Source organism: Rutidosis leptorrhynchoides, chromosome 9, assembly GCF_046630445.1.
Source record: "Rutidosis leptorrhynchoides isolate AG116_Rl617_1_P2 chromosome 9, CSIRO_AGI_Rlap_v1, whole genome shotgun sequence".
Classification (NCBI taxonomy): domain Eukaryota; kingdom Viridiplantae; phylum Streptophyta; class Magnoliopsida; order Asterales; family Asteraceae; genus Rutidosis; species Rutidosis leptorrhynchoides.
The window spans coordinates 86,045,457-86,333,814 of NC_092341.1; the positions used below are offsets into that span (position 1 = coordinate 86,045,457).

A 288,358-nucleotide genomic window follows, 5' to 3' on the forward strand; every position below is an offset into this window, starting at 1 on the left:
TACCTATGTGTGATATAGGTGGTTACTTGCTCGGATTTGAGGACGGAAATCATGTTGTACGTGACTTGTGAGGGCATTCCAAGGTGAGTGGAATAATTATACGTGTATGTATATAATGTATTTATTTGTGTGGGATGCGATGTGGGATTAAAGTTCGGGCGTGCGATACCACATCGTGTTGGCATGGGATGAGGGTTTAAAGTTCGGGCGTTCGATACCTCATCATCATGTGTGGCATGTGATATGGGTTTAAAGTTCGGGCGTTCGATATCATATCATGTGTGTGCGTGGGCGTGAAGTGTGGGTTTAAAGTTCGGGCATTCGATACCACATTTCACGTGACAGGTGGGTTTAAAGTTCGGGCGTTTGATACCACCCAAGGGACTAGTGATGCATACTAGTGGCGTCTGCGTGGCTAACGGTTCATTCGTGAGAATCGTTCCCTTTTGAATTTTGGTTAACCATGGTTATGTGTTGTAGTGTAGCATATTATATTGTTCGGATTATATGCTATTGTTTGTGCTAGCTTACGTATTGCAGATTTAGCGTTATACTTTTGCGATGATATGCTAATTAAATTGCTAGTGTGTATGCGGTAATTTTGTAAGTGATTGCAAGTAAGTAGATTATATATGTACGTGTATAATTATTGCATTCACTAAGCGTTATGTTTACCTCTCTCGTTGTTCACCTTTTTACAGGCATTGTGAAGCTAGATAGTTGTTAGACTAGATGCGTAGGAGCGCTTGGACTCGATGGGGTAGCTTTTGGATAATTGGACGTTGATTGGGGATTTGGTAGTCCCCGGAATTATGCTCTTATTATCGGGTTGGGTTATTGAGTATTAACCTATGTTTGTATAATTGGAATATTATTACCAATGCTTTTGTAAGGTGTCATTTGAGTACCAAGGGTCATTGTAAGTTGTTAAACATAACGACACGATATTTTGTTTTTGGATAAAACAGAGTTGGAAATATTGTGTATTAATGGGACCTAACTTATATAAAAAAAAAATGTGCTTCGTTTTTGGTAAATGAATTTGGGGTTGTTACACTTGTGTCCTTTTCTCTTCAACTTAGTCTGCGATGTCAGTTGAATATCACGCTTGATGTAGACAACACATGAAATAATTATGTCTTTTTTCGAACGACGACATCGGCATCACCCAAAGGGGAGTTAACCACCTTCGTGATCATATGTCACACACACATTAGGAGAAAACCCAATTCGCGACGATGTTGGCAGTACCATATAAGGTTGGGAAAACCCTCACGGGACATTCCCAAATCGCATTGATGTTGGAAGTACCATCTATGGTTGGATACTCCCACGAAACAAGTATGTCTCTGATGAACATAATTCGTCTAAGTGTTTTAACTGGTTCTTTTCTGCTGGTTTTTTGATCTTCTGCTGGGTCAACATCATCCTTCTGCTAATTACGAATAACCCATTAATCTTCAACTATCTTGTGTCGATAGTAAAGGCAGCACAATAAACCACTAAGACACAACATACAATGATCGATGTTTATAGATTTAGAATTATTTAAGTAAACTTATGCTGGCTGAACATTACAATTAGCGTTAATAATTATGTTTTGTCATAATTAAATCCTTAATTACTTTGAGGACTCAACAATATCCGAAAAAATTATAACATTTTTTAATCTCGCTTTTTTTTTAGAACGACGATTTTATAAACTACGACCTCCCTAGTGAGAAGCTAGGAAGGGGAGGAAAAAACAAATTACATCACATAGGCTTTACAAGCCAATCGTTCCATCTGATTCATCTTTTAATCTCTCTTAATCCAGTGAATATGGATATGGTGAATGAAGTGAAATTGAATGAATATAAATATGAATATAAATACGACCTCACTCAATTTATATCCGATTCATTGCCACCGCTATTTAGAAGGAGTTTATTTATCACCTATCAAGTAACACTTTAAGCTCTCATAACCTTTTCATCAAATTTACGATTAATTAAATCCCCTTCGCATGCCTTCAATCCACACCACACACTTTTCTTATGGGAAGTGATATGTACACAACTCAAAATTGTTATGTACACAACCTTCATGTTTTACAGTATTGTACTGTACAACACTGTAAAATATCATGGTTGTGTACATAACAATTTTAAGTTGTGTATATATCATCACCCTTTTCTTATATGAAAAAAAAAAAAAAAAAAAAAAAAAAAAAAAAAAAAACTCATTTATTCTGCACCAAACTAAACTTGTTCTCATTCTCTTTGCCAACACACACCTACACATTATCTCTGTGTTTAGTTTGAATCTTTTATGGAAGTTGTAAATTTGAGAGATAAACTACAACATGAACAAACATACATGAACAAACAAGAATTAGCAACACTTCAAGAAATAGTCCAAAATACTTCTCCATCACCACCACCACCAACAACTACCACATCTCCACCACCCACAACCGCATCTCCCATCCATGAATTCTCATTCGCCATCTCTCTCCACCCTCAAAAAATCACCCAAAATGGTCATAACTATAACACTTCTAGTAATAGTAATAGTAATAACAACAATTACAAGTATGACAAACACCACAGCACCACCACAACACCATCATCCGAGCCATTGACCGCCATTGACTTATCGCCAGCTGATGATATCTTCTTTCATGGACACCTCCTCCCTCTTCATCTCTCTCATCTCCCCATATCGCCTCGTTCGTCAACGAACTCATTGGACAGTTTTACCCTTCCCATGAAAGATATCCTAAAAGACCAACATAACCCTATTGGCAATACTAGTTTTCATTATCACCAAACGAATACCTTTCAAGATTTCAACTTGCCCAACAAAAATGCTAATCTTACTAGACCAAAGTCGAAATCTTTTTCGATCTTTAGTCGTCCCAAATTGAAAAAGGGATCGTTCCATGACGAAAAAGAACAAGATCAAGATAGAAATGGCAACAATGATAACTCCAAAATGAAACAACTTAAGTTAGAAGTATCTCAACTTATCAAAAGGTACATGAAAATGGTAAGACCATTATTGTCATTTCAAAGGACAAAAAGGTCTAATATTACCGAATTTAACCGACAACAACCACATTCGTATTCGGGTAATTTGTTGAGTTCTAGAAGTAGTCTGCCGGTGAGAAGAGGTGAGGTTTCCGCTCCGGCGTCAATGAGAACATCTCCGGCGAATAGTGGAGTACTTCAGATTTCAGGAACAGTAAGTCCGGCAAAAAGTACAAGTGATAACACTATGGAAGAATTACATGCTGCCATTCAAGCTGCTATTGCTCATTGTAAGAATTCCAGTTCAATGGAAGACACAATTCAAACTTAAAAAACAAAACACATATTCAAAATTTAAGTTGTCCAAGTAAGATCTATATATCTTTTTTACTTCGTGTAAATAATAAGATTATTCTTAAACAATCTTGTATATTTGATCTTATAATCCAAAGGCATTATTACATTTGTTTTGATTGTACACAAAGATATATATGACCTAACACGTGAAATAGTATGAGAGATATATGAAATACTTAAGAGTACTATTACTAATTAATACGGATCGAGTATTATTTTAATTAGATAAAAAAATTAATTTGGCCACTAAAGTTATTGTTAAAGATAGAACCCATACATGTGATATTTTATATATAAAAACATTTATTTAAGTAATGACGTTTTCTATTTATGTAGGTGTTATTATATTCTAGAGAACATTTGTTTTGGCTGAAAATTTATCCTGTAATATTTCATCCTTCTAATTAATTGTTCGGTTTATCCTTTTGAAATGTTTCTAGTACTGAATGATTCATAATCTGAATGATTCGGAGGTTCTTAATGAATTTAATTATGAATGACAATAAGTTATTTGATAATCATTTTGAATAACACAATATGAACGGATTAAATCAACTTATTAACGTTTAACATTAAAGAAAACTTCAATATACCTATTTTATAAGTATTCTTGATACAATTAAAGATGAATATTATATAAAATTTAAGCTCTTAATGGTTAATAAAGTGTTTCAACTTTGAATGATTTAACACTAAATAATGAATCATTCAGCATCAGGGGCGGATCTACTAAGCAATCACCGGTAGCACATGCTACCAGTGAAATAATCCGTGTAGTGGAAAATTTTTGAGGCTTTTAGTCAGTGCCACCATTAAATATATGTTTACGTGGTTTTTATGTGTTTTTTCACCTTCATGGAAGAAAATTTTATTGTAAAAGAAGATGCAGGTGAGAGAAACAAATATGGGAGGATATGGATGTATAGTGGACTCCTCATGTACTACTTTCTTTTCAATTTTTATAACATTATTATTATTATTATTATTATTATTATTATTATTATTATTATTATTATTATTATTATATTCTAAATAAAAAATATTGTAAATTACTACTCGGTATAAATTATTCAAATTATTAATTATAGATAAATAGATAAATAAATATAAATAACTACTCCGTATATTATAAGACTCTAGCGATATTAGACTTCACGTGACTACGGGGTACAATATTTATATTTATAACATTTTAGTTAGCACATGATAGTCAAGTTTAGAAAATTAGTTATTTGGGATTTAATAGATCGGGATTTTGAAATAAGTAATTGACAATTCGTGAATTAATCAGATTACACATTATACATTTAAATATATAATTTAAAAAATTATATATGTAGATATTGAAAAAAAAATACAGACATAAACTTTAACTTTGAACGAATTCAATTACCAAATTCGATTTTGACCCATTAATCGATGTTTACCAATTTAATTAAACGAAATTTAGAAAAATCGAAACAGATGGATCTTAACATTGTTCAATGTAATTTTCTTGTTCAAAACTTTTGGTTACAACGGCTGTATATTGAGAGGTTACATTGTTACATCGCGAGGTACTTGACCTCTATATGATACATTTTACAAACATTACATTCGTTTTTAAAAGACAAACTTTCTTTACATCGAAAGTTGACGGCATGCATACCATTTCATAATATATCCAACTATAGTTGACTTAATAATAATCTTGATGGACTCAATGACTCAAATGCAACGTCTTTCGAAATATGCCATGAATGACTCCAAGTAATATCTCTAAAATGAGCAAATGCACAGCGGAAGATTTCTTTCATACCTGAGAATAAACATGCTTTCAAGTGTCAACCAAAAGGTTGGTGAGTTCATAGGTTTATTATAAAACAATAAAATTCATCATTTTGATAGACCACAAGATTTAAATCCTGCATGGTACAAATGGGCCCGAATCCTATACCCACCTGTAATGTACATGCGATATCTTTTAAATACATTACACCTTTCTCGTGTATGAAATCATCTTTCATAAATCTTAGTAACCGTACACATATCTTGTGCACAAAAATAACATACACATAATCTGTGTATAAAATCATTCTCTCGATACATAACGTTCACTTTTCATTTCTTTCATAGCTTGGCTTGGTAACTAATGGTGTATCCTAGGAGATACACGCATAAAAATATCATTTTTATACAGAAAACTCGATCAAAGAGCACAAGAGATAGCTAAATTTTTTGATCTTCAGAATTTACCGCCCAGCGTCCAGCAGGCCGCCCAGCATCAAGCGTAAGCCCTGCAGGAAACTTCTATGCATAAGCCCTTTAGCTCAGCGCGTGAACGGCACACAGCCACGTCAGCACACGCCACCGACCTTTCGGATATTTCGTGTAACAGAACCACTCAGTAATTGACACGTGTATCCCGAGAATTTCGGACATTCTACTCCTATAAATAGACCCCCTGGGTCACCACATTTCACATCATCATTATGATCTGAACTTCAGTCAAAGAGAAGTACACTTTCTCTCTCACACAGTTCTTTCTCACTCTAAAACAACATTAGCCACTTAGCAGTAGTGCGCTAGACGGATCATTACAGATTGATCCACAGATTGATTGAGGCCACCCCACAGATCTTATATTTGTGTTCCGGGTCTGCAGAGATTATTTCTCGAGGGCAAACAACAATCAACAGTATACGCCACACGTTGAGCAGCTAGTTTTCTGTACTAGTACTTTACAGCCGCTATACGGAAAATCGTACTAACAGATGGCGCCACCCGTCTCAAAGACCACCAAAACCACCAAGAGCACGAAGGCAACTGAAACAACCTCATCGAAAATAACACTTGAACCAATCGATGAAAATATCATTGAAAACATACCATTTGATCAGTTAACTCATGAAGAAACTTCTGTTGAAGAAGAAGATCATTTGAACACTGACACAGCAGATGATCAAGTTCATGAAACCATACCACGATTGAGAAAATCATTGATGGGAGGTTCCAGCACAGGAATATGGAAGGCCAGGCGAGGAACACATAATGTCTCTTTGAAGAAGACTTCTGATGTGAATGCTAGGCATAACAGTAAAGGAAAGTCAATTTCCAAATCACAATTGTCCAAGCTATTCAATCAGTTGAATGCTTTAGTTGATGATACAGACAATCAACACAATGATGAGGGATTTTTGGATGATGATTGGAATTTTGAAGAAGAAGGTGAATAATTCTTTATGAGTGAAGAAATGGCAAGCAAGTTACTGGTTGGAATTTTAACAAAAACAGCTCCATCACGATTTAAACAAAAGTTGGCACAACCAACCATCCGTGCAACAGCTGTGGATAATTTGTTTGCTTTAATTACTGGTGATGAAGCTATCAAACCACCAGCAATGGCAGAATCAACACAGTGTTTTATTCCTCGAATTGCAGATTATCCATTACCAAGAAATTTGGGAATTCCATCAATTGATGTTTATGATGGTACAACAGATCCGGAGGATTTTCTGACTATGTTTGAAGGAGTTATGAGGTTGCAGCATTGGGAAGATGAAACTGCGTGCCATATGTTTCCAATGGTACTGCAAAAAATGGCACGCGAGTGGTTCGCTAGTTTGCCACCAAGGAGTATTACCAGTTTCCTTGATTTGAGGGCAAAATTTGTGATGCAGTATCAGAGTTTGAGAAGCTGCACGTTGTCACATCTTGATGCACATGAGATAACGATGCGTCAGAATGAATCATTGAGTGATTTCATGAAGCGTTATACCATTGAATGTCAGAAAATACTAGACATACCAGAGTCTCAGCTTGTTTCAGGATTTATATTTTGTATCGATCAGCGACGCTTTGGACGATTAATTCATGCTTTACGTTATGATATTCCAAAAACATTGCATCAAGCATTGGGTATTGCTCAGAAGCATTTACGAGCAGGTGAAATGGGATATCCAAGAGTGGATAATTACCAGAGAAACTTCAGGTAGCAAGGCGGAGAGCGGAACATGAATGACAATTATTAGAGACAACGGGGTTATGACAATAATTACCAGCAACAGCAGAGCGGTTGGAGAGGAAATAATCATCCAAATGACAATTATCACCATTGAAAGCCATTAGACAGGCATCCACTTATTATGGCATTAACAAAAACTCCAAAGGAAATCTTGTTCACAAAGCCAATTAAGGAATCATTTCACCCTCCACCGCTGATGGAAGAGCGTCAGGGACCACAGAGTGACAAGTGGTGTGACTTTCATGAGGTAGATGGACATGAAACAGATAATTGCAAGTCATTAATGAGAGAGATCATTGCAAAGATCAAAGCTGGCGAGCTGAATCATCTGTTGCCAGGAAAAAAGTATCGACGAAATGATCCAAACAAACGTTTTGCTTGGCAGGGAAAAATGCGTCATGGAGGACGGCGTGATTGGAACAGAAGAGAGGAACGGAATGATGAAAAGGATCCAACTCCAGAAATGCACATTAAGGTCATATGGAATGAGGAGCAGGAAAATGAAACAGACGGAGAACGCAGAACGGAGAGCTGGATGTATACTCCAATTATATTTCATACCATTCCAAATTGGCGCCTGTCAGAAGAGCATGTGGTCATTTCAGCTGTAATAGCAAACAGAAACATCACTCGCATTTATACTGACACAGGTAGTGAAGCAGATATTTTGTATTTGCATTGTTTTAAGGAACATCCGTTCAGCGTGAAGGATCGGCTACGTTACACGAACTTAAAGATTGCTGGGATCACGGGTGAATCAATAAGAGCAGTTGGTAAAGTGAAACTGGATGTCACACTGGGAACATACCCTTTAGTCCGCACAGAAATTGTGGACTTTACAGTTCTTGATGGCAGATCGCGATTCAGTGCGTTGTTCGGTAGGCGGGCCCTTCGCAAATTCGGAGCAATTACTTCTACACCGCATGCAGAATTGCGGTTCCCAACACCAAACGGTGTAACAGTGATACACTCTGAATATGTTGGACCACCAAGGGAGAGATCAGTTGTTCATGAAGCTCCAGGGAATTTTGTCACGGGGGAATCATCAAGGCAGTTTTTCAGTAGAAATGATGTAAACGGGTACTTCAAACCACCTAAAATGTGGCAACATTGAAAGCAGGACGCAATACGGTACACGAAAGACAGTATAACAGCATGAATCTCGCGGAACAGTTTTTATCACATTTTTAATATTCATCAGTTCAGGCAACAACACAATACACTTTTTGTAATTTTCTAATTGGGACTTGATCACCCCATGCGAAGATATTACACAAAAATGTTGTATGTGTGACAATATTATCAATAAAATTTTAAATTTTTCTTACGCACAACATTACGCGTTCGAATGTAAAGCATGGCATTCATTCCTACCCACATAAGGCAAGGCATTTGTATGCCCCCGATGGTAGAAGCTCTTGTGTCAACATTATAGACACAAGGGATCGGCTAGCGTAAAGTATTTACTTCGCTAGAGGGCACCGAGGCAAAACTAAAGATCTCATAATGTCATGACATACAGAATGGTTTATCACAACGGCATAAATCCATTTATAACTTGTAAACAGAATACATTAAATACAAGTGTATTTTATAAAGCCGCATAAAACCTAAGCGCAACACGCTAGACGGAACATTGCTAGTTCCATAAACATAATTTTCTCTAACACATTTATCAATTGTTATAACATATGGACAGAATACTATCATTATGATTCATTCACATCCTATTTCAGAAGTTATCAAAAGACTTCTCGATATTTCTTCATAACATCATTCAGCTAATGCAGAACGGAGAATGAATAAATTGTTATGCAGCAATCATAGAATTATATTTGTTTTGCTCAAAACAAATCAGATATACAAATTTTAAACTGAAAACACAATAACATTTAAGTAGCAGTATACTTTAGACTCATAAAGGCGAATGCTGTGATGGGTATCACGAACAGCGGACGACGGATTGCAGTTCAATGCATAATCAAAAATCAGTTTAAGGCAAACATCATTTCATATGACATGCTATATGAAATTCAAATGCACATAACAGCACAATAATAAACAAACAAAATATGCTGACATTAAGCATATTGACAGTATATACAGACAAATTATTGACATCAAGCTATTACATATTGTTATTACAGAGAAAATATGTTCTTAAATGGGCACATCCAAAATCTCCTTCACTGACACTTCCTCTTTAGCACAAACCTCATTTATGGAATCAATTTTCAAGGATGTTACTTCAGTAATGGCCAACTGCAGCTTGGCATCAGTATCTGATTTCATGTGTTTTGAAATAGCATCTGGTAAAGGGTCAGGTTTCACAGGCAGGGCATTCATAATTTCCTCCATTGCATCTGCAAGATCACACTCTGTAGATGCCACTAAATACCTGTTGAAAGTTTCACCCACAAGTTTAGAACCCAACACCTTATGCACAAGACTAAGGATACCCTTTTTTAAATCAGTAAGGTCTTTCTTAACATCAGCGGCAGCAGCAATCTTCTTCTCCAACAATTGATTCTTCTCATCAAGCAACTTCTTCAACTCTTCATTTTCCTTCACCAGCTTATCCTTCTCTTCCATGCATTTTTCTTTTTCTACTCTCTTTCTGTAACACATTTTGTTTCCACCACCTGCAACAATTCCTCTTTCTTCTTAATAGCATCCTCTATAGTCTTCAGCTTTGAAATGGCATCTTTCAAGTCAACTTCAAGCCCCTTTATCTTGTTGACATTATGCATAGCATTGCAACAATAGTATCTTGAGCTTTTTGCATTTTAAGCCCATGAATCACATGTTGATTCAGAAGTACTAATGCTGCAGCAGTGGATTGATAGCTTTATTTATGTGTCATGGCAGATAGGGAGGAAGATAATTCAGTAATGGTTCTTGCCTACAATGAATTCAGTAATGCTGATGAGAAAACAATTATTAGTAAAACAGTGTTCTTAGATTATAAATTTTATAAAAACTACCTTCAAAAAATCATCAAAATCATCAGATTTGTTGCTAGGATCATCATGAAAGGCTTGAAGTCCGTTTAATGGTATGGATGGTGGTTGAGTGGAAGCAGAGGATTGTGTGGTATCAGTCCCTTTTGATGTATGCAGAGTTCTGAATGGAGGAGTTTCAAACGAATCAACATCATCAGTTTCCTCATTATCATCATCAGTGTCATCTTCAACATCAACAGTTTTATTGCTTTCAGGATCCTTCCAAGCAGAAGCATCAACTACATCATCTGGAAGAACCAATCCTATATAATGAAAAAGCAAATGAATATATAATAGAACTTCAACATCAAATTATTAATCTACTTATGCAGACACAGTGAAGATATATACTTCTCTTCTTTGGTTTTTCAGCAGTTTCACCTATTAGACGTTTCCCCTCACGCTTTGAACTTTTACCAGCCTTCTTAGCACTGGACGAATCAGGGGTGACATCAACAATTTCAACATCAGGAGATGGTTGAACAGTGCCACCATCTCCACCCTCAGCAGATCGCTCTGGGCTTTTCAGTTGCTGTTCAAAAGTAGCATCTTGGGCTTTCTCCGCCTCAATTTCAGCAGGGGTTTTGGGTCATTCAGACACAATCAAAGGATCAAGATTGGTCTTCTTGAAGGTTCTGTAAACCTGCATTACTTCTCCTGCAATCAGATAATATACAAACAAACAGAAACACATATAAGAACATACACAACTCAGAACATCATAACAAATAATAGAATATATCAATAAAGGTGCCTACCACAGCCTTCCCAGCGCAGCACCGGTGTATATCCAGAACGCCAGTTGTTACTCATTTTACAGAGAACCAATATGGCTTCATAATCATCATATGACCTTTGTGGAAATTTGAATGTCTTCAAAGTACTAAGAATAAACCTTTCATCCTCAGATAATGTGGTGGATTTGCTAACTCCTATGGTAGTTTTTCTCCAATCACGAACACATGCCCAGGCATCTTGAACAACCCTTTCATTAAAAAAGAAATAGGGATCTTTCCAGTTCTTTAAAGAACTTTCTTTCACCCCAATAAACGCCTTGTTCGGCTTACAATCAAATGTACACCAGCATTTGCTAACTAATCTAGTTCTAAATAATTCATGGAAAATATTTACATTGGGATTTTCTCCTACAGAATTATAGTACATTTCAAAAAGAATAATTTTTTATAAACCTAATGGATGAACTTGACTAACACCTATCCCATAGTGGGCAAGAATTTGTTGAAGAAAGGAAGAAAGAGGAATACGGAGGTTTCCTACAGTTAGTTGCAATTTATAAAGGGTAATCATCTTTTTTGGCGGTTTATTGGCCCTATCGCTAGGCGAAGGCACAATAGGATTCAACAATCCAAGATATCTGTGTTTCTTACATAACTGCTCAATATCGGCTTCCGTGATACTGGAAGGGATGGTGCTAACGTCACGATTGTCTCTTTGAGAAGTCGTGCTGCTGGATTCGACCATGGTAGTACGAAAAATGAAAATTCAAACAGAAGAAAAGATGAACAATCACTGACCTTATACTTGACGGATTGCTAAATTGAATAAATTGCAAGATATCTTCACAGCAAATAAACAGTTTTCGGAAAAGGAAAAAGATAAAGGGTCGGACTATTTATAGTCAAGCAAATGAATAATAAAGGGATGAGATTGAGACACGTGTATGGGACAGATCAATAGAGCAAACAATTTAAACTTTGAAAATATATCAAAAAGATTTTGGGGGCAAATTCATAATTAGATATGCAACATCAGAGCAGATATCAGACGGCTGCAGCAGTTTTGTGTCTTCGAGGAAAAAGACATTTCTTATTTTTTAGTTTAATGACTTTATTTTTTACAAAAATAAAGACATCAAACTGGGGGGACTTAATGGTGTATCCTAGGAGATACACGCATAAAAACATCATTTTTATACAGAAAACTCGATCAAAGAGCACAAGAGATAGCTAAATTTTTTTATCTTCAGAATTTACCGCCCAGCGTCTAACAGGTCACCCAGCGTCAAGCGTAAGCCCTGCAGGTAGCTTCTATGCATAAGACCTTTAGCTCAGCGTGTGAACGGCACGCAGCCACGTCAGCACACGCCACCGACCTTTCGGATATTTCGTGTAACAGAACCACTCAGTAAATGACACGTGTTTCCCGAGAATTTCAGACATTCTACGCCTATAAATAGACCTCTTGGGTCACACATTTCACATCATCATTCTGATCTGAACTTCAGTCAAAGAGAAGTACACTTTCTCTCTCACACAGTTCTTTCTCACTCTAAAACAACATTAGCCGCTTAGCAGCAGTGCGCTAGACGGATCATTACAGATTGATCCACAGATTGATTGAGGCCACCCCACAGATCTTATATCTGTGTTCTGGGTCTGCAGAGATTATTTCTCGAGGGCAAACAACAATCAACAGTATACGCCACACGCTGAGCAGCTAGTTTTCTGTACTAGTACCTTACAGCCGCTATACGGAAAATCGTACTAACAGTAACCGACCTTAACATATAATGCGCATAATAATATCCCCAAAACAAAACATCTCGTCTGTATAATAATAATCACATAAATTTCGAAGTACTAAACATCACGCCCACTAGCCCTTCCGTCTATTAAACATTCTGGGTGGGGGTGTTAAACCTGGTAGCTACCTTTAGGATTCGCGTCAATTAGGCGTGCACTAATTCTCAAAATTAGTGATGTTCCCTAATTCTTAGGTTACCAAGCAATAATAATCAGGGGGAAAATATTCATATCAATTGTGGCAATTATCACGTCCACATAATTCAATGGTGGCAATTATCACGTCCACATAATTCATTCGAGGAATGTTTTGCTTGTGTCTATCTCGTCAAACATTTATAAAAGAATTTCATGTATTCGCAGTTCAAAATGTATTTTAAAAGCATTTAATAAAGCAGTTGTAAAAGTAGCGCATGTATTCTCAGTCCCAAAAATGTAAAGAGTAAAAGGGAATCAAATGAACTCACCATACTGTATTTTGTAGTAAAAATACATATGACGACATTGAACAAGTATAAGGTTGGCCTTGGATTCACGAACCTATATCAAGTATATATATTAACACATATAATGAATGTATAATGGTATTCAACTCGGTTTATATTTATTAATCATATAATATATTACTTATTTAAAATAGTCATGTATTTATTATTTCAAATGCTACATATAACTATATATATATATATATATATATATATATATATATATATATATATATATATATATATATATATATATATATATATATATATATATATATATATATATATATATATATATATATATTTATATATATGTTGTTTTTGTATTAAAATAGTAAATTAGATATACTTATGATATATGTAATAACTATATTTTCTTATATAAATATCTTTTATTTGTTAAAATAATAATTATGATAATACTAAAATAATGATAATAATACTAATATTGATATTGATAATAATAATTTTTATAGTAATAATAATAATAATAGTGATAAAAATAATAATAATGTCTCTAAAAATAATACAATTGTTAATAATAATAATAATAATAATAATAATAATAGTAATCCTAATAGTACTCAAAATGATAATTTTACTAAAAGTGCTACTTTTAATAATAATAATAATAATAATAATAATAATAATAATAATAATAATAATAATAATAATAATAATAATAATAATAATAATAATAATAATAATAATAATAATAATAATAATAGATATAAAATACTACCTTAAAAGCTTTCCCAAAAATATTGCCACGGACGGGACTTGAACCCGCGACCTCTCATTCACCCATCAAACACACTTAACCCTTTCTCCCATTCTGTTTTTCTGAAATAATTCCAGACACTAGTATATAATACCCGTTATAATACAGTTCCCTTATTCTTCATCATTTTACTCGGCCCAACAGCACAATACACGGCTCTAAGTAAATTCGGCCCAACTATATCTAACTCTTCGACCCACTTATTATTACTATAAAGTTATGGCCCACTGGTAACCGAATGCATCTAGCAGGAAACAAGATTTAGTGCATATGGGATATCAATCATTGTGTTGGTTTCAAATAGGTACACGTCATATTTCATTAACAATCAATAATATAGATAGATGGCCTGGTTCACGATTTAAAAAAAAAATGATAGCAGCGGCCACATCTCAACACCTAACCATATATGTCTTTTCCTTTCTTTCTTTTATATAAATGTCGGCCACTAATTCTTCCCTTTAGTTCGACATAACTGTAATACTGTAAACATTGGATCCCCTTATATATATAATATCTCAACCCCATTCATGTAACCCTCATCATTATTCTAGGCTCATTCTTGTTGGAGACAGAAACAATAGCAGTTTGCAGCCATCGTTTCATATGTGGAAGTGGTGATAATTTTGACAGTTAAAGTATGAACTAGTTGGAATGAAGAAGAACGTAGCAGCATCAACAAAGGTAAGTTGTAGGCTTTTGTGTTATGCAGTACGTAAATATATATATATATATATATATATATATATATATATATATATATATATATATATATATATATATATATATATATATAGTTTAATGGTTGTTCGGGTTGTTCTATCGATTGAAAAAAAATATTGTTATGGCAGTAGCGGTTTGATGAAGGTGATTATTTGGTGTTTGTTGTGACCAGGAGACAGAAAAAAAATAGAGGTGGTGGCTGGTTCGATCAGGAAGAGAAAACAGTAGGTTGCAGCAGGATCGAGTTGCAGGTACGTGATCATTGGTGATGATGATGGTCGTCGTTGAAGAACGATATCAATGGGTTTGAGTTTGGAGTTCTTGATGGAAATTGAAAACATGACTCTCGATAGTTTGTAAGTGTTGATGTATGGTTTGGATCGAATAAAAAAAAATTGAAACGGATAGAAGAAGTTAAGAAAGTGGTGATGTGTGTTGTTTGTGGTGTTTCATAACGATGATCAAAACAGAAAACATTGTAGGTAACTTCAATGGTTTGTCAATGGTAATGATTCAAATGGGTTTGTGGTTGTAAGGTATTCTTGGACAGATGATAGATGACAGGGAGTAGTAGCGGCTCAAGGTGCTCGATGATCGATTATGGAGGTGACTAAAGGTGGGTTGTGAGTTTCACCAAGAAAAAAATATATGGTTGTTTGTGATTGAATTCAATCAAGTAACGACTGTAATAGCTTTAATTGATAATAAGAATAGATATTTTGGATGACTGAATGAATAACGTTGAGTAATTCAATTGGTTTATAGCGGATAATGGATTGAAGGAAATATTCGTTTAGACAAAAATAAAGTTTTTGGAAAAGGACTTCTAACAAATTGGTACTCCTTGTTTGCCATTAATTTCTAACGATTTCACAGAAAACAAAAACAGAATCGTCCTTTATTAGATTTATATATATATATATATATATATATATATATATATATATATATATATATATATATATATATATATAAAATTAATACTAATAATTTATATTTATATTAATAATAATAATAAATAATAAAAATGATAATAATAATAATAATAATAATAATAATAATAATAATAATAATGATAATAATAATTCGTATTATTTTTATAATGATAAAAATGATAATTTATAATTTATAATAATAATGATTCTTAATGATAATAGTAATGATAATATCTAATAACAATACTAATATGAACCATAATAAATAAAATTATAATTTTACTACTAGTTATAATAATAATAATATTAACAATAATTTTAGTGAAATTTATATTAATAATATTATTAATGATAATTACAATAATAATACTAATTATATTAATATTAATAATATTATTAGTAATAATAAATTATTTATATCAAATGTCATATCTATATATTATATATTAAAATAATAACATTCATAATACTGATATTATTATTAATATTAATATTTATTTTAATGATAATAATAGAAGTATTAATAGCAACATTAACATAATAACTATATTTTATAATTACGGATATTAATATTACATTTTATTAATTATATAATATTTAATAATTATATAATTTATATTATATATACTTAATATTTATACATTTTATATATAGTAATTGTAAAGACCCTGGATTTTCCAACGTTTAATTATTAATAATTTATTATTAATGCTTGCGTTTTAATAAACGTGTTCTTATACGTGTTACTTGTTACCGTATTTAACTTTTCATAGCCCGACTTGTCTTTGTGACACACGTACTTTTCACGAATAATATTTTCGAATATTATTTGCGTTCATGATTAATTATTATTAATCATTTTTAATTAACGAATGTTAGTAGTTAATTACTTGGGCTTTGTTTATTTATTTGTTACATACTTACATACTTGGGCTTTATAAATGTACATGGACTTGGAAGCTCACCCTACTTCTCTTAATGGATTAATTAGGAGCCCATTTTGTTACTAGTAACTCATTAAGACAAAACTAGTTTTGTTAGTGTTATGTAAGGACTAGTTACATACATATTTACACCATATTCCCATACCAATTTGCTTTAATACCATTTCAAGCTAACACCTTCTCCCCATACAAGAAAGCAAGCACTTGACTTTCCCTCTTTTGCCCTCTAAACCGTCGGCCAACACTAGGGGTGAGGGAGTTCATTTTCAAATTTTTTTTGTATACTTATTTACTAGTATTCTTCATTTCTCACACACAATTCATTTCGCACTTTCATTTCTCTCTCATTTTCTCTCAAACTTTTAAGTAACAAAGCTTGGTTTTCTTTCTTTTTCTTGTCCAAAAACTGCCACCATCAATCATCATTTACTTGTCTTTGTTTGTTGTTTAATTACTTGTAGTTGTTTGTTGTTGTTAAGAATCAAACTTTCTAATTTTATTCTTAATATTATCTTGTTATTTCAAGAACAAACAAGAACCAAGTGAGGATCAAGTTTATAGTTTGATTCCTCCATAATACTTGTTAAAAAGAAAAGTTCATGAGCCTTATTCATACTTGTGTTCATGTTTGTAAACTTAAGGTTTACTTTCTTAAAAGATCAAAGCCTTGGCTTGAATCTTTCTAAGTATGAACAACCATGAACTTATTACTTGTAAATTTAGTTTATCTCTTCATTTTATGTACTTTAAAGTTGTGATGTTGTTAATTTGGTCAAGTATTACTAGTTAATCTTGATCTCATATTTCTTGAAACTAAAAGTTAACTTTGTAAGTTCAAGAACATGGAAGTATAACTTTCTAGTTATAACTTCATATACTTATGTTGGATCTAAGTTTATATAACTTATGGTCTTCTAATTTCGTTGTAAATAAGAGCTTACAAGCTTACATACATTTTTCAAGTTGAAAATCTAAGTTTCATAACTTATGGTTTCATTAAAGTGAAGATCCAAGTTCTATAACTTAGGATCTAACTTAAGAACACTAGATATAGACTTTCTAGTCTAGGATCTTTAAGATCTAGCTAAGATCTAAGTTCTACAACTTAAGATCTTGATTATTTAGTTTACTTTCAAGTTTGTAGCTTAATATTACTTTATAACTCATGTATGTGTCGGATCTAAGATCTTGATGTAACTTTGATTCATCAAACTACTTACAACACTTAAATGAGTTGTTCTACTTATCTTAGACTTACACTAGTGTTATGATGGTCAAAATTTGGTTAAGATGATGCAAACCCATCAACGAGTTGTACACTTGAAGCTATACGCATCAAGGATGAGAACCGTGATGAGCATCAAGCACCAAGAACCCACCAGAACACCTTTACTTACCATTTTTGGAACTGATCAGAATACCTGGGCTACTGTAAAGTTTATTTTCAGTTATTTCGGTTCGAGTAGATTATTTTATGTTTAGATCTCGTCTTAATCCGAGTTACGGTTTAGGATCTATGGCCTCCCGAAAGTCACTACACCCTATTAACGTTGTGCTGAAATTTCTTACCTACTTGCACTTAAACCGTCACCACGGTCAAACAAAGACGAATTTGGTTCTATAAATTGGTCAGTATCAAGGGGACTCATATATGGAGCCATGGCCACTAGTCTCACCTCATTTTAGTTTGTATAGAGGTCATGGCGACTGAACGAATTCAGCCCTTGTTTCAAACCCTAGTCTTGACTTAAAACTTACTTTACACTTTTTGTTTAATGATGAATGATGATGGTACTTAAGACCTAAATTTCATAAATTTAAACCTTTAGGAATGCTTTACTGACTTAGTAACTTTTGACTTAGGTTGAGGACCTTTCGGACCAACCACTCGCTTACTATTCCCGCGTATCGACTTTTACTACTTTCCACTGTGAGTTATAGCATCCCTTTTTACTTTAACTATTTTGGGAACTGAGAATACATGCACATTTTATGTTTTACATACTAGGCATGAGTACTTAAACTTTATATATGTGTGGGTTATACAACGGCATAAACTTTCCCCTTAGCTCGGTAACGTTTAGTCATTGGTCTTTGAACCGGTGAACGCGAATCTTAGATATGGATCCATAGGGTTTGACATCCCCACTCGGGTTAGTAGCGCTAGCATTTAATGGGTGTTTAATACTTCGTAAACTCACGCACTCGCCAAGTGTACTTTTAGGGGGTGTTATTTACGTTAAGTTAGTTACCAAGTGCCCACGGTTATACATATACTTTTCATACTGTTTTGAAACGCTGTTGAAGCACTGAAATCTCGTGGCCTACCTTACATTACTGTTATACTTAAACTATAGCTCACCAACCTTTGTGTTGACGTTTTTAAGCATGTTTTTCTTAGGTGTTTAAGGTTTGCTTGCTTCCTCTGTACTAGTCATGCTTTGTAGACACCCACTGCGCTTATTAGAGATGTCACCGCATAAAACGTTTAATTTGCATTCAAACAATGTTACTTTTGAAACAATGTATTTGTAACGACCTATGGGTCATGTACTATTATTTTTGCTTGCTATTCATAGAAGCATACTTTCGGATGTTAAACATTTGACGTAGGTTAAAACGTCACCTTTATCATGAATGCAAACTTGTTTTGAAACAGCATATAGTATTTGACCTTGTAATGATCCTGTTGTTGATGATTCATACACGATGGTTTTGTACGGGGCATCACATTTGGTATCAGAGCCAGGTTGTAGGGAATTAGGTTGTATTAGTGAGTCTGGACTGACCCGAGTAGGATTCACTAATAGGACTAATCTACAACTTGCTAGTTTACTTGTTTCTGCAGAACTTGCTGCATGCTGCTACTTACTTTTACTACTATATGCCGTATGCTACTACTTGCTTTCACTACTGCATGCTATTATCTTCTTTCGATTACATGATACTTGTCGTTATTGCCATGCTACTTAATGCTATAGATGATCTAGACTGTCATAGTTACTTTGCCTAATACGTACTTGCTTTATGACTTACTGACATGGAAAAAGTTATTTTTCCTTGTTCAGATGTCGGATATTCCACCTGTTATCATTTTGGATAGCAACTCGGACTCATCCGCCACCTCACCTGCCATTGTTACCGATTCTCAGATCCCGTCGTCGACACCCTCCAGTGACTCTGGTGCTTCGTCCTCTGGAGCCAGTAGCCATGCACCCGACCCAGTGATCACCTCAGACGGAGCCGAGGACCTACAGAAGATTCCAGCTCCACTTATCCCAGGACCCTCAGAGCCACAGCACCATTCCGGTGGTGCTGTGATTCCCGCAGAACTTGGGGAAGGTCCGTTCTGTAATAAGCATAACCATTGGTGCTGACGCCTTCCTGATGGACGTCTCGTGCCGATCCCGCCTTTCAGATACCGACTGATGATAGCCGGCCGAGCAGAGCCGCCCGTGCAGCCACCCCCAAATGATTCTGACGACTCATCATTCGACGACTCATCCTATGATGACTCCAGTGACGAGGATTCCGATTAGGATCCCGAGGAAGCACCCGTGCAGCCACCCTCTACCCCGCCAAGGAAGCGGTATCGTTTCGACGGTACTGTTATTCCTGGGGTTAACGGAGGGATATCGTCCGTTAATGCACATGGACTGAGGACTAGAGTTACCGTCCGTAAGCAGCTTGTACAGTATCCTGCTGATCCGTTCATACATAAGGCTCCCCGATACGCAGCATCTACTTCTGGTGCCGGACCGTCTGCACCACCCGCACCACCAGCACCATCAGCACCGCCTGCTCTACCAGCCTCTCCCTTTGTTGAGGAACTGATGAGAGAGGTGGATATCCTCCATGCTCGGGTAACTGAGCTCGAGGACCAGGTGTCCCACATGATGGACATCCTTTACTCATCGTCACCTTAGGGTTATTGTAGTAGATCTCATTATGTAATCTCACTTGTAGTTTTATGTTTTACTTATGTATTGTACGAACCTATGCGGATGTATGCAACTTATGATTAATGAATGGAACTTTGTGTTGTTTAATTCTTGCACGGTGTTCTATTTACGTTACTATATGATGATTTCGTGGTATCTATATCTAGTTGCATTACTTAATAAACGTGTGATGTGTTGATTTCCATGTTGGTTACCATATACTGTATTATTATTTATTGAATACTGGATTTTGACTTGAGTAAAAATTTTTGTTTAGAACATCAATGGCCAACGGAAGATCAACACCCACAGCAGCCCAAATCGATGAAATGATCACTGAACGAGTCGCCGCAGCTTTAGTAGAAATGAACCCACAAGCTCCACCAGTTAACCCGCCCATTCGTAATGGGTGCACATACAAAGAGTTTCAAAGCTGCAAGCCCTACAAATTTAGTGGAACTGAGGGGCCAGTTGGGCTCACTAGGTGGTTTGAGAAATTAGAATCTGTGTTCTGCGTTAGTAACTGCTCAGAGATGAACAAAACCAAGTATGCCTCATGTACACTGTCAGACGGTGCACTAACCTGGTGGAACACACTGGCTCAAGCAAAGGGTATTGATGAGGCGTATGCTACCCCATGGGAGGAATTCAAAGGGGCCATGATCGAGGAATATTGCCCTAGGACAGAGATCCAGAAAATGGAGATTGAGTTTGGGCAGTTGAAGGTTGTGGGAAACGATCTCGATGGTTACAACTGTAGGTATCTAGAATTAGCCCTGATGTGTCCTACCATGGTTACCCCTGAGTTTAAGCGCATGGAAAGGTACTTGTAGGGACTTCCCAAGTCCATTAAAGGAAATTTCACCTCATCTAAGCCACCAAACGTCCCAGAAGCAATGCGCATGGCACATACCTTAATGAACCAAATTATCAGCGATGAACCAGAAAAGGCAAAATCCGAATCAGGGACTGGTAGTGAGAAGCGTAAGTGGGACAACAACAAGGGGAGAGCCTATGATCAAACCCCCGCAAAGAGGCACAACGATGGGAGGAACCCCAACCTGAACACTGGCTCAAACCCCAACTACAAGGGTACTCTACCACAGTGCAAGAGGTGCTACAAGCACCATACCAGGTACTGTAATGTTGTCTGTGAAAAGTGCAAAAGGATCGGGCATATTGGCAGAGACTGCAAGATCACCACCATGACTGGGAAGCCGAACCCCAATGGACCGAGAAGTGTTATGAATGCGGACAGTCGGGCCACTTCAAAAATGAGTGTCCCAATAAGCGAAAGGACGGCGGACCACCGTGTGGAAGAGCATTCAATGTAAACGCAAGGGATGCCCGTGAGAACGCCGACTTGGTCACATGTATATTCACTATCAACAATCTATTAGCTTCTGTCCTATTTGATACTGGTGCCGATAGAAGTTATGTATGTAGACACTTTTGCTCTAAGATAAATTGGTCGTTAGTTCCTTTAAAGGAGAGTATGCTTGTAGAGGTAGCCAATGGAAAACTTGAGAAATATGACCAAATTAGCCGAGGAGCTATTATCAACATAGCTGGTGTGGATTTCGAGATTGACTTGATACCCATTAAGTTGGGAAGCTTTGATGTTATTGTCGGTATGGACTGGTTGACCAAGATAAGGGCTGACATTTTCTGTGGAGATAAAGCTCTTCGTATACCATACGGAGATGGTGAGCCGCTGATTATTTACGGAGAGAGATGTAGCTCGAAACTGAATCTCATTAGTTACATGAAAGCGCAAAAGATCATGAAGAAAGGACGTCTTGCTATTTAGAACATGTGAAAACGTTAGAAACTGAGGTAAAGAGCGTGGATGACGTACGAATTGTGAACGAATTTTCCGATGTCTTTCCAGAGGAATTGCCTGGATTACCACCGCTGAGAGCAGTAGAGTTTCAGATCGATTTAGTGCCAGGAGCTGCACCTGTAGCTCGAGCACCTTATCGACTCGCACCTTCCGAGATGCAAGAGTTGCAGAGCCAATTACAAGAACTGCTAGACCGTGGATTTATCCAGCCAAGTTTCTCGCCTTGGGGCGCACCTGTTTTATTTGTGAAGAAGTAGGACGGATCCTTCCGCATGTGTATCGACTACCGTGAACTCAACAAACTGACGATCAAGAATCGGTATCCTCTTTCCCGAATTGACGATCTTTTTGATCAGCTACAAGGATTAAGCATTTACTCTAAGATCGATTTACGATCCGGTTATCACCAGTTGAGGGTGAAGGAGAGTGATGTGATGAAAACTGCATTCAGAACCCGTTATGGTCATTATGAGTTTCTCGTGATGCCATTCGGTTTAACCAACGTACCTGCCATATTTATGGATCTCATGAATCGTGTATGCAAGCCATAACTGGATAAGTTTGTTATCGTCTTCATAGATGATATCCTCATCTACTCCAAAAGCGAAGAAGAACATGAACAACATCTTCGTCTAGTGTTGGAACTCTTGAGACAAGAGCAACTTTATGCCAAATTCTCCAAGTGTGAGGTTTGGTTGAAGGAAGTCCAATTTCTGGGTCACGTTGTGAGCGATCAAGGTATCAAAGTTGATCCCTCAAAGATCGAAGCTATCAGCAAGTGGGAAACCCCCACTACTCTGACTCATATCCGCCAATTTTTAGGCCTCACCGGTTACTACTGAAGATTTATTGAAGGTTTTTCTCTGATTGCGCTACCTTTGACCGCGCTGACTCACAAAGGGAAGAAATTCATTTGGAACCCCGAACAGGAATCAGCATTTCAAACCTTGAAAAAGAAGTTAACCACGGCACCTATCTTATCACTTCCTGAAGACAGTGACGATTTCGTCATTTATTGCGATGCATCGAAAAGTTGTTTTGGTTGTGTACTGATCCAATGCACAAAGGTTATCGCTTACGCCTCCCAACAACTGAAGATTCACGAGCAAAATTACACTACGCACGATCTCGAGCTTGGAGCCGTTGTCTTTGCATTAAAGCTGTGGAGACATTATCTTTATGGGACTAAGAGCACTATTTTCACCGATCATAAAAGCCTCCAACACATCTTTAATCAGAAGCAACTGAATATGAGACATCATCGATGCATCAAGATGCTGAACGACTATGATTGTGAACTTCGTTATCACCCTGGCAAGGCCAATGTTGTAGCTGACGCTTTGAGCCGAAAGGAGAGGATGGTACCCCATCGTGTTCGGTCACTGAACATCACCATTCATTCGAACCTCAAAAGCCAGATCCGAGTAGCCCAAGATGAGGCTCTCAAGGAGGAGAATATATCTCATGAATACTTGAACATCCTTGTTTCTCGATTCGAAGTTAAGAAAACTGGACTCCGATGCTATGCCGGAAGAATTTGGGTACCTCGTTATGGAGATCTACGGAGCCTTATATTAGATGAAGCCCACAAGTCAAGATATTCGATTCATCCCGAAGCGGGTAAAATGTACCACGATCTCAAGGAACAGTACTGGTGGCCTAATCTTAAGAAGGACATTGCGACGTATGTTGGTAAGTGTTTGACTTGCTCAAAAGTTAAGGCTGAACATCAGAGGCCTTCTGGGTTATTTCAACAACTGAAAATCCCGCAATGGAAGTAGGAAAGGATAATAATGGATTTCATTACGAAGTTACCAAAGACGGTGGGCGGATACGATACCATTTAGGTTATTGTTGACCGTCTTACCAAATCTGCACACTTCTTAGCCATGAAGGAAACTGATACGATGGAGAGACTCACTCAACTATACATAAAAGAGGTTGTATCTCGTCATGGTGTGCCCTTATCGATCATCTCATATCGCGATCCCCGTTTTGCTTCCAGATTTTGGCGTTCTTTGCAAGAAGCCTTGGGAACTCGTCTAGACATGAGTACTGCGTATCACCCACAGACCGACAGGCAAAGCGAATGCACGATTTAGACTTTGGAAGATATGTTGTGTGCATGTGCCATTGATTTCGGAAGGGCTTGGGAAAGGCATTTACCGCTAGCCGAATTCTCTTACAAAAACAGTTATCACTCGAGTATTAATGCCGCACCTTTTGAAGCGTTGTATGGCCGCAAGTGCCGATCTCCTATTTGTTGGGCCGAAGTAGGCGAAACGCAAATCACCGGACCCGAGATAGTCCATGAAACAACTGAGAAGATTGTCCAAATTCAAGCGAGACTTAAGACGGCTCGTGATCGTCAAAAGAGTTATGCCGACCTTAAACGTAAAGACTTTGAATTCAACGTGGGTGACCGTGTAATGTTGAAGGTCGCGCCTTGGAAAGGTGTGATCCATTTTGGAAAATGTGGGAAGTTAAACCCGCGATACATTGGTCCTTTTGAAATCTTGGAGCGTGTTGGACCCGTTGCTTACTGTTTAGATCTTCCAACTCAATTGAGCTCAGTTCATCCTACCTTTCATGTATCGAATTTGAAGAAGTGTCTTACCGAACCGGAACATGTCATACCATTGGAGGAACTTACGATTGACGACAAACTCCACTTCGTGGAAGAGCCTGTCGAAATTATGGACCGTGAGGTCAAAATTTTGAAACGTAACAAGATTTCGATCGTCCAAGTATGATGGAATGCCAAACAGGGACCTGAGTTTACCTGGGAATGAGAGGATCAAATGATGCAGAAGTATCCTCACCTTTTCCCAACTCCGCCATCTACCTCAGCTTAAAATTTCGGGACGAAATTTTCTTTAACAGGTGGGTAATGTAACGACCCTGGATTTTCCAACATTTAATTATTAATAATTTATTATTAATGCTTGCGTTTTAATAAACGTGTTCTTATACGTGTTACTTGTTATCGTATTTAACTTTTCATGGCCCGACTTGTCTTTGTGACACACGTACTTTTCACGAATATTATTTTCGAATATTATTTGCATTTATGATTAATTATTATTAATCATTTTTAATTAACGAATGTTAGTAGTTAAAATTACTTGGGCTTTGTTTATTTATTTGTTACATACTTACATACTTGGGCTTTATAAATGTATATGGACTTGGAAGCCCACCCTACTTCTCCTAATGGATTAATTAGGAGCCCATTTTGTTACTAGTAACTCATTAAGACAAAACTAGTTTTGTTAGTGTTATGTAAGGACTAGTTACATGCATACTTACACCATATTCCCATACCAATTTGCTTTAATACCATTTCAAGCTAACACCTTCTCCCCATACAAGAAAGCAAGCACCTGACTTTCCCTCTTTTGCCCTCTAAACCGTCAGCCAACACTATGGGTGAGGGAGTTCATTTTCAAATTTTTTTTGTATACTTATTTACTAGTATTCTTCATTTCTCACACACAATTCATTTCGCACTTTCATTTCTCTCTCATTTTCTCTCAAACTTTTAAGTAACAAAGCTTGGTTTTCTTTCTTTTTCTTGTCCAAAAACCGCCACCATCAATCATCATTTACTTGTCTTTGTTAGTTGTTTAATTACTTGTAGTTGTTTGTTGTTGTTAAGAATCAAACTTTCTAGTTTTATTCTTCATATTATCTTGTTATTTCAAGAACAAACAAGAACCAAGTGAGGATCAAGTTTATAGTTTGATTCCTCCATAATACTTGTTAAAAAGAAAAGTTCATGAGCCTTATTCATACTTGTGTTCATGTTTGTAAACTTAAGGTTTACTTTCTTAAAAGATCACAGCCTTGGCTTAAATCTTTCTAAGTATGAACAACCATGAACTTATTACTTGTAGATTTAGTTTATCTCTTCATTTTATGTACTTTAAAGTTGTGATGTTGTTAATTTTGTCAAGTATTACTAGTTAATCTTGATCTCATATTTCTTGAAACTAAAAGTTAACTTTGTAAGTTCAAGAACATGGAAGTATAACTTTCTAGTTATAACTTCATATACTTATGTTGGATCTAAGTTTATATAACTTACGGTCTTCTAATTTCGTTGTAAATAAGAGCTTACAAGCTTACATACATTTTTCAAGTTGAAAATCTAAGTTTCATAACTTATGGTTTCATTAAAGTGAAGATCCAAGTTCTATAACTTAGGATCTAACTTAAGAACACTAGATCTAGACTTTCTAGTTTAGGATCTTTAAGATCTAGCTAAGATCTAAGTTCTACAACTTAAGATCTTGATTATTTAGTTTACTTTCAAGTTTGTAGCTTAATATTTCTTTATAACTCATGTATGTGTCGGATCTAAGATCTTGATGTAACTTTGGTTCATCAAACTACTTACAACACTTAAATGAGTTGTGCTACTTATCTTAGACTTACACTAGTGTTATTATGGTCAAACCTTGGTTAAGATGATGCAAACCCATCAACGAGTTGTTCATTTGAAGCTATACGCATCAAGGATGAGAACCGTGATGAGCATCAAGCACCAAGAACCCACCGGAACACCTTTACTTACTGTTTATGGAACTGATCAAACTACCTGGGCTTCTGGAAAGCTACTTTTCAGTTAGTTCGGTTCGAGTAGATGATTTTCCGTTTAGACCTCGTCTTAATCCGAGTTACGTTTTAGGATCTATGGCCTCCCGAAAGTCACTACACCCTATTAACGTTGTGCTGAAATTTCTGACTTACTCGCACTTAAACCGTCACCACAGTCAAACAAAGACGATTTTGGTTCTGTAAATTGGTCAGTACCTAGGGGACTCATATACGGAGCCAGGTTCACTGGTCTCACCTCATTTCAGTTTGTATAGAGGTCATGGCGACTGAACGAAGTCAGCCCTTGTTTCAAACCCTAGTCTTGACTTAAAACTTACTTTACACTTTTTTTTAATGATGAATGATGATGGTACTTAAGACCTAAATTTCATACATTTAAACCTTTGGGAACGATTTACTGACTTAGTAACTTTTGACTTAGGTTGAGGACCTTTCGGACCAACTCTCTTACTATTCCCGCGTATCGACTTTTACTACTTTCCACTGTGAGTTATAGCATCCCTTTTTACTTTAACTATTTTAGGAACTAAGAATACATGCGTATTTTACGTTTTACATACTAGGCACGAGTACTTAAACTTTATATATGTGTGGGTTATACAACGACATAAACTTTCCCCTTAGCTCGGTAACGTTTAGTCATTGGTCTTTGAACCGGTGAACGCGAATCTTAGATATGGATCCATAGGGTTTGACATCCCCACTCGGGCTAGTAGCGCTAGCATTTAACGGGTGTTTAATACTTCGTAAACTCGCCAAGTGTACTTTTAGGGGGTGTTAGTGCCCACGGTTATACATATACTTTTTATACTATTTTGAAACGCTGTTGAAGCACTGAAATCTCGTGACCTACCTTACATTACTGTTATACTTAAACTATAGCTCACCAACCTTTGTGTTGACATTTTTAAGCATGTTTTTCTCAGGTGCTTAAGGTTTGCTTGCTTCCGATGTACTAGTCATGCTTTGTAGACACCCGCTGCGCTTATTAGAGATGTCACTGCTTGAAATGTTTAATTTGCATTCAAACAACGTTACTTTTGAAACAATGTATTTGTAACGACCTATGGGTCATGTACTATTATTTTTGCTTGCTATTCGTAGAAGCATACTTTCGGATGTTAAACATTTAACGTAGGTTAAAACGTCACATTTATCATGAATGCAAACTTGTTTTGAAACAGCATATAGTATTTGACCTTGTAATGATCCTGTTGTTGATGATTCGTACACGATGGTTTTGTACGGGGCATCACAGTAATAGTTACATATTTAGTTCTAACAATTAAATCATATATTATTTCAAATTATATTTCAAATTAAAGTATATATATATATATATATATATATATATATATATATATATATATATATATATATATACATATTTAAATATATATGTATCTATTTACAAATAGTTGTTCGTGAATCGTCGGGAATGGTCGAAGGTCAATTGCATATATGAAAACAGTTCACAATTTTTGAGACTCAACATTACATACATTGCTTATCGTGTCGGAAATATATAAAGATTAAGTTTAAATTTGGTCGGAAATTTTTGGGTCGTCACAGTACCTTCCCGTTAAAGAAATTTCGTCCCGAAATTTGAGTGAGGTGGTCATGGCTAACAATGAAAATGTTTTCATGATGAATATGAGTTGATAAATAGAGTTTTATCATCATTGAGTAATGTAGATAAAATGATTCGATTATGTGAAACGTACGAGTGAAGCTATCACAAAAGAGTGAAAAGTTTCGTCTTCACTTTTGACGTAGTCATGGTTGAATTCCGGAATTCAAGGGATTTGAAGAAAATCTTGGAAATCTGAATATGATCTGATTTCCTTGGGATTAAGGAAATTAGGATCTCTCTAATTAAATGCAGAAATCTTCCTTGATTTCTTTATCGATTATTTCACTATAAATTAACTTCTTTCGTTCCATTATTTTTTACCACTCCTATACTCAATTCCCAAATTCAAAAGATTGTGAAAATGCTTAATCCAGTTCTGATTCTTGTCCTTATCCTTACTATCTCAACAGTCATTCTCCTTTTTCAACTACCACCGGAGGAATCTGTTTTCTTTTACTTCGCCCTTGGGGTTATAATTTTTTTAATTCTCCCGTGTCTTTATGTTGCAATAAACATTGATATACACAGTTTGTAATTTATGTGTTGTTATCGGGCTTTATATTCTCCTTTATATTTCGAAGTTCCATACTTTTGTTTTCTCTTCCCGACTTCAAGTTAAGCGAATAATGATCCAAAATTTGTAGATATGAATTTTGAAATGAACAGAGTTAATATTCTAAGAAAGGAATGGTAATAGCACAATCTGACTTGTCAAATTACCAGAACTCAAGAGAAAAGATAGAACTATCAGGAAGATATGTTCTTGATATGTTTGGAGATTAGGTAAAAATGTACGAGTCGTGTGACATGGCACATGATGACGTTATGGTCTGTGAATCATCACGTTCTATTAGAAACTCAGCATGACTTACTGTAATATAATCACGTTGATCAAGTGTCATTATATTATACTAACTCATGCTTCAGTTCCCAACACTACTTTAATAACATTCATAGTTTAAACTCGAAAGTTTACAGAATATAGAAACTAACATTTTCTTATATGATGTAACGTTGATAGCGCGAAGAGATAACTGATTTCAGATAAGATTAGTTACGAAAATATCTTCAGAAATATTGAGGATATTTATTTATTATGAAAGATACGATGATATCTTAGAATTTCTAATATTGATGGACGATGATGAAGATTGTCCGTAAAGGTTTAGAGTCAAGAGCAAGGTATTCGTTAATGAATTCAGCAGATACTGAATCATTTGGATTCTTTGAAGGCAAGTTTAGTCTTTGTGATTTGTCCATAGCCTCCTTTATGTTTTGCTCAATTCGTTTATCAGTATCAAAACTTTTGAGCTTTTTCAGTATGTCGCTCTTTATTATCAAACTTTTGATTGCTTAAATAGTCTTCAGTTTTCGCTGCTTCATCAGCTTTTTTAGAACTCAGAGATCTGATTCGTAAGCTAGAGTGCTTTTTAGAAATTCAGAGATTCCGAATTGAAATTCATCAATCCAGAAGATATACGTTATAGATAGATATATTACTGTTGATGTAGGAACGCTGCGAGATTCAAAATACTGGTTGCTGATTTTCGGTAATTGGTATGGCAATTCTCGTTATAAGGTACGGATGAGTATATGATAGGGTTCTAATGAACGAATATAATGATTTTTCTGAGAGACTTAAGTCAATGAGTAATGAAGTTGCTGGTAAGTTTACTGCTAATGTGATGGGATATAAATAGTTCCCCTGTGATGATGACGAAAGGCCACTTATATATAAGGGTTATAATAAGGCTTAATCCGAATGAAAGTCGAAGTTGATTTGCTGGATCTGTGACAAAATTGGCTAATTTGGAAAGGAATTGCAATGTTATTTTCGGTAATAACAACGCCAAAGGAATCATAACTTCTACTTAGGTTCCAAGAGTTTTCCAGGAGCATGCCCATATGCCTAAGTTCTCCCTTTCGTAGATAACGCATGGTTGGATCCTTATTGAGGTGTTTCCAAGAATCATGAAAGGTTTGAACGCAAATTGTAATCGTTAAGATACAAATGAGGTTTAAAATAAAATCAAGTGGCAAACTTTGAAGAAATGTTTAGTTTCATATGTTATAATCAGTATTTTAATTCATTTTAATTGTCCAATGTTAGTAATCTACAGTTGATAGTCCACAGTTAACAGTCCAATAATTCATATATAGCTTAATATATAATATTCGAATTAATTAATACGTATCGTGACCCGTGTACATGTCTCAGACTCGATCACAACTCAAAGTATATATATTATTGTAGAATCAACCTCAATTCTGTATAGCTAACTCTATCATTACTGCATATAGAGTGTCTATGGTTATTCCAAATAATATATAGATGCGTCAATATGATATGTCAAAACCTTGTATACGTGTCCCGATATTTAAAGTGCGTAAAATAAATAACAGAAATTAAATGACGATAAATAATATTGTGAGAATATAAATTGTGATAAATAAATTGCGATAAATAAAATGTAATCAGTTAGCTAGGAACAGTTAGCGTGGATTCTTAACAAAAAAAAAATTTCTTATAGTTAATTTGTTTGTTTCTAACAAATTTTATTTTGTCCAATATTTTCTTCATTATGCCACTTGTTGGATTCTGATAGGTCAAAATCCAAATATGAAATTGAATGAAAATGGTTATTCTGTGATGAACGGATTCGTACTTCTGTGGTTGTAAGTAGGATAGTAAATGACTGTTGAATCAGATTCGAAGAATGTACAGTGTAACTTATTAATGTGAAATCTAAATATTCCTCGGGTATTACCTACCCGTTAAAATATTTTCACCATTAACAGTTTGTACAAAAGAATTTTTAATTACAATCTTTATGAAAACATATATACATATATATTTTCTCCAGATGTAATCATGGATTTAATGAGTCAATATGATATTAAACTCATTTGATTTACCGTTAGAACAAGAATATATAATCTCTAAAACATTAGAGATTACATAATCGCCATGTTGAACGAAGATAAATGATGTAGAACGATACGTAGAATGATGATTATACTCGAGGTACAGAATGAGATGTTGAGGTATGGATTGTTGATGGTACTGGTGCTGTTACTGATGGTACTGTTGGTGTCGTTGATGTTGTTGAAGCTGGTAAAAAAAAATTTCACCATATTCTCCAAAAATCATTACTCAGGCGCAAAGCTCGTTGACTTCTTCTATTACACTGGGATGATTGTCGGCCGGAACGAGCGGATGAATAAGGTTTAGAATTGTGGATAGAATATAATCATGACGAGCTACTCTAGAAATGAGGCTAAAAATGGTGTTTCAGATAGGTTCACCGGTAAGTGTTTCAGGTTCATTGCCAAAAGGTGAATTCGGTTGGTGGGAGGGATCGCCTTCTTCGCGTCTCCATTGATTAAGTAGACTACGAACTCATCAAATGAGTTGGGGATGACTGATTGGTTGGTTCATTCTGGTTATGCTGCTTTCGGAGCTCGAGTGAAACTCCATATCGGAATAGCTGTCGGAATAACTATCGGAATAGCTATTGAAATCTGAGGGACTCGAACTGGTTGAGGGATTCATCTCGTACGATCAGATGAAGTATTTTTGATTAGAAATAGATTATAGGATGTAGATTAGTACCCTGCAATACATAATTTACATATGCATATATAATACTAAAATCCCATAAGTTAAAGAGGAATCTACGGAAGCTGTCAGGTAAAGGTAACAATAACAGATACGCTAAGATATGAATTTATCTATACACTGTCTATGCAATAGAGGCAGTAAGACGTGTCTAGACTTTAAGGATGATAAACAAATAATTTTTCGACACTAAAGGATAAGCAAAACTTTTGACATGCAATCACGGTCGAAGTCCAGACTCACTAATGTATCTAAACAACTATCAGTTAGACACACTAATGCAAGACCTGGTTCGCTAAGACCACCGCTCTGATACCAACTGAAAGGACCCGTCCTAATCCATCTGGACAAATACATTACATTTGGTTACATCGCAAGGTACTTGACCTCTATATGATACATTTTACAAACATTGCATTCGTTTTTAAAAGACAAAATTTCTTTACATCGAAAGTTGACGGCATGCATACCATTTCATAATACATCCAACTATAGTTGACTTAATAATAATCTTGATGGACTCAATGACTCAAATGCAACATCTTTCAAACTATGCCATGAATGACTCCAAGTAATATCTCTAAAATGAGCAAATGCACAGCGGAAGATTTCTTTCATACCTGAGAATAAACATACTTTCAAGTGTCAACCAAAAGGTTGGTGAGTTCATAGGTTTATCATAAAACAATAAAATTCATCATTTTGATAGACTACAAGATTTAAATCCTGCATGGTACAAATGGGCCCGAATCCTATACCCACCTGTAATGTACATGCGATATCTTTTAAATACAGTACACCTTTCTCGTGTACGAAATCATCTTTCATAAATCTTAGTAACTGTACACATATCTTGTGCACAAAAATAACATACACATAATCTGTGTACAAAATCATTCTCTCGATACATAACATTCACTTTTCATTTCTTTCATAGCTTGGCTTGGTAACCGACCTTAACATATAATGCGCATAATAATATCCCCAAAATAGAACATCTCGTCTGTATAATAATAATCATATAAACTTCCAAGTACTGAACACCACGCCCACTAGCCCTTCTGCCTAGTGAACATTCTGGGGGGGGGGGGGTGTTAAACCCGGTAGCTACCTTTAGAATTCGCGTCAATTAGGCGTGCACTAATTCTAAAAATTAGTGATGTTCCCTAATTCTTAGGTTACCAAGCAATAATAATCAGGGGAAAAATATTCATAACAATTGTGGCAATTATCACATCCACATAATTCAATGTTGGTAATTATCACGTCCACATAATTCATTCGAGGAATGTTTTGCTTATGTCTATCTCGTCAAACATTTATAAAAGTATTTCATGTATTCGCAGTTCAAATGTATTTCAAAAGCATTTAATAAAGCAGTTGTAAAAGTAGGGCATGTATTCTCAGTCCCAAAAATTTAAAGAGTAAAAGGGAATCAAATGAACTCACCATACTGTATTTTGTAGTAAAAATACATATGACGACATTGAACAAGTATAAGGTTGGCCTTGGATTCACGAACCTATATCAAGTATATATATTAACACGTATAATGAATGTATAATGGTATTCAACTCGGTTTATATTTATTAATCATATAATATATTACTTATTTAAAATAGTCATGTATTTATTATTTCAAATGCTATATATATATATATATATATATATATATATATATATATATATGTTGTTTTTATATTAAAATAGTAAATTAGATATACTTATGATATATGTAATAACTATATTTTCTTATATAAATATCTTTTATTTGTTAAAATAATAATTATGATAATATTAAAATAATGATAATAATACTAATATTGATATTGATAATAATAATTTTTATAGTAATAATAATAATAGTGATAAAAATAATAATAATGTCTCTAAAAATAATACAATTGTTAATAATAATAATAATAATAATAATAATAATAATAATAATAATAGTAATCCTAATAGTACTCAAAATGATAATTTACTAAAAGTGCTACTTTTAATAATAATAATAATAATAATAATAATAATAATAATAATAATAATAATAATAATAATAATAATAATAATAATAATAATAATAATAATAATAATAATAATAATAGATATAAAATACTACCTTAAAAGCTTTCCCAAAAATATTGCCACTGAAGGGACTCGAACCCGCGACCTCTCATTCTCCCATCAAACACTCTTAACCCTTTCTCCCATTCTATTTTTCTGAAATAATTCCAGACACGAGTATATAATACCCATTATAATACAGTTCCCTTATTCTTCATCATTTTACTCGGCCCAACAGCATAATACACGGCATTAATTAAATTCGGCCCAACTATATCTAACTCTTCGGCCCGCTTATTATTACTATAAAGTTATGGCCCACTGGTAACCGAATGCATCTAGCAGGAAACAAGATTTAGTGCATATGGGATATCAATCATTGTGTTGGTTTCAAATAGGTACACGTCATATTTCATTAACAATCAATAATATAGATAGATGACCTGGTTCACGATTTTTTTTAAAAAAAATTGATAGCAGCGGCCACATCTCAACACCTAACCATATATGTCTTTTACTTTCTTTCTTTTATATAAATGTCGGCCACTAATTCTTCCCTTTAGTTCGACATAACTGTAATACTGTAAACATTGGATCCCCTTATATATATAATATCTCAACCCCATTCATGTAACCCTCATCATTATTCTAGGCTCGTTCTTGTTGGAGACAGAAACAATAGCAGTTTGCAGCCATCGTTTCATATGTGGAAGTGGTGATAATTTCGACAGTTAAAGTATGAACTAGTTGGAATGAAGAAGAACATAGCAGCATCAACAAAGGTAAGTTGTAGGATTTTGTATTATGCAGTACATAATATATATATATATATATATATATATATATATATATATATATATATATATATATATATATATATATATATCGAGAGTTTAATGGTTGTTCGGGTTGTTCTATCGATTGAAAAAAATTATTGTTATGGCAGTAGCGGTTTGATGAAGGTGATGATTTGGTGTTTGTTGTGACCAGGAGACAGAAAAATAATAGAGGTGGTGGTTGGTTCGATCAGGAAGAGAAAATAGTAGGCTGCAGCAGGATCGAGTTGCAGGTACGTGATCATTGGTGATGATGATGGTCGTCGTTGAAGAACCGTATCAATGGGTTTGAGTTTGGAGTTCTTGATGGAAATTGAAAACAAGACTCACGATAGTTTGTAAGTGTTGATGTATGGTTTGGATCGAATAAAAAAAATTGAATTGGATAGAAGAAGTTAAGAAAGTGGTGGAGTGTGTTGTTTGTGGTGTTTCATAACGATGATCGAAACAGAAAACATTGTAGGTAACTTCAATGGTTTGTCAATGGTAATGATTCAAATGGGTTTGTGGTTGTAAGGTATTCTTGGACAGATGACAGATGACAGGGAGTAGTAGCGGCTCAAGGTGCTCGATGATCGATTATGGAGGTGACTAAAGGTGGGTTGTGAGTTTCACCAAGAAAAAAATATATGGTTGTTTGTGATTGAATTCCATCAAGTAACGACTGTAATAGCTTTAATTGATAATGAGAATAGATATTTTGGATGACTGAATGAATAACGTTGAGTAATTCAATTGGTTTATAGCGGATAATGGATTGAAGGAAATATTCGTTTAGACAAAAATAAAGTTTTTGGAATAGGACTTCTAATAAATTGGTACTCCTTGTTTGCCATTAATTTCTAACGATTTCACAAAAAACAAAAAAACAGAATCGTCCTTTGTTAGATTTATATATATATATATATATATATATATATATATATATATATATATATATATATATATATATATATATATATATCATTTTTATTATTTATTATTTATTATTATTATTATTATTATTAATATAAATATAAATTATTAGTATTAATTATATATATATATATATATATATATATATATATATATATATATAATTAATACTAATAATTTATATTTATATTAATAATAATAATAATAATAATAATAAATAATAAATAATAAAAATGATATATATATATATATATATAATTAATACTAATAATTTATATTTATATTAATAATAATAATAATAATAATAATAATAATAAATAATAAATAATAAAAATGATAATAATAATTCGTATTATTTTTATAATGATAAAAATGATAATTTATAATTTATAATAATAATGATTCTTAATGATAATAGTAATGATAATATCTAATAACAATACTAATATTAATCATAATAAATAAAATTATAATTTTACTACTAGTTATAATAATAATAATAATATTAACAATAATTTTAGTGAAATTTATATTAATAATATTATTAATGATAATTACAATAATAATACTAATTATATTAATATTAATAATATTATTAGTAATAATAAATTATTTATATCAAATTTCATATCTATATATTATATATTAAAATAATAACATTCATAATACTGATATTATTATTAATATTAATATTTATTTTAATGATAATAATAGAAGTATTAATAACAACATTAACATAATAACTATATTTTATAATTACGGATATTAATATTACATTTTATTAATTATATAATATTTAATAATTATATAATATATATTACATATACTTAATATTTATACATTTTATATATAGTAATAGTTACATATTTAGTTCTAACAATTAAATCATATATTATTTCAAATTATATTTCAAATTAAAGTATATATATATATATATATATATATATATATATATATATATATATATATATATATATATATATATATATATATATATATATATATATATATATTAAATATATATGTATCTATTTACAAATAGTTGTTCGTGAATTGTCGGGAATGGTCGAAGGTCAATTGCATATATGAAAACAGTTCACAATTTTTGAGACTCAACATTACATACATTGCTTATCGTGTCAGAAATATATAAAGATTAAGTTTAAATTTTGTCAGAAATTTCCGGGTCGTCACATATATGTCAACTTATACAAAATGACTTAATCGTCAAATTATTTAATAATAGATTATAACAATAGTATTTGAATGCAATATCTTTTTAAAAATATGGCATGAAAGACTCCATGCAGCACCTTGAGCAAATAGCAAGCAGACAACGGAAGCACTTTGATACCTGAGAATAAACATGCTTAAAAGTGTCAACCAAAATGATGGTGAGTTCATAGGTTTATCCTAAACAATCATTTCATTCATTTTAATAGACCACAAGATTTCATTTTCATAAACAACATACATGCATATAGCTATCTGTATAAAAATCATTCATATGATGAACACCTGGTAACCGACATTAACAAAATGCATATAGAATATCCCCCAGCATACTGACACTCGCAATCAGTATGCTATATACCGGCAATCGCAATCAATATATAAATCGAAGTACTAAAGCAGTTCAAATTCTCTGACTGGGGAGTGTCAAAGCCCATAGATCTATCTTTAGGATTCGCGTCAATCAGTGGCGAATTATATCGTCCAACTAATTCTTAGGTTACCAACCTAAAGGGGCGATATCCGGTATAATAATCCAACCATAGAATGTAGTTTCAAGTACTTGTGTCTATTTTGTAAAACATTTACAAAAACAGCGCATGTATTCTCAGCCCAAAAATATATATAAAAAGGGAGTAATGAAACTCACCTGACAACTTCAGAAATAAATCACAAAGATGTGACCGAAAATCAGAATGCAAGTAACAGTAGACCTCAACCTAGAGAATATATATTGGTTAATAAGTGTCTAATAAGCTAGGTCGGTACATAGGGTAAGTATAGTCCTATTGCTCAAGTCCGACTCATAAATTTAGCAAAGTTTAGCAAAAGTCAACCAAAGTCAACACAAGTCAAAGTAAGTTAAATGAAAGTCAAAAGCAAGTCAAACACAGTCAACATAGTTAACACAAGTCAACAATCTCATAATATTACACAAGTTGGTCAAATAGTCAAACATAGGTCAAACTCAAGTTATTCATTTTTACTTAGAAAAAAATATTATTTACATATTGCTATTTTGCAACTAATTCCGAGTCCCACCAAATTCGATATAATACCTTAGGTCGTGACCATTGGAAAGTATGTCATCCCACCTTTCTATAGACACTTTATTTGATAAAAACAGAGTTACGGTTTTAAAGTAATGACCTCGCAAAAACAGCCTCCAGAAACATAAAATGCTGATAAAATGTTGTTAGGTGTTCAATATCAGCAACGATTGCCAATTTTCACGCTTGTTTTAAACCTGTTTAGACTTAACAAAATCATACATATAATATATCGTTTTAAAGCTTGTCGTGAATACTTTCAATACCAAATACCAGTTTTTATCCAAACTTAACCGATTTCAAATTACGAGTCGCAAAGTAGGTCCAAGAGTAGTTTTTGACACTTTACCAAAACTAAAAGTCAGCCACAACATTCTATTTTCATGCTCGTTTTAAACTAGTTTAAACTCGACAAAATCATACATACAATATATTGTTTTAAAGCTTGTCGTAAAGACTTTCAATACCAATTAATAGTTTCTATCCAAACTTAACTGATTTCAACTTACGAGTCCGCAAAGTAGGTCTAAGAGTCATTTTTGACACTTTACCAAAACTATAAAAAATTTCTATCGACAGCTCAAATTCTAAACCATAATACTTGAGCATGTAAAAATCACGTCGCAAGTCCAAAATGATATTTTAGACGTGTTACATACCTTTGGTTCTCAAAATTTCGCATACGGGTCAAAGTAGACGCGTATGACCCAAATGAGTCATAAATACTCATTTTGACCAAAACATGCCAAAACTCATTTTTTAAAACACTACAAACTTCAAACTTACTTAAATTGATATATCGGATGTGTCCAAGTTGCCCGTTACCCATTTTGATACTTTTTGGCTTAAATGAGTCAAATGTCCAAACGGAGTGTTTAAATTACTTGGTTTATACTTATACAAAATTATCACTTTAGAATACCACACTACTTGAAGTAGCTTAATGTAAGTGTATTAAGTTCATAACAAAAAGTCTCAAGTATCTAATATTGGTCATTATTTTTATAACACGAAATATTTGCAAAAACACAAGTTTAAAACGCGATTTACAGCAATAACTTCTGTGATTTTTAGAAAAATTATCGCAACTCCAAATCAGTCACTGCCAATTGAAAATGTGGCGTTTTTAAGTAGAGAATCTACTCAATTTTTCGTATAGTCTCATTTGACCCAGAACAGCCCCAGAAATAGCAAACGTACCCGCTGGTCGAATCAGTTTTTAACAGCACTTAATAAAATGTACAAAACTTTGAACGAGTGTACATGGTTCAAGAAAAATTGAAATGACCCGATTCTTGAGTCTAAATTCAATATCTTTTTGCCGTCTACAATCCTATCAACCCAGATTTTTGATTACACCTCGTTAACCATGTCAAAATGTACTTTTTCAGCCTATCCCGAAAGGTACCTTATTCTAATCCTAACTTTTGACTCACAAATCGAATCCGCGCGATATCTAAATGAAAACTTAATAATTTTTCAAGCTCTTTTCAAATATTATCATGTCAAGAATAGATTGTAAACTGAAACTTTCTAGAATCTCAATTTCAAATACGAATTTTCAAACCGAATTTAATTAATCATAACTTTTGATCTAGAAATCGAATTCATGCAATATCTATATGAAAAATTAACTATTTTTCAAGAACTATTCAATTATATAACTTTCATATACATATTATAACATATTAATATCAGTATCATACAATATAAAAACGGGATTTAACAATAATTCATCAAACGATCATATTATCGACTAAAATCAAGCATACAAACATGAACTTGAGCACTAGACACTATATCCACCCTAATATGTAACAAAAACATGAAACCCAAAAATTAGAGTTTTTAAAACTTACTCTAATCAAGAAATTGTTGGTATGTATGTGTAGAGCTTTTCGAGAGGAATCCGAATATGTAAACAATTTTATGATCAAGCAATTTCTTGAAGGTGTTCTTGAGGATGAAAGATTGATGATGATGATGAATAGTAATGGGTTTTCTTAAGAAGAGAATAAGATAGATACGTATGTGTGTGTGTGTTTGGTGAAATGAATCTACATCAGAAATATAAGTAGAAAATGGAAGTCACGGGTTTAAACTAATTTTCTCGAGTTTAATTTAAGAATATCCTAATTAATAAAAATGATTTTTAAAACTCAATTATTATATAAAATAATATTTAAAATAAGTACTCATACGTTTCGTTGTCTGAAAAGATACTTTTTCTGGTTTCACTAACCGTAGTTTTTTTTAAATAATTATTAAAAAGTAGTATAAAAATTTCTTACAACTTGGATCTAAATAGTGACAGAAATATATACGAATATAGTAATGTCGAAATTCAATTTAATCATTTATTATATATATTTTTATTTATCATTTTATTATTATTATTTTTTAAATAGTATTTATATATTTTTCATAAGTTAGTAGTTTCAATTTTTAACTTTATTATTACTAATCTTCAAAATTTTCTAGTGATAAATTAACACATATCAAAAGTAGTATGTTCTTAAATATAAAAAAAAATTAACGTGAAAAAATCATTGAATTTAATAAATGGTTGTTAAGTACTTAACGAAAAAAAGTCGAGTTATTACAATATGTCATTCAGAGGTTAGAAACAAACGCACTGAATGCTGAATGGTTCAACATTTAGTGATGAACCATTCCATTAAGAGATAAACAAATGCACCATAAATATGTATGCATTTATGACACAAGAATAGGAGATAAAAATGAGTAATACTACAAAGTGAATAAAAAGTAGCACTACATAGTACGAAGCACGGATTAATAATTTTTTTTAAAAAATGTAAATTTTTTTGTCTTAATACAATAAAATTGGGATATTGGGATATAATAATAATAATAATAATAATAATAATAATAATAATAATAATAATAATAATAATAATAATAATAATAACATAATAATAATAACATAATAATAATAATAATAATAACATAATAATAATAATAATAATAATAATAATAATAATTATTATTATTATTATTATTATTATTATTATTATTATTATTATTATTATTATTATTATTTAAATTTAAATTTAAATATACATAGAGTGACTTCATCAAATATCCATGGGTGCCTCGGAGGTGGACTGGTGGAGGTCTCATTTTTTGTTGTTTGAAGAATACAATTTGCTGTATGGTACCTATTTGTACACTTTTCGGCGCGTTCTTGTTGAAGAGATGATACTGGTTGGTTCTAAACAAAAGTGTGAATGAGAAGGGTAAATAAGAGTGGTTTATACTCTTGTTGGCGATTCCTCGAAGGTAGCAAGAAGGCTTGCTTTACGCCACCAAGGTATTTTAGGACATTTGTGATGTGTGTGTTCTTGTTGGTAATTCCCCGAAGGTAGTACGAAGGTATCGTACTTTACGCCACCAAGATACGAAGGTACAACATAGAGAGTTGTATGTGTTAAGTTAGGTGTGACTTGAGAGTGTGAGTAGAGAGTCCATTTTATGGCTGATGGCCTCCTATTTATAGTGAAGGTGATTCCTTAGGCATTAAGGATATGCTTTGTAAGATGCTCTGTAAAGCTACTCTGTAAAGCTGCTCTGTAAATCTACTACCAAGGCAGTCAAAGATTCTCTGTTGCATCATTTCCCAAAGCTCTGTAAAGAGAGCATTGACTTTCCTTAAATGTCTACTATACTTTTGGAAAGCAATAATGTTCCTTTCCTTTGACTCAAGTTTGACTGCGGTTATCGAGGTACTAGATTGCTTCGTTGTTGGACGTAGCTTCGTTGCTGGACTTAGCTTCGTTGCTGGACGTAGCTTCGTCACTGGACTTAGCTTCGTTGTTGGACTTAGCTTCGTTGATGGACGTAGCTTCGTTGTTGGTCTTAGCTTCGTTGCTTGACTTAGCTTTGTAAGTTATGAAAGGTGGGGTACACTATCAAGCCCCCCAGTTTAGGTTTACGAAGTGAAGTTCTAATTGAGCGTCATGAAGGTAAACCCCATAAATTAGCTACTTCATCACAAATAAGAAAAGTTGATCATTTATGATCATGTGAGGTATTCTCTTATAGGAGAGAATTTTATGATCGTGTTCCCTTTGAATATGAAACCCATTAGGAGTATAGGTATTCCCTTAGGAATCTTTTGTCGGGTTGTAAATGTAATGGTACTACTTTTAAGTAGGGGTACTTTGTTATTACAGAGGTAATCTTGTATCTCTATAAATGTTTTTCGTATATGTCCATGGACTTACGAAGCTCGAAGCTCCGCCATGGACTTTTTTATATAAGTCCATAGGCTTACGAGGCTCGGAGCTTGGCCATGGACTTTTATGTATATGTCCATGGGCTTACGAAGCTTGGAGCTAGGCCATGAACTTTTTGGTATATGTCCATGGGCTTACGAGGCTCGGAGCTCGGCCATGGACTTTTATGTATATGTCCATGGGCTTACGACGCTCGGAGCTCGGTCATGGACTCTTTCGTATATGTCCATGGGCTTACGAAGCTCCAAGCTTGGCCGTGGATTATTTTGTTTATGTCCATGGGCTTACGAGGCTTGGAGCTCGGCCGTGGACTTTTATGTATATGTCCATAGGCTTACGAAGCTCGGAGCTCGGCCATGACTTTATTTTTTGTATATGTCCATGGGCTTACGAAGCTCGGAGCTCGGCCATGGACTTTTATGTATATGTCCATGGGCTTACGAAGCTCGGAGCTCGGCTATGGACTTTTTTGTATATGTCCATGGGCTTACGAGGCTCGGAGCTCGGCCATGGACTTTTATGTATATGTCCATAGGCTTACGACGCTCGGAGCTCGGCCATGGACTTTTTTGTATATGTCCATGGGCTTACGAATCTTGGAGCTCGGCCATGGACTTTTTTGTATATGTCCATTGGCTTACGAGGCTCGGAGCTCGGCCATGGACTTTTATGTATATGTCCATGGGCTTACGAAGCTCGGAGCTCAGCCATGGACTCTTTCATGTATGTCCATGGGCTTACGAATCTCGGCGCTCGGCCATGGATTATTTTGTTTATGTCCATGGGCTTACGAGGCTCAGAGGTCGGCCATGGACTTTTATGTATATGTCCATGGGCTTACGAAGCTTGGACCTCGGCCATGGACTTTTTTGTATTTGTCCATGGGCTTACGAGGCTCGGAACTCGGCCATGGACTTTTATGTATATGTCCATGGGCTTACGAAGCTTGGAGCTCGGCCATGGACTTTTTTGTATATGTCCGTGGGCTTACGAAGCTCGGAGCTCGGCCATGGATTATTTTGTTTATGTCCATGGGCTTACGAGGCTCGGAACTCGGCCATGGACTTTTATGTATATGTCCATAGGCTTACGAAGCTCGGAGCTCGGCCATGGACTTTTTTTATTTTTTATATGTCCATGGGCTTACAAAGCTCGGAGCTCGGCCATGGACTTTTATGTATATGTCCAAGGGCTTACGAAGCTTGGAGCTCGGCCATGGACTTTTTTGTATATGTCCATGGGATTACGAGGCTCGGAGCTCGGCCATGGACTTTTATGTATATGTCCATGGGCTTACGAAGCTTGGAGCTCGGCCATGGACTTTTTTGTAGATGTTCATAGGCTTACGAGGTTCGGAGCTCGGCCATGGATTATTTTGTTTATGTCCATGGGCTTACGAGGCTCGGAACTCGGCCATGGACTTTTATGTATATGTCCATGGGCTTACGAAGCTTGAAGCTCGGCCATGGACTTTTTTGTATATGTCCATGGGCTTACGAGGCTCGGAGCTAGGCCATGGACTTTTATGTATATGTCCATGGGCTTACGAAGCTTGGAGCTCGGCCATGGACTTTTTTGTATATGTCCATGGGCTTACGAGGCTCGGAGCTCGGCCATGGACTTTTATGTATATGTCCATGGGCTTACGATGCTCGAAGCTCGGCCATGGACTCTTTCGTATATGGTCATGGGCTTACAAAGCTCGGAGCTCGGCCATGGATTATTTTGTTTATGTTCATGGGCTTATGAGGCTCGGAGCTCGGCCATGGACTTTTATGTATATGTCCATGGGCTTACGACGCTCGGAGCTCGGCCATGGACTTTTTTTTTTGTATATGTCCATGGACTTACGAAGCTCAGAGCTTGGCCATGGACCTTTATGTATATGTCCATGGGCTTACGAGGCTCGGAGCTCGGCCATGGACTTTTTTGTATATGTCCATGGGCTGACGAGGCTCGGAGCTCGGCCATGGACTTTTATGTATATGTGCATTGGCTTACAAAGCTCGGAGCTCGGCCATGGACTTTTTTATCATAGGAAACCATTGCGTTTTTACAAGTATTCGAGGCATTTCCTTAGTAATCCTTTGTAGATTTGTAAATAGCTTAGGCATTCCTCTTGGGAATTCTCTGTAATAGCTTTGGTGTACCTCTTGGGTCACCTTTGCTTATTTTTCAAGTGTAAGAAGTATTCCTCTTGGGAATTTTTCGTAATATCTTGGGTGTACCTCTTGGGTCACCTTTTGCTTATTCTTTAAGTGTAAGAAGTATTCCTCTTGGGAATTCTTCGTAATAGCTTGGGTGTACCTCTTGGGTCACCTTTTGCTTATTCTTTAAATGTAAGAAGTATTCCTCTTGGGAATTCTTCGTAATAGCTTGGGTGTACCTCTTGGGTCACCTTTTGCTTATTCATTATGTGTAAGAAGTATTCCTCTTGGGAATTCTTCGTAATAGCTTAGGTGTACCTCTTGGGTCACCTTTTGCTTATGTTTTAAGTATGAGAAGTATTCCTCTTGGGAATGCTTCACAATAGCTTCAGTATACCTCTTGGGTTACCTCTTGTATATTGTTCAAGTATGAGAAGTATTCCTCTTGGGAATGCTTCACAATAGCTTCAGTATACCTCTTGGGTTACCTCTTGCATATTGTTTAAGTATGAGAAGTATTCCTCTTGAGAATGCTTCATAATAGCTTCGGTATAAGGCTCTTGGGTTACCTCTTACATATTATTTAATTATGAGAAGTATTCCTCTTGGGAATACTTCATAATAGCTTCGGTATACCTCTTGGGTTACCTCTTACATATTATTTAGGTATGAGAAGTATTCCTCTTGGGAATGCTTCACAATAGCTTCGGTATATCTCTTGGGTTACCTCTTGCATATTGTTTAAGTATGAGAAGTATTCCTCTTGGGAATGCTTCATAATAGCTTCGGTATACCTCTTGGGTTACCTCTTGTATATTATTTAATTATGAGAAGTATTCCTCTTGGGAATGCTTCATAATAGCTTCAGTATACCTCTTGGGTTACCTTTTGCATATTATTTAGGTATGATAAGTATTCCTCTAGGGAATGCTTCACAATAGCTTCGGTATACCTCTTGGGTTACCTCTTGCATATTGTTTAAGTATGAGAAGTATTCCTCTTGGAAATGGTTCATAATAGCTTCGGTATACCTCTTGGGTTACCTCTTGCATATTATTTAGTAGCTTGGTAGACAGCTTAGGCATGCCTCTTGGGCTATCGTCGCTTATTTGTAAATAAGTGAGGTATTCCTCTTGGGAATCCTTAGTGAGGTATCAACATATGACAATGCAAGCAATGCGGTCCTGTAATAACAATATATAACGATGCACTGAATTGTTTGACGTGGTAGCCTATGTCAAAAGAAAGTTTATGCCATTCGTTTCTATTGACACGTAAATACCACGCCAAACTATCTTAGAATCGGTATAAAAAGAGTTAACATGCATAAACAGTATAGTACCATGCTAGCCCCCATTTCAATTTAAGAAAAGTATTTAGTTTTGTTGAAATATAGTTTATATCATACCAAGAGGTTATAAAAAACCACTTTAGTGAATAATATATCAAGTTTCGCGGATTTAAATTCTGGTGTTTAAGCTTCTTCGAGTTAATAATATATAATTTATGCCCTTTCGTAGAGATGTTTGCATTTCCCTGTAAACGAGTGATGAACATGTCTGTGCTCTAGTAGAGACTCTATCTCATACCTCGGGATCAGTAATTTTCTCTTCAAAAAATCTGCACACAAATGCATGAAGGCTGAAAAAAAACTTACACAAAGGTTGTAGTTAGTTTATGCTAAGATATGCATAAAATCATCTATAAATAGACCTTAATATATGTGCGAATATCGTTGCGAAAGGCTGATTTGAGGCCGCCGAAGGACTGATTTTGCAGCTACAATCAGCAGCACAAAGAGTACGTGAAGCTTTCTGTCGAGCTTTGTAGACCTTCGTAGATTTATTTTGTATGTGTGTAACAAAGATAGGGTTCGGTTAAGGTCATATCTAGAGGTTCCATGAACCTAAGAAACATCCCCGAAATGGGACGGAGTGACCATGGGCTTGTAGTCATATGTCATGTACCAAAGTGGTGTGACCATTGGCTCAGAGTTCTTCCATGGACTTAGAAAATAATCGCGAAGCGATAATGAGGTTCGTCCATGGGCTTCACAGAGCACACCATGGACTCAGGAAATTGTCGCGAAGTGATACTAAGGGGTTTTTCATGTGTCGGCATTCACGATGAAGGAAACATTGTTTTTCCTTGCTAGTTATACCCTACTACCATGCTAACCCCCATTTCAATATAACTAAAGTATTTACATATTACGCCAAGGTATTGCGTAAGGTACTGCCTATGCGCGATTTAAGCTTTATAGATTTCGCGAAATATTATCTCGTAGTAAGCTTTGGGGATCAAGCTTCTCGAATTAAGCTTCCATATTGAAGTTCTATTAATCATAAGTTGTGTAGATTTCATCAGACCACTTATAGTAGTCATTATAATTATAACACAATATAACACCCCACCAAATTTCCATCTGACGGCGCGTTAATCCAGGTCCCACAGTTAACAGTTAAGCCCTCTATATGAGACGTTTAAAGCAATCGCATTTAATATTATTAAAAGTTGACTTTCAAAACATAAGTCAATAATCCCAAAATAGAAACATTGTTGTGATCGTAACTACAAGACAACAGTATTTAAACAGTTATAAAAGTTTTAAATGCGAAAGTAAATAATTTTCATTAAATCAAATGCTGACTCCACGGCCAGACATGCAGCAAACACAGCGGAAGCCTACCTCTTAAGGACCTAAGAATAAAAACACGCAAAAACAGGTCAACAATAATGTTGGTGAATCTACAGGTTTAAGGTAATGTAGCAGTATCTGAAAAACAGTTATCAGAAAAATAGTTTAGTTTCCTTGACCACGAGATTTTTAACGTTTGCATAATCTGAGCACCTGACTACTAGCAAGGACCCGAGTATAGAAGCCACTATACCCGCCTTTACATCCTAAAATGTTATACACTTGTTCGAGCGTATCTAATGTTCAAAATAAATGCACCACAGTTTTTATAGCGGGTGAGGTTGTCAACCTAACGGATCCGTCCATCTAAATCGTGCTTACACTGATGGTATTAAAAGTATTCAAGCTAGAGGCTTTGTGAACAAACCCAGTACACATATATATAGTACTCGTGTCAATACAAAAGCATTTGATAAAGTAAGTATAACAGCGTGTATTCTCATCCCTGAAAGCATTTGGTCAATATATGTATCTTAAATAAGGGTGGTTTCATAATATAAGTTGTCTTATTGCTCGACTCGTCGCGTTTCAAAGTAAAAGTCAACTATATCATGCAAGTCAAACAAAGTCAACCGAACTCAAACCAAAAGTCAAACTTGGTCAAAGTAGTCAACTAAAGTCAACATCAGTAGGTTCATGTCAAATGATGGTCAACATGTCAAACCTAAGTCAAACAATACGTTTCAAGTCATGAATAATCATTTTCACAATTTCAGTTTATCGTTGTGCACAAAGTTCACGAACACGTAGCATACTTTTAGCACAATATCTCATAGTACAAAATTCACGTAAACATGGAAACCTCCAGATCATAAATATACTTAAAATCAATTCCAAAAAGTCCATCCAGGGACTCATACGATAATTAAAAGTCAGGAATCAGAAGGGGTACATTTGGGGTTTGCCCAGTCAGTTTCTGACCGCGCACTAATTTCATTTTGGCTATAACCGGAGTTAGGAACATGAAATTGATACAAGAACAGTGGTAAAAGTTCAAGAACAAGTCAAAGTAACACATATAAAAAACCTAGAAAATTTTGTTTAGCCAATTTGTACAGTTTATTCATGCAAGTTGGATGTTCAGTTTTTCAGCTCAAATCAGAATCCACCTAAAGTACGGCTCTATTGTGCACAATGAATAAGGTTTCATAAATTGACATAAACTAACAATAAGTCACATATCATGTTAAAATTCATATTCCAGAAGCTTACATTCTCAATCAATAAACACAATCCACATAGTATAAAACAGAGAGCAATTTACAGATTCGATTCTAGTTTAGTTAGTCACATTCGCATGCGATTATCTGAAGATCTAGATATAATTAGCCTATGATATCTACATGAAAGATGAATTAATTTTTGTGTAGATTTTAAATATACAAAGCTTTAATCACAGAAGTTAACACATTTTATCATACAAGGTTATTTTCATGCAAGTGCTGTATAAAAGTACTTTTACACTAATTCAAGCATATATCGGGTTATACATAAGCAAAAGACATGATATCCTAGTCTAAATTGAGTGTTTCTAAATTATCTTTCCAGTGGTATAAGTCTCACATGCCAATTCATTGTCTATCAATTCCAGATTTCTGATCAATCACGAAAACACAACGTTAATTTCAATTAAGCATAACTTGATCATTCGGAAACGAAATCAAGTGAATCCAAAGCCTAAACTCAATAGTTTTTTGCAAGGAATCTGAATATAACATAATAATTAACATTTGAAAAACTTAATTTTTCTGATCATGCAAAAACAAATTCGTTTTTAAACCCTAACGCATCAAACAATCAATATAACGATTACAATTAACACGTATGCGTATAGACTTGAGCAATTGACAACAATACTATGAAACACCAATAAAAATCAGATTTTTATAATTAGGGTTCATATAAATATACCTTAGATCACAAAATTGTTTATACCAATGGATAGGGAATGGTGAGATGAACGCGATTCGTGTAGAACACTTTAGCTAATTTTGAAAGATGAAGATATGGTGGTGATGGTGATGGTCGACGTGAGGGAGAAAGCAGGAGGAGGTGACTGCGTGATTTTTTTTTATTAGGGTATTATGCAGTGTTTATCCCTCACAAATTAATTTCTATTAAACCCTAGTTTTACTACTTAGCACATAAGCCCCTCAAGTAGTAAAAATTAAACATAAAAGGGGTGGGGAGGGGGGTTTCGGCTGAATGGGCCCCATGGGGTACTCCCGGGCTCGTGTTGTCCAATTCCTTGTACTCGTGGTCCATTTCAAGTGTCGTTTAATCGTACCGATTGCCTGGAACGCTAAACCGATCGTTAAAACGCAACCAAACATTAATTTATTAAAAACCCAATAAATTAAATATCTTTAAAAAAGTTAATAACTATTAAAATAAACCCGAGCGTTTCGTTGCTCGAAAAGCAGTTATAAAAATCGTATCGTTTTAATCGTATTTCATCACCCGAAATATTTATTTGAATTAATATCAACCCATATTAATTATTATAACCCTCCAAAGATCAAGTACGCATTTATTACACGTAAACGCACAAAAGTTAAATAATCACCGTTAAACAAACTAAAGGAAGGTTAACGAAAGTAACAGAAAAAAGCAGGGTTATTACATTACCCACCTGTTATTAAAAATTTCGTCCCAAAATTTTAGTGATCTTCCTCTGAAGAAGTTTCCTCGGGAAACAGTTGCGGGTATTTCAGTCTCATTTGGTCTTCACGCTCCCACGTGAACTCTGGTCCTCTTCTCGCGTTCCACCGAACTTTAACGATAGGAATTCTGCTTTGTTTCAGCTATTTGACCTCACGACCCAAAATTTTGACAGGTTCCTCAATGAAATGAAGTTTGTCGTCGATACGTAGTTCCTCTAATGGAATAATCAAATTCTCCTCCGCTAGGCACTTCTTTAGATTGGATACAGGAAAAACGTCGTGTATACCGCAGAGAGCTTGTGGCAGTTCCAATCTATAAGCTACCGGTCCAACTCTTTCAGTTACCTCGAATGGTCCAACATATCTAGGACTCAGTTTACCTCGTTTCCCAAATCGTACAACACCCTTCCAAGGTGATACTTTAAGCATAACTTTGTCACCAACTTGGAACTCTATATCCTTCCGTCTAACATCGACATAACTCTTTTGACGACTTCGAGCCGTTCTCAATCGTTCCTGAATTTGTAGAACTTTCTCAGTTGTCTCCTGAATAATCTCAGGGCCTGTCAACTGACTATCTCCCAAATCGCTCCAACAAATGGGACATCTACACTTCCTTCCGTACAATGCCTCGAAAGGTGCAGCCTTAATGCTCGCATGGTAGCTGTTATTGTATGAGAACTCAGCTAGTGGTAAATACTTATCCCATCCGTTACCGAAATCGATGACGCATGCCCTCAACATGTCCTCAAAAGTCTGAATAGTTCGTTCGCTCTGGCCATCTGTCTGGGGGTGATATGTTGTACTCATATCTAAACGAGTCCCCATTTCTTTCTGTAAGGACTGCCAAAATCTGGAAGTGAATCTGCTGTCGCGATCGAATATAATGGATATAGGCACTCCATACCTAGAGACGACTTCCTTAATGTAGATCTGAGCCAAATTCTCCATTTTATCAGTTTCTCTTATCAGTAGAAAGTGTGCAGACTTAGTGAGACGATCCACGATAACCCAAATAGTATCGTGACCTCCCGCCGTTCTCGACAGATTCGTAATGAAGTCCATGGTAATACCTTCCCACTTCCACTGGGGAATCTCTAGTTGAGTTAATAATCCTGATGGCTTATGATGCTCAGCCTTAACTTTAGCGCAAGTCAAGCACTTACCGACATAGGTAGCAATGTCAGCTTTCAAATTTGGCCACCAATAAAATGCTTTCAAATCTTGGTACATTTTATCTGATCCCGGATGAATTGAGTATCTTGACTTGTGTGCTTCCTCCAACACTAGTTCTCTCAATCTACCAAATTTTAGTACCCAGATTCGATTAGTAAAGTACCATGTTCCGTCCTCTTTGATGTCAAATTTCTTATCCATTCCTCTGAGAAATTCAACGTCGACATTTTCTTGTTTCACTGCTTCTTGTTGTGCTTTGCGGATTTGTGAGGTGAGATTCGTACGGACAACTATGTTAAGAGCTTTAAACCTAAGAGGTCTCTCTCGCTCTTTTCTGCTTAAAGCATCCGCCACAACATTCACCTTGCCCGGATGGTATTGAAGTTCGCAGTTATAATCATTAAGTAGTTCCATCCAATGTCGTTGTCGCATGTTGAGTTGTTTCTGATTGAATATGTGCTGTAAACTCTTATGGTCAGTGAAGATAGTAAATTTGGTTCCATACAGGTAGTGCCTCCACATTTTAAGTGCAAAGACAACAGCTCCTAGTTCAAGGTTGTGCGTAGTGTAGTTCTGCTTGTGAATCTTTAACTGTCGCGATCCATAAGCAATAACTTTATTTTGTTGTATAAGCACGCAACCCATTCCTTGACGTGAGGCATCACAATAAACAACAAAATCTTCACTTCCCTCATGTAGAGACAATACTGGTGCAGTTGTTAACTTCTCTTTCAACAACTGAAATGCGGACTCTTACGGTTCTGACCACTCATACTTCCTGCCCTTATGAGTCAACGCGGTCAATGGTCGGGCGATCTTAGAGAATCCTTCGATGAATCTCCGGTAGTAACCAGCTAGACCCAAAAATTGTCGGACCTGAGTTGACGTCTTTGGAGTTTCCCAATTCTTAACCGACTCAATCTTTGCTGGATCGACCTGTATTCCATTGGCCCCTATAACATGGCCAAGAAATTGTACTTCTGGTAACCAAAAGTCACACTTAGAGAACTTTGCATACAACTCCTCATCTCTAAGCATAGTCAAAATCGAACGTAGATGTTGTTCGTGCTCTTCTTTGTTCTTGGAGTACACCAATATGTCATCAATAAACACAATGACAAATTTATCTAGGTATGGCTTACATACATGGTTCATGAGATCCATAAACACTACTGGTGCGTTCGTCAAACTAAACGGCATCACTGTAAACTCATAATATCCATAACGTGTTCTAAACGCTGTCTTCGGGACATCAGTTTCTTTGACTCTCAATTGGTGATACCCGGATCTCAAATCGATCTTTGAATAATAACTAGATCCTTGTAGCTGATCAAATAAGTCATCAATCCTCGGTAGCGGATACCGATTCTTGATTGTCAACTTGTTCAATTCTCTATAGTAGATACACAACCTCATCGACCCATCTTTATTTTTAACAAACAAGACTGGAGCTCCCCAAGGTGAAGAACTCGGTCGAATAAATCCCTTGTCTAACAACTCTTGCAACTGACTAGACAACTCTTGAAGTTCTGGGGGTGCAAGTCTGTACGGTGCACGAGCCACCGGTGCCGCTCCTGGCACTAAGTCTATCTGAAACTCAACTTCTCGATAAGGTGGGAGACCAGGTAATTCTTCCAAAAAAACTTCAAGAAATTCCTTAACTACAGGAACGTCTTCGGGTCTCCTTTCCTCAGGTACAATCTGGCTTACGTGAGCCATAAACGCAATACATCCCTTTCTCACATACTTCTGGACTTTCAAGCAGTTAATGAGATGTAATTGCGAACCATTCTTCTCTCCATAAATCATTATAGGCTCACCGTCAGTAGTAGGAATACGAATAGCCTTTAGGTCACAGACCACATCGGCTTTGTTATCAGCTAACCATTTCATTCCAACCACAAGGTCAAAACTTCCCAGTTTAATAGGTATCACATCAATGCTAAAAGGCTTACTTTCTAACATCAAGGTACAATCATGATAAATCTTATTGGCTCTCATCAAGTTACCATTCTCTGGTTCTATGGAATACACGTTATCTAAGGGAGAAATAGGTTTCTTAACATTTTGACAAATATCCTTAGATATAAAACTTCTATCAGCACCAATATCAAACAAAACATAAACAGGTTGCTCATCGAGTGAAAACGTACCCGTGACTAGTTTCGGATCATCACGAGCTTCCACGGAATTGATGTTGAACGCCCTGTCTCGAGCATTCCCATTGTTGTTCTTAGGACAATCCTTCTTGAAATGACCCAGCTGTCCACAACCATAACAGTTCTTACCATTATTAGCATTGTTCGCGTTGCTGGTAGTGTTGTTGTTGTTGCCGTTGAGATTAACCTTGCAATCCTTCGATAAATGGCCAAACTTATTACAACGGTCACAATTTAGAATAGAACAGTTTCCAGTGTGATGCTTGCCACACTTCTGACATTGTGGCTTTTTGCCCTTATACCTGGAGTTAGTTCATGTGATCCCAGTGTCGTTGCGGTAAGAATCTTGCATCTTGAACGGCTGTTGATTAAAATTCTTGTCATAACCACCATTCTACTTCCTCTTACCATTGTTTGACTTATTCTCATTCACTGTAGTGCCCTTCCCTCTCTGGGCAATCTGATCTAATAGCAAACTAGCCAAGTCAATAGCTTCTTGCACGTTTGCGGGTTTGGAAGTAGTGACCCCGCCTTGAATATTCTCACTTAGACCTTCGATGTACAGCTCCACCTTACGCCTTTTAGGAGTAACCATTTCAGGACACATTAATGCCAGCTCAAAGAACCTCTTGTTATAGGCAGTGAGATCGTTGCCTACCAACTTCAGCTCTTGGAACTCGCGTTCCATTTTCTTAATCTCATTTCTTGAACAATACTCCTCTATCATTCTTTGCTTCAGTGTGTTCCAAGGTAGGTCATAAGCTTGATCTTGACCCAGGGATTGAGCATAATTATTCCACCAGGTGAGTGCACTGTCCGACAGTGTGCCCATAGCAAAACCTACCCGGTCATTATCATTACACCCACTAATGCGAAAAACTGACTCAAGCTTCTCAAACCATCTAGTGAGACCAACCGGTCCCTCAGTTCAGTTGAAAGAATGCGGGTTGCAACTAGTGAATGTTTTGTAAGAACATCCATTGAGGCCTTGAGTGCCGTTCCCACTGGTGTTGCTCGAACCACCACGATCATTACTGTTCCGAGCGTTGTTGAATTCTCTCAGTAGTTCAGCTCTTTCGGCCGCGATACCTTCGGCGACCATTCTCCTAATTTGAGCGGCGGTTGATTCCTTTGGAGGCATCTTCAACACAGAAAAACGCACTTGGTCAATGTTAAAACAATGCTATATATGAAAATATACTAGCAACGAGTGTTGAAGACTAGTAAGTAATAGTACGAAAAGATTCGCTAGTAGTGAGAAGTAGTATAAGTAGTATTAGTAGCGATAGTAGTGTTAGTAGTGTTAGTAGTGACACTAGTGATAGTAGTGGTAGTAGCACTAAGTAGTAACATTAATGGCAGTAGTAGTAGCATAACATAACATAAGTATTACAATCATACAAAGTTACTAAATATAGAATAATACCGCATGCAATAAAAGATAATAGTTATTTGTGATGACCCAGAAATTTCTGATCAAATCTAAACTTAATCTTTGTATGATTAACATTTCCGACACGATAAGCAAAGTCTGTAAAACTGAATCTCAAAATTTTTGAACTATTCAAATACCTTTCGGTTGTTCTCGACGATTAGTGAACAATTATCTGTATATAGATACATATATATATATATATATATATATATACTATAACTTGAAAACGTCACAATGTATTAATTGTTTAATACCGTATATTAAACTTATTGGTTTAAATATTTATTTGAATATATATGATAAGTTGAATATTAATTGTATGAATAACTTGCGACGTATATTTAAAACGTGTTTATGAATGTTGAAAATATATATTAACTTGGTCATAAAACGATTTGTTATTATATATATATATATATATATCAACAAATAGCGAGACAATGATTTATAGAAGTAAATGACCAAAACACTCAAAAGTTTAAGATACACTTTGAATGATATAGTTTATTGATAATTTAAGACTATATTTTGACAAAGGTACGAGTCACAAAACGTAAATTGCGAGTTTTCTAAGCGTACGAAAATGCGTTCGAGAAACCGAAACCGGGACATAATTCGAGTGACAACGTACGAGTCATCGGAACGAAAATTACAAGTCAACTATGCACATGAATTTAATATAATATATAATTAATTATTTAAATTATATATATTATATATATTATATTTAATTATGTCGACAAACAAGAAAACAAAAAATATGTGAGCTGGATCTGATGGCCATGCGATCGCATGGGAAATAGGCATAAAATCCATGCGAGTGCATGAGCTCATGCAAGTGCATGAGATTTGCACTAAAATCCCATGCACTCGCATGGGTATCAGAATCAGGAATTATGCCTATAAATATCAGGTTTCTGCTCGAGTTTTTTTACACATATATTACTCTGTAAGTATTTATTTATTATAATTATTATTATTATTATTATTATTATTATTATTATTATTATTATTATTATTATTATTATTATTATTATTATTAATCTTAATATTTTTAGTAATATTATACATAAAATATTACGACGAGGTCATGAGCGTGTCACTTTCAAAACAAGCTTCAAACGGGATAGAATTAAGGAAATTATGGGTTATAGCTATGGAGGTTATGGGTAATGTTCATGGGTATTGTTCGCAAGACAAACCTAGTATTTATCATCTCTGTTGCGTCTACGTACTTTCCTGCAATATTGAATCTCAATATTGATACGTGAGCATTCATATCTTATCTTTTATATATTAATAGTGTATATAAATACATATATTACTGGTAAAAGGTGTATGATATACATGTTTTCGGAAAGCTGGCGAAAAATCAATAACTTTTCATTTAGAAATCGCGTAATTTCGATGAACGAATCAAAAGATATGGTCAACTGAATTATAATTGACGTTAATTGGAATTGCTTTTGAATCTGCAATTAATATTTAAATAACCTGTTTATGAGATTGATAAAATACTACTAGCCAAGTAAATGAATCCTTATATAAGGCACGTCTCGTTTTGTTGAACAATTGTCAAAATTGACTTTTTGAAATGACTTTTGATAACTTTTGTATGTCGATCTCGAGCATTAGGATTGTGATACACTATAACCCAACCTAGTTTATTAGACATGTATTGACCAACATATGTTCTCTAGGTTTAGATCTACGGTTAATCTTGCATTCCGAGTTACGGTCACTTTTTGATGAATGACCTTATGTGCTGCTAAGGTGAGTTTCATTTGCTCCCTTTTTTAATTGTTTTTGCAATATATATTTTTGGGCTGAGAATACATGCACTTTATTTTAAACGCAATGGACACAAGTACATACTTAATTCTACACTGAGTTTGAACCGAAAATCCCTTAGCTTTGCTAACTAGTAACTGCCAGTTATAAGAACTGGTGGGCGCGAGTAGTAGTATATGGATCCATAGGGCTTGATATCCTCGTCCGAGCTAGAGCGCTAGCCTTTTAACGGACGTATGCTATTTGAGAAGCGTACACGTTGGTTTGCGTGTATAATTAAGATGATTATACAAAGGGTATAAAATATATATGCGTTAAGTTTAGTTACCAGGGTGCTCAATTTCGTAGAATATTTTGATAAACGTTTCTGGATGAAACAACTGAAAACTTGTGATTCACCTTTATATACAGATTATGCGCAACATTAAAACTATGAACTCACCAACCTTTGTGTTGACACTTTTAAGCATGTTTATTCTCAGGTTTCTAGAAGTCTTCTGCTGTTTGCTTATATGTGATACAAGCTATGTGCATGGAGTCATACATGCTTTATTCAAGAAAACTTTGCATTCACAAAATCATCACCGTGTATCTTATTTTGACTTCATTGTCAACGGATGTATTATGGTAAACTATTATTTATGGTGATTGTCTATATGTAGAAATCATCAAACGTTGAAAACCTTAGAAATTGATATTCATTTATTGTGTACCTTTTGAAAAGAATGCAATGTTTACAAAACGTATCATATAGAGGTCAAATACCTCGCAATGAAATCAATGAATGACGTATTCGTCCAGATGGATTTGGACGGGTCGTCACAGTTGGTATCAGAGCGTTGGTCCTAGTGAACCAGGTCTTGCATAAGTGTGTCTAACTGATAGTTGTTAGGATGCATTAGTAAGTCTGGACTTCGACTGTGTCTGCATGTCAAAGGTTTTGCTTATCATTTCTTGTCAGAAATTATCTGTCTATCATGTTAAGTGTAAACGCGTCTTATTTCATTGATTGCATAGATAGTGTATAGATAAAATTCATATCTTGGCATATATATTACAGTAAACTTTGACTGCCATCTTTCGAAAATTTCTCCGTAATTTACTGGATTTTGGTATTATATATACATATGTAAATTATGTATTGAAGAGTACCAATCTAAATTCTATAATCTATTTCATATCAAAAATCATCTCTCTAATTAGGGGTGGTCAGTATTTGGTTTGAAACCGTGGAACCCGAAAACCAAACCGAAACCAAACCGGAAAAACTCAAACCGAATTTGAAAAACGGTTTTCGGATCGAGTCAAACCGAAAACCGAATTTAAATTCGGTTTTCGATTCGGTTTTCGGTTTTGAAGATTCTGAATTCGGTTTAACCGAAAACCGAATTCAAAATTTTTATATATTTATTTTGTATATTTATGTTTTAATGTTATCATAATTTGGGATCCAATCAATAAAATATGTTCTCACCTATATGAAGATTTCGAAGCTCACATTATAATTATGTTACTCAAATTATTATGCTCTTCTTCTTAATAACAGAAGCAGTAAACGTAATAATTAAGCTGTAAATATTAATGAATCATCGAATTCTTGATAATTTTATAGTACGTCATTGTTTTAGGATATAAATAACTAAGACATTACTAATGCCACAATTAAAATACCATCGTTCTTATTTTTTCATAATATTCGGTTTTGACCGAAACCGAACCGAATCCGAATTTGAATTCGGTTTTCGGTTCGGTTCGGTTTTAACTTTGAATTCGGTTTTCGGTTCAGTTTTCGGTTTTGCCCAAAAAAAATTCAAAACCGAATACACCGAACTGAATAAACCGAACAAACCGAAAACCAAACCGATGAACACCCCTATCTCTAATTATACAAGATGTAATTCCTTAAATTCCGACAGCTATTCCGATATGGATATTCACCTGAACTCTGAAGAAAGTGTAACCGGAATGGATCAACCAATCAGCCATCACCTATTCTGGATGAATTGGGGATGGGTTCGTAGCCTACTTAATCATTGGAGACAAGAAGAAGGTGATCCCTTCCATCCACCACATTCACCTCTTGGTGAAGAACTTGAAGCACTTACCGGCGAACCTATTCTTAATACTATTTTCTCTCCCATTTCCAGAGTATCTCATCATGATTATATACTATCCCATATTATAAATCTTATTTATCCAATCGTCCGAACCACCGATCATCCCGGTATAATAGAAGAAGTCAACGAGCTTCGTGCTCGGGTAATGGCTTTGGAGAATATGGTGCAAGGGTTACGAACACCAGCAGCATAACCGGTACCACCATCATCCACACCAACAGGATCATTACCACCACCAACAACCACATCCGCATCACACGCCTCAACATCACAATCTGTATCTCGGATATCAACATCATACGCACCATAGGTACCAAGAAGTACCAGCAACGACAAACGATGAAGTATGGATTCATAACTTCATCGGAGAAACATTCTACAGCGATTATGCAATTTCTAAAATTTAGAGATTATCTATTCAAGCCTTAACCCTAAATCAGATAGAGTATAAACCCTTATCCGAATGGTGTAAGATACAAGCTAGACTTGTTTTACCAACAGCATCAACAGTACCCTTAGTCTCACCAGCATAGCCAGTGTTGTCAACATCGTCAGAATCAGCAGCACCTCTAACATCACAAGCTCCGTCAGTTCAAGAAAGCACCGTGGACATCATTACGAGTCAACAACGAGTATATTGTATCAATGAGTTATGAATTAATAACTCAATTCATCTAAAGAATTTATATGTATATCTTATATATATAAATTTTAAAACCATCATGAATCTTTTCGTACTAAGCTCTTACGTGTGAATTTTAAGGGGTAGATACTACTCGGTTAATTCATATTACTAATATGCTATGATGTACATCCTTCGTTAACAACTTAACCATCGTTAACTATAAATCTCTGTTTCAACTCAATGAATTCCATTTCCTAATAAACCAAGTGTATTATTCAATTACATAATTGATTTTACATTTTCATTTTCGATATACTCAAAACTTTCCAGAAAACATCATCTATGCCTTGTAGGGTTCACAAAAATTCAACGAGCATCAACATCCTTCACCGAGGAATAAGAATAAATAATGAAGTATTGATTTCATTAGTGAAATACTCCGCGAAGATTATGTAATCCTTAATGTTTTAGAGATTATTCATTCAATTCAAAAATCAAATGAGCTTAATATGATATTAACTCATCAAATCTGTATTACATCTGAAGAAAATATACATACATATATTTTCATAAAGACGGTAATAAAAAAATTCTTCTGTACAAAGTATTAATTGTGAAATCTTTAACGGGTAGGTAATACTCGAGAAATATATAAGTTCATAATTAATATGTTATACTGTACATTCTTCAACTTTGATTCAAAAATTATTAACTATGCTCACAGCGATATACAATCGTTTCCATACAAATTCAATTACATATTCTGATTTTAAAAAATCAGAATTCAAGCCAAGATTTAACAAAAAACATCACTCTTAGATTCTTACATCTTTCAAATGCTATACTTTGACTTCAAAACTATGCTAGAATGTCACTTCTATTCATAAACCCAAAAAAAAAAAATTGTATCGTTCAAAATTCTAGAACATCATATGTATCTTGACAATTACAATCTTCATGCAAACCCTTCAAACTTTTGAAAACACCTCGGATTGATAATCGACGATTCAGTTATGATAACTTTGAATGCTGATGAAGCAGCAAAAACTGTAAACGACCTTAACAGCCAAAAGTTTGATGATAAAGAATAGTGTGTTGGCAAAGCTCAGAAAAAGAGAAGGTTTGGAACTGGAAAACGGATTGAGCAAAGTATGAAGGAGGCTGTGGATAAATCACAAAGACTAAACCTGCCTTCAAAGAATCCAAATTATTCAGTATCTGCTGAAGCCATTAACGAATACCTTGCTTCCGAATCTAAACCCTTGCCGACAATATTCTTCATCATCCTATGATATTAGAAATTCTAAGATATCATCGTATCTTTCATTATAAATATCCTCCATATTTCTGGAGATAATTCCATAATCATTCTTATCGGAAATCAATTTTCTCCTTGCGATATCTATGTAACATCATAAAAGAAACTATTTTAGTTTCGAAATTTTGAAACCTTCGAGTTTAAAATATGAATATTTTTGAAGTGGTGTTGGGAGCTGAAGCATGAGTTAGTATAATATAATGACACTTGATCAACGTGATTATATTATAGTAAGTCATGCTGAGTTTCTAATGGAACTTGATAAAGGTTCACATATCACACCCTCATCATGAACCATGTTACATAACTCTTTTATTCTATTTATCCTCTAAGCATATCAAGAAAAATTTTTTCTTGATGATTCGGTTTTTTCCGGATATTCTGGTAATTTGACAAATCAAGATCGTGCCATTACGATTACCTTCTCGGAACATTAACTATGTTCATCCAAAACTCCATACCTACGAATTCTGAACCATTACAAGAGATGCCTAATCGCAAGAAGAAGAAACGAAGGGACAAAGCTCCGAAATAGAAATTGGAGTATAAATCTCAGCAAATAGGAGGGAGTATTAACTGTGAATGACAATGATTATAGAAGACATAAGTAGGGACATTGAAATATAAGGGGAGATATAAAGCCCGATAACAAACCCGAAATTACAAACCGTGTATATCAATGCGTATAGCAATATAAAGACACGGGAGAATGAAAAACACTATAACCCCAAGGTAATGGTAGAAGAAAATAACTTCCTCCGGTGGTAGATGAAAAAGAAGAATGACAGATATGAAAGTTAGGAGTATATCAAGAATCAGAACTGGATGAAGCATTTTTTACAATCTTTTGAAAATAGGAAATGAGGAAGAAGATGTAAGAGTGATGAAAATAATGAAACGGAAGAGGTCAATTTATAGCGAAATATCAAACATAGCAATCGAGGCAAATTACGCATTTAATCAAAAGAAATCTTAATTTCCTTAAATTCCGAAGGATCAAATCTTATTTAGATTATGAAGATTTTCTATTCCTTAAATTACAAAAATCAATCGTTAATACGTCAAGAGTTAAGACGAATCTCTATTCTTCATTTCACTCTTTTACGATAACTTCTCTCATACGCTTCGAATAATTGGATTGTTTTATCCATATTATTTAACGGTAATAAAACTCTATTTATCAACACATATACGGCATGAAAACATTTTTATTGTTAGTCATGACGACCTCACTCAAATTTCGGGACGAAATTTCTTTAACGGGTAGGTACTGTGATGACCCAAAAATTTCTGACCAAATTTAAACTTAATCTTTGTATGATTAACATTTCCGACACGATAAGCAAAGTCTGTAAAACTGAATCTCAAAATTTTTGAACTATTCAAATACCTTTCGGTTGTTCTCGAAGATTCGCGAACAATTATATGTATATAGATACATATATATATACTATAACTTGAAAACGTCACAATGTATTAATTGTTTAATACCGTACATTAAACTTATTGGTTTAAATATTTATTTGAATATATATGATAAGTTGGAATATTAATTGTATGAATAACTTGCGACGTATATTTAAAACGTGTTTATGAATGTTGAAAATATATATTAACTTGGTCATAAAACGATTTGTTATTATATATATATATATATATATATATATATATATATATATATATATATATATATATATATATCAACAAATAGCGGGACAATGATTTATAGAAGTAAATGACCAAAACACTCGAAAGTTTAAGATACACTTTGAATGATATAGTTTATTGATAATTTAAGACTATATTTTGACAAAGGTACGAGTCACAAAACGTAAATTGCGAGTTTTCTAAGCGTACGAAAATGCGTTCGAGAAATCGGAACCGGGACATAAGTCGAGTGACAACGTACGAGTCATCGGAACGAAAATTACAAGTCAACTATGCACATGAATTTAATATAATATATAATTAATTATTTAAATTATATATATTATATTTAATTATGTCGACAAACAAGAAAACAAAAAATATGTGAGCTGGATCTGACGGCCATGCGATCGCATGGGAAATAGGCATAAAACCCATGCGAGTGCATGAGCTCATGCAAGTGCATGAGATTTGCACTAAAATTCCATGCACTCGCATGGGCATCAGAATCAGGAATTATGCCTATAAATATTAGGTTTCTGCTCGAGTTTTTTTACACATATATTACTCTGTAAGTATTTATTTATTATAATTATTATTATTATTATTATTATTATTATTATTATTATTATTATATTATTATTATTATTATTATTATTAATCTTAATATTTTTAGTAATATTATACATAAAATATTACGACGAGGTCATGAGCGTGTCATTTTCAAAACAAGCTTCAAACGTGATAGAATTAAGGAAATTATGGGTTATAGCTATGGAGGTTATGGGTAATGTTCATGGGTATTGTTCGCAAGTTAAACATAGTATTTATCATCTCTGTTGCGTCTACGTACTTTCCTGCAATATTGAATCTCAATATTGATACGTGAGCATTCATATCTTATCTTTTATATATTAATAGTGTATACATGTCTAGTGCTCGAGTATATATTTATACATGATTGTATGCTAAATTTTGTCGTTAAACAGTTTATAATGAATCACGAATTAAATACATATATTACTGGTAAAAGGTATATGATATACATGTTTTTGGAAAGCTGGCGAAAAATCAATAACTTTTCATTTAGAAATCGCGTAATTTCGATGAACGAATCAAAAGATATGGTCAACTGAATTATAATTGACGTTAATTGGAATTGCTTTTGAATCTGCAATTAATATTTAAACAACATGTTTATGAGATTGATAAAATACTACTAGCCAAGTAAATGAATCCTTATATAAGGCACGTCTCGTTTTGTTGAACAATTGTCAAAATTGACTTTTTGAAATGACTTTTGATAACTTTTGTATGTCGATCTCGAGTATTAGGATTGTGATACACTATAATCCAACCTAGTTTATTAGACATGTATTGACCAACATATGTTCTCTAGGTTGAGATCTACGGTTAATCTTGCATTCCGAGTTACGGTCACTTTTTGATGAATGACCTTATGTGCTGCTAAGGTGAGTTTCATTTGCTCCCTTTTTTAATTGCTTTTGCAATATATATTTTTGGGCTGAGAATACATGCACTTTATTTTAAACGCAATGGACACAAGTACATACTTAATTCTACACTGAGTTTGAACCGAAAATCCCTTAGCTTTGGTAACTAGTAACTGCCAGTTATAAGAACTGGTGGGAGCGAGTAGTAGTATATGGATCCATAGGGCTTGATATCCCCGTCCGAGCTAGAGCGCTAGCCTTTTAACGGACGTATGCTATTTGAGAAGCGTACACGTTGGTTTGCGTATATTATTAAGATGATTATACAAAGGGTATAAAATATATATGCGTTAAGTTTAGTTACCAGGGTGCTCAATTTCGTAGAATATTTTGATAAACGTTTCTGGATGAAACAACTGAAAACTTGTGATTCACCTTTATATACAGATTATGCGCAACATTAAAACTATGAACTCACCAACCTTTGTGTTGACACTTTTAAGCATTTTTATTCTCAGGTTTCTAGAAGTCTTCTGCTGTTTGCTTATATGTGATACAAGCTATGTGCATGTAGTCATACATGCTTTATTCAAGAAAACTTTGCATTCACAAAATCATTTCCCGTGTATCTTATTTTGACTTCATTGTCAACGGATGTATTATGGTAAACTATTATTTATGGTGATTGTCGATATGTAGAAATCATCAAACGTTGAAAACCTTAGAAATTGATATTCATTTATTGTGTACCTTTTGAAAAGAATGCATTGTTTACAAAATGTATCATATAGAGGTCAAATACCTCGCAATGAAATCAATGAATGACGTGTTCGTCCAGATGAATTTGTACGGGTCGTCACATTATTAATAGCATAAACCATCATTATTGTAAATAAAATCCAAAAGTGATAAACCAAATTCCAAAAGTAGTAACCCAAACAATAAATATAATGTACTAGTAGCCCGATTTATAACACCCGGTAAGTCTTAAATAACCAATTAAAGAAAGAATGGTGGGTGGAAAAGAAGTTCATGGTCAATGACCCTTCACTTCCTCTTCTGTCGGGTACGGGAGGCAGGTCCATCATTCCTCGACCTATCACGTTCCACCTCCAACGCAGCAACCCTGGCAGTCAAGGCTGCTATCAATCTCGTCATCTCAACGAACCTCGCTTTGGCCTCATACGTATAAGTATTTATACCTGTGACCCTTTAGTCCAACTTATCAAGATCATCGGGGTGCGGGTATGTCCCAGCAATATCGCTCAAATCATTAACATGATCAACTACATCCCTGTTGCGGTTAGTGTGAATCAAATCCAATGCATAAAGGTTCACGGGATGATTAGGTATTTGATGCGGAGCAGGTGCTGGTGCTGGGGCAGGAACAGGTGCATTCACCTCAGCTACACTCGAGTCGTTGCTACTGTTTCCTGAATCCTGTGACATCTAGCTCACAATGCAAGAACACAAACAAACAGATTAGCCATGTAAATAACGTTAGTCACAAAGTACTCATGTAATGACTAAGTCCTGGTCGTAGTCTAGACTCATCAAGGTGTCCTAATGACCATATCAGACACTCTAATGCAAGTCTTAGTTTCCCTACGAACCATTAGCTCTGATACCAACTATAACACTATGCCAAATTTCCATCTGACGGCGCGTTAATCCAGGTCCCACAGTTAACAGTTATGCCCTCTATATGAGACGTTTAAAGCAATCGCATTTAATTTTATTAAAAGTTAACTTTCAAAACATAAGTTAATAATCCCAAAATAGAAACACTGTTGTGATCGTAACCACAAGCCAACAGTATTTAAACAGTTATAAAAGTTTTAAATGCGAAAGTAAATATTGTTCATTAAATCAAATGCTGACTCCACGGCCAGACATGCAGCAAACACAGCGGAAGCCTACCTCTTAAGGACCTAAGAATAAAAACACGCAAAAACAGGTCAACAATAATGTTGGTGAATCTACAGGTTTATGGTAATGTAGCAGTATCTGAAAAACAGTTATCAGAAAAATAGTTTAGTTTCCTTGACCACGAGATTTTTAACGTTTGCATAATCTGAGCACCTGAATACTAGCAATGACCCGAGTATAGAAGCCACTATACCCGCCTTTACCTCCTAAAATGTTATACACTTGTTCGAGCGTATCTAATGTTCAAAATAAATGCACCACAGTTTTTATAGCAGGTGAGGTTGTCAACCTAACGGATCCGTCCATCTAAATCGTGCTTACACCGATGGTATTAAAAGTATTCAAGCTAGAAGATTTGTGAACAAACCCAGTACACATATATATAGTACTTGTGTCAATACAAAAGCATTTGATAAAGTAAGTATAACAGCGTGTATTCTCATCCCTGAAAATATGTAAAAAGCGGGACTGTAGACTCACCTTTGAATAAGCTTGGATGACAGATAAAAACTTGTACGATTTACAGCTGAATAAGGCAACCTAAGTATACGTATATAGGTTGGTCAATATATGTATCTTAAATAAGGGTGGTTTCATAATATAGGTTGTCTTATTGCTCGACTCGACGCGTTTCAAAGTAAAAGTCAACTATATCATGCAAGTCAAACAAAGTCAACCGAAGTCAAACCAAAAGTCAAACTTGGTCAAAGTAGTCAACTAAAGTCAACATCAGTAGGTTCATGTCAAATGTTGGTCAACATGTTAAACCTAAGTCAAACAATACGTTTCAAGTCATGAATAATCATTTTCACAATTTCAGTTTATCATTGTGCACAAAGTTCACTAACACGTAGCATACTTAGCACAATATCTCATAGTACAAAATTCACGTAAACATGGAAACCTCCAAATCATAAATATACTTAAAATAGATTCCAAAAAGTCCGGCCAAGGACTCATACGATAATTAAAAGTTAGGAATCAGAAGGGGTACATTTGGGGTTTGCCCAGTCAGTTTATGACCGCGCACTGATTTCGTTTTGGCTATAACCGGAGTTAGGAACATGAAATTGATACAAGACCAGTGGACATAGTTCAAGGACAAGTCAAAGTAACACATATCAAAAATCTAGCAAATTTTGTTTAGCCAATTTGTACAGTTTATTCATGCAAGTTGGATGTTCAGTTTTTCAGCTCAAATCAGAATCCACCTAAAGTACGGCTCTATTGTGCCCAATGCATAAGGTTCATAAATTGAAATAAACTAACAATAAGTCACATATCATGTTAAAATTCATATTCCAGAAGCTTACATGCTGAATCAATAAACACAATCCACAGAGTATAAAACAGAGAGCAATTTACAGATTCGATTCTAGTTTAGTTAGTCACATTCGCACGCAATTATCCGAAGATCTAGATACAATTAGCCTATGATATCTACATGAAAGATGAAGTAATTTTTGTATAGATTTCAAATATGCAAAGATTTAATCACAGAAGTTACCACATTTTATCATACAAGGTTATTTTCATGCAAGTGCTGTATAAAACTACTTTTACATTAATTCAAGCATATCTCGGGTTATACATAAGAAAATGACATGAAATCCTAATCTAAATTGAGTGTTTTTAAATTATATTTCCAGTGGTATAAGCTCACATTCCAATTCGTTGTCTATCAATTCCAGATTTCTGATCAATCACGAAAACACAATGTTAATTTCAATTAAGCATAACTTGATCATCCGGAAACGAAATCAAGCGAATCCAAAGCCTAAAATCAGTAGTTTTTCGCAAGGAATCTGAATATAACATAATAATTAACATTTGAAAAACTTAATTTTTATGATCTTGCAAAAACAAATTCATTTTTAAACCCTAACGCATCAAACAATCAATATAGCGATTACAATTAACACGTACGCGTATAGACTTGAGCAATTGACAACAATACTATGAAACACCAATAAAAATTAGATTTTTATAATTAGGGTTCATGTAAATATACCTTAGATCACAAAATTATTTATACCAATGGATAGAGAATGATGAGATGAACGCGATTCGTGTAGAACACTTTAGCTAATTTTGAAAGATGAAGATATGGTGGTGATGGTGATGGTCGACGTGAGGGAGAGAGCAGGAGGAGGTGACTGCGTGATTTTTTTTATTAGGGTATTATGCAGTGTTTATCCCTTACAAATTAATTTCTATTAAACCCTAGTTTTACTAATTAGCACATAAGCCCCTCAAGTGGTAAAAATTAAACATAAAAAGGGTGGGGAGGGGGTTTCGGCTGAATGGGCCCCATGGGGTACTCCCGGGTTCGTGTTGTCCAATTCCTTGTACTCGTGGTCCATTTCAAGTGTCGTTTAATCGTACCGAAGGCCCGGAACACTAAACCGATCGTTAAAACGCAACCAAACGTTAATTTATTAAAAACCCAATAAATTAAATATTTTTAAAAAAGTTAATAACTATTAAAATAATTATTAAAATAAACCCGAGCGTTTCGTTGCTCAAAAAGCAGTTATGAAAATCGTATCGTTTTAATCGTATTTCATCACCCGAAATATTTATTTGAATTAATATCAACCCATATTAATTATTATAACCCTCCAAAGATCAAGTACGCATTTATTACACGTAAACGCACAAAAGTTAAATAATCGCCGTTAAACAAACTAACAGAAGGTTAACGAAAGTAACGGAAAAAGCAGGGTTGTTGCACACAAGTTACTAGCTATAAATGCTTAGAGGTGGTGCGGACTGTCCGGAGGCAACACGACATGTTCGAAGATAATATGGTCCGTCCGGAGGTACAAAAGATACGTCCCGAGGTGATACGGTCTATCCGAAGGTAATACGGTATGCCTGAAGGAAATAAGGCCTACCTGGGGGTTATACGGCATGTACGAAGGGAATACGTCCCGTCCGGAGGTAATGCAAACATTCCGGAGGTAATAAGGTCCGTCCGGAGGTAATAAGGTCCGTCCGGAATTAATAAGATCCGCCCGGAGGTAATAAGGTATGTCCGGAGTTAATAAGGTACATCCAGAGGTAAAATGCCCTTACCCAAGCGCTAAAGGTGTTAAATCTCAGCCCGAAGGCGTTAAGCGCGTCCCGAAGGGATTAAGTGCGTTCCGAAGGTATGAAACGCGTCCCGAGGGGATTAAATGCATTTCGAAGGTATGAAACGTGTCTCGAAGGGATTAAATGCGTTCCGAAGGTATGAAACGCGTCCCGAAGGGGTTAAATGCGTTCCGAAGTTATGAAACGCGTCCCGAAGGGATTAAGTGCGTTTCGAAGGTATAACAATGTTTGCGTTTCAAATAGCGCATGAGAATTTATTCCCATTTCCCATAATAAAAGCTAGGGATACATGTAACAATTAAATATGACAATACTAACATCGAAATATGTGATGATGTATTTAAGCCGACCATGTGTAACGCTTGTCACCACGTGTTTAATTTTCACAATTATAAAATATATCGAGTGAGTATACCGTGTTATGATATGAAACGGGGAGAGTTACCTCTGTTTTTTTTTCTTTTGAAAAACAATCCGGCAAGGAATAAAATAATGTTTATATTTTAAAAACACAAATACAATCGTCTCCTTGTTAAAAACGGTATTGCGTACGTGAAATCACCAAGTTTGACAATTTAGTGAAAAGAAAGATGAATTTTTCGGGTCATGTTGATGATAAATTAAATCAACGAATTCCGAGCATTCACGGATGAAATTTTGCTTGAAATTTCATAATGAAATAGATGAAAACTTACAAACACGAGTCAGATTTGACTCGTTAGTACATTTATTGGTAGGAACATGAGCTATGTTGTTGCGTTGTCCCACGGATGGCGCCATTTGTTTGTACACTTTCCAGCGCGTTCTTGTTGAAGAGATGATACCGGTTGGTTCTAAACAAAAGTGTGAATGAGAAGGGTAAATAAGAGTGGTTTATACTCTTATTGGCGATTCCCCGAAGGTAGCAAGAAGGCTTGCTTTACGCCACCAAGGTATTTTAGGACATTTGTGATGTGTGTGTTCTTGTTGGCGATTCCCCGAAGGTAGTACGAAGGTATCGTACTTTACGCCACCAAGATACGAAGGTACAACATAGAGAGTTGTATGTGTTAAGTCAGGTGTGACTTGAGAGTGTGAGTAGAGAGTCCATTTTATGGCTGATGACCTCCTATTTATAGTGAAGATGATTCCTTAGGCATTAAGGATATGCTCTGTAAGATGCTCTGTAAGCTGCTCTGTAAAGCTGCTCTGTAAAGCTGCTATGTAAAGCTGCTCTGTAAAGCTGCTCTGTAAATCTGCTCCCAAGGCAGTCAAAGATGCTCTGTTGCATCAGTTCCCAAAGCTCTGTAAAGAGAGCATTGACTTTCCTTAAATGTCTACTATACTTTTGGAAAGCAATAATGTTCCTTTCCTTTGACTCAAGTTTGACTGCGGTTATCGAGGTACTAGATTGCTTCGTTGCTGGACGTAGCTTTGTTGCTGGACTTAGCTTCGTTGTTGGATGTAGCTTCGTTGCTGGACTTAGCTTCGTTGATGAACGTAGCTTCGTTGATGGACGTAGCTTCGTTGTTGGACTTAGCTTCGTTGCATGACTTAGCTTTGTAAGTATATGAAAGGTGGGGTACACTATCAGTACCAATAAAACGACTAACGTCATGTGTTTGTGGAGCCAATATATATATTATTCAAATTGATCATATTATTTAAATTAAAATTTCTATTGTCAAGAAAATTTAGTACAAGATTTGGGAGCTTACATTTTAACTCATCAAATTCGTGATTGCCATAAAAAAACCTTATAAACTTTGAATTTGGATACGATCTATTAAAGGATCATTTTTGGAGAAATTTTAGTTCGTGATCATAATGGGTGAAAAATTATAACTCATCTTCTAGTTCGATTACTAAAGTATGGGTTAGTAAGTCAAATGACCCCTCTATTATTAATCGTATTATGGATGTTGGGATTGCTGTGGATTGGGTTAAGGGACTGAATAGAGAGTTGACTAGCGAAGAATATGTTCAGCTTGGGGTTAATTTGGTTGATTGTGGACTTAACGTGGACGTTATGGAGGTTACAACTGAGTAGGATGGGGTTAAAAATGCTACTGGGTTAAATGCGGATGAATTGCAAGAGGGTGCCGAGGGTTCTGGGGATTTATTTCTTGGTACTAATTTTGGTAACAATGGTTTCGATTTGGGTCTTGCACAGGGACAAATGTCGAAAGAGACTCAATATTTTAATGTTAATTCATGGGACGGGTTCGGAGTGAATTCGAGTGTGTACAAGGTTCAATTTTCAGAAATTGATGTGGCACTTAAAGACCATGGGTTTGTCAACAAAAAAAAAAAAGGAAATTCAACGAGACCGTATATGTTGTTGAGGGGTCGGATGCTCCACGATCGTTTGGTTTGGAGACGAATGGCTTGTTGGATAATTTGTCTTGTGTTGCTTCGAGTAAAGGTAGGATGCAATGTATTTGTACGGACGTGAAGTGTAACACCCTGAGTAATTTTAAATTCACAGCGGAAGTAAGGTTAGTTACCGAAATAACCTTGGTTAATGTTTACAAAACATAGTTAATAAACCAACATTATTAACATACATTACAAAGTTACACAAAGACGGTGTTACATAAAAACAGTACAAAACTCTGGTCACAGTCAGTGTCAAAACGAAGTAAGAGAACATCAGAGTTAATCTCATAGCCAAACATACCTCTTAACCCGTCCATAACACCCGTCTAAACAGAAGTACCTGAATCTGCAATGGGTGAAAATGTGGGGGATTAGCACAACTGCTAAGTGAATGTAAACTATCTAACAGACCAAGTATAAGTATTTGAACATGCAAGGGTCACGATTATGCTAACGTCCTGAACTAGCATACACTAACCACAAATGACAACATGAGGATCGGCGGCTTGTACGAGCACACGAATTAGCTGACCAGGCTACAATTTATCGATTGTCTGGTTTACTGAATCCACTGCATAACCGTCCAAACACAACACATGCATCCTTCTATGCTATACTGAACAGACAGTAACACCACGATCCGACCAGGCTACTACAGTCGACCTCACACAAACCCTACCTTGCCGCCTCGGTGGGTTCCCAACATTTCCGCCTCGATTGTTGTCTAAACAAACAGTGCGCACATAAGATCACAGATAATCAGTCATGTAATCTTCCTAACTAGCATGACAATATCTATCTACACATGAAAATCACACCGAGCATTTGTTATATTAATTAAACATGATAATAAGGAGTCTGAACAAGTAGCGTGTTAGCTACTTAATATTCTATTCGGAGATAGACCCACTCACCGAATACCAACAACTAGCTCAGATAATATATCACTAAACTGCTTCCTTATCCTTATCACCTGAACATAAGGCAATTTAAGTTAGTACAGTGTTCTAATCAAAATTAGACACACGACAGCATAACGGCTAGAAAATAGCCAATTAAACAACAAGTACAGCACTGATCTACATCCATACAGTTGCAGATGCTTCCGTACGGTTACAAGCTCATCCGTACAGTTACACTATGTATCCGTACGGTTACAAGTACAGAACCCGGTTGCACTAACACACTGCATCCGTACGATTGCAGATACACCTGTATGGTTGCATGTTATATCCGTACGGTTGCAAGCTGCATCCGTACAGTTGTGTTCTTCAGCAACAGCAGCAGCTAACTTCGGGTTTACGAGCCAAAATCACTCAATCTCGTTTGCAGACTTGTTTTTGACCTAAAATACGCACACAACAAGTTAGAAAAACGTTTAGGGGCTTAAACCCTCTAATTTTAAACACAAACAACACCAATATTGCTAGATTTGACTCAAAATCCATTTTGACAAAACCTAACTTAAAAACCACATGAATCCGCTAATTTGAATCTGAGAATCATGGATTGTTACTTTGAAATCATCACGAAATTAATAGTAACAAGCCTTACAATACAATTGCAAACCCCAAAAAAGAGATTTAAGATTTAGGGTTTTCAAGGGGAAGAAAGTTAGGTAAGGTGTGATTTAGAATTTTCAAGAAAAATGAAGGAAAGAAGCTGTCCCTAAGCACTTAAACCTATATGTACATAAAACTATATATATATATATATATATATGGTTCAATACAGATTATTTTATGTGTACCATTGTGCACAAGTGTATTTTTGTGTTCAAATACAAAACTCTGTTAATGTGCATCATTGTGCACAAGTGTATTTCTATGCACAGTAGTTAGTTTTCTAGTTTTTTTGGTTCTGTATTGAACCTCACTATATATATATATATATATATATATATATATATATATATATATATATATATATATATATATATATATATATAATATTAATGATAGAATAATCTAACACCAACCACAAACAATCTTAACAATATGCATAGAAAATCTATATTTATTGTTATGAGAGAGAAGCAAAATTGTATATTGTACACCAAACACACACACACACACACACACACACACACACACACATACATACATACATACATACATACATACATACATATATATATATACATACATATATATATATATATATATATATATATATATATATATATATATATATATATATATATATATATATATATATATATATATATATATATATATATATATATATATATATATATATATATGTGTATGTATGTATGTATGTATGTATGTATGTGTGTGTGTGTGTGTTTCGTGTACAATATACAATTTTGCTTCTCTCTCATAACAATAAATATAGATTTTCTATGCATATTGTTAAGATTGTTTGTGGTTGGTGTTAGATTATTCTATCATTAATATATATATATATATATATATATATATATATATATATATATATATATATATATATATAATATTAATGATAGAATAATCTAACACCAACCACAAACAATCTTAACAATATGCATAGAAAATCTATATTTATTGTTATGAGAGAGAAGCAAAATTGTATATTGTACACGAAACACACACACACACACACACACATACATACATATATATATATATATATATACATATATATATATATATATATATATATATATATATATATATATATATATATATATATATATATATATATATATAATCAATCAGTTACAAAAACATAAATAACTTTAATCAATTAAGCATAAATCCTCTCCTCTGGTTTAGAACCCGAAATCCACAATGACAATGACTGCTTCAAGGTCCACCTCTTAATAGAAGACACGATCCATCTTCTCTTGAATTTCGAAATTTCATCCAAAGAATAGAATCTCACTTACTTGAGTAAAGTATTCATCATCTTTTACTGAGTAGTTTGTTATAATCTTTTTTGATTCTTTGACCCAAGTACTAACCATGAAGAATAACAAATAAATATACATTAGCTATTAAATATATGAAAAAGGGGGGAAAATAAGAAGAGCTTGGTTCAATTAGATATATGGTTGTAATATGTTATACGCTATTATGTTTCTTATTAGAGAAAATATCATGGTTGGTCCATAAACTTTGTACCAAAAATCAGATGAAGACCTTGGTCCCAAATTTTAAACATAATACATTTTGGTCCCAGATTTAACTGAGCGTTAAACCAATTAGTTAACTTTAACACATGATAAGCATGTTAGGGGGATTTTGACAGAATTGCTAACCGTGGTTACTTGCCATCTCTTATTCTTCATTAATCCTAAAAATATAATAATAAATCCTAACATTAAAATCCAATTCTAAATATAAATTAAACAAACAAAATCCCTAATCAAATTCAACCCAAATTGATAATCTAATCCCTTGATTCTTCCACTAATTCTCTCGTACACAACCTACAGCAATAATCACAACTTGTGACTCCACAGACCACAATTTATGACTACAAAAATCAGCTTTTTTTCTTACCTGCTTAAACACACAAAAAACCAATAATGAACCCTATGTTTGTCTTTATCTTTTTACGCATTCATCTTCCTCAATTGCATTGTCAAGCCATTGATCGCGAAACTTAATTGAAAGAAAATAGGTTTCAAAGTACTTGAAGAACTACCGTATGGATATGGATCTAGCGTGAATGGATCGTGAACCACCACCTACGAGACCCTCATATTTGGATCTAGCGCGACTTTTAATGACGGAAACGAATTAGTCCAGATTATGCAAGCTTTGAAATGTTCGATTTTTGTTATTACAAGTTAGATGAAAAAGTATGAATGAAAATTTATGAATTGATTTTTTAACCACCTAATTGGAGACGACGACATCCATTCTGTGTTTTCTAACTACCTAATTTTTAACCACCTAAATCAATCGCAGATGGATATTATGAATGATAAAAATAGAGATGTTGTTATTTAATTTTTATATATAAATCAACTGTAGTTGTTTGTTGTTTAACTATTTTATATTGTAATTGTAATTGAATTTGGGGTTCTTGAATATGGAGATGAAGTGCAAATGGTTAGAGTTAACCGAGAAAATTAAAATACGTTAGATAATTGGACTATCCATGCAAAACCTGCAAATCATTGGACTATCTATGTGAAAAATTTGGGACCAAACATGTATTATGCTTAAAACTTGAGACCAACCATGATCGATTTAAACTTTAGGTCCCAATCTGATTTTTGATACAAAGTTTAGGAACCAACAATGAAATTTTTTCTTCTCATTAATTAGTTACATTATTATTTATATCATGTATTTATTGTGTATATTTAGTGAAGCACATTGGGTTGATCAAGTTCCTAACAATTCACCTATATTTGATGCGGATAGTAAAATCAATCATGTGGTTGGGTAAGAATCTTCCTTCAAAAAGAGCACAATTAATGGTAAACAATTTGGGGCAAAAAAACTTACATATAAAGAAGAATTGCGCAATTTTGAAGTCTTAATGGGGAATATGGCGGATGATGATGATACACCGGTTAAGAAGCCCACATCACGAGACTAGGCTCCAACCGATTTCTCGTCACTTTTGTCTCAACAAAATTCTCTTACAAGGAAAAAAGTGAAATTCGTTCCTTTTACCTCTTCACTTTTGTCATCAATCACTGCTATCGTTCAGTCTTTCTGTTTGCGTCTCCTCGCCAATTGCCAAAGATTTTTTTTGGGCACCGATCAATCATTCCGATCCTTTTCTTTCAGTTTACTCTTCCCAATTTCCAAAATTTTTCTTTTTCTGTCACTTATGTATCGTCCTCGAGTGGATTGGGTGTTCTTCGTGTTTCAACTGAAATTGTCTATCTTTTCAAGCTCTCGTTTCGTTTTCAGGTTTTGATGCCCTCTTGTCAATTGGGGATGACGTATCGATGTTTCGCTGCAATCGATGTTCGCTCTTTCAAGTTTAGGTGATGGCCTGTTAGTTTTTCTGCTGTGTTGGGCTTCATTTTAAGTGCTCAGGCCCTATTACATGTCCGTGCTGTAGCGACTGGGCTTCTAAGCCTAGTCAATGTTGGGCCTGGTGTTTTCTTTCAGGAATTTTTTCCGATGTTCTTTCAATTTATGTCTTTTTTTTTGGCTCTCAAGCCTCTCTCATTGTTATATGTTTTTCTTCATCGTTCCGATGAAAGTTTATTTAATATATTTCCTTTTCGCCATTAAAAAAAATAAAAAAATAAAAATAAATGAAAAATGAAAAGGTTGATAAGGGCAAATGAATAAATATGTGTAATTTAAGTTAATAAAATGTTAATAAATCTATATCTACTCAAGTGATTGTCATCACCTTGATATACACATGTATTTTTTAGTGGTTTAAAAATGTGTAATTAGAAAATGCATAGTAATAACTAGAGAGGAACGGTCCGCGCGTTGCAGCGGGAAATCGTTTCCAACGATACGTGATTTCAACACATGGGCTCGCTATATAAATTAATCGGTGTTTCGGTAGTTAATAATTACAATACGTATATCGATGATTGATACAAAACACTTTTAAATAAAAAAATATTAAGAGGTTTGAAACTAAAAAAAGTATAACAACAACAACAACAACAAAACCCAATACCACATCGGTGGTGTATGGGGGAGGTGAGATGTAGACAATCCTTCCTCTAACGGATAGAGAAACTAAAAAAAGTATATTGTTTTAATCATGATATAAAAAGAGAAATGAAATAAGTGTTTAGATTAATATTTTTATATTTACATTTTTAAATATTCATCGATCTATAAACATACTTATTTTTTTTTTTTTTTTCCCGAAGGTTTTAGTAGCATGTTAGTTAGTACTATAAACTATAAAGTAGTAATATATTAATTTTAATAAAATATACATATAATTGTTGGAGGAAAACAAATGTGGAAACAAAGAATTGAACTCTCACCACTCAACTTTTGATTATGTCTTTACAACATCATATTATATATAGTATTAGATTTAAGAGCCTGTGCGTTGCACGGGGGACTTATAATCAAACTAAATCGAAACGTAAAATGTTATATCATTTGAGGTTAAGATTAGGACAATCTCACAAATATCGTTGTGCATCAAATAAACAGAAAATGTTATATCATTTAAAGTTATTAATTTTTGTAAACATGTAGCAGATAAAAATCATTGCCAGACTTTATTCCATTCTGTTGGCGAAAACGTGAAAATCCAGACGACACACAAGTTTGGTTTTTTCTTCGACATCTCTTCTTTCAACTGCCATTTTCATTCAGATCCTTCACGATTAAAGCATGAAACTGTCCTCCCACTTTGGAGGCCAGGAAGTCCCATCAATTCCTTTGATAGCGCTAAAGAAAAAAAATTACATGTATCAATAAAGAAGAATGTAATTTGTTGAACTGTGTTGAACAAATGTATAAAAATATTATATTGAAATAAAGGAGAAACAAATACTATTTATTATTCAGAGCACTATTTATATTTAAAAAGATAAGATAAGTAACGTAGCCATACATTACCGCTGGGTAAAAAAACTTCGAAAATTTTTCGTTTACCAAATTTTAGAAACTACCTTTATGCATTTTGTATCAACAGATGATACAAAATACGTCTTATGAACACCAATATTCAATCTGTATATTGTATCAAAGTAATTAAAATAGCTAACCAAAAAAGCAAGAAAACTGATCAAAAATGCAGAAAAAATAGAAAAAACTCCACCACATTATAATACATCTAAATCATGACAAGTATCACAAAAACTTGAATCAAACACTAACTGTCCATGCCAAACAATTTTAAATGAAGATAACTGTGGTTATATTTAGTAAATATGTAAGAGGATAAATATTTCGTTCATATCGGGTTCTGTGAACAATGATCTTTTTTATTTGCATAGGTGTTTGGCAGTTGTGATTCCTTTTTTCTATTCGTTGTAGGAAGTTGTTCGGATGTTCCTGCAAAGATGTTTACAAACCTGGTTATATGAAAATGTTTTAGGAGTTTTCAGTTTTAAAGTAAAAAAGCCATCCAAAGGTATCTTCAACACTTTTAGGCAGTCTTATTTTATACCATGTTTTTCTTTTAACCATTTGACTTGTTAAAAAATAAATACAACGTGTCAACCAATATAATGGTGGGCTAGTCAGTAGAAAATGAAAAAGTCAGTCAACCAATATAATGGTGGGCTAGTCAGTAGAAAATGAAAAAGTCAATAATCAGAAGACGTACCTGCTGTACCAGAGTGCCTCTGAAGAGGCGGTTTCAAAATCACATAAGTGAGCGTCGACTTGTTAGTTGTTACAAAAAAAGAAGAGGCAGAAACACTCGCACCCCCTGATAACCAACCGGAAGAAGCAACATTTGTACAGTTAGTTAGTAACCACATAAACCATAAAAAAGGCATGCTAGCATAAAAAGAAACTGCGTTATAAAATATTCTATTGACAATATATTATTCAAAACGTAAGACAAAGGCAATGGCAATTGATATTTAAAAAAGAAAAAGAAAGAAAGATAAATAAAGCTCAGATCTGTGTATGAAATCAAGCAAGAAAACATAAGTCGTCATGGCTGCAACCAGTAGGTAGTCCCGCCAAGATACGAACCCATTTTTTCTCCTTGCCCGACCCAACTCCCACATATTCATCATCACAACCTATTTATTAAACCTTCTTTATATGAACCGCATACTGGAGTTGTTAATTGCATCATACATTTAACTCAATTGTCTGCAAACAGCAAACAAAGACCCAGCCATGTCTGAGGACTGCAACCAAACTCCACAGAGAGGCTGCCATGTCCAAAGATGGCAGCGAAACTGCTCGAAACGAACTAAATTCAGTCAACCGAACCAACGTTAATCACTCCAAAAAACAGCCCTCGCCTGCACCTGTATACTAAATTAGATTTTTAGATGTCTAAATCTAACATAAAATTGATAACTCAATGACATGTGTTCTTAAATAAACACTGAACAATGAAGGAACTGGATAATCAAATAATCATAGGTACCATGTGTTCAGGGTTCTGACGCTGATTGAGTGACTATACAAAAACTATCCGAGTATAACACAGTGGTTTAACAAAAAGCAACATTTTACCTTGCAGCTTTACTTTCAACAAAATGCACTACTCTAACACATACATGTATAAGTTTCTTTTGAATTAAAATTATAAACTCATATTCAACTTTCAACATAAAGTAACTCATGCATCGTTCAACATGTTAATCACATAAATACCAATCAGTGTAATACGTATGTATCTATAACAACATGTAGAATCACATAAGATGTCAAAAGTTCCAACTGTAACTATCAAACTTTATTATAATAATGATAGTCACATTATAAGCCAACATTAAATCTCTAAGATCATAAACACCCTAACCCTAACCAAATCCAAAAAACTACATATTTTAATAAAGTTGGGCACTTGATATAAATTCTGTTACAATTAAAGGCGGCGGCGCAACCGTATGCACCACCGGCCGGCTCATTGATAATGCTAAAAACGAACATATATTTCATAGCATTATCCTTTAAGAAAGACAAGCTTTTGGTTGCAATTGTTCTATTTACAAGTGATATTCGTTTAAATAATAAAAGGTGAAGACAAAAGACAGATTCGACGATTTGAAGACGCAAGCGACCAAAAAGCTAAAAAGTACAAAGTACAATCCAAGTGGTTCAAATTATTGATGAGAAACGTCTAAAAATGACAAGAGTACAAGCCGTGAAACAGAAAGTACAAGATATTAAATCATACGAAAATGCGTTCGAAAATCCGGAACCGAGACATGAACCAACTATCAACGCGCGACGCAACGGAACAAAAATTACAAGTCAACTATGCACAAGAATATAATATAATATATAATTAATTATATATATTATTATATATTATATTTTTAAGCAGCCCACGTTTAAATCACTTTGGTGAGCTGGAATCCATACCTCCGCACTCGCGGAGCTGTGATGAAGAAAACCTCCGCACTCGCGGAGCTCAACAGTTCAAAGTGGGCCTATAAAAGGCCGCGCATTCTGATCGATTCATTACACCTTTTTCTTTTCCTTTCTAATATCATATACGTAAAATATATATATATATATATATATATATATATATATATATATATATATATATATATATATATATATATAATTTTAATTTTAATTTAAGTTTAATAATAATAATAAGGTTATAGTGGCGAATGTTTTAAGTTTGTAAGTCGAAACTCTGTCCGTGTAACGCTACGCTATTAATACTCATTGTAAGTTATGTTCAACCTTTTTAAATTAATGTCTCGTACCTTTAATTAAGCATAATTCCTTTATTTTATATCTCATCGCACCTTTAATTATCGTACTTTTAATTATCGCAATTTTATTTATCATCATTTTATTTATCGCACTTTAAATTATCGTACTTTTATTATCATTGTTTACTTTACGCTTTAAATTAAGTCATTTGTATATTTAATATTTTACATTAGGCTTTAATTGCGACTTAAGACATAAAATCGACAAACCGGTCATTAAACGGTAAAAACCCCTTTTATAATAATAATAATACTACTTATATATATATATATATTTATATATATATATATATATATATATATATATATATATATATATATATATATATATATATATATATATATATATATATATATATATATATATATATATATATATATATATAGTTTAAAATAAATATAGCGTTAAATTTAGTTGTATCCCTGTGGAACGAACCGGACTTACTAAAAACTACACTACTCTACGATTAGGTACACTGCCTATAAGTGTTGTAGCAAGGTTTAGGTATATCCTATTCTATAAATATATAAATAACTTGTGTAAAATTGTAGCATATTTAATAGTATTTCGCAATAAAAATATAACTATTTCGTATACTACCCTGCAAACATCAAGTATTTTTGGCGCCGCTGCCGGGGAAACACTAACACGCCGAAGCGAAACGCCATAAAAAAAGAGATTTTTATTAAGTTTTAATCTATTTTTGTAAAAATATAAGTTTTAAATATTAAAAACAAAAATATAAAAACATAAAAAAAAAATCTATATCTATATTTTTAAGTTTATTAAAAAGTTTATATTTTTATTTATTGTGAAAAGTTATAAAAAAACTAATAAGTAATTTTTAATTTAAGTTTTATTTAAATTACATTTTATATAAAGTAAAAAAAAAAAAATGAACCTGCGTAATTTGAGCCTGCAGCTTCTCTGAATCTGCATCCTCCGCACTCGCGGAGTTTTTGAGCAGCAGACATCCGCACTCGCGGAGCCTGCTCTGGCAGCAAACCTAGTACTCATTAATTACAGATTAGGGTTAATAATTTTATTATTATTAATATTTAACCTAATTAGGGTTTTAGTTAATTAATATATTTAGTTTAGTTTTAATTCTATTTGTAATATTAAGTGTTTTTATTATTATTAATTATATAAATTAATACTTTTATAAAATCATAATATAAAAATAAATTTTTTTAAATTGTATTTTTATAACTTTAAGTTTTATTTCTATATTTCGTATCTTTTTAATCGTTAATTCGTAATTTATATATTTATCGTTCGTAATTAGTTTTAAGATTAGTATTTTTTCGTAGTTATTTTATATTTCTAGATTTTTAGGTTTTGCCGTAAAATCTCTTAAGTACTTTTTCTTTAGATTAAGATTTAGGTGCTTTAGAATTTTGCGACGCTGTTTATAAATTTTAGTACCTCTTAAGTTTCGACGCGCTACTTTATTATTATTTTTTCGACCTTTGTTTTTCGACGCTTATTTTTCGACTTCTTATTTTTCGACGCGCTTTTTCTTTTTCATTTCGATGCTCTAGTTTTTAGGACCTAGAATTTTCTTTATTTTCTTTAAATTTCGACGAAAAATTATTTTAAGTGGTTAAATTGATAGACATCCAAAATTTCCTGATTCGTAGTAATAGTTGGATTTGTTAGTGGCGAGTTGTGGGCTTCCGATTTAAAGGGTCCTGGCTACCTGCTGCATCTATTGGCTATTCGAAACGTGGGCAAAATCAGAAAAGTCTATTAATATGATAATTTTAATAATTTTTATCTTTATAACTAATAGGATATTCAGTGAATGCACCGAGCAAAACGTTCACCACTTTTCATACGTTCACCACCTGTAACTCGATCAAGACATCTAGCCAACATTGTCGCTGTTGATTTTTTTTAGAATCGTCATCTAGTCAACCAAGTACTCCAATTCAAATTTCCGATAATCCATTTTTTGAACCCGACCTCACAATTGAGAATCCGGAGGATATTCAGGGACAATTCAGAAATCCTGAACCACTAATCATTCCTCCTGAACCACAAATCACTCATCCAGAGATTGTCGAGGAAGAAACCATTAAATCAGAATCCTCTAGTGATTCAGATTCAACAATTTCAATCATGGAAAATCTGAAACCTCTAAGTATGGAAGACCGAATGAGGGCTAAACGCACTGGCCAAGGTCACGCAATTACTCAACCAGACATTAATGCACCAGATTACGAAATCAAAGGGCAAATCCTACATATGGTAACAAATCAATGCCAATTTAGTGGTGCGTCGAAGGAAGATCCAAACGAACATCTTCTTACCTTTAATAGGATCTGTACTCTATTCAAAATCAGAGAAGTTGAGGATGAACAGATCTATCTCATGTTATTTCTCTGGACTTTAAAGGGAGAAGCCAAAGATTGGTTAGAATCATTACCCAAAGGAACGATTGATACATGGGATGTTTTAGTTGAAAATTATCTTAAACAATTCTTTCCGGCATCTAAAGCCGTGAGACTTCAAGGAGAAATTGTTACGTTCATGCAAAAGCCAAATGAAACTCTATATGAGGCGTGGACAAGATTCGGAAAATTGTTAAGAGGATGTCCTCAGCATGGTTTAGACACTTATCAAAGAGTACAAATATTCTACCAAGGATGCGATATTACTACACGAAAAGACATCGATATAGCAGCTGGTGGTTCCATTATGAAGAAAACCACAACTGAAGCTTACAAAATTATTGATAATACAGCCTCCCACTCACATGAGTGGCATCAAGAAAAAGACATTGTTAGATCATCTAAAGCAGCTAGAGCCGATTCTAGCCATGACTTTGATTCTATTTCCGCAAAGTTAGATGCTTTCGAGAGACGAATGAAAAAGATGACTAAAGATATTCACGTAATACGAATTAGTTGTGAGCAGTGTGGAGGACCACATTTGACAAAAGATTGTCTCAGTATTGAACAAGAAATGGAACAAAGAGAGAATGTTTCATACATGAACCAAAGGCCTGAAAATAATTATCAAGGTAATTATCAACCGCCAAGACCAAACTACAATCAAAACCAGAATTATAACCAAAATGTTCCATACAACAATCAACAAGGTCCTAGCAATCAGCAAGTATCAAATAATACTTACAATTAGCAAAGACTTATTTTTCCAAATAAACCACCACAAACCGATGATAAAAAGCCAAATTTAGAAGATATGATGTCGAAGCTAGTTGAATCTCAAACGCAGTTTTTCACATCTAAGAAACAAACCAATGAACAATATGCTCAAGCATTTAGAAATCAACAAGCTTCAATTCAAAATTTGGAACAAGAAGTAAGCAACCTAGCAAGGTTGATAGGTGAAAGAAAACCGGGGAGTCTACCTAGCGATACAAATGCTAACCCCCGAAATAAAACAGCTAAAGCCATTACCACAAGAAGTGGTATTACACTTAAACCACCAAAAATACCTGTAATTTCTGATGACTCTATTCCTACTACACAGGCACCACAACCTGAGCAAGAAAAGGAATCAGAATCGGTAGTTGAAAAGGTTAATGAAGATAATACAGTTAAAGCTAAACCTTATGTTAAACCATACCAACCACCACTTCCTTACCCAAGTAAAATGAGAAAAGAAAGACTTGAAGCCGAGCAATCCAAATTCTTGAATATGTTTAAACAAATAAATGTCAATCTTCCTTTCATTGATGTAATTTCAGGAATGCCTTGATATGCTAAATTTCTGAAAGATCTAATCACAAATAGAAAGAAAATGGAAGAACTCTCGGCTGTTACAATGAATGCTAATTGTTCTGCAGTGCTATTGAATAAGCTACAAGAAAAACTCTCAGATCCATGAAGTTTAACAATTCCATGTTTTCTGGGTAGCCTTAGTTCAATAGAAGCATTGACAGATTTAGGTGCTAGTATAAATTTAATGCCGTATTCACTATACGCCAAACTAGACCTTGGAGAATTGAAACCAACACGAATAAGTATACAACTAGCAGATCGATCAGTAAAATATCCTAGAGAGATAATGGAGAACATGCTAGTTAAAGTTAGTACTTTAGTATTTCCAGTAGATTTTGTTATTCTAGACATGGAAGAAGATTCTCGAGTTCCTCTCATACTAGGAAGAACATTCTTAAACATGGCCAAAGCAATAATAGACGTGTTCGGTAAGAAACTGACCCTATGTATAGAGGACGAGAGTGTTACCTTTTCTGTTGATAGAGCCATGCAACAACCGCAATCTGCAGATGATACATGTTATTACATTCAAACTATAGATTCACATGCAGAATTATTAGAAGAATTTCCAGAATTACAAGGAACAGGAGAATGTTCTATAGGAGAAGGAACTGAACCAATTGATGAAGCTGAAATGTTAGCTACACTCATGGCTAATGAATATGAACCAACAACAAAAGAAATTCAAATGCTAAAAGAGGAAGACAGATATCGATACAAATCATCGATAGAAGAACCACCGACATTAGAGTTAAAGCCACTTCCAAACCATTTGGAATACGCTTATTTACATGGTGAATCTGAATTACCTGTAATAATATCGTCTTCTCTTACGGAGAATGAAAAATCTCAACTCATTTCTATGCTAAAAGCTCATAAACCAGCTATTGCATGGAAGATTCATGACATTAAAGGCATAAGTCCTTCGTATTGCACACATAAAATCCTTATGAAAGAAGGCCATAAAACCTATGTACAACGCCAATGAAGACTAAATCCTAATATGAAAGATGTTGTTAAGAAAGAAATTATTAAACTGCTAGATGCAGGTTTAATTTATCCAATTTCTGATAGTCCATGGGTAAGCCCAGTTCAATGTGTACCTAAGAAGGGTGGCATGGCTGTCATCACAAATGAAAAAAATGATCTTATTCCTACTAGGACTGTAACAGGACGGCGTGTTTGTATTGATTATAGAAAACTAAATGACGCCACCAGAAAAGATCACTTTCCCTTACCTTTCATTGATCAAATGTTGAAAAGATTAGCCGGAAATAGTTACTATTGTTTTCTTGACGGTATTTTCGGATATTTTCAAATTCCAATCGCACCCGAGGACCAAAAGAAAACCACTTTCACGTGCCCTTATGGTACTTTTGCTTACAAAAGCATGCCATTTGGACTTTACAACGCCCCTGCAACCTTTCAAAGGTGCATGATGGCGATTTTTCACGACATGATAGAAGAATGCATGGAAGTTTTCATGGATGACTTTTCAGTTTTCGGTGATACATTTGAATCATGTCTAGTTAATCTTGAACGAATGCTTATTAGATGCGAGCAATCAAATCTAGTTCTTAATTGGGGGAAATGCCATTTCATGGTTAAAGAAGGCATCGTTCTTGGTCATAAAATTTCAAAGGAAGGAATTGAAGTGGATAGAGCTAAAGTAGATGTAATTGCTAAACTTTCACATCCCACCAATGTTAGAGGAGTTAGGAGTTTTCTAGGGCATGCCGGTTTTTACCGACGTTTCATAAAAGATTTTTCTAAAATTGCCACTCCTATGAACAAACTCCTCCATTCATCTTTTCGGATGAATGCATCAAATCTTTTAATATTCTTAAAGAAAAACTCACTAATGCGCCGATCATGATAACTCCAAATTGGAATCTACCATTTGAACTCATGTGTGATGCAAGTGATTTTGCAATGGGAGTCGTTTTAGGACAAAGGATTGAAAAACGATTTCAACCTATTTATTACGCTAGTAAGACGTTACAAGGAGCACAAACAAATTACACAACTACTGAAAAAGAACTCCTTGCTATTGTCTTTTCTTTTGACAAATTTCATTCATATCTCGTTCTAGCAAAAACGGTGGTCTATACCGATCATTCTGCTCTTAGATACCTATTTTCGAAACAAGATGCCAAACCACGATTAATCCGTTGGATCTTACTCTTACAAGAGTTCGATATTGAAATCCAAGACAAAAAGGGAGCAGAAAATCTCGCCGCTGATCATCTTTCTCGTCTTGAAAACCCTGAATTAGAAGTTCTAAACGAATCAGCCATACAAGATAACTTTCCTGATGAATATCTTTTGAAGATCGATTATAATGAAATTCCATGGTTTGCAGACTATGCAAACTACCTAGTATGTAGATTCCTTGAAAAAGGGTTGTCGTACCAAAAACGAAAGAAATTCTTTAGTGATATAAAACACTATTTCTGGGAAGATCCACATTTGTTTAAAAGTTGTCCCGATGGAATAATACGCTGATGTGTATTCGGAGATGAAGCTAGTCAAATCTTAAACCATTGTCACACAGGACCAACAGGAGGGCATTATGGGCCTCAACTTAAAGCAAGAAAAGTCTACGATGCTGGATTTTATTGGCCTACAATTTTCAAAGACGCACACCTTCTTTGTAAATCCTGTGATGCTTGTCAAAGGGCCGAAAAAATAAGTCAACGTGATGAAATTCCACAAAATGTCATTCAAGTATGTGAAGTATTTGACATTTGGGGTATTGACTTTATAGGTCCATTTCCAAAATCTCATAACAGTCTCTACATTCTCGTAGCCATTGATTATGTATCTAAATGGGCGGAAGCACAAGCTCTTCCAACTAACGATGCACGAGTTGTAGTCAATTTTTTAAAACGTCATTTTGCAAGGTTCGGAACACCGAAAGCTTTAATAAGTGATCAAGGTACTCATTTTTGTAATAATCAACTTGAGAAAGTTCTTAAAAGATATGGAGTAACTCATAAAATCTCAACCGTTTATCATCCACAAACAAGTGAACAAGTTGAAAATACCAACCGAGCTTTAAAACGTATTCTAGAGAAAACCGTAGGATCAAATCCGAAGGAATGATCCATGAAATTGGAGGATGCACTCTGGGCTTTTAGAACAGCCTACAAAGCTCCAATTGGAACCACACCTTTTAAACTTGTTTACGGAAAAGCATGTCACCTTCCAGTAGAAATTGAGCATAAAGTATTTTGGGCTTTGAAGACATGTAATCTTGATTTACATGAAGCCGGACGTCTACGGTTAAGTCAATTAAACGAATTAGAAGAATTAAGACATGAAGCATATGAAAATTCGTTAATCTATAAGGAAAGAACGAAGAAATGGCATGATAAAAGAATCAGAAGTTCAAAAGAATTTAAAGAAGGAGACAGAGTTCTTCTTTTCAATTCACGATTCAAGCTATTTCCTGGAAAGTTGAAATCAAGATGGTCTGGACCATTTATAGTCAAAAGAGTTTTCCCATACGGAATAGTAGAATTAATAAATTTAAATGGGATTGAATTTAAGGTTAATGGTCACAGAGTTAAACATTACATAGATAATCCAATGGAAGTTGAAGATGAAGTTAATCACAATTTTGACACCACAGCTAATTAAGTGTGGGAAGATTCGAATCTTTTAAGGATAATATGTATTTCTGTTAGAGTTAGATATTCTGTATTCGTGTAGTTCTCGAAAATGGAATCCGAATGGTCTTTCCCTAGCAGACCCTAAAGAACTAGTCTTCTCCCCCCATTCTGAATTTTTATTTCTTTTAGGTTTTACGAGATGAAGAATTCCTTTGATTTGAACCATGGTCTACTACTACACGCTTTGATTACTCAACGTAATAATGACACACTCCCGAGTGAAGTGGTATCATTCATAAGAGGCAAAATGGACGAAGTGAGGAAAGAACTCAGGAAGAATCATCATAAGATACATTTTGGTAAAGGAAAATCAAAATCCGCAACAAAAAGAAGAGCACGACACCTTGAAAGATGTCATAAATGAGGAAAATGGTCACACGAAGGTAAATGTTTGAACAATCAAACATATTCAAATACCAAATTTGTTACTCTATGCAGAGAAGGACCGTTCATATGTTTAGAAGAAAAGTAATTGAAGTATCGAGGTTACAATTATGTAGCTATGGAAAACCAAATCACACGACTCTCCTATGAGTCAGCTAAAGCAGGTCTCTGAGAATTCTTTCTCATAGGTAAGTATGTACAGTTTTTATTTTATTTTATTACTTTTAACCTTTTGATAATAAACGCTGAATCATTCACTATAAAGTATTAAATTGATATTCAATAAAATTAGGTATGTGAAACCGAAAATATTGGTATCATACAAAAATTTATTACATCACTGCGAAATTTACCGTTTGTTCATAAGGTATAAATATCTTTAATCAATCAATCCAAAATATTTCAAAAATTCGTCAGGAGTAAAACTAGGTAAAATAGCCGAAATTACTTTACCCAAAAGAGGGACGTATATTTTTGATAATATTTGATTGATTAAAGTGAGATAAAAGACCAAAAAGATTTTTAATTTTATTTTTTTACCTTGTTTTTAAATTAATATTAAATTATTATTGTAAATTTTTAAAATCAATATATTTAAGTTTTTAAATATTTTAAAAATTAATATTTTCAATATAAGTTTGTAAAATTAATGTATAAAAATATTAATAATATTAATATAAATTTTTAATTTTATGCATTTTAAATTTAAGTTTGGTGTGAATTTAAAAATAAAAATTTACTTTATTTCATTAAGTTAAAAATTTGATATTTAAAATTCGTCGTGAGTTGAAGACTAGGTCGTTGAACAGAAATTGTTTTACCCGAGGGCGGGACGAGAAATTTTGTTATCATTATTTTTAATCTTATTGAATTAAAGTATGCCAAAAACATTTAAAAACCTAAAAATCTTTGCTATTGAAACAATCGCTTTAAAATGACAAATTTTAAAATTTTATCGAGGGACGGACTAGGTAAACGTACCGAAACAACCTCGTCCTAAATAAAAAGGAAAACAAAATTTTAAATTTAATTAATTTTTTTATTATTAAAGATTTTATATAAAAAAGGGGAAATCCGCACTCGCGGAGTTTTTGTGGTACCCACATCCGCACTCGCGGAGGTTCTAAAAACCAGACCAGGATATATCTGGTCGAGACAGACCAGTCCACACACAAACACAATTTTTTTTCTACCAAAAACACACACAAACACCTCTCAAAATCACGATTTTTCACCTTTAATCATCAAATTTTTTGCTAAACTCACGATGAGGAGATACTTGCCAAGAAGTTTTTCAAGAAAATCGGTAATTTCTACATCCAAACACTCTTTAATTCAGATTTTTAGTGTTCTTGAGCAAAATTATACCTAATTTGATTTTGATAATTTCTAGCTTATTTGTGCTTAAATTGTTTGTATATTATGCTTGTATAACCTAGATTGATGCTATTTAACATGATTAGAAGCCTTAAACTTCAAATTTTGAGTAATCTAGGGTTTGTGTTCTTGAGCAAAATTGGGGCTTTTTGATAAACGGGTTATGGCCGAATTTTGTTGTTAGTTTATGTTTAATTAAGTAGTGTAACATGTTTAGGTTGCTAAATGATCAAAACTTTGATCCTAAACATGATTTTTGAGCATTAAAGTGGACTTTTTGAGTCAAAAATGCATGAACTCGATTTAATTGATATGAATGCCATTTGGAACTCGTTTAATTGCTATAATGATTATTTTTGACATGATTTAGAAGATGAATGCTAAGGAACATTGTATTCATTTCCATATATGTTTATTTGTAAAAGTGTAGAATTATTAATATTGTGAAAATGTGTATAAAGTTTAATATGGATTAAACATGTCATTATGATTGTTTTGATTTATGATTCTGCTAACACAAATGCATATTTGGATGCACAAAAATTGTGTTTAATGTGTTTTGTAGACTGAAAGGGGTGAATCTTCATCCGCATCTCAGGCTCGTAATGCTCCTCCTGAAAATGTGGAGGAACAGGATATTAACGACCAATACAAACAAAATATACCTCATCAAGTCATTTCATTTTCAAATATCCATGAGGCAGATTTACACCCAAACTTGAGGTTTGACAGATTTTGGATAGAATATCCAAAATATCAAAGGAACTTACACACCCTTCAGTCTAATGATGTTGAAGTACCCAGGGTAATAGATTGGGAACCGTTAGAAACAGTGGGATTGGCCGATCCAATCAGAGAATTACTTACACAAAGGTATGGTAATTCTACTTTTAATGATTGGGAACGTTTGTTCAATATACGTAGGCGTGTATATAGAGAATGGTGTGTGGAATTATTATGTAGTGTTGAAATAAATGATCGGGTAGCTACCTTAACCGATCGGAGTTTTATTAGATTTTTATTAGGAGGTGTGATGCACCATATGTCTCTACTAGACATGGCTTAGGCTTTGTGTATATATACGCCTGAGGAACTAGCATCTACTGATTGTCAAAGGTTGATAGTTAATGGTAGGAGGGTTGATGAAAATTTTGATATGAATGGAATATGGAGTAGAATGACTAGCCATAATCGATTTCATGGGGAGAATTACTCTTATACTGATATTGATAGAGCTGAGCTAAGAGTAATCCATAGGTTCTTAGCAAACTCGATTACACAGCGAGGTAGGAACAAAGAGAAGGTGAATGAAAATGATTTATTTTATCTCATGTGTATTCGAGACCCACAGAGCGCTGTGAGTATACCTTATTGTGTGGGTTATTATTTATTGGCTATGGTTAGGGGTATACGGCCTAATAGTATAATAGGAGGTGGTATCTTTGTTACTTTAATTGCTGAGTATCTCAGTGTCGATAGAAGTCAGGGGGATTAATAATTGCAGCACCAGAACCCCGAGATATAATTGGTTTGAAAGTATATCATGGTTCTAAGGTTTTAAAGAAACGACATAACGCTGCAGCACCATATGATGGAAATCATCCACAGGTCGAAAGAGATCAGCAGCAAGGTAATATGGGATGGGGAATCAGATGACAGAAATACAAATTTTTATGGCTCAACATGAGTATGAAATGGCTAGACAACGAGCATTTCAAGATTGGCAGTATCATCAAAACCAAATCATAAGTCATTGTGCATACATAAATGGAATCCTACTGAAATGCCCATATTTCCTCCCTGGACTACACAGACCCGACCACCGTACCCTACATATGACCCAGCTCAAGCATTCTACAGCACTTGCAGCTATGAATGGAATCCCTACTGGAACCATCCTCATCAACCCTAATTTTCTTTTATGCCTATTTTTATTTATTTTGTAACTTGTAATTTTATATTTTTAATACTTCTTTTGATAATATTATAGTTTTTATAATTTTCTAACTTTTATTATTAGATTTTAATTGAATGTGGGGTGATATACCCAACTTCAAAAATATGTATATATATGTTTGTAGTTTATCTCATGTACAAAACAGGGTAAAACAGCGCACTTTCAAAGACTGGCATTAAGTTCAGCAAAAGCTATTAATTTTGACGACAAAGCGAAAAACAAGTGTGATGTAACAACAGACGGAATGAACCAATGAAGTGCACCATTTATCATTCAAAACAAACGCCAATATGTTTGACAGCTTTGGTAAAATTTTAATTATTTTTCTACGCTAATAACCCTTAATAATTTAAATTGTTACTGATTTCTCGCAAATGAGGGCATTGCAAGATCTTAAGTGTGGGAAGGGGTTAAATTCTTTCGGATTTTTAAAATTTTAATTTAAACACTTGGTTACCATATACTAGTAACGCAGTAGTTGTATTAGAATCTAGTGCTCTCTGATAATAAAGAACAGCCCTAGTCTTATATACTGACTACCCACTTCTAGTAAAATTTTTAAATTTTTTTTCAAATAAATGAATTCAAAATCATGTTTATACATATTTATGAACGATAAAACTAGGTGTTAAATACCGAAATTGTCGTTACCTCGTAAAGGACATAAATTGAGAAACAACTCAAAACACTTGAATTCATTTAAAAATGGAATAGAGGAGAATAAAAAGGCAAAGAAAGAAAAATAAAAGCCAAGTGTGGGAAAAATTTACCAAGTTATTTAGAACATATATTACATATTTTGTACAAATAATTGAAGATAATTTTTGTTTTGGACGATTTTATCAGTTTTACCTGATTTCTTATAATATATTTGAAAGAAATGTGCCACTTGATTTAAAAGGAAGTAAAGTCTTTCGAGAAAAAGACACGCGCTTCTTGATTTAGGTCAGGAAGTTGTCGTCCAGACCAGTTGTAGAGTCTACGAAAAACCTTAAAAAATTTTCTCGAAAATCAACTGGAAATCCACGGACCTCAGCATCAAACAGGGTCGCCAAGTGGTCAGACTTATCCTAACCAAGAGAGGATCTGTCTCGTACAATGGGGGGCACCATGCAAATTAGCTTATAATACTAATGAATTAGATCCCCAGAAAGGATAATCTCCTTAAAGATCAAAAATCAGCTTTTAAGACTGATATTACTCAATCCTTGAGATTGACCTTAAAGATTGAGAATTACAAACTCATGGAATTCGATGATATCTAAACTCGAGCTTGAACGAGAAAATATTTTGATCAAATTATAAACCGATTTGTTTTCTGAAACCCTATTTTCAATACATTCATTACCATTGAATGTAAAATCCTAAGAATTTACCGGAATTCATTAGGTCACCTGAACCAAATCGGGTGTCAACCGTAAGAACGGTGGTTGCATAGCATGGTCGAAGACAGAACCTTGTGCCAGACCGAAAAACTATAGGGTGATATTTACTATTGCTTCTACAAAGGATAGTAATTGCATCCGACACGATATAGACCATGATCAAAAGCATGTCACGGGACATTGCCTTAACAGTTGCTTGTTCAACGCTTTCCTTTACAACCGGACGGTAGTTTACAAAAAGGTAATATACGGAGCAAGTATGCTGGACGTGTTGCTTTCCCAATACAAGGTTAGTAAGTGGGTGACACAAAACCGCAAGTTTTGAGCTAAAATTTTCAAATCTGAAACCCACAAAACTCACAAAAACATTTTGCAAACACCGGTGAAGGGTTATTCCGGAAAACTTATCTAGGGTAAAAACTAGATTGAATTTTCAAAAGATCAAATGTTTTCATAAAGATCCAAATTCCTAACGGAACTAAATTTTTATAGTCATGTGAGACTGTAAACCACATCGTTACCATCATTATTCATAACCGCCGTATTGAAATCACTGATGTACAAAGTGTGAAGAATAAAGAAGTGATTCTAGTAAAGTTATATTCAAATTCTATATTGCTTGAGGACAAGCAACGCTCAAGTGTGGGAATATTTGATAATGCTAAAAACGAACATATATTTCATAGCATTATCCTTCAAGAAAGACAAGCTTTTGGTTGCAATTGTTCTATTTACAAGTGATATTCGTTTAAATAATAAAAGGTGAAGACAAAAGACAGATTCGACGATTTGAAGACGCAAACGACCAAAAAGCTAAAAAGTACAAAGTACAATCCAAGTGGTTCAAATTATTGATGAGAAACGTCTAAAAATGACAAGAGTACAAGCCGTGAAACAGAAACTACAAGATATTAAATCATACGAAAATGAGTTCGAAAATCCGGAACCAAGACATGAACCAACTATCAACGCGCGACGCAACGGAACAAAAATTACAAGTCAACTATGCACAAGAATATAATATAATATATAATTAATTATATATATTATTATATATTATATTTTTAAGCAGCCCACGTTTAAATCACTTTGGTGAGCTGGAATCCATACCTCCGCACTCGCAGAGCTGTGATGAAGAAAACCTCCGCACTCGCGGAGCTCAACAGTTCAAAGTGGGCCTATAAAAGGCCGTACATTTTGATCGATTCATTACACCTTTTTCTTTTCCTTTCTCATATCATATATGTAAAATATATATATATATATATATATATATATATATATATATATATATATATATATAATTTTAATTTTAATTTTAATTTTAGTTTAATAATAATAAGGTTATAATGACGAATGTTTTAAGTTTGTAAGTCGAAACTCTGTCCGTGTAACGCTACGCTATTAATACTCATTGTAAGTTATGTTCAACCTTTTTAAATTAATGCCTCGTAGCTAAGTTATTATTATGCTTATTTAAGCCGAAGTAATCGTGATGTTGGACTAAATATTAAGATTGGGTAATTGGGCTTTGTACCATAATTAGGGTTTGGACAAAAGACCGACACTTGTGGAAATTAGACAATGGGCTATTAATGGGCTTTATATTTGTTTAATTGAATGATAGTTCATTAATTTAATATAAAGATTTACAATTGGACGTGCCTATAAATAACCACATACACTCGATCGGATACGATTGGCGGGATATTTAAAAATACTAATAATCGTTCATTTAACTGGACACGGGGATGGATTAATAGTCAATGGACTAATTAAAACAGGGGTGGATTACATACAAGGACACTTGGTGTAATTGTTAATAAAGTATTAAAACCTTGGATTGCACACAGTCGATAACCTGGTGTAATCATTAACAATGTATTAAAACCTTATTACAGTTTAAGACCCCAATTAGTTGGAATATTTGACTTCGGGTATAAGGATAATTTGACTAGGACACTCGCACTTTATATTTATGACTGATGGACTGTTATGGACAAAAACCAGATGGACATATAGAATAATCCAGGACAAAGGACAATTAACCCATGATAATAAATTAAAATTAACATGTAAAACATCATGATTACGAAAGTTTAAATAAGCATAATTCCTTTATTTTATATCTTATCGCACCTTTAATTATCGTACTTTTAATTATCGCAATTTTATTTATCGTCATTTTATTTATTGCACTTTAAATTATCACACTTTTATTTTCGTTATTTACTTTACGCTTTAAAATTAAGTCATTTGTATATTTAATATTTTACATTAGTTTTAATTGCGACTTAAGACATAAAATTGACAAACCGGTCATTAAACAGTAAAACCCCCATTTTATAATAATAATAATAATAATACTACTTATATATATATATATATATATATATATATATATATATATATATATATATATATATATATATATATAGTTTAAAGTAAATATAGCGTTAAATTTAGTTGTATCCCTGTGGAACGAACCAGACTTACTAAAAACTACACTACTCTACGATTAGGTACACTGCCTATAAGTATTGTAGCAAGGTTTAGGTATATCCCATTCTATAAATAAATAAATAACTTGTGTAAAAATTATAGCATATTTAATAGTATTTCGCAATAAAAATATAACTATTTCGTATACTACCCTGCAAACATCACTCATGGTTATTGTTTTAAAAGTTGTTCTACCAAACAACCAAAGCTTCATGTATACAACCAAACCGAAATCAAAGATACATCATAAAGTCATACGAAATGTAACCAAAGTTATACTTTTTATAACTTAATATTGTAACATCCTCAGATCGGGCCTAGATGTAAGATGACTTTATTATCCTTAAGCATAATTGTGTGGGTAATTATGATTTTATTTTAATATAATATTTATTGTTATTTTATTATTTGGTTAAGACCAGTTTGTGACAAGGGTCACAGAACAGGTTCGTTTATTTAATTTGGACTCCGTTAGGGCAGTCAAATTAAGTACGAAAGATTTTAGATAACTGATAAATACGCGTGTGTGATGGTGATAGTGCTCTAAATGAACATATATTTAGTATCAATATCCTTCCAATATGTAAAGCTTTTAGTTGCAATTGTTCTATTTTTATGTAATATTCGTTTAATTAAATAAGCGCGAAGACAAAAGAAGAAAACGACGATTTGAAGACGAAAATGACCAAAAAGCTCAAATGTACAAGATATATTTCAAGTGGTTCAATTTAATGATAAGAAACGTCTAAAAGTTACAAGAGTATGAGCCGTGAAACGCAAAGTACAAAATATTAAATAGTACGAAAGGACGTTCGAAAATCCGGAACCGGGACATGAACCAACTATCAACGCGCGACGCAACGGAGCTAAAATTACAAGTCAACTATGCACATAAATATAATATAATATATAAATAATTCTTAAAATTATATATATATATATATATATATATATATATATATATATATATATATATATATATATATATATATATATATATATATATATATATATATTAAAAACCGTCGGCAAACTAGAAAACAAAGTTATGTGAGCTGGATCAGAGGGCCATGCGATCGCATGGCCTGAAGGCACGATTTCCATGCGATCTCATGGCAGCAGTTTGCTGGCCAGGTCCTATAAATTCAGCATTTTTCGACGAGTAAAACACACCTTTTTCTATCCACTCTCTATCTCAGGATATATATATTTTATAATTTTAATTTTAATTTAAGATTAATAATAATAAGGTTATGGTAGCGATTGTTGTAAGTTTGTAAGTCGAAATTCTGTCCGTGTAACGCTACGCTATAATTAATCATTGTAAGTTATGTTCAACCTTTTTAAATTAATGTCTCGTAGCTAAGTTATTATTATGCTTATTTAAATTGAAGTAATCATGATGTTGGGCTAAATATTAAAGACGGGGTAATTGGACTTTGTACCATAATTGGGGTTTGGACAAAAGAACGACACTTGTGGAAATTGGACTATGGGCTATTAATGGACTTTATATTTATTTAACTGAATGATAGTTCGTTAATTTAATATAGAAATTTACAATTTGACGTATCTATAAATAACCATATACACTCGATCGGACATGATGGGCGGGATATTTATAAGTACTAATAATCGTTCATTTGACCGGACACGAGAATAGATTAATAGTCAATGGACTCATTAAAACAGGGGTGAATTATGTACAAGGACGCTTGGCGTAATTGTTAACAAAGTATTAAAACCTTGTTACAGTTTAAGTCCCCAATTAGTTGGAATATTTGACTTCGGGTATAAGGATAATTTGACGAGGACACTCACACTTTATATTTATGACTGATGGACTGTTTTGGACAAAAAACCAGATAGACATATTGAATAATCCAGGACAAAGGACAATTAACCCATGGTAATAAATTAAAATCAACACGTCAAACATCATGATTACGGAAGTTTAAATAAGCATAATTCCTTTATTTCATATTTCATCGCACTTTTATTTACTGTCATTTTATTTATCGTACTTTTAATTATCGCAATTTTATTTACCGTCATTTTATTTATCGCACTTTTATTTATCGCACTTTAATTATCGTCATTTACTTTACGCTTTAAATTAAGTTATATTTATTTTAAATATTTTACATTAGGTTTTAACTGCGTCTTAAGACATAAAATCGACAAACCGGTCATTAAACGGTAAAAACCCCCTTTATAATAATAATAATACTACTTCTATATATATATATATATATATATATACATATATATATATATATATATATATACAAATATAGTTTAAAAATATAGCGTTAAACTTGGCTAGCTCCCTGTGGAACGAACCGGACTTACTAAAAACTACACTACTGTACGATTAGGTACACTGCCTATAAGTGTTGTAGCAAGGTTTAGGTATATCCACTCTATAAATAAATAAATAACTTGTGTAAAATTGTATCGTATTTAATAGTATTTCGTAGCAAAAATATAACTATTTCGTACCCCTCTACTTTAACATCAAGTATTTTTGGTGCCGCTGCTGGGGACTCGGCGAAACGCTATATTTTTACGCTATATTTTAGTAAAACTATATTTTTGTAAAAATATATTATTTCTTATTTCATAAAAATATTTTGTATTTATAATAAGTGTTAAAAATAATAAAAAGAAAAAAAATATAAAAATATAAATATTTTTAAGATTTCGTTTAAAATATATAAAATTAAAAAGTATTTTTATTTTAGTTTTAGTTTTTTTTATAAGTTTGTTTTTATTATTTTGTAAAAATTAAAATCTAATATATATATATATATATATATATATATATATATATATATATATATATATATATATATATAATTAAAACGAACTGGGCCGAACACTGTAGCAGCCCAACTTATGGCCTAGATCCACAGTCCATGCGACCGCATGGCCTCATAACAGAAGACTCATGCGATCGCAGGAGCCTGTCTGACAGGTCTGATCCCAGAGCTGGTACGGTTTAGGGTTTAAATTATTTATTATTATTATTAACCTAATTAGGGTTAATTATTTTATTAATTAGTTTTAGTTTTATTTAATTTGTATTTTTAAGTTATAATTAGTTTTATTAAATATATAAATTAATACTTTTATAAAATAATAATATAAAAATAATATTTTTATAAAAATAAGTAATTTTATTATTTTTTATAAATTGTATATTTTAATCGTTTATTTCGTTATTTTTATATTTATCGTTCGTAACTAGTTTTAAACTTAGTATTTTGCCATAGTAGCTCTAGATTTTTAGGCTTTGCCGTAAAATCCCTTAAGTGCTTTTTCTTTAAACTAAGATTTAGGTGCTTTAGAATTTTGCGACGCCGTTTTAAGATTTTAGTACTTTTTAAGTTATTGCCGTTTTGGATATAGAATTCCTTTAAGCTTTAATACCTTTAGACGTAAGTTTTAATTTTTAGTTTTTAGACTTGTAAGTTTCGATGCTGCTTTTTTTTATTTTTCGACATTTATTTTTCGGCGCGCTCTTTTTCTTTCTTATTTCTCGACGCTCTAGTTTTTAGGACATAGAATTTTCTATTTCTTCCCTAAACTTTCAAAACGAAAAATTATTTTAATTGGTTAAATTGATAGACATCCAAAATTTTCTGGTTCGTAGTAATAGTTGGATTTGTTAGTGGCGAGTTGTGGGCTTCCGATTTAAAGGGTCCTGCCTACCTGCTGCATCTATTGGCTATTCGAAACGTGGGCAAAAATCAGAAAAGTATATTAATTTGATAACTTATATAATTTTTATCTTTTATAACTAATAGGATATTCAGTGAATGCACCGAACAAAACGTTCACCACCTTTCATACGTTCGCCACCTGTGACTCGATCAAGACATCTAGCTAATATTGTCGTCGTTGATTTTTCTTTAGAATCGTCATCTAGTCGACTAAGTACTCCAATTCAAATTTCCGATAATCCATTTTTTGAACCCGACCTCACAATTGAGAATCCGGAGGATATTCAGGGACAATTCTGAGATCCTGATCCACTAATCATTCCTCCTGAATCACAAATTACTCATCCAGAGATTGTCGAGGAAGAAACCATTAAATCAGAATCCTCTAGTGATTCAGATTTAACAAATTCCATTATGGAAGTAACAAAACCTCTAAGTATGGAAGACCGAATGAGCGCCACACGCACTGGCCAAGGACATGCCATTATTAAGCCAGACATCAATGCGCCAGATTATGAAATCAAGGGACAAATACTACACATGATAACTAATCAATGCCAATATAGTGGTACGCCGAAAGAAGATCCAAACGAACATCTACGAACCTTTCATAAGATTTGTACTCTATTTAAAATCCGAGAAGTTGAGGATGAACAGATCTATCTCATGTTGTTTCCCTGGACTTTAAAGGGAGAAGCCAAAGATTGGTTAGAATCGTTACCTGAAGGGGCGATTGATACATGGGATGTTTTAGTTGAAAAATTTCTTAAACAATTCTTTCCTGCATCTAAAGCCGTGAGACTTCAAGGAGAAATTGTTACGTTCACACAAAAGCCAAATGAAATTCTATATGAGGCATGGACAAGATTTGGAAAGTTTTTAAGAGGATGTCCGCAACACGGTTTAGATACTTATCAAATAGTACAAATATTCTACCAAGGATGCGACATTGCTACACGAAAAGACATCGACATAACAGCTGGTGGTTCCATTATGAAGAAAACCACAACCGAAGTTCACAAAATTATTGATAACACAGCATCCCACTCAGATGAGTGGCATCAAGAAAAATATATTTTTCGTTCATCTAAAGTGGCTAGAGCCGATTCTAGCCATGACTTTGATTCCGTTTTCGCAAAAATAGATGCTTTCGAGAGACGAATGGAAAAGATGAATAAAGATATTCATGCACTACGAATCAGTTGTGAGTAATGTGGTGGACCACACTTAACGAAAGATTGTCACATCGAGCAAACGATGGAACAACGTGAGAATGTTTTCTACATGAACCAAAGGTCGGGAAATAATTATCAAAATAATTATGAACCGCCAAGGCCAAACTTCAATCGAAATCAAAACATTCTTTACAATCAAAATGGACCCAACAACAACTCGTACAACCAACAAGGTCCGAATAACCAACCAACTCAAAACAACACTTTCAATCAACAAAGACCTAGCTTGTATAAACCACCGCATCAAACCGAAGAGAAAAAGCCAAATCTAGAAGAAATGATGACAAAGCTAATGGAATCTCAAACACAATTTATTACATCTCAAACCCAAACGAATGAGAGGTTTGATCAGTCATTAAGAACTCAACAAGCTTCCATTTTGAATCTAGAAAAACACGTAGGTACTCTTGCTAGCATGATGAGTGAGAGGGGACAAGGAAAGCTACCGAGTAATACTGAAGTAAATCCTCAGAATGAGAATGTTAATATAGTTTCAACGAATTCTGAAAAACCAGCATCAGAAGATGGGAAGGTTTTAGATGTGAGTAACAATGAAGAATTTACAACATCACCACCACCCAAGTATGTAAAGCTAGTGGTGGCACCATACAGACCACCCATCCCGTTTCCAAGAAAAGGAGTTGAGTATGAGCAAGTGATAGGTAATAAAGTTTGTGATACCTCTGGAAAAAAGAAGAAAAATAAGAAAGTGTAAGAAACAAAAACCGTAAAGATAAACCCAGTGAAGACATTTCCACCAAAACCTCCACCAAGGGTGGGTGATCTGGGTGAATTTATTGTTCCTTGTCTACTTAGTGATTGTGTCATGTATGATGCACTAGCAGATTTAGGTGCAAGTGTGAGTGTTATGCCTCTTTCATTATATAAGAGATTAGGAGTAGGTGAGTTAAGTCCAACGGAAATGAGTGTTCGACTCTTTGATCAAACCATTAGGCACCCACTTGGAATTACTGACAACCTACCCATTCAAGTAGGTAATTTAACCTTTCTAGTCGAATTTATTGTCATTGACATAGAAGAGGACCCAAATATTCCTCTAATTTTAGGTCGACCATTCTTAGCGTCCACCGGGGCGTTATTTGATGTAAGAAAAGGTAGAATGACACTTAGTAATGATGAAAAATCGATCACCTTTGTGAGTCAAAAGTCTAAATCTCCACCAACCAAAACCGTTGAACCAACAAAAACAATTGGTAAGAACCACATTGTTTTACCAACTCCAACAGTAGTGCTTAACAATAATAAAATGCCTAAGTGTGGGGAAAATGAAGTAACACCTAATGATGACTTGATAACAAAGAACCCCGTTATTGATACGAAATTAAATGACCCCGTTATTAATAGTTCAATGAAGAAACTTATTAAACGGATTCGCGATGCTAGAACCAAGGGGAACTTTAAGTTATGTAACCGATTAATATTTAATCTATCGCCTAAAGAAAAGGAGAAACTAGTTGAATTTGTGGAAATTACACAGGAATCTGACCAATGGCTTAAAGTAAAAATCACAGATATGCAAGTTGATTATGGTCCAAAAGAAATTGACGATGAAGTTAATCACAATTTTGACACCACAGATACCTAAGTGTGGGGAGATTCAAATGTTCTAAGAAATAATGCTGTCTAGGGTTAGTTGTTCTGTTCTCGTGTAGTTCCTAGAATGGAATCCGATTGGTCTTTTCCACTAGCAGACACTAAAGAACTAGTTTTCTCCCCCCATTCTGAATTTTTGTTTTGTAGGTTTTGTATGAAATTAATTTGCATTTTTAAATTTAATTTTTGTGTGATTTAAAAAAAATTACTTTATTTCATTAAGTTTAAAAAAATGATTTCTAAAATTTATCGTAAGTTGAAGCCTAGGTCATGGAACCGAAATTGCTTTACCCGAGGGCGGGGCGAAAAATTTTGTTATCATTATTTTTAATATTATTGATCTAAAGTATAAAAAAAAATTAAAAAAAAAACCCCAAAAATCTTTGCTTTTAAAACAATCGCTTTAAAAACGACAAATTTTAAATTTTGTCGAGGGACGGACTAGGTAAACATACCGAAACTACCTAAAGTAAAAGGAAACAAAATTTTAAAAAATTATTCATTTAAATTGTTTTAATAAATAAAGGTTTTATATATATATATATATATATATATATATATATATATATATATATATATATATATATATATATATATATATATATATATATATATATATATATATATAGATATATATATATATATGTTTATAGTTTATCTTATGTACAAAACAGGGTAAAACAAAGCACTTTCAAAGACTGACATTAACTTCAGCAAAAGCTACTAATTTTGACGACATGACGCATAATATCAAATGTGATATAAAATAATATGTTTGCAAACTCGGTATTTTTAATCACTTTTCTACACTAATAACCCTCATGAATTTATAATTATAGTCTGATTTCATGCAAATGAGGGCATTGCATGATCTCAAGTGTGGGGAAGGGTTATAAATTCTCTCGGGTTTACACTTAGTTTAATTGCCAAATTTTGTGAAAATTTGAAAAAATTTCAACTAAATGAATTCAAAATCATGTTTATACATATTTATGAACGATAAAACTAGGTGTTAATACCGAAATTATTGTTACCTCAGAGAGAACATAAATGGAGAAACAATCCAAAACGTTAGAATTCATTTAAAATGGAATAGAGGAGAATAAAAAGGCAAAGAAAAAAATAAATAAAAGCTAAGTGTGGGAAGAATTTACCAAGTTATTTAAAACACATATTGAAAGGACCCGTTCATATACATTATAAACGATTCACAATAGTTGATTACATCGCGAGGTATTTGACCTCTATATGATACATTTTACAAACATTGCATTCGTTTTTAAAAGACAAACTTTCTTTACAACGAAAGTTGACGGCATGCACACCATTTCATAATACAACCAACTATAATTTGGCTTAATAATAATCTTGATGAACTCAATAACTCGAATGCAACGTCTTTCAAAATATGCCATGAATGACTCCAAGTAATATCCTTAAAATGAGCTAATGCACAGCGGAAGATTTCTTTAATACCTGAGAATAAACATGCTTTAAAGTGTCAACCAAAAGGTTGGTGAGTTCATAGGTTTATCATAACAATTATTTCAATATATTAATAGACCACAAGATTTCGGTTTATAAATATATGTACACTCGCAAGTGTATAAAAGTATTCTATAAGTTGTAGGCACCCGGTAACAAGCCTTAACGTTCATGTTTTACCCTCTGAAGTACACCAGATCAGGTGTGTTTAAAATAACCTCGAAGTACTAAAGCATCCCATAGTCAGGATGGGGTTTGTCAGACCCAATAGATCTATCTTTAGGATTCGCGCCTACCGTACATAGACAAGTAGTTTAATGTTACCAAGCTAAGGGTATAATTCTGGTTTAAAACCACATAGAATTAGTTTTAGTACTTGTGCCTATTTCGTAAAACATTTATAAATCAGCGCATGTATTCTCAGCCCAAAAATATATATAAAAAGGGAGCAAATGAAACTCACAATACTGTATTTCGTAGCAATTATGTATATGACGGCACTGAACAAGTGCAGGGTTTGTCTCGGATTCACGAACCTATATTAAGTATATATATTTATATGTTGGTCAATATCTGTCTAACAATTTAGGTCAAGTCGTAGTGTATCACAATCCTAATGCTCGAGACCGACATGCAAAAGTCAACAAAAGTCAACTTGACCCAAAATGACTTTCAAAATCTATACATGTTTATTATATAACTTATATATAGTAGTTTTATATATTTAAATATATTTATCAGATCTTATTATACTAAATAATACAAGTCATTTATTAATAAATAAAAATCTATATTAAAATTCATATATGAAAAAATATACTTTTATATATCTCAAGTAATAAAATTTATAAAATTCACTTAATATCATAAAAATATAGTGGTATGTATTATTAATGTAATTACATTACGTGTGGTAAAAATATCTTTGTACGCATATTTATTTGATAAAATAATATTGATAATAATAATAATGATAAAAATAATAAAATGACAGTTTCAATAAAAATATTAATTTTTAGTAATAAAGATAATTTTAGTAATAACATCAACTGATAACAGTTATAATAATCGTTTTAATAATAATATTAAAATTAATGATAATTCAGTTGACCATATCTTTTAATCCGTTCATCGAAACCACACGATTTCAAAATGAAAAGTTATTAATTTTTTTCTTCAGCTTTTCAACGACATGCATATCATATAACTTATCTCAGTAGCATATGTATCAAATTCATGATTTATCATAAACTATTTAACGACGAAACTAAGCATACAAACATGCATAATCATATATACTCGAGCACTAGTCAGGGATACACTATTAATATATAAAAGATAAGATATGAATGCTCACGTATCAATATTGTGATTCAATATTGCAGGAAAGTACGTAGACGCAACGAAAATGATAAACGTTAGGTTGACCTCACGAGCAATACCCTCGATCAATACCCATAACCTTCATAGCTATAACCCATAATTTCCTTAGCTATATCCTATTTGAAAACTTATTTTGAAATCGTCTGAATATAAATCCGTCGTAGTATTTTATGTATACTAATAATATCTTGAAATAGTACTAAGTAAATATATATATATATATATATATATATATATATATATATATATATATATATATATATATATATATATATATGTAATTCGATTGAGAGAGTTTAGAGAAATATATTTTTAAGTTTCTATGAAATAATGAAACCTATTGAATTCTATTTATAATAGATTTTTGAATTATTAAAGTGAATTATTAAAGTATGAATTATTAAAGTGAATTATTAAAGTATGAATTATTAAAGTGAATTATTAAAGTATGAATTATTAAAGTTAAAGTAAAGTAAAAGTAAAGTAAAGGTAAAGTTAAAGTATAGTAAAAGTATAAAACTATGTACGTATAATACGCGTATAAAAATATATAATATTAATTTAAATCGTTATATATATTTAATAAAATAAAATATAAATATCGTTATCTTTATCATACTGGTTAAGTAATGAGTTGTCAAAAAGAATAGATTTCTTAAATCACAGTGGACCTTATAACATAGGCCCGTAATCATATCATAATGTATCTGATAATTCAATCATTTGATATTATCTCTTAATTCTGTCGATAAATATATCGAAACAAATATGTTCATGTAAAGTATCATATATCTAATACTTTGTTAATGTTTTCAGTTAATATTATATATTATATATACATATCTATATACACATAATTGTTCGTGAATCGTCGAACACGGTCAAAGGGTAATTGATTACATGAATGTAGTTCCAAACTTTTTAAGATTCAACATTACAAATTCTGCTTATCGTGTCAGAAACATATAAAGGTTAAGTTTAAATTTGGTCAGAAATTTCCGGGTCGTCACAGTACCTACCCGTTAAAGAAATTTCATCCCGAAATTTGATCGAGGTCGTCATGGCTAACTATAAAAATGTTTTCATGATGAATATGAGTTGATAAATAGAGTTTTATCATCATTGAGTAATATAGATAAAATAATTTGATTACGCGAAGAGTATAAGTGAAGCTATCGCAAGAGAGTGAAATGAGTAAACGTATATTCTTTTTAACCGATGACGTAGTTATGATTGATTTTCGGAATTCATGGGATTTAAAGAAAATCTTTGCAATAAGATTTGGTTCTTCGACGATTAAGGAAATCAGGATCTTCATTGATTAAATGCGATAATCTGTCTCGATTTCTCTGTCTGATATTTTACTATAATTCCACCCCCTTCATTTCTTTATTTCCACATCTCACACCTTCTAGTCTTTCTCCCCAATTCATACTTTAAAGCATTCGTTAATATGCTTCATCTAGTATTGATTCTTGATATACTCTTAACTTTCATATATGTCATTCTTCTTTTTCATCTACCACCGGAGGAAGTTATTTTCTTCTACCATTACCTTGGGGTTATTGTGTTTTTCATTCTCCCGTGTCTTTATATTGCTATACGCATTGATATACACGGTTTGTAATTTCGGGGTTGTTATCGGGCTTTATATTCTCCATTATATTTCGGAGCTTCATGCTTTCGTTTTCTCTTTCCGACCTTAAGTCAAGCGGATAATGGTCCGGAATTCGTAGATATGAATTTTTGGATGAACATAGTTAATGTTCCAAGAAGAAAATCGTAATGGCACGATCTTGATTTGGCAAATTACCAGAATATCCGAAAATATAGAGCTATCAAGATGATAGGTTCTTAATATGTTTGGAAATTGGGTAGAATGTAAGAGTCGTGTAAACAGTACATGATGACGGTATGTTCTGTGAATCATCACGTTCCATTAGAAACTCAGCATGACTTACTGTAATATAATCACGTTGATCAAGTGTCATTATATTATACTAACTCATGCTTCAGTTCCCAACACTACTTCAAAAACATTCCTATTTTAAATTCAATTTTTTTTAAGAATTTAGAAACTAACACAGTTTCTTTTTATGTTGTAACGCAGATATTGCGAAGAGATAAAAGATTTCAGATAAGAATAGTTGTGAAAATATCTTCAGGAATATCGAAGATATTATAATAAAAGATACGATAATATGGATGATGAAGAAGATTTGTCTGTGAAGGTTTAGAATAAGAAGTAAGTTGTTTGCTAACGATTTCAGTAGACACTGAATCATTTGGATCCTTTGAAGGCAGGTTTAGTCTTTGTGATTTGTCCACAGCCTCCTTCATAGTCTGTTCAATCTGTTTTCCAGTTCCAAACCTTCTCTTTTTCTCAGCTTTACCACCTTACTATTCTTTGTCATCAAACTTTTTACTGTTAAGATCGTTTACAGTTTTTGATGCTTCGTCAGCATTTCAAGAACTAGTTTGCAGTTCAAAATATTTTTCAGAACTTCACATTCAAAGTATGTAAGTCCAGGAGATAGACGTTTTACGTACACATATAACTGTTGGCGTAGACATGCTGCGAGATTTCAAAATACTGGTTACTGTTTTCCGATGATTCGTATGACAATTCTCGTTACAAGATGCGAATGAGTAAATGATGTGATTTTAATAAATATAATGATTTTTTGAAAAGTCAAAGATAATTGAAGTTGTTGGTAAGTTTATTGCTAAGGTGGCGAGATATGAAAGGTCCCCAGTAACGATGACGAAAGGGCAACGTATCTATCGAGGTTATAATAAGACTAGTCCGAATGAAAAGTCGAAGTTGACTTGCTGGAGCTGTGACAAAACTGTCTATTTTGAAACGGAATTGAAAAGTAATTTTAGCTAGTAAATGCCAAAGGGTCTAACACGGATACGTGTCGAACTATGACTTGGGTTTTGAGAGTTTTTCAGGTGTATAACTGTGGGTAACATGTGGTTGGATCATCATCTCGATTGTTCCTTAGTTGAAGTGTCTTCAGGAATTTCGAAGGGTTTGAGCACATATTGTAATCGTTAATACATATGATGTTCTAACACAGTTTTGAAGTCAAAGTATAGCTTTGAAAGATATAGGAATCTAAGAGTGATGATACTGGTTTTATTTCGAATTGAATTATGCGATTTCAAAATCAGAATATGTAATTGAATTTGAATGAGTATGGTTGTTTTGATTTATATGAAAGAATGGATATTGTTGTGAAAGTATGGAGTATAGTTGATGATTGCTGAATCAGTTTCGAAAAATGTAATCTATTAATTGTGAATTTATATATCTCTTGGGTATTACCTACCCGTTAAAAAAAATTTCACAATTAATATTTTGTACAAAAGAAGTTTATTACAGTCTTTATGAAAATATATGTGTATATTTTCTTTAGATGTAATATAGATTTAATGAGTTAATATTAAATTAAACTCATTTGTTTTATGGTTGGAACTAGAATTGAGTAATCCCTAAAACTTTATAAATTGCATAAGTATTTCTTCAATAATATTGAAATTATGAATCATTACTTTGTTATTTGTTGGTTTTCGTGAAATTCTTGTGAATTTCGCAAGGTACGAATGATATTATTTGAAAAGGTTCGAGTACATCGATGATGAAAGCGTAAAATCAAACATATATTCGAATAATACACTTGATTTATTATAAATTGGATTTTTTATTGAATTGAGACAGAGATTGTAATTAACGATGGTTAAGTTGCGGACGAAGGACGTACATCATTGCATATTTGTAATATGAATTAACTGAGTAGTTAAGATTCACACATAATAGCTTAGTACGGGAAGATTTACTATGGTTTAAAAATTTATACATATAAAATATACATATAAATCTTTCGATTGGAAATGAGTTAATACTTCATAACTCGTTGATACAATATATTTGTTGTTGATTCGTAATGATGTCCACAATGATTCTTGAACTGACAGAGTTTGTGATGTTACAGGTGCTGTTGATTCTGACGATACTGACGGCACTGACTGTGTTGATGATGCTACGGTCCTGTTGATGCTGTTGGTAAAACAATTCTAGCTTGTAAATCGTACACCATTTTCGATCAAAGTTTCTACTCTACCATCTCTGTTCACTCATCCAATTTACGGTCAGAATTAAATAATCTCTAAGATTTTGGAGATTACATAACTGCCGCAGAGATATCTCTTCAATGAAGTTTATGAATTACTACTTCATCGTTTGTTGTTGTTGATATTCCTGGATATTTACAGGGCGTATGACGTTGATGTTTGAGATACAGATTGTGATGTTGCGGTGTGGGATATAGATGTTGTTGTTGGTGGTGGTGATGGTACTGTTGGTGTTGCTGATGGTGGTACTGTTTATGCTGCTGGTGTTTGTAACCTTTGCACCATATTCTCCAAAGCCACTACCTGAGCGCGAAGCTCGTTGACTTCTTCTATTACACCGGGGTGATTGTCGGTTCGGACGAGCGGATAAATAAAATCTAGAATTTGGTGTAGTATGTAATCGTGACGAGATACTCTAGAAATAAGAGAGAAAATGGTGTTTCGGATAGGTTCGCCGGTAAGTGCTTCAGGTTCTTCGCCAAGAGGGCAATGTGGTGGATGGAAGGGATCACCTTCTTCTTATCTCCAATGATTAAGGAGGCTACGAACCCATCCCCAATTCATCCAGAATAGATGATGACTAATTGGTTGATCCATTCCGGTCTCACTGCTTTCGGAACTTGAGTGGGATTCCATTTCGGAATCCGAGGGACTTGAACTAATGACGAATTCCATTTCGTACGATTGAATAAAGAATTTTTCGATATGAAATGATTTTCCGGCTATCGGGTGGTATTCTAATTATATAGAGCAAAAGGTTTCGTAGATTACGGAGGAATTTACGGAATATGTCAGGCAAAGTTTACAGTAACAGATACGCTAAGATATGAATTAGCAGATACGCTAAGATATGAATTTTGTCTATACACTATTCATGCAATCAATGCAATAAGATGTGTCTAGACTAAGAATGATAAGCAGGTAATTTCTGACAAGAATGATAAGCAAAACTTTTGAAATGCAGACACGGTCGAAGTCCAGACTCACTAATGCATCCTAACGACTATCAGTTAGACACACTAATGCAGACCTGGTTCGCTAAGACCACCGCTCTGATACCAACTGAAAGGACCCGTTCATATACATTATAAACGATTCACAATAGTTGATTACATCGCGAGGTATTTGACCTCTATATGATACATTTTACAAACATTGCATTCGTTTTTAAAAGACAAACTTTCTTTACAACGAAAGTTGACGGCATGCACACCATTTCATAATACATCCAACTATAATTTGGCTTAATAATAATCTTGATGAACTCAATAACTCGAATGCATCGTCTTTCAAAATATGCCATGAATGACTCCAAGTAATATCCTTAAAATGAGCTAATGCACAGTGGAAGATTTCTTTAATACCTGAGAATAAACATGCTTTAAAGTGTCAACCAAAAGGTTGGTGAGTTCATAGGTTTATCATAACAATCATTTCAATATATTAATAGACCACAAGATTTCCGTTTATAAATATATGTACACTCGCAAGTGTATAAAAGTATTCTATAAGTTGTAGGCACCCGGTAACAGGCGTTAACGTTCATGTTTTACCCTCTGAAGTACACCAGATCAGGTGTGTTTAAAATAACCTCGAAGTACTAAAGCATCCCATAGTCAGGATGGGGTTTGTCAGACCCAATAGATCTATCTTTAGGATTCGCGCCTACCGTACATAGACAAGTAGTTTAATGTTACCAAGCTAAGGGTATAATTCTGGTTTAAACCCACATAGAATTAGTTTTAGTACTTGTGCCTATTTCGTAAAACATTTATAAATCAGCGCATGTATTCTCAGCCCAAAAATATATATAAAAAGGGAGCAAATGAAACTCACAATACAGTATTTCGTAGCAATTATGTATATGACGGCACTGAACAAGTGTAGGGTTTGTCTCGGATTCACGAACCTATATTAAGTATATATATTTATATGTTGGTCAATATCTGTCTAACAATTTAGGTCAAGTCGTAGTGTATCACAATCCTAATGCTCGAGACCGACATGCAAAAGTCAACAAAAGTCAACTTGACCCAAAATGACTTTCAAAATCTATACATGTTTATTATATAACTTATATATAGTAGTTTTATATATTTAAATATATTTATCAGATCTTATTATACTAAATAATACAAGTCATTTATTAATAAATAAAAATCTATATTAAAATTCATATATGAAAAAAATATACTTTTATATATCTCAAGTAATAAAATTTATAAAATTCACTTAATATCATAAAAATATAGTGGTATGTATTATTAATGTAATTATATTACGTGTGGTAAAAATATCTTTGTACGCATATTTATTTGATAAAATAATATTGATAATAATAATAATGATAAAAATAATAAAATGACAGTTTCAATAAAAATATTAATTTTTAGTAATAAAGATAATTTTAGTAATAACATCAACTGATAACAGTTATAATAATCGTTTTAATAATAATATTAAAATTAATGATAATTCAGTTGACCATATCTTTTAATCCGTTCATCGAAACCACACGATTTCAAAATGAAAAGTTATTAATTTTTTTCTTCAGCTTTTCAACGACATGCATATCATATAACTTATCTCAGTAGCATATGTATCAAATTCGTGATTTATCATAAACTATTTAACGACGAAACTAAGCATACAAACATGCATAATCATATATACTCGAGCACTAGTCAGGGATACACTATTAATATATAAAAGATAAGATATGAATGCTCACGTATCAATATTGTGATTCAATATTGCAGGAAAGTACGTAGACGCAACGAAAATGATAAACGTTAGGTTGACCTCACGAGCAATACCCTCGATCAATACCCATAACCTTCATAGCTATAACCCATAATTTCCTTAGCTATATCCCATTTGAAAACTTATTTTGAAATCGTCTGAATATAACTCCATCGTAGTATTTTATGTATACTAATAATATCTTGAAATAGTACTAAGTAAATATATATATATATATATGTAATTCAATTGAGAGAGTTTAGAGAAATATATTTTTAAGTTTCTATGAAATAATGAAACCTATTGAATTCTATTTATAATAGATTTTTGAATTATTAAAGTGAATTATTAAAGTATGAATTATTAAAGTATGAATTATTAAAGTGAATTATTAAAGTATGAATTATTAAAGTGAATTATTAAAGTATGAATTATTAAAGTTAAAGTAAAGTAAAAGTAAAGTAAAGGTAAAGTTAAAGTATAGTAAAAGTATAAAACTATGTACGTATAATACGCGTATAAAAATATATAATATTAATTTAAATCGTTATATATATTTAATAAAATAAAATATAAATATCGTTATCTTTATCATACTGGTTAAGTAATGAGTTGTCAAAAAGAATAGATTTCTTAAATCACAGTGGACCTTATAACATAGGCCCGTAATCATATCATAATGTATCTGATAATTCAATCATTTGATATTATCTCTTAATTCTGTCGATAAATATATCGAAACAAATATGTTCATGTAAAGTATCATATATCTAATACTTTGTTAATGTTTTCAGTTAATATTATATATTATATATACATATCTATATACACATAATTGTTCGTGAATCGTCGAACACGGTCAAAGGGTAATTGATTACATGAATGTAGTTCCAAACTTTTTAAGATTCAACATTACAAATTCTGCTTATCGTGTCGGAAACATATAAAGGTTAAGTTTAAATTTGGTCGGAAATTTCCGGGTCGTCACACATATCACATATTTTTGTACAAGATTATTGCAGGTACTTTTGTTTTGGACGATACTAATCAGTTTTACCCGATTTACGGTAATATATTTGAAAGAAAGACGGATCTGCACGATGAATCAATTCCATCATTAAAAGGAAGTAAAGTCTTCCAAAAAAGACACGCGCTTCTTGATTTAGGTCAGGAAGTTGTCGTCCAGACCAGCTGTAGGTTGACGAAAAATCTAGAAAAGTCATCTCTAAAATCAGCAGGAAATCCACGAACCTCGGCATCAAACAGGGTCGCCAAGTGGTCAGACTTATCCTAACCATGAGAGGATCAGTCTCGTAAAATGGGGAGGGCGCCGTGCAAATTAGCTTGATAAGACTAATGAATCAGACCCCCAGAAAGGATGATCTCCTAAAAGATTAAAAATCAGCTTTTAAGCCTGATATTACTCAATCCTTGAGATTGACCTTAAAGATCGAGAATTACAAACTCATGGAATTTGATGATATCTAAACTCGAGCTTGAACGAGAAAATATTTTGATCAAATTAAAATCGATTTGTTTTCTGAAAACCCATTTTCAATGCGTTCATTACCATTGAACGTAAAATCCTAAGAATTCACCGAAATTCATTAGGTCACCTGAACCATAGCATGGTTGAAGACAGGACCTTGTGCCAGACCAAAAATTATAGGGTGATCTTTACTATTGCTCCTACAAAGGATAGTAATTGCATCTGACACGTTGTAGACCATAATCAAAAGCATGTCATTAGACATTGCCTTAACAGTTGCTTGTTCATCGCTTTCCTTCACAACCGGATGGTAGTTTACCAAAAGGTAATATACGGAGCAAGTATACTGGATGTGTTGCTTTCTTAATACAAGGATTAGCAAGTGGGTGACATAAAACCACAAGTTTTGAGCTAAAATTTTGAAATCTGAAACCCACAAAAATATTTTGCAAACACCGGTGAAGGGTTATTCCGAAAAACTTATCTAGGGTAAAAGCTAGATTGAATTTTCAAAAGATCAAATGTTTTCATAAAGATCCAATTTCCTTAAAGGATCTAAATTTTCGTAGTCATGTGGGACTGTAAACCACATCGTTACTATCATTGTTCATACCGCCGTATCAAAATCACTGATGTATAAAGTGTGAGAATAAAAAAAAGTGATTCGAGTGAAGTGTGATTTAATTTCAAGTTCTGTATTGCTTGAGGACAAGCAACGTTCAAGTGTGGGGATATTTGATAGTGCTCTAAATGAACATATATTTAGTATCAATATCCTTCCAATATGTAAAGCTTTTAGTTGCAATTGTTCTATTTTTATGTAATATTCGTTTAAATAAATAAGTGTGAAGACAAAAGAAGAAAACGACGATTTGAAGACGCAAATGACTAAAAAGCTCAAATGTACAAGATATAATTCAAGTGGTTCAATTTAATGATAAGAAACATCTAAAAGTTACAAGAGTACGAGCCGCGAAACGCAAAGTACAAGATATTAAATAGTACGAAAGGACGTTCGAAAATCCGGAACCGGGACATGAACCAACTATCAACGCGCGACGCAACGGAGCTAAAATTACAAGTCAACTATGCACATAAATATAATATAATATATAAATAATTCTTAAAATTATATATATATTATATTATATATTAAAAACCGTCGGTAAACTAGAAAACAAAGTTATGTGAGCTGGATCAGAGGGCCATGCGATCGCATGGCCTGGAGGCACGATTTCCATGCGATCGCATGGCATCAGTTTGCTGGCCAGGTCCTATAAATTCAACATTTTTCGACGAGTAAAACACACATTTTTCTATCCACTCTCTATCTCAGGATATATATATATATATATATATATATATATATATATATATATATTTTATAATTTTAATTTTAATTTTAATTTAAGATTAATAATAATAAGGTTATGGTAGCGATTGTTGTAAGTTTGTAAGTCGAAATTCTGTCCGTGTAACGCTACGCTATTATTAATCATTGTAAGTTATGTTCAACCTTTTTAAATTAATGTCTCGTAGCTAAGTTATTATTATGCTTATTTAAATTAAAGTAATCATGATGTTGGGCTAAATATTAAAGACGGGGTAATTGGGCTTTGTACCATAATTGGGGTTTGGACAAAAGAACGACACTTGTGGAAATTGGACTATGGGCTATTAATGGACTTTATATTTGTTTAACTGAATGATAGTTCGTTAATTTAATATAGAAATTTACAATTTGACGTCTCTATAAATAACCTTATACACTTGATCGTACACGATGGGCGGGATATTTATAAGTATTAATAAGCGTTCATTTGACCGGACACGGGAATGGATTAATAGTCAATGGACTCATTAAAACAGAGGATGAATTATGTACAAGGACACTGTAATTGTTAACAAAGTATTAAAACCTTGTTACAATTTAAGTCCCCAATTAGTTGGAATATTTGACTTCGGGTATAAGGATAATTTGACGAGGACACTCGCACTTTATATTTATGACTGATGGACTGTTATGGACAAAAAACCATATGGACATATCGAATAATCCAGGACAAAGGACAATTAACCCATGGTAATAAATTAAAATCAACACGTCAAACATCATGATTACGGAAGTTTAAATAAGCAAAATTCCTTTATTTCATATTTCATCGCACTTTTATTTACTGTCATTTTATTTATCGTACTTTTAATTATCGCAATTTTATTTACCGTCATTTTATTTATCGCAATTTAATTTATCGCACTTTAATTATCGTCATTTACTTTACGCTTTAAATTAAGTTATATTTATTTTAAATATTTTACATTAGGTTTTAACTGCGACTTAAGACATAAAATCGACAAACCGGTCATTAAACGGTAAAAACCCCCTTTATAATAATAATAATAATACTACTTACTTATATATATATATATATATATATATATATATATATATATATATATATATATATATATATATATATATATATATATATATATATATATATATATATATATATATACAAATATAGTTTAAAAATATAGCGTTAAACTTGGCTAGCTCCCTTTGGAACGAATCGGACTTACTAAAAACTACACTACTGTACGATTAGGTACACTGCCTATAAGTGTTGTAGCAAGGTTTAGGTATATCCACTCTATAAATAAATAAATAACTTGTGTAAAATTGTATCGTATTTAATAGTATTTCGTAGCAAAAATATAACTATTTCGTACCCCTCTGCTTTAACATCAGATAGGGTATTGTATTTAGCTTGAATATATAAGCTTGTGACAAACTCACTTCTTCCATTTTCTGGAAATTTCTCAATCACTCCGTACCTAAACTCACTCTCGCACTTGAAACCCTAATTGTCTCAATCTTGTTTTTGGATTTGAAATTGTGTTACAAAGCTTGTTCTTACTGATTTCGTGATTATATCAAGGTAACAATCAATGATTTCAGTCTCAAATTGATGGATTTGTGTGGTTTTAAGTTAGGTTTTTATCAAAGTGGGTTTTATGTCAAATTGGTTGATTTTAATGTTGTTTGATGTGTAAGATTTGTGGGTTTAAGTCCCTAAATGTTTTCCTAACATGTTGTGTGTAGATTTTGAGTCAAAAACATGTCTGGAAACGAGATTGAGCGATTTTAGTTCGAAAACCCGTCTTTTCTGCTGCTGCACGATGAACACAATCGTACGGTTGCAGCTTGCAACCGCACGGGTACATGGTGAAACTGTACGGGTGCATGTGCAACCATACGGATGCAGTGGTGTTGGTGCAACCGGGCAGAAAGTGTGAAACCGTACAGATGCACTATGCAACCGTACGGATGGACTTGCAACCGTACAGATGCATGTGCAACCGTACAGATGCAGATCAGATCAGTAGTTGTTGTTTAATTTAGCTGTTTCCTACCATTATGTTGTCCGCGTGACTTATGATTATCAGGATGTAAATTCTGAAAATGTATAAGTGTTAGGTGGACTTTTAGCGGCACTTTTTGTGACTGATTTTCTGTACTGTGCTGTTTTGTGTTAACAGACAGAAATTAAGTTAATTTGCCTTATGTTCAGGGGATAAGGATAAGGAAGCCGCTCATTGATAGATTATCTGAGCTTATTGCTGGTATTCGGTGAGTGGGTCTATCTCTGGATAGAGTATTAAGTAGCTGACACGCTACTTGTTCAGACTCTTTATTATTATGTTTATGTTCAGTATGATTACCATGCATAGTTAAATATTTCCATGCTAGTTAGGACGATTGCATGACTGTTTATCTGTGATCTTATGTGCGCACTGTTAGTTGGACACCAACCGAGGCGGCAAGGTTGGGAACCCACCGAGGCGACTGTGACGACCCGGGAATTTCCTACCAAATTTAAACTTAATCTTTATATGACTTCGACACGATAAGCAAAGTATGTAATGTTGAATCTCGAAAATTTTGAAACTATATTCATGTAGTTAATTACCCTTCGACCATCTTCGACGATTCACGAACCATTATTGTATATATATATATATATATATATATATATATATATATATATATATATATATATATATATAATATAAATAAATATATATACAATAATTTGAAATGATAAATTACAAATTAATGGTTTGAATTAGAGATATAAAATAGTATATAAGATAATGATGTTGTTATATATATATATATATATATATATATATATATATATATATATATATATATATATATATATATATGATTTATGTATAAAATCATTATTATTTATATATTGTAATAAATATTAAACATTCAATATATAAATAGCTATCAAATATTACATAATTATTAATATGTGATATTAATATATTAAATTTAATTACAAATTACAATATAATTGTCATGTTATTATTACATCCATTATTATTATTATGTATATTAATATTAGCATTTATATCAATATTAGTAGTGTTGTTATATATAACATATATAGATATGAATTTTGATACATATAATTTGTTATGTTAATATTATAATTTAAAAATCATTATTATTGTTATTATCATTCTTATTATCATTATCTACATAATTACTCAAAAATTATCATTTGTTTTAATTAAGAGTATTATTATCATCATCATTATTATTTTTATTTATTTTATTTTTATCCTTATTCTTAATATTATATTGATGTTAGTATTATTTCTATTATTACTATTACTAGTATTTTTAGTATTATGAATAATATTTTTACCATTTTTATAGTTAAGATTATTATTATTATATAGTATTATTATAATTATTATTACTATAATTATTATTAGTGTTATTATTATTTATTAGAAAATAATACATTTAATTATTATTAACATTAACAATATGATTATTATCATTTTTTATTATTTATTAGTAACATTATTATTTATTATTTATTATTATTATTAATATAATATAATTATTATTATTATTATTAATTATTAGTAATTATTATATAAACTAAAAATCAAAATATTCATACGATCCAAATCCAAATATCCATCAAACTGTTTTACGTTTTTGTTTCTGTCCCCAATCAGTTACGTATCACTTTCAATCGTACAAATCTAGTTATCTTTACAGTTTAATTAATTTTATTCGGTCCTTGATTGAAATAACACCTGTCGACACCAGATTATCATTTAAGGGGAGCATTACAAGTTGTTAAGATATACTATATCACTTACTAAAATAAAATATCAATCATAAATTTTAACTGCATTTTTTTCGATCGAATTAAACCAGAAAAGAGATGAAACCTTGTTACGACTCTGTTCTTGATTTTTTTTTGAAAACTTCAATTTTGAAACTAATTTAAAAATGTAAAAATGTAGTTATGTTAGGAATTCTTCAATCGAACTTTCTGCAAATTCTCAAATTCCAATTCTTTGAAACGAGTACGAATTATGAGTATAGTCTTAAACATTTTAAAAATTCAAAATTGATTTTGGGTTTAGTCTTGTTCATCGAATGTCTGTTCCAGCTTTTTCTTTTGTTTTGATCCTGTTTTAATTTAGTTAGTCAACCTCTAAACGTTTTTGTATCAACGATAAATTATTGTGAATTGGTTTGAAACCTGGATTGATTTGAATTCAAGTGAGGAAGAAGGTGAAATTAAAATAGAAAATATATATAGTTTAAATAAATAAGGCTGGGTTATAAATTAGATAAGGAGCAGCAGCTCAGATGGTTAATGGGTGTTATGGTGAGCGAGAGGTCTCGGGTTCGAGCCCGTGCTGGGACTTTTTTTTTTTTTGAGGCTCACTTCATTAAGGTAGCCCTTTTAATATTTTTATGTTATTATTATTATTATTATTATTATTATTATTATTATTATTATTATTATTATTATTATTATTATTATTATTATTACAAATTATTATTATTACCATTATTATTGTTATAATGATTATTATGATAATTATTAACATTATTATTAATATGATTTTGATTATTATTGTTATTATTAGTATTAGTATTATTATTATTATTATTATTATTATTATTATTATTATTATTATTATTATTATTATTATTATTATTATTAAGATTAAGATTATTATTATTATTGTAATTAAGTAATTATTAAGTAATGTCATTATTGATAATATTATTATTATTAAATATTACTAATGTGTTTATCATTAATAATATTATCATTTAATTATTGATATCATTATTATTATTAGGAATAATATTACTATTATGAAAATAATAAAACTTATTAGTATTTTCGCTAATAATAGTATTAGTATCATTTTAAAATTTTAGTATTATCAATGTTGACGTAAGTATTATTATTAACATTAGCACATTCGTTAACATGAGTATCATTAACAAGTACTATTATTATTGAAAATTAATATAATTATTACTAAAGGTATCATTACTTTAAATCTATATTTTAATAAAAACTATTATTAATACTATCATTTATATTATTAGTACTATGAAAATTATTATTATTATTAGTATAATAATCTAAAATTATTATAACTAGTGTTTTGTAAACAAAAGAATAATTACACAAAAATATATTTAATTATTGTATATACAAAATGAATACATTTAATTAAATAATGAAATATATAAATAAGTTATTAATATAAAAATTATATCACTAATAGTAATATATAGTTATTCGATTACGATTATATATTAATGAATACACAAATGATATAGGTTCATGAATCCGAGGCCAACCCTGCATTGTTCAATATAATCATATGTATTTTTACTACAAAATACATTAGGTGAGTTTCATTACTCCCTTTTTAAATGCTTTTGCAATATATATTTTTGGGACTGAGAATACATGAGCTGCTTTTATAAATATTTTACGAAATAGACACAAGTAATCAAAACTACATTATATGGTTGAATGATCGAAGCCGAATATTGAAATGTCCCGTTCATATTGATTATAAATGTTCCGTATTAATTGATTTCGTTACGAGGTTTTGACCTCTATATGAGACGTTTTTCAAAGACTGCATTCATTTTTAAAACAACCATAACCTTTATTTTATCAATAAAGGTTTTAAAAAAACATTACGTAGATTATCAAATAATGATAATCTAAAATATACTGTTTACACGCGACCATTACATAATGGTTTACAATAGAAATATATTACATCGACATATGTTTCTTGAATGTAGTTTTTACACAATATCATACAAACATGGACTCCAAATCTTGTCCTAATTTTAGTATGCAACAGCGGAAGCTCTTAATATTCACCTGAGAATAAACATGCTTTAAACGTCAATAAAAATGTTAGTGAGTTATAGGTTTAACCTATATATATCAAATCGTAACAAAAGACCACAAGATTTCATATTTCAATACACATCCCATACATAGAGATAAAAATCATTCATATGGTCAACACCTGGTAACCGACATTAACAAGATGCATATGTAAGAATATCCCCATCATTCCGGGACACCCTTCGGATATGATATAAATTTCGAAGTACTAAAGCATCCGGTACTTTGGATGGGGTTTGTTATGCCCAATAGATCTATCTTTAGGATTCGCGTCAATTAGGGTGTCTGTTCCCTAATTCTTAGATTACCAGACTTAATAAAAAGGGGCATATTCGATTTCGATAATTTAACCATAGAATGTAGTTTCACGTACTTATGTCTATTTTGTAAATCATTTATAAAACCTGCATGTATTCTCATCCCAAAAATATTAGATTTTAAAAGTGGGACTATAACTCACTTTCACAGATATTTCCTTCCTCGGAAATAAGACTTGGCCACGGATCGATTCACGAACCTATACAAATATGTACATATATATCAAAGTATGATCAAAATATAATTACAACCATTTTTATTATGTTTTAAAGATTTGAGTGTATTAAGTCAGCTGTCCTCGTTAGTAACCTACAACTAGTTGTCCACAGTTAGATGTACAAAAATAAATCGATATATATTATCTTGAATCAATCCACGACCCAGTGTATACACGTCTCAGGCTAGATCACAACTCAAAGTATATATATTTTTGGAATCATCCTCAACCCTGTATAGCTAACTCTAACATTACTGCATATAGAGTGTCTATGGTTGTTCCAAATAATATATATACATGGGTCGATATGATATGTCAAAACATTTACATACGTGTGTATGGTATCCCAAGATTACATAATATATTAGTATACATGTATAATACAATATAGGTTAGCTAGGATATGATTTGTATAGATTTGTTAAACATTTCCCGTAGCTAAAAAGATCAAAAATATCCAATCTTGTTTTACCCATAACTTCTTCATTTTAAATCCGTTTTGAGTGAATCAAATTGCTATGGTTTCATATTGAACTCTAATTTAAGTATCCAAACAGAAAATTATAGGTTTATAGTCGGAAATTTAAGTTACATGTCAATTACTAAAGAGGTAGTCATTTTCGTCGAAAGAACGACATCTTGATGACCATTTTGAAAAACATACTTTCACTTTGAGTTTAACCAAGATTTTTGGATATAGTTTCATGTTCATATGAAAAATCATTTTCCCAGAAGAACAACTTTTAAATCAAAGTTTATCATAGTTTTTAATTATCCAAACCAAAACAGCCCCCGGTTTCACTACGACGACGTATATCCGATTTTATGGTGTTCATCGTGTTTCCAGGTTTTAAATCATTAAGTTAGCATATCATATAGATATAGAAAATGTGTTTAGTTGATTTTAAAAGTCAAGTTAAAAGGATTAACTTTTGTTTGCGAACAAGTTTAGAATTTAACTAAACTATGTTCTAGTGATTACAAGTTTAAACCTTCGAATAAGATAGCTTTATATGTATGAATCGAATGATGCTATGAACATCATTACTACCTCAAGTTTTCTGGATAAAACTACAGGAAATGAGAAAAATGGATCTAGCTTCAAAGGATCCTTGGATGGCTTGAAAGTTCTTGAAGCAGAATCATGATACGAAAACAGTTCAAGTAAGATTTTCACTCGAAATAAGATTGTTATAGTTGTAGAAATTGAATCAAAGTTTGAATATGAATATTACCTTGAATTAGAAAGATAACCTACTGTAAATAACAAAGGTTCCTTGATCTTAGATGATTACTTGGAATGGATTAGAAAGCTTGGAAGTAGACTTTCAAACTTGGAAGTATTCTTGATTTTTATGAAACTATACTTATGGAATTTATGAAGAACACTTAGAACTTGAAGATGGAACTTGAGAGAGATCAATTAGATGAAGAAAATTGAAGAATGAAAGTGTTTGTAGGTGTTTTTGGTCATTGGTATATGGATTAGATATAAAGGATATGTAATTTTGTTTTCATGTAAATAAGTCATGAATGATTACTAATATTTTTGTAATTTTATGAGATATTTCATGCTAGTTGCCAAATTATGGTTCCCACATGTGTTAGGTGACTCACATGGGCTGCTAAGAGCTGATCATTGGAGTGTATATACCAATAGTACAGACATCTAAAAGCTGTGTATTGTACGAGTACGAATACGGGTGCATACGAGTAGAATTGTTGATGAAACTGAACGAGGATGTAATTGTAAGCATTTTTGTTAAGTAGAAGTACTTTGATCTGTGTCTTGAAGTCTTTCAAAAGTGTAAGAATACATATCAAAACATGACATGTATATACATTCTAATGGATTCGTTAAGTCTTCGTTAGTCGTTACATGTAAGTGTTGTTTTGAAACATTTAAGTTAACGATCTAAATTAATGTTGTTAACCCAATGTTTATTATATCAAATGAGATGTTAAATTATTATATTATCATGATATTATGATGTATGAATATCTCTTCATATGATACATACATTAAAATATCTTTACAACGATAATCGTTACATATAAGTCTCGTTTCGTAATTCTTGAGTTAGTAGTCTTGTTTTTACATATGTAGTTCATTGTTAACACACTTAATGATATATTTAAATATCATGTTATCATGTTAAATATAGTGTATCAATATCTTAATATGATACATATGTATTTAGTAGACGTTATCATAACGATAATCGTTATATATATCATTTTGAGTTTCTTAACTTAGTAATCCCATTTCTTATGTATATCATACATTGTTAATATACTTAGTGAGATACTTAATCATCAAAATCTCATGTCAACCATATATATATGTCTATATATACCACAACATGTAGTTTTTACAATTTTGTAACGTTCGTGAATCGCCGGTCAACTTGGGTGATCAATTGTCTATATGAAACTTATTTCATTTAATAAAGTCTTAACAAGTTTGATTGCTTAACACATTGGAAACATTTAGTCATGTAAATATCAATCTCAATTAATATATATAAACATGGAAAAGTTCGGGTCACTACAGTACCTACCCGTTAAATAAATTTCATCCCGAAATTTTAAGCTGTTGAAGGTGTTGAAGAATCTTCTGGAAATAGATGCGGGTATTTCTTCTTCATCTGATCTTCACACTCCCAGGTGACCTCGAGTCCTCTACGAGCATTCCATCGAACCTTAACAATCGGTATCTTGTTTTGCTTAAGTCTTTTAACATCACGATCCATTATTTCGACGGGTTCTTCAATGAATTGAAGTTTTTCATTGATTTGGATTTCGTCCAACGGAGTAGTGAGATCTTCTTTAGCAAAACATTTCTTCAAATTCGAGATGTGGAAAGTGTTATGTACAGCTGCGAGTTGTTGAGGTAGCTCCAGTTGGTAAGCTACTGGTCCGACACGATCTATAATCTTGAATGGTCCAATGTACCTTGGATTTAGTTTCCCCCGTTTACTAAATCGAACAACGCCTTTCCAAGGTAAAACCTTAAGCATGACCATTTCTCCAATTTCAAACTCTATATCTTTTCTTTTACTATCCGCGTAGCTCTTTTGTCGACTCTGGGTGGTTTTCAATCGTTGTTGAATTTGGATGATTTTCTCGGTAGTTTCTTGTATTATCTCCGGACCCGTAATCTGTCTATCCCCCACTTCATTCCAACAAATCGGAGACCTGCACTTTCTAACATAAAGTGCCTCAAATGGCCCCATCTCAATACTAGAATGATAACTGTTGTTGTAGGAAAATTCTGCTAACGGTAGGTGTCGATCCCAACTGTTTCCGAAATCAATAACACATGCTCGTAGCATGTCTTCAAGCGTTTGTATCGTCCTTTCGCTCTGCCCATTAGTTTGTGGATGATAGGCAGTACTCATGTCTAGACGAGTCTCCAATGCTTGTTGCAACGTCTGCCAGAACCTTGAAACAAATTTACCATCCCTATCAGAGACAATAGATACGGGTATTCCATGTCTGGGGACAACCTCCTTCAAATACAATCGCGCTAACTTCTCCATTTTGTCATCTTCTCTCATTGGCAGGAAGTGTGCTGACTTGGTGAGACGATCAACTATTACCCAAATAGTATCATAACCACTTGCAGTCCTTGGCAATTTAGTAATGAAATCCATGGTAATGTTTTCCCATTTCCATTCCGGGATTTCAGGTTGTTGTAGTAGACCTGATGGTTTCTGATGTTCATCTTTGACCTTAGAACACGTTAAACATTCTCCTACATAATTAGCAATATCGGCTTTCATACCCGGCCACCAAAAGTGTTTCTTGAGATCTTTATACATCTTCCCCGCTCCGGGATGTATTGAATATCTGGTTTTATGTGCTTCTTTAAGTATCATTTCTCTCACATCTCCAAATCTTGGTACCCAAATTCTATCAGCCCTATATCGGGTTCCGTCTTCCCGAATATTAAGATGTTTCTTTGATCCTTTGGGTATCTCATTCTTCAACTTTCCTTCTTTTACAACCCCCTGTTGCGCCTCCTTTATTTGAGTAGTAAGGTTAGTACGAATAATTATATTCATAGCTTTTACCCGTATAGGTTCTCTGTCCTTTCTACTCAAAGCGTCGGCTACTATATTCGCCTTCCCCGGGTGGTATCGAATCTCAAAATCATAATCATTCAACAGTTCAATCCACCTGCGTTGTCTCATATTCAGTTGCTTCTGATTAAATTTATGTTGGAGACTTTTGTGGTCGGTATATATAATACTTTTGACCACATATAAATAATGTCTCTAAGTCTTTAATGCAAAAACAACAGCACTCAATTCCAAATCGTGAGTTGTATAATTTTGCTCGTGAATCTTCAATTGTCTAGACGCATAAGCAATCACCTTCGTTCGTTGCATTAATACACAAACGAGACCTTGCTTTGATGCATCACAATAAATCACAAAATCATCATTCCCTTCAGGCAATGACAATATAGGTGCCGTAGTTAGCTTTTTCTTCAATAACTGAAACGCCTTCTCTTGTTCATCCTTCCATTCAAATTTCTTCCCTTTATGCGTTAATGCAATCAAGGGTTTTGCTATTTTGGAGAAATCTTGGATGAATCTTCTGTAGTAACCAGCCAATCCTAAAAATTGACGTATATGCTTCAGAGTTTTTGGGGTTTCCCACTTTTCAACGGGTTCGATCTTTGCCGGGTCCACCTGGATACCTTCTTTGTTCACTATGTGACCGAGGAATTGAACTTCTTCCAACCAAAATGCACACTTTGAAAAGTTAGAGTACAGTTTTTCTTTCCTCAATACTTCTAGCACTTTTCTCAAATGTTCTTCGTGCTCTTGATCATTCTTTGAGTAAATAAGTATTTCATCGATGAAAATAATGACAAACTTGTCAAGATATGGCCCACACACTCGGTTCATAAGGTCCATGAACACAGCTGGTGCGTTAGTCAATCCAAACGGCATAACCATAAACTCGTAATGACCCTAACGCGTCCTAAAAGCAGTTTTTGGAATATCATCCTCCTTTACTCGCATTTGATGATATCCAGAACGTAAATCGATTTTCGAATAAACCGACGAGCCTTGTAGTTGATCAAATAAGTCGTCAATTCTCGGCAGTGGATAACGGTTTTTGATGGTAAGTTTATTCAACTCTCTGTAGTCAATACACAACCTAAATGTACCATCCTTCTTCTTGACAAACAAAACAGGAGCTCCCCATGGTGATGTGCTTGGTCAAATAAAACCACGTTCTAATAGTTCTTGCAGTTGGCTTTGCAGTTCTTTCATCTCGCTGGGTGCGAGTCTGTAAGGAGCACGAGCTATTGGTGCAGCTCCTGGTACAAGATCTATTTGAAATTCAACAGATCGATGTGGAGGTAGTCTCGGTAATTCTTTCGGAAATACATCGAGAAATTCTTTTGCGAAGGGAACATCATTGATGCTCTTTTCTTCAGTTTGTACTTTCTCGACGTGTGCTAAAACAGCATAGCAACCTTTTCTTATTAGTTTTTGTGACTTCAAATTACTAATAAGATGTAGCTTCGTGTTGCCCTTTTCTCCGTACACCATTAAGGGTTCTCCTTCTTCTCGTACAATGCGAATTACATTTTTGTAACATACGATCTCTGCTTTCATCTCCTTCAGCCAGTCCATGCCAACTATTACATCAAAACTCCCTAACTCTACTGGTATCAAATCAATCTTAAATATTTCGCTACCCAGTTTAATTTCTCGATTCCGGCATATATAATATGCTGAAATTAATTTACCGTTTGCTAATTCGAGTAAAAATTCACTATCCAACGGCGTCAATGGACAACTTAATTTAGCACAAAAATCTCTACTCATATAGCTTCTATCCGCACCCGAATCAAATAAAACGTAAGCAGATTTATTGTCAATAAGAAACGTTCCCGTAACAAGCTCCGGGTCTTCCTGTGCCTCTGCCGCATTAATATTGAAAACTCTTCCACGGCCTTGTCCATTCGTGTTCTCCTGATTCGGGTAATTTCTAATAATGTGGCCCGATTTTCCACATTTATAACAAACTACATTGGCATAACTTGCTCCGACACTACTTGCTCCGCCATTACTCGTTCCGACACCATTTGTTCCTTTCGTTCTGTTAACCCCTGGTCCGTAGACCTCACACTTCACCGCACTATGACCATTTCTTTTACACTTGTTGCAAAATTTGGTGCAGAACCCCGAGTGATACTTTTCACACCTTTGGCATAGCTGCTTCTGATTGTTGTTGTTGTTGGGATGATTGTTGTAGTTGTTGTTGTTGTTGTTGTGCCGTTTGTTGTAGTTGCGATTGATGTTGCGATTGTTGGGATAGTTGTTGTTGTTTTGGTGACTCTTATCACCGTTTTCCTCCCACTTTCTTTTGACTAGCTTCACGTTGGCCTCTTCGGCCGCCTGTTCTTTAATTCTACCCTCAATCTGGTTCACTAGTTTGTGAGCCATTCTACATGCCTTTTGTATGGAGGCAGGCTCGTGTGAACTTATATCTTCTTGGATTCTCTTCGGTAACCCTTTCACAAACACGTCGATCTTCTCTTCCTCATCTTCGAACGCTCTCGGACACAATAGGCACAATTCTTTGAATCGTCTTTCGTACAAAGTAATATAGAATCCTTGTGTTCGTAACCCTCTAAGTTCTGACTTGAGCTTATTGACCTCAGTTCTGGGACGGTACTTCTCGTTCATCAAGTGCTTGAATGCTGACCACGGTAGTGCATAAGCAGCATCTTGTCCCACTTGCTCTAGGTAGGTATTCCACCATGTTAATGCAATACCTGTGAAGGTATGCGTAACGTACTTCACTTTGTCTCCTTCAGCACACTTACTTATGGCAAACACCTATTCAACTTTATCGGTCCACCGTTTCAATCCGATTGGTCCTTCAGTCCCATCAAATTCTGAAGGTTTGCAGGTAGTGAATTCCTTGTAGGAGCATCCTACACGATTTCTTGCGCCGTTAGCTGTATTGCTAGATTCAGAGTTATTGTTGGTATGTAGCGCGGCCTGTACTGCGGCTATATTTGAAGCAAGAAAGGCACGAAATTCCTCTTCGCTCATATTCAAGGTGTGTCGAGTAGTCAGTGCCATTTGCTTCAAAATAGTTAAATGAAACAAGTTAATCATATAGAATATTAAGAGTAGTCAATAGTATCTCGTAGCATAATATGAACTCATTTATAAAAGCTTTTTCTTCATATTAGCGTTTTATAAGTTTAAATTCGGGTTCTACCTACCCGTTAAGTTCATACTTAGTAGCTAATATACAATTCAACTACTACAATTCCATATGAAAAACTGATTATAATAATATATCACATATAAATATTCTTCAAACTTACAACTTCGCTATATTACATATAACATGAAATATAGTACACTATGATACAGGACAGTTTTGAAGATAAATCTAGTTAATACACAAGTTGTTCAGGAAAGGAAATAAATACACGTAATTCATAAGTCCAGAAACAAGTCATGCATTCTGGTTTTACTAAGACGACTTCCCATCCTTGGTCTTGTGGAAAATAACCGTTATGACCATTGGCTAGGCAGCATGTTGTAATGTCGTCAAAAGGACGAGGGTTTCGTAATGTCCAACAGCCCCGTAATAATCTAAAAACCTTGTTTCTCACCCCAACTACTGAATCTGTCACTTGTGGGAAAGTTTTATTTAAAAGCTGCAATCCGTTGTTCTTTTTCTCACTTTGGTAAGAAGCGAACATCACTAACCCGTAAGCATAACATGCTTCTTTATGTTGCATGTTAGAAGCTCTTTCTAATTCACGAAATCCTATGTTGGGATATGTTGAGTCAAAATAGGTTCTTAACCCGTAGCGTAAAATTGCATTTGGGTTCCCCGCACTTAACGCTTTAAAGAAAACACGGCGTAACTTAAAGTCTCCCCAATGTGATATACCCCACCTATCAAAGGAAAGCCTTTTATAAACTAAGGTATTTCTGGAAAGTCTTTCAAATGTTTGACAAGTTAATTTCGCCATAACTAAATGTGCTGATGAATTCTGACCGACTCTAGACAAGATTTCCTCAATCATATCCTCTGGTAGGTCTTCTAAAATATTCGGTTGTCTACCCTTAATGTCCATTTTGTTTTTATATTGTAAAATAGACAAGGATTAGATTTATAATAATAAATAATACAAGCACTTTTTACATAGAACATAAAAGTACAAGCACACTACAATACATTTATTACACAACATGCTCACACCCCTCTAATCTGAATCACTGGTTTCTTCTTCTTCGGACTTGGTTCTTTTTCCTAATCTTCTAGGAATATATGATGTTCCTCTAATACGATTCGTCGTTTTTCACATTGGTTTAGAAAAACCTGGTGGTTTAGAGGTTCCCGGGTTATTGTCACAATATTGAAAATACGGGTGTTGACGGTACATATAAAGTTCATCGGGGTCGGAATCAGATTTCTCTATTTTGATGCCTTTTCCCTTATTATTTTCTTTTGCCTCCTTAAATTGGGTCGGGGTAATTTCTATAACATCATCGGAATCCTCATCAGGATCCGATTCATCGGAAAATTGGTAATTTTCCCAATATTTTGCTTCCTTAGCGGAAACACCATTGACCATTATTAACTTTGGTCCATTGGTTGAGGATTTTCTTTTATTTGACCGGTTTTCTGTGGTTCCTACTATTCCCCCCCCCCCCCCCCCCGGAACCTCTTCTTCTTCCGGTTCCTCTTCTTTCGGTTCCTCTTCTTCCGGTTCCTCTTCTTCCTGTTCCGTTTCCTCTTCTTCCGATTCTTCGGGAACTTGTGAATCTTGCCAATATATATTCGACTCTTCGTTATTATTAGGTGAGTCAATAGGATTTGTGCTAGAGGTAGACATCTATCACACAATATCAAACATGTTAAGAGATTAATATATCACATAATATTTACATGTTAATTATATATAGTTTCCAACAAAAATGTTAAGCAATCATTTTTAAAGAAAACACGGTCGAAGTCCAGACTCACTAATGCATCCTAACAGACTCGATAAGACACACTAATGCAAATTTTTTGATTCTCTAAGACCAACGCTCGGATACCAACTGAAATGTCCCGTTCATATTGATTATAAACGTTCCGTATTAATTGATTTCGTTGCAAGGTTTTGACCTCTATATGAGACGTTTTTCAAAGACTGCATTCATTTTTAAAACAACCATAACCTTTATTTTATCAATAAAGGTTTTAAAAAAACATTACGTAGATTATCAAATAATGATAATCTAAAATATACTGTTTACACACGACCATTACATAATGGTTTACAATAGAAATATACTACATCGACATATGTTTCTTGAATGCTGTTTTTACACAATATCATACAAACATGGACTCCAAATCTTGTCCTTATTTTAGTATGCAACAGCGGAAGCTCTTAGTATTTACCTGAGAATAAACATGCTTTAAACGTCAACAAAAATGTTAGTGAGTTATAGGTTTAACCTATATATATCAAATCGTAACAATAGACCACAAGATTTTATATTTCAATACACATCCCATACATAGAGATAAAAATCATTCATATGGTGAACACCTGGCAACCGACATTAATAAGATGCATATATAAGAATATCAACATCATTCCGGGACACCCTTCGGATATGATATAAATTTCGAAGTACTAAAGCATCCGGTACTTCGAATGGGGTTTGTTAGGCCCAATAGATCTATCTTTAGGATTCGCGTCAATTAGGGTGTCTGTTCCCTAATTCTTAGATTACCAGACTTAATAAAAAGGGGCATATTCAATTTCGATAATTCAACCATAGAATGTAGTTTCACGTACTTGTGTCTATTTTGTAAATCATTTATAAAACCTGCATGTATTCGCATCCCAAAAATATTAGATTTTAAAAGTGGGACTATAACTCACTTTCACAGATATTTCCTTCCTCGGAAATAAGACTTGGCCACGGATCGATTCACAAACCTATACAAATATGTACATATATATCAAAGTATGATCAAAATATAATTACAACCATTTTTATTATGTTTTAAAGATTTGAGTGTATTAAGTCAGCTGTCCTCGTTAGTAACCTACAACTAGTTGTCCACAGTTAGATGTACAGAAATAAATCGATATATATTATCTTGAATCAATCCACGACCCAGTGTATACACGTCTCAGGCTAGATCAAAACTCAAAGTATATATATTTTTGGAATCAACCTCAACCCTGTATAGCTAACTCTAACATTACTGCATATAGAGTGTCTATGGTTGTTCCAAATAATATATATACATGGGTCGATATGATATGTCAAAACATTTACATACGTGTCTATGGTATCCCAAGATTACATAATATATTAGAATACATGTATAATATAATATAAGTTAGCTAGGATATGATTTGTATAGATTTGTTAACCATTTCCCGTAGCTAAAAAGATCAAAAATATCCAATCTTGTTTTACCCATAACTTCTTCATTTTAAATCCGTTTTGAGTGAATCAAATTGCTATGGTTTCATATTGAACTCTAATTTAAGAATCCAAACAGAAAAAGTATAGGTTTATAGTTGAAAATTTAAGTTACATGTCAATTACTAAAGAGGTAGTCATTTCCATCGAAAGAACGACATCTTGATGACCATTCTGAAAAGCATACTTTCACTTTGAGTTTAACCAAGATTTTTGGATATAGTTTCATGTTCAAATGAAAAATCATTTTCCCAGAAGAACAAATTTTAAATCAAAGTTTATCATAGTTTTTAATTATCCAAACCAAAACAGCCCCCGGTTTCACTACGACGGCGTATATCCGATTTTATGGTGTTCATCGTGTTTCCAGGTTTTAAATCATTAAGTTAGCATATCATATAGATATAGAACATGTGTTTAGTTGATTTTAAAAGTCAAGTTATAAGGATTAACTTTTGTTTGCGAACAAGTTTAGAATTTAACTAAACTATGTTCTAGTGATTACAAGTTTAAACCTTCGAATAAGATAGCTTTATATGTATGAATCGAATGATGCTATGAACATCATTACTCCCTCAAGTTTTCTGGATAAAACTACAGGAAATGAGAAAAATGGATCTAGCTTCAAAGGATCCTTGGATGGCTTGAAAGTTCTTGAAGCAGAATCATGACACGAAAACAGTTCAAGTAAGATTTTAACTCGAAATAAGATTGTTATAGTTGTAGAAATTGAATCAAAGTTTGAATATGAATATTACCTTGAATTAGAAAGATAACCTACTGTAAATAACAAAGGTTCCTTGATCTTAGATGATTACTTGGAATGGATTAGAAAGCTTGGAAGTAGACTTGCAAACTTGGAAGTATTCTTGATTTTTATGAAACTATACTTATGGAATTTATGAAGAACACTTAGAACTTGAAGATGGAACTTGAGAGAGATCAATTAGATGAAGAAAATTGAAGAATGAAAGTGTTTGTAGGTGTTTTTGGTCGTTTGTATATGGATTATATATAAAGGATATGTAATTTTGTTTTCATGTAAATAAGTCATGAATGATTACTAATATTTTTGTAATTTTATGAGATATTTCATGCTAGTTGCCAAATGATGGTTCCCAAATGTGTTAGGTGACTCACATGGACTGCTAAGAGCTGATCATTGGAGTGTATATACCAATAGTACATACATCTAAAAGCTGTGTATTGTACGAGTACGAATACGGGTGCATACGAGTAGAATTGTTGATGAAACTGAACGAGGATGTAATTGTAAGCATTTTTGTTAAGTAGAAGTACTTTGATATGTGTCTTGAAGTCTTTCAAAAGTGTAAGAATACATATCAAAACACAACATGTATATACATTCTAATGGATTCGTTAAGTCTTCGTTAGTCGTTACATGTAAGTGTTGTTTTGAAACTTTTAAGTTAACGATCTAAATTAATGTTGTTAACCCAATATTTATTATATCAAATGAGATGTTAAATTATTATATTATCATGATATTATGATGTATGAATATCTCTTAATATGATACATACATTAAAATATCGTTACAACGATAATCGTTACATATAAGTCTCGTTTCGTAATTCTTGAGTTAGCAGTCTTGTTTTTACATATGTAGTTCATTGTTAACACACTTAATGATATATTTAAATATCATTTTATCATGTTAAATATAGTGTATTAATATCTTAATATGATACATATGTATTTAGTAGACGTTATCATAACGATAATCATTATATATATCATTTCGAGTTTCTTAACTTAGTAATCTCATTTCTTATGTATATCACACATTGTTAATATACTTAGTGAGATACTTACTCGTCAAAATCTCATGTCAACCATATATATATGTCTATATATACCACAACATGTAGTTTTTACAATTTTGTAACGTTCGTGAATCGCCGGTCAACTTGGGTGATCAATTGTCTATATGAAACTTATTTCATTTAATCAAGTCTTAACAAGTTTGATTGCTTAACACGTTGGAAACATTTAGTCATGTAAATATCAATCTCAATTAATATATATAAACATGGAAAAGTTCGGGTCACTACAAATATGCCCCTTTTTGCTTGGTAGCCTAAGAATTAGGGAACGTCACTAATTTTGAGAATTAGTGCACGCCTAATTGACGCGAATCCTAAAGATAGATCTATGGGCCCGACGAACCCCATCCAATGTACTAAATGCTTTAGTACTTCGATGTTGTTTTTATCATGTCCGAAGGATTTCCCGGAATGATAGGGGATATTCTTATATGCATCTTGTTAATGTCGGTTACCAGGTGTTCAATCCATATGAATGATTTTTGTCTCTATGCATGAGACGTATATTTATGAGAACTGGAAATGAAATTCTTGTGGTCTATTAAAACGATGAAAATGAATGATTATGATAAACTAATGAACTCACCAACCTTTTGGTTGACACTTTAAAGCATGTTTATTCTCAGGTATGAAAGAAATCTTCCGCTGTGCATTTGCTCATTTTAAGGATATTACTTGGAGTCATTCATGACATATTTCAAAAGACGTTGCATTCGAGTCGTTGAGTTCATCAAGATTATTATTAAGTCAATTATAGTTGAATATGTTATGAAATGGTACGCATGCCATCAACTTTTGATGTAAAGAAAGTTTGTCTTTTAAAAACAAATGCAATGTTTGTAAAATGTATCATATAGAGGTCAAGTACCTCGCGATGTAACCAACTATTGTGAATCGTTTGAAATCGATATGGACTTCGTCCGGATGGATTAGAACGGGTCGCTTCAGTTGGTATCAGAGCGGTGGTCTTAGCGAGCCAGGTCTTGCATTAGTGTGTCTAACTGATAGTTGTTTAAATGCATTAGTGAGTCTGGACTTCGACCGTGTCTGCATGTCAAAAGTTTTGCTTATCATTTGGTGTTGAAAATTATTGCTTATCATCCTTAAAGTCTAGACACATCTTACTGCCTCTATTGCATAGATAGTGAATAGACAAAATTCATATCTTAGCGTATCTGATAATTCATATCTTCGTGTATTTGATAATTCATATCTTAGCGTATATGTTACTGTAGACTTTGCTTGACAACTTCCGTAGATTCCTCCGTAACTTATGGGATTTTAGTATTATATATGCATATGTAAATTATGTATTGCAGGGTACTAATCTACATCCTATAATCTATTTCTTATCGAGAATCCTTCATCTGATCGTACGAGATGAATCCCTCAACCAGTTCGAGTCCCTTAGATTACGATAGCTATTTCGATAGTTATTCCGACAGCTATTCCGGTATGGATTTCCACTCGAACTCCGAAAACAGTGTAACCGGAATGGAACAACCAATCATCCATCCCCAATTCATCTGATAGGTTCGTAGTCAACTTAATCAATGGAGATGCGCTGATAATGCTAAAAACAAACATATATTTCATAGCATTATCCCTCAAGAAAGACAAGCTTTTAGTTGCAATTGTTCTATTTACAAGTGATATTCGTTTAAATAATAAAAGGTGAAGACAAAAGACAGATTCGACGAATTGAAGACGCAAACGACCAAAAAGCTCAAAAGTACAAAATACAATTAAAGAGGTTCCAATTATTGATAAGAAACGTCTCAAAATTACAAGAGTACAAGGCGCGAAACGCAAAATACAAGATATTAAATTGTACGCAAGGACGTTCGAAAATCCAGAACCGGGACCAGAGTCAACTCTCAACGCTCGACGCAACGGACTAAAAATTACAAGTCAACTATGCACATAAATATAATATAATATTTAAATAATTCTTATAATTATTTATATATTATATTTATTTATTAAAACGTCGACAAGCAAAGAAACAAAAATATGTGAGCTGCTACCTACCACCATACGATCGCATGGCCTGGAGGCACAAAAGCTATGCGATCGCATGGCCCTGAAATCCAGGCCTGGTCCTATAAGGTTCGCGAGTTTTGGACGAAATTTTACATCTTTTTCTTTCCTTTCTCTGAACGTAATAATATATATATATATATATATATATATATATATATATATATATATATATATATATTATAATTTTAATTTTAATTTTAATATTAAATTCTAATAATAAGGGTATGTTAGCGAATGTTGTAAGGGTGTAAGTCGAAATTCTGTCCGTGTAACGCTACGCTATTTTTAATCACTGTAAGTTATGGTTAATGTTATTTTTAATTTAATGTCTCATAGCTAAGTTATTATTATGCTTATTTAAGACTAAGTAATCATGATGTTGGGCTAAAATATTTAAAATTGGGTAATTGGGCTTTGTACCATAATTGGGGTTTGGACAAAAGAACGACACTTGTGGAAATTAGACTATGGGCTATTAATGGGCTTTATATTTGTTTAACTAAATGATAGTTTGTTAATTTAATATAAAGATTTACAATTGGACGTACCTATAAATAACCATATACACTCGATCGGACACGATGGGCGGGATATTTATATGTACGAATAATCGTTCATTTAACCGGACACGGGAATGGATTAATAGTCTATGGAATTATTAAAACAGGGGTGAAATTATGTACAAGGACACTTGGCATAATTGATAACAAAGTATTAAAACCTTGGATTACACGCAGTCGATATCCTGGTGTAATTATTAAACAAAGTATTAAGATCTTGTTACAGTTTAAGTCCCCAATTAGTTGGAATATTTGACTTCGGATATAAGGATAATTTGACGAGGACACTCGCACTTTATATTTATGATTGATGGACTGTTATGGACAAAAACCAGACGGACATATTAAATAATCCAGGACAAAGAACAATTAACCCATGGGAGTAAACTAAAAATCAACACGTCAAACATCATGATTACGGAAGTTTAAATAAGCATAATTCCTTTTATTTCATATTTAATTGCACTTCTAATTATCGCACTTTTATTTATTGTTATTGTATTTAATTGCACTTTTAATTATCGTACTTTTTAATTATCGCACTTTTATTTATCGCAATTTCATTATCGTTATTTATTTTACGCTTTAAATTAAGTCTTTTATTTATTTAATATTTTACATTAGGTTTTAACTGCGACTAAAGTTTTAAAAATCGACAAACCGGTCATTAAACGGTAAAAACCCCCTTTTTATAATAATAATATTACTTATATATATATTTGTATTTTTATAAGTTAAACTAATATAGCGTTAAGCTTGTTTAATTTTCCCTGTGGAACGAACCGGACTTACTAAAAACTACACTGCTGTACGATTAGGTACACTGCTTATAAGTGTTGTAGCAAGGTTTAGGTATATCCATTCTATAAATAAATAAATATCTTGTGTAAAATTGTATCATATTTAATAGTTTTTTTCGTTGCAAAAACAATACTATTTCGTAGTACACCTCGCACACATCAAGTATTTTTGGCGCCGCTGCCGGGGACATTCTTGCTTAAACGCCGGAAGCGCAACGCTATATAAAAAAAGATTTTTATTAATTTTTAGTTTACTTTTATAAAAATACGTTTTTGTAAAAATACGTTTTTAAAAAATAATATATTCGAAAATATAAAAAGAAAAACAAAATTTATATATTTTTAAGAGTTTGTTAAATATTTAGTTTTATAAAGTTTCTTTATTTTTATTTTTAGTTTGTAAGAATATAAATTTTATTTAAATATTTTGTATTTATTTAAAACAGAAATTTGAAAAAAAAAATTAAAATTAAAACACTCGAGGCCTGTACTGTTACAGCCCGTAACCTGGCCCAAAACCTTAGCTCATGCGATCGCATGAGCTCGAAGGCAAAACTTCATGCGATCGCATGAAGCTGTCTGACACGCCACAGTTAACCCTAAAACAGCAATCATTACGGTAATTATTATTATTATTATTTCTAAACCCTAATTAGGGTTAATTATAATATAATTAGTTTTAGTTTTTATTTTATTTGTATTATTAAGTTATAATTAGTTTAATTAAATTATAAAATTAATACTTTTATAAAATAAATAAAATAAATAATATAAATATAATATTTTTATAAAAATTGTACTTTTTATAACTTTAAGTATATTTTTATATTTTGTACCTTTTTATTCGTTTTAGCGTAATATTTGTAATTTTGGCTCGTATTTAGTTTTAAGTCATAGTTTTTGCCGTAGTTATTTTTATTTCTAGTTTTTTTAGGCTTTGCCGTAAAATCCCTTAAGTGCTTTTTCTTTAAACTAAGATTTAGATGCTTTAGAATTTTGCGACACCGTTTTTATATTTTAGTACCTTTTTAAGTTATTGCCATTTGGGATATAGTATTTCTCTAAGCTTTAATATTTTTAGACGCAACTTTTAATTTTTAGTTTTTAGTTCCTTTTTAAGTTTCGACGCGCTACATTCTTATTTTTATTTTTTGACTTTTTATTTTTCGATGTTTTTCGACGCGCTCTTTTTCTTTCTTATTTCTCGACACTCTAGTTTTTAGGACATAGAATTTTCTATTTCTTATCTAAAATTTCTTTAAATTTCAACGAAAAATTATTTTAAGTGGTTAAATTGATAGACATCAAAATTTTCTGGTTCGTAGTAATAGTTGGATTTGTACGTGGACCGGGTTATTGGAGCCAAACAGTACTCAATTATATTGAGACCAAACGAATCCTGCCCCTCTGCTGCATCTTTTGGCTATTCGAAACGTGGGCAAAAGCAGAAAAGTCTATTAATTGGATAACTTATATAATTTTTCTTATTTTTATAACTAATAGGATATTCAGTGAATGCACCGAGCAAAACGTTCACCACCTTTTGTACGTTCACCACCTGTAACTCGATCAAGACATCTAGCAAATATTGTCGCCGTTGATTTTTCTTTAGAATCGTCATCCAGTCGACCAAGTACTCCAATTCAAATTTCTGATAATCCATTTTTTGAACCCGACCTCACAATTGAGAATCCGGAAGATATTCAGGGACAATTCATAGATCCTGAACCACTACTCTTTCCTCCGGAACCACCAATCATTCAAACAGAGATTGTTGAGGAACGAACCATTAAATCAGAATTCTCTAGTGATTCAGATTCAACAAATTCAATTATGAAAAATCTGGAACCTCTAAGTACGGAAGACCGAATGAGAGCTAAACGCACTGGCCAAGGTCGCGCAATTACTCAACCAGACATTAATGTGCCAGATTATGAAATCAAAGGACAAATCCTACAAATGGTAACTAGTCAATGCCAATTTAGTGGTGCGCCGAAGAAAGATCTAAATGAACATCTTCGTACCTTTAATAGGATTTGCACTCTATTTAAAATAAGAGAAGTGGAGGATGAACAGATATATCTCATGTTATTTCCCTGGACTTTAAAGGGAGAAGCCAAAGATTGGTTGGAATCGTTACCTGAAGGGGCGATTGATACATGGGACGTTTTAGTTGAAAAATATCTTAAACAATTCTTTCCGGCATCTAAAGCCGTAAGACTTCAAGGAGAAATTGTTACGTTCACACGGAAGCCAAACGAAACTCTATATGAGGCGTGGACAAGATTTGGAAAGTTATTAAGAGGATGTCCGCAACATGGTTTAGATACTTGTCAAATAGTACAAATATTCTACCAAGGATGCGACATCACTACAAGAAAAGACATAGACTTAGCAGCTGGTGGTTCCATTATGAAGAAAACCGCAACTGATGCTTACAAAATTATTGATAACACTGCTTCCCACTCACATGAGTGGCACCAAGAAAAGATATCGTTAGATCATCTAAAGCAGCTAGAGCCGATTCTAGCCATGACTTAGATTCCATTTCCGCAAAGATAGATGCTGTTGAGAGTCGAATGGAAAAGATGACTAAAGATATCCACTCAATACGAATTAGTTGTGAACAGTGTGGAGGAACACATTTGACAAAAGATTGTCTCAGTATTGAACTAACAATGGAGCAAAAAGAGAATGTTTCATACATAAACCAAAGGCCTGGAAATAATTATCAGAATAATTATCAACCGCCAAGATCGATCTACAATCAAAACCAGAATTATAACCGAAATGTTCCATACAACAACCAACAAGGTCCAAGTAATCAACAAGTATCCAACAATACTTACAACCAGCAAAGACCTAATTTTCAAAACAAACCACCACAAATCGATGATAAAAAGCCGAATTTAGAAGATATGATGACGAAGCTAGTTGATTCTCAAACTCAGTTTTTCACATCTCAAAAACAAACCAATGAACAAAATGCTCAAGCATTTAGAAATCAACAAGCTTCTATTCAAAATTTGGAACAAGAAGTGAGCAACCTAGCAAGGTTGATAGGTGAAAGAAAACCGGAAAGTCTACCTAGTGATACAAATGCTAACCCCCGGAATGAAACAGATAAAGCCATTACCACAAGAAGTGGTATTACACTTAAACCACCTGAAATACCTGTAATTTCTGATGACTCTATTCCTACTCCACAAGAACCACAACCTGAGCAAGATAAGGAAAAAGAACCGGTAGTTGAAAAGGTTAATGAAGATAACACAGTTAAGGCTAAACCTTATGTTAAACCATACCAACCACCACTTCCTTACCCGAGTAAAATGAGAAAAAAGAGACTTGAAGCCGAGCAATCTAAATTTTTGGATATGTTTAAACAAATAAATGTCAATCTTCCTTTCATTGATGTGATTTCAGGAATGCCTAGATATGCTTAATTTCTGAAAGATCTAATCATAAATAGAAAGAAAATAGAAGAACTCTCGGCTGTTACTATGAATGCTAATTGTTCTGCAGTGCTGTTGAATAAGATACCAGAAAAATTATCAGATCCAGGAAGTTTCACAATTCCATGTTTTCTGGGTAGTCCAAGTTCAATAGAAGCATTGGCAGACTTAGGTGCTAGTATAAATCTAATGCCATATTCACTATACGCTAAACTAGACCTTGTAGAATTGAAACCAACAAGAATAAGTATACAACTAGCCGATAGATCAGCAAAATATCCTAGAGGGATAATGGAGAACATGCTAGTTAAAGTTTGTACTTTAGTATTTCCAGTAGATTTTGTTATTCTGGACATGGAAGAAGATTCTCAAGTTCCTCTCATATTAGGAAGACCATTCTTAAACACGGCTAAAGCAATGATAGACGTGTTCGGTAAGAAATTGACCCTAAGTATAGAGGACGAGAGTGTTACCTTTTCTGTTGATAGAGCAATGCAACAACCGCAATTTGCAGATGATACATGTTATTATATTCAAACTATAGAATCACATGCAGAATTGTTAGAAGAATTTCCAAAATTACAAGGAACATGAGAATGTTCTTTAGGAGAAGGAACTGAACCAATTGATGAAACTGAAATGTTAGCTACACTTATGGCTAATGGATATGAACCAACAACAGAAGAAATTCAAATGCTAAAAGAGGAAGACAGATATCGATATAAATCATCGATAAAAGAATAACCGACATTAGAGTTAAAGCCACTTCCAAACCATTTGGAATATGCTTATTTACATGGTGAATCTGAATTACCTGTAATAATATCGTCTTCTCTTACTGAAAATGAAAAATCTCAACTCATTTCTGTGCTAAAAGCTCATAAACCAGCCATTGCATGGAAAATTCATGATATTAAAGGAATAAGTCCTTCGTATTGCACACATAAAATCCTTATGGAAGAAGGTCATAAAACGTATGTGCAACGCCAACGAAGACTAAATCCTAATATGCAAGATGTTGTTAAGAAAGAAATTATTAAACTGCTAGATGCAGGTTTAATTTATCCAATCTCTGATAGTCCATGGGTAAGCCCAGTTCAATGCGTACCTAAGAAGGGAGGCATGACTGTCATTACAAATGAGAAAAATGAGCTTATTCCTACTAGGACTGTAACAGGATGGCGTGTTTGCATTTATTATAGAAAATTGAATGACGCCACCAGAAAAGATCACTTTCCCTTACCTTTCATTGATCAAATGTTGGAAAGATTAGCCGAAAATAGTTACTATTGTTTTCTTGATGGTTTTTCTGGATATTTTCAAATTCCAATAGCACCCGAGGACCAAGAGAAAACCATGTTCACGTGCCCCTATGATACTTTTGCTTACAAACGCATGCCATTTGGACTTTGCAACGCCCCTGCAACCTTTCAAAGGTGCATGATGGCGATTTTTCACGACATGATAGAAGAATGCATGGAAGTTTTCATGGATGACTTTTCAGTCTTCGGTGATACTTTTGAAATATATCTAGTTAATCTTGAACGAATGCTTATTAGATGTGAACAATCAAATCTAGTACTTAATTGGGAGAAATGCCATTTCATGGTTAAAGAATGCATCGTTCTTGGACATAAAATTTCAAAGGAAGGAATTGAAGTGGATAGAGATAAAGTAGATGTAATTGCTAAACTTCCACATCCCACCAATGTTAGAGGAGTTAGGAGTTTTCTAGGGCATGCCGGTTTTTACCGACGTTTCATAAAAGATTTTTCTAAAATTGCCACTCCTATGAATAAACTCGTAGAAAAGGATGCTCCATTCATCTTTTCAGATGAATGCATCAAATCTTTTAATATTCTTAAAGAAAAACTCACTAATGCGCCGATCATGATAAGTCCAAATTGGAATCTACCGTTTGAACTTATGTGCGATGCAAGTGATTTTGCAATGGGAGCCGTTTTAGGACAAAGAATTGAAAAATGATTTCAACCTATTTATTATGCTAGTAAGATGTTACAAGGAGCACAAACGAATTACACAACTACTGAAAAAGAACTCCTTGCTATTGTCTTTGCTTTTGACAAATTTCGTTCATATCTCGTTCTAGCTAAAACGGTGGTCTATACCGACCATTCTGCTCTTAGATACCTATTTTCGAAACAAGATTAATCCGTTGGATCTTTCTCTTACAAGAGTTCGATATTGAAATCCGAGATTAAAAGGGAGCAGAAAATCTCGCCGCTGATCATCTTTCTCGTCTTGAAAATCCTGAATTAGAAGTTCTAAATGAATCGGCCATACAAGACAACTTTCCTGATGAATATCTATTGAAGATAGATTATAATAAAATTCCATGGTTTGCAGACTATGCAAACTACTTAGTATGTAGATTCCTTGAAAAAGGATTATCATACCAAAAACGAAAGAAATTCTTTAGTGATATAAAATACTATTTCTGGGAAGATCCACATTTGTTTAAAAGTTGTCCCGATGGAATAATACGCCGATGTGTATTCGGAAATGAAGCTAGTCAAATCTTAAACCATTGTCACACAGGACTAACAGGAGGGCATTATGGGCCTCAACTCACAGCAAGAAAAGTTTATGATGCTGGATTCTATTGGCCTACAATTTTCAAAGACGCACACCTTCTTTCCAAATCCTGTGATGCTTGTCAAAGGGCCGGAAAAATAGGTCAACGTGATGAAATGCCACAAAATGTCATTCAAGTATTTGAAGTATTTGACATTTGGGGTATTGACTTTATGGGTCCATTTCCAAAATCTCATAATAATCTCTACATTCTCGTTGCCATCGATTATGTATCTAAATGGGCGGAAGCACAAGCTCTACCAACTAATGATGCACGAGTTGTAGTCAACTTTTTAAAACATCTTTTTGCAAGGTTTGGAACACCGAAAGCTTTAATAAGTGATCGGGGTACTCATTTTTGTAATAATCAACTTGAGAAAGTTCTTAAAAGATATGGAGTAACTCATAAAATCTCCACTGCTTATCATCCACAAACAAGTAGACAATTTGAAAATACCAACCGAGCATTAAAACGTATTCTTGAGAAAACCGTAGGATCAAATCCGAAGGAATGGTCAATGAAATTGGAGGATGCACTCTAGGCTTTTAGAACAGCCTACAAAACTCCAATTGGAACCAGACCTTTTAAACTCGTTTACGGAAAAACATGTCATCTTCCAGTAGAAATTGAACATAAAGCATTTTGGGCTTTGAAGACATGTAATCTTGATTTACATGAAGCTGGACATCTACGATTAAGTCAACTAAACGAATTAGAAGAATTAAGACATGAAGCATACGAAAATTCGTTAATTTATAAGGAAAGAACGAAGAAATGGCATGATAAAAGAATCAGAAGTTCAAAAGAATTTAAAGAAGGAGACAGAGTTCTTCTTTTCAATTCACGATTCAAGCTATTTCCTGGAAAATTGAAATCAATATGGTCTGGGCCATTCATAGTTAAAAGAGTTTTCCCATACGGAACAGTAGAATTAATAAATTCAAATGGGATTGAATTTAAGGTTAATGGTCACAGAGTTAAACATTACATAGATAGTCCAATGGAAGTCGACAACGAAGTTAATCACAATTTTAACACCACAGCTAACTAAGTATGGGGAGAATCAAGTCTTTAAAGGATAATATGTATTTCTGTTAGAGTTAGATGTTCTGTTTTCGTGTAGTTCTCGAAAATGGAATGCAAATGGTCTTTCCCTAACAGATCCTAAAGAACTAGTCTTCTCCCCCCATTCTGAATTTTTATTTTTTTTAGGTTTTACGAGATGAAGACTTCCTGTGAACTAAACCATGGTCTAATACTACACGCTTTGATCACTAAACGTAATAATGACACCCTTCCAAGTGAAATAGTATCATTAATCAGAGGTAAATTGGACGGAGTAAGAAAAGAATCCAGGAACGAAGATAATAAGTTACAGTTTGGTAAAGGAAAATCAAAATCCGCAGCGAAAAGAAGAGATCGACACCTTGAAAGATGTCACAAATGCGGAAAATGGTCACACGAAGGAAAATGTTCGACGAATCAGACATATTTCAATACCGAGTTCGTTACTTTATGCAGAGATGGACCGTTCATATGTTTAGAAGAAAAAACGTTGAATGCTCGAGGATACGCCTATGTAGCCATTGAAAACCAATTAGTCTGACTATCTTATGAGTGGGCTAGAGCATATCACTGAGAATACTATCTCACAGGTAAGTATGTACAGTTTTTATTTTTATTTTTATTTTTAATCTTTTGATAATAAACACTAATTTGTTCGCTATAAAGTATTAAATTGGTATTCAATAAAATTAGGTTTTGCGACCGAAATTATTGATATCATACAAAAATTTATTACATCACTGCGAAATTTACCGTTTATTCTTAAGATATAAATATCTTTAATTAATCAACCCAAAATATTTCAAAAATTCGTCATGAGTTAAACTAGGTAAAATAGCCAAAATTACTTTACCGAAAAGAGGGGCGTATATTTTTGATAATATTTGATTGATTAAAGTGGGATAAAAGACCAAAAAGATTTTTAATTTTATTTTTACTTTGTTTTTAAATATTAAATTGATATTTTAAACTTTTTAAAATTAATATATTTAAAATTGTAAATATTTGAAAAATTAATATTTTTAATATAAGTTGGTATGTATAAAAACAAAAATATAATTTAAGTTTGGTGTGAATTTTTAATAATAATATGAATTTTTAATTTTATGCATTTTAAATTTAAGTTTGGTGTGAATTTAAAAACAAAAATTTACTTTATTTCGTTAAGTTAAAAATTTAATTTTTAAAATTCGTCGTAAGTTGAAGACTAGGTCGTTGAACCGAAATTGCTCTACCCAAAGGAGGGACGAGAACTTTTATTATCATTATTTTTAATCTTATTGAACTAAAGTATGCCAAAAACATTAAAAAAAAAAAAAAAAAAACCCAAAAATCTTTACTTTTAAAACCGCGCTTTGAATTGACAAATTTTAAAATTTTGTCAAGGGACGGACTAGGACATCGATCCGAAACGCCCTCATCCTAAAAAGAAACAAGTTTTTAAAATTTTATTAATTATATGTTTTATAAGTTATAAGGTTTTTATATAAAAAAAAAGCAAATAGTACTGTTCCCGGACCCCCATGCGATCGCATGGGGTTTGCACTCCAACCTCATGCGATCGCATGAGGCTCGATTCCAGGCCACAAACAAAAGGCAGTCGAATTCTGCTTCTGTCTTCTCACTTTCAACACACACATACACGAATCATCTCTCAAATCCTCTCTAAAATTCACCATTTTTCACCGTAATTCGCCAAATTTCTCGCTACAGTCCGCTCTAAACATGAAATTGTTCAGAAGTTTATCATGAAAGGTAACAATTACACCCCTAAACCTCTATAAATTTGATTTTTAGTGTTCTTGAGCTATATTTTATCTAATTTGATTTTGTTAATTTCTAGTGTAATTAGTGTTAAATTGTTAGTATTTTATGCATGTATAACCTAGATTGATGCTATTTAACATGATTTGAAGCCAAAAACTTCAAAATTTTTAGAAATCTAGGGTTTATTTTCTTGAGCAATTTGGGACTTTTTGATATAAACAGGTTATGGCCGATTTTTATCATGAATTATTGCTAAATTAAGTAGTGTAACATGTTTAGGTAGCTAAATGATCCAAACTTTAATCCTAAACATGATTTTTGGAGATTAAAATAGACTTTTTAAGTCTAAAATTCATGAACTTGATTAATTTGATATAATTGCCATTTGAGACTTGTTTGATTGTTAGTAATGACTATTTTGACATGATATTTGAGTTAAATGTTTATGAACTTTGTATACATTTTCATATGTGCTTATTTGAAAAAGTGTAGAATTATAAAAAATGTGAAAATGTGTATAAGTTTAAGTTTGATTTAACATGTTATTGTAATTATGTTAATTTTTTATTTTGCTAACACTAATGCATATTTGGATGCACAAATTTTATGTTTAATGTATTTTGCAGGGATTTACTAATACTGAAACTGGAGGTTCATCATCATCATCTAGACGACCTGCTCAAGAACACGAGCAAGAACCCGAGCAAGAACCCGAACAAGAACCACAACAGGAACAACAACATCAGCCTGATCAACATGTACCTTATTATGATCCGCTACAGTTTGTTACTGAATTCATAGTATTTCCGATGCATCCGCCTGTAGAATACCCAACGATTCCTGAACACACGTTGCATCCTAATCTGAGATTCGATAGACGATGGAGAGATTACCCGGCATATCAAAGTAATAAATTCAAATTAGTAACAAAAGATGTAGAGGTGCGTAGGGTAATTGATTGGGATCCTTTGGAAAGGGTCCAACTTGCTGACCGTGTTAGGGAACATCTAATTCAAAGGTATGGCAGCACTTCTTTTACTGATTGGAAACGTTTATTCACCATTCGTAGACCTGTATATAAGGAATGGTGTGTTGAGCTGATGAGTACTATAACATTAAATGTAGATGTAGATAGATTAGATGATAGAAGTTTTCTTAGGTTTATACTTGGCGGTAGGATGTACAGGATGTCCATGCTGGACATGGCCAGGGCATTACAGATATATACGCCCGCAGAATTGCTACTACCCGATTGTATGAATTTGATTTATCGTGGTGAAAGGGTAGATAGGAATTTTGATGCGAACGCCGTCTGGAGGCGTATGTCCGATTATAATGTTTTTGGGCGGGGAGGAACACATACCTATTTACATATTAACAGAGCCTAGCTTCGTATAATTCATAGATTTTTGGCTAACTCGATTACACAGAGAGGTCACAACAAGGAAAAATTGACCTTACATGATTTATTTTACCTAAAGTGTATTCGAGACCCAAGAGGCTTTGTTAGTATCCCTTACTGTGTTGGTTTTTATTTATCTAAGATGGTTGAAGGAATACAGGAAGGGGGGATAATTGGAGGAGGTATTTTTGTTACTCTCATTGGAGAGTATTTAGGTGTAGATAAGGACCAAGGGGGGTCCACTTTTGGAATGTAGGGAACAGGTTGAGCTTTTAGGATTGAGGGTTTATGCGGGTGCTAAGGTATTGAAGAGTAGACGCAACCAGGCAATACCCTATGTAGGTAGTCATCCTCAGGTAGAGAGAGGCTCAGATGAGGAGATGGAGGAAGCGGATGACATTAGGGATGTCATTCAGGAGGCTATAACTGATGTCTACCAGCGTGTAGAGGAGGTAGATATGACAAACACGGAGAGATTTCATCGGATGGAGCAGTGGCAAGCCCGAAATGATTACGAGCATTCCAGGCAACGACAGCATGATAGATGGGACTGTCATCAGCATCAGATTATGAGCCGGCTGTCACCTCAGGATCACTACGTTCCGACCCGACCAGCTTACTATCCTCCACACCAGCCCGAGATGAGACCGCCATTCACTCTCTACGACCCTAACCAGGCTTACTAGTACACCTATCACCAACCATTGAACCCAGACGATGACATGAACTGGAACCCCTATCCATGATTGATTTAGTTCCTGTTGGTAATTTTTAAGATTTTTATCTTTTTATTATTTCTATTTATTTATGTTTAAACACATTATATTATGATACTTTTATTGTAATGTTTAATATTTTTATTTGTTGTACTAATGTTTCATTTTTGATTTGAAAGTGGGATTTTAAGTCCCATTTCATATTACCATGCATGTTTATATTTGTATTGTATGTATATTGTCAATTGTACAAAACAGGGTAAAACAACGCATTTTCAAAGACTGGCATTAAGTTCAGCAAAGCTAGTACTTTTGACGACAAAACGAAAAACAAATGTGATGTAACAACAAGACGGGATGAACAAATGATGTGCACCATTTATCATTCAACAAACAAACGCCAATATGTTTGAAAACTTTGGTAAAATTTAATCATTTTTCTACGCTAATCACCCTCAATAATTTAAATTGTTACTGATTTCTTGCAAATGAGGGCATTGCAAGATCTTAAGTGTGGGAAGGGGTTAAATTCTTTCGGATTTTAAAACTTTTTGACTTATACACTTGGTTACCATTAAAAATACTAGTAAAGCAGTAGTTGTATTAGAATCTAGTGCTCTCTGATAATAAAGAACAGCCCTAGTTTTATATACTGACTACCCAATTCTAGTAAAATTTTTCAAAATTTTCAATTAAATGAACTCAAAATCATATTTATACATATTTATGAACGATAAAACTAGGTGTTAACACCGAAATTATTGTTACCTCGGAAAGGACATAAATTGAGAAACAACCCAAAATGTTAGAATTCATTTAAAATGGAATAGAGGACAATAAAAAGGAAAATAAAAGCCAAGTGTGGGAAAAATTACTAAGTTATTTTGAACATATATCATATATTTCTGTAACAAATAATTGAAGATACTTTTGTTTTGGACTAATCTAAACAGTTTTACCTAATTTAATGTAATACATTTGAAAGAAAGATGGATCTACACGATGAATCAATTCCATCATTAAAAGGAAGTAAAGTCTCCCGAAAAAGAAACGCGCTTCTTCATTTAGGTCATGAAGTTGTCGTCCAGACCAGCTGTAGGTTGACCAAAAATCTAGAAAAGTCATCTCTAAAATCAGCAGGAAATCCACGGACCTCAGCATCAAACAGGGTCGCCAAGTGGTCAGACTTATCCTAACCATGAGAGGATCTGTCTCGTAAAATGGGGAGGACGCCGTGCAAATTAGCTGGATAAGACTAATGAATCAGATCCCCAGAAAGGATAATCTCCTTAAAGATCAAAAATCAGCTTTTAAGACTGATATTACTCAATCCTAGAGATTGATCTTAAAGATTGAGAATTACAAACTCATGGAATTCGATGATATCTAAACTCGAGCTTGAACGAGAAAATATTTTGATCAAAATTACAAACCGATTTGTTTTCTGAAAACCCATTTTCAATGCGTTCATTACCATTGAACGTAAAATCCTAGGAATTCACCTGGAATTCATTAGGTCACCTGAACCAAATCGGGTGTCAACCGTAAGAACGGTGGTTGCGTAGCATGGTCGAAGGCAGGACCTTGTGCCAGACCAGAAAATTATAAGGGTGAGCTTTACTATTGCTCCTACCAAGGATAGTAATTGCATCTGACACGTTATAGACCATAATTAAAAGCATGTCAGGGGACATTGCCTTAACAATTGCTTGTTCAACGCTTTCCTTTACAACCTGACGGTAGTTTACCGAAAGGTAATATACGGAGCAATTATACTGGACGTGTTGCTTTCCTAATACAAGGTTAGCAAGTGGGTGACACAAAACCGTAAGTTTTGAGCTAAAATTTTCAAATCTGAAACCCACTAAATCCACAAAAATAATTTGCAAACAACGGTGAAGGGTTATTCAGGAAAACTTATCTAGGGTAAAAGCTAGATTTAATTTTCAAAAGATCAAATGTTTTCATAAAGATCTAATTTCCTTAATGGATCTAAATTTTCATAGTCATGTGGGACTGTAAACCACATCGTTACTACCATTGTTTATACCACCGTATAGAAATCACTGATGTACAAAGTGTGAAGAATAAAAAAGTGATTCTAGTATTTTTATTTCAAGACTATATTGCTTGAGGACATGCAACGCTCAAGTGTGGAAATATTTGATAATGCTAAAAACGAACATATATTTCATAGCATTATCCCTCAAGAAAGACAAGCTTTTAGTTGCAATTGTTCTATTTACAAGTGATATTCGTTTAAATAATAAAAGGTGAAGACAAAAGACAGATTCGATGAATTGAAGACGCAAACGACCAAAAAGCTCAAAAGTACAAAATACAATCAAAGAGGTTCCAATTATTGATAAGAAACGTCTCAAAATTACAAGAGTACATGGCGCGAAATGCAAAATACAAGATATTAAATTGTACGCAAGGACGTTCGAAAATCCGGAACCAGGACCAGAGTCAACTCTCAATGCTCGACGCAACGGACTAAAAATTACAAGTCAACTATGCACATAAATATAATATAATATTTAAATAATTCTTATAATTATTTATATATTATATTTATTTATTAAAACGTCGACAAGCAAAGAAACAAAAATATGTGAGCTGCTACCTACCACCATGCGATCGCATGTCCTGGAGGCACAAAAGCCATGCGATCGCATGGCCCTGAAATCCAGGCCTGGTCCTATAAAGTTCGCGAGTTTTGGACGAAATTTTACATCTTTTTCTTTCCTTTCTCTGAACGTAATAATATATATATATATATATATATATATATATATATATATATAATAATTATAATTATAATTTTAATATTAAAATCTAATAATAAGGGTATGTTAGCGAATTTTGTAAGGGTGTAAGTTGAAATTCTGTCCGTGTAACGCTACGCTATTTTTAATCACTGTAAGTTATGGTTAATGTTATTTTTAATTTAATGTCTCGTAGCTAAGTTATTATTATGCTTATTTAAGACGAAGTAATCATGATGTTGGGCTAAAATATTTAAAATTGGGTAATTGGGCTTTGTAACATAATTGGGATTTGGACAAAAGAACGACACTTGTGGAAATTAGACTATGGGCTATTAATGGGCTTTATATTTGTTTAACTAAATGATAGTTTGTTGATTTAATATAAAGATTTACAATTGGACGTACCTATAAATAACCATATACACTCGATCGGACACGATGGGCGGGATATTTATATGTACGAATAATCGTTCATTTAACCGGACACGGGAATGGATTAATAGTCTATGGAATTATTAAAACAGGGGTGAAATTATGTACAAGGAAACTTGGCATAATTGATAACAAAGTATTAAAACCTTGGATTACACGCAGTCGATATCCTGGTGTAATTATTAAACAAAGTATTAAGACCTTGTTACAGTTTAAGTCCCCAATAAGTTGGAATATTTGACTTCGGATATAAGGATAATTTAACGAGGACACTCGCACTTTATATTTATGACTGATGGACTGTTATGGACAAAAACCAGACGGACATATTAAATAATCCAGGACAAAGAACAATTAACCCATGGGAGTAAACTAAAAATCAACACGTCAAACATCATGATTACGGAAGTTTAAATAAGCATAATTCCTTTTATTTCATATTTAATTGCACTTCTAATTATCGCACTTTTATTTATTGTTATTGTATTTAATTGCACTTTTAATTATCGTACTTTTTAATTATCGCACTTTTATTTATCGCAATTTCATTATCGTTATTTATTTTACGCTTTAAATTAAGTCTTTTATTTATTTAATATTTTACATTAGGTTTTAACTGTGACTAAAGTTTTAAAAATCGACAAACCGGTCATTAAACGGTAAAAACCCCCTTTTTATAATAATAATATTACTTATATATATATATATTTATATTTTTATAAATTAAACTAATAGAGCGTTAAGCTTGTTAATTTTCCCTGTGGAAAGAACCGGACTTACTAAAAACTACACTACTATATGATTAGGTACACTGCCTATAAGTGTTGTAGCAAGGTTTAGGTATATCCATTCTATAAATAAATAAATATCTTGTGTAAAATTGTATCATATTTAATAGTTTTTTTTGATGCAAAAATAATACTATTTCCTAGTACACCTCGCACACATCACGCGCAGAGGCCAATCCTTTTCACCAACCGAATTTACCTCTTGACGATGAACCTAAAGCACTTACCGGCGAACCTGTCCGTAATACCATTTTCTCGCTCATTTCCAGAGTTTCTCTTCATGATTATATTCTATCCACAATTCTAAACCTTATTCATCCGCTCGTTTTGACCGACAATCATCCTGGAATAATGGAAGAAGTCAACGAACTTCGCGCTCGAATAATCAATCTGGAAAACGTGGTGCAAAACTTACCAGCTTCAGCAACAGCACCGGTAACACCAGTACCATCAACAACAACATCTGCAGCACAAACCTCAATATCTCATTCTATACCTCGAGAATAATTATCGTTCTACGTATCGTTCTACATCATTTATCTTCATTCGACATGGCAATTATGTAATCTCTAATGTTTTAGAGATTATATATTCTTGTTCTAACGGTAAATCAAATGAGTTTAATATCATATTGACTCATTAAATCCATGGTTACATCTGAAGAAAATATATATGTATATATGTTTTCACAAAGATTGTAATTGAAAATTCTTTTGTACAAATTGTTAATGGTGAAAATATTTTAACGGGTAGGTAATACCCGAGAAATATTTAGATTTCACATTAAAAAGTTACACTGTACATTCTTCGAATATGATTCAACAGTCATTTACTATCCTACTTACATCCACAAGATATACGTATCCGTTCACCACAGAATAATCATTTTCATTCAATTTCATATTTGGATTTTGACTTACCAGAATCCAACAAGTGGCATAATGAAGAAAACATTGGACAAAATAAAATTTGTTAGAAACAAACAAATTAATTATGAGAAATTTTGTTAAGAATCCACGCTAACTGTTCCTAGCTAACTATTCCTAGCTAACTGATTACAATTTATTTATCGCAATTTATTTATCGCAATTTATTTACCGCAATTTATATTCTCGCAATTTTATTTATCGTCATTTAATTTCTGTTATTTATTTTACGAACTTTATTTATCGTTATTTAAATACTGTTATTTACGCATTTTAAATATCGGGACACGTATACAAGGTTTTGACATATCATATTGACACATCTATATATATTATTTGGAATCACCATAGACACTCTATATGCAGTAATGATCGAGTTCTCTATACAGGGTTGAGGTTGATTCTACAATAATATATATAGTTTGAGTTGTGATAGAGGCTGAGACATGTACACGGGTCACGACACGTATTAATTAATTCAAATATTATATATTAAACTATATATGGATTATTGAATTGGTAACTGTGGACTACTAACTGTGGACTACCGAGATTGGACAATTAAAATGAATTAAAATATTGATTATAACATATCAAACTAAACAATTCTTCAAGTGTGCCACTTGATTTCATTCTTAAATCTCATTTGTATCTTGACGATTCCAACCTGCGTTTAAACCTTTCATGATTCTTGAAAACACCTCAATCGAGAGGATGAACCAACCGCACTTCATCTACGGAAGGAAAGATTTATTCATATAGTTATGTACCTGAAAACACTCAGAACCTGAGTAAACGTTTAAAAATGTCTGTGCTAACTCCTTTGGCGTTGTTATTACCGAAAATAACTTTGCAAATTCCTTTCCAAATTAGTAAATTTTATCACAGCACCAACAAGTCAACTTCGACTTTCATTCGGATTAGCCTTATTATAGCCTTGATATATAAGTCTGCCTTTCGTCATCATTGTCGGGGAACCTTTTATATTCCGCCGCATTAGTAGTAAACTTACCAGCAACTTCATTACCTATTGGCTTGAGTCGCTCTGAAGAATCATTATATTTGTTCATTAAAACCCTATCATATACCCATCTGCACCTTGTAACGAGAGTTGCCATACCAATTGCCAGAAATCAGCAATCCGTATTTTGAATCTCGCAGCGTTTTTAATCAACCGATATATATAACATTTACCTCTTAGAATTATGATTTTTCACTCTGAAAAGCACCCAGACTACGAATCAATACTCGAAATGCTGAAAAAGTTAAATGAAACAACAAAAACTTAAACGACCTTAACAGTCAAAAGTTTGACGATAAAGAATAGTATGTTGGCAAGCTCAGAAATGTTGGAACTGGAAAATGGATTGAGCTGACCTTGAAGGAGTCTCTAAACAAATCACAAGGACTAAACTTGTACATTAAGAATCCTGATGATTCTGTTTCTGATGAGATCTTTAGCGAATACCTTGCTTCTGACTCCAAACTCTTACGGACAAATTGTATTCACCATCCTTCGATATTAGAAATTCCAAGATATCATCTTTCATTATAAATATCCTCCATATTTCTGAAGATATTTTCATAACTATTCCTATATGAAATCATTAATCTCTTCGTACTATCAGTGTTACATCATATAGAAACTATTAGTTTCTAAATTCTGTAAACTTTTAAGCTTAAAATATGAATGTTATTGAAGTAATGTTGGGAACTGATGCATGAGTTAGTATAATATAATGACACTTGATCAACGTGATTATATTACAGTAAGTCATGCTGAGTTTCTAAATGGAACATGATGATTCACAGATTATAACGTCATCATGTGCCATGTTACACGACTCTTACATTTTATCTGATATATAAACATATCAAGAACATATTTTCTTGATAATTCTATCTTTCCCGGATATTCTAGTAATTTGACGAATCAAGATCGTGCTATTACGTCCTTTCTTGTTTAGAACATTAAGTTCATTCGAAACTCCATACTTACGAATTCTGGACCATTACTCGCTTTACTCGAGGTCGAGAAGATAATAAAAAGGCAAAGAGCTCCAAAATATAAGAGAAAATATAAAGCCCAATAACAACACGGAGGTTACAAACCGTGGATATTAATATGAATAACAATATAAAGACACGGTAGAATTAAGGATAGTATCACTCCAAGGTAGTAGTAGAAGTAAACAGATTTTTCTGGTGGAAGATTGAAAAGAAGGATGACAGAAATAATAATTAGGAAAATATCAAGGATTAGAACGGGATTAATCATTTTTACAATCTTTTGGATGTATGAACTAAGAAAGAAAGTATAGGAATGGTAAGAATAATGGAACGGAAGAGCTTAACTTATAATGGAAATATCAGACAAAGTAATCGAGGCAGATCACCGTATTTAATTATAGAGATCGTAAAATCCTTACTCGCCGAAGAATCAAATCTTTTAGATTTCGAAGATTTTCTTTAATCCCTTGAATTCCGAAATTCAACCCTCCACGTCAAAAGTTAAGACGCACCTTATTTTCTAAATTTAACCAAGACAACGTCAAAAGTCAAGACGCAACTTATTTTCTAAAATTCAACCATAACTATGTCACTGGTTAGGACGAACATGCATTTGTTCATTTCACTCTTTTGTGATAGCTTCACCTATACTCTTCAAGTAATCGAATTGTTTTATCCATTTACTAAATGATGATAAAACTCTATTTATCAACTCATATTCGTCATGAAAACATTCTTAATGTTAACCATGACAACCTCGATCAAATTTCAGGACGAAATTTCTTTAACGGGTAGGTACTGTGATGACCCGGGAATTTCCGATCAAATTTAAACTTAATCTTTATATGACTTCGACACGATAAGCAAAGTATTAATGTTGAATGTTGAAAATTTTGAAACTATATTCATGTAGTTAATTACCCTTCGACCATCTTCGACGATTCACGAACCATTGTTGTATATATATATATATATATATATATATATATATATATATGTATATATATATATATGTATATATATATATATATATATGTATAATATAAATAAATATATATACAATAATTTGAAATGATAAAATACAAATTAATGGTTTGAATTAGAGATTAAAATAGTATATAAGATAATGATGTTATATATATATATATATATATATATATATATATATATATATATATATATATATATATATATATATGATTTATGTATAAAATCATTATTATATGTATATTGTAATAAATATTAAACATTCAATATATAAATAGCTATCAAATATTACATAATTATTAATATGTGATATTAATATATTAAATTTAATTACAAATTACAATATAATTGTCATGTTATTATTACATCCATTATTATTATTATTATGTATATTAATATTAACATTTATATCAATATTATTAGTGTTGTTATATATAACATATATAGATATGAATTTTGATACATATAATTTGTTATGTTAATATTATAATTTAAAAATCATTATTATTGTTATTATCATTCTTATTATCATTATCAACATAATTACTCAAAAATTATCATTTGTTTTAATTAAGAGTATTATTATAATCATCATTATTATTATTTTTTATTTTATTTTTATCCTTATTCTTAATATTATATTGATATTGATATTAGTATTATTTCTATTATTACTATTACTAGTATTTTTAGTATTATGAATAATATTTTTACCATTTTTAAAGTTAAGATTATTATTATTTTATAGTATTATTATAATTATTATTAATATAATTATTATTAGTGTTATTATTATTTATTAGAAAATAAAACATTTAATTATTATTAACATTAACAATATGATTATTATCATTTTTTTTTATTTATTAGTAACATTATTATTTATTATTATTATTATTATTATTATTATTATTATTATTATTATTATTATTATTATTATTATTATTAGTATTATTATTAATTATTAGTAATTATTATATAAACTAAAAATCAAAATATTCGTACGATCCAAATCCAGATATCCATCAAACTGTTTTACGTTTTTGTTTCTGTCCCCAATCGGTTACGTATCACTTTCAATCGTACAAATCTAATTATCTTTACAGTTTAATTAATTTTATTCGGTCCTTGATTGAAATAATACCTGTTGACACCAGATTGTCATTTATGGGGAGCATTACAAGTTGTTAATTAAGATATACTATATCACTTACTAAAATAAAATATCAATCATAAATTTTAACTGCATTTTTTTCGATTGAATTAAACTAGAAAAGAGCTAAAACCTTGTTACGACTCTGTTCTTGATTTTTTTTCAAAAACTTCAATTTTGAAACTAATTTAAAAAATTTAAAAATGTTGTTATGTTAGGAATTCTTCAATCAAACTTTCTGCAAATTCTCAAATTCCAATTCTTTGAAACGAGTACGAATTATCGAGTCAAAGCTTTAATTTTCAAAAGTCAACATATTTGTTCATCGTGAAATCTGAGCTGGTTTTGATGTTTTATGTTTAATTGGTGATTCAGAAAGTTTTCATGGACGATTTAAAACCTTTTTCATGTTATGAGTATAGTCTTAAACATTTTAAAAATTCGAAATTGATTTTGGGTTTAGTCTTGTTCATCGAATGTCTGTTCCAGCTTTTTCTTTTGTTTTGATCCTGTTTTAATTTAGTTAGTTAACCTCTAAACGTTTTTGTATCAACGATAAATTATTGTGAATTGGTTTGAAACCTGGATTGATTTGAATTCAAGTGAGGAAGAAGGTGAAATTAAAACAGAAAATATATATATTTTAAATAAATAAGGCTGGGTTATAAATTAGATAAGGAGCAGCAGCTCAGATGGTTAATGGGTGTTATGGTGAGCGAGAGGTCTCGGGTTCGAGCCCGTGCTGGGACTTTTTTTTTTTGAGGCTCACTTCATTCAGATAGCCCTTTTAATATTTTTATGTTATTATTATTATTATTATTACAAATTACAAATTATTATTATTACCATTATTATTGTTATAATGATTATTATTATAATTATTAACATTATTATTAATATGATTTTGATTATTATTGTTATTATTAGTATTAGTATTATTATTATTATTATTATTATTATTATTATTATTATTATTAAGATTATGAATATTATTATTATTGTAATCAAGTAATTATTAAGTAATGTCATTATTGATAATATTATTATTATTAAATATTACTAATGTGTTTATCATTAATAATATTATCATTTAAGTATTGATATCATTATTATTATTAGGAATAATATTACTATTATGAAAATAATAAAACTTATTAGTATTTTCGCTAATAATAGTATTAGTATCATTTTAAAATTTTAGTATTATTAATGTTGACGTAAGTATTATTATTAACATTAGCACATTCGTTAACATGAGTATCATTAACAAGTACTATTATTATTGAAAATTAATATAATTATTACTAAAGGTATCATTACTTTAAATCTATATTTTAATAAAAACTATTATTAATACCATCATTTATATTATTAGTACTATGAAAATTATTATTATTATCAGTATAATTATTCTAAAATTATTATAGCTAGTGTTTTGTAAACAAAAGAATAATTACACAAAAGTATATTTAATTATTGTATATACAAAATGAATACATTTAATTAAATAATGAAATATATAAATAATTTATTAATATAAAAATTATATCACTAATAATAATATATATTTATTCGATTACAATTATATATTAATGAATACACAAATGATATAGGTTCATGAATCCGAGGCCAACACTGCATTGTTCAATATAATCATATGTATTTTTACTACAAAATACATTAGGTGAGTTTCATTACTCCCTTTTTAAATGCTTTTGCAATATATATTTTTGGGACTGAGAATACATGCGCTGCTTTTATAAATGTTTTACGAAATAGACACAAGTAATCGAAACTACATTATATGGTTGAATGATCGAAGCTGAATATGCCCCTTTTTGCTTGGTAGCCTAAGAATTAGGGAACATCACTAATTTTGAGAATTAGTGCACGCCTAATTGACGCGAATCCTAAAGATATATCTATACCCCATCCAAAGTACCGGATGCTTTAGTACTTCGATGTTGTTTTTATCATGTTCGAAGGATTTCCCGGAATGATAGGGGATATTCTTATATGCATCTTGTTAATGTCGGTTACCAGGTGTTCAATCCATATGAATGATTTTTGTCTCTATGCATGGGATGTATATTTATGAGAACTGGAAATGAAATTCTTGTGGTCTATTAAAACCTAATGAACTCACCTTTGGTTGACACTTTAAAGCATGTTTATTCTCAGGTATGAAAGAAATCTTCCGCTGTGCATTTGCTCATTTTAAGGATATTACTTGGAGTCATTCAAGACATATTTCAAAAGACGTTGCATTCGAGTCGTTGAGTTCATCAAGATTATTATTAAGTCAATTATAGTTGAATATGTTATGAAATGGTACGCATGCCGTCAACTTTTGATGTAAAGAAAGTTTGTCTTTTAAAAACGAATGCAATGTTTGTAAAATGTATCATATAGAGGTCAAGTACCTCACGATGTAACCAACTATTGTGAATCATTTGAAATTGTTATGGACTTCGTCTGGATGGATTATGACAGGTCGCTTCAGTGACAAGGTAGGGTTGATGTGAGGTCGACTGTGGTAGCATGGTCGGGTCATGGTGTTACTGATTGTTCAGTATAGCATAGAAGGACGCATGTGTTGCGTCTGGACAGTTATGCAGTGGAGTCAGTAAAGAGGACTATCGGTAGACTGTAGCTTGATCAACTAAGTCGTGTGCTCGTACAAGCTGCCGATCCTCATATTGTCAGTTGTTGTTATATGCTAGTTCAGGACGTTAGCATATATGTAGCCTTTGCATGTTCAGTTTCTTATGCTTGATCTGTTAGATAGTATCCATTCACTTAGCAGTTGTGCTAATTCCCCCACATTTCCACCCTTGCAGGTTTAGGTACTGCTGTTTTGAATGGGTGTTACTGTCGGGTTTGAAGACATGTTTGACTATGTGATTAACTCTGATGTTTTCTATTTTAATGATGTTTTCACGTAACACCATTGTTGTTTAAAGTTGGTTTGTAAACAAAGTTATGTAAACGTTAAATAAGGCTATTTTTGTAATTAAGTATTTACTTCCGCTGTGTTTAAAAAAAATCAGGGAGTTACAACTTGGTATCAGAGCCAGGTTTAGCAGCAAGTACGTGCACGTATTTGTTCCTAAACCCTGAGTTAAGTCAAACATGTCAATGGGATGGGGGCTAAGTGAATATAGGATGTTTGTGCATGTTAGTTTCTAGTAAACTAACACTTATCCATTAAGCTTTTGTGCGAGTGTTTTGTAGCACAGATGGCAGATGACAGGGATGCGAATGTTACAAACCCGATCCACCCCGGAACGTTCAGTGCTCCAGATGTGGAGGATGAAGTAGAGGTTTACGATGCTGATTATGTGCATGAGCTTGAAAGTAAGTTTAAGGAAGCTCAGGAAAAGATTGCTGAGCTTGAGTTAGCTAGAAATTTGGGTAATGAGGATACACCACCGGGTTTTGCCACTGCTCAATCACACACCATACCGCAAATACACCAGAAATAGTACCAATACCCATTACAGAACCAATTCACTCAACATGTTATGCCACCACAGATCAACTACCAGTACCCAAACCCAATGATGATAAACCAAGTTCAGCCACCCATATATCAACAATCATTTCCACAATAACAATTCCAACAACAATACCAGCCACCAAAAAGATGTACCTTTAAACAGTTCAGGGATTGTGGACCTTCTCCTTTTTCGGGAAGTACTGACCCAGCCGTGATTCTCAATTGGTTACGGGAGGTTTAAAAGGCATTTGATGCCTGTCAGTGTGAGCCAGAATTAAAGGTGACTTATGCGAGCAGGTTGTTGAAAGATAGAGCAATGGTGTGGTGGGATTCTGTGATAGCAAGTGTTCCTCCAGAACAAGTTCAAATGATCACTTGGGAGGAGTTTTATGGTAAGGTATGTGAGCAGTACTGCAATGTGTTTGACATGAATAGAAACAAAATGGAGTTTTTGGAGATGCTGATGACACCTCAGATGTCAATTGATGAGGTAATTGAGAAATATATGGATAAGTTGAGGTTTGTACAACAATGGGTGCCTGATGAAAAATCAACAATCCAACATTTTGTTAATATGATCTTTCCGGAATATAGGACATTTGTGAGGTCAACACCGACGTTATCTTAGGCTTTTGTGATAGCAAAGATGGTAGAAAGTGATGTTAGAGCAGCAAGGGGCATGAATATAGGGAATGTGGTACCGCAGCGTAGTCAGGCTACCAGTCAGTCTCAGTCAGGTTCTAAGTCCAAGAAACCATTTGGGTTTAGACCGAAGGGTAAAGGTAATCAATCAAGCACAGGGTCTGGTTCTGGGAAGAGAGAGTGGTGTAAAGGTTGTAAGTCTTCTCACAGTGGGCAGTGTTCTGAGATAACGGGAAGGTGTTTAAGATGTGGTATGGTAGGTCATGAATATCAGGGGTGTTCCTTCAGGGAGAATGTGTGTTGGAGTTGTCATCATCCAGGTCATCGTTCAGCAAGTTGTCAGGCGTCAAAGGGCGCAAGTTCCTAGGCAGGGTCAGGAGCGCGTTCAGCATCTGTCGGGGGTTCCATAGCCTCTAGTGGACAGAAGAGAAAGAACCTGCCGATTGCAGAAGCTAGGGCCTTTCAGATGATAGTTGAGGCCGCAACTAATAACGATGATGTCATAACCGGTATGTTCTTGATCAACTCAATACCTGCTAGAGTATTGTTCGATTCGGGTGCAAATATGACATTTATGTCTATAGATTTCTGTACTAACTTAGGGTTACCTGCTACTGTGCTACCTGAGCCTATTAGAGTAGAGGTAGCTGATGGTAAGATGGTTCCATTCACAACGTATGTGTCTGGAGCTAGTATAAAAATTGATGGTAGACCGCTTGCTATGTCCTGTTTAGTGTTGCCTATCCCTAATTTTGACGTAGTGTTAGGGATGAACTGGATGAGCCTACATAAGGCCCACATTAAGTGTGATAAGAAGATTGTGACCTTCCGTTTGACCGACGGAACCCGTATTGTGGCCCGAGGGGAACGAAGTGGGTTTAGTTTTCCATTGATTTCTATGATGAAGGCGAAGAAGTCATTCTCTAAGGGGTGTGAATCTTTTATGGCTTATGTTATTGATGCTAAGATAGAGAAAAGACCTGTTACTGATATTCCAGTGGTTTTGGAATTTCCTGATGTATTTTCTGATGAGTTACCGGGGTTGCCGCCGGTAAGAGAAGTAGAGTATAAGATTGAGTTGGTTCCGGGAACAACTCCAGTAGCTAAGGCTCCTTATAGGTTAGCACCTTCTGAAATCAGAGAGATGATGTCTGAGATACAAGAATTGTTAGACAGAGGGTTTATAAGACCGAGTTCCTAGCCGTGGGGTGCGCTGGTGTTGTTTGTAAAGAAGAAAGACGGTACTCTGAGAATGTGTATAGATTATTGAGAATTGAATAAGATGACGGTTAGGAATAAGTATCCTTTACCTAGAATCGATGATTTGTTTGACCAGCTTCAGGGTGTGTCGTATTTTTCGAAAATAGATCTTAGATCCGGGTATCATCAGGTTTGGGTTGCAGAATCAGATATACTGAAGACATCATTCAGAACGAGATATGGGCATTACGAGTTCTTGGTTATGCCATTTGGGTTGATGAATGCTCCATCAGTTTTCATGGATCTGATGAACAGAGTTTGTAAACCGTATTTAGATCAGTTTGTGATTGTGTTTATCGATGATATATTGGTGTATTCAAAGTCAGAGGATGATCATGCGACACATCTTCGATTGGTGTTAGAGTTGTTAAAGAAAGAGCAATTATACGCTAAGTTCTCGAAGTGTGAGTTTTGGCTTCGAGAGGTGCAATTTCTGGGTCATGTTATCTGTGAGACAGGTATTAAAGTAGATCCATCGAAAATAGAAGCGGTAATGGGTTAGAATTCGCCGAAGACGCCGACAGAAGTTAAGAGTTTCTTGGGTCTTGCGGGTTATTATCGCTGATTTATAAAAGATTTTTCTAAAATAGCGGGTCCGTTATCCAAATTGACCAGAAAAGACGTAAGTGTTCGATGGAGTGACCGACAGGAACAGGCTTTTCAGACACTCAAACAATTGTTGTGTCAAGCTCCAGTGTTAGCATTACCAGAGGGTTCAGACGACTTCGTGGTTTATTGTGATGCGTTAATTGCCGGGCTAGGGTGTGTACTGATGCAGAGAGATAAAGTTATCACGTACGCTTCTCGTCAGTTAAAGACACACGAACGTAATTATCCAGTTCATGATTTAGATATGGCCACAGTGGTATTTGCATTGAAGTTATGGAGACACTACTTATACGGTACAAAGTGTGTAATATGTACAGACCATAAGAGCCTCCAATATATTTTCACGCAGAATGAACTGAATATGTGACAGAGACGGTGGATTGAGCTTATAAAAGACTACGATTGTGAAATAAAGTATCACCCGGGTAAAGTAAATGTTGTTGTCGATGCTTTAAGTTGTAAAAAGACCGTAGAGACCGTGAAATTTATGAGAACTAAAATAGTTTCAGACCTTATTGAACAGATAAGACAAGTTCAAGCCCAAGCTTTATTGGAGGAGAACTTAATGACTGAACTGATGACCAAAATCAAGGACTAATTGACTGACGATTCCAGTGGACTTAAGACGTTTAAGAACCGAATTTGGGTGCCTATGCTTGGAGATTTAAGAAAATTGATCTTAAATGAAGCGCACAAATTGAGGTTGACGGTCCATCCGGGTAGTACCAAGATGTATAATGATCTAAAGCTGATGTATTGGTAGCCAACAATGAAGAAAGATGTTGCTCAATTAGTAGAAAGATGTCATATTTGTTCTCAAGTTAAAGTTGAACACCAGAAACCTTATGGTTCGTTACAACAATTGAAGATTCCAGAGTAGAAATGGGATCATATTACGATGGATTTTGTAACCAAGTTACCTAGATCTTAGAGTGGTAATGATATGATATGGGTAATTGTTGATCGACTGACGAAAAGTGCACATTTCTTAGCTATAAAAGAGATAGCTTCATTGAGTTCTTTGGCAGAATTGTACTTGAAAGAAATAGTTAGTCGACATGGAGTTCCGTTGTCTATCGTATCCGACAGGGATTCTAGATTTGTATCGAACTTCTGTAACAATTTACAGAAAAGTTTGGGAACGAGGGTAAATTTGAGTACATCGTATCATCCACAGACCGACGGTCAGAGTGAGCGTACAATACAGACACTAGAGGATATGCTTCGATCCTGCGTATTAGAGTACGGTGGTCCGTGGGATATACATCTACCGTTTATCGAGTTCGCTTACAACAATACTTATCATTCGAGTATTGGTATGCCACCTTATGAAATGTTGTATGGTCACAAGTGTAGAACGCCGACTTGTTGGTTAGAAGCCGGTGAGAAACAGTTTACAGGTCCAGAATTAGTTCAGATAACAGCTGACAAGGTAGCGATAGCGCGTGAAAAGTTAAAAGCGGCACATGACAGACAGAAAATGTATGCCGATCCACGTAGACGTCCGGTAAACTTTGAGGTAGGTGATCGTTTTTACTTGAAAGTTTCACCGTGGAAAGGAGTTATCAGGTTTGGTAAGCGAGGTAAGTTAGCTCCAAGGTATATTGGGCCATTCAAGATTATTCAAAGGATTAATGATTAGACGGTTGTGTTAGATCTTCCAGCAGAGTTAGCAGGGATACATAACACTTTCAACGTGTGTTACCTTAGGAAGTGTAAGGTTGATGATGAGACGCAACTAGTTCCGTTAAGTGATTTGAGGGTTGACTTAAATCAAAAGTTAGTTGAAGAACCGGTTAGGATTGTCGATAGAAAGGTGACAAAGTTGAGAAAGAAGGAGATTCATATGGTGCTTGTTAAGTGGAAGCATAGTTTAGGATCGAACCTTACGTGGGAGACTGAAGAGCTGATGAAGGCTCGTTATCCATGTCTGTTTGACCAAGACCCGATTCCGAGGACGGAATCTCTTTAAAGAGGTGGATTTGTAACATCCTCGGATCGGGCCTAGATGTAAGATGACTTTATTGCCCTTAGGCATAATTTTGTGGTTAATTATGATTTTATTTTAATATAATATTTATTGTTATTTTATTATTTGGTTAAGATCAGTTTGTGACAAGGGTCACAGAACAGGTTTGTTTATTTAATTTGCACTCCATTAGGGCAGTCAAATTAAGTACGAAAGATTTTAGATAACTGGTAAATACCCGTGTGTGATGGGTTATTGTATTTAGCTTGAATATATAAGCTTGTGACCAACTCACTTCTTCCATTTTCTGGAAATTTCTCAATCACTCCGTACCTAAACTCACTCTCACACTTGAAACCCTAATTGTCTCAATCTTGTTTTTGGATTTGAAATTGTGTTACAAAGCTTGTTCTTACTGATTTCATGATTATCTCATGGTAACAATCAATTATTTCAGCCTCAAATTGATGGATTTGTGTGGTTTTAAGTTAGGTTTTTATCAAAGTGGGTTTTATGTCAAATTGGTTGATTTTAATATTGTTTGATGTGTAAGATTTGTGGGTTTAAGTCCCTAAATGTTTTTCTAACATGTTGTGTGTGGATTTTGAGTCAAAAACATGTCTAGAAACGAGATTGAGCGATTTTGGTTCGAAAACCCGTCTTTGCTGCTGTTGCTGCTCGATGAACACAACCGTACGGTTGCAGCTTGCAACCGCACGGGTACATGGTGCAACTGTACGGGTGCATGTGCAACCATACGGATGCAGTGGTGTTGGTGCAACCGGGCAGAAAGTGTGAAACCGTACGGATGCACTATGCAACTGTACGGATGGAATTGCAACCGTACAGATGCATGTGCAACCGTACGGATGCAGATCAGATCAGTAGTTGTTGTTTAATTTAGCTGTTTCCTAGCCGTTATGCTGTCCGCGTGACTTATGATTATCAGGATGTAAATTCTGAAAATGCATAAGTGTTAGGTGGACTTTTAGCGGCGCTTTTTGTGACTGATTTTCGGTACTGTGCTGTTTTGTGTTAACAGATAGAAACTAACTTGATTTTCCTTATGTTCAGGTGATAAGGATAAGGAAGCCGCTCAGTGATAGATTATCTGAGCTTATTGCTGGTATTCGGTGAGTGAGTCTATCTCCGGATAGAGTATTAAGTAGCTGACACGCTACTTGTTCAGACTCTTTATTATTATGTTTATGTTCAGTATGATTACCATGCGTAGTTAAATATTGTCATGCTAGTTAGGACGATTGCATGACTGTTTATCTGTGATTTTATGTGCACACTGTTAGTTGGACACCAACTGAGGTGGCAAGGTAGGGTTGATGTGAGGTCGACTGTGGTAGCCTGGTCGGGTCATGGTGTTACTGCTTGTTCAGTATAGTATAGAAGGACGCATGTGTTGCGTCTGGACGGTTATGTAGTGGAGTCAGTAAAGCAGACTATCGGTAGACTGTAGCTTGATCAACTAAGTCGTGTGCTCGTACAAGCCGCCGATCCTCATATTGTCAGTTGTTGTTATATGCTAGTTCAGGACGTTAGCATATCTGTGGCCTTTGCATGTTCAGTTGCTTATGCTTGATATGTTAGATAGTATCCATTCACTTAGAAGTTGTGCTAATTCCCCCACATTTCCACCCTTGCAGGTTTAGGTACTGCTATTTTGGATGGGTGTTGCGGTTGGGTTTGAAGACATGTTTGACTATGTGATTAACTCTGATGTTTTCTATTTTAATGATGTTTTCACGTAACACCGTTGTTGTATAAAGTTGATTTGTAAATAAAGTTATGTAAACGTTAAATAAGGCTATTTTGGTAATTAAGTATTTACTTCCGCTGTGTTTAAAAAAAATCAGGGTGTTACAAATACAATAACAGACGAAATAGTTCATCCATAATATCATTATTATCACATCATACAATAACAGACAATAACACTTTTTATAAACTTGAACATAATACTTCAGTTCACCAACATTGATGACAAAATTCAATAAAACAAATGCTCATCTAAAATAACAAAATAAACACAATAGCAAAAAATAGATTACGTTAGCATAAAAAGTGGTATAGAGGAATACCGTATAACGTTTACCACGATTACAAATGAAGATTTCAGGCCAATTGCCTAAAGCCCTAATTAACCAATTGTTCGTCACATCAACGATTCAAAGATTTAATCTTCAATCCATTCTATAAGTGTATGAGAGTTTGACCTCCAAAACATTATCAGGTTTAATAGATTAGTATAAAGTAGTATGAACGGTGAGAAATCCCAAAACAATTTAATGACAAATAAAAATCGTATATCTAAAACTTATTGACATATTTGTTCATCCAAATCATACAAAGACTGGTAAACCAAATAAAATCGAATATGTAATTGTATCATATTCAGTTAATCTAACCATGTGTGTTTATGAACATGAAATAGGAACAATAACCTAAAGAATTATTTTTTACCAAATTCATTTAAATTAACCAAAAGTTATTTACAGTTACAAGAGCATACACTCGAGCATATGCCACATTCCTAGCAGGCCATATTTTACAAATTGTTTAACAATCTCCCTCAATTCACGATTCTCGAAATTTCAAACTCTTGATTGTAGCATGTATCCTAATACATTTAGTTTTTGGTTCTCTTGCTCCAAAAACTCGTCTTTACACTCCTGAATTTTGAAAATTGCTCACAGTTTGCAAGATTCTTGCTTTCCATTCACTGTTCAGACATATACAAGGCTAAAAAAACATAATAAAAGATTACAAACAAAATATACCTTAGACGTTTGAGATAACAGCATCGTGACAATCCACAACTGGAATATAATGCAATAGCTGGAGCTAAGTTGATCAATGATGGAGTTTGTATTACTGCCAAACAAATTAAAAAACTTACATAATGCAACATGTATTACAGCACAACAGATTACAAAAACGCGGAGCTTTAAGAGATTAGCAAATAGAAAAATGTTGTAATAAACACAACTCTATAAATAACAAACAACAATAAAAGAGAGCATTACCGGGGTGCACCATTGGATCACAAACGTTGGACGAAACTCAATAGATAATGGAACTACATATGTTAAGCTCCCAACAACCCCAGAAACACTAATAGAAGCACATGACAGATGCTTAAACAAAATATCTGCATGAAAGTCATTAAGTTTCCATATACATTAATTAATAAATAGATAAAGCTTTACAGAAAAGTCCCAAAAACACCTTATAATCATGAAAAAGATACAGAGACCAAGACCAGGAGGAAGTAGCAGCATGGAAACCAGAAGCAGCAGCCACCACCAAAAGAAAAGCAGGTGCAAATAAACACTGCCCCATTCTCAAAACAATGACACTGCCCTTCCCTTGACTCCCCAACATTGTGTTCATCTCGATCTCTCAGTTTCATTTTCAGTGCCTTTTGATCATTTTAAAAGTGCTACTGTTTTCCCCTGATAATAAAGTCTTTCGATTGATCGCAAAGTGCTAGCACATATACTGCCACTTTTCCTTAAAAGGGGTTTATTCACACATACTTAATTGACCCTAACACATATCTGAATGCACAGTTATAAAATATCATATTTACATCCTGCAAAAATATATGAATGCTTAAGTATAACATAAAAGGTGTATACTACTATTAACTCAATAGTAGTATTTAACTCAATAGCTGGTAAACTCCTTAGTACCTACCAGACTTTAAAAAAATAAAAAATAAAAATCAAGTACCTACCAGACTTTAAAAAAATAAAAATAAAAATCAAGTAACCAAAGTTGCTCATTTCCAACATGGATTTTTGAAACTCTAATTGATGAATTAGGGTTTATAGAAGGTGGATTGGAAATACGGGCCGTAAGAGATGAGAGCGTGGATTTTTTTCGGTTTTTTTTCCTGGATGATTAGAGATGACATCTTGTAATTTTCGATGATTAATTAGGGTTAATTGTTATTAACCATGTAATTTACATGTCAGCAGATCAGTTTAAGATTTAATTTGGGAGTGCTATGTTGGATAAACCTTCACGATTTATAAGATGTAATAGATAGATAGATTATTATTGTGTATACTATTAGCTGAGAAGTTGAAAACTATATCAATTAAAGCATAAAACTACAATATTATGGGTGCGTAATTATACATGTGATAATGATAATGATAATAATTATAATTACTGAAATGAAAGAATTAAGATTACTTTTATCATACTACATGACATAAAATAAAAATTATGATAAAAGCTAAATAATAACTCATTTACATATACAAATTTGATAACACTTGGATCACAGATAATACACGTCGTTATACATGCATCGTCGTTTACTATACTGATTATAAACTAACTCTAATATTAGTTTTCACCAACTTTTAACATTATTATTTTATTAGTTTTTATAATTAAAATAGTAACCATCTTATCATTACTACTCTTAGGGTGTAATTCATATTTTACTACGAACATATTAGGGGTACTAAAATTAATAATCATATTTATGATTCTAGAACTTAACTTAAAATAGTAACCATCTTATTATTACTCCATCCGTCTCATTACAAGTGTCCACTTACTTTTTACACATACATTTAGAAAATTTCACTAACTCCATTCTCCACCAATAAAAAATTTTCTCTCTACAGAATAACATCTTCTGATTGGTTGAAATTCAAAGTGAACACTTGAAATGGGACATCCCAAAATAGAAATGTGTGGAACAGAGAAAGTACTACTTTTAGTGATAACTAGAAAACTATTCAACCGCGCGTTGCGGCGGTTCTGTCTGGTTGTTTTTGGCTACTACTTACAAACAGGAGTAATAACATATCCAGTTAAAAGAACGGTACATATATACACGCTCCAATTCAAGGACGAAATCAATATTGAGCAACAATAGTATTGACGGGCACCAACAATCTCTTGAAGCTTCCATGATTTGAATCTGCAAAATGATAGATTATGTTTCGTGCACATTAATGTACAAATTCCAAAACTTGTCAGCATGTTAACAACAAATATAGGTAACTTTGCAAGATACAAACATATATATGCACAACATTAATGTAATTTGCTTGCACTAATGAACAATATGATGATTAAAAAAAAACTTAAAAATATTATACAAACGGGAAAAAGCGTCATATTTTACCCACAATCAATATGTGAAGCAATATATGTTATTTTTCTGAAAGGCTGGAATCTAATCTTTTTACAAATTAATAAGCACTTCGGTTTGTCATCATCTAGGTAACATGATCAAAAGGTCGAGAATATCTACTTCTCGTTCTAGCAGCTCTGCAAATCAAAGATACAAAACCGATACATGAACTTAGCAAAACAAACTTAATTGACTCCTAAGACACTTTTTATTAACGACGCATGTGCACAATACTCGAAAGACACTGCGCATAATGAACCGCAGAAAACGCTGCTTTGTAAAGAACCCATAGATTCTATAACATAGGTTTTCAACATACCAAAGCCATGTGGACACCAAGTGCAGTCTCCTTTGCATCCTCAATGTGCTTTCCAACTGACTAAACATACAATAACTTCATCTAATGCAAAGCTGAATGAAACCGAAGTATCTAATTTTGATCCTTCTACTGCAACAATTCATGTTCTGACAAAAGTAGAGTTTTAAAAAAAACAAAAAAAAAATAAAACAAAAGGAACATGTATATTTAGAAACATAAAAAAGATCAAGGAATCATTGTCAACATACATAAAAAATCTAAAAATAAAACAAAAACAAAAAAAAGGCAAAAACAAACCAGTCACAGTTAATGTTCGACTCCAAGAAGTTGAAATAACTCCACTGATGCAGACATCGAGCAACCCAATAGCTTCACCCGATTTGTTGGACATAATGTATGTGTCCTAGCCGTTAGCTTAACGATAACAATAGTAGGCCTAAAAGAAATTAAGACATCAGCAGGCACATGACCATAAACAATTTTTTTCCTTTTTTCTACTTGTCATTTTACTATAACTTACCAATATAATATAGCAAATGGGGGGAAAAATCCTTACTGTATACAAATCTATGGCCTCTATCATCTTTAATCTGTCATCGGGACGTAGCCTCGAGATTCACAGCAGTTCAGTTTGTTGTTCCATTTTGCAACAGTGTAAAGCATGCATATAAGTGTTAGTCATCTGTGTATGATGTAAAAGCAAATATTATGCCTTTGGAATCAATCCATCTTTCTGAAATGAAAAGAAGAATTACATGTCATTACCTCAAATTGTTCTTTGGTCCTTTGTTACATGTCATTACGTCAATTAACATTACCTCAAATCGTTTACCATCATGATTGTGGTTGGCATAAATCTGATAATTTATCTATTAAAGTATAAAGTAATCTATATTAGCAAATTTAAAAAACTTATGTATGTTTGAATGCAGACTGTTTTCCGTTACAACCGATTTGTTGTTGCAAAGAATACTTGTAACAAACTGAAACCCGGGCTAGTTGTAAATGGACTATTTTGCCCTTAGGGTTTTATTATGTGTTCTATTTGCTTTTATTTTAATTATGTGAATAGTGTTATTTTATTAATTGGTTAAGACCAGTTTGTGACAAGGGTTACAGAACAGGTTTGTTTATTTAATTTGGACTCCGTTAGGGCCGCCTAACGAGGTACGAAAGATATCAAATAACTGATAAATACCTGTGTGTTGTACAGTGTGAGAATTAAACCTAATTAAGTGACTAGTGTACTGTATTTTCTTCCCATCTATAGAAAATTCACTAAAACACCGTCCTTTACATCCCCACCTAACCAAACCCTAATTCCTCATTGTTGATCTTGAGCTCGAATTGGTCTTGAAATCACGTTCTTTACACTCTACTGATTCTTTTAAGGTATGAATCATGAAATCACGTTCTTTACACTCTACTGATTCTTTTAAGGTATGAATCATGAACTTTCATGATCAATTTAGTGTTAAAATGGTGTTTTTAAGTGTATTTGTTCAAAAGCTTGATTTTGTGTCAAAATCCATGGATTTGATGTTGTTATGGTCAAAACTTTGTGGGTCTATAGTCTATAACATGTAGTAATTGAGTTGTGGTAAGTTTTGGTGTCGAAATCGAGCTCTAGATCGAGTTTTGGTGAATTTAGCTTGAAGTCCGTAGGTTGTGTTTAGAATCTGCAGATGATGAACACAGTCGGCTGACTGTCGGTCGACAGTCTATCGACTGGCGAGTGAACCGACCGACTGAGTTTGACTTTCGGTCGATTGTGGAAATACCAAATAAGTCGACCGATTGGGAAAGTCAGTCGACCGGTTGTGTCAACAGTCGACCGACTGTCTACGTCAGTCGACCGATTGAGGAGACAGTCGACCGACTGTGTGTCCAGGGAAGAATGTTTTACCATAGTGCCTTTTTCTAGCCGTTATGCTGCCCGTTTATATTTTGGTGTTCAGGATGTAAATTTTGAAAATGCATAAGTGTTAAGTAGACCTTTTTGTGGCGCTTTTTGTGACTGATTTTCTGTACTGTGCTGTTTTATGTTAACGGAAAGAAACTAACTTGATTTGCCTTATGTTCAGGTGATAAGGATAAGGAAGCCGCTCAGTGATAGATTATCTGAGCTATTTGCTGGTATTCGGTGAGTGGGTCTATCTACGGATAGAGTTTAAGTAGCATATCATGCTACTGTGGTTGACTCTTTTACCATGCATAGTGTAGGAATTGCCATGATAGAATAATATCGTTTGCCTGATGTTGTATGTGAAATATGTGTACACTGTGTGAATGGCACCAGTCGGGCCTAGGGAGACTGGGGACTCGAGACCGTGCCTAGGAGAGGTTAGAGTCCGTATGAGGTCAACCGTGCCTAGGGGAGGTTGGGTCCATAGGCTACTGATTGTGGAGTATAGTGTGAACGATGCATCCCGTGCATCTGGATAACTATACTGTGAATTGAGTAGCAGGGACTATCGGTAGACTCAGGCCCGATCAGCTGGGAGTCGTGTGCTCGTACAAGCCGCCGATCCTCGTATTGTCTTATTGTATGCTAGTTGGTAGTTAGCAAGTGTTGTTGTTAGTTTATAGCTTGTGTGTGGCTTAAGCTATATCTGTTAGATAGATTCCATTCACTTAGCGGTGCGCTAATCCCCCACATATTCTCCCCTTGCAAGTTTAGGTACTACTAGTCGGGATGTTGCAGAAGACATGTTTGACAACCTAACTCTGATGTGGACTTTTGTATAAATAATGGTTTGTAATAACGTAACACCGTTGTGTAAACTTAAACTTAATTACTCAGATTAATGTAATGACGTGACTTTTAGTGTGTTTGTTAATAAAGTCTTCCGCTGTGTATAAAAAAAATGGCCGGTGTTACAAGTTGGTATCAGAGCATGGTTTGGCAGCAATTACGTGCGCGTCTTTTGTTCCCAAACCCCGAGGCAAGTCAAACATGTCTGTGGGAGTGGGGGCTAAGTGAAAATAGGATATACGTGTGTTAGTTGTGATTGAACTAACTGTTATCCACTAAGCTTTTGTGTAAGCTGCTTTGTAGCACAGGTATGGCTGATAGAAACGCATCTGGCCCATCCAACCCCGGAACATTCAGAGCACCAGAAGAGGGTGTTGAGTCTGATGATGATCAGAATAGTTATATCCTTCAGTTAGAAAGCAAGCTAAAAGAGGCTGAAGACAAAATTAATGAGCTTGAATTAGCGAGGCATTCTGGAAATGATGATACACCACCAGGATTTCCAACCGCGCAATCCCAAACGATACCTAATGTGCACCAGAACCAGTTTCAGAATCAAATACCTAACCAATACTATATGCCACCGCAAAACACTTTTACTTACCAAAATCCCATGATGATGAACCCATACCAAATGCAAATGTTCCAACAACCTTACATGCAACCACCTAAAAGGTGTACTTATAAGAACTTCCGTGATTGCAAACCCTCCGAGTTCTCTGGAAGTACTGATCCGACTGTAACTCTCAATTGGTTGCGAGAAATTGAAAGGGTATTTGAAGCGTGCCAGAGTGAACACGAGCTAAAAGTGACATATGCTAGTCGATTGTTGAAAGGTAGGGCTATGATTTGGTGAGATTCTTTGATTTCCAGTATACCAAAAGAGCAAGTGAGTATGATCACGTGGGAGCAGTTTCATGGGAAGGTGTGTGAACAGTATTGTAATCCGTTTGATATGAACCGAATCAAGACTGAGTTTCTTGAAATGAAGATGACACCTCAAATGACGATCGACGAGGTAGTAGAGAAGTATATGGATAAACTGAGGTTTGTACAACAGTGGGTGCCAGACAAAGCGTCTCGTATCCAGCATTTTGTTAATATCATTTTGCCAGAGTACCGAACTTTTGTTAGAACAGCTACATCATTGTCTCAAGCTGTTGTGATGGCTAAGATGGTAGAAAGTGATGTTCAGGCCGCCAGAAATAGAATGTTTGGTAATGTGCTACAACAAGGTGGGCAAGTATCTGGTCAACCAGGATCTAAATCCAAGAAGTCTAGTGGGTTTAAATCGAAGGGTAAAAGTGGTCAGAGTAGTTTTGGGTCTGGATCAGGTAAAGGAAATTGGTGTCACACGTGTCGATCTTCTCATAGTGGTCAGTGTTCTGAGGCTACAAGAAGATGTTTAAAGTGTGGTGTTGTTGGGCATGAGTCTTCAGCATGTTCGTATCCGAATAGTGTGTGTTGGAGTTGTCACAAACCAGGGCATCGTGCAGTTAGTTGTCCGTCGAAGAGTGGTAGTTCCGGGGCAGGGTCAGGGGCGCATTCGGCATCAGCCGGAGGGTCAACTGCCTCAAGTGGGCAGAAGAGGAAGAACCCTCCAACAGCAGAGGCTAGAGCTTTTTAGATGTCAGTTGAGAATGCTGTGGCAACCGACGAAGTGATCACCGGTATGTTTCTAATCAACTCAATACCTGCTCGCGTATTGTTTGATTGTGGTGCCAATAGGTGTTTTATGTCCCTAGATTTCTGTGCTAAGTTGAAATTACCAGTTACTGTGTTACCCAAGCCGGTTAGTGTAGAAGTAGCTGATGGTAAGATCGCACACATCACAACATATGTGTCTGGGGTTTGTATAGAGATTGAAAGGAAGTCTTTCCCGGTGACTTGTTTAGTTTTACCTATTCCTAGCTTTGATGTAGTATTAGGAATGGATTGGTTGAGCTCGCTTAGAGCTAATATTAAGTATGATAGGAAAATGATTACCTTTCGTTCGACCGATGGAACCCGTGTTGTGGCCCGAGGGGAGCGGGGGCGGGTATAATTTTCCGTTGATAACCATGATGAAAGCGAAGAAGTTGATGGCAAAGGGTTGTGAATCATTTCTTGCATATGTAATTGATGCGAACAAAGAAAAGAGAACAGTGACCGATATTCCGATAGTATCAGAATTTCCTGAAGTGTTCCCAGATGAGTTACCAGGTCTGCCGCCGGTAAGGAATGTCGAATATAAGATTGAGTTGGTTCCTTGAACAACACCAGTTGCAAAAGCTCCATACCGATTAGCGCCATCTGAAATCCGTGAAATGATGTCACAGATTCAAGAGTTATTAGATCGTGGGTTTATCCGACCGAGTTCTTCACCGTGGGGTGCTCTGGTATTGTTTGTTAAAAAGAAAGATGGGTCAATGCGTATGTGTTTTGATTATCGTAAATTGAACAAAAGAACAGTGAAGAATAAGTATCCGTTACCTCGAATTGATGATTTGTTCGATCAATTACAGGGTGCTTCATTCTTTTCAAAGATAGACTTACGATCCGGATATCTTCAGGTTCGTGTTGCTGAATCAGATATTCCGAAAACTGCGTTCAGAACAAGGTATGGACATTATGAATTTCTTGTCATGCCGTTTGGGTTGACGAATGCGCCGGCAGTCTTCATGGATCTAATGAATAGAGTGTGTCGTCCATTCTTAGATAAGTTTGTTATTGTGTTTATTGACGACATATTGGTGTATTCGAAAACAGAGAGTGAACATGTTGAACACCTGAGACAGGTTTTGAACTTGTTGAAATGTGAGCAACTATTTGCAAAATTTTCAAAATGTGAATTTTGAAAACATGAAGTGCAGTTTTTGGGTCATGTGATTTGTGCCGAAGGTATAAAAGTTGATCCGATAAAGATAGAAGCGGCAATGAATTGGAATTCTCCGAAGACTCCGCCTGAGGTTAAGAGTTTTCTGGGATTGGCTGGTTATTATCGCAGGTTTATCAAAGATTTTTCTAAAATAGCGGGTCCGTTGACTAAGTTGACTCGTAACGATGTAGCCTTTCGATGACTGATGAACAGGAAAAGGCATTTCAGATTTTGAAACAGCTACTGTGTCAGGCACCAGTGTTAGCTTTACCAGAAGGTTTAGATGACTTCGTGGTATACTGTGATGCGTCTTTTACTGGGTTGGGTTGTGTATTAATGCAGAGAGATAAAGTAATCGCCTACGCCTCGCGACAGTTGAAAGTTCATGAGAAAAATTATCCAGTGCATGATCTTGAAATGGCTGCAGTAGTGTTGCTTTGAAACTGTGGAGATACTATTTGTATGGAACCCATTGTGTTATTTGTACAGATCACAAGAGTTTGCAGTATATCTTCTCACAGAAAGAATTGAATATGCGTCAGAGACGATGGCAAGAGTTGATCAAAGATTATGATTGTGAAATTAAATACCATCCAGGTAAGGCAAATGTGGTTGCAGATGCGCTAAGTCGTAAAAGGTCAAGTGATAATGTGAAATTTCTTCGTTTGAATATAACTTCAGATTTGATTAACAGCTTAAGAACCATTCAGGCCTGTACTTTGGAGGACGAACATATTAAAACTGAACAAATGACCAAATGAAAAGTGGACTTAATTGATGACTCACGTGGACTAAAGACCTTAAACAATCGTGTTTGGGTGCCTAAGCTTGGAGATTTGAGAGATTTAATCATGACAGAAGCTCACAAATCTAGATTGACAGTACATCCGGGTAGTAATAAGATGTATCATGACTTGAAAATAGTGTATTGGTAGCCGACAATGAAAACAGATATCGCTCGATATGTTGAAAATTGTCACATTTGTGCTCAAGTGAAGGCAGAACATCAGAAACCTTATGGTTCGCTATGTCAGTTACAGATTCCAGAGTGGAAATGGGAACATATAACGATGAATTTTGTGACCAAATTAACTCGAACTCAGAAAAGACATGATATGATTTGGGTAATAGTGGATCGTCTAACTAAAAGTGCTCATTTTCTTGCTACTCGTGAAATAGCTTCGTTAAGTGAGTTAGCCGAATTGTATGTGAAAGAAATAGTTAGTTGACATGGTGTGCCGTTATCGATCATTTCAGACAGAGATTCCAGATTTGTGTCGAATTTTTGGAATAGTCTTCAACAAAATTTAGGTACACGTGTGAATTTAAGTACAACTTATCATCTTCAGACAGACGGTCAGAGTGAAAAAACGATACAGACTTTGGAGGATATGTTAAGGGCTTGTGTGTTAGAATACAGTGGTTCGTGGGATACACACTTGCCGTTGGTTGAATTCGCATATAATAATTCATATCATTCGAGTATAGGGATGCCGCCCTATGAAATGTTGTACGGTCGTCGTTGCAGAACTACGACTTGTTGGTTAGAAGCCGGGGAGAAACAATTTGCAGGTCCCGAAATTGTTCAAATGACAGCCGAAAAAGTTGCAATTGCGCCAGAAAAGTTGAAAGCCGCTAGAGATAGACAGAAAATGTATGCTGATCCACGTAGACATCTGGTAACCTTTAATGTGGGTGAACAAGTGTATCTAAAAGTTTCGCCGTGGAAAGGGGTTATCAGATTTGGTAAATGTGGTAAGTTAGCACTAAGATTTATTGGTCCGTTTCCGATCAGTGAAGTGTTGAACGATCAGACTGTGGTGTTAGATCTTCCACCAGAGTTAGCCGGTATTCATAATACATTCAATGTGTGTTATCTTCGTAAGTGTAAAGTCGATGATGAAACGCAACTCCTTCCTTTAGAAGATTTAAGGGTCGATTTGAATAAGAAATTGGTGGAAGAGTCGGTCTGTGTAGTTGACCGAAAGGTGACTAAGTTGAGAAATAAAGAGATACCGATGGTGTTGATCGGAAACACAGTTTGGGTTCTAATCTTACGTGGTAAACGGAAGAGTTGATGAGAAACTGCTACCCTCATTTGTTTGACCAAGACCAGATTCCGAGGACGGAATCTCCTTAAGGGGGGTGGATTTGTAACAGACTGAAACCCGGGCTAGTTGTAAGTGGACTATTTTGCCCTTAGGGTTTTATTATGTGTTCTATTTGCTTTTATTTTAATTATGTGAATAGTGTTATTTTATTAATTGGTTAAGACCAGTTTGTGACAAGGGTTACAGAACATGTTTGTTTATTTAATTTGGACTTCGTTAGGGCCGCCTAACGAGGTACGAAAGATATCAGATAACTGATAAATACCTGTGTGTTGTACAGTGTGGGAATTAAACCTAATTAAGTGACTAGTGTACTGTATTTTCTTCCCATTTCTAGAAAATTCACTAAAACACCGTCCTTTACATCCCCACCTAACCAAACCCTAATTCCCCATTGTTGATCTTGAGCTCGAATTGGTCTTGAAATCACGTTCTTTACACTCTATTGATTCTTTTAAGGTATGAATCATGAACTTTCATGATCAATTTAGTGTTAAAATGGTGTTTTTAAGTGTATTTGTTCAAAATCTTGATTTTGTGTCAAAATCCATGGATTTGATGTTGTTATGGTCAAAACTTTGTGGGTCTATAGTTTATAACATGTAGTAATTGAGTTGTGGTAAGTTTTGGTGTCGAAATCGAGCTCTAGATCGAGTTTTGGTGAATTTAGCTTGAAGTCCGTAGGTTGTGTTCAGAATCTGCAGATGATGAACACAGTCGGCCGACTGTCGGTTGACAGTCGACCGACTGGCGAGTGAACTGACCGACTGAGTTTGACTTTAGGCCGATTGTGGAAATACCAAATAAGTCGACCGATTGGGAAAGTCAGTCGACCGGTTGTGTCAACAGTCGACCGACTGTCTACGTCAGTCGACCGATTGAGGAGACAGTCGATCGACTGTGTGTCCAGGGCAGAATGTTTTACCAAAGTGCCTTTTTCTAGCCGTTATGCTGCCCGTTTGTATTTTGGTGTTCAGGATGTAAATTGTGAAAATGCATAAGTGTTAAGTAGACCTTTTTGTGGCGCTTTTTGTGACTGATTTTCTGTACTGTGCTGTTTTGTGTTAACGGACAGAAACTAACTTGATTTGCCTTATGTTCAGGTGATAAGGATAAGGAAGCCGCTCAGTGATAGATTATCTGAGCTATTTGCTGGTATTCGGTGAGTGGATCTATCTGCGGATAGAGTTTAAGTAGCATATCATGCTACTGTGGTTGACTCTTTTACCATGCATAGTGTAGGAATTGCCATGATAGAATAATATCGTTTGCCTGATGTTGTATGTGAAATATGTGTACACTGTGTGAATGGCACCAGTCGGGCCTAGGGAGACTGGGGACTCGAGACCGTTCCTAGGAGAGGTTAGAGTCCGTATGAGGTCAACCGTGCCTAGGGGAGGTTGGGTCCATAGGCTACTGATTGTGGAGTATAGTGTGAACGATGCATCCCGTGCATCTGGATAACTATACTGTGAATTGAGTAGTAGGGACTATCGGTAGACTCAGGCCCGATCAGCTGGGAGTCGTGTGCTCGTACAAGCCGCCGATCCTCGTATTGTCTTATTGTATGCTAGTTGTTAGTTAGCAAGTGTTGTTGTTAGTTTATAGCTTGTGTGTGGCTTAAGATATATCTGTTAGATAGATTCTATTCACTTAGCGGTGCGCTAATCCCCCACATATTCTCCCCTTGCAGGTTTAGGTACTGCTAGTCGGGATTGGTGCTATTGCAGAAGACATGTTTGACAACCCAACTCTGATGTGGGCTTTTGTATAAATAATGTTTTGTAATATCGTAACACCGTTGTGTAAACTTAAACTTAATTACTCAGATTAATGTAATGACGTGACTTTTAGTGTGTTTGTTAATAAAGTCTTCCGCTATGTATAAAAAAAAATGACCGGTGTTACAATACTCGACTTCGTTAGTATAGCAATTTAATATAATCTTCAAAAACTATTGCAGCCAGTAGCAAACCGACACGCCTTGACTACTAACTAACTAATATGAAGTATTCTTTATATTATGAATATGAGCATACCTATCATAAAAAAAGTACCATCACTTCTGATGCCTCCTTCACTTGATCGATTAGTCAGTAACAATAGCAATAGTAACGTAATTTTGAAAAGGGAAAAAAGAAGAGAAATAAGCGTCAGATTATACATAAAAAAAAAATAAGAACTTATAATAATAAGCAGAGAAATCGAGGCTCAGATCGATGTATAACTCAAATAAGAAAGCATCAAATCGTATGGCTGCAATCTGCAGTTTGCCCCGCCAGTATACGATTCAATTTATTCTGAACGATCCAGCCATATTGCCCAAATTGATCATCATCGATGTGGCTGCAATATGCAGATTGCCCCGCCAATATATGATTCTTTTTTCTCTGGAAGCACCCATATCACTTAAAATTGATCATCGTCGCCTTTTTTATCTTTACATAAAATAAACATGAACCAACGAACAATATCGAGCCAAAATAACAAAAACTAAGAAGCAATCAAGCTCATTTATTTTCATAAAGTCATGTGAGAAAAACCGGATCACCATGGTTGCAATCTAGAGGTTGCCACGCTAAGATGTGAACACATTTTTCTAAATCCCTTGTAATCCAAAAATGCCTCACCTGGACAAATGAGTAACAAACTAATTGAACTTCTTAGAAACATTAGCATATAAAATTTGAAACAAATATAGGAACTTCAGAAAATAAACAACAACAATTGAATAGGAATTAGCAAACGAAAACATTAAAACCCTTATGATCGTAGTCGAAATTCGAAAAGAAAACCAAAGAAACGAAAAAATAGTGAAAAAGAAGGAACATACCTGAATCTGTTTATGGACTACACAATTGAATCGGGCAAGTGGCGGTTCCATCAGTAAACCAAATAGACTTTCAACTGTAACGACCCGACTTCGTTATCTCAAAAACACACTAAAAAAAAAATTCTGATGCAGTACATCTGGACGGCGTCTAGTTATCTGGACGGCGTCCAGCAAAGAAGACCTGGACGGTGTCCAGAAGATCTGGACGGCGTCCAAATGAACTAAAGTTTGCTGTCTCCGGGGTCCAACTTACATGAGCGGAAAACCCGCTTCCCGACACTTTTAAACGAAAACCTTTTCACAACATGACATATTAAGTAAAACTAAGATATTTCCACAATAAAAACAAGTTTTACTACACCAGACCACAACGACCCGTCTTACAATAAAATAGCGATTTCGACCCATTTATATCTTTAGACGGATTAGGACTCTACAACCCAACCCGATACTAAGAGCATAATCCCGGGGACTACCGATCCCCCAATCCGCATTCATATATCCAAAAGCTACCCCATCGAGCCCAAGCGCTCCTAAGCATCTAGTCTAACAACTAGTTAGCTTCGTAACACAATACCTGTAAAAAAGGTAAACAACGAGAGGGGTAAGCATAAAGCTTAGTGAATGCAATAATTATACATATACATATATAATGTACCTACTTGCATACACTTACTCACATACCGCATACATGCTAGCAATATAATTAGCAAACCATCTCAAGTATAAAGTTAATAACCTCCAATACCGCAAGCTAGCATAACCAATAGCATATACTCAAATAATATAATATAATATGCTAAACAATCAACAAACACAATATGGTTAACCATAAACGCTATGGTGCTACCGGCTCGTGGTTCACACCATACGTATTTGAGTCATACTCTTTTATAGTGCTACCGGCTCGTGGTTCACACTTTAGCACTACCGGCTCGTGGTTCACACCTCATTTTATAGTGCTACCGGCTCGTGGTTCACACTTTGGCGCTACCGGCTCGTGGTTCACGCCTCATTTTATAGTGCTACCGGCTCGTGGTTCACACTTTGATGCTACCGGCTTGTGGTTCACATCATGTTTATAGTGCTACCGGCTCGTGGTTCACACTTTGACACTCGTCACATACATGTTATGGCACTACCGGCTCGATGGTTCATACCATAACATTCACAAATAAATACACTATATACATACATGCATAATTATTCCACTCACATCAAAACGCCCGCACAAATCATGTATGTAAATCGCCTCCAAAACGCAACCGAGCAAACCTTTTACCTATAATACGCATATAGATATACAAACCATCAACATACATTCTCTATGAGAGAATTTAACTCCAACACCCTTAACCAAGTGTTTCTACTTACCTTCACAAACCGCCCATTTAGACACCTAAAGTGGACTTCACCAATTACCACTACGGGTGGTAATTCTGACCCATTCAAATTTATCCATTTTGACATAAGTCTCAAAAATGCCCAAAATCACTAACGGCTAATGATTATATTCCCAAAACACCAAATGCCACCTAAATCAAGTATTTACATACTTGATTCGCCAATTCTTGACTCAAAACATAATTCGACACAAATCAAGGTCAATACCCATTTTGACTAGTACACAAGTTCTTATGAACATCTATACACTAACACATCTATGATTTAGTGATTATACCCAAAACCATGACCAAATTCGTCATCAAACCCTAACCCTCCAATAACGGGTCAAAACCCATCTACTAACCACAACAAACCCATTTCACAACTATTCAAGGGTTTCTAACAAAATCAAGCTCAAACCCTAATTTGAATATCAAAATCAAATAAAGAAAAATCGGAGTTAGGACTTACCACCACTACCAAAACGTAGCTAAGAACGCACGGAACAACTTTAACACTCGACCCTTCACCCGATTCAAGATTCTTCTTCTCCAATCGAAGCTTTCTCTCTCTAAAACTCACCCTCTCTCTCTCTCTCTAAATAAGATGGGAGTGTTTGTGTGGGTGAAAATGGGGCTTGAAAGAGCCTTGGATCAGTTTTGATGCTCCCAAACCAACCCCAAAGTGAAAAGACCAAAACACCCCAAAATATACCGTTTAAAAACATTAAAATATCACAGGCCGGATGGCGTCCAAAACAACTGAGACTGAAACTGAATCTTGTTTTGGTCGTAACTTTCAAACCGTAACTCCGTTTTCAATGTATCAAATATCGTTGGAAACGTCATGAGATTTACTATCCAATGGTAAGGTTTTGGAACATCAACTCAAACTTTATTTGGGATCTAAATATACGATTACACGCCTCGTAATTCGAATGACGTCCAAAATAACGCATAACTGAAAAATGATGTGTTACAACTCTCCCCCACTTAAATTGGATCACGTCCTCGTGATCCGCATCTACACTAGAAGTTAAGCACTTCTCCCTCGAACATTATCGCTCCCAACGCGGAGTCACACATGTAGTAATCACGCATTTGAAATCTCACTCCGTACACTAACGCATCATATTACAACAACCGTGCTTCACAATCATCCTAAAAGTAGAACAATTCACCGACAATCATCGTTGTCACGCCTCACGATCCTACAAAGCACAACCAAGCCCGACATCCATAACATTTTCTACAAATCCGAAGATCTTACCACACGCTAATAATCACTAGCTTGCACTACCGCAACAAGCGATATCTCATACTCACGAAGTCCAGAATTCCCGCTTAGGGAAAAATACGAAAAACACCAAGTATCTCTTCAAGTCCTCTCGGCTACAACTCACAAAAAGCTACATCAATAACTACATCACCCAACCGGTCAATCACGAATGTTCTCCGAATCAAGAACCAACTTCCTCCGGCTCCACAACTAGGTCATTCCTTCAACGAAGAAATTTCGGTAACCCCAAAATAGTCACTTAGGAGCACCACTTTTCCATCAATCGATCCACACACGACCATCCGTCACTGGATTAGTCCAGGATGACAGTAATACACTACGAGTTAGACGAAACATCAACACTTTGTCACAGGGTTTCTCTCTTAAACCCTACAACACATTCATACAATACGGCTTCCTAGTACTAGCATGAAGAATATTCGTATACTAGAATCCCGTCAGCGTCGAATTATCATCTCGAAATTCCACAACTCGCCACATGACCTACAAAAATATTCACCAACGCTGGGTGAACTTTCCTACCTAGACCGTCCGTTAAGGATGGTCTCGACATTTCAATGTAACTAACGGTCGCATCACTAGGGAACACACTCTCGCAAACAAACAACATCCGCGTGTCTCGATGTGAGACAATCAGAATCGACACTCCCCGCTTCACAATCATCCGTAAAGTGGAATAATCCACTGACAATTTCCAAGATCATTTTTCTCGACAGGGAAAATACAGCATTCACCACGATATCGAACTCGTTCCCATTCCATAATCCTATCCGAGTTTCACGATAACCCAGATTTTCACTACGAGAGCACCCGCAATGACAGCTTCATTTTCTCACTTCCGTGGTCTCAAACTGCATACTTGGTCTCATACCGCACCTTGGTACTACACGACCACCTTTCATAAGAAGAATTACACTTCCTTCGATCTCATCATCACAATCTTCACGCATAACATTCCAGAATTGTAACTCACAATCATAATGAACGATCTCGAGTCGACATCAACAACCCGTCACTCTTCCTCGTAGGAACTCCGAATACCTATTGAGGCTTAGCACGGTACACTCCGACACTTCGCTATACATAACACCACCGGAGCTTCCTCGAGCGGCAGTAAAAACTCCCCCACTTAGAATTTGGCTCCCCATTCTCACCGCCAAGATGATAACATCCTCCAAAATTATCATTTCACGAAACACATGACCATTCTCATCGTTGGTCATAAACACCAAATCATTGCAATTTCACTTCAGGCTCTCAGAGCCGACATACACAATCACTTGAGATGTCGTACACGCGACCATATCTCAACTTCATACCACAAATCACAATTAACAGCTCTCCAACGTTCGCAAAGCGCCACCGAAGTCCCACATACGCCTCTAAGCCTTGGCATATGCCTCTCCGCTTAATTAGTCGTGCATCTCAGTCGAGATCACCCGACCTTCCACTCAACGAACCATTATCCTCAATTGCTCACTCTCATGGAGAAGAGTGACCAATCCGATACAATAATTGCGTTGACCACAATATAAAACTTCATCATAACCTTAGGCCTAACCGACCATTAAGTCCATCACTGGTTCACCGGTCATCTTTACCCGTCTATCACTTAAGAGCAACAAGATTCGCTCATCCCTAACTTCATAAGAAGTGTTTACCGCAATGCTCTTAGACTTCGACTTTCGCAACCGTCGAATTACTATCACCCGTCGATCACTATTGTAATCTCCGCTGCTTCCAAGGGTATCTCACGGGAACTCTAAGCACAAAGTGATCACACCATCCCCGGAGTTGAACATTACACTTAGCAGGTATAAAGGGGGCACCTGACGCAGTGTCATGCAGACTCCCATCAATATCTACCGAAATTTAGAAACTCGATCTTCAGGTTCCATACAACCGATGTCACCCATATCTCCATATTAATGACCCGAAGTCATACCTACCCGACAAACCTTACGGTTTATTGTCTTATCGAAAGTTTCTACCGATCACACGCTACCCGCAATTTCCACAAGGCCAATCGATATAGCCTCACGAAACCTTTCATCTAACACTAAAGAGATGCTTGGAAACACCAAGTCTTACACTCTTTCGCACAATGACACAACCACATAATCAAGGGGTATTCCGTTAGGAATGTCACCCTGTAATCCACAACATGCTAACAGACTACGAAAAAATCATCATACGGGTCCCACTCCCATGAGTTTAATGACCCGAAGACTCCTCGGTTTGCCAATTCCAAGGCGACTCACAACTAAAATCCCTACATGATTCTCTAAAAGCAGACTCTTCCGAGTGTGACCCAATACCACAATCATTAGACTTGTTACATCCCATTACGGGATTAAAGTCCTTGTCGCACACACATACACACTAATCGGTCATCCAAGTTACGATAGGTAACTACAACTAATGTCAATCTCAATAGTGCACCGACTACTTAGGGTGACTAAGTACGTACCGAACTCGTGAGTTTGCGCACTCACCTTAACTAACCGAATCCACCGTAACACTTCCCGACTAAAAAAAAAGAACCCGATGTGACAACAAGCACATCACCCGAGACAACTATATCCTAGGAACCAATAAAAGATTCCTAATTCATCCTGTATCTACCCCAACCAGGCCACGCTTCCTCCGTTCGGTACTCGTCATGTCATGATTGATGTCAAGATACACTTTCGTAATAATGGTGATCGGTCACTATTACAAATGCGTACCTTACCATTTTCACATGGTCACGCAAAGTACTTTACTCGGACTGACGTAACATTCACACCAAATAACACTCGATAACTCCTAGTGCCCGAAAGACCAAAATCCTTACCGCGAACTTGATCACTCAACCGCCAAATATCCGAATTTCTCCAATAGATTCGTCCCTAGGACACCGCACAAATAGATACCTGTATATATACACCAATATACAATATAATAATAAATGTACACAAGTACACCGCAACAACAAGTCAACCTACAACTTAGGTGACTATCACTAAAACAATGTCCTAGTACGCCTACTTACATTAGGCACTATCTGTCTAAGGCATTAATTTACACACGAAATAAGGCCCCACATAGTCACACCTTGGACAAACGCAAGTCCTAGTTAGTCACCTACTCTAAGGCACTAACAATCTCAATCCGACCCGTATTCCAACAAGTCCCGCAATTAACGCACCACTGTCAATAAGTCTAAGACTAGGTACATATTCCAAGGTCACCTAATTCCCTTAGACTATGCTCTGATACCACTTGTAACGACCCGACTTCGTTATCTCAAAAACACAAAAAAAAAAAAAATTCTGATGCAGTACATCTGGACGGCGTCCAGTTATCTGGACGGTGTCCAGCAAAGAAGACCTGGACGGCGTCCAGAAGATCTGGACGGCGTCCAAATGAACTAAAGTTTGCTGTCTCCGGGGTCCAACTTACATGAGCGGAAAACCCGCTTCCCGACACTTTTAAACGAAAACCTTTTCACAACATGACATATTAAGTAAAACTAAGATATTTCCACAATAAAAACAAGTTTTACTACACCGGCCCACAACGACCCGTCTTAATAAAATAGCGATTTCGACCCATTTATATCTTTAGACGGATTAGGACTCTACAACCCAACCCGATACCAAGGGTATAATCCCGGGGACTACCGATCCCCCAATCCGCATTCATATATCCAAAAGCTACCCCATCGAGAGGGGTAAGCATAAAGCTTAGTGAATGCAATAATTATACATATACATATATAATGTACCTACTTGCATACACTTACTCACATACCGCATACATGCTAGCAATATAATTAGCAAACCATCTCAAATATAAAGCTAATAACCTCCAATACCGCAAGCTAGCATAACCAATAGCATATACTCAAATAATATAATATAATATGCTAAACAATCAACAAACACAATATGGTTAACCATAAACGCTATGGTGCTACCGGCTCGTGGTTCACACCATACGTATTTGAGTCATACTCTTTTATAGTGCTACCGGCTCGTGGTTCACACTTTGGCGCTACCGGCTCGTGGTTCACGCCTCATTTTATAGTGCTACCGGCTCGTGGTTCACACTTTGATGCTACCGGCTCGTGGTTCACATCATGTTTATAGTGCTACCGGCTCGTGGTTCACACTTTGACACTCGTCACATACATGTTATGGAACTACCGGCTCGATGGTTCATACCATAACATTCACAAATAAATACACTATATACATACATGCATAATTATTTCACTCACATCAAAACGCCCGCACAAATCATGTATGTAAATCGCCTCCAAAACGCAACCGAGCAAACCTTTTACCTATAATACGCATATAGATATACAAACCATCAACATACATTCTCTATGAGAGAATTTAACTCCAACACCCTTAACCAAGTGTTTCTACTTACCTTCACAAACCGCCCATTTAGACACCTAAAGTGGACTTCACCAATTACCACTACGGGTGGTAATTCCGACCCATTCAAATTTATCCATTTTGACATAAGTCTCAAAAATGCCCAAAATCACTAACGGCTAATGATTATATTCCCAAAACACCAAATGCCACCTAAATCAAGTATTTACATAATTGATTCGCCAATTCTTGACTCAAAACATAATTCGACACAAATCAAGGTCAATACCCATTTTGACTAGTACACAAGTTCTTATGAACATCTATACACTAACACATTTATGATTGAGTGATTATACCCAAAACCATGACCAAATTCGTCATCAAACCCTAACCCGCCAATAACGGGTCAAAACCCATCTACTAACCACAACAAACCCATTTCACAACTATTCAAGGGTTTCTAACAAAATCAAGCTCAAACCCTAATTTGAATATCAAAATCAAATAAAGAAAAATCGGAGTTAGGACTTACCACCACTACCAAAACGTAGCTAAGAACGCAAGGAACAACTTTAACACTCGACCCTTCACCCGATTCAAGCTTCTTCTTCTCCAATCGAAGCTTTCTCTCTCTAAAACTCCCCCTCTCTCTCTAAATAAGATGGGAGTGTTTGTGTGGGTGAAAATGGGGCTTGAAAGAGCCTTGGATCTGTTTTGATGCTCCCAAACCGACCCCAAAGTGAAAAGACCAAAACACCCCAAAATATACCCTTTAAAACATTAAAATATCACAGATGGCCCATCAGGCCATTTGGACGGCGTCCAAAATGGCCGGACGACGTCTAAAACAACTGAGACTGAAACTGAATCTTGTTTTGGTCGTAACTTTCAAACTGTAACTCCATTTTCAATGTATCAAATATCGTTGAAAACGTAATGAGATTTACTATCCAATGGTAAGGTTTTGGAACATCAACTCAAACTTTATTTGGGATCCAAATATACGCTTACACGCCTCGTAATTCGAATGACGTCCAAAATAAAACGTAACTGAAAAACGGTGTATTACATCAACAAAATACGATGCCGTTAATGCTACCGGCGACAGCCGCACCGGCAACCATAAACACCACCTCCAACGACACCGCAACAAAATCAAGCCCTAAGCAAACACTCAGCTATCACATCGCAAGTGCTATGATGCCGTTTATGCTACCGGCACGATAACATCACCTCCGACAGTACCGCAAGAAAATCAAACCCCAGGGTTAAATCGAGATCACAAACCATGCGATTATGATAATCCGATCATTTACCAACGAAACCCCAAAAATCCAACCGTAAATGAATTGGGAAAACCCTAGATTTCAAGAAGAATCGCGAACAGGAATGCAGAGAGGGGAGAGAGAGACGCGGTGTGTGTGTATATATATATATATATATATATATATATATATATATATATATATATATATATATATATATAGGCCACCAGATGTCGTTTTGACCAAAATTTAGGCGGGGTTTGGACCAAAACGACCAAAATCGGCGTGACAATTAGTATATAGGAATAATTCATATTTTACTACCAACTTATTAGGGGTAAATCACATTTATGATTTTAAGACTTAAGTTTTTACTGCTAATAATTACTATATTATCTAATAGACAAAAAAAGTGAATAGCAACTAGCGGCATTTTCGTCATTTCACTTTTTTAATTTTAATTAAATTTCACTACACCAACAAAGACCCCCACACTTTTTTCAAATATTCAAATCGACCCCCCAACCAAGAGGTAAAGTGTCAAATAACTATTTTCATAAAAAATCTTAAATAAACTCCACTCAAATATTCAACGAGTAATATCTTCTCGCTCGCAACGAATTAAATTTTTCCGACACCATCCTTAAACTCGAAATAATTTTAGGAACACAAGTCACTAACTATACGCAAAACGGATGCTTTTTAAAAAACGCTAAATATTTGGGGCACTTTTCATACACGTTGATTTTGCGTTAAATTTTTAAAAGTCGATAATTACATAGCTAAACGCGAAGATGGACATATATTGTTAATTTAAAATAACATTTAAATCTTTCACGGGTTATACCTTTTAGTTCGACTCGAGTTGCGCTTCAACGATATCATTCTTTAGCCACAAAATAATTTTACAAACTAAACGCAATAAAATACATTGAAAACCGAACCCTCGGCGCGAAGCGAGGGTTCAACAACTAGTTAATAATTAATAGTCATATTTATGATTCTAGAACTCAACTTTTTTTTGAAAGGCAACCAAGAATATTATTATTATTAATAAACGCAAGAGTACAAATACAAACTATGAAACCAAGCCCCCAAACTCACAAAATACAAATGATCACACTATATATACATGGAGCAACGGTATATGAGGTTGCTAAGGAAGTATCCTACAAAATACACATCACACCATAACATCACACATTACATCACACAATTCACTTTTTTGGATTTAATAACCATGAATGCAAGTCGATTTTTAAAGCTTTGCACCATTTCACAATCCATTCAAACCTCTTGACTTGAATTTCATTCAATGTAACCGACGGGTTCCAACACGAAATTTTGTGTGACGACCCGGGAATTTCCGACCAAATTTAAACTTTATCTTTATATGAATTCGATACGATGAGCAAAGTCTGTAATGTTGAGTCTCAAAATTTTTGAACTGTTTTCATGAATTCATATAACCTTTGACTATTCTCGACGATTCACGAGCACTTAATTGTGAATAGATATGTGTGTATATATATATTAATTAGAAATATAAATTGAAAGATTATATGATGTAATTATTAGAATTAATAATGTAAAATAAAATAATATATAATGATTATTGGTTAAAACATAGTTATATATTTAAATGGAGTATATTGAATATATATATAGTTTTCGAATTTATTTTGTAATCGACAGTAACGCTCAATTGTCATCCGATTAATTATAAACGAGTTAAAAAGGAAATTATGCGATTTTTAAATAAACGGTGATAAAAAAAGAAATGAGTTTTATAAATTATAGACTTATTAAAAATGTATTCAGGAGTTATTTCTTGAATTTTAAAACTTTTTATATTTTTACCTGGGATCGAGCGCGGACAGTTGAGTAAAATTTTAATTAATAATTTTAATATTTAATGACCGAATTTTATACCATAATGACTGAAATAAATAAATAAATAAATAAATAAATAAATTAACCAAAAACATGAATTAATATGTTGAAAGTATATATGCAGCTAAGGTTACTACTCTATTTATTTTCATCTTCTGTATTTCCTTTTCTTCCATGTAAAAGCAGATTACTAACTGTTGATATTCAAGCATATCACGTATATATATATATATATAAATAAAACTATATGTGGTAATTACTACAATAAAGTTTAATGTTAACCAAAATTTACACGTGGGAATTGAATTCTTAGAATCGCGTTGTTTACTACTCTAAGATATTATATATATATATATATATATATATATATATATATATATATATATATATATATATATATATATATATATATATATATATATATATATATATATATATATATATATCCAATAAAAGTAAACCCACTTATTTCAATTAAGTGTTATCCGTGAATTGAGTGACGTTTTTACTATGCCCAATTGATTGGATATTACTATGCATGATGTTGTTCCTTTTCATTTCAAATGATAAAAAATATATATAAATGCAATTACATGTTGATGACTTATGGAAACACACAAACCCAGCAAATCATCACAACTACCATCAACTATTCCAATATTGAATTCAAGAGATTTACTGTTTTTGTACTTTTGTTTTATTCATAAACTAATCTCATTTATATTATATACTTGTATTAAACCATAAACCCACTTGCCAATTTGTGAATTCTTTTCTCTCCTTTGAACTCACCAACCTTTTGGTTGACACCTTAAATCATGTTTATTCTCAGGTATGAAAGAAATCTTCCGCTGTGCATTTGCTCATTTTAGAGATATTACTTGGAGTCATTCACGACATATTTCAAAAGACGTTGCATTTGAGTCGTCGAGTTTATCAAGATTATTATTAAGTCAATTATAGTTGGATATATTATGAAATGGTATGCATGCCATCAACTTTCGATGAAATGAAAGTTTGTCTTTTAAAAACGAATGCAATGTTTGTAAAATGTATCATATAGAGGTCAAGTACCTCGCGATATAACCAAATGTAATGTATTCATCCAGATGGATTAGGACGGGTCTCTACAGTTGGTATCAGAGCGATGGTCTTAGCGAACCAGGTCTTACATTAGTGTGTCTAACTAGTAGTTGTTAGGATGCATTAGTGAGTCTGGACTTCGACCGTGTCTGCATGTCAAAAGTTTTGCTTATCATTTCGTGTCGAAAATTACCTGCTTATCATTCTTAAGTCTAGACACATCTTACTGCATTGATTGCATGAATAGTGTATAGACGAAATTCATATCTTATCGTATCTGCTAATTTATATCTTAGCGTATCTGTTACTGTAAACCTTGCCTGACATATTCCGTGAATTCATACGTAATCTACGAAATCTTTTGTTCTATATATATATATATATATATAGATATTCTATATAAATAGAATACCACCCGATAGCCGAAAATCATTTTATATCGAAAAAATCCTTTACTCATTCGTACGAAATGGAACTCGTCACTAGTTCAAGTTCTTCAGAACCCGACAGCTATTCCGACATGGATGTTCACCTAAGCTCCGAAAGCAGCGCCACCAGAATGAATCAACCAATCAGTCATCCTCAATTCATCTGATGGGTTCGTAATCGACTTAATCAATGGAGACGAGAAGAGAGCGATCCTTTCCATCAACCAAATTCACGTTTTGACGAAGAACCGGAAACACTTACCGGCGAACTAGTCCGAAACACCATTTTCACTCTCATTTCCAGAGTATCTCGTCATGATTATATACTATCTCAAATTCTGGGTCTTATTCATTCGCTCGTTTTTACCGACAATCATCCCAGAGTAATCGAAGAAGTCAACGAAATTCGCGCTCGAGTAATCAATTTGGAAAACGTGGTGCAAAATTTACCAGCTTCAGCAACATCACCGGCAACATCAGTACCACCAACAACCCAAGTTTCAACATCACATGCCTCAACATCTCATTCTGTACCTCGAGTATAATCATCGTTTTACATGACGTTCTACATCTTTGTTCTTCCTGATGATTATGTAATCTCTAATATTTTAGAGATTATATATTCATGTTTTAACGGTAAATCAAATGAGTTTAATATCATATTAACTCATTAAATCTATATTACATCTGAAGAAAATATATATATGTAAGTATATTTTCATAAAGATTGTAATTAAAAATTCTTTTGTACAAACTGTTAATAGTGAAAATATTTTAACGGGTAGGTAATACCCTAAAAATATTTAGATTTCGCATTAATAAGTTACACTGTACATTCTTCGAATTTGATTCAACGATCATTTACTATCCTATTTACAACCACCGATATACGTATCCGTTCACCAAAGAATAACTATTTTCATTCAAATTCAATTTCATATTTGGATTTTGACCTATCAGAATTCAACAAGTGGCATAATGAAGAAATAATGGACACAATAAAAATTGATTAGAAACAGCCTAATTAACAATATGAAATTTTGCTAAGAAACCACGCTAACAAGATCCTAGCTAACTGTTCCTTGCTAACTGTTAATTTCATATTACATTTTATTTTATCGCAATTTATTTATCGCAATTTAATTATCGCAATTTATTTATCGCAATTTATATTCTCGCAATTTTTTTTATCGTCATTTAATTATCGTCATTTAAATACTGTTATTTATGCATTTTAAATATCGGGACACGTATACAAGGTTTTGACATATCATATCGACGCATATATATATATATATATATATATATATATATATATATATATATATATATATATATATATATATATATATATATATATATATATATATTATTTGGAATCACCATAGACACTCTATATGCAGTAATGATCGAGTTCTCTATACAGGGTTGAGGTTGATTCTCAAATAATATATATACTTTGAGTTGTGATCGAGTCTGAGACATGTACACGGGTCACGATACGTATTAATTAATTCGAATATTATATATTAAACTATATATGAATTATTGGACTGTTAACTGTGGACTATCGACTGTGGACTAATGACTTTAGACAATTAAAATGAATTAAAATATTGATTATGACATATGAAACTAAACATTTCTTCAAATTGCAACATGATCTCATCTTAAACCTCATTTGTATCTTGACGATTCCAATCTGCGTTCAAACCTTTCATAATTTTTGAAAACACCTTAATCGAGAGGATGAACCAACTGCACTTCATCTATGGAAGGAAAGATTTATGCACATAATTATGCACCTGAAAAACTCTCAGAAACTGAGTAAACGTTTAACACATAGCTGTGCTAATTCCTTTAGTGTTATAATTACCCAAAATAACTTTGAAGTTCTTCTTCAAAATAGCCAATTTTGTCACAGCTCCAACAGGACAACTTCAACTTTTCATTCAAAACAACCTTATTATAATCTTGATATATATGCGTGCTCATTTATTGTTACCAGAGAACTTTTCATATTCCACCATATTACCATCGGCGTTTAATCATCTAAAACACAATTCTCTTGAAAACACCTCGGATTGATAACCAACAATTCAGATATGGCTGCATTAAATGCAGACGAAACAGTAAAATGGTAGATGGTCTAAATGGCCAAAAGTTTGATAATAAGAATGGAATGTTGGGAACTCTCGATAGAAAATTTAGTATTGAAACATAGATTGAGCTAACCGTGAAGGAGATCAAGGACAAAGACAAGGATCAAACCCTATATTTCAAGAATCCAAGTAATTCTGGATTCGATGAAATCTTTAGAGAATATCCTGCTCCGAAGTCATATTAAAATTTTGCGGAAAATCTTTCCTTATCAACTTTCGAACTTAGGATATTTTCATAAATATTCATGTCCGAAATTATCTACCTCTTCGTGTTTTTCTGTATTCCATTACATTGGAAACTCCTGTAAAACTCAAGTATAAATTATGAATGAATTGTGAAGAAGTGTTGGAAACAAATGCATGAGTTAGTATAATATAATGCGCTTGGCCAACGTGATTATACTACAGTAATTCATGCTGAGTTTCTAATGGAATGTGATGATTCACAGATTATAACGTCATCATGTGTCATGTTACATAACTCTTTCATTCTACTTAACTTCTTAACATATCAAGAAAGTATAATTTTGATAGTTCTATTCCCAGTGACTCTGGTAATTTGACAAATCAAATCGTGCTAATACATTCCTTCTTATTTAGAACATGATGTTTATCCGAAATTCCATACTTACGAGTTCTGGACCGATACTCGCTCTACTAGAGGTTGAGAGGATAATCAAAAGGCAAAGAGCTCTAAAATATAAGAGAAAATATAAAGCCCAAAAACAACACTGAAGTTACAAACCGTGGATATTAATACGAATAGCAATATAAAGACACAGTATAATTAAGAATAGTATCACCCTAAGGTAATAGTGGAAGTAAACAGATTTTTCAGGTGGAAGATTGAAAAGAAGGATGACAAAAATGATAATTAGAAAAATATCAAGGATTAGAACTGGATTAGACATTTTCACAATCTTTTGGATTTATGAACTAAGAAAGAAAGTATAGGAGTGGTGGAAAATAATGGGACGAAAAAAGTAAATTTATAAGGAAAATATCAGGCGTAGCAATTGAGGCAGATCATCGCATTTAATTATAGAGATCTTAATTTTCTTATTCACCGAATAATCAAATCTTTTAGATTTCGAAGATTTTCTTCAAATTCCTTTAATTCCGGAATTCAACCAAGAGAACGTCAAAAGTTCAGACGAATCTCTATTTATGTATTTCAATCTTTTGCGACAGCTTCACTTATACTCTTCGAATAATCAAATTATTTATTCCTTATTACTCAATGGTAATAAAATTCTATTCATCAGCTCACATGCGTCATGAAAACATATTTAATGTCAACCATGACCATCCCAATCAAATTTCGGGACGAAATTTCTTTAACGGGTAGGTACTGTAACGACCCGGGAATTTCTGACCAAATTTAAACTTAATCTTTATATGAATTCGATACGATGAGCAAAGTCTGTAATGTTGAGTCTCAAAATTTTTGAACTGTTTTCATGAATTCATATAACCTTTGACTATTCTCGACGATTCACGAACACCTAATTGTGAATAGATATGTGTGTATATATATATTAATTGGAAATATAAATTGAAAGATTATATGATGTAATTATTAGAATTAATAATGTAAAATAAAATAATATATAATGATTATTAGTTAAAACATAGTTATATATTTAAATGGAGTATATTGAATATATATATATATAGTTTTCGAATTTATTTTGTAATCGACAGTAACGCTCAATTGTCATCCGATTAATTATAAACGAGTTAAAAAGGAACTTATGCGATTTTTAAATAAACGGTGATAAAAAAAGAAATGAGTTTTATAAATTATAGACTTATTAAAAATGTATTCAAGAGTTATTTGTTGAATTTTAAAACTTTTTATATTTTTACCTGGGATCTAGCGCGGACAGTTGAGTAAAATTTTAATTAATAATTTTAATATTTAATGACCGAATTTTATACCATAATGACTGAAATAAATAAATAAATAAATAAATAAATTAACCAAAAACATGAATTAATATGTTGAAAGTATATATGCAGCTAAGGTTACTACTCTGTTTATTTTCATCTTCTGTATTTCCTTTTCTTCCATGTAAAAGCGGATTACTAACTGTTGATATTCAAGCATATCACGTATATATATATATATATATATATATATATATATATATATATATATATATATATATATATATATATATATATATATATATATATATATATATATATATATATATATATAAATAAAACTATATGTGGTAATTACTACAATAAAGTTTAATGTTAACCAAAATTTACACGTGGGAATTGAATTCTTAGAATCGCTTTGTTTACTACTCTAAGATATTATATATATATATATATATATATATATATATATATATATATATATATATATATATATATATATATATATCCAATAATAGTAAACCCACTTATTTCAATTAAGTGTTATCCGTGAATTGAGTGACGTTTTTACTATGCCCAATTGATTGGATATTACTATGCATGATGTTGTTCCTTTTCATTTCAAATGATAGAAAATATATATAAATACAATTACATGTTGATGACTTATGGAAACACACAAACCCATCAAATCATCACAACTACCATCAACTATTCTAATATTGAATTCAAGAGATTTACTGCTTTTGTACTTTTGTTTTATTCATAAACTAATCTCATTTATATTATATACTTGTATTAAACCATAAACCCACTTGCCAATTTGTGAATTCTTTTCTCTCCTTTGAACTCACCAACCTTTTGGTTGACACCTTAAAGCATGTTTATTCTCAGGTATGAAAGAAATCTTCCGCTGTGCATTTGCTCATTTTAGAGATATTACTTGGAGTCATTCATGACATATTTCAAAAGACGTTGCATTCTAGTCGTCGAGTTCATCAAGATTATTATTAAGTCAATTATAGTTGGATATATTATGAAATGGTATGCATGCCGTCAACTTTCGATGAAATGAAAGTTTGTCTTTTAAAAACGAATGCAATGTTTGTAAAATGTATCATATAGAGGTCAAGTACCTCGCGACGTAACCAAATGTAATGTATTCGTCCAGATGAATTAGGACGGGTCACTACATTTTGAATACCTTTATGTTCCGATTTTTCCATATAAGATAATCACATCTCCATTCTACCACTTGCCCCACCTTGGAGCCCTCCACCGTTGCTTGAAGTGAAGAACAACCCCTATATGAATTGTTAAAACCCAAAGCCGCATGATTTGTACCAAACCAATTGAAGATATTTTCCCAAATTTCAACACTTTTCGACATTGAAAAAGAGCATGTTGTACCGTTTCTATTCGTTATCACAAAGGCGACATCGGACGGAATGAAGGTCGATTCCCCTCTTATCAAGTTCCGACAATACGGGAAGCCTACCATTCAAAGCCCTCCAAATAAAAATTCAAATCTTTTTAGGAACCAAATTATTACGCAAAGTTTCAATACCCGCAACACTTTAAGTAATGATCTTCGAACGAATCAAATCTTAGAGAATTATTGTTCAGAATTTACCACTAGAACAAAGAGTCCAAGGGCATCGATCTTCACTCTCGCTATCAATCACAAAACCCTGTAGAAGCCGCAACAGTTCTTGAAGTTCTGCACATGTTCTGCCACGAGATTGGCGTACCCAGTCCCAAGACCCAATACAAGAAGCCCCATTCCACCCCACACGTGCGTGGACCAATACATGAGGGTCCTGTTCGAGCTGAAATAACCTGCTGAACGATACATGTAGTGGCGTGTTTGAAAGCCACGGATCGAACCAGAAAGATGTAGCTCTACCATTCCCAACTTTTATATAGATAGATGAGGCAAAACTTAAGAATCAATTATAAGTCAAAGTTTGTACTACATGCACTATTGGTTATACTCTATTATAAGTCAAAACTTGTACTAAATGCATTATTGGATGTACTTTAATGTTTATAATTAATTTTCTTTGTTTATATGGGTAAACTTTACCACTTACAATTTTCTTGTAATGGTATATGGGTAAGTATAATCAAAAGTAAACCTTAATATCCCGACGTGAGATTTTGGGCGAAACAACGACGTGGAATGTCGAAGGAGGAGTGGTAGAACGCTAGGATCTCAATCTTTCACGAGTTAAACGTTGGAAAAGAAAAATGAAACACCCACCACTCTAGAGTCTAGAGACTACTCCGAAGATCAAGACTTGTAAACTTTTTTCGTGAAAAGCGTGGGGATTTAACCATAGATGTTAAATGACATTTATGTCCCTAGACCCGTTTTTTCACACCTAACTACAAACCTCCTATCATTAACTACGATATGCTCTGTTTCTCACGATTCATCGCCATTTTCAACAAATCGACCCACACCCAGAACCCAAATTATAATTATAATAAAACCTAAAATAATAAAATAATTTTTGAAAAATAACATTCACCCTGTTGAATCTTTCTCATTTCAACACAATCTGAAAACAGGGTTTATTCCCATTCCTTTATTACCTCAATTCATTTCCAATCACATCAATTTGAAGAAACGAATACAAGAGGATGAAGAAGGATGAAACAAGATTCAAGAAACATGCAGAACAAGTATGACGTCATTTATTGGAATACGTCATCAGCGTTGATGTTATTGTTTGTGGTACATCGAATCATTTGAAAGGAATATGCTTTTTTGCCAATTTGCCCAACTGCGTGTAATAATTCAACCCAATTGATCTTGTACTTGTTCTTTATTTTATTCAATTATAGATAACAGATCAATTTGTATTATCTACTTCTATATTTAGAAATCTTTATTAGTCAAGTTTCCATTTTTGATTGAAATTAGAGTTTGTTGAAGGTGGTTTTTTGTTATCTACACATTCCGTGTAGGTAATCTCAATTGGGTATTTTGAAAGTTTTGATCTTTATATGTTTGGTCCCCAATTGGGTCTTGAGGAGTTTGTGTAATTGGGGATTAAGGTTGTAATTAGTCTTTATATATCGGTGATGTGGTTTTGGTGATTTGGGGTTAAAAGATGTATGCGGTAGGGAGGTTAGGTAGTTATATTACTCAAGGGGTTTATACTGTTTCCGGCCCGTTTCACCCGTTTGGTGGGGCGGTTGATATGGTTGTGGTGCAACAACAAGACGGTAGTTTGAAATCGTCTCCTTGGTATGTTAGATTTGGTAAGTTTCAAGGGGTTTTAAAGGCGAAAGAACGAGTTGTTGACATTAATGTTAATGGGCTCGATGCGGATTTTCATATGTATTTGGATCCACGAGGGGAGGCGTATTTTTTACGGGAGGTTGATTCGGATGAAGTGGTTGAGGGTGTTTCGTCTCATTCGTCTATGTGTGAGGAATTAAATGGAAAAGGGAATGATAAGATCCCGATTAAGTCAAAAAGTATGAATTATGAATTTGATAGTAATTCGGTTAGTGATGTCAGCAACGGTGCGGTTTTGTCTAGGAATAACTCTAAACGGTCTAGGATTTTAGGGTTTGTTCTTGGTAGACGATCGATGAAAGAACCTATTTCTTCGATTGAAGAGAATGATTTGAATGTTGGTCGAATGGGGTCACTAGAAAGTGCTGAAATGGCCGCTGATCTTTTAGAGATGAGGTGGTCAACTAATCTTTCATCGAAAAATAATAAAAATGTTGCTAACGAATTAAGACACGATAATGGGGATGTTACGGGTGGACGTTTGGAAACGAGTTTGGTTTTGCATGAACAACACTTTGTAAATAAGTTAGAGGGTTTAGAGGTTAAAGAAACTATTGAAGAAGATATTGTTAATGATGATGTTACTAAAGAGGTTGATGATAATTATGTTCCCGAAGAGAGTTTAAGAAGTCATTTGGATGATCCTAATAACGAGCCCGAAGTGGGATTAATAACGGCTCAAGGATCGTTAGAAATTGTACCCGAAAGTTACGCCGAAGCAGGATGTAATCAAGAAGATACATATGAACCAAACGAAGTTAGACCCCTTTTTGAGTCGAATGGTGAGGCGTTATTAATCCCACAAGTAACCGAACATGTTGTAGAACAACCATTAAGCTTTAATGATCTTGATGTTCCAAAACCGAGTATCGACACGATTGATCTAAAAGTCAACCAAGTAGGGAGTGAGTCAATGCGTCTTACAATCAGAACAGATAAAGATCGTTTGAAAGGCGAATTTGAAGGAATTAATTCAAATATTAGGAGGTGTTCGAGTAATGTTGAGATTCCTATACCTAAAAGTTTTGAAGTTGCAGAAGCGGAAATGGGTCAACGTTCAAAATCTCTGCCCAACATTAGGTGTCAATATAATAACGTTGTTTCGGATAATCATGAGGATGCACAATTTTATTCCCCGATTGGAAAATTAAGATCGTCTTGGGATTTTTTAAGAGAAGATGCTTCGAGGATCAGAACGTCGAATTTAAAGTCAAAATTAGCACAAAGTGCAAATAACATGTCAAATGAGCTTAAAGATGGTAGCATTGAAAGTGGTATGATTCTTTTATCTACATTCATATTCATTATAGGTTGGTAGTTGTATCATAAAAAAATATAAGGCTCGAGTGTTTGTAAATGTATTTAATTTAGTTCAAAATCTTTTGTATGTATCAAACTTAGAATGTTTATGTATTTGAAGGTATTTTTGGACTAAAGTTGAATACTTTTGCATAACCTTATCGTAATATATAATGATTAGTTTAGTTATCAAGATTTGAATGTATAAAAAGATGATTTTTCTTTGCAGGTGTTGTTGATGGTGCGGGTGGAAGTTGGAGTTTGTGGCCGTTTAGAAGATCGGGAAGTAAAATCGTTCCAGATAAAGAACAAAATACTAAAAAGGATTCGACAATTGTTGATATTGTACCGGAAACGGATGTCGAAAAAGAAGAGTGCTCACCGAAGTTGGATAAGATGCACACGCGTGCGATTACGCCAACTCCCGAGCAGTTAGCTTCTTTGAATCTAGCAGAGGGACAAAACACTGTGACATTTACGTTTTCAACATCCGTATTAGGGCCACAAAAGGTTTATGTTTTGTTTCTGTCTGTTTATTATTGTGCTGTTAAATTTGTGTGTTTTTACGGTTGTAATAAATTGTGTACCTTATATTTGATGTATAAATATTGTAGGTGGATGCTAGAATTTATTTGTGGAAGTGGGATACTCGCATTGTGATTTCGGACGTTGATGGAACAATCACCAAGTAAGTTTCTTTTACTCTCTTAGATTAAAATGTAGCTTATAGATTAAAATTACATTTATGCCCTTCACCTTTACCTTTTGTATATCAAGGGGTATGGCTCCGCTGGACGTTAGTTATATGTTCATGCCTTTAAGTGAGGACCAAATTGTCACACAACCATTAAGAGTGCAAAATATGCCCAACAATCTGGATTTGATTGATTTATGTTTGTGTTGTTTGGTTGTGTAAATATGTAAAGCTTAAAAGTACAAATGTATATTAAACAACTATGGAATAATAACTAAACGATTTCGAAATAATTGTAGCTTATATTATATGATGATGATGATTAATGTAGTAACACATGTGCTATTGTCTTGTGGTCTTATAGATCTGATGTGCTTGGACAATTCATGCCTTTGGTTGGAAGAGATTGGTCGCATATTGGTGTAACTCACCTCTTTTCAGGGATCAAGGTTTGTTGTTGCACTATTTTATCTTTATCTCTTTTTTTTATTTTTTTTATTTATCATTTTTTTGTTTAAAAAAAAATTGTCTCTTGCTTAACCCCATGCCTTATGAAACTTGTATTTACATGGTTCAATTAAAGTTTTTGACTATTTAGAAATTAGTTTTTCTCTTCCCGTTCCGGGTCATGCCAGTCACATTGAGCGAACTTAAATGAATATAATATTTTGTGAACTATGAATAAGTTATAAAACCTAATCGATTATAATCGGATTGGTAGCAATTATAATGGTTGACATTTTGGGAATAGATATTATCTTAAGATAATGCCATCCAAGAAGTATTGTGAATTTCATGGTACGTTAGGTGTATTTTGTGTTCTTAGGATTACTGTTTCTTTGACATAATGACATGATAGTTTATACACAATAGTATATGTTTGCTCCCTGAAATTAAAATAGGGTTTACAAAGTTGAGCACATCAGGCCAGTTGGATAATGGGTCAAGTTGGATATCATGTTTTATGGATTTAATCAGGTTGGGTCAACTTGGATTGACATAAAGCACGTTATTGTTTCCCTGCCTTTTTTTAGATACTGTGCCCTACGTATAATTAGAAACTTACATTTTTACAATTGCAATTAGTCAATATGATTTTTACAAGTTAATCTTTCTATTTTCTGCGTTAGCCCTTCTGACACGTTAGATCTGAAATATGCAGATCAATGTAATCATTTTCTTTGTCTCAACTGAGACCCGTGAATGGGCTAAACTTATTTTACTTGTATATATAGACCAGACACATACTTTTTATCTTTTCGTTCACAATTGAATATGCATGTAAACACAAATGAACTGTTTGTTGATGTGTATGATGTAGGAAAATGGATATCAAATGCTTTATCTAAGTGCTCGCGCAATTTCTCAAGCCTCTATCACTAGACAGTTCCTTTTCAACCTTAAGCAGGTACTATAACACTTTAACTTACTCTATCCTATTGTGCAAGTGAAAGTTTTCCTGATATTTTTCCCACCAAATCATAACAATTTAATTTTGTGTTTTTTTTTTTGTTGTTGCTAATTTTGTTACCAAATCCATAATATGAGGACTCTATGTTTGTGTGTTCTGTTGAATTCCTAACAATCAGCTCTGAACTTAATTTGCAGGATGGGAAGGCTTTACCTGATGGGCCAGTTGTTATATCTCCTGATGGACTTTTTCCTTCACTTTTTCGCGAAGGTAAAACTTTAACTGATTTTGTTACTCATATCAGTAATCATTATTGGACTATTACACAAAAAGTGACCATAAACAGACTGAGGATAATGCTTTCTACTGAGTAATATGTTTATCAGTTTTATCATATCAATTTCAATACGAAGTACAAACAGTCACAGTTATATAGTCTTCTGAATTTATTTCCTACCATTTTGCAGTTATAAGAAGAGCTCCACATGAATTCAAAATCGCTTGCTTGGAGGTTAGTTCCTAAATATTTACCGTGTCCTTAAAAATTGCATCCGACTTTACCTAATGGTGAACTTACAAAAAAGATTATTTTTTAATATAAAAAGGAAATTCAAATTTTTTTTTTTTTTTTTTTTTTGGTAATTTTTATGGGTTGGAGACATGAAGTATAAGTTTATTTTAGGGTTAATGGTATGCAAATGTAGTAAAGTTACTCTTTTTACAATAGAACTTTTAAACATTAATACACAAATAGCAAACAGTCTAAACTTTAATACTTTCACATACCATTATCTCTTTATTTTATGAAGAATATAAATCTAAATATATGGTATTTGATATCCCAAACTTCTTTTGTATCTGTAGGATATCAAGGCATGTTTTCCACCCGATAGGAATCCGTTTTATGCTGGTTTTGGAAACAGAGATACAGACGAATTTAGTTACCTGAAAGTCGGAATACCCAAAGGAAAAATCTTCATCATCAATCCTAAGGTGCTTGCTTAAAAATAAAATAATATTTATTATTCATATATAATTAGATAGATTAATTATAGATTACGGAGTATATGATTATAATTGTACTTCCGTTTTGATGTTTTACAGGGCGAAGTTGTTATAAATCGGTGCATCGACTCAAAATCATATGCTTCACTCCACGCTCTCGTTAATGGCATTTTCCCACCAATATCCGTACATGAAGAGGTTCGATCTTACAACTTGTATAACTTCTCATTCAACTTTTTCTTTATTATAACATGGATTTGTTTATCCTTTTTTAGCAGGAGGATTATAACTCTTGGAACTTCTGGAAACTTCCACCCCCGACTATGGATTAATCGAAGATGTCGACGAGAATATTGTAATTAACCACTCTTTTTTCGCCTCAGTAGATCGAATCGTATAGAAATAGAAAAATATTCATGTAGTAACACATTCAACCTTGAACGACTTACATTCATTAAATTCATAATACTAGTCGTGCATATATGTTTGTGAATTTGTTATTTACACAAGTAAACAGTGTTAGTATGTTATGATTCTAATACCTAATTCTCTTTGTGCAAACTGGATTAAATTTTCAATTTCACATTCGTCAACGAAACCATTTCCATTTCTATCAGCAGAATCGATACCAGCCGTTGATTTCCATCTTGAAAACCAACCTCCGTTGGCCTTAACAACTTGTCGAAGCTCTTTTTTGCTGATACGACCATCTTTATTTGTGTCGAATCGCATCAACCATCTCTTGAACTCTTTAACAGTTAGTTCGCGTCTGCCATCATCCGAGATGTTTTGGTTTATGGAGGTGGTCTTGAATGCCATTCTAAAAGACTTTTCTGAAAAAAATTGTAGTGAATTGATAAAGTATTTGAAGGGTTTAGTTCAAGTTTATACTAAGTTAATGGGATTTGTTTGGTGTTTATATACTAGGTTTTCTTTGTTCCTTTTTGTTAGCCGCCATTGATTCTTATAATGGCCGAAAATATTGAATACCATGGAAGGTTTAAAAGATGAGGCTTTGTGCATTGTATACCGTATGTTATAAAATGGAGTTTGTTCCCACTTGTTGCTTTTTATTATTGTATTGTGTTAAGGTTTTTGTTATAATTCAGTAGGCTTATAACTACCTTTAGTGGTTTGATTCTTGATGTTATAATTCAGTAGGCTTATAACTACCTTTAGTGGTTTGATTCTTGATGTTATAATTCAGTAGGCTTATAACTACCTTTAGTGATTTGATTCTTGATTTAGAATACTAATAATGAAGTGTAAGAACAAAGATGATAATGGAGAGAAAGAAAGAAACACTTTGTAAGTGTGAGAAATGGTACAAGTTTAATGCTTGCATTCATGAGTATTTATAGCCTAAAATCTCAATATAAAAATACATACTTTGTGTACCAAAATTGACTATATGTATACACCAAAATTGACTATCCATATCTATATTATTATTATTATTATAACACTCCCCCTTGGATAGCAATTTTATTTTGTTGAAGATCAACTATAAATTACTGCCTCGTTAAAAACCTTGCTAAAGAAAACCCAGTGGGAAAAAACTTTAGCTAAGGGAAAAAGAGTGCAGCATGGAGTTGACTCCCCCTCAAGTAGACATCGCTTCAGCTGTTACATCTTTTGAACATGTCTCATGCCAATGTTATGAACGTGTGTTCTGAAAATAGCAGTTGGAAGTGCTTTCGTGAAAAGATCAGCAGAGTTTTTGCTAGATTGCACATATCTCATTTCAATCTGGTTGTCCTTAATGAGATTTTGAGTGTATGAGAAGAATCTAGGTGGTATGTGTTTTGTTCGGTCACTTTTGATATACCCTTCTTTCATCTGTGCTATGCAAGCTGCATTATCTTCATAGATAGTTGTTGGACTTTTATCGCGTTCTAGTCCACAAGAATCAGTAATGAGTTGTGTCATTGATCTCAACCAAAAACATTCTCGAGTAGCTTCATGTAATGCAATCACTTCGGCATGATTTGACGATGTAGCAACAAGTGTTTGTTTTTGAGAACGTCATGATATTGCAGTACCTCCATTTAGGAATACATATCCAGTTTGAGATTTAGCTTTATGTGGATCAGATAAATAACCTGCATCTGCATAACCAACCAAATCTTGTTTTGATTCGTTAGAATAAAATAATCCTAAATCAGTAGTTCCTCGAAGGTATCGAAATATGTGTTTGATCCCATTCCAGTGTCTTTTGGTAGGAGCAGAGCTGAACCTTGCCAACAAATTAACTGCAAAAGAAATGTCAAGTCTTGTACAATTTGTAAGATACATAAGAGCTCCAATTGCACTAAGATATGGTACTTCTGGTCCAAGAATGTCTTCTTGATCTTCACATGGACGAAATGGATCAGCTTCAACATTGAGTGATCTAACAACCATAGGAGTACTTAATGGTTTTGCCTTGTCCATATTGAAACGTTTCAAAATCTTTTCAGTATATGTTGTTTGATGTACAAGTAAACCATTAGGCATATGCTCAATTTGTAAACCAAGGCAATACTTGGTTTTTCCGAGATCTTTCATTTCAAATTCTTTCTTTAGAAGTTGAATGGCTTCATGGATCTCTTTATTTGTACCTATGATGTTAAGATCATCAACATAAACAGCTATGATCACATATCCGGATGTTGTTTTCTTAATGAAAACACAAGGGCAAGTAAGATTATTTGTATACCCTTTGCTTATCAAGTAATCACTTAATCGGTTATACCACATACGTCCCGATTGTTTTAACCCATATAAAGATCTTTGTAATTTAATCGAATACATTTCTTTGGGTTTTGCATTTGATGCTTCTGGTACCTTAAATCCTTCAGGTATCTTCATATATATATCACTATCAAGTGATCCATATAGATAAGCAGTCACAACATCCATGAGATGCATTTCTAAATTTTTAGAAACTGCCAGACTGATTAAGTACCTAAAAGTAATTGCATCCATAACAGGAGAATAAGTTTCTTCATAATCAATTCCCGGTCTTTGAGAAAAACCTTGAGCTACAAGTCTAGCTTTATACCTTGTAACTTCATTTTTCTCATTTCTTTTTCGGACAAAAATCCATCTGTATCCTACAGGTTTCACATCTTTAGGAGTGAGAATGATGGATCCGAAAACTTTTCTTTTATTGAGTGATTCTAATTCAGCTCGTATTGCTTCTTTCCATTGAGCCCAATCATGTCTATTTTGACATTCAACCATAGATGTTGGTTCTGGATCATCATCATTATTCATGATGTCATATGCAACATTAAATGAAAATTTCTCATCAAGATTTTTCATTTCATTTCGGTTCCATAATATTTTTGAATATGCATAATTGATTGCAATTTCTTTATTGACATCATCAATCTCCTCTGCAGTAGGAGTAGTGATTTGTGGTTCTTCTTGAACACTTTCTTTTACTTCATTATCAGCTGATTTTCTTTTTCGAGGATTTTTATCCTTTGAACCGATTGGTCTTCCACGTTTCTGACGTGGCAAAGATTCATGAGTGACGTTATTGCCAGCTTTTGGAATTTCAATTCGAGCTGGAGTATTTACTGCTGGTATATATGATTTTGTCACCGTTTTTGTATCTGTAAATGCATCAGGCAATTGATTTGCAAGTTCTTGTATATGCATTATCTTTTGAACTTTTGTCTCGCATTCTTTTGTGCGAGGATCAAGATACTTTAATTGAGGTTCACACCATGAAACATCATTTTCTTTATTTTTCATTTCTCCCCCTAATCTAGGGAACAATGTTTCATTAAAATGACAATCAGCAAAACGTGCTGTAAAAACGTCACCTGTCATAGGTTCAATATACCTTAATATTGAAGATGTTTCATATCCAACATATATTCCCAACCTCCTTTGAGGACCCATTTTTGTACGTTGTGGTGTCGCAATTGGAACATACACTGCACAACCAAATGTTCTAAGATGAGAAATATTTGGCTCTTGACCAAAAGCAAGTTGTAGGGGGGAATATTTATGACTTGCACTTGGTCTGATGCGAATCAATGCAGCAGCATGTAAAATTGCATGACCCCATATAGATACAGGGAGTTTTGTTCTCATTATCAATGGTCTAGCGATTAACTGTAAACGTTTAATCAATGACTCGGCTAAACCATTTTGTGTATGCACATGAGCAACAGAATGTTCAACAACAATTCCTATAGACATGCAATAGTCATTAAATGCTTGAGATGTAAATTCACCAGCATTATCAAGTCTCACCCTTTTAATGGTGTAATCAGGAAAATGAGCTCTCAATTTAATAATTTGGGCAAGAAATTTTGCAAATGCCACATTACGGCTTGATAACAGACAAACATGAGACCATCTGCTAGATGCGTCTATTAGAACCATGAAATATCTAAATGGTCCACATGGTGGATGAATTGGTCCACATATATCACCTTGAATTCTTTCAAGAAACATTGGTGATTCTTTCTCAACCTTAAGTGGTGAGGGTCTAGTTATCAATTTTCCAAGAGAGCAAGATGTACATGGAACCATTGTATCATGATGGATTTTTCTATCCTTTAGTGGATGTCCATGAGTACATTCAATAATCCTTTTCATCATTGTTGATCCTGGATGGCCTAATCTGTTATGCCATAAACTGAATACACCAGGATCAATATATTTTTCGTTAACTACCATATGTATTTCTGGTACATTTATATGTGTATAATGTAATCCAGAACTAAGTCTTGGCAGTTTTTCAACCACATGACTCTTGTCAGTGATACTTAAATATTTCTCATTTTCTGTTGTCACTGACTGATAATCATACCCGTTAAGGTATATGTCGGAGAAACTCAATAAATTTCTGCTTGACTTGGGAGAAAATAAGGCATCATTTATTAAAAATTTTGTACCATTTGGTAGTATGAAATTTGCCTTTCCTATCCCTTTTATCAAGTTAGCAGGTCCTGATATTGTATGTATAGTTCCTTCCGTTGGTTTTAGATCAATAAAATATTTCTCGGATTTAAGTATAGTGTGTGTAGTTCCACTGTCTGCTATACAGAGATCTCCACCACTTGATTGATGTTGTATTCCAGCAAAATTCATATTGAACTTCATATATAAGAAATAAATAGTGAGTACATTAATATTACACAATATTTTAAACGCAAATAGATAGTACTGAAACATTTAGCAAACATAATGACAAAGACAGACGATATTAAATCGTTTATTTTTCAAAAGACACACAACTTAAACATTCAAGAAATCTTCATATAAATCAGATGGTTTCTCAGTGACTGTTGGATCAATATTATCCACAAAATTTACTTCCTTTTCTTTACCTTTCAGCGAATCCTGATACATCTTAACAAGATGTTTAGATGTTCGGCAAGTATTAGCCCAGTGGCCCATTCTACCACATCTGTAGCAAGATTCTTCAGAATTTTTAGAAGAATTTTCTTCAACATCTTGTTTAATGGGCTTGTTTTGTGGTTGATATTTATATTTTCGTGGATTACTATTTCTTTGACCACCACGGCCACGACCACGACCACGTCCACGCCCATTACCATTACCATAAGGATGGTTTCTACCATAGTTATGGCTTTTGGCATGATGATGGTGATGGTTATTATAACCACGACCTTGCCCGCGTCCTTGTCCCTGTTTATAATTATTTGCAGTATTTGCTTCAGGGATTGCAAGTGTACCAGTAGGACGGGATTGCTGATTTTTCATTAATAGCTCATCATTTTGCTCTGCAACTAAGAGATATGAATTAAGTTCAGGATATGTTTTGAACTTTAGCATTCTCAAATTTCTTTGCACTGTGATGTTTGCAGCATTCATTGTGGAGAAAGTTTTCTCCATCATGTCTGCATCACTAATTTCATGTCCACAGAATTTAAGTTGTGAACATGTATTATACAGAGCTGAGCTGTATTCATTTACTTTCTTAAAGTCTTGGAACCTTAATGTTCTCCATTGTTCCATTGCAGCTGGAAGTAAAATTTCTCTTTGATTATTGAATCTGCTTTTGAGACCTTCCCATAAAACATGGGGATCTTCTACAGTCACATAATTATTTTGTAAGCATTCATCAATATGTTGATGAATAAAGCAACATGCCGTAGCTTGTTCTTTTTCAGAACAAGTGTTGTTTTCATTTATGGTTTCAAGAATGCCCATTGATTTAAGATGCATTTTTACTTTTATAACCCATGGCATGTAGTTGTTTCCAGTTGATTCTAAAGGAGTAAATTTAAGCTTTTCCAGATTCGACATTTTCTTTTATCAAAAATTAAAACAAACATCATGATAAATTAGAGTCAATTTATATTCATAAGTATATAAACATTAAACATAAATTTAATATAACATAAATGATAAGTAGGTGACAGTGTCGACCATGTGTAAGCAATCATAAATAAATGTTATATAACAAAAATATAAATATTAGTAAACATAAATGAAAATTTGGCGACAGTGTCGACCATATATTTTTTCAGGTGGTATAACCGACCTATATCATTCTGGTGGTATAACCGACCATATATCATTTTGGTGGTATAACCGACCATATATCATTTTGGTGGTATAACCGACCATATATCATTTTGGTGGCAGAGCCAACCATATTTAGTATTAAGATTATCGTGCTGATAACGTGTTATAATTCAGTAGGCTTATAACTACCTTTAGTGGTTTGATTCTTGATGTTATAATTCAGTAGGCTTATAACTACCTTTAGTGGTTTGATTCTTGATGTTATAATTCAGTAGGCTTATAACTACCTTTAGTGATTTGATTCTTGATTTAGAATACTAATAATGAAGTGTAAGAACAAAGATGATAATGGAGAGAAAGAAAGAAACACTTTGTAAGTGTGAGAAATGGTACAAGTTTAATGCTTGCATTCATGAGTATTTATAGCCTAAAATCTCAATATAAAAATACATACTTTGTGTACCAAAATTGACTATATGTATACACCAAAATTGACTATCCATATCTATATTATTATTATTATTATAACAGTTTTTAATTTATTAGGCCTAACCTAGCAAGTTATATTGTTTAATGCATTTTGGTATATAAAAATCAGAACGTGCATGTTAGAAAGACATAAATAACATTGGTTGGTTAGGGAGATGAGAAGCTTTAGCATAAAGTTGATTCATTTAGTTGTTAATGTTCACAAGTTATGTTTATCTAATCTAATTTTAATTCTAACTTGTTATAATAAAAGCTTGTTATAATAAAAGAAGATGGTTTTACAAGAATGTACGTAATTATTATAGTTTTACAAAAATGTACGTAATTATTATAGTTGAAGGAAAATTGTAGCAGATTGTAGCAAAATATGCAAAATGTACAAAAGTACAATGCTAAAATCTTGAAAAACCATAGAATGGAGATGCTCAAACAACTAGTTCGATGAAAAAAGTAGCTATTAATATTCCACTTTGTTTCTTAGTTGACATATTGACATATTGTGATGCATTTACCATATATGTATTTGATTGATACCGTGTTCGTTTTTGTTTTCAATTATTGTGTACTAATATTTATCTAAATTTTTACAGCTTACCGAATCACAAAACTAATAGATTTTAACATTTGCCAACTTTTTTGTAGCCTACTTGTTTCCAAAATCTTATATTTGACAAAAGGTTAGGTATTACTCATTCTGTATGGGTGATGGCTGGTCATGGAGAGTACAAGACCGAGACCAAATGGGGAAATTCAATGTAAAAAGATTGTCTTCCGTGCTCGCAGGGGCGGTAATGGGCAGCCGCCCTAAGTGAATTTTCAATTTTTAGTGTAAAAATTTAAATTTTTTGATTTTGGGCCCGGTGGATTTTTTATTTTGCCCACAACTCTCCATAATTTGCCCCAAAAGCCTTCATATTTTGCCCTAAAATCTCCAAATTTTGCGAAAAAAACTTCCAAAGTTTGCTCAAAAACGTCCAAATTTTGCTCAAAAATCTCTATATTTTGCCCAAAAAAATTGCTTGCCGTTAAAATAAAAAAAAAAAACTTCCAAACAACCTACAATCACTGTTACTTTTTGCCATCAAGATTTGTTGTTGGATTTTTAATTCACTGACGCTTTTTAAATCGATGTAAACCTACTTGCTGTGATTCCACCAAAACAAAACAAAATTAGAAATTAATATTCCGTAAAACCCTTTGTAGACGTACTTGTTGCAAACAAACTCTCTATAAAATTAAAATATAATTTCTTGTAGATATGCACTGTGATATCGAAATAAGCAAACAAGAGTGCATTCAATTAAATAATTGATATGCCATGTGCTATATTATAAATTGAAAGGAAATTGGAAATACAATGTTGTCGGCAAAAGTATGAGTGTGCGATCGGAATGTTTTCTCTTTTTATACTTTGGCCGTGAAAAGAAAAAGGGATTAGGATTGAAGGAGTTAGGCTATTGATACCATGTTAAATGTGATGATGGATATATGATTTTTATTGATTCAAGACAAAATTACTCCCGTCGTCCTTGAACATATACCGAAATTATAGGCGTCGTCCCTAAAGTTTTTTTTTTGCGCTCGTCGTCACTGAACTTGCATTTTATAACTTGTGTCGTCCTTCTGTTATCTGTCCGCCTCTTTCCTCCGTTAACCTTCAACATGTGCCAAACATGTGAGGGCAATTCTGGTATTTTATCTCTTTTATAGTTCAGGGACGACCAGCGTAATTTTGTCTTTCTTCCCTTATTTTCATCTTCATCCCCAATATTAAACAAACCCTAATTTTTTTCAAACCTTTTATTTTTTAAACTATTTTCTTTCTTCTTTCTTCACAGATCTATCCAAAACCATGAACACAATTACTAATTCAAATTCACATCAGTGTACATCTTATATTCAGAAACTCAGATGCACAAAATCAATCTATTACATTTGCCACAGTGTTCGTGCTTTATCCACATGAACATCAAAAATCATCATCATCATCATTTATGATTCTCAACTCGATTTAAGATCAGAAAATGTTCCCATTCAGAATCCTAGGCTTCGTGTATCAATATAACAGAAAAACACTCGATGATCTTTATTATCGATTGACAGTTTCATATTCACCTCGATCTAGATCGTGTTCATCACTAACCGAAACTACAAACGACTTAGGTCCTCAGAACGATTCAGGAACTTTTGGCGAAAAGTAAAATTGCAATTCTGTCAAGATTCATATCGTGATTCTTTCTGGAAAATTACAGATTCTAATTGTTTCGTATGATGATGAATTTGAAGGTTAAAGATATATGATAAAAAGTCAAACGAAGTGGATTTCATCAAATTCAAGTTCAATACGATGTTTCAGGTTTGTTTGATGGTGATCGAGTGTTCCTATGACGATTCGAAGCAACTTTGATGAAGGAATTGTGGATTAAAAACAACTGAATCATGAAATTCAATTTTTGTGTGCTTCATGGTTACGGTCCTTGTTCATCATCGATTCATAAGCTTTGAAGCTATTTTGGTGTTAATCCCTTCCTTAAAATTGTAAATCGATGCCTATGAAATCCGTACCAATTGATTTCAATTGATAATTGCAAAAAAGTTGTGATTGTTGAATTTTGAGTTCTTAAGCTCGATGAATATGGCGATTACAGAATTGGTTCGCACATTTAATTAATGATGATGAAAAAGTGCACGTTTTTGGATAGATATGTGAAGAAATAAAATAGTTTTAGAAAAATTAAAGGTTTGCAAGAATTAGGGTTTGTTTAATATTGGGGATGAAGATGAAGATAAGGGATGAAATGACAAAATTGCCCTCACATGTTTGGCACGTGCTGAAGGTTAACGGAGGAAAGAGACGGACAGTTAACAGAAGGACGGCACAAGTTATAAAATGCAAGTTCAGTGACGACGAGCGCAAAAAAAAAACTTTAGGGACGACGCTTATGATTTCGGTATATGTTCAAGGACGACGGGAGTAATTTTGTCTTGATTCAATAGTACAGATTGCTCAAGATATAAATACAGAAAATACTAAACTCGAGGCAATAGGGCTAAGCCCAATACAAATGATAAATGGGCTAACTAAATATACGCTAACAATCTGGAGGAAAAAGGAGTACCTTTGATGTCTAATACATGCCCATTTTGCGAATCGTATTTGGAAGATCGCGATCACGTCTTTACCAACTGCAGGTATATTTCTCCATTGTGGCGTCAGTTAACATCGTGGTAGAATTGCAATGGGCTAAATCCTGGAAATACAATAAGCTCCGCAAACTGTATCCATGGAATCGACAAAGTTAACAGGGTGTGTTAATCGTATTGTATATAGTTTTTTTTATTTACTACACCAATTTTGTTCCATACACATCATTTTATAAGATATACCAATTGTACCCTAAAGTTGTACTCCGTACTAAATTACTAGTAATTAAAAACAAGGATTTTGCTAAACACAAACATTATGACTGTCGTTAACGTGTAAAAAGTAGCTGTAAAAATTCATCGCTTGAATGGGACATTTGGCTCTCTAACCCGCGTGCTTTTGATTCTTATGTCTTTTGCCGTTTGGGGATTGGTTGATAGCTGAACTTAGTGCACAAACTGTTTCCATTATGGGTCGTTGGTGTACTCACGTCTGGGAGAACTGGGCATATGGTTGTCACTTTGTCGCTGGAGTTGTCAGTACTGTAACACTTCATGTGCCCTGCTTGATCTATCAAGTCTCCTCATTCGTGGGTACTTTACGGCCTATCCTTTATAGTTTGGTGGCCACTATTGTCTCGACCTCGTTTTTGTCCATTCTTCGCGTATTATTTTACATGTACATTTTTGTCTTTTTCGTGTTTCTTCTCATGTAATTAGGAGCATGTCTCCACTTACTATACATAATCGTTTTCATAATAAAATACGAGTATGTTACTTGCCGTTAAAAAAAAGTACCTGTAAACTTCAATAACCGCCTTATAAAAGTTGAAAAAAATCGTCATGCACAAGTTATTGACGCACATTATTGACAGCCGTAAGTCTGTCGTTAGAAAAGATTCTAAAAACAATAGATCAGTTAGAGCACTCCCATTCATGACACGATTCTTCATATTAACACAGTGCCACATAAGCGCCACATCATCGGTTTCTCTTCATTTCCTTTCCATCACTAACCCATCACAATTCACTCCAACTATGACATACCATCACATGAACTCACTTTATTAATTTTATTATTAAACTTAATATTCTATTATTATTATTTGTAATATAAATATTATGTTTAATATATTATTTCTATTTTTATTTAAATAAATAAATAAATAATAAATAATAATAATAATATATTTTTATATAATATAAACTTAAGTAAAACTTCATTAATTTAAATACAATTCCATCAATCCTAGACACAAATTAAAAAAAGTACATCCTAAAAATGATATAACGTAAACGATACGATTTAAAAATTACATAATTTAAATGCTACGAATTAAAAACGATATAATTAAAGATACATATAATTATTCATCATCGTCGCACATATTTTTTTGTCATGCTTGCTCTTGCTTTCATCACCAAAGCATATTTCAGATGGCATGTTGTCTGAAACCGGTTGTGAAATGACCCGTCCTAATCCATCTGGACGAATACATTACATTTGGTTACATCGTGAGGTACTTGACCTCTATATTATACATTTTACAAACATTGCATTCGTTTTTTTTTTTAAAAGACAAACTTTCTTTACATCGAAAGTTAACGGCATGCATACCATTTCATAATATATCCAACTATAATTGACTTAATAATAATCTTGATGAACTCAACGACTCGAATGCAACGTCTTTTGAAATATGTCATGAATGACTCCAAGTAATATCTCTAAAATGAGCAAATGCACAGCGGAAGATTTCTTTCATACCTGAGAATAAACATGCTTTCAAGTGTCAACCAAAAAGTTGGTGAGTTCATAGGTTTATCATAAAGGAATAAAATTCATCATTTTGATAGACCACAAGATTTAAATACAGTACACCTATCTCGTGTACAAAACCAGTTTCATAAATCTTAGTAACCGTACACATATCTCGTGTACAAAAATATCATACACATAACCTGTGTATAAAATCATTCTCTCGATACATAACATTCACTTTTCATTCATTGCTTGGCTTGGTAACCGAACTTAACATATAATGCGCATAAATAATATCCCCAAAAAAACAGAACATCTCGTATGTATAATATATAAACCTCGAAGTACTAAACACCATGCCCACTAACTCTTCCGTCTAGTGAACATTCTGGGTGGGGGTGTTAAACCCGGTAGCTACCTTTAGGATTTGCGTGAATTAGGGCCATACCATATTCTAATTCTTAGGTTATCAAGCAATAATAATCAGGGGAAATATTCACAACAATTAGTGGCAATTATCACGTCCAACTAATTCAATAATAATCCACAGAACTTCTGTCTGCATAATAATTCATTCGAGAAATATTTTGCTTGTGTCTATCTCGTCAAACATTTATAAAAGCATTTCATGTATTCGCAGTTCAAAATGTATTTCAAAAGTATTTAATAAAGCAGTTGTAAAAGCAGCGCATGTATTCTCAGTCCCAAAGATGTAAAGAGTAAAAGGGAGCAAATGAACTCACCATACTGTATTTTGTAGTAAAAAATACATATGACGGTATTGAACAACTGAACAATGCAGGGTTGGCCTCGGATTCACGAACCTATATCATTCATATATATATATATATATATATATATATATATATATATATATATATATATATATATATATATATATATATATATATATATATATATATATATATATTAAAACATTTACTCGTAATCGAATAAATCTATATATTATTATTATTAATGATGTATTTGTTATATTTAATAATTTTTAAGTTTCATTATTTATTTATATATCTTTATTTTATATATAGATATATTAATATAGTTAAGTTTTGTAATTTGAATATATTTTTGTATATAAAAAAATCTTTATTTTTATACTTATAACTTTAGTAATATCTTTAAAACCTTTAATTTCATAATCATAATAATTTTAATAATAATAATATTATTGTTAATATTATTATTAATAATAATAATGATAGTAAAGATGTTACGTTTAATGATAATACTAGTTTTAACAAAAACGACAGGTTTAAATATAATATTACTTTTTGTAATAATAATAATAATAATAATAATAATAATAATAATAATAATAATAATAATAATAATAATAATAATAATTCCAATACTGATAACAATAATTACTAAAATAGTTTTATTACTAATGGTAGTAGTGATAATAATAATAATGATACTAAATATAATAATCATTTTAATAATAATAATAGTGCATATGTTAATAATAATAATAACAATAACAATATTCCTAACTATAACTATAATCATACTAATAATAAAGATAATATCAATAATACTTGATAATGTTAATAAATGGTAACTTTTAGGAATGCACCTATATTAGCAATAATAATAATAATAATAATAATAATAATAATAATAATAATAATAATAATAATAATAATAATAATAATAATAATAATAAATATTTTTGATATTAAAAGCTACCTCATAAAGCCTCTTTAAAAAAATTGTCACTAGGAGGGCTCGAACCCGAGACCCCTCGCTACCCTGAACCAACACCCAACCATTTTTCTATTTTGATTTATCTGATTAAACCAACACCCGAATTTATTTAACCCCTTTGTTTCTGTTTTCCTATTCCTTCATCTTCTTCCATTATTAAATCGATCACATACAAAATTAATCACGACCCAGTGTAATAATTTATTTTAAGGATTCATAAACATAACAGACACGATTCATTGGTTTGATTTACATTAACAGAAACAAAAGAATCAAGTTAAAAATAGACCTGAAGAATACGGTTTAGAACTCCATCTTTGATTTTGGTTTTGAGATAGTTTTAAGCCACGTTTTCAACATGAAATAGATTGTAAATTGTTCCTAGAAACTGTTTGAATCCCCAATTGACTCTGAAATATAAACCAGACTTTGAATTTCACAAAGAACAGATATTTTAACTTTTGGATTCGAAACCTTTGACTTGAAAATTCTCACTCGATATAATGAATTGGAACTTTAAACTTTGCAGAAATATTTAGTAATAGATTCCTAACAAAACCGCATTTTTTTTTGTTTTTGAAAAATAATTCGAAATCAAGCTTTTTGATTTTACTGAACACGAACAGGGGTATGACTGGTACAGCATTTTTCTGTTTATAAAATTAAATCAGATTAGAGAGATGTAAATGATAATTGATATTGGGGATGTGCAGTTGAATGAATGTGATAATATCTCTGAGTAAATCACTTGTTTAATAGCAACTTAGGTCGACAAAGAATTTTCAAAACAGTCACAGTATATTGAGCTCGTACAAAAATATTGAAAAATAATAAAAAGTTGAGAGGGATGGCAAACTGAATTTAGATTTTACTGCTACTGAAATCGTGCTAATTCAGATTCTAAAGACAGGATCCAAAATCCTTTACAGTTTGATAATGATTTTAAACGGATTACATATCTATCCTATATTTAAATGTGTATATATCGTATTTATATATGTATTTATGTATTTATCTATATAACAGTATTTGTATTTTAGTATATATCTGATCTGATACCTATCTGTGTATGTATATATGTATATAACATATTAACTTTATAATATTACTTAACTACATAAATCCATTATTAATTTCAAGAATATCATTTATTTTTAATAAGAATAAGTATACTAATATTAATAATAATAATATTGTTAATCATAATTATAATAATAATAATAATGCTAATTATATTATTATTAATTTTATTAGTCATAATAATATTTAGATATATCAAATTTCATATATCTATACTTTAATTAATAATACTAACTTTAATATCAGTATTAATATTTATTGTAATAATAATGAAAGTAATAATAACAATATTTTAACTTAGGATTAATTTTAATATATTAACATTTTAATTCTATTAATTATTTAATGTTATTGATTATATACTATGTATATTTGAATTCTTATACATTACAATATACATATAATCATAATCATATAAGGAAATCATATATTTATATATATAGATTCATTTTAAATTACAAAAATCATTTGTATCTTATTTTAATTTAAATGATTAAATGGTACTATATGATTTCAAACTAAAGTATACACTTATATTTATATTTACATATATATATATATATATATATATATATATATATATATATATATATATATATATATATATATTTACATATATATATATATATATATATATATATATATATATATATATATATATATATATATATATATATATATATATATATATATATACATACATATTTATTTACACACAATTGTTCGTGAATCGTTGAGCACAGTCTAAAGGTAAAATGTATACATGAAACAGTTCAAACATTCAGAGACTCGTCATTTCAGACTTTACTTATCGTGTTGAGATCATATAAGAATCAAGTTTAAATTTGGTCGGACATTTCCGGGTCGTCACAGTACATACCTGATAAGGCTAAAAAGGAACATATATTTCATAGCAAAATCCCCCAAGAAAGACAAGATTTTAGTTGCAATTGTTCCATTTTCGAGTAATATTCGTTTATTTTAAATAAGTGCGAAGACAAAAGGCAAAAACGAAGATTTGAAGACGCAAAGGTCCAAAAAGCTCAAAAGTACAAGATACAATCAAAAAGGTTCAAATTATTGATGAAGAACGTCTAAAAATGACAAGAGTACAAGTTACAAAACGCAAAGTACACGATATAAAATTGTACGAAAGGACGTTCGAAAATCCGGAACCAGGACATGAACCAACTCTCAACGCTCGACGCAACGGTGTAAAAATTACGAGTCAACTATGCACAAGAATAAAATATAATATTTAAATAATTCATAATAAGAATAATATTAAATAATAAAAAGTTGTTAATTGAGCATAGTTCAGGGGTCGTAAATGAAAATTCAATTTCTAATTTCGCCTATAAAAGGCTATGTAACGATCAATTGAAATATACATTTTTTATCCTAAATCTATATATCGATCCATCTATCTATTATCAATATCTATATTCTATATCTCTATCATAATGTTAACTTAATAAGATATAACAATAATCTTAATTTTAATTTTAAATTATGATAATAATAAGATTTATGATAGAGATCGTTTGAGTGTGTAAGTCGAAATTCTGTCCGTGTAACGCTACGCTATTTTTAATCATTGTAAGTTATGTTCAACCTTTTTACATTAATGTCTCGTAGCTAAGTTATTATTATGCTTATTTAAAACGAAGTAATCATGATGTTGGGCTAATTACTAAAATTGGGTAATTGGGCTTTGTACCATAATTGAGGTTTGGACAAAAGAACGACACTTGTGGAAATTGGACTATTGACTATTAATAGATGGGGGGTATTGTCTAATTGAGTGACAACTCATTGGAGTCTGTCGAACCTATCTTCAAATTAATTAACCTAATAATTAATAATGATTATGGTTGTCCTATTTAGTGACGTTCATATGGAATCTGTTATAATCATTTAATTAATCAATTGGGTTGGGTAATTGATTATTCATTCTGATCAAGTGGATGAATTAATATTCATAAACTAATTAAAACAGGGGTGGATTACATACAGTGGTAACTGGTGTAATTGTTGACAGAAGTGATAACTGCGTCACAGTTTAAATCCTTAATCAGTTGGAATATTTGACTTCGGGTATAAGGGTAATTTGACGAGGATACTCGCACTTTATATTTATGACCGATGGACTATTATGGACAAAAACCAGATAGACGTATCAAATAAACCAGGACAAAGGACAATTAACCCATGGTAATAAATTAAAATCAACACGTCAAACATCATGATTACGGAAGTTTAAATAAGCATAATTCTTTTATTATATTTTTCATCGTATCTTTATTTACTGTCATTTTATTACTCGCAATTTTATTTACTGTCATTTTATTTATTGTCATTATTTTACGCACTTTAATTATCGTCATTTATCTTTACGCTTAAAATATAGAATCGACAAACCGGTCATTAAACGGTAAAACCCCTCTTTTATAATAATATTACTACTTATATAATTATATATATTTTGTATAAATATAGTTAAAAATATAGTAAGTATCACCAGCTCCCTGTGGAACGAACCGGACTTACTAAAAACTACACTACTCTACGATTAGGTACACTGCCTATAGTGTTGTAGCAAGGTTTAGGTATATCCCATCCGTAAATTAATAAAACTTGTGTCATATTTTGTAGTATTTTGTATTAAAAATAATACTATTTCGTACCCTCACGCTACAACATCAAGTTTTTGGCGCAGCTATTTTTAATTTATATTTGCAAAAAAAAAAAAAAAAAAACGTAAAAAAAAAAAAAACGTAAAAAAAAAAAAAAAAAAAACGTAAAAAAAAAAAAACAAAAAACGTATCTAAAAAAAAAAATATATTTTAAAAAAAAAATATTTTTTTTTAAGATTTTGTCTATAAAAAAAAAATGTTTTTTTTTAGTTTTATTACCTTTAGATTTTTAGACTATATTCGCAACTTTTAGTATTAAGTTTAGTTTTGCCATAGTTATTTTTACTTCTAGAATTTTTTGGCTTTGCCGTAAAATCCCTTAAGTGCTTATTCCTTAGACTAAGTTTTAGGTGCTTTAGAATTTTGCGACGCCATTTTTCGCGCTATTTTCTTATTTTTATTTTTCGACGCGTTTACCTATGTATCAATTACAATTCCAATTAGTGATCTCCATTTGTAGCTTTAATTTTAAGATAGTGATCGTTATAAGGTTGGATTAACCGCGTGTTTACAAACCACTCTTCGTCTTTTTCATTTTTCGACACTTTTCGACGCGCACTCTTTTTCTCTCTTATTTCTCGCCATTCTAGTTTTTAGGACTTAGATTTTTTTCTACTTCTTCTCTAAATTTCTTAAAATTACGAAAATTTATTTTAAGTGGTTAAATTGATAGACATCAAAATTTTCTGGTTCGTAGTAATAGTTGGATTTGTACGTGGACCGGGTTATTGGAGCCAAACAGTACTCAATTATATTGAGACCAAACGAATCCTGCCCCTCTGCTGCATCTTTTGGCTATTCGAAACGTGAGCAAAATCAGAAAAGTCTATTAATTGGATAACTTATTATAATTTTTCTTTCCTTTTTAAAACTAATAGGATATTCAGTGAATGCACCGAGCAAAACGTTCACCACCTTTCATACGTTCACCACCTGTAACTCGATCAAGACATCGTTTAACAAATATCGCCGCCGTTGATTTTTCTTTAGAATCGTCATCTAGTCGACCAAGTACTCCAATTCAAATTTTCGATAATCCATCTTTTGAACCCGATTTCACAACTAAGAACCCGGAAGATATTCAAGGACAATTCCAAGATCCTGAACACCAAACCGTTAAATCAGAATCCTCTAGTGATTCGGATACAACAAATCCAATCATGGAAAATCTAGAACCTCTAAGTATGGAAGAACGAATGAGAGCTAAGCGCACTGGCCAAGGTCACGCCATTATTAAACCAGAAGTTAATGCTCCAGATTATGAAATTAAAGGACAAATTCTACACATGGTAACTAATCAGTGCCAATATAGTGGTACGCCGAATGAAGACCCAAACGAACATCTTCGTACGTTTAATAGAATTTGTACACTATTCAAAATCCGAGAAGTGGAAGACGAACAAATCTATCTCATGTTATTTCCCTGGACTTTAAAGGGAGAAGCCAAAGATTGGTTAGAATCGTTACCTGAAGGGGCGATTGACACATGTGATGTTTTAGTTGAAAAATTTCTTAAACAATTTTTTCCGGCATCCAAAGTCGTGAGACTTCAAGGAGAAATTGTTACGTTCGCGCAAAATCCAAATGAAACATTATATGAGGCGTGGACAAGATTCGGAAGGATGTTGAGAGGATGTCCTCAACACGGATTAGATACTTTTCAAATAGTACAAATCTTCTATAAAGGCGTAGACATCGCCACACGAAAAGACATCGACATAACTGCTGGTGGATCCATTATGAAGAAAACCGCAACTGAAGCTTACAAAATTATTGATAACACAGCATCCCACTCACATGAGTGGCACCAAGAAAAAGATATCTTTCGATCATCTAAAGCGGCTAGAGCTGATTCTAGCCATGACTTTGATTCCGTTTCCGCAAAAATAGATGCTTTCGAAAGACGAATGGAAAAGATGAATAAAGATATTCACGCAATACGAATCAGTTGTGAGCTATGCGGTGGACCACACTTATTGAAATATTGTCACATTGAACCAACATTGGAACAACGAGAGAATGTTTCCTATATGAACCAAAGGCCTGGAAATAATTATCAAAATAATTATCAACCGCCAAGGCTAAACTTAAATCGAAATCAAAACATTCTTTACAATCCAAAAGGACCCGAAAATAACTGGTATAACCAACAAGGTCCGAATAACCAACCGACTCAAAACAACACTTTCAATCAACAAAGACCTAGCTTGTATAAACCACCACAACAACCCGAAGAGAAAAAGCCAAATCTAGAAGAAATGATGGCAAAGCTGATTGAATCTCAAACACAATTTATTGAAACTCAAACCCAAACGAATGAGAGGTTTGATCAGTCATTAAGAACTCAACAAGCTTCCATTTTGAATCTAGAAAAACACGTAGGTACTCTTGCTAGCATGATGAGTGAAAGGAAACAAGGAAAGCTACCGAGTAATACTGAAGTAAATCCTCGGAATGAAAATGTTAATATGGTTTCAACAAATTCTGAAAAACCAGCATCAGAAGATGGGAAGGTTTTAGATGTGAGTAACAATGAAGAAGTTACACCACCACCACCCGAGTATGTAAAGCCAGTGGTGACACCATACAAACCACGCATCCCGTTTCCAAGAAAAGGAGTTGAGTATGAGCAAGTAATAAGTAATAAAGATTGTGATACTTCTGGAAAGAAGAAGAAGAAAAAGAATAAGAAAGTACAAGAAACAAAAACCGTAAAGATAAACCCGGTGAATACAGTTCCACCAAAACCTCCACCTAGGGTAGGTGATCCGGGTGAATTTATTGTTCCTTGTCTACTTAGTGATTGTGTCATGTATGATGCACTAGCAGATTTAGGTGCAAGTGTAAGTGTTATGCCTCTTTCCTTATATAAGAGATTAGGTGTAGGTAAGTTAAGTCCAACGGATATGAGTGTTCGACTCTTTGATCAAACCATTAAGCACCCAGTTGGAATTGCTGACAACCTACCCGTTCAAGTAGGCAATTTAACCTTTCTAGTTGAATTTATTGTCATTGACATAGAAGAGGACCCTAACATTCCTCTAATTTTAGGTCGGCCATTCTTAGCGTCCACCAAGGCGTTATTTGATGTAGGAAATGGAAGAATGACACTTAAAAGTGGTGACAAATCGATCACCTTTATGATTCGAAAGTCTAAATCTCCACCAGCCAAAACCGTTGAACCAGCAAAAACGATTGGTAAGAACCATGTTGTTTTACCAACTCCAACGGTAATACTTAGCAATAATGAAACGCCTAAGTGTGGGGAAAATGAAGTAACACCTAATGATGACATGATAACAAAGAACCCCGTTGTTGATACGAAATTAAATGATCCCGTTATTAATAGTTCAATGAAGAAACTTATTAAACGGATTCGCGATGCTAAAACCAAGGGGAACTTTAAGTTATGTAACCGGTTAGTATCCAATCTATCACCTAAAGAAAAGGAGAAACTAGTTGAAATTGTGGATATTACACAGGAATCCGACCAATGGCTTAAAGAAAAAGTCACGGATATGCAAGTTGATTATGGACCAAGAGAAATTAACGATGAAGTTAATCACAATTTTGACACCACGGCTACCTAAGTGTGGGGAGATTCAAATGTTCTAAAAAGAAAATGCTATCTAGAGTTAGTTGTTCTGTTCTCGTGTAGTTCCGAGAATGGAACCCGATTGGTCTTTTCCGCTAGCAGACACTAAAGAACTAGTTTTCTCCCTCCATTCTGAATTTTTGTTTTGTAGGTTTTTTTATGAAATTAATATGCATTTTAATTTAAGTTTTTAAAAACAAAATTTACTTTAATTCATTAAGTTGAAAAAATGATTTCTAAAATTCGTCGTGAGTTAAAGACTAGGTCGTTGAGCCGAAATTGCTTTACCCGAGGGCGGGGCGACAAATTTTGTTATCATTATTTTTAATTTTATTGATTTAAAGTATGCCAAAAATATTATACTTTATAAATTTTTGAAAAGTGGGGTTATAAACCAAACTTCAAAAATATATATGTATATATGTTTGTATTTTATGTTATGTACACAACAGGATAAAACAGCGCACTTTCAAAGACTGTCATTAAGTTCAACAAAAAGCTACTAATTTTGATGACAAGGCGCAAAATATCAAATGTGATGTAAAATAATATGCTTACAAACTGGGTATTTTTAATCACTTTTCTACACTAATCACCCTCATGAATTTATAATTATAGTCTGATTTCATGCAAATGAGGGCATTGCATGATCTCAAGTGTGGGGAAGGGTTATAAATTCTCTCTGGTTTACACTTAGTTTATTTGCCAAATTTTGTGAAAATTTGAAAATTTTTCAATTAAATGAACTCAAAATCATGTTTATACATATTTATGAACGATGAAAACTAGGTGATAATACCGAAATTATCGTTATCTCGAAAAGGACATAAATTGAGAAACACCCTAAAACGCTTGAATTCATTTAAAATGAAATAGAAGAAAATAAAAAGGGAAAGAAAGAAACTAAGTGTGGGAAGAATGTACCAAGTTATTCAATTTAAAACATATATCACATATTTTTGTACAAGATTATTGCAGGTACTTTTGCTTTGGACGATACTAATCAGTTTTACCCGGTTTACTGTAATACATTTGAAAGAAAGATGGATCTACACGATGAATCAATTCCATCATTTGAAGGAAGTAAAGTCTTCCGAAAAAGACACACGCTTCTTGATTTAGGTCAAGAAGTTGTCGTCCAGACCAGCTGTAGGTTGACGAAAAATCTAGAAAAGTCATCACTAAAATCGGCTGGAAATCCACGGACCTCAGCATCAAACAGGGTCGCCAAGTGGTCAGATTTATCCTAACCATGAGAAGGATTTATCTCGTACAATGGGGAGGCACCGTGCAAATTAGCTTGATAAGACTAATGAATCAGATCCCCAGAAAAGGATAATCTCCTTAAAGATTAAAAATCAGCTTTTAATACTGATAATACTCAATCCTAGAGATTGACCTTAAAGATTGAGAATTCAAACTCATGGAATTCGATGATATCTAAACTCGAGCTTGAACGAGAAAATATTTTGATCAAAAATACAAACCGATTTGTTTTCTGAAAATCCATTTTCAATGCGTTCATTACCATTGAACGTAAAATCCTAAGAAATTCACCTGGAATTCATTAGGTCACCTGAACCAAATCGGGTGTCAACCGTAAGAACGGTGGTTGCATAGCATGGTCGGAGACAGGACCTTGTGCCAGACCGAAAAATTATAGGATGATCTTTACTATCGCTCCTACCAAGGATAGTTCTAGTATCCGACACGTTAATAAGACCATAATCATCTGCATGTCACGGGACATTGCCTTAACAGTTTCTTGTTCATCGCTTTCCTTTACAACCGGACGGTAGTTTACCGAAAGGTAATATACGGAACAAGTAAACTGGATGTGTGCTTTCCGATACCGGGATAGCAGTGGATTACACGAACCTAAAAGTTTTAGCCAAAATATTGATGCACAAATATATTTTGCAACACCGATGATGGATCAAATCAGAAAACTTATCTAGGGTAAAAGCTAGATTGAATTTTCAAAAGATCAAATGTTTTCATAAAGATCCTATTTCCTAAAGGATCTAAATTTTTATAGTCATGTGGGACTGTAAACCGCCTTTCAAATGTGCACTTTGCTTTGGAAACCGAAAGTAAATCGGCTATTTGATTGCAAGTGTCGTTGACCTAAACCCGAGGCAACTGTGGATGACACACCCACCTTTAACCATGGTTCTATTGTTAATATCATTGTTTATACCTGATGATGTAGCGTGGGGGTACGAAATAGTACTATATTTTACTACGAAATACGTTACAAATTACACAAGTTTTAATTATTTATTTATAGAATGGGATATACCTAAACCTTGCTACAACACTATAGGCAGTGTACCTAATCGTAGAGTAGTATAGTTTTTAGTAAGTCCGGTTCGTTCCACAGGGAGCGGGCTTATTGCACACTATATTTTTAAACAACTATATTTGTACAAAATATATATAATTATATATAATAATATATAAAAGGGGGTTTACCGTTTAATGACCGGTTTGTCGATTTATATTTTAAGCGAAGCGTATAGTAAATGACGATATTTAAATAATAATATAAAATAAATAACAATAATTAAAATGACAATAAATAAAAGTACGAGGAAATATGAAATAAAATATATTATGCTTATTTAAACTTCCGTAACCATGATATTTGACGTTTTGATTTTAATTTATTGTCTTGGGTTAATTGTCCTTTGTCCTGGATGTATTTGAAACCTATCTGGTTTTTGTCCATAATAGTTCATCGGTCATAATTATAAACTGCTCGGCAAATTTAACCTTATACCCGAAGTCAAATATTCCAACTAACTGGGGATTCGAACTGTAACAAGGTCTTAATACTTTGCTTAATGAATACACCAGGTTATCGACTGTGTGTAAACCAAGGTTTTAATACTTTGTTAACAATTACACCAATTACCCTTGAATGTAATCCACCCCTGTTTTAATGAGTCCATTGACTATTAATCCATCCCCGTGTCCGGTCAAATGAACAATAATTCGTACTTATAAATATCCCGCCCATCGTGTCCGATTAAGCGTATGTGGTTATATATAGATACGTCAAATCATAACCTTTATATTAAATTAACGAGGTATCGTTAATTTAATATAAATCCCATTAATAGCCCATAGTCTAATTTCCACAAGTGTCGTTCTTTTGTCCAAACCCCAATTATGGTACAAAACCCAATTACCCCGTCTTTAATATTTAGTCCAACATCATGATTACTTTGGCTCAAATAAGCATAATAATAACTTAAGTACGAGACATTAATTTAAAAAGGAGAACATAGCTTACATTGATTATTTATCGCGTATTGTTACACGGACAGAGCTCCGACTTTAAAAACCCGTAAAAATAACTTTTACATAACCCAAACTAATCTAATATAACACTAATCTATACTATATATACATATATATTTATTTATATTATACTAGGGAGTATTATTATTATTATTATTATTTATTTTACATGCAGAACTCGAGAGCTTTTATAGCCAGAACTGAAATTCACTGCTCCGCGAGTTGCGGCCATTTTGGCCTTCCAGCTCCGCAAGTCGCGGAGGTTCCAAAACCAGCCCACAAGTTCAAGATCCAAGGCTGCCGACGGTTTTTATTTAAATATATATAATATATAAATAATTTTTATAATTATTTATATATTATATTATATTTATATACATAGTAGACTCGTAATTTTTTTTCCGTTGCGTCGAGCGTTGAGAGTTGGTTCATGTACCGGTTCCGGATTTTCGAACGTCCTTGCGTACGCTGAGATATTTTGTACTTTGCGTTTCGTAACTTGTACTCTTGTCATTTTTAGACGTTCCTTATCAATAAATTGAACCTTTTTAATTGTATCTTGTACTTTTGAGCTTTTTGGACCTTTGCGTCTTCAATTCGTTGTTTTCGCCTTTTGTCTTCGCACTTATTTAATATAAATGAATATTACATGAAAATGGAACAATTGCAACTGAAATCTTTACATATCGGAGGGATATTGATACTAAATATATGTTCATTTGGAGCACTATCAAATATCCCCAGACTTGAACGTTGCTTGTCCTCAAGCAATACAGTCTTGAAATAAAACACACTAGAATCACTTCTTTATTCTTCACACTTTGTACATCAGTGATTTTGATACGGCGGTATAAACAATGATAGTAGCATTTGTGGTTTACAGTCCCACATGACTATGAAAATTTAGATCCGTTAGGAAATTGGATCTTTATAAAAACATTTGATCTTTTGAAAATTCATGCTAGATTTTACCCTAGACAGGTTTTCCGGAATAACCCTTCACCGGTGTTTGCAAAATATTTTTGTGGGTTGGTGGGTTTCAGATTTGAAAATTTTAGCTCAAAACTTATGGTTTTGTGTCACCCACTTGCTAACCTTGTATTAGGAAAGCAACACGTCCAGTTTACTTGTCCCGTATATTACCTTTCGGTAAACTACAGTCCGGTTGTAAAGGAAAGCGATGAACAAGCAACTGTTAAGGCAATGTCCCGTGACATGCTTTTGATTATGGTCTTTAATGTGTCGGATGCAATACTATCCTTTGTAGGAGCAATAGTAAAGATCACCCTATAGTTTTTCGGTCTTGGCAAAAGGTCCTGTCTCCGACCATGCTATGCAACCACCGTTCTTACGGTTGACACCCGATTTGGTTCAGGTGACCTAATGAATTCCAGGTGAATTCCTAGGATTTTACGTTCAATGGTAATGAACGCATTGAAAATGGGTTTTCAGAAAACAAATCGGTTTATAATTTGATCAAAATATTTTCTCGTTCAAGCTTGAGTTTAGATATCATTGAATTCCATGAGTTTGTAATTCTCAATCTTTAAGGTCAATCTCAAGGATTGAGTAATATCAGGCTTAAGAGCTGATTTTTAATCTTTAAGGAGATTATCCTTTCTGGGGATCTGATTCATTAGTCTTATCAAGCTAATTTGCACGGTGCCCCCCCATTGTATGAGATAAATCCTTCTCATGGTTAGGATAAATCTGACCACTTGGCGACCCTGTTTGATGGTGAGGTCCGTGGATTTCCTGCTGATTTTAGTGATGACTTTTCTAGATTTTTCGTCAACCTACAGCTGGTCTGGACGACAACTTCTTGACCTAAATCAAGAAGCGCGTTTCTTTTTCGGAAGACTTTACTTCCTTTAAATGATGGAATTGATTCATCGTGTAGATCCATCTTTCTTTAATAAATCGGGTAAAACAGTTAATTTAGTCCAAAACAAAAACACCTGCAATAACTTTACAGAAACATGTGATAGATAGTTTTTAATTGAATAACTTGGTACATTCTCCCCACACTTAGTTTCTTTCTTTGCCTTTTTATTCTCCTTTATTCCATCTTAAATGAATTCAAGCGTTTAGGTTGTTTCTCAATTTATGCCCTTTCCGAGGTAACGATAATTTCGGTATTAACACCTAGTTTTCACTGTTCATAAATATGTATAAACATAATTTTGACTTCATTTAATTGAAAATTTTTCAAATTTTCACAAAATTTGGCAAATAAACCAAGTGCAAACCCGAGAGAATTTATAACCCTTCCCCACACTTGAGATCATGCAATGCCCTCATTTGCATGAAATCAGACTATAATTATAAATTCATGAGGGTGATTAGTGTAGAAAAGTGATTAAGAAACCTAGTTTGTACTTACAAAGCTCTTCGAATGATAGATGGCGCGCCTCATCGTTCATTCCTTAATGTTGTTTTATCACACATATTTTTCTTCAAAAACGGTTGCTTTTCTGAACTGTTTGCTAATTTTGAAAATGCGTCTTTTACCCTAACTTATCATGCATTTTTGTTAACGAGTTATGCACTAATCCGAACCCCTAATTTAACGTTAAGTGGGGTTAGACTTCCCCACACTTAGCTGACGACATGTGAAGTCGGTAGAATAAGTTCCACGAATTAAAATAGTGAGCCAGTTATTTACATCTCGGGTGGTGTATAATATATCAATGGGTTTAAAGTTTAGACTTACCCGATCGTCACTACTTAATTCTTTTTTAAGTGTAGCTTTTAGTAAATGGATATGTCTCTTTTCTGGTTCTTGGTCAAATGGATCGATATATACCGACATACATATTTCTATAGGGTGGACAATTCCTAATATTTCCTTCCGTTTATTCTCGGGATCAAAGTTTTCACCTCTATTACCCAATTGGGTGAAATCCGAGGTGTCATTATCTATTATAGCTCGTAGTTCATCTTCGGTAGATGACTCTTCTATAGAGAATATTGGGTTGGAAGGTTGTGGAATGGTGAAGTTAGGTTTGGCCTCGGGGGTAAAATTTTCAATGTTATCGTATTCCCAAGAGTACCAATTTGTCACCCTTACTTCTTCTTTATCCATTGATGGATCGATGATTTCGTCGGTAGAGGCTAATGTGTCGATATGTTGTGAAATTGGTAAGACTGAATAAAAAGTATCATCGGGATAATTGGTGATTTCGGAGCTCTCGAATTCATCAAAATTCGATGATATGAGATTTTCTTGCACAATACTCCTCAGATCAACAGGTGTGTAGTCTGATAGAGTTTCAGCTTGCCGGTTTACAAACTCTCTCATTTGTTCATTTTGAGCATTGAGTTCTTTGAGTTTGATTTTCATATTGTCTAATAAATTTTCAGACACGTAATTTTCCTCGTCTACTGGTTGTTGAGTTTGGAAATATTCTTGGGAATAATCCCAATTTGAATTGTATTCTTCATAATCATTCCATTCAGGTTCCGTGGGTGCGTAATTTTCCATAGGAACGTAATAATAACATTCCCATGTTGAGTGATAATCTCCACAGATTTCACAACCAGTTATTGTTTCATCATTCGTGATCCAAGATTGACCGAACGAATTGTCATTAACACCCGTTTGAGAGTATTGATTTAATTGATTTTGGATATCAAAAAGAGTTTCCATAGCCTTGTTTTCAAAATTTTCCATTTTATTGCGATGGCCAAATTTTAGCTACAATGTGGTGCATTTACTAATTATCCTATTAGTTATAAAAATAGAAAAACTTATATAAGTTGTCCAATTAATAGACTTTTCTGCTTTTGCCCACGTTTCGAATAGCCAAAAGATGCAGCAGGGAGCCAGAACCCTTTAAATCGGAAGCTCACAACTCAGCCACTAACAAATCCAACTATTACTACGAAGCAGAAAATTGTCAACGTCCATTAATTTAACAACTTAAATAATTTTTCTTTCCGTTTGAGATATTAGATAAGAAATAGAGAAAATTTCTAAGTCCTAAAAACTAAAACGTCGAGAAATAAGAAAGAAAAAGAATGCGCGTCGAAAAATGTCGAAAAATAAAAATAAGAAAATAGCGCGTCGTAACTTAAAAGTCTAAAAATTATATCTAAAAAGTTGCGCCTAAAGGTCTAAAGGTAAATGCAATTTTATTCAGAAAACGGCAATTACTTAAAGGCACTAAAATCTATTTAAAACTAACGCGAAAAATGGCGTCGCAAAATTCTAAAGCACCTAAATCTTAGTCTAAAGAAAAAGCACTTAAGGGATTTTACGGCAAAGCCTAAAAATCTAGAAGTAAAAATAACTATGGCAAAAACTAAGTTTAAAACTAAATATGAGCTAAATATACAAATATTACGCTAAAACGATTAAAAAGGGACAAAATATAAAAATATACAAAAAGTTGTAAAAAGTACAATTTTTATAAATATATTATTTTTTTATAATAGTATTAATTTTTATATATAAATAAAACTAATTAAAACTTAATATTACAAATTAATTAAAAACTTAAACTAAATAATATTATATATAAAACCTAATTAGGTTTAATAATAATAATAATAATAAATAATTAAAACCTAAATCGTATTAATTGCTGGACCAGGTTCGTGTCAGACGGCTCCGCGAGTCGCGGTTCCCGAAGCTGCAAACCCCGCGAGTCGCGGGGTTCCAGAATTCAACTCTGGTACAGTTTAAATTGACGCGTTTTTTTTTTTTTTTTTTTTTTTTTTTTTTAGGATTTTATATTGTTTTTCTAAAAATAATATATATTTATACAAAAATGAATTAAAAATATAGAGTTTTGCCGATTCCCCGGCAGCGGCGCCAAAAACTTGATGATGTAGCGTGGGGGTACGAAATAGTACTATATTTTACTACGAAATACATTACAAATTACACAAGTTTTAATTATTTATTTATAGAATGGGATATACCTAAACCTTGCTACAACACTATAGGCAGTGTACCTAATCGTAGAGTAGTATAGTTTTTAGTAAGTCCGGTTCGTTCCACAGGGAGCGGGCTTATTGCACACTATATTTTTAAACAACTATATTTGTACAAAATATATATAATTATATATAATAATATATAAAAGGGGGTTTACCGTTTAATGACCGGTTTGTCGATTTATATTTTAAGCGAAGCGTATAGTAAATGACGATATTTAAATAATAATATAAAATAAATAACAATAATTAAAATGACAATAAATAAAAGTACGAGGAAATATGAAATAAAATATATTATGCTTATTTAAACTTCCGTAACCATGATATTTGACGTTTTGATTTTAATTTATTGTCTTGGGTTAATTGTCCTTTGTCCTGGATGTATTTGAAACCTATCTGGTTTTTGTCCATAATAGTTCATCGGTCATAATTATAAACTGCTCGGCAAATTTAACCTTATACTCGAAGTCAAATATTCCAACTAACTGGGGATTCGAACTGTAACAAGGTCTTAATACTTTGCTTAATGAATACACCAGGTTATCGACTGTGTGTAAACCAAGGTTTTAATACTTTGTTAACAATTACACCAATTACCCTTGAATGTAATCCACCCCTGTTTTAATGAGTCCATTGACTATTAATCCATCCCCGTGTCCGGTCAAATGAACAATAATTCGTACTTATAAATATCCCGCCCATCGTGTCCGATTAAGCGTATGTGGTTATATATAGATACGTCAAATCATAACCTTTATATTAAATTAACGAGGTATCGTTAATTTAATATAAATCCCATTAATAGCCCATAGTCTAATTTCCACAAGTGTCGTTCTTTTGTCCAAACCCCAATTATGGTACAAAACCCAATTACCCCGTCTTTAATATTTAGTCCAACATCATGATTACTTTGGCTCAAATAAGCATAATAATAACTTAAGTACGAGACATTAATTTAAAAAGGAGAACATAGCTTACATTGATTATTTATCGCGTATTGTTACACGGACAGAGCTCCGACTTTAAAAACCCGTAAAAATAACTTTTACATAACCCAAACTAATCTAATATAACACTAATCTATACTATATATACATATATATTTATTTATATTATACTAGGGAGTATTATTATTATTATTATTATTTATTTTACATGCAGAACTCGAGAGCTTTTATAGCCAGAACTGAAATTCACTGCTCCGCGAGTTGCGGCCATTTTGGCCTTCCAGCTCCGCAAGTCGCGGAGGTTCCAAAACCAGCCCACAAGTTCAAGATCCAAGGCTGCCGACGGTTTTTATTTAAATATATATAATATATAAATAATTTTTATAATTATTTATATATTATATTATATTTATATACATAGTAGACTCGTAATTTTTTTTCCGTTGCGTCGAGCGTTGAGAGTTGGTTCATGTACCGGTTCCGAATTTTCGAACGTCCTTGCGTACGCTGAGATATTTTGTACTTTGCGTTTCGTAACTTGTACTCTTGTCATTTTTAGACGTTCCTTATCAATAAATTGAACCTTTTTAATTGTATCTTGTACTTTTGAGCTTTTTGGACCTTTGCGTCTTCAATTCGTTGTTTTCGCCTTTTGTCTTCGCACTTATTTAATATAAATGAATATTACATGAAAATGGAACAATTGCAACTGAAATCTTTACATATCGGAGGGATATTGATACTAAATATATGTTCATTTGGAGCACTATCAATACCGCTCTATCAAAATCACTGATGTACAAAGTGTGAAGAATAAAGAAGTGATTCGTGTGATGTATTATATTATTTCAAGACTGTATTGCTTGAGGACAAGCAACGCTCAAGTGTGGGGATATTGATAAGGCTAAAAAGGAACATATATTTCATAGCAAAATCCCCCAAGAAAGACAAGATTTTAGTTGCAATTGTTCCATTTTCGAGTAATATTCGTTTATTTTAAATAAGTGCGAAGACAAAAGGCGAAAACGAAGATTTGAAGACGCAAAGGTCCAAAAAGCTCAAAAGTACAAGATACAATCAAAAAGGTTCAAATTATTGATGAAGAACGTCTAAAAATGACAAGAGTACAAGTTACAAAACGCAAAGTACACGATATAAAATTGTACGAAAGGACGTTCGAAAATCCGGAACCAGGACATGAACTAACTCTCAACGCTCGACGCAACGGTGTAAAAATTACGAGTCAACTATGCACAAGAATAAAATATAATATTTAAATAATTCATAATAAGAATAATATTAAATAATAAAAAGTTGTTAATTGAGCATAGTTTAGGGGTCGTAAATGAAAATTCAATTTCTAATTTCGCCTATAAAAGGCTATGTAACGATCAATTGAAATATACATTTTTCTATCCTAAATCTATATATCGATCCATCTATCTATTATCAATATCTATATTCTATATCTCTATCATAATGTTAACTTAATAAGATATAACAATAATCTTAATTTTAATTTTAAATTATGATAATAATAAGATTTATGATAGAGATCGTTTGAGTGTGTAAGTCGAAATTCTGTCCGTGTAACGCTACGCTATTTTTAATCATTGTAAGTTATGTTCAACCTTTTTACATTAATGTCTCGTAGCTAAGTTATTATTTTGCTTATTTAAAACGAAGTAATCATGATGTTGGGCTAATTACTAAAATTGGGTAATTGGGCTTTGTACCATAATTGGGGTTTGGACAAAAGAACGACACTTGTGGAAATTGGACTATTGACTATTAATAGATGGGGGGTATTGTCTAATTGAGTGACAACTCATTGGAGTCTGTCGAACCTATCTTCAAATTAATTAACCTAATAATTAATAATGATTATGGTTGTCCTATTTAGTGACGTTCATATGGAATCTGTTATAATCATTTAATTAATCAATTGGGTTGGGTAATTGATTATTCATTCTGATCAAGTGGATGAATTAATATTCATAAACTAATGAAAACAGGGGTGGATTACATACAGTGATAACTGGTGTAATTGTTGACAGAAGTGATAACTGCGTCACAGTTTAAATCCTTAATCAGTTGGAATATTTGACTTCGGGTATAAGGGTAATTTGACGAGGATACTCGCACTTTATATTTATGACCGATGGACTATTATGGACAAAAACCAGATAGACGTATCAAATAAACCAGGACAAAGGACAATTAACCCATGGTAATAAATTAAAATCAACACGTCAAACATCATGATTACGGAAGTTTAAATAAGCATAATTCTTTTATTATATTTTTCATCGTATCTTTATTTACTGTCATTTTATTACTCGCAATTTTATTTACTGTCATTTTATTTATTGTCATTATTTTTCGCACTTTAATTATCGTCATTTATCTTTACGCTTAAAATATAGAATCGACAAACCGGTCATTAAACGGTAAAACCCCTCTTTTATAATAATATTACTACTTATATAATTATATATATTTTGTATAAATATAGTTAAAAATATAGTAAGTATCACCAGCTCCCTGTGGAACGAACCGGACTTACTAAAAACTACACTACTCTACGATTAGGTACACTGCCTATAGTGTTGTAGCAAGGTTTAGGTATATCCCATCCATAAATTAATAAAACTTGTGTCATATTTTGTAGTATTTTGTATTAAAAATAATACTATTTCGTACCCTCACGCTACAACATCAATACCCGTTGAGATGGTCATGGCAGACAATAAGTATGTTTTCATGACGCATACAAACTGAAAATTATAGTTTTATCATCAACGAGTAATATGAACAAAACAATTTGATTTTGTGAAGAGTACGAGTGAAGCTATCACAAAAGAGTGAAATGAGTAAATGCAGATTCATCTTAACCGGTGATGTAGTCACAGTTGTTTTTCAGAAATCAAGAGATTTAGAGAAAATATTCGTAATAAGATTTGGTTCTTCGGTAATTAAGGAGATTAGGATCTTCTTTGGTTAAATACAGTAATCTATTTTGATTAATCTGTCGGATATTTCACTATAAATCCATTCCATTCGTTTTCCTTTATATCTTGGAGTTTCATTCTTTTGTTTTCCTCTTCCCAACTTTAAGTCAAGCGAATAATGGTCCAAATTTCGTAGGTATGAAGTTTCGAATGAATATGATTAATGTTTTTAAGAGAGAGATTGTAATAGCACGATCTTGATTTGTTAACTTACCATAATTTCAAGGGATAAGATAGAACTTATCAGGAAGATATGTTCTCGCTCTGTTTGGAGATTTGGTAGAATGTTAGAGTCGTGTAATATGGCACATGATGACGTTATGATCTGTGAATCATCACGTTCCATTAGAAACTCAGCATGACTTACTGTAATATAATCACGTTGATCAAGTGTCATTATATTATACTAACTCGTGCATCAATTTCCAACACTACTTCAAAATCATTCATAATTTAAATTCGAATTTTTTAGAATTTAGAAACTAAAATAGTTTCCTTTATGATATATCACAGATAGCGCGGAGAGATAATTAATATCGGACGAGAATATTTATGAAGATATCTTCAGAAATATTGAGGATATTCATAATGAAAGATACGATAATATCTTAGGATTTTAGAATCAAATTGTGATGAAGAAATTCATTCACAATGATTTAGAGCGATTTAAGGAGCAATATATTCGCTAAAGATTTCATCAGAATCAGAATCAGAATCATCAGGATTCTTTATGTACAAGTTTAGTCCTTGTGATTTGTTCAGAGTCTCCTTTATAGTTTGCTCAATCCATTTTTCCAGTACAAATTTTCCATTGAGTGTTTCCAACACTCCATTCTTTATCATTAAATTTTTGTCTGTTAAGGTAGTCTTCAGTTTTCACTATTTCATCAGCTTTTTCAAAGTTCAATGTATTGATTCGTAGGCTGGGTGCTTTTCAGAATTTTCAGTACGGAAGATCATAATTCTAAGAGGTAAATGTTATATGTATACATTAAAAGGACCCGTTCATATACATTATAAACGATTCACAATAGTTGATTACATTGCGAGGTATTTGACCTCTATATGATACATTTTACAAACATTGCATTCGTTTTTAAAAGACAATCTTTCTTTACATCAAAAATTGACAGGCATGCATACCATTTCATAATAACCACTATCCAACTATAAATTGATTTAATAATAATCTTTGATGAACTCAATGACTCGAATGCAACGTTCTTCAAAATTTGTTATGAAAGACTCCAAGTAATATCTTTAAAATGAGCAAATGCACAGCGGAAGATTTCTTTAACACCTGAGAATAAACATGCTTTAAAGTGTCAACCAAAAGGTTGGTGAGTTCATTAGTTTATCATAATCATTTATTTCCATCATTTTCATAGACCACAAGAATTTCATTTCCAGTTCTCATAAATATACGTCCCATGCATAGAGACAAAAAATAATCATTCATATGGTGAACACCTGGTAATCGACATTAAATAGATACATATAAGAATATCCCCTATCATTCCGGGATCCTCCTTCGGACATGATATAATTTCGAAGTACTAAAGCAACCGGTACTTTGGATGGGGCTTGTTGGGCCCGATAGATCTATCTTTAGGATTCGCGTCAATTAGGGTGTCTGTTCCCTAATTTTTAGATTACCAGACTATAAAGGGGCATATTCGGTTTAATAATCCAGCCATAGAATGTAGTTTTAAGTACTTGTGTCTATTTCGTCAAACATTTATAAAGCATCGCATGTATTCTCAGTCCCAAAAATATATATTGCAAAAGCATTTAAAAAGGGAGCAAATGAAACTCACAATATTGTATTTCGTAGTAATTAAGCATACGATGGCATTGAACAAGTGCAAGGTTGGCCTCGGATTCACGAACCTATATTAATTATATATATATTTGTTGGTCAAAATTTGCCTAACAATTTAGTTTAAATCATGGTGTATCACAATCCTAATGCTCGAGACTAATATGCAAAAGTCAACAAAATTTTTCAATTTGACTTAAAATAATATTCAAAAATCTATACATGATTAGTATATAGTTTAAATATCGTTGTTTTATATTTTTAAAAATTTTTAAAAGATTTATTAGAGTAAATAATATAATTAATTTATTAATAAATAAATTTTATATTAAAATTTATATAATAAAATATACTTGTATATATATTAAGTAATAAAATTTATTGAGTTCATTTAATATTATAAAGATAATATGATATGTATTATTAAAGTAATTTTATTACCCGTAGTAAAAATATGTTTGTATCACATATTTATTTGATAAAATAATATCTATGATAATAGTAAGTAAAAGTTATTTTATTTTGTAATAATAATTATTATTTTTCTACTAATAATAATAACAATATTTATATTTACGAAAAATAGTATTATGATAATATGATAATTCTAATTATGATAACTTTAATATTTACGATACTTTTTAATATTAACCTTAAAATAATAATTTTATTTAAAATGATAATAATAATGATATTTTGTAATAACTATAACATTTCATTTAAAATGATAATTTTTGTTAAAATGATAGTTTAAATCAATAGATAGTTTAACTCAAATACAGTTTAGCTCAACAAATAGTTCAACCCAATTATATATATAAAATCTAAACACGCAAGCATGAATGAATGAAAGAGATAACAAGATAATCATGACTGAGATAACGCTGAAAGATAGTACGGACATCCGTACCTGAATGAAGATTTAAAGCTCTCAAGTCCAAAAAGATCACCACTCACAACAAAATCTACGTAGAACAATTTATCATTTTAGAATCTTAAAGTCACTAGGTACCTTAGTTTTAGTCTTGTTATCCCAACATCTACTATTTCGATACTAACACTTCTTTTCTTAACACTCCATTCTAATTAATTTTGTAAACTTTCACAAAGCTAAAGGGGTGTTCTTAAAATAAATCATGGAGTCCATCTAATTCTTTTGATTTCGTTTAATATGTATCGATTTTATAACCTCATCTTTCATATATCTTTTTCTATCTTTGACTGATTAACCTTATTTATTTATTTTATTTTTATTTTTATTTTTTGCAAACAAAACCGATCCTAGTATTATTTGTAGTTAAAGATTCATTATAAAATTATTGTTATTTCTAGTTTACAAAATCAACAAGTCGTCAACTAATGATTCGGGGACCCGATTTTGAATATATTACTAAATTAAAAAACTACACCATAATTAACTCATGAGCTCTTTATCTGCTTATTTCAAAACTTGCATTCTTGAAGTTCAGTTTATTTTTAAAATAACATGTCTACAAAACATATTTTTACCTCAAAGTCATTCCATCCACTCATATTATAAGACCTTATAATATAATATTTATAACTATAAATAACTTCTAATCCGTTCATCGAAGCCATTCGATATCTAAATGAAAAGTTCTTAATTTTTTGCCAGCTTTCCAAAGACATGCATATCTTATACCTTATCTCAACCGCATACGTAACTAATTCAGAATTCAACATATCCTATCTAATGGCAATATCAAAAGTACAAGCATGCATAATCCTATATTCTCGAGTACTAGTCAGGGATACACTATTAGTATGTAAAAATTAAATTACGAGTACTCACGTGTCAATATTGAGATTCAATATTGCAGAAAAGGTATGTAAACGCAACGGAGATGATAAACACTAAATTGACCTCACGAGCATACCCAAGAACCATACCCATCACCTCCATAGCTATAACCCATAATTTCCTTAGCCCTATCCTACTCATAAAACCCGTTTTGAAATAACCCGCTCATGACTCCGTCTTAGTATTTTATGTATATATTAATAATACTAATACTACTAATTATTAATAATAATTAATATAAATCATAAAATAAATAAAATATATATGGAGTATTGGTGTGCCATAGAGAGATCGAGAGATTGATTCTTTTGAAAAAGAAATTGAAACATGATTGATACTTAAAGGGATTTAAAGTTGGTGAAGCTCCTATTACACCATTCACTCGCAAAAAAAAAAAAAACATGGGCTGCTAACATTAAAGTTTTTTATTTATTTATTTATTTATAATATATTTAATCTTTAGAATTAATTAAATATTATATTATATTTACGCTCATGGTAAAAATATAATTTTTACAAAAATGACTCGTACGTTGTCACTTGACTCATGTACCACTTTCGGTTTTTCGAGCGCACTTTTGTACGTTTAGAAAACTAGCCTTTTACGTTTAATGACTCGTACCATTATAAAAATTTAGTTTTAGTTATTGAAAAATTACTTTATGACAAATGTATCTTATATAATTGAGTGTTGTGGTCATTTGCTTCTATAAATCAGTGGCTCGTTGTTTGTCAAAATATATTATTTTAAGTCAGGATATTTTATGACTAAGTTAAAAATATATAGATACATATTTAGGAATATAAGTTCGTATTCAAAATCTTTTATTTAACAATATAACATTTAGTCTTTTTTTTCTTTCCAAAACTATTTATTTTTCAAAGTTCGTTTTAATTCGTTTTTAAATAATAGTAGTTATTTTACCAAATAATGTTTTTAATATGAAAACTAAAGGGTTGCTTTATCTAGGGACATGAGTTAATCAAGTAAAGTATATTTTTGAAATTTAAACGGAAATGATTACTAACTTTTGACTAACTCACGTTAATGACACTTTTGTAAATCACTTTTATCAAATATTCCGGATATCGTTAAAAAGGAAAGGTTTTCTAAATCAAAGTGGACCTCTTAACAGAGACTCGTAATCCTAATTCAATGTATCTGTTAAGTCAATCATTTTATAACATCTTCTAATCCCATCGATAATTATTTGAATATATATTTCGAAACAAATACGTTTATGTAAAGTATTATATGTCTAATACTTTGTTAATGTTTTCAAGTTATAATATATACATATATACACATATACATATATAATCATATCTGTTCCTATAATGGTTCGTGAATCTTTGGAATTTGGTCGAGGTTAAATGAATGTATGAACACAGTTAAAATTCTTGAGATTCAACTTACAAACTTTGCTTATCGTGTCGGGAATATATAAAGATTAAAGTTTAAATTTGGTTGGAAATTTCCGGGTTGTCACAGTACCTACCGTTAAAGAAATTTCGTCCCGAAATTTGAGTGGAAAGGTCGTGAATGATAATAAGTATGTTTTCATGATGCATACAGGCTAAAAATTAGAGTTTTATCATCAGCGAATAATTTGGATAAACAATCCATTTATATGAAGAGTACGAATGAAGCTAACATAGAAGAGTGAAATGAGTAAGTGTAGATTCATCTTATCATTTGACGTAGATATGATTGATTTCCAGATTTCAAGGGATTTGAAGAAAATCTTTGTAATAAGATTTGATTCTCCGGTAACAAAAGGAATTAGGATCCGCTTTAAATGCGATCGTCCATTTTAATTGTTCTGTCGGTGATTTTCTTATAAATTCACCTCCTTCGTTTTCTTATAACTCACACCTTCTGTTGATGCATTTTATGCAAGTCCCTAGACATCTACCCACGTCCATTGCAGGTACAACAGTTTACAGGCCACCATGATCGTTCGTTATTATCCTATCCGTATTTGTATGTGGTTACAGCAACTGCAGGAATGAGATTTGGATGTTTGACTATGTTAGACTTAGTCAGACGGCCGAGTGAAGCCTCACTCGTACGGCTGACAGGCTCATACGCACGGTTGATACTGAGCTAAGTCACAATTACAACCTAAATGAGAATACACGAGTGAGTGATCACCCGTACGGCTGATGAAGCCAACTCGTATGTGTGATGGATGAATCGTATGGGTGAGTCAACAGCAGGGGTATATAAAGTCTTATGTTCTTCATTTTTTAAGTTAAGCCTCTCATTTGTTACACACACTCAGACCTGGTGAGCTCCTCCGATTCTCTCTCAACCCAAATCACCCAGGTGGTGAATAATAGCTCTAGGTGTTGATCTAATCACACTTGATTTAGTTGTGGTATGATTAAATTAATCACAAAAAGCTTAACCTATTCACTAGAGGGTTTGATTCACTTATTCCGTCATCGTGTGAGTTAAATCTGTTGATTTCTAAGTTCCTAGTCATGTTTCATCACCTTCTATTCTTTCCTCCTCAACTCATATTTTAAAGTATTCATCAATATGCTCCATCCAGTTCTGATTCTCGATATACTTATAACTTTCATATCGGTCATTCTTCTTTTTCATCTACCGCCGGAAGAATCTATTTACTTCTACTATACTCTTGGGTTTATAGTGTTTCTAGTTCTCCCGTGTCTTTATATTGCTATATGCATCGATATATATGGTTTATAATTTTTGGTTTGTCGTTGGGCTTTATATCTTCCCTTATATTTCAAAGTCTCTGTTTCTATCTTCTATAATCATTGTCATCCACAGTTAATGCTCTCTTTTATTTGCTGCAATTTATACCCCAATTTCTATTTCGGAGTTTTGTCCTTTCGTTTCTTCTTCTTGCGATTAAGCACCGCTTGTAATGGTCCAGAATTCACAAATATGAATTTTGGAATGAACATTGTTAATGTTCTAGGAAGGAAATTGTGATGGCACGATCTTGACTTGTCAAATTACTAGAATACCTTGGAAAAGGCCGAATCATCAAGAAATATTTTCTTGATATTTTAGAGGTTAAATAGAATACAAGAGTCGTATAACATGGCACATGATGATGTTATGATCTGTGAATCATCACGTTTCATTTAGAAACTCAGCATGACTTACTGTAATATAATCACGTTGATCAAGTGTCATTATATTATACTAACTCATGCTTCAGTTCCCAACACTACTTCAAAAATATTCCTATTTTAAAGTCGAATGTTTCAGAATTTAGAAACTAAAATAATTTCTTTTATGATGTAATACAGATAGCGCGAAGAGGTAAATGATTTCAGATAAGAATAATTATGAAAATATCTTCAGAAATATGAAGGATATTTATAATGAAAGATACGATGATATCTTAGAATTTCTAATATCAGAGGATGATGAAGAATATTGTCTGTAAGGGTTTAGTGTTAGGAGCAAGGTATTCATTAATGACTTCAGCAGACACTGAATCATTTGGATTCTTTGAAGGCAGGTTCAGTCTTTGTGATTTGTCCACAGCCTCCTTCATACTTTGCTCAATCCGTTTTCCAGTTCCAAAACTTCTCTATTTCTGAGCTTTGTTAATACACTAATCTTTATCATCAAACTTTTTACTGCTAAGGTCGTTTACAGTTTTTGTTGCTTCATCAGCATTTCGAGAACTAGTTCGTGGTTCAGAGTGTTTTTCAGAAACTTCACATTCGAAGTATGTAAGCCTTGGAAATAGACGTTATGTATAACTGTTGGCGTCAACATGCTGTGAGATTTCAAAATACTGATTGCTAACTCCCAATGATTCGTATGACAATTCTCATTACAAGAGGCAGATGAGTAAATGATGAGGTTTCGATAAATATAAAGATTCTTCGGAATGCCCAAGATCAGTGAAGTTGTTGGTAAGTTTATTGCTAATGTGGTGGAATATGAAAGGTTCTCCGGTAACAAAAGGGTAATCACATATATCAAAATTATGATAAGGCTACTCCGAATGAAAAAATCGAAGTTGTCTTGCTGGAGCTGTGATATAATTTGCTACTTTGCAAAGGAATTGCAAGGTTATTTTTGCTAATAAATGCCAAAAGATCTGACAAAGATATGTGTTGAATTATGACTTTGGTTTCGAGAGCTTTTTAAGTACATAACTGTGGGTAATATGTGGTTGGATCATCATCTCGATTGCTCATTATTTGAAGTGTCTTCAGAGATTTTCGAAGGGTTTGAACATAGATTGTAATCGTTTGTATACATTTGATGTTCTAACACACTTTTGAAGTCAAAGTATAGCTTTGAAAGATGTAGGAATCTAAAAGTAATGGTACCGGTTATATCTCGAATTGAATTCTGAGATTTTAAAATCAGAATATGTAATTGGGTTTGAATGAGTATGGTTGTTTTGATTTATATGAAAGAATGTATATTATTGTGAAAGTAGGAAGTATAATTGATAATTTGCTTAATCTGATTCGAAGAATGTAACATATTAATTGTGAATTTATATATATCTCTCGGGTATTACCTACCCGTAAAAAAAATTTTCACAATTAATATTTTGTACATAAGAATTTTATTACAGTCTTTATGAAAATATATATGTATATATTCTCCTCAGATGTAACATAGATTTTAATGAGTTAATACTAAATTAAACTCATTCGATGTACGGTTGGAACTAGAATTGAATAATTCCTTGAAGGTTTAGAGGTTACATAAGTATATCTTCAATAATATTGAAATTATGAATCAATACTTCGTTATTTGTTGAGATGTGATGTTGGTTTTCGTTAAATTCTTGTGAACTTCGCAAAGTACGAATGATGTTATCTGAAAAGTTTCGGTTACATCAATGATGAAGTGTAAAATCAAATATATACTTGATTTATTAGGAATTGGAATTTGTTGAATTGAGACAGAGATTGTAGTTAACGATGGTTAAGTCGCGGGTGAGGGACGTACATTATTGCATATTTATAATATGAATTAACTGAGTAGTTAAGATTCACACACAATAGCTTAGCACGGAAAGATTTATTTTTTTTTATTTCAAAAAAATATATATATATATAAAATATATATATAATTTCTTCAGCGGGAATGAGTTAATTCTTCATAACTTGTTGATACAATATACACGTTATTGATTCGTAATGATGTCCACAGTGATTCTTGAACTGACGGAGTTTGTGATGTTATAGGTGTTGTTGATTCTGATGTTGACTGTACTGACGATGCTGGTGACGTTGACGGTACTGTTGATGCTGTTGGTAAAACAAGTTTAACTTGTTAATCACACGCCATTTTTGTCAGGGTTTCTACTCTTCCTTCTATCATTTTGGTTCGCTTAACTGATTTATGGTTAGGGCTAGATTAGATAATCTCTAAGACTTTAGAGATTATATAATCGCCGCGGAATATTTCTCCAATGAAGTTATGAATTAATACTTCGTCAGTTATTGTTGTTGGTACTCCTTGGTATCTATGGTGCGTATGACGTTGATGCTCGTGGGACAGATTGTGAAGTTGAGGTTTACAACGCGGTTGTGGTTGGAGGTGGTAATGGTACTGTTGGCGTTGATGATGGTGGTACTGGTTATGCTGCTGCTGCTGCTGCTGGTGTTTGTAATCTCTGCACCATATTCTCCAAAGCCACTACCCGAGCGCGAAGTTCGTTGACTTCTTCTATTATTCCAGGATGATTGTCGGTCAGAACGAGCGGATAAATAAAATCTAGAATTTGATGTAGTATATAATCGTGACGAGATACCCTGGAAATGAGAGAGAAAATTGTGTCTCGAACAGGTTCGCCGGTAAGTGCTTCAGGTTCTTCGCCAAGAGGGCAATGTGGTGGATGGAAAGGATCGCTTTCTTCTTGTTTCCAATGATTGAGGAGGCTACGAACCCATCCCCAATTCATCCAGAATAGGTGATGACTGATTGGTTGATCCATTCCGGTCACACTGCTTTCGGAGCTTGAGTGAGATTCCATTTCGGAATCCGAGTGACTTGAACTGATGACAAATTCCATTTCGTACGATTGGATAAAGGATTTTCGATATAAAATGATTTTTCGGCTATCGGGTGGTATTCTATTTACATAGGATATCTATATATAGAGATCAAAAGATTTAATAGATTACAGAGGAATTTGCGGGGTATGTCAGGTAAAGTTTAAAGTAACAGATATGATAAGATATGATTTAGCAGATACGCTAAGATATGAAGTTTGTCTATACACTACTCATGCAATTAATGTAACAAGACGTGTCTAGACTAATAATGATAAGCAGGTAATTTCCTATGGATGATAAGCAGATGATTTCCGACTAGAAATGATAAGCAAAACTTTTGACATGCAGACACGGTCGAAGTCCAGCCTTACTAATGCATCCTAACTACTTATCAGTTAGACACACTAATGCAGACCTGGTTCGCTAAGACCACCGCTCTGATACCAACTGAAAGGACCCGTTCATATACATTATAAACGATTCACAATAGTTGATTACATTGCGAGGTATTTGACCTCTATATGATACATTTTACAAACATTGCATTCGTTTTTAAAAGACAATCTTTCTTTACATCAAAAATTGACAGGCATGCATACCATTTCATAATATCCACTATCCAACTATAAATTGATTTAATAATAATCTTTGATGAACTCAATGACTCGAATGCAACGTTCTTCGAAATATGCTATGAAAGACTCCAAGTAATATCTTTAAAATGAGCAAATGCACAGCGGAAGATTTCTTTAACACCTGAGAATAAACATGCTTTAAAGTGTCAACCAAAAGGTTGGTGAGTTCATTAGTTTATCATAATCATTTATTTCCATCATTTTAATAGACCACAAGAATTTCATTTCCAGTTCTCATAAATATACGTCCCATGCATAGAGACAAAAAATAATCATTCATATGGTGAACACCTGGTAACCGACATTAACTAAATACATATAAGAATATCCCCTATCATTCCGGGATCCTCCTTCGGACATGATATAATTTCGAAGTACTAAAGCATCCGGTACTTTGGATGGGGCTTGTTGGGCCCGATAGATCTATCTTTAGGATTCGCGTCAATTAGGATGTCTGTTCCCTAATTCTTAGATTACCAGACTATAAAGGGGCATATTCGGTTTAATAATCCAGCCATAGAATGTAGTTTTAAGTACTTGTGTCTATTTCGTCAAACATTTATAAAGCATCGCATGTATTCTCAGTCCCAAAAATATATATTGCAAAAGCATTTAAAAAGGGAGCAAATGAAACTCACAATATTGTATTTCGTAGTAATTAAGCATACGATGGCATTGAACAAGTGCAAGGTTGGCCTCGGATTCACGAACCTATATTAATTATATATATATTTGTTGGTCAAAATTTGCCTAACAATTTAGTTTAAATCATGGTGTATCATAATCCTAATGCTCGAGACTAATATGCAAAAGTCAACAAAATTTTTCAATTTGACTTAAAATAATATTCAAAAATCTATACATGATTAGTATATAGTTTAAATATCGTTGTTTTATATTTTTAAAAATTTTTAAAAGATTTATTAGAGTAAATAATATAATTAATTTATTAATAAATAAATTTTATATTAAAATTTATATAATAAAATATACTTGTATATATATTAAGTAATAAAATTTATTGAGTTCATTTAATATTATAAAGATAATATGATATGTATTATTAAAGTAATTTTATTACCCGTAGTAAAAATATGTTTGTATCACATATTTATTTGATAAAATAATATCTATGATAATAGTAAGTAAAAGTTATTTTATTTTGTAATAATTATTATTATTTTTCTACTAATAATAATAACAATATTTATATTTACGAAAAATAGTATTATGATAATATGATAATTCTAATTATGATAACTTTAATATTTACGATACTTTTTAATATTAACCTTAAAATAATAATTTTATTTAAAATGATAATAATAATGATATTTTGTAATAACTATAACATTTCATTTAAAATGATAATTTTTGTTAAAATGATAGTTTAAATCAATAGATAGTTTAACTCAAATACAATTTAGCTCAACAAATAGTTCAACCCAATTATATATATAAAATCTAAACACGCAAGCATGAATGAATGAAAGAGATAACAAGATAATCACGACTGAGATAACGCTGAAAGAAAGTACGGACATCCGTACCTGAATGAAGATTTAAAGCTCTCAAGTCCAAAAAGATCACCACTCACAACAAAATCTAAGTAGAACAATTTATCATTTTAGAATCTTAAAGTCACTAGGTACCTTAGTTTTAGTCTTGTTATCCCAACATCTACTATTTTGATACTAACACTTCTTTTCTTAACGCTCCATTCTAATTAATTTTGTAAACTTTCACAAAGCTAAAGGGGTGTTCTTAAAATAAATCATGGAGTCCATCTAATTCTTTTGATTTCGTTTAATATGTATCGATTTTATAACCTCGTCTTTCATATATCTTTTTCTATCTTTGACTGATTAACCTTATTTATTTATTTTATTTTTATTTTTATTTTTTGCAAACAAAACCGATCCTAGTATTATTTGTAGTTAAAGATTCATTATAAAATTATTGTTATTTCTAGTTTACAAAATCAACAAGTCGTCAACTAATGATTCGGGGACCCGATTTTGAATATATTACTAAATTTAAAAACTACACCATAATTAACTCATGATCTCTTTATCTACTTATTTCAAAACTTGCATTCTTGAAGTTCAGTTTATTTTTAAAATAACATGTCTACAAAACATATTTTTACCTCAAAGTCATTCCATTCACTCATATTATAAGACCTTATAATATAATATTTATAACTATAAATAACTTCTAATCCGTTCATCGAAGCCATTCGATATCTAAATGAAAAGTTCTTAATTTTTTGCCAGCTTTTCAAAGACATGCATATCTTATACATTATCCCAACCGCATACGTAACTAATTTAGAATTCAACATATCCTATCTAATGGCAATATCAAAAGTACAAGCATGCATAATCCTATATTCTCGAGCACTAGTCAGGGATACACCATTAGTATGTAAAAATTAAATTACGAGTACTCACGTGTCAATATTGAGATTCAATATTGCAGAAAAGGTACGTAAACGCAACGGAGATGATAAACACTAAATTGACCTCACGAGCATACCCAAGAACCATACCCATCACCTCCATAGCTATAACCCATAATTTCCTTAGCCCTATCCTACTCATAAAACCCGTTTTGAAATAACCCGCTCATGACTCCGTCGTAGTATTTTATGTATATATTAATAATACTAATACTACTAATTATTAATAATAATTAATATAAATCATAAAATAAATAAAATATATATGGAGTATTGGTGTGCCATAGAGAGATCGAGAGATTGATTCTTTTGAAAAAGAAATTGAAACATGATTGATACTTAAAGGGATTTAAAGTTGGTGAAGCTCCTATTACACCATTCACTCGCAAAAAAAAAAAAAAAAAAACATGGGCTGCTAACATTAAAGTTTTTTTTTTTATTTATTTATTTATAATATATTTAATCTTTAGAATTAATTAAATATTATATTATATTTACGCTCATGGTAAAATTATAATTTTTACAAAAATGACTCGTACGTTGTCACTTGACTCATGTACCACTTTCGGTTTTTCGAGCGCACTTTTGTACGTTTAGAAAACTAGCTTTTTACGTTTAATGACTCGTACCATTATAAAAATTTAGTTTTAGTTATTGAAAAATTACTTTATGACAAATGTATCTTATATAATTGAGTGTTGTGGTCATTTGCTTCTATAAATCAGTGGCTCGTTGTTTGTCAAAATATATTATTTTAAGTCAGGATATTTTATGACTAAGTTAAAAATATATAGATACATATTTAGGAATATAAGTTCGTATTCAAAATCTTTTATTTAACAATATAACATTTAGTTTTTTTTTTCTTTCCAAAACTATTTATTTTTCAAAGTTCTTTTTAATTCGTTTTTAAATAATAGTAGTTATTTTACCAAATAATGTTTTTAATATGAAAACTAAAGGGTTGCTTTATCTAGGGACACGAGTTAATCAAGTAAAGTATATTTTTGAAATTTAAACGGAAATGATTACTAACTTTTGACTAACTCACGTTAATGACACTTTTGTAAATCACTTTTATCAAATATTCCGGATATCGTTAAAAAGGAAAGGTTTTCTAAATCAAAGTGGACCTCTTAACAGAGACTCGTAATCCTAATTCAATGTATCTGTTAAGTCAATCATTTGATAACATCTTCTAATCCCATCGATAATTATTTGAATATATATTTCGAAACAAATACGTTTATGTAAAGTATTATATGTCTAATACTTTGTTAATGTTTTCAAGTTATAATATATACATATATACATATATACATATATAATCATATCTGTTCCTATAATGGTTCGTGAATCTTTGGAATTTGGTCGAGGTTAAATGAATATATGAACACAGTTAAAATTCTTGAGATTCAACTTACAAACTTTGCTTATCGTGTCGGGAATATATAAAGATTAAAGTTTAAATTTGGTTGGAAATTTCCGGGTTGTCACATACATATAACTGTTGATGTAGACATGCTGCGAGATTTCAAAATACTGATTTCTGATTCGCGGTAACTAGTACGGCAATTATCGTTACAAAACGCGGATGAGTATATGATAGGGTTTTAATGAACGAATATAATAGTTCTTCGGAGTGACTTAAGTTAATGAGTAATGAAGTTGCTGGTAAGTTTACTGCTAATGTGGTGGAATATAAAAGGTTCCCCGACAGCGATGATGAAAGGCAGACTTATATATCAAGGCTATAATAAGGCTAATCTGAATGAAAGTCGAAGTTGACTTGCTGGAGCTGTGACAAAATTTGCTAATTTGGAAAGAGATTGCAAAGTTATTTTCGGTAATAACAACGTTAAAGGAATTAGCACAGCTACATGTTAAACGTTTACTCAGTTTCCGAGAGTTTTTCAGGTGCATAACTATATGTATCAATCTTTTCTTCCGTAGGTAAAGTGCGGTTGGTTCATCCTTTTGATTGAGGTGTTTTCAAGAATCATGAAAGGTTTGAACGCAGATTGTAATCGTCAAGATACAAATGAAGTTTAAGATGAGATCAAGTGGCAAACTTGAAGAAATGTTTAGTTTCATATGTTATAATCAATATTTTAATTCATTTTAATTGTCTAATGTTATTAGTCCACAGTCGATAGTCCACAGTAACAGTCCAATAATTCATATATAGTTTAATATATAATATTCGAATTAATTAATACGTATCGTGACCCGTGTACATGTCTCAGACTCGATCACAACTCAAAGTATATATATTATTGTAGAATCAACCTCAACCCTGTATAGCTAACTCGATCATTACTACATATAGAGTGTCTATGGTTATTCCAAATAATATATATAGATGCGTCGATATGATATGTCAAAACCTTGTATACGTGTCCCGATATTTAAATTGCGTAAAATAAATAACAGAATTTAAATGACGATAAATAAAATTGCGAGAATATAAATTGTGATAAATAAATTGCGATAAATAAAATGTAATCAGTTAGCTAGGATCAGTTAGCTAGGAACAGTTAGCGTGGATTCTTAACAAAATTTCTCATAGTTGATTTGTTTGTTTCTAACAAATTTTATTTTTGTCCAATGTTTTCTTCATTATGCCACTTGTTGGATTCTGATAGGTCAAAATCCAAATATGAAATTGAATGAAAATGTTTATTCTGTGGTGAACGGATTCGTATATCTGTGGATGTAAGTAGAATAGTAAATGACTGTTGAATCAGCTTCGAAGAATGTACAGTGTAACTTATTAAGGTGAAATCTAAATATTTCTCGGGTATTACCTACCCGTTAAAATATTTTTACCGTTAACAGTTTGTACGAAAGAATTTTTAATTACCATCTTTATGAAAACATATATACATATATATTTTCTTCAGATATAATCATTGATTTAATGAGTTAATATGATATTAAGCTCATTTGATTTTTGGTTAGCACCAGAATACATAATCTCAAAACATTAGAGATTACATAATCGTCATAACGAACGAAGATAAATGAGGTATAACGATACGTAGAACGAAGATAATCGATGTAGGATGTCATGTAGTACGATGATTATGCTGGAGGTACAGAATGAGATGTTGAGGCATGGATTGTTGATGGTACATGTGCTGTTACTGATGGTACTGTTGGTGTCGGTGATGTTGCTGAAGCTGGTAAATTTTGCACCATATTCTCCAAATTGATTACTCGAGGGCGAAGTTCGTTGACTTCTTCTATTATTCCGGGATGATTGTCGGTCGGAACAAGTGGATGAATAAGATCTAGAATTCGAGATAGTATATAATCATGACGAGGTACTCTAGAAATGAGAGAGAAAATGGTATTACGAGCAGGTTCGCCGGTAAGTGCTTCAGGTTCTTCATCAAGAGGGAAATTTGGTTGGCGGAAAGTATCGCCTTCTTCTCGTCTCCATTGATTGATTCGACTACGAACTCAGCCCCAATTCATCCAAAATTGATGATGGCTGATTGGTTGATTCATTCTGGTGACGCTATTTCCGGAGCTTAGGTGAACATCCATGTCAGAATAGCTGTTGGAATAACTATCGGAATAGCTATCGGAATTTGAGGACTCAAACTGGTTGAGGGATTCATCTCGTACGATCAGATGAAGGATTTTCGATAAGAAATAGAATATAGGATATAGATTAGTACCCTGCAATACATAATTTACATATGCATATATAATGCTAAAATCCCATAAGTTACAAAAGAATCTACGGAAGCTGTCAGGCAAAGGTAACAATAACAGATACGCTAATATATGAATTTATCTATACACTGTCTATGCAATAGAGGTAGTAAGACGTGTCTAGACTTTAAGGATGATAAGAAAAATAATTTTTGACACTAAATGATAAGAAAAACTTTTGACATGCAGACACGGTCTCCAGACTCATTAATGTATCTAAACAACTATCAGTTAAACACACTAATGCAAGACCTGGTTCACTAAGACCACTGCTCTGATACCAACTGAAATGACCCGTCCTAATCTATCTGGACGAATACATTACATTTGGTTACATTGTGAGGTACTTGACCTCTATATGATACATTTTACAAACATTGCATTCGTTTTTTTAATAGATAAACTTTATTTACATCGAAAGTTAATGGCATGCATACCATTTCATAATATATCCAACTATAATTGACTTAATAATAATCTTGATGAACTCAACGACTCGAATGCAACGTCTTTTGAAATATGTCATGAATGACTCCAAGTAATATCTCTAAAATGAGCAAATGCACAGCGGAAGATTTCTTTCATATCTGAGAATATACATGCTTTCAAGTGTCAACCAAAAGGTTGGTGAGTTCATAGGTTTATCATAAAACAATAAAATTCATCATTTTGATAGACCACAAGATTTAAATACAGTACACCTATCTCGTGTACAAAACCATTTTCATAAATCTTAGTTACCGTACACATATCTCGTGTACAAAAATATCATACACATAACCTGTGTATAAAATCATTCTCTCGATACATAACATTCACTTTTCATTCATTGCTTGGCTTGGTAACCGACCTTAACATATAATGTGCAGAAATAATATCCAAAAAAAAAAAAACAGAACATCTCGTCTGTATAATATATAAACCTCGAAGTACTAAACACCACGCCCACCAGCTCTTCCGTCTAGTGAACATTCTGGGTGGGGTGTTAAACCCGGTAGCTACCTTTAGGATTCGCGTAAATTAGAGCCATACCCGATTCTAATTCTTAGGTTACCAAGCAATAATAATCAGGGGAAATATTCACAACAATTAGTGGCAATTATCACGTCCAACTAATTCAATAATAATCCACAGAACTTGTAGCGACCCGACAAAATCGTCATTGACGGCACCATCTACTTAGGTCCTGTTACGTGGTCATAAGTCTTTAAAACAACGTTTGACCAAAAGTATGTCGCATTCATTTCAAAAGTAAAGATGTTTCAAGGTTTACAAAGTAGTTCGGCAACTAGTTACATTACAAAGTTTAAAGTACAATTGAAACATATGCGACACAATTTAAAAGTAGCTAAAAGACGCTCCATGTATGCAAGTTGATAGAAACGGTGGACGAAATTGTAGTGCCGACACCTAAAACCGAGGATAAGTCGGGTAACAACAAAAGAAAATGGGAAGCCCCCCAATCAAGCAACAACAACTTTGCCAAGAAGCCTTTCACCTCCGATGGCAAGAAGGGTTATGCCAGAAACCTACCTCTTTGCAACAAATGCAACAAGCATCACTTTGGTGAATGTGGCAAGCTAATTTGCCATCGGTGCCAAGGAGTTGGTCATAAGGCCAATGAGTGTAAAAGTGTCGCCCCCATCGCTCGAAAGGGGCCCAATGCACCAAAGACGGGCACTTGTTACGAATGTGGCCAAACGGGCCATTATAGAAATGCATGCCCGAAGAAGAAAGATAACCCCAACACGCGCGGCCGAGCTTTCAACTTTAACACCGAGGAAGCCCGAGATGACAATGAATTAGTCACGGGTACGTTTCTCCTCAACAACACTTATGTTACTTTTTTATTCGATTCGGGTGCCGATAAGAGTTTTGTATCCAAGACTTTGACTCATTCTTTTAGCACTCCACCACTTCTACTAGATACCACTTATACCATTGAAGTAGCCAACGGAAAACTATTGAGTGCCGACACATATTACCGGGGGTGTACGTTAAACATTTTGGGTAATGAGTTTGAAATTGACTTGATACCAATGGAACTAGGAAGCTTCAATGTAATAATAGGTATGAATTGGTTAGCAAAAATGAAATCCCACATCCTTTGTGATATTAACGCAATCCGAATTCCTATCGAGAATGGTGAACCCTTGATTGTTTATGGCGATAAGAGTTGCACCGGACTCAACCTCGTCTCGTGCCTTAAAGTTAGAAAACTACTCCGTAAGGGTTGTTTTGCGATCCTTGCCCACGTTAAGAAAGTCGAGTCCGATGAGAAGCATATCGATGATGTGCCAATTGTTAGTGACTTTTCCGATGTATTTCCCGACGAATTGCCGGGTCTTCCACCTCATCGACCGGTAGAATTCCAAATCAATCTTATTCCGGGAGCCACACCCGTAGTACGTGCACCATACAGACTTGCCCCCTCCGAAATGTAAGAATTGCAAAGTCAAATCCAAGAACTACTTGACCGTGGTTTTATCCAACCTAGCCATTCACCATGGGGCGCTCCGATTTTGTTCGTTAAGAAGAAAGACGGATCCCTACGAATGTGCATTGATTATCGCGAACTAAATAAATTGACAGTTAAGAACCACTATCCTCTTCCTCGCATCGATGACCTCTTCGATCAACTACAAGGGTCTTGCGTATATTCAAAAATTGATCTCCGCTCGGGTTATCATCAATTAAGGGTTAAGGGGGAAGACGTCTCCAAAAACGCTTTCCGGACTCGTTATGGTAGTTATGAATTTCTTGTTACGCCATTTGGTCTCACTAACGCACCGGCGGTGTTCATGGACCTTATGAACCGCGTGTGCAAACTGTATCTCGATAAATTCATTATTGTGTTCATCGATGACATCTTGGTCTATTCTAAAAGCGAAGAAGAGCACGAACAACATCTCCGACTTGTGCTTGAACTCTTGAGACAAGAATGACTCTATGCCAAATTGTCCAAGTGTGAATTTTGGTTAAAAGAAGTTCAATTTCTTGGTCATGTTGTAAGTGATCAAGGTATTAAAGTCGATCCCACAAAAATCTAAGCCATTAGTAAATGGGAGACTCCTACTCCTACTCATATCCGTCAATTCTTGGGTCTCGCCTGGTACTATCGTAGATTCATCGAAAACTTCTCCTTGGTTGCACGTCCTTTAACCGCGTTAACTCACAAGGGAAAGAAATTCATTTGGGCAACCGAACAAGTATCCGCATTTCAAATCTTGAAGACAAAGCTAACCACCACTCCTATCTTGTCACTTCTCGAAGGCAATGATGATTTTGTTGTATATTGCAATGCCTAAAAACATGGTTTTGGGTGCGTATTGATGCAACAAAAGAAAGTCATTGCTTATGCTTCCCGATAAGTCAAAATTCATGAACGAAACTATACGACACATGATCTCGAACTCGGAGCCGTTGTCTTCGCACTTAAAATGTGGAGACACTATCTTTATGGAACCAAAAGTTCCATCTTCACCGATCACAAAAGCCTTCAACACATCTTCGATCAAAAGCAACTAAACATGAGACAACGACGGTGGATTGAAACTTTAAACAATTATGATTGTGAGCTTCGTTACCATCCCGGGAAGGCAAACGTAGTAGCCGATGCCTTAAGTCGAAAGGAAAGAGCGGTGCCTCTTCGTATCCGAGCTTTAAACATCACCATTCACACCAACCTCAATAGTCAAATTCGTGTAGCCCAAGACGAGGCTCTCAAGGATGAAAACATCTCTCTCGAACACTTGAACGTCCTCACCTCTCGATTCAAAGTTAAAGAAACCGGACTCCGATATTTCGCCGGAAGAATTTGGGTGCCTAGTTATGGGGAATTGCGAAGCCTTATTTTAGACGAAGCCCATAAGTCAAGATATTCGATTCACCCCGGTGCCAATAAGATGTACCACGACCTCAAAGAACAATATTGGTGGCCGAACATTAAAATGGACGTTGCTACTTATGTTGGAAAGTGCCTAACTTGCTCCAATGAAGCGACCCGTCCTAATCTATGAGGACAAATACATTACATTTGGTTACATCGCGAGGTACTTGACCTCTATATGATGCATTTTACAAACATTGCATTCGTTTTTAAAAGACAAACTTTCATTTCATCGAAAGTTGACGGCATGCATACCATTTCATAATATATCCAACTATAATTGACTTAATAATAATCTTAATGAACTCAACGACTCGAATGCAACGTCTTTTGAAATATGTCATGAATGACTCCAAGTAATATCTCTAAAATGAGCAAATGCACAGCGGAAGATTTCTTTCATACCTGAGAATAAACATGCTTTCAAGTGTCAACCAAAAGGTTGGTGAATTCATTAATTTATCATAAATAATCATTTCATAATTTTAATAGACCACAAGATTTTTATTTTCAGTTCTCATAAATATACGTCCCATGCATAGAGACAAAAATATCATTCATATGGTTTGAACACCTGGTAACCGATATTAACAAGATGCATATAAGAATATCCCCTATCATTCTGAGAAATCCTTCGAACATGATAAAAACAAATTCGAAGTACTAAAGCATCCGGTACTTTGGATGGGGTTCGTTAGGCCCAATAGATCTATCTTTAGGATTCGCGTCAATTAGGCGTGTACTAATTCTCAAAATTAGTGATGTTCCCTAATTCTTAGGCTACCAAGCAAAAAGGGGCATATTCGGCTTCGATCATTCAACCATAGAAAATAGTTTCATGTACTTGTGCCTATTTTGTAAAACATTTATAAAGCTGCATGTATTCTCATCCCAAAAATATTAGATTTTAAAAGTGGGACTATAACTCACTTTCACAGATTTTTACTTCGTCGGGAAGTAAGACTTGGACACTGGTCGATTCACGAACCTATAATAAATATGTACATATATATCAAAGTATGTTCAAAATATATTTACAACACTTTTAATACATTTTTGATGTTTTAAGTTTATTAAGTCAGCTGTCCTCGTTAGTAACCTACAACTAGTTGTCCAAAGTTAGATGTACATAAATAAATTGATATATATTATCTTGAATCAATCCATGACCCAGTTTATACACATCTCAGGCTAGATCACAACTCAAAGTATATATATTTTTGGAATCAACCTCAACCCTGTATAGCTAACTCCAACATTACTGCATATAGAGTGTCTATGGTTGTTCCAAATAATATATATACATGGGTCGATATGATATGTCAAAACATTTGCATACGTATCTATGGTATCTCAAGATTATATAATATATTAGAATACATATATAATACAATATAAGTTAGCTAGGATATGATTAATATAGATTTGTTACAATATTTCCCGTAGCTACAACAATCAAAAAATATCCAATCTTGTTTTACCCATAACTTCTTCGTTTTAAATCCGTTTTGAGTGAATTAAATTGCTATGGTTTCATATTGAACTATATTTTATGAATATAAACAGAAAATGTATAGGTTTATAGTCAGAAATACAAGTTACAAGTCGTTTTTGTAATAGGTAGTCATTTCAGTCGAAAGAACGACGTCTTGATGACCATTTTGAAAAACATACTTCCATTTTGAGTTTAAACATGATTTTGGATATAGTTTCATGTTCATAAGAAAAATCATTTTCCCAGAATAGCAACTTTTAAATCAAAGTTTATCATAGTTTTTAATTATCAAACCCAAAACAGCCCGCGGTGTTACTACGACGGCGTATGTCCAGTTTTACGGTGTTTTTCGTGTTTCCAGGTTTTAAATCATTAAGTTAACATATCATATATATATAGAACATGTGTTTAGTTGATTTTAAAATTCAAGTTAGAAGGATTAACTTTTGTTTGCGAACAAGTTTAGAATTAACTAAACTATGTTCTAGAGATTTCAAGTTTAAACCTTCGAATAAGGTAGTTTTATATATATGAATCGAATGATGTTATGAACATTATTACTACCTCAAGTTTTGTGGATAAACCTACTGGAAATGAGAAAAATAGATCTAGCTTCAAAGGATCTTTGGATGGCTTGAAAGTTCTTGAAGCAGAATCATGACACGAAAACAAGTTCAAGTAAGATTTCCATTCGAAATAAGATTGTTATAGTTATAAAAATTGAATCAAAGTTTGAATATGAGTATTACCTTATATTAGAAAGATATCTTACTGTAAATAAGAAAGATTTCATGAGGTTGGATGATCACTTTACAATATTGGAAGTAAGCTAGCAAACTTGGAAATATTCTTGATTTTATGAAACTAGAACTTATAGAACTTATGAAGAACACTTAGAACTTGAAGATAGAACTTGAGAGAGATCAATTAGATGAATAAAATTGAAGATTGAAAGTGTTTGTAGGTGTTTTTGGTCGTTGGTATATGGATTAGATATAAAGGATGTGTAATTTTGTTTATATGTAAATAAGTCATGAATGATTACTAATATTTTTGTAATTTTATGAGATTTTTCATGCTAGTTGCCAAATGATGGTTCCCACATGTGTTAGGTGACTCAAATGGGCTGCTAAGAGCTGATCATTGGAGTGTATATACCAATAGTACATACATCTAAAAGCTATGTATTGTACGAGTACGAATACGGGTGCATACGAGTAGAATTGTTGATGAAACTGAACGAGGATGTAATTGTAAGTATTTTTATTAAGTAGAAGTACTTTGATAAGTGTCTTGAAGTCTTTCAAAAGTGTATGAATACATATTAAACACTACATGTATATACATTTTAACTGCGTCGTTAATTCATCGTTAGTCGTTACATGTAAATGTTGATTTGAAACCTTTAAGTTAACGATCATGTTAAATTTTGTTAACCCATTGTTTATTATATCTAAAGAGATGTTAAATTATTACATTATCATGATATTATGATATATTAATATATCTTAGTATGATATATATACAATTAAATATTGTTACAATGATAATCGTTACATATATGTCTCGTTTCGAAATCATTAAGTTAGTAGTCTTGTTTTTACATATGTAGTTCATTGTTAATACACTTAATGACATGTTTACTTATAATTTATCATGATTAAACATAGTGTATCAATATCTTAATATGATTCATATGTATTTAGTAAGATGTTGTTATAACGATAATCGTTATATATACCGTTTCGAGTTTCTTAATTCAATAAACTCAATTTTATGTATATAACTCATTGTTAAAATACCTAATGAGATACTTACTTATCATAATATCATGTTAACTATATATATAATCATATATATGTCATCATATAGTTTTTACAAGTTTTAACGTTCGTGAATCACCGGTCAACTTGGGTGGTCAATTGTCTATATGAAACCTATTTCAATTAATCAAGTCTTAACAAGTTTAATTGCTTAACATGTTGGAAACACTTAATCATGTAATAACAATTTCATTTAATATAAATAAACATGGAAAAGTTCGGGTCACTACATCCAAAGTCAAAGCCGAACATCAAAGACCGTTCGGACTACTTCAACAACCTGAAATCCCGCAATGGAAGTGGGAAAGGATAACGATGGATTTTATCACCAAAATACCAAAGACGGTTGGCGGTTATGATAATATTTGGGTTATTGTTGACCGTCTCACCAAATCCGCACACTTCCTAGCCATGAAGGAAACCGACAACATGGAGAAACTCGCACAACTTTACATTAAAGAAATCGTAGCCTGACACGGTGTACCCTTATCGATTATCTCCAACCGAGATGGCCGTTTTGTTTCTAGATTTTGGCGTACCTTACAAGAAGCGTTGGGGATGCGTTTAGACATGAGCACCGCATATCATCCACAAACCGATAGACAAAGCGAATGCACAATTCAAACTTTGGAAGACATACTACGAGCTTGTGTTATCGACTTTGGTAAAGCTTGGGATAAGCACTTGCCTCTCGCCGAATTATCATACAACAATAGTTATCACGCGAGTATTAATGCCGCACCATTCGAAGCTTTATATGGCCGAATATGTCGTTCACCTCTTTGTTGGGCCGAAGTAGGCGACACACAAATCATCGGACCCGAACTCATTCATGAAACAACCGAGAAAATTGTTCAAATCCGAGATAGGCTTAGGACGGCCCGAAGTCATCAAAAGAGCTATACCGATAAACGATGCAACGACCTTGAATTTCAAGTCGGTGACCGCGTAATGTTAAAAGTCGCACCTTGGAATGGTGTAATTCATTTCGGGAAACGCGGGAAGCTAAATCCGCGGTATATTGTTCCTTTCGAAATCTTGGAGCGTGTTGGAACCGTTGCTTATCGTTTAGATCTTCTGCCCCAATTGAGCTCCATTCATCCTACTTTCCATGTATCCAACTTGAAAAAGTGCCTTGCCAAACCTGATATCGTCATCCCTCTCGAGGAGCTTACCATTGATGACAAACTTCATTTCGTGGAGGAACCGGTTGAAATTTTGGACACCTCCATCAAAACGTTAAAACAAAGCCGAATTCCAGTTGTCAAGGTCCGTTGGAATGCCAAAAGGGGACCCGAGTTTACTTGGGAAAGGCAAGATCAAATGCAAAGGAAGTATCCTCATCTATTCGCGAATTCGGAAAAGCCAAATCCCGAGGAAGAAACAACGACTACTACGCCTACTTAAATTTCGGGACGAAATTTCTTTTAAGGAGTAGGTAATGTAACATCCCGCCTTTTTCCGTTTATTCATTTTAAAGTCCGTTATATATTTATAAAATCTCCCGTTGATACGCGTTTTAAATTATCTCGTTTAGGTAATTCACGCACCCGAATGAAACTTGAGGGATTAAACTTGCCAAAATACCAAAATGGTGACTAGGTCAAAGGAGTCAAAATCCTCTCATCCATTCATTCATCTCCTTCTTCTTTGTTACTTCCTCCATTTTCTCTCAACACCCAAATACAAAGAATCATCATCTATTTCAAATAGAGCAAGCTTCAATCCAAACAAATTACATATTTGGAATCCTTGCATCTTCCTCTTCCATTCTATACCGATTTCATTATATTTGGGTAACTTTTTAAAATCACTAGATTTTTTGTTCTTGATGTTTTTAACTTATAGAAGTGTTAATTAGTGTCTATGGCTCAAGTCTAACATGAATATATGATTTATATGCTCGATCTTGTTATTTTAAGCAACTAGCATGAACTTGAATTTTGGTGTGTTTGATTTGGTGATTTGGTTACTTGAAAGTTGTTAGATGTTAAAAGTTCATGTTTTAATTGTGTTACTAGTATCACTAGCTTCAATTTGATATGTAGGTTGCTTTAGAAAAATTCATAAACTTGATTATTGATTTTGGTGATGTTGGTTAGGGTTTGATAGAACTAAATATGAACATTTGATGCATTGGATGCCATGAATTGTTTTTGGTAAGTGTTTAGTTGGATTGTATGCTTGATTACCTTCGAAACGGGATATCATTTATGTAAAATGGATCACCGAATCATGAAATGAGTGTTATGAACTTGGATGCAACTAATGATGAGCATTAAATGCAGTTTTGGTTGTTGTAAGTGGTAGATTGATTGATGATATGTGCTTAGTTGTTTTTCTCGTCAAAATACCTTCCCGATGATATAAGATACATGTTTTGATTGTTTGCGGGTCATAAATTGGGATTGTTTGAGTTTTGGTTCGTGCATTTCTTTGTTGCAGCAAAACAGGGTCTGGATACAGATCTGGACGCCATCCAGATTATTGGACACCGTCCAGTCCTTCAATGCTGGACGCCGTCCAGCAAATCTGGACGCCGTCCAGATACACTACCAGATTCTGTTTGGTTTGGTCATTTTACGGAAAATGTTTGCCATGCTATGGACCTCTGATTCACATATAACTTGCTCTAACATGCTTATATATGATTAAAAACCTCAGAAAAATAGTTCGAGACCCGACCCGAACGTGTTGACTTTTCGTTGACTTTGACCCGACCAAAGTTGACTTTTAATCAAACTTAACCAAATGTTTGTGCAATCGTTCTAACATGCTTTTATACTTGTATCTTGCATGAAACGTGACAACTTGACTCACATGCTATAGTAATCGAGTCGTAACGAGCCATAGGACTAATTGAACACTTTGACCGACCGTGTTTACCGATATTGATACAAACCTACTTGTTTAGATCAAGACTAGCATTCGTTCTTGCACACATTTACTTGTTGAAGTACCTTTACATACGTGCACTCAAGGTGAGATTATAGTCCCACTTTTACTCTTTTGAACTTACATTTGGGATGAGAAAACATAAACATTTCTTTTTACTAAGTGAACACAAGTACAGAAAAACAAACATTTTACATACGAGTTTAGAACAAAATCCTCAATTCGATTATCATTAGTTACACTTGTCGGGTGTAAGCGAGAACTTATGTTGTATGGATCCATATGGGTTTGACAAACCCTCATTCAGGCGGTTCGCTACCGTTTACGAATGAAATATATTTTCGAGAAACAGTGTATGTTCTAACACTATTGTGATGGGGTTCTATGGAAGGAATTTTAAGCATTGATAATTGGGTGCTCGTGAATATTAACTTTTGGAATGTATTACTATTATATCAATGTTACAAATCTTGTGCTTCACTTGTACTTACTTACTTAAACCTATGATTTCACTAACGTTTTCGTTGACAGATTTCTATGTTTTTCTCAGGTCCTTGAACATTTTGTGATACATGCTTCCGCTCATTACTTTTGATACTTGCTTGGATGTCGAGTATACATGCATAAATGGAGCGTCTTTTGACTACTTTTAAATTGTGTCGCATATGTTTCAATTGTACTTTAAACTTTGTAATGTAACTAGTTGTCGAACTACTTTGTAAACCTTGAAACATCTTTACATTTGAAAAGAATGCGACATACTTTTGGTCAAACGTTGTTTTAAAGACTTATGACCACGTAGCGGGACCTAAGTAGACGGTGCCGTCAATGACGATTTTGTCGGGTCGCTACAGAACTTCTGTCTGCATAATAATTCATTCGAGGAATGTTTTGCTTGTGTCTATCTCGTTAAACATTTATAAAAGCATTTCATGTATTCGCAGTTCAAAATGTATTTCAAAAGCATTTAATAAAGCAGTTGTAAAAGCAGCGCATGTATTCTCAGTCCCAAAAATGTAAAGAGTAAAAGGGAGCAAATGAACTCACCATACCGTATTTTGTAGTAAAAAATACATATGACGGTATTGAACAACTGAACAATGCAGGGTTTGCCTCGGATTCATGAACCTATATCATTCATATATATATATATATTAAAACATTTACTCGTAATCAAATAAATCTATATATTATTATTAATGATGTATTTGTTATATTTAATAATTTTTAAGTTTCATTATTTATTTATATATTTTTATTTTATATATAGATATATTAATATAGTTAAGTTTTGTAATTTGAATATATTTTTGTATATAAAAAAAATCTTTATTTTTATACTTATAACTTTAGTAATATCTTTAAAACCTTTAATTTCATAATCATAATAAATTTAATAATAATAATATTATTGTTAATATTAATAATAATAAAAATAATGATAGTAAAGATGTTACGTTTAATGATAATACTAGTTTTAACTAAAACGACAGGTTTAAATATAATATTACTTTTAGTAATAATAATAATAATAATAATAATAATAATAATAATAATAATAATAATAATAATAATAATAATTCCAATACTGATAATAATAATAACTAAAATAATTTTATTACTAATGGTAGTAGTGATAATAATAATAATGATACTAAATATAATAATCATTTTAATAATAATAATAGTGCATATGTTAATAATAATAATAATAACAATAACAATATTCCTAACTATAACTATAATCATACTAATAATAAAGATAATATCAATAATACTTGATAATGTTAATAAATGGTAACTTTTAGGAATACACCTATATTAGCAATAATAATAATAATAATAATAATAATAATAATAATAATAATAATAATAATAATAATAATAATAATAATAATAATAGTAATTATAATAAAGATTTTTGATATTAAAAGCTACCTCATAAAGCCTCTTTAAAAAAAATTGCCACTAGCAGGGCTCGAACCCGAGACCCCTCGCTACCCTGAACCAACACCCAACCATTTTGTTGTTTTGATTTATCTGATTAAACTAACACCCGAATTTATTTAACCCCTTTGTTTCTGTTTTCCTATTCCTTCATCTTCTTCCATTATTAAATCGATCACAGATAAAATTAATCACGACCCAGTGTAATAATTTGTTTTAAGGATTCATAAACATAACAGACACGATTCATTGGTTTAATTTACATTAACAGAAACAAAAGAATCAAGTTAAAAATAGACTTGAAGAATACGGTTTAGAACTCCATCTTTTATTTTGGTTTTGAGACAGTTTTAAGCCACGTTTTCAACATGAAATAGATTGTAAATTGTTCCTAGAAACTGTTTGAATTCCCAATTGACTCTGAAATATAAACCAGACTTTGAATTTCACAAAGAACCGATATTTTAACTTTTTTATTTGAAACCTTTGACTCGAAAATTCTCACTCGATATAATGAATTGGAACTTTAAACTTTGCAGAAATATTTAGTAATAGATTCCTAATAAAACCGCATTTTATTTTGTTTTTGAAAAATAATTCGAAATCAAGCTTTTTGATTTTACTGATCACGAACAGGGGTATGACTGGTTCAACATTTTTTTATTTATAAAATTAAATCAGATTAGAGAGATGTAAATGATAATTGATATTGGGGATGTGCAGTTGAATGAATGTGATTATATCTCTGAGTAAATCACTTGTTTAATAGCAACTTGGCTCGACAAAGAATTTTCAAAACATCCACAGTATATTGAGCTCGTACAAAAATATTAAAAAATAATAAAAAGTTGAGAGGGATGGCAAACTAAATTTGGAGTTTACTGCTACTAAAATCGTGCTAATTCAGATTCTAAAGACAGGATCCAAAATCCTTTACAGTTTGATAATGATTTTAAACGGATTACATATCTATCTTATATTTAAATGTGTATATATCGTATTAATATATGTATTTATATATTTATCTATATAACAGTATTTGTATTTTAGTATATATCTGATTTGATACCTATCTGTGTATGTATATATGTATATAACATATTAACTTTGTAATATTACTTAACTACATAAATCCATTATTAATTTCAAGAATATCATTTATTTTTAATAAGAATAAGTATACTAATATTAATAATAATAATATTGTTAATGATAATTATAATAATAATGCTAATTATATTATTATTAATTTTATTAGTCATAATAATATTTAGATATATCAAATTTCATATATCTATACTTTAATTAATAATACTAACTTTAATATCAGTATTAATATTTATTGTAATAATAATGAAAGTAATAATAACAATATTTTAACTTAGGATTAATTTTAATATATTAAAATTTCAATTCTATTAATTATGTAATGTTATTGATTATATACTATGTATATTTGAATTCTTATACATTACAATATACATATAATCATAATCATATATGGAAATCATATATTTATATATATAGATTCATTTTAAATTACAAAAATCATTTGTATATTATTTTAATTTAAATGATTAAATATACTATATGATTTCAAACTAAAGTATACACTTATATATATATATATATATATATATATATATATATATATATATATATATATATATATATATATATATATTTACATATTTATTTACACACAATTGTTCGTGAATCGTTGAGCACAGTCTAAAGGTAAAATGTATACATGAAACAATTCAAACTTTCTGAGACTTGTCATTTCAGACTTTGCTTATCGTGTCGAGATCATATAAGAATCAAGTTTAAATTTGGTCGGATATTTCCGGGTCGTCACAGGTTGGGCTAAAAGTTTAAAGCTTTCTATCATTGTACGCGTCTCAGCTTCCTTTGCCATCTTTTGCATAGTGGCAATTGTAGCTTTAGTTGATTCAATAACAGATGTTCGGGCTTCCTCACTTGAAAAAAGGGATGTCACATCCAACGAGCCTGAACTCCTTTGACTTTTTGCACGACCCGGTGGACGGCGGATGGCATCACCTCAGAATAAAGACTCTAAAATCGAAGTCGGGTTCATATTAGGCTCGAGCTCGGTATTTTCGTCTCCCGGAATAAGTGGCTCAGGGTCGTCGTGACGTCTTTTTGTTGCCGGGTCCCTCAAAAGTTTAAAATCTTGGATAATCTTTGAGAATGCGCCATGCATCTTCATACACAAAAGGCCTTTTGGTTTGTTCCTTATATACCTTTCTTGCATGCGTAATGATATCGGCATCTGGATGTCCACTAGGCCAATGCGATGAAATTTTGGTGTAAACTCCTATGATTGCGTTTACTATTTCTTGAATTTCTACAAAATTACTATCAAGGTTATTCATCACCACAATAATATTTATATATTATTATTTATTTATTTGATTTGAAAGATAATGAAAAAAAGAAGAGATGAGGTGATGGAAAGTGGACTGTAAAATGATATATACATAGAGATAGAGATATATATAAATGGTAGATGGAAGTTTGTTGGTAAAAATTAAATACATACTTATTATTATTAGTATTATTATTGTTGTTGTTGTTGTTGTTGTTATTGTTGTTGTTGTTGTTGTTGTTGTTGTTGCTGCTGCTGCTGCTGCTGCTGCTGCTGCTGTTGTTGTTGTTGTTGTTGTTGTTGTTGTTGTTGTTGTTGTTGTTGTTGCTGTTGTTGTTACTGCTGCTGCTGCTGCTGCTGCTGCTGCTGTTGCTGCTGCTGCTGCTGCTGCTGTTGTTGTTGTTGTTGTTGTTGTTGTTGTTGTTGTTGTTGTTGTTGTTGTTGTTGTTGTTGTTGTTGTTGTTGTTGTTGTTGTTGTTGGTGGTGGTTGAATGTTGGTTAATGGACTAACCGACAAAGTTAAGTATGATATTTAACCAAAGAATATGTTTTGATGATGACACATACATATGTATAAGTGATAATCGACATCTTAACATAAAATACGCAAGGTCACTAATCCATACTTGATCTTGCAAACGACCAAGTCAAACAAAACTTAAAGAATGAAAATAAAGGTCAGCAAAGTACACGGTCAAAGTACGGTCAACCGCATACCCAGCCGTAGAAGTCCAGACTGAATTGCAATGCAGTTTTGTGAAAACAAGCTGCACGGTCACCACCACGGTCAACCGCAGTGCGACCGCAGTTTTCTCTGTCACCATTTTTGACCAAACTTAGTTTGACTAGTTCCCGACATCTATAATTCATGAAACATTTCTCAACATGCATAGAATAGATGCCCTCTCCATACTCAATTGAGTTTTGGTCATAAAAACACTAATCTTGGTTAATTACGCTTAATTACATCTTAATGACAAATTAACCATGATTAGTCATAACACATAAGTGTTAATCAACAACTTGTGATCTTAAAACTTATCTAGATATCCTTAGTATGATCACCAAGTACCAACACACTTAAGCCAATGTCACTAGAATATTAATTATATTTAAAGATGACTTAGTGATTAATTAAGGCTAAATGAAGAACAATGCTTTCAAGTGTAACTAATAAAGACTTGTAATCCTAAAATACACTTAGATATATTTAGGATGGTCACCAAGTCCCAACTAGAGATTGCTCTTCCCTTGTACATGTGTTCGACATTAATGTGTGCTTACACATTAATCATGCAATATGTTATATTACAAGTGAGCTTGCTAAAAGCTTAAACTATAGTGTTGTGCAAATATCTATATGATTGATTTTAGAATAACTATCTCTTGCTATGTGTAAGTATTACTTGCTACTTGCTAATATGTTTAATACTCATCAATTTTCCAACTTGATTAATATGCTTGCTATGTGCTTACTAGTTAGAATACTAGGATTCAAGTAACTAGTCTACTCCAACAAATTAAGTGTAAAATGGTTTACAAAGGAATAATGGTCAATAATCTATTTGGTTTTGTCTAAGTAACACATTGTGATTACTTGTCAAAGTATGACTTAACATTGATGTCTTTACATACTTAATGTTTATTTTAGAAAGACATCATTCAATTAATCTCCACTAAATCTTAAAATGAATACAACTTGTAATTAATTGAAACTAGGAAGTTAATGACATGTTGACTAGTCTTTAGGATTGAACCAAATGCATTAATGAGCCTAACTAAGTCTTGACCAAACTGAGATTACCCAAAATTTCAATCAAGACACTTCTCCAAGAATGTTGGATTTACCACATTTGGAGTGTTATGTTATTTTCACTCAATAAGACTAAATCTCACACACTTAATGCATGTCTTACTTGTATAGGATATTGGGTTTCTTTTGCAGGTGCTAGATGGAGTAAAGATTCCAAAATGTGATATTCAAATCTGAGTCAAACGGCTATACAACGGATACACATTTTTGGACTGGAGCACGCACGGTCGAACCATGGTCGACCGTGTCAGCAACAGTGTGATAACGGCTATTTTTTGAATCTCACTATAAAAGGCAAGCATTGAAGAGCATTTGAAGTGGACCCTCTTGCATGTTTCAAAAGCTTATTTCCAGAGATCACAAGGGCTCTAATTACTCAAATGTGATCAAGCAAGAGAAGATTCTATGATCTTATATATATAGAATTTGGTTGTTGTAAACTTACTAATCAAAATCATTTATCTTGTGAGTTTACTTAGTATAATGTATATCCTAGTATTGTCTTAGGATCATCATTACAAATTGTATAAGTCTTGTAACTTCAATTAGTAGAAGCATAGACTAGCTTAGTGATCTACTTCCTTAAAGGGACTTAGGAAGTTGATTAATTTTATTTGGAGATTAATACTTGTCCAAGGTGAAGACAAGTTGATCTATGTTGGAGTTGATCTTTCAAAGGGATAGAAAGATTAGGTTTGTTGTCTACCAAAGAAGTTGAAGACTTGTAAATCGGATTTCTACCGGGTTTGGAGAAAAGTGCTTAGTGAAGCAAGAAATCCAGATTAGTGTAATCGGGGAGTGGATTAAAGTGGATTAGTTAACATCCACCCGAACCACTATAAATCCTTATATCTATGTTCTTTACATTACTTTATTCATCATTTTGAAGATACACTACACACACATCAAGTTTGAGTTGAATTAGTTGATCATAGTTAATCGAATTTGGTGATCAATCGAAAAAGTGTTAAAAATATATTGAGTAACTATTCACCCCCTCTAGTTACTTACAATTGGTATCAGAGCGGTTGCTCAAATCATTGCTCTATAAACGTATTTGAAAGTGTCAAAATTCGTTTTGTGAAAAAACTTGAGTCAACGATTTTCGGATCAACTCAAACTATCGGATACTTAGAAGAATTGGTGAAAGAAGCACCAATATTTGATAAAGTAGATATTGAGGTGTGAAAATTAAGATTTGAGACTTATCTCAAATCCAAGGATTATTACTTGTGGAGAATAATCAAAGTAGGAGACTTTGTTCCACAAGCAAGTTCAAGACTAGTGAAGTCAACATTTCAAAACAATGATGTTTTGGTACAATTTGATGCTATTTCACTACTTCATGAAGTTCTTTCTAATGAAGAAAGAATGAAGATAATTTCATGTGAAAGTGTAAAGGAATGTTGGGATTCACTATGCTCTCAAGAAGAAGAAAACTCTAGGAGTTTAAAGGGTAAAAGGGTAAGAGAGTATTTGAAGAAGCTTGGCGATTTTCAAGAAAATGGTTTGGATAGAAATGAAGATTTTTACCTCATAGGTTCTTGAAATGATCTAAATCAAGATGGTCAAAGTGAAGAAGAGGTTGAATCTCCCTTCAAAGAAGATGATGTCTCAAGCATGGATTGCAATGAGGTACATGTATTCTATCCTTCTAATTATGAAGAATTGTTAGATAATTACAAGACTATTAAATTTGTGTATGATAGTAGTCGTGACCAAGTAAAACTTTTAGAAAAATAATTACACAAAGTTAGACAACTTAACAAAGTTTTAATTGATGAAAAATGACTATTTATGATTCATCAAAAGATAAACTTGAAATGAATGTATGTCACGACTCTAGCAAATACAAATCATGTAATCAAAGTCCATTGTCTATTATTAGGAAAATTGAGAACATGGGAAAAATGGACCAAAGCAATTCAATGAAAGAGATAAGTCAAGGATTGGGTAACCTTAAAATCAATCAAAACCAATGATTAAAATGCTAATGAGAATAACATTTTCAAAAGATTTTAAATTAATGAAAGGTTTTTCTTACAAATGCAAAATTGTTTTTGAAAAATGATTTTAAAAGGATTATTGAAGGAAGTTTACTTGTATTAGGATTGTATGTTTGCAGCGACCCGACAAAATCGTCATTGACGGTGCCGTCTACTTAGGTCCCGTTACGTGGTCATAAGTCTTTAAAATGACGTTTGACCAAAAAAATATGTAGCATTCATTTCAAATGTAAAGATGTTTCAAGTTTACAAAAGTAGTTCAACAACTAGTGACGTTACAACGTTTGAGTACAAATGAAACTGATGCGACACAGTTAAATGTAAAGTCAAAAGATGCTCCATGTATTCATGTATACTCGACATCCAAACAAGTATCAAAATAGTGAGCGGAAGCATGTAACACATATCGTTCAAGGACCTGAGAAAAACATAGAAAATCTGTCAATGAAAAACGTTGGTGAAATCATAGGTGTATTAGTAATCGTATGTATTTGAACCACAAGATTTAGTATAAGTTGATTATCCAAATCGTTTGCATTCCAAAGATGTTGTTTGTATCACGAGCACCTAATTATCAAGGCTTAACTGAATGTTACCTCTGAATCCATAGTGTTAGAACATACACTATACCGATAAAATTATATTTTATTCGCTAACGATAGCGAACCGTCCGAATGAGGGTTCGTCAAACCTGTATTGCCACACAACATATGAGACGACCCGTCCTAATCCATAAGGACGAATACAATAACATATGACTACATCGCGAGGTATTTGACCTCTATATGATACATTTTACAAACATTGCATTTGTTTTAAAAGACAAACTTTCATTACATCGAAAATTGACAGACATGCATACCCTTTTCATAATATATCCAAACTATAAATGACTTAATAGTAATCTTGTGGAACTCAATGACTCGAATGCAACGTCTTTTGAAATATGACATGAATGACTCCAAGTAATATCTCTAAATGAGCAAATACACAGCGGAAGATTTCTTTCAAACCTGAGAATAAACATGCTTTCAAGTGTCAACCAAAAAGTTGGTAAGTTCATTAGTTTATCATAATCGATCATTTCCATAATTTTAATAGACCACAAGATTTCAATTTTTCCATAAACATGCATCTCATATCAGGCATTTCGCAAACTGCATAGAGATAAAAATCATTCATATGGTGAACGCTTGATAACAGAACTAACATGATGCATATAGAATATCCCCATCATTTCGGGACTCTCATTGGACATGATAATCGAAGTACTAAAGCATTCGTAACCCGAATGGGACATGTCAAGGTCCATAGATCTATCTTTAGGATTCACGTCAATTAGGGGTCATTTCCCTAATTCTTAGGCTACCAAGCTAAAAAGGGGCATATTCGATTTCGATAATCCAACCATAGAATGTAATTTTTGAATACTTGTGTGTATTTCGTCAAACATTTATAAAAGTTGCGCATGTATTCTCAGTCCCAAAAATATATATTGCAAAAGCATTTAAAAAGGGAGTAATGAAACTCACAATACAATATTTTGTAGTAAAAATATTCATACGACGGAACTGCACAATGCAGGGTTGGCCTCGGATTCACGAACCTATAACAATTATATATATTAAAACATATAATCGTATTCGAACAAGTTTATGTTTCATTATTAATTGTTATGTTAGTAACTTGTATGTTTCATAAGTAACTAAATTAACTATACTTATTTTATATACTTTAGATACATAATTAGTATTTATTATGAAAACATTAATGTTGTTATGTGATGTGTTTTAAATATATTCTTATATAGCTATTTATTTGGTAGAATGATATCAATAATAATAAATAAAAAATTGTATCTTTTTATGATAATAATAATACTAAAAGTAATTAGATTTAGTAATGATACTGATATGAATAGTTTTGATAATAATGCTAATAATAAAAGTAATGTTAGTAATAATAATAATTTTTAAATAAAAAAAATAATAATAATGATAAGATAAAAATGTTAGTTTTTATAGAAATAAGATTTTAAATAATAATGGTACTTTTAATAAAAATGATGATTTTAATAGAAATTTTAATAGTCGTAATAATAATAATACCAATATTAATGTTAAATGACAATTCTAATACTATTATTAATAATAAGTATACTTTTAGTAATAATGATCACAATAATAATACTTATGATAGTCATAATACTAATACTCATATTAATAATAATAATATATACTCATATTTTTAATATTGGTAATAATAATAACTAGAAGCATTGCCCGTGCGTTGCATGGATATTTTTACGCTTTGCATTTTTTATTTTAAATTAAAGTATGTGGTTGTCTCGTACGTAATAGTTCTTATTGGGAGGACATATATAATAACGACCATATGAAACAAAGAGTTCTTAACAGTCCATAATAATGCTTTATAAAAAAAAAGTCCATAATAATCGTAATAAATAAGCAAAAACTTCCACGAACATCAAAATAGGTAACTAAGTGCCGACGTAGACAAAATGTATGCTAATCTTCTACGAATCTCCAAAAAGCGAATGAATACATAGATTTGTTTAGGGTGTTGGGTTAAGGATCCTGGTAATTGATTTGAACTTTTTTAACATATATATTTTTATACTATACTATTTAATAATTAAAAGGATAGAATTGTAAGAAAATTTATATAAGAAATTTAAATTAACTTAAATATATAAATACAATTATACAATATAATAATCACATTATAAACATTAAAAAAAAGAATCTTCGAACGAATTCATCCAACATAGAGCCAACGTGTCTTCTTGGCAAGTCTACATTTGACATTTTTTTTAATTCAGCTTTTCTTCAGTAGCTACAAAAACAAACAAACACGCATTATATTTAATTATATATGTATGTATATATAATTATATATCAATATTACACACACACACACACACACACACACACACATATATATATATATATATATATATATATATATATATATTAAATAATATTTTAAATCGTAAATAATTTACATACTACATATATTATTAAAATAATCAATGAGAGACTTTTGATGATCCGTATATTTAAATATAAAGTGATGTTTTATTCATATAAACATATAAAATGATATAAGTGATGAATGATAACAATTTAATGAGAAACTCAAAAGTTATAATTAATATATATATATATATATATATATATATATATATATATATATATATATATATATATATATTCACACACACACATACATATTCGAATACACACACACACACACACACACACACACACACACACATATATATATATATATATATATATATATATATATATATATATATATATATATATATATATATATATATATATATATATATTAAATAATATTTTAAATCATAAAAAAAAATATAGATTACACATATTTACCTCATGATACATAACTTGAATATTCATCTTTTAGTAATATGGCGTGATCTTCTCATTGTATGATTGCTACTGAAAAGTGGAGATGTAGGATACAAAACAAATTACAGTATATATATATATATATATATATATATATATATATATATATATATATATATATATATATATATATATATATATATATATATATATATATATATATATATTCTGAAAATATATACTTCATGATTAAATCAATGTTATATATGTACATTTATCTACGTATATATATACATATACATATTTGAATATATATTACATATATTTACCTCATTATACATCTCTTTAATATCCATCTTTTAGTAATAATATGATGTGATCTTCTCATTGTATGATTCCTATTGAAAAGTGAAGATGACATACATATTTATAGGCTAGTAAAAAATAAGTTAATTTAGTAAGAAGATGAAAGGTTCGTATATTTATTTTTCATTTTTGGTTTACCATATATTTATTATTTATTTTACTACTATTTAATTCTTTATTTATCATTTAATTGATATTGAATAAATAATAAATATATATTATATGTAAGTTACTAATATTGATTTAATCCGGTTCATAAAATTAATATTAAATCTTATATTCATTTATATATATATATATATATATATATATATATATATATATATATATATATATATATATATATATATATATATATATATATATATATATATATATATATATATTATTTTGTTACAATTATTTAATTTAATTTAAAAATTGTATTTAATACATCAACACATGATTAAGAAAGCTTATTTATTATTCATTTTTTATATATAGATATATTATTTTATTTCATTTATTTAATCTAATTTAATAGGAATTCTATTTAATACACTAACATGATTAAATAAGCTTATTTATGAGTTATGACTCTTGGGGTCACTTTTAAGATTATTTATTTATGAAGGTTTTTTTTATAAAAAAAACTGAATTTATATGTATTTTTTATAGATTATATAGGTAATAAGAGATAATTGAAATAGAATTTAATGTAGCTAATTTATGACATAGGGTGTCAATATTTAGGTAGTACTAGATTACTTAATAATAATCAATGATAAATAATAATAATAATAATAATAATAATAATAATAATAATAATAATAATAATAATAATAATAATAATAATAATAATAATAACAATAATAACAATAATAATGAAATAATAATAATAAGAGTATTAGTAATAACTACCTCAAAGGAGTAGCCCTTAAAAAAATGCCCAAGACCGAGTTTGAACCCGCGACGTCCCGCTAACCCGAAAGCAATCCTAACCATTCCCCTGTGTCTGTTTTTCCTGATTTATATGATACTTATATTTATATAACCCCTTTTCTTCCCGTTTTCCTTTCTTCTTCTTTTTCTAAAAGAAATTGCCACAACCGGGGCTCGAACCTAAGATCTCTCGCTTAAACTCAACACACACAAACCATCGAGCTACTTGTTCGCTTCTGATAAAAGTCATATCTTATTTCTTTTTAACCTGTATCTTCATCGTTATTATGATTACACCATATCATCATTATTATGATTACACCTTATCATCATTATCATCATCCATTAATCTATTACCAAGTATCATTATCATATTAATAACCTAATAATCCTTTTCATCTCATCGATAATACATCATCACATATCATAAACGTAAATTGTCATCATCTAAATTCTTGAGCCCACATAGTTTGTAGCCTATTAACAACAAGATCTATTAAATTCACGGCCCAACCACACTTTTATGCCCAAATATGCACAAGCCAAAAAAAAATATGTGTGTGGGCTGTTGGTTTCGCATGAAGCTCGACCCAAAAAAAAAAAAAAAAATGCAGTATCAACGTGTTATTTTCACCACATCCCTATAGATAATTCCTTTTGTCGGCCATGAAAACATAAACCGTCCCACTAGTATTAATTATTTGGGAAAGTTGATATTGATAAACATTATATAATGATAACAAAATATCCAATTTACCAACACTGTACGGTGAACATGTTCTTCTCGTGAGGAGTTCTTTTTTTTTTTTTTGGAAGTTGAACGACGGTTTGGGTTTCACTTAACAATAACATAGTAGCAATATTGCATCGGTGGTGATTTGTTCATGGTAATGAAAATAGAAAAAAAATGAAATGGTAGTGATAGTGGTTGTTTCCATGGTGGTGGAGGGATGAAGGTGTGTGGTGTGGGTTGACCGGAAACCAAAAAAAATATAATGGTTGTTAATGACAAAAGCTTAAACCGAAGTTTGTGATGGGTATTATTATGGTGGTTCTAAGGTGAAAGGTGGCGATGGAAGAGGAAAAGAGGATGGTGGATGTTGTGGTGGTTCACGGTGTGAACCAAGAAAAGAAAAATAAAACCGAAGTTAGTTTGGTGGTGAAAGCTCATGGTAGTAACGGTGGTTGTAAAGGTTTGATCGACACGTAAAAATAGAAAGTCAGTAGTGGTTCTTCCTGAGTTTGGTTTGAGGTAGGTTTAAAATGGTGAAAGGTGGTTCTCGGTTAAGTCTGGTGGTCGTTTATTATGGTTGGGTGGTGTAGGGTGATAGTTTGGGTGCAAACCGATGGTGTTCTTGGTTTGTGGTTTGAACCGAAAACAATAGTAGTAGCCATAAAAAAAAGTGATCTAACATGATTAAAAGGGTTGGTGAAAGATGTAGTTTAGGTGGTGGGTTTGAGGTTGATCGAAAACAGAAAGACACAAGTAGCCAGTGGCAGTACCAGGATTTCAAGTCACCGGGGACAAAAAAAAAATCAAAATCGTGGCAATTTTTTGGGCAAAATATGGAGATTTTGGGGCAAAAAATGGAGGTTTTTAAGCAAATTATGGAGGTTTTGGGGCAAAATTTTAACATTTGTGGACAAAATTTGAAGGTTTTTGGGTAAAATTTGAAGGTTTTTGGGCAAAATTTAAAGGTTTTGGGGCAAAATATGTAGGTTTTGGGGCAAAAAAACAAAATCCACTAGGGACAAAGTCGAAAAATCCAAAAATTTTACACTGAAAATTGCAAATCCACTGGGGGCGGCTGCCCCCGCCTGTCCCCATTAAAAACCGCCCCTGCAAGTAGCAAGTGGTGATGGTTTGAGAGGGAGGAGAAGAAGATTGCACTCCCTTGATAAGTATGATGTATATGTGCATATATTGTGAGTTTTTAAGATACAAAACAACAACCACAGTGATCATAATATTAAAGAATTAAAAGTATATAGTATCCTAAATTAATCATATGCAATAGTTAGCAGCCTTCCCAATTGTCTTATCCTACTGACGGTTTTCTGCTATTTCGTATCCCGTTGACAATTAGTGGCGGATAAAAGTCTTTCAGAAAAATCTCATATTTTTAAATTAGCTATATTTATTTATTTTGGTTATTATGGTATAAAATTCAATCATTAATTTGTTAAATAAAAATTACATCAACTGACCCTATCAATTCTGGATAAAATATAAAAAGTGTTAAAACTTAACAAATAGTTCCTAAATACATTTTTAATATGCCTAAAATTTATAGAACTCATTTTCGGATCACTGTTTATTTTAAAATCACACAAGTTCGTTTATAACTTGTTTATTATCAATCGAATGGTAATTGAGTGCTACTATCATTTTCCAAATAAATTCAAAACTATGTATATATATATTCAATACACATTATATAGATACATTTAAGTTATAATATCATATATTACTTTATTAATTCAAATAACTAAATTTTGTAATATTACAAATTACCATTATATATTTAAATATATATATATATATATATATATATATATATATATATATATATATATATATATATATATATATATATATATATATATATATATATATATATATATATATATATATATACCTATTTATAAATAAATGTTCGTGAATCCTCGGAAATAGTCGATGGTCAATTGAATATATGAAACAGTTCAAAACTTTTGAGACTTAGTTTAACAGACTTTGCTTATCGTATCGAAATCATATAAAGATTAAGTTTAATTTTGGTCGGAAATATCCGGGTCGTCACAGTACCTACCCGTTAAAGAAATTTCGTCTCGAAATTTGAGTGAGGTGGTCATGACTAACAATAAAGATGTTTTCATGACGAATATGAGTTGATAAATAGAATTTTATCATCATTGAGTAATATGGATAAAACATTTTGATTATTCGAAGAGTACGAATGAAGCTATCACAAATGAATGAAATGAGTAAATTGCAAGTTCGTCTTAACCGGTGACGTAGTCACGGTGGATTTCCGGAATTCAAGGAATTTAAAAGAAAACCTTGAAAATCTATAAGATCTGATTTCTTCGGGATTTAAGGAAGTTAAGATCCTCTTTAATTAAATGCGATTATCTGTCTCGATTGCTCTGACTGATACTTCACTATAAATCCACCCTCATCATTTCCTTTATATTTTGGAGTTCCATACTTTTGTTTTCTCTTCCCGGCTTTAAGTCAATCGAATAATGATCCAGTATTCGTAGATATGAAGTTTCGAATGAACATGACTAATGTTCTAAGAGAGAGATTGTAATAGCATGATCTTGATTGGTTAAATTACCAAGAGAAAAGATAGAACTATCAAGAAAATTATGTCCTTGATATGTTTATAGATTAGATAGAATGTAAGAGTCGTATAACATGGCACATGATGACGTTTTGGTCTGTGAATCATCACGTTTCATTAGAAACTCAGCATGACTTACTGTAATATAATCACGTTGATCAAGTGTCATTATATTATACTAACTCATGCTTCAGTTCCCAACACTTCTTCAAAAACATTCATATTTTAAACTTGAATTTTTCAGAAATTTAGAAACTAAAACAGTTTCTTTTATGATGTAATACAGATAATGTGAAGAGGTAATTAATATCGAATCAGAATAGTTATGAAAATATCTTCAGAAATATCGAGGATATTTATAATGAAAGATACGATGATATCTAGAATTTCTAATATCGAAGGATGATGAAGAAGATTTATCCGTAAGGGTTTAGAGTCAGGAGCAAGGCATTCGTTAATGATTTTAGTAGATACTGAATCATTTGGATTCTTTGAAGGCAGGTTTAGTCTTTGTGATTTATCCACAGCCTCCTTCATGGTTTGCTTAATTCGTTTTCCAGTACTAATTTTTACATTGAGTGTTTCCAACACTCCATTCTTTATCATCAAACTTTTGACTGTTAAGGCAGTCTTCAGTTTTTCACTGCTTCATCAGTCTTTTCAAAACTCAGAAAACTGATTCATAGGCTAAAGCATTTTTCAAAAATTCAGAACGGAAGATCATAATTCCAAGAGATAAATGTTATATGTATACATATAACTGTTGATCTAGGCATGCTGCGAGATTTCAAAATACTGATTGCTGATTATCAGTAATTGATATGGCAATTCTCGTTACAAGGTGTGAATGAGTATATTATAGGGTTGCAACATATATAATGATTTTTCTGGAAATCAAATATCAACACAGTTGTTGGTAATTTTACTGCTAATGTGGCGGAATATAAAAGGTTCCCCAGTAATAATGATGGAAAGGGTAATCGTATATATCAGGATTATAATAAGACTGTTTCGGTTGAAAAGTCAAAGCTGTCTTGCTGGAGCTGTTACAAAATTGGCTATCTCGAATAGGAGTTGCAAAGTTATTTTCGGTAATAATAACGCTAAAGGAATTAGCACAGCTACGTGTTAAACGTTTACTCAGTTCCCGAGAGTTTTTTAGGTGCATAACTATATGCGTCAATCTTTTCTTCCGTAGATGAAGTGCGATTGGTTCATCTTCTCGATTGAGGTGTTTTCAAGAATCATGAAAGGTTTGAACGCAGATTGTAATCGTCAAGATACAAATGAGGTTTAAGATGAAATCAAGTGGCAACTTGAAGAGATGTTTAGTTTCATATGTTATAATCAATATTTTAATTCATTTTAATTGTCCAATGTTATTAGTCCACAGTCGATAGTCTACAGTAACAGTCCAATAATTCATATATAGTTTAATATATAATATTCAAATTAATTAATACGTATCGTGACCCGTGTACATGTCTCAGACTCGATCACAACTCAAAGTATATATATTATTGTAGAATCAACCTCAACCCTGTATAGCTAACTCGATCATTACTTCATATAGAGTGTCTATGGTTATTCCAAATAATATATATTGATGCGTCGATATGATATGTCAAAACCTTGTATACGTGCCCCGATATTTAAAGTGCGTAAAATAAATAACAGAATTTAAATGAAGATAGATAAAATTGCGAGAATATAAATTGCAATAAATAAATTGCGATAAATAAAATGTAATCAGTTAGCTAGGATCAGTTAGCTAGGATCAGTTAGCTAGGAACAGTTAGCGTGAATTCTTAACAAAATTTGTCATAGTTGATTTGTTTGTTTCTAACAAATTTTTTTTGTCCAATGTTTTCTTCATTATGCCACTTGTTGAATTCTGATAGATAAAAATCCAAATATGAAATTGAATGAAAATGTTTATTCTGTGGTGAACGGATTCGTATATCGGTGGATGTAAGTAGAATAGTAAATGACTGTTGAATCAGCTTCGAAGAATGTACAGTGTAACTTATTAAGGTGAAATCTAAATATTCCTCGGGTATTACCTACCCGTTAAAATATTTTTACCATTAACAGTTTGTACGAAAGAATTTTTAATTACCATCTTTATGAAAACATATATACATATATATTTTCTTCAGATATAATCATGGATTTAATGAGTTAATATGATATTAAGCTCATTTAATTTTCGGTTAGCACTAGAATACATAATCTCAAAACATTAGAGATTACATAATTGTCATGACGAACGAAGATAAATGAGGTATAACGATACTTAGAACGAAGATAATCGATTTAGGATGTCATGTAGTACGATGATTATGCTGGAGGTACAGAATGAGATGTTGAGGCATGGTTTGTTGATGGTACAGATGCTGGTACTATTATTGATGGTACTGTTGGTGTCGGTGATGTTGCTGAAGCTGGTAAATTTTGCACCATATTCTCCAAATTGATTACTCGAGCGCGAAGTTCGTTGACTTCTTCTATTATTTCAGGATGATTGTCGGTGGGAACGAGCGGATGAATAAGATCTAGAATTCGAGATAGTATATAATCATGACAAGGTACTCTGGAAATGAGAGAGAAAATGGTATTACGAGCAGGTTCGCCGGTAAAGTGCTTCAGGTTCTTCGTCAAGAGGGAAATTTGGTTGGTGGAAAGGATCGCCTTTTTCACGTCTCCATCGGTTAAGTTGACTATGAACCCATCAGATAAATTAGGGATGAATGATTGGTTGATTCATTCTAGTGACGCATGCTTTCGGAGCTTAGGTGGATATCCATATTGGAATAGCTGTCGGAATCGGAGGAATTCGAACTGGTTGAGGGATTCATCTCGTACGATCAGATGAAGGATTTTCGATAAGAAATAGATTATAGGATGTAGATTAGTACCCTGCAATACATAATTTACATATGCATATATAATACTAAAATCCCATAAGTTACGGAGGAATCTACGGAAGCTGTCAGGCAAAGGTAATCATAACATATACGCTAAGATATGAATTTATCTATACACTGTCTATGCAATAGAGACAGTAAGACGTGTCTAGACTTTAAGGATGATAAGCAAATAATTTTCAACACTAAATGATAAGTAAAACTTTTGACATGCAAACACGGTCGAAGTCCAGACTCACTAATGCATCTAAACATCTATCAGTTAGACACACTAATGCAAGACCTGGTTCGCTAAGACCACCGCTCTGATACCACATGAGATGACCCGCCCTAATCCATAAGAACGAATACAATAACATATGATTACATCGCGAGGTATTTGACCTCTATATGATACATTTTAGAAACATTGCATTCGTTTTAAAAGACAAACTTTCATTACATCAAAAATTGACAGGCATGCATACCCTTTCATAATATATCCAAACTATAAATGACTTATTAGTAATCTTGTTGAACTCAATGACTCAAATGCAACGTCTTTTGAAATATGTCATTAATGACTCCAAGTAATATCTCTAAATGAGAAAATGCACAGGGGAAGATTTCTTTCAAACCTGAGAATAAACATGCTTTCAAGTGTCAACCAAAAGGTTGGTGAGTTCATTAGTTTATCATAATCGATCATTTCCATAATTTTAATAGACCACAAGATTTCAATTTTTCCATAAACATGCATCTCATATAAGGCATTTCGCAAACTGTATAGAGATAAAAATCATTCATATGGTGAACGCTTGATAACCGAACTAACAGGATGCATATAGAATATCCCCATCATTCTGGGACTCTCATCGAACATGATAATCGAAGTACTAAAGCATTCATAACCCGAATGGGACATGTCAAGATCCATAGATCTATCTTTAGGATTCGCGTCAATTAGGGGCCATTTCCCTAATTCTTAAGCTACCAAGCTAAAAAGGGGCATATTCGATTTCGATAATCCAACCATAGAATGCAATTTTTGAATACTTGTGTCTATTTCGTCAAACATTTATAAAAGTTGCGCATGTATTCTCAGTCCCAAAAATATATATTGCAAAATCATTTAAAAAGGGAGTAATGAAACTCACAATACAATATTTTGTAGTAAAAATATTCATACGATGGAACTGCACAATGCAGGGTTGGCCTCGGATTCACGAACCTATAACAATTATATATATTAAAACATATAATCGTATTCGAACAAGTTTATGTTTCATTATTAATTGTTATGTTAGTAACGTGTATGTTTCATAAGTAACTAAATTAACTATACTTATTTTATATACTTTAGATACATAATTAGTATTTATTATGAAAATATTAATGTTGTTATGTGATGTGTTTTAATTATATTCTTATATAGCTATTTATTTGGTAGAATGATATCAATAATAATAAATAAAAATTTGTATCTTTTTATGATAATAATAATACTAAAAGTAATTAGATTTAGTAATGATACTGATATGAATAGTTTTGATAATAATACTAATAATAAAAGTAATATTAGTAATAATAATAATTTTTAAATAAAAAAAGAATACTAATGATAAGATAAAAATGTTATTTTTCATAGAAATAAGATTTTAAATAATAATGGTACTTTTAATAAAAATGATGATTTTAATAGAAATTTTAATAGTCGTAATAATAATAATACCAATATTAATGTTAAATGACAATTCTAATACTATTATTAATAATAAGTATACTTTTAGTAATAATGGTCACAATAATAATAGTTATGATAGTCATAATAGTAATACTCATATTAATAATAATAATATATATTTTAGTAATAATAATAATGGTAATAATATTAATTATACTAATAATCTTATTTTTAATATTGGTAATAATAATAATTACTTAATAATAATCAATAATAAATAATAATAATAATAATAATAACAATAATAATAATAATAATGAAATAATAATAATAAGAGTATTAGTAATAACTACCTCAAAGGAGTAGCCCTTAAAAAAATGCCCAAGTCCGGGTTTGAACCTGCGACGTCCCGCTAACCCGAAAGCAATCCTAACCATTCCTCTGTGTCTGTTTTTCCTGATTTATATGATACGTATATTTATATAACCCATTTTCTTCCTGTTTCCCTTTCTTCTTCTTTTTCTAAAAAAAATTGCCACAACCGGGGCTCGAACCTAAGACCTCTCGCTTAAACTCAACACACACAAACCATCGAGCTACTTGTTCGTTTCTGATAAAAGTCATATCTTATTTCTATTTAACCCATATCTTCATCGTTATTATGATAACACCATATCATCATTATTATGATTACACCTTATCATCATTATCATCATCCATTAATCTATTACCAAGTATCATTATCATATTCATAACCTAATAATCCTTTTCATCTCATGGATAATACATCATCACATATCATAAACGTAAATTGTCATCATCTAAATTCTTGAGCCCACATAGTTTGTAGCGTATTAACAACAAGATCTATTAAATTCACGGCCCAACCACACTTTTATACCCAAGTATGCACAAGAAAAAAAAAAATATGTGTGTGGGCTGTTGGTTTCGCATGAAGCTCGACCCAAAACAAAAAAAAAATGCAGTATCAACGTGTTCTTTTCACCACATCCCTATAGATAATTCCTTTTGTCGGCCATGAAAACATAAACCGTCCCACTAGTATTAATTATTTGGGAAAGTTGATATTGATAAACATTATATAATGATAACAAAGTAAAGTGGGACTATGATCTCACCTTGTGTGCACGAATGTAAAAGTACTTCGCAAAGTAAACGTGTGCAAGAATGAATGCTAGTCTCGACCTAAACAATAGGTTGTATCAATATCGGTAAAGTGTGAAGTCGGACAAAGTGTTCAATTAGTCTTATGGTTCATTACGACTCGATTATATAGCATGTGAATCAAGTTGTTAAGTTTCATGCAAGAATCAAGTATACAAGAAGACTAGAATGGTTTAAACAAAGCATCGGTTACGTTTGAATAAAAGTCAACTTTGGTCAAGTCAAAGTCAACGAAAAAGTGAACACGTTCGGGTCGGGTCTCGAATTATTTTTCTGAGCTAATTATTCATATATAAGCATGTTAGAACATGTTACATGTTAATCGGAGGTGCGTAGCATAGTTAGAATTTTTCGTAAAATTGTAAAGTTGATCAGTCCCTGAACACGGCCATTGCCGCGCCGCGACAAATGAGGGCCGCGCCGTGACATTAAGATTGAGCTGGTGCCTGTGCTGTTTCAAATGTCTAAGTCTCAAAACCAAATTTCATTCAAACACAAATTACGAACCGTAAACATTCCAAACACGTATATTATATCGTTGGAAAGGTAATTTGACGAGGAATACAACTAAACACGTTTCATCAATCAAATTCATCATTTGCAATAATCAAATTTCCAAATTGAATGATCAATTAATGCTCATCATAAATGCTTCAAGTTCATAATGCATATTGATGATTCGGGAATTAAATGCACACATATGATACGCCGTTTCGTAGGTAATTATGCATACAATACAACTAGACACTTAAAAATAACATTGCAAAGCATTCAATGCATCAAAAGTTCATTTTACTTCTATCAAACCCTAACTCAAAATCTTAAACTTAACAATTATGTTTATGAAGCTTTTCCATGTCAACCTACACACCAAATTGAAGCTAGTGATGCTAGTAACACATTTAATACATGCATTTTTAACATCTAACAACATTTAAGCAACCAAATCACAAGATCAAACACACAAAATTTCAAGTTCATGCTAGTTACTTAAAATAACAAGGTCGAGCATATAAATCACATATTCATGTTAGACTTGAGCCATAGACACTAATTAACACTTTTATAAGTTAAAAACAACAAGAACAAAGAATCTAGTATTTTTAGAAAGTTACCCAAACAAGATGAAGTTGGTATGGAATCGAAGAGGAAGTTGCAAGGAATCCAAATATGTAATTTGTTTTGAAGAACGCTTGCTATATCGGATTTAGATGATGAATTTATGTTGAGTGAGTTGAGAAAAAATGGAAGTATCAAAGATGAAAAAGGGAGGTGAATGAGTGAGTGGAGGAGAAAGGTTTGACTAGTTGACCTAGTCAAATCTTTGGTCTCTTGGCAAGTTTAGTCCCTCAAGTTTAAAAGCGGGTGCGAGAATTACCTAAACGAAATATTTTAAAACGCGTATTAATGGAAGATGTTATAACTATATAACGGACTTTAAAATAAATAGACGGAAAGTAAATGGAAAAAGGCGGGATGTTACATTACCTACTCCTTAAAAGAAATTTCGTCCTGAAATTTAGGTAGGCGTAGTAGTCGTTGTTTCTTCCTCAGGATCTTGCGTTTCCAAATCCACGAATAAATGAGGGTACTTCTTTTTTATTTGATCTTGTCTTTCTCAAGTAAACTCGGGTCCTCTTTTGGTGTTCCAACGGACCTTGACAATCGGAATTCGGCTTTGTTTTAGCGTTTTGACGGAGTGGTCCACAATCTCAACCGGTTCTTCCACAAAATGAAGTTTGTCATTAATAGTAAGCTCCTCGAGAGTGATAACGAGTTTGGGTTCGGCAAGACACTTCTTCAAATTTGATACGTGGAAAGTAGGATGAACGGAGCTCAGTTGAGGCGAAAGATCTAAATGATAAGCTACGGGTCCAACA

At 33.2% G+C, this 288,358-nt stretch overlaps 2 protein-coding genes across 3 annotated transcripts; both read left to right on the forward strand.

Annotated features, from left to right (window-relative positions):
- The first annotated feature begins 2,287 nt into the window (after positions 1-2,287).
- LOC139867484 (BRI1 kinase inhibitor 1-like) lies at positions 2,288-229,331 on the forward strand. 2 transcript variants are annotated; one of them, XM_071855850.1, is made up of 2 exons: positions 2,288-3,301; positions 229,201-229,331. In XM_071855850.1, coding segments are annotated over exons 1-2 (993 nt in total). In that variant the 5' UTR covers positions 2,288-2,310; the 3' UTR covers positions 229,203-229,331. The 2 variants fall into 2 exon arrangements, with proteins under 2 accessions (XP_071711951.1, XP_071711949.1); XM_071855848.1 differs by lacking the exon at positions 229,201-229,331 and having other exon boundaries at positions 2,288-3,460.
- Positions 199,469-205,224, forward strand: LOC139867626 (phosphatidate phosphatase PAH2-like). Its single transcript, XM_071855991.1, has 10 exons — positions 199,469-201,592; positions 201,847-202,127; positions 202,232-202,305; positions 202,676-202,760; positions 203,633-203,719; positions 203,920-203,992; positions 204,190-204,233; positions 204,587-204,715; positions 204,827-204,925; positions 205,006-205,224. Exons 1-10 carry the CDS (start codon positions 200,128-200,130, stop codon positions 205,057-205,059), a joined length of 2,391 nt encoding a protein of 796 aa, XP_071712092.1. The 5' UTR covers positions 199,469-200,127; the 3' UTR covers positions 205,060-205,224.
- Positions 229,332-288,358: the final 59,027 nt, after the last annotated feature.

Bases quoted from the DNA above. Each gene is read 5' to 3' on its own strand.
- LOC139867484 (XM_071855848.1), top strand. From the start codon at position 2,311: ATGGAAGTTGTAAATTTGAGAGATAAACTACAACATGAACAAACATAC.
- LOC139867626 (XM_071855991.1), top strand. From the start codon at position 200,128: ATGTATGCGGTAGGGAGGTTAGGTAGTTATATTACTCAAGGGGTTTAT. The intron at 202,306-202,675 runs GTAAGTTTCTTT...GTGGTCTTATAG, and splicing joins GTTGATGGAACAATCACCAA to ATCTGATGTGCTTGGACAAT. The intron at 204,234-204,586 runs GTTAGTTCCTAA...TTGTATCTGTAG, and splicing joins TCAAAATCGCTTGCTTGGAG to GATATCAAGGCATGTTTTCC.